At 38.1% G+C, this 288,358-nt stretch overlaps 2 protein-coding genes across 2 annotated transcripts; one reads left to right on the top strand and one right to left on the bottom strand.

Moving 5' to 3' along the window:
• The first annotated feature begins 41,921 nt into the window (after window positions 1-41,921).
• On the top strand, window positions 41,922-70,303 carry UPP2 (uridine phosphorylase 2). The gene is made up of 7 exons (XM_054562697.1): window positions 41,922-42,391; window positions 45,975-46,092; window positions 52,355-52,513; window positions 53,220-53,334; window positions 55,882-56,091; window positions 59,446-59,592; window positions 69,089-70,303. Exons 1-7 carry the CDS (start codon window positions 42,330-42,332, stop codon window positions 69,238-69,240), a joined length of 963 nt encoding a protein of 320 aa, XP_054418672.1. The 5' UTR covers window positions 41,922-42,329; the 3' UTR covers window positions 69,241-70,303.
• A 23,773-nt stretch (window positions 70,304-94,076) lies between these two features.
• Window positions 94,077-240,990, bottom strand: CCDC148 (coiled-coil domain containing 148). Its single transcript, XM_054562710.1, has 10 exons — window positions 240,943-240,990; window positions 237,379-237,474; window positions 237,121-237,302; window positions 215,560-215,698; window positions 213,148-213,354; window positions 167,716-167,856; window positions 144,471-144,589; window positions 100,500-100,617; window positions 98,199-98,339; window positions 94,077-94,223 (listed from the first exon to the last, which is right to left on the bottom strand). The coding sequence occupies exons 1-10, from the start codon at window positions 240,988-240,990 to the stop codon at window positions 94,077-94,079; spliced, it is 1,338 nt and encodes a 445-aa protein (XP_054418685.1).
• Window positions 240,991-288,358: the final 47,368 nt, after the last annotated feature.

Raw genomic sequence — 288,358 nt, forward strand, 5'->3', positions numbered from 1 at the left:
AGGAAAACCACATCCCACGCCCACTGTGATAAATGCCTTATCTTTGGGGAACAAGTGTCACTGACCTGTGCTAATTTACTTACCCTCAGGTAGTCAGCTCAGAGAGGCAGAATGCGGAACCCGAGAGGAGATTAATTTTAAGAAGCAACTTTTTGAGTTTTTGCTTATTGGTTTTTACCTCGCATAACAGACTTCATGCTCGCATGCTTGAAGGTGAAGTTTCTGACCCACGGTGAGGAGGGTTGGTGCTCAGAGTAATTTTCTGATCATTGGGGATAGATTTGCACAGATTTTTCCACTTTCTCTTCTTCGGTCTCCGCATAGCTTGTCAGCATTGCATAGGCAGTCAGCCCAACCCAAAGCAAGGCTCGCTCGGGGGCTGGAGTCCTGGCGTGAGCCTCACAAGCCCAGGGCTCTCAGCAGCTGCTCCACCTGCTTCCCTACCCCTCATTGCAAGCACACTCACTTCCCATTCATTTGAAATGCATTTTGCCTTAAATGAGACATTTTTATGAGGATGTGTGGGTAAACTATAAAATAAGACATAAAGACAAATCTTCGTCCAAGTATTTAGAAATATTAAAATATTTAGTTTAAATTGATAGTAAACTAAATGCACTCTTAATCAAATAAAAGCAGCCCTTCTTAACTAATTGAGAGAATTTCTTGTAATTAGATTTTTTTTTAAAGAATTATTCTTTTTAAAAATCATGTTTCCTTTGGAAACTGATGTTGTGTTGACTGGTTGTCAAATTACCGGAATCTTTGACATTTTAATATCACTTTCGATAATTAGCTGCATTGATTTAATTTCCAACTACTGTGCTTTTGAGTTCTGTCTGGCAGCCATGTAAATATTAGCCTCACAGAAGACTTGCTGAATGGCTGATATGTTGAATACCTTGGCAAGGTGAAAGAATTACAATAGAATATACTCCTTGCAATGGGCTTTTAGTTTTATAGATTTTGGAATAGGAAGTAAGCTGAGGGTCAGAGAGGAGAGTCTACTTACTTAAGGCCATATGGACGCATAAAAGGCCTGTAAGAATTAAAGAAAATAATCTGGCCTCCCAAACTCTAAGGCATTACTTGATGCATTGAGTGGCTTTGAGAAAAGAAAATCATGTGTTCCTGGTGGCCTTCCTCTTAAATTTGATGACTCTGTCCCCTTGATTTGGCCCTTTAGGGGAACTTCAGAGGTTTTAAGGAACCAGGAGCAGGTCAGGACGGGTGAGGAGTGCGGCGGAGGGGTTCAGGATGCTGGAGCCCCTCCAGGACGCTGAGGGTACTTGATTGACCTATTTGCTCTCTGACAGGATCTAAACAGTCAGCCAGTGTCAGTTTTGACATCTGTCGTGTTCAACTTGCTCTAGTTACCTCTTCAGTTGGTAACACTTGTAGCGGGATAACTAGTCACGTGAACGTCTTTGTAGAACTCTTATGAATCATACCTATGCCAGCATAAGGCTGTGAGATAAAATTGAGAAAGTAGATCCCATGTCTGCCACCAACCAGCTAGTTCTAATTCCTATATTTTGGGTTAAAACTGTAGTGGTTTGGGTAAAATTCTTCCTTTCTTTCTTTCAAATGTTTCCCTCTACTTTTCAGCCAAGATCATTGGAATCCAGTGGTGATCATGATCATCACAATTATCATCAAAAACTCTCCCTCGGGCGCTTCCTCCCTGTGCTTTGTGCTCACCACACAGAATGCACATCTCCAGCAGCTGAATATTTCATTAACTTCTGGGCAGCACATTTCATTAAGGATATTGGAAACCTCAAAGTTCCCAGGAGAGCGTTGCTGGGATAGTGCAGGATCTAGAAACCACGATAAATGGACAGGCAAAAGAACTGATGATCTCCAGTGTTAAAAATTGAGAGCTAGCTGCTGCCCGTAATGCAGAGTTGGGAGCAGATATTGCTCATTTGGGTTTGTGAAAAGAACGTACTAAAACTTAGAGCTATTCGGTGCTGGAATGCGATGGGATGAAGTCTTGAGCAGCCTGTCACGAGAAGGGTTTGTGGGGAGATGGGGTGAGCCTCTTTCAGAATTGCCATATTGGAGACCCCTTCTAGGGTAACCTGCACTGAAAGGCTCTGAGTCTGAACTGGGGATACAAATAGATGGATGATAAAGCACCTGCCATCGTGAGGATCACAGTCTTCCAGAAGAAAGGATGCCTATGTAAAAAATATAAGTAACAGCATAGGGAACTATATGACACAGACTCAGGAGCTGCCTAGAGCCGCAGGTGGGGAGGGAAGTGGTGGATGCAGAAGGCTTCACAAGGAGGAAGGACGGGAGGCAGGTGCTGAAATGTAACCGGGGCTCGGATGAGTGCTGAGGAAGATTCCAGGGGTGCAACTGGGGCTACAGAGAACACTGTAACAAAGGATTGTGCTGGAACAATGAGTATGCCTAGGATAAAGAGGAACGTTTGTGAGGAGAGAGCTAGGTTGAAGAATAGAGACCCCTCTAAAGGCCAGATTCTGGAAATCCTTGAAATCCACATTGTTGGAGTCAATTCTCTACTGGTACTTGAGTTGCTAAGTAGCAATGCCTTTCAGACTTGACAGGCAGTGCTGGCTTCTTTGTGTAGGGCCTCAGAGAGGCCAAATATAAGGGTAGAAAGCAAATAATATCATAGCATTTCCCTGACCTCTTTCATCACTGGAGGTTCCAGCCCTAAATGGCTTTTAAGGGAAATAGTACATTCTTTCGCATTTGCCAGTATCAGCCTACACACCCCTACGCCCTCCAGGCCCACTGTATAATTACCCCCAGGAAGCCGGGGGTCACTTAGAACAGCAAGTGTAGGGAACACCCAGCTATTAGAACTCAAATTTCAGAGCTCTCCTTAAATTCAGGCTCAAAGCATTTTGGAGATGGGATGGGGTCCCAGAGGCGGGGGCCTTTTGAGGTTGGTATTTCCTGCCTAAAACGAAGGTGTGCAGTTTCCGAGGTTGGCCTGCGCACGCAGGCTGTGCTCCCAGAGGGAGGGGTCGCTCCCCCTCACAGGAGGCCCTCTCTCCTGGGAGGCACATACTGGCCTTTTCTTTCTCTTTCTACATTTAGCTGAGCTCTTTGGGAGGAAAGCTCAGATGAACCTCAGGGCTGTTCGCGTGACCTGCTCCCCCAGATGGGAGGGCTGGTCCAGACAGGACCTTCCAGAGAGTCTGTGAGCAGCCGCCAGCCAGGGCTTGTTTGCTTTCTGGTTGGAGCAGACTCTGGGAAGTGGGCAATCCAGCAGTGGGTCTCCATGCAGGGCGATTCCATGGACAAGATGTCTGCAATAACCACGTTACTCCCTGCAAGAGCTGCCTGCAGATTTAAGGGGCCCGCAAGTCACTCAATCGCTTCCACATTAACCTAGTCTGAGGTTTAAAATGCTGCCATTAGGATGGATTCATTGGATTTTAGCATAAATCCCACCCTTTTAAAGAGGTTCTCTTTAAAAATACACTTTTGAGGGGAACAGGGTCATAAGAAAAGGAGCTTGTTTGATACTGACTGTCATTTCCTCTGCTTTCGGTCTCTGCGCCTTTCGCGGGGCTTCCAGCAACTGTCGGGACAGGGCATTCGGAGGTTCACAACCTCTGTGGTTGTAGAAGCCACTCTGAGGAGGCCCAGGGAAGAACTTGTCATTTTCAGTGGGAAACAAGTGGCAGTTACTAGTTGTGATGACTATATACTTGGAGTCTCTATTTGCCTCACCCACTGCTTAAGATACCAGTATAAGTGTGTTTTATTCTTGAAACAGATATGAAGAAGAGCAGTTTAAGAAGTGCACCCTCTCTGAAAAATGGATCAAACTGGTGAACTCAACATACTAAATGTGTTTGTAAATAAACTCAGGGCATGAAAAAACAATGCCATTTCACAAGGATACAATAAATCACTTATTGGCTCCTTCCTCCCTGATAGAGGCGTACACGGCCCTAAAAACATTAGGAGTTGGCAAAGGCAGCCCACAGTGACGGGGTTTAGAACTGGGAGAGCAGAGAGTGGCGAGGCTCCCCTCCCTGCCCCTGCCCGCCAACCCGGGCCTCCCCCCGCCCCCCCCGCCCCCCCCCCCCCCCCCGGCTTCCTGTAGAATGTGCTGTGGACCAACACAGACCCAGTCTGGCAGTTTCTTCTGGCTGTGGGGACCAGGATAAAGCTCTCCACTCTAAAATGAGTGTGTTTAAAAAACACTTATTTTTCAATTACAGTTGATTTACAATATTATATTAGTTTCAGGTGTACAACATAGTAATTAGACAATTGTATATACCTTAGGAAGTGATCATTCCAATAAGTCTAGTATCCATATGATGTAAAATAAATGCTCTGGAAGCCCCACTTTACCTTGTCTCTTCAGGAGGAAAAAACTTAGAAATCCAGAATTGGACCACAATCACTAATTCTACCCTTTTGCCCCTGACTGGCTTTGCCTGGTATTCTTGCATTCACTTTCACTGTCAGGGCCTTTGTCTTTGAACTTGGCTGCAGATTCTCCAATTTGTTCTCTGTGGGGAAGAGGCACGTATTCACCAAGCAGCCACAGCTCTCACGAGGGCGGGCTAGTTCTCCATTCCTGTCCCCATCCAGGGACAGTCAGAAGCAGAGCAAAGGCTTCTGCTCAGAAGCTTTCTAGAGAGAGAAACTGTCCAGCAGGTGTCAGCAAGTTCTAAGATGTGCAGGGGAGCCCAACTGAACGATCAATCAAATGCCCTCTTCTCCAGACCAGCTAGCATTCAACACCCTCAAAAGGGGTGAGAGGGACCAGACGGCCTTGAGGAGTGGAGCTCCCGAGGAGTAGAGCACGAAAGGAACTAGAAGTCCTTCTCCCTGAAGAGAAGAACTGAGATTTGTCATGTGCCTGAGGACTCTAGCAAGTCTGTGCTATAGAGCCCAGGCTGAGAAATGCACAGTGATTGACAAAGTGAAGATCGGGAGGCACCAGGCAGCAGTTCATTCTGCCTGCTTCACTGGCACAGGGCACCACCCAGCTCTGGTTTTAACCAGGGGCAGCCTGTTCAAACCAGCCTTAGGTTTCATTCAGCCTGAATGAGTCCTTGACTGAGGGAACAGTGCATGGGCACTGCCAGTCTAGCATAGGGGACTCCATTCTACACTGAGGTGACCCTCCGCCACATAAAACTGCAAATTGGAAGTCCTAGAGCCAGTGGCTTGGATTGGGGCCCCACTCTGGCTTGGCATCAGACTGGGTTCTAGCAGGGGTGAGGCAGAAGTGTGGTGAAGAGCTCTTTACCTCAATACAGCCCCTGTCTTTGATCAGCACTTATGGAAAAGCTGCTGTTTGCAAGGGAAGTGCTAGGAACAATGGGTGACACATAGATATACAATATTGGGTGCCTCCACTGAAGGGGGTCAGCATCTCAAAGTGGATGTTGGTACCCACAGTTCTCGTTGATCAGTGTACTGGGCTGTTTCCAATCAGAGGAACCCCTTCCCCATTTTACAGGATCTTCATAGGGTTATCAGTGGAGCACCACATTCCAAGAGCCAGGAGTGGGATTGTGACCGAGGCTGGCTAATCAGAGTCTACGTTGGCATCACTGTATGGGTGTTCTCTGTTTCTTCAGTATGGGTGAAAAAGTTCAAGAGGAATAAAAAAATTATAATGCCAAAAAACAAACAAACAAAAAACTTGCCTAGGGTCACACAGTCAGTAAGTGATAGAGTTAGGATTTGAACTCATGTAGTCCAACCTGAGAAAGCATAAGGGCATAATCAATATGTTGTCCACCTTTGACAAATGCCATTTCTTTTCATTTTTTTTAATGGGCCATCCTCTATCTGCAGTCTAATATTTGCACTTGTAGTTCTGTCTTCCTAATACACTCTCTAACTTGCCTGTCTAATAAACTTATCTTTAAGATCTCAGCTAAAACATCACCTCCTTTGGGAAGACTTCTCTGACAGGAAAAACAAAACAAAACCAAAAAGGAGCAAAAATAGTGCAAAAAAATTGATGATATATGATCCGTCAGATTGTTTAACACTATCTAAAAACTAGCATGGAATTCCCCGGGGATGGTGCTGACTGACCCAGGGATGTTTTTATTTTAAGGGAGTTACCACTGTTTAAATACATAGGCAATGGCACTGGTTTTCCTCAGGTAAGCAGCTATTATCATCACGAGCTACTTAAATAAGGAATGTCTAGGAGGTTGATTTTCACAGTAAGCCTAGATTAACGAGTTCTGAAGGACAAGGATTGTGTCAAATAGTTAACTAATAGTTTCCTGGTGCTTGGAGCTGTTGCAGCTCTGAACTGTGAGTCCCTTGGACAGTAGGAAAAGGATCCCGAACATGAACCTGGGAGAAACTGGGCTCACAACCTCAGAAAATAAGTGATCCTTTAAAGAGCCAAAATACCAGCGTTACTTCTTTAGTCCGAGATAGTTAATACATTATCATTACCGAAGCGCTAGGAAAAGTGTTTGCTGAGTTTCTTAAGCCATTCTCCATGACCCATCGCGTCACCACTCTGTTATTAAAGGTAGATTTGGTGCTTTGCAGAGTCTAACCTACAGTCTTTCCACTTGAGCCTGAAGAGCAGGTGGTGCAAATATTCAGCCCAGGCACCACTGCCCTACCCCATGTGCCAGGCAGAGACATCACAGGTTCCGACTGAGTCTCGGGGGCTCAGTGTAAGTGACCTCAATACAAAGCTGTCGGCCTTGGCATTCACTGCCAGCCCATCAGTGCTGGCTCACTGTGTGCCACAGAAGGTGAAAGCTTCTTTCCAGCATAAACTATACCCTGCGCTGTAAGTTTATGGGGAGACTCTGAGCGGAAATTTTGCTGGCTCTTATCGGTTAATAAGCTAGTGTAAAGCCCAGAGAAATGCGCAACTTCAAAATCAATCAACTATAGATTGTGATACTGATGCTGTGAATATAAATGTTTATGGAAAGGCGAATGAAGATAAGACCAGTTACTTCTAAGTACTCGACACATCAGTTTCCTGTCCCTGTGGGCAGAAGATAAATATTCATTGAATGAATCAAAGAACAGCAATGAGTTGAAAAGGGTGCAGTCAAAATTACATATTTCCAAATGTGTTTTGCTTTACATTGACAGGTCCCAGACAGATAGTCAAGGAGATCCAAGGTCAGCTGCATGTTCTCTAAATAAAGTGACACATCTCTAACAAAACACCGGCTCAGTCCAAAGCCTGCCTTGGGCTAAGAAAGTTCCCTATCTTCAAGCTCATTTATTTCCTAGAACCTCAGATTCATTCTTATTGCAAAGGGCCAACCAGGGTCTAACTTGACAGAGAGGATGGAAATGTAACAATCCTTTAAAGGGGATGGGTATGTTTGTTTCCTAGAACTATTATAACAGAGCACCACAAACTGGGTGGCTAAAACCAGTAGGAATTTATTCTCTTACAGCTCTGAAGGCTGAAAGTCCCAAATCAAGGTCAAGAGGGTTGGGTCCCTCTCCTGGCTTCTAGTGACATTCAGGGATTGATGGGTGGCAGTACTTGGCATTCCTGGACTTGTAGATACATCTCTCCCATCTCTGCCTCCATCTTCACATATAATGTTCTCTGACTGTGTCTGTCTTCACATGGCTGTCTTTTCAGTGGGGCACTAGTATATTGGATTAGGGGCCCATGTTATTCCAGTATGGCCTCACCTTAATTAATTATATCTGCAATAACCCTCTTTCCAAATAAGGTCACATTTTGTGGTACTGGAGTTAGGACATTGACATATTTGGTGGGGGGACACCATCCAACCCATAATAAGAGATGAGGAATTACCTGACTCCATTAAATAACAAATGGTGCCAAAGCATGTAAGGTAACAGACAGGTTTGGTTTGTGGTGGCCGGTTCATGGGGCCTGTGAAAGAAATGAAGACATTCAATAATGTATCCACAGCAGATGGAAGTGTTTCTTTTCTGTCATTTTTTCCATCTCCACTCTGATTAGAATGTCAACAGTTACTTAAAAAATAAAGTCACTACATCTCATCACCAACTCCCAGAACCATCTTAATTTTAATTCCCCAAATTTGAAGATGTCATGGGCACATTTTTCAGTATTTATATCAATAGCGCCAGCTTTCTACTTACCAGATTCTCAACTTGGCTTCAATACACATATAAACAACAACAGAAAAATACTCACAGAGGTTTAAGCAATGTGAAGCTGATTTGTGAAAAAGTGTTGTGTCTTCAGGATAAGTGGATGCTAAAATAATTGATTTCAAAGAACTAGACTGATAACCCCATTTGACTGTACCAGTAATGGGACAACCAGAGTCAAGCTACTTTGTGGCATGCGCTTGCAAGTGTTTGTGATTTTTCAATGGGCAGATGCTGGAGTGGTATATTTTGTACTATGCAGCAACATTAGATAGACAGCTAATATTTTTTCCAGTTCAGTTATTCATATCTCAGCACTACTGTAGTAAGAATTCATTTTGTTTCTTTTACTCTAAAGCAAAGAATGTGTGTTACTTTTCACGGGGGAGCTGAAACAGCCTTTGGCTAATGCTCATCTGCAAAACCACATTGGGAGAGAATATTTTGCTCTCCCTGCTTTCTGGCCTCCCCAAAGACAGCACTGTCAACTGCAGGCATTAAAAATTCAGTTGTGGGTTTCTATAGATGGTAGGGAAGAAGAGATGGCTGACTGTGCCCAACACTTGGACTCGCTGTAACTCTATCCCTGGGGACCAGGTCACCAAGACTAATGATATGCACAGTCTATACCAGCGATTTTCAACCAGTGTGCCATGAGAATTTTTAAAACATGCAATACCCGATTATTTAGTTAGGGGCACTGGCCTCTTCCCTTGGATTGTCAAATTGAAATATGACTACAGCCAACACAACAATAGCTGCCTCGTGTGAATGAATCAAAACTATACCTATTTTTTTGCCAGATCAGCAAAAATATAGTATATTTTTGGGTGTGCCACAGAATTTTAGTAATTAGTTTATATGTGTCATGAGATGTAAAAGCTTAAAAATCGCTGGTCTATACTGTAGATTCTACTGGGGCAGCCATAATATTCCCCAGGGAGGAAGTGCCTTCCATTGAGAGCTGAGGGCTTTTGCATACCACACGGAGGAAATCTAATCCATTTTGGCTGGTTGCACTGAGATACTCTCTGTTCCCAATTAAACCAGTTATCTGGGTAATCTTCATCCTTATTGGCAGACGACTTAAGCTATCAGGACCGGCTGGAGCAAAAATTTTTCGGTGTGTGCGTTCAGCCACAGTTGCTCTGCGGGTGTCTGAGGCTGGGGCCGGGAAGGGTGCTGAGTGGACAACGGGGGCCAGCTTCCTCAGTTAGCAACAGGCTCTAACAAAGCTGCAGAAAGGGCTTTTGCCTACAAGTCGGGAGACAGTGTTCCACTGGACCTCTGGCACTGGCAAGCTCTGTCACTTAAGATTCTTTGCTTCAGAATGACTTTACTTCTCCATCTGCAAAATGATGGTGTGACTCCAGGTGGTTTTAGTTTGTACTTATAAAGCAAATGATGAATACAGGGTGGGGCAAAAGCAGGTGTACAATTGTATGAAAAATAATACAGCTATTAATAAATAATAATACAAGAATAAAGTCTGTGTTTTATGTACTCACAACCATAAACCTAATTTTGTCCAACTCTGTATAAGGCACTGAAGGAAGCATTATTTCATCTAATCCTCATAACCAACCTTGGATGGAAAACAAGGCAGAGGGAGTGTAAGCAACTTGCCCAAGGTCACATGGCTAGTAATTTACAGAGACCAGCGGATCTCTAAGCTCCCTCCTGACTTTCATGGTCATTTCTGAGAGTCCAGAGGAAGACCTCTGTCCCAGCTAAGGCTTAGGTTAATTTAGATTCTTGCTACTCAGAGTCCATGGACTAACAACATGGGCATTGCCTGCAATCTTTGGAAATTCAGAATCTCACATTCCAGATTTTAAAATCTGAACCTACTGCATCAGATACTAAGGCGATCCATGTGTTTGAGAGGCACTGATGTAAGGCTGACTGAAGGCCAGTCAAATTGAAACCACTACAAGGTGTTTCCATGTCCTGTCACCTCTGGAAAGCTCTGAAAGCGCCAGGAGAGGGATGCTGCTCCTTCCTCCTTAAGTTGGTTCTGAACCATTTGCCCAATGCAAGGATCTGTGTTTCATCTTTTAATTTCTTACCCAAGCCATAGGCTCCTGACTCTCTCTGCTCTACTTCCAAAAGAAAGCTTCCAGTAGCCGGAAGAGATCTTTGTGGGCTGACTACAGCGGGGAGGCCATTATGAACGGATTAATGTATGTGCAGGATGAAATTCTCCAATGTCCTGCTGCAGGCAGGAGAAATTGTTATTCTAACTCTCCCACTGGCTTCCCTCCTTTATTTAACAATGACTCTACACAAAAGCGTTCTATGAAAAGATAATTGGATTTCCAACTCTATTTGTTCAAAACTCACTTAACATTATAATGGCCCTGGTTATATTGTTTGTATCAACTCATCAGTAGTAAAGTACCTATTTCTGAATAAATATCTAGATTTTTGTGCGTATACCTAGCACTCCCAAAGCAGGAGGAGAAAAAGAAGCCAGAAATAGAAATCCATTAATAACAACAGTTACCACATATGCCTTACTGGGCTAGATTTAAATGTGCTGGGTAAGTTTAGGTTTGCACCACCTGAATACTATTTTTATCTTACCTGTGTATGCATTTGCTTAGTGTTTAATTACTGTGGTACTTTTGGCGAATGGGTTACTGAAGAAGGAGAATATATAGCCTGTTGTATTCATGATGGAAGTGCCAATTTAACTCAATCTAAAATGAATTAAACATATAATTTAATCTAACAGTGATTACTCCTTCCTGACAATGGAGGCTGCAACAGAATCCCATTTCCTGAAAACGCTAGAGGTTCCCCTTTCACATTTTTAGGGCAAAGTACTGTGTGTGTGTGTGTGTGTGTGTGTGTGTGTGTGTGTGTGTGTGCGCGCGCGCGCGCGCATGTGCGTATTTCTAGGGATTTCTGTGCTTCCATTATGTATGTTGGATAACGATTTCTTTTTTATCTTTTCAGATCTATAATAACAATGGATTTTTTTCCATATTTCACCTTTTCTTCTTTTGCCCCTGGACAAGGAAGAGGCCACCACTCAACACATTAAACGAGGAAGAACGCACTATTCGCTAAGAAAGGGGCAATTATGTTTGGAAGCCACAGTCTCTCTGGTAGCAGGTAGCTGCTCTTACGTGGGGTTGGGGGCAGCATGGCACTCAGCGACCGGTGGCCTTTCAGAAGCAGGAGAGGCCAGGGACTGGCTAACCTGCTGCCATGGAAAGGCTTTCTGAAGTGCAGCTGCTTCTGATTGGCTGGCTTTTAGAAGCACGGTTAACAATTCAAAGTTGTCATTAATTGATGGGGAAAGGTTTAAAACCGAATCTGGTAGTTAATTGTTACAGTGTCATTCTTTCAGGCTTCTCCTTTTCAACGAACCAGCTGAGGAACAAAGAGTTCCAGGGCAATTTTCCCCAGAAAACATGACATAGTGTACATGAGGATATAACTGCAATGGTTAAGGGCAAAGATCCTGAACTTTACTCTGTGGAATAGATCTGTTCCTGAAAAGGGACACAGTAGTATGTCAACTGAGAGCAGGCAGATAAACATGGATTTGAGTGCCAGCTGGTGCCCTTTACCAGCTCTTTGACGTTGAGCAATTCACTGAACCTCTCTGAGGTTCAGTTTCTTCATTTGTAGAAAAGAGATAAAGCATAGAGCTTATCTCATGTGATTATTGCAAGGAATAAATTACAGGAACACAGAAGACATTTAGGACAGTACCTGGTGGATAGTAAGTGCTCAAAGTCTTGGTTATATCATGATGTATTTTCCCCTGTAAAGAAATCTGGTGGTACAATAGGATAAAGCCTGACCTAGGAGTCAGGAGTCTTGAGTTTGAATATGGCTAGTATTAGTAGCCACTAAACATAATTTTCTTATTTACAAAATAAGAAAGCTTGCTCTGCCTGCAAAATTGAAGTTAATATTTATTAACTTTGCAGTGCTGTTCAAATCATCCAAGGACCTCAATTTTTTTTACCTGCAAAATGGTGCTAATAGCAGTTCAGTCTACCAAATAGAATGGCTGTGAGTATTAAATGAAGTAATATACATGAAATAATGAAGAACCACAGGAAGCCCTCATTACCCAAGGATAGATGGTATTAAAAATATCAAAAATCACTTTAAACAAGAACCAAAATTTCACAATAAATGGTTAAAATATTGATTATTTTCTGTTAAATATGAAATGTATAAATATTACTTAGTATTTATCTTACCTTTACCAGGATCTTAGTTGATAATTTTAAATATCAGAAATTAATCAAGTATTGTTTTTTGGCTTAACTTGAAAAACGACAATTTAAGACCTCCCCTTTAGTTCATATTTGACATTTGCTTCACAATTATTGAAAGGATCACTTTTGGCAAAAATATTTTAAAACTTTACACATTCTCCCAAGGGCCTCCTTTAATTCTCTGATATTTAAATTACTCTCTTTTGAAGCTCAAATTGTGTTCTCATCCAAGTTGGATGAAAGCCTGCATCTTTTGCAGGATATGCAATTTCACTTTGTTGCAACAATTTGCATTTGATTTGCATTGTATTATTGACCACCTGGGAGTGTCCAACAAAGATCTTGATGCCATGTGTGAAGATAGACACTGGCATAAATGGGAAGTTACAATTAAATGGGAACTAATTATAAAAGTTGTCAGTTAATTAGTGAATCTTGTACTGTCCTGAGAATTTTTGCTTCCTTACCCAGTCTTAGAACTGCATAGATGTAGTTAGTGAGTCCCCCTACCCTCATTAAAACTGTATATGATCTAGGATCAAATTCTTAAGAATTAGGCTGAATCCTTGGATGGCAGATACTATTTTAAGACATCCTTTGATGTTTTTCAAGTAAAATGAAAAACCTAGCTAATCCTTGACTTAATCTTACTTTCATAAATCTGGATTTCCAGGAATCACACTTTCTGAGAGCGGTGTACATCCACATTTCTTTGGTGAGTTGGGGGTCAAATGTTGCCTCACTTTTCTCTCTGCAGGCAAATGGCCAGCTGCAAGGCCACTTTGAAGTAGGCCCAGGTAGGGCAGGCAAAGGAATAGGTTCCCCACTTGCAGAGAGAGTGAATTCCTATGTGGGGCACCTCTCCCGTTTCCTGCAGCTCTGACTAATACAGGCCTGCAGAGGCGAGAAGAGCTGATGATTAAAGACATAAGCAGGCCAGGAAAGAACAGCCCCTTCCTTTCCTGAGCAGCTTCCATAACCCATAACATCCCCTGACATGTCTGGAAGGGGAAGTGTCTGATGTTTATCATGATCACAAAAGCCACCCTTTCCCAATCTTGAAATAAACTTCACGTTTCTATCCTGTGGGATTAGCAGTGAATAGAGCTGAGATCAAACAGGATTTCGTGGTGCTTTTGTTAGATTTCCTAAACAGGCAGCTGTGGGCAGAAAATTAAACAAACAACAGGACTTTTCAGGGGATCCTTAAATGATTGTATAGTAGCAATTTTCAACCGTCTCATCTCATGGCACATAAACTAATTAGTAAAATGATGAGGCTCACCAAAAAAATGTATGTTTTGCTAATCCAACCAAAAAATAGGTATAATTTTGATTTATTCACACTGGGCAGCTACTGTTGTGTTGGCCATTGCCATTTTTTTATTTGACAATCTAAGGGAAAAGAGGTCAGTGCCCCCAACGAAATAGTTGGGTATTGCATGTTTTAAAACATCTTGCAGCGCCCCGGTTGAAAATCACTGGTGTAGTGTCATTAGTGACCATCTTGCTCCTCGTTCTGCAGCCAGACCTTATTATGACAAGAAGTTTGAGCTCAGGGATTAGGGAGATTTTTTGAATGTGCTTTGTTCTCTTTTTCTTCCCAAAATGGACAGTGAGTGGGAAGGGGAAGCAGAGAGAATGGGGTAGGGTGGGGAGAAAGAGAAAGATGGGGGGACAGAGGGGGAGAGAGGAGAGGGAGACCCTGGAGAGAATGGAGAGACTGCTCTGCTGTCTGGAGAGGAAGGGCGGCGCCGTACTGTAGAGACTTCTGCCCAGGCCTAGGCCTGCGAAGCTCGCACACGCAGTCCACAAGACTCAAGCCAAATGTCGACAGTCTCAAAGCCCCATTTCACCACATCTTAAGGCAGTTCTAAATCCTTATAGCTTCTCATTTAGGAGACGGAAGAGAAATGCCCTTGGGAAATCCCCTTTGAAGGCCTAAGCTCTAATGTTTAAAATCTGTTAGCAAACCACATATTTCTCCGCTCTCACTAGGGCAGTTGGTTTCTCTCCAAATAAATCACAGGCCCGCGGAGCATTTCAATGAGAGATCTTTGGGGTCTCCTTTAAACACTGTTCAAAAAGCCTTGCCTCAGGAAAATTGGCCCGAGACCGCCTCCTACAGTCTATAATTCTGTTGTAAAAGTCCTGTGGGAGTGGTTGGCCTGGAGGGTGGATTTAGGAACATGGTGCAGCCCCGGCACTGCAGAAGAGCGCTAGGTGGTGGCCAGGGTCTGGGGACACTCAGAAGTCCAGCTCGGCAGATGGGCAGAGAGAAGTGGTGCCTCCGTGAGGGCATCACATGTCCCCTACCTGCAGTGATTGGCACCTTAGCCACCCAGGGCCTCGTGAGCACCATGGGAGGAAAGAGGAGGAATGCAGCTCATAATCTCAGCAGAGTCTGAGTGAACCTCGGATACACAGGCCGTGCTACTCTATGACTGAAAAGTGATGATTCAGTGGTAAAGGCCAGTCAGAGGAGGAAAAGAAGTATCTTTTAAGCGTCTGCTATGTTGCTGGCTTAGGAGGATGCAGAGGGCCCAGACGTCATCATCCTGCCCCGTAACTGCTTACAGTCCAGTTGGGGAAATGAGAGGAAGACAGTTGAAGTTAGAAGGAGCCATTCCCTGTGGGCACTAGGCCATATTAACTGAAAGTTTAGCCTCTGGAATCCAGTTTCTTGACTCTAATCCTGTCTCCATCAATTTACCAGCTGTGTAACCTGAGGAAAGCTTCTGCACTTCCAGGAAGCTCAGTTTCCTCATCTTCAAATGTGCATATGGGAGCGCCCACCTCACAAGGAGGGAGTGAAGGTCAAAGGAGCTATTCCTCTGACGCGCTTAGCCCATAAAAGGGGCTCAATAAATATGAGCAGTGGAAACTGTCCACTATTCAAAGATGGAATATAATTAAAGCTCTAAAAGAGTGTGGTATGGCCTGGAATAACTGTTTATAGAAACAGAAAATAAATTGGATTTTAGGTGAGTTTGGAAGAATGGGTTGCAATTAAATTAATAGTGGAGAGGGGCAAAAATCATTTCAGACAGGCAAAAACTGTGAGAGGAGACACAGGCAGCAGTGTTCCTGTCCCCGGGCCAGTTTGGACACCAGCCTGCCCAGAGTACAGGCGTGGTGAGCATGGAAGGAATTCGGATTAGTTTACAAGGGCAGAGCCTGAAAACTGTACTGAAGCAATTCCAACTGGATATGATAGAGAGGAGGGGGAAGTTGAGTGTGAAAGTCTCTGAACAGGAGAGGATGTGGGAAAGGTGGAGTTTCAGGAAGACTAAAGGGGCAAGAATTGCAGGATAACAGGGAGTGGAAAGCCGGGAGGCAGGCCGACCAGCTGCAGCGACCTGGCAGCGCTCTGGGGGTGTGGCAACTGGGACCTAACATAGGGTGAAGGATGGATTAGAGAAACATTTACAGAAAACCTACAATAAGACTCAGTGACACTAATGGGCACAACGTATACGTAGCAGAATATGAAAGCTTTAACTAAAAGTTTGTTCCGATATTTTGGCTATACGGAACAGAATTGCATTCCAGTTAAGTCGAGTAATTAAAGATTTGTACACAAGCATGGAACTCAGGAAAAACTAAACAAACCAAAGGAGGCCTCAGGGAGACAATAACTGGAGTCTTCCATAACCCAAGTGGCTCTGGTTGATGGCGCGTTTCATTTTAATGCTCCACCAATAACAGGTTTAATTTTGTTCCACATGTCTACATCGCAGTTCTCTCACTTCTGGCCCTTACACACACACACACACACACACACACACACACACACACACACACACACACCTATAGAGTAATGAGGATAATATTTGCAAACTATTAAACTAAGATGTTTTATTTTCCCTCTCGACTCATACATATCCTTTGTAGATTTCTGCTTCTGAAGCACAGCCATGAGTCCCTTGTCTTATGAGAAAAATAACAGGTTTGAAAATCAGGCGTGGATGAAAGAAGATTTTCTAAATTCCTTTAGCACCTTAGGAACTGACCTGGACGAGTCAGATCATAGAATTCTTCCCCGGGTACGGAGATGACCTCTTTTCCATCTAATGCTGTGCCTAAGCCCCGAGGCTTGACTAGTAATGCTGGCAGGATGATCTAATCCAGGTAAACTGATGACAAACTTCACCCTTCCCGCCTGAAGGACTGTGGTAGAGAGGGGAGAGGCAGAAGTGAAGGAAAGACACCCATTTTTCTCTTCCTCTTTTCTCTTCCCATCACCTTGAAGCCAAACTTGAAGGTCATTGGGTAGCTTTAGGAGCAGCTAGGTAATTTGAGGTACAAAATAGCACGAGGATTCTGCTCCACTCCACATCACAGACTGTGGAAGGCAGTCCCTTTCCACACTGCCCTCTGCAGCTCTCTGGGAGAGCTTCATTGAAGTAAGCCTGGTGGTGCCGTTGGCAGAAGAGATGAACTTCCTGATGGGGCTCCTTCAGGGCTCCAGTGATGGGGATTTGGCAGGAAGGAAGCTGAGACGTCGGGGAGCTCTATTTCTTAGCCTGAGTGTGCAGATGCGTCAGCAGATAAGGGGAATCACCGCTCTTTAGTATCAGCAAGAGTGGCGTGGGGCCACGTGAGTCAGAGAGGGCCACCAGTCACTGTCCAGCCTGTGAGAGACCAGATCACAAGTGATACAAGCAGCCAACACAGCTGTGAGATCCAGCAGGTCCAGCTGTGACCAGGCTTTCAAGGGCCATAGCTGTGGAGATTAGAGGAGGCAAGTGATGTCAAATGCCTTTTGGGCCTTTTTTTCTTCAGAGCCACAGGATCACTTAAACCCCACTTGCTCCAAAGACTCAAATGCCATATTGAAATAGAGAAGGGAAAGAAGCAAAATTCTAAAACATGGAGTAATACTTAAAGAAAGGTTAAAATTATTACTTCAAGTTAAGAACTGGACTAAAATATTTTGTTTTCTTTTGCTTTGTTCCTTTTATTGCCCAGTAGATGTGGGCTTATGATGAAGAATAAAAGAGTTATAAATCCAACTTGGGAGCTACATTTTCCCTTCACAGTGGAACTGTCGTTTAAATACATTTATAACCCTACCATTAGAATGTCTGCTCACTCATACCTTCCACTCCCTCAAAACCTCACTTCAAAAAGGTCTACTGCCCTGGATGGGTAGCTAAGTTGGTTAGAGCATCACCCTGATACACCAAGGTTGCAGGTTCGAGCCCTTGTCAGGGCACATAGGAGAATCAACCATTAAATGTATAAATGAGTGGAACAACGAATTGATGTTTCTCTCTCTCCACCCCCCCCCCCGACTTCCTTTCTCTCTAGATTAAAAAAAAATTTTTTAAAGAAAATTGTCCATCATGAGTTTCCAGACAACTTTTCCATTGCTCTCCAAATCATCACTTACAGTTTCATTTCTCATGTTAAGTGTTTCATTTGCACACAATTTGTTAGTCCAAAGACTCCCCAGTCAGAGAAACTGCTTGGCTCAGTCTGTCTTTTTTGGGCCAGGTTGTCTGGATTGAGAGCTGACCTTTGGGTTAGGAAATGCCAGAGAGAGCTGTAATTAACAGAAGTTGCAGGAAAGCATCTAAAGTAGATACATCAACACAATATAGTCAATTCTTTACTCTTCTACCTATACTTAAGGTCCTAACAAAAGGAGAATTGGGAAAAGTGCCCTGTGAAGATAAAAACGTTATATCTTAATATATTCCTTCCTCTGTGTTTCTCCTTAATTGTGTCTGAGTTTCTCCACTGCCAGATAAAGCCTAGAGAGCTCTGTAAATTTCAACTCCTCTCCCTGTATTGGGGGTCAGGGGTCAGTTAATTCTTTCCTATGCAGAATTTTATTTATATATTCTAGTTACTCAAATGTTACACTTAATGAAATGTTGGCATTATATATTTTAAGTGGAATATGATTTTTCAAAGAATTAAAATATACTGAAACAGATAAACTAAAATTACACTACATACTATTTTTGTTTGACGATTCAGAAGATAGTTCAGTATTTTCAGTCTCTTTGGGTTATAATTATGAAAATCAGTTATCATTGTTCTTTATATGTGCATCTGAGAGTCTTTTGGTTAATAGTCTAAGTTTATAATTCTATCTTATGTTGCATTTATTTCAAGTTTCATTCCATCTAAAAGTGACTTTGAGGTGTCCTGTGATGTATTTCCTACCTCATAAACATCTTTGTCAGGAACTCCATGAGTTCACACAGCAGGGATGTTGAGGTTCCTTTAAGGGGAGCCAATAGTCAAGCCTATTTCAGGTGATCTGCACTTTAGCACATGAGTGGGCCTGGTGAGCTATGGGAAAGTCCCATGAGGACCTAGCGGGTGTTTGGAAATATAGGCCGTTGCTGGTTTACTCATTCATCTCACATCAGCATAAGTTAAAACCTGCCCTTTTCTCAAGTGTTCATGTCAGTGACAAGTGGAACATGTTGAAATAAGGATTTGGTAACTGATATCAGTGTTAAATGTGGGTTTACCTAAGGCCAAACCAGGAGACCAATGGGCAGGAGAAGGCCTAGAAAATCTCTTTTTCTAGTTCAGTGCCTTAGTGTTACATGTGAAAATAACAATCACTGCTATATCAGCTTCAATTGTTGAAAAATAGATTAAGATAGAGTCAAATTATACATGAATGAACCTTTAATTATATTCACAGATAAGGGACAGTTTATTGTTTTTATCCAATGCCCCTGTGGCTCATTCATTAATTTATTTTTATTTAACAAATATGTAGTGAATTCACTATATGCCAGGTTCTTTGTAAATTGCTGTGGTACAAATCTTCTCAGCTAGTGTTCTTCCCACCTCAGCCCTAGTTTATTATGGTACCTGCTTGTTTCTTGGGGTTTTTACTCCCAGGACAGTTCAAAATCTGAAGAGAGATGAAGCATATAAGGTGAATACTCTTGAACTGTATTCAGCCCAGGGAAGATGAAGGGTGGGCCCCTGAGAACCCACAACCAGCTGTTTAACCAAAGATGGATGAAGGGTGAAGTTGCTGGGACTCACCCCCAAGCACCCAATCGTGAAGGGGCATTAAGCGTTACTGGACATGGATAAGAAAGAACATAGGCTTTTGCAAGAACTTTTCTCATGGATTGCTCTGTATGTGGTTAGAAGGAATACGTGGACCAGAGGGACGGACTGGGGCAGGGGCCATGGGACACTGCCCATTGGGCTTGCTTTGGTAACTGTGAATGTTACAATACATTTCTGAGTTGCTATTCTTCCATATCAAGGTTATTTAAATACTTGTTTGATTTAGAAAGACACTATGTGCTACGAGGGGAGAAACTGAGAGGGAAGATATCTAAGGAGCCCTCATTTTTTTGCAGCAGAGAGTGATTGTTCAGCTCTTTTTTTTTATTTTAGGGAGTGATAGACTAGTGAGGTCTTTTTCCTTCTGTGAACCACAGGTGCATGCAAGTCATAGTCGGAGGAGGACAGGCTGGGGCGATCAGACTTTCTTCAGCTCTGTGGGAAGCAGCTCTGTGGTCGGCCTGCCTCCTGGCTTTCTACTCACTTTTTGCTTTGTTCCTTTTGTTGCCCAGTAGGTGTGGGTTTATGATGAAGAATAAAAGAGTTATAAATCCAACTTGGGAGCTACATTTTCCCTTCAAGCATTTTAACCGCCTGAAGCCTTTGGGATCCCAGACCGTTGAGGAGATATTAGTCTGCAGAAGAATAGTCATCAGCTTTCATTTGGGACCCTAACGTGAACTGGGGAATATCACTGGGGGAGAAGAAGTTTGTATGTGTTTTCCATTAATTTCTTATGATGATATCATAGAATTCAAACATGTCTGTTTAAGTCCTGTGGACAGTTTTCCCTCAGAAGAGACTTGAGCAAAATGACTCTTACATCATAGGATTTATTTGGACTCAAAAGCCCCATTGCAATGTGAAATAAAGATTCTTTTGGTGCTCGAGGTGTTCCTACACAGTGGTGATTCATTTTTTTAATTTCTAAAAGTCAATCTCTTTGATTCTCTCATTCTATTTTTTCCTTTGTTTTTTCCTGAATGGAGAAGCAGATATATTAAGAATTATAGGCAACAACAGAAAGTGGAGGGTTTTATGCCTTGTTCCTAACACAGAAATTTAGCAGAGAGTGTTTAGCTGAAGAGATCCCTGAGAAAGCAACAAACATCTTTGTGCCCTGAGGCTTTCCATGGGCACAAGTTGACATTGACCATCTCTAGGACACAGGTAACATTATTTTCTCTATTCTTCACTTTTAAGAACTTGTGAGAGCCATTAGCAACTCTTTGCTAAAAGCATAAAGGCAAAGACTCTAAGTCAAGACTGAGAAGTAAACAGTTTGGCTCCAATTTGTCTACATGGATTACCCGGCTTAGTTTCTTTTCCTTTTTTTTTTTTTTCCTATGTACTACTTGATTCTGTCCTTGTTCCCTGAAAAGGTAAAAGATGAAAAACCACATTAACTCCAACTGCAAAATTCTAGACTTTAAAAGAAATCTTGGAATAAGAAGCACCTGGCATTTGCTGAGTGAACAAAGTGAACAAAAGTTCTATTATTCAAGAAATTTTTAAACACGAGTTTTGTTTGCTGCCGTCATTTGAATATAGAATTTGAAATAGGGTGGTACACAGAAGCAGATAATATAACTGGCTGTGAACTACTGAAATTCATTTGGGACACTTTGAAAAATATATGTATAGAATACCTTTCATTGTATAGCAACCTAATTTGTTTAATTTAAATTTTTTTCTTATGGAATTTATAAACCCAGGGAGGCTTTTTATACTTCATTATTATATCAGCTTCAATGATCATTGAAAATTTTCAGCTTCTGGGGAGAGAATCCAACAGTGCTCTGATGCTGAGAGTGTACTGAGGAATATCTTTTTCTGGAATCCAAACTATCAAATAGAATAACTAAAATGAATTAACAAACTTTACTTGGAGAGATGATTACTACACCTTACCGAGCACAGTGCTGTTCACTGACAACATTTCACCAAGCCTTCACAAAACCAGAGAGTAGGGTACTACTGTTGCCTTTTCATGGGGGTGGTATATAGGTATATTGAAATGTGGGTAGGTTGCCCAGCTGTCCTGGCACATGCATCTCCTGACAACAAATCATGTGCTCTTTTTCTTAATTCACAAGTTCTTCCAAATAAATATTCTTCCACTAGGCGGTGGGCAATGCATCTTCCAGCTACAGAAATATTGGGATGGTGTTAAGGTTGCCAGATTTAGCAAATAAAAAAATAGGACACCCTTTATATGTCCTAGATATTATATGGGACATACTAAAAAATATTTGTTTATCTGAAATCAAATTTAACTGATGTCCTATATTTTATCTGGCAACTCAAAAGGGTGAAGGGGAAGATTATGGGCATTTGCCAAAAGGGAGAAACCTGATTCTTCAAGCAGGTAAGAAAGCAGGTAAGAAATTAAAACTCAACAGTGAGCTTAGGGTTCAAAGAACAGTATATAACACATGTAACATAAAATTTACCATCTTAAAAATTTTTTCAGTGTACAGTTACACGGCATTAGGTCCATTGCCAATGTTGTTCGACCGTCACCACCACTGATCCCCGGAACTTTTCCCATCTGAAGCTCTGTACCGATTAAACACTAACTCCCTATTGCTACCTCCCCTCAGCCCTGGCAACCACCGTTCTAGTTTCTATCTCTAAGAGTCTGACCACTAGGTATCCCATGTAAATAAAATTATACAGTATTTGTCCTTTTCTGTCTGGCTTATTTCACTTAGCCTAATGTCCTCAGGCCTAGCTACCCTGTGGCATGTGTCAGAATTGTATTACATTTTACGGCTGAATAGTATGTCACTGTATGCATGTACCGCATTTTGTTTATCCATTTATCTCATGAGGTACATTCAGATGGCTTCCACTTCTGGCCATTGTGAACAGTGCTGCTATGAACAGGAGTTGGGCTCATGAATTTTACCTGACACCATCCTAAGCTCTGTACAGAGGAAACATACAGGTGGCTCCGTAAGAGTTTCTATTTTAAAGTAATACAATATCTAGCCAATAAATATGGCACAACAGCCAACAATTAATGCTTTCATTTCTTTAACATTTATTGAGAGTCTACTGTACACTTGCATGTAGTAAAAAATTTGGCTTTGCCCAAAGAGAAGGTCTGGCTTTTGCTTTGACTTTTGGAAGATAATATCTTGGTATTTGGAAACTTATAGGAGTGTCTGTGCTTGAGAGCTTTGGGTCATATTTTATAGCCCAACAACGTGGCTAGCCACATTCACATTGCCCTAGGGTAGGTTAGTGTTACACATATCTAAGTCTTAGAATAGGGCTGGCCAGGCCAGAAATGTTAACATTGTGGCTTAGGGTCAGGATATAGCTGTTGACCTAGAGACTGGGATTACTGGTAACCAATCAACTCTGGTAGAACCTGAATAAAACTCTGAATACCAAGACTTGGGCAAATTTCCTTGGTTACAAATACTCAATGCATATTGTCACACATGGATGCTGCAACAGTAGAGTTTTCCGACTGCCCTGAGATAGGACAGAAGCTCTGTGTTGGCCACTTCTCCTGGACTCTGCCATATGCACTTCTTCCGTGGGCTGATTTTAATATGTATCAATTCCCTGTAATAAACTTTAAGTATAATAGCTTTCAGTGAGTTCTATGCTTCCTTCTAGTAAATGATCAAACCTAAGGGTGGCTTGGGAACTCTTGAACTTGCAGTTGGTGTCAGAAGTGGGAGTAATCTTGGGGACCGTATCCTATAACTTTGTAGTTGTCTTAGCTCCTTAAACCTAGGCATTGTGTTAGGTGGTGAGTGTATGTTATGAAAGACTACACAGTTCCCACAAAGCAAGAGAAAGGAGAAGTCAGATTTCCAAGTGCTGAGGACAGGCTGTTGGAAGGCAATGAGACATGAACTAGCTTGATGCATTTCAGAAATACCAAGACATTTGGCAAGACTGGTTTTTTTATTCTAGGTTTCCCATGTTTCTCTGTCTCTTTGAATGAGATGTTAATCCATCCAATTGGTCAAGCTAGAAATCTAGAAGTCATCCTTGACTTCTCTTTCTTTTCCTTAACTTCACAATGTATCCATTGTCAAGCTCCACTAATTTTACCTTCTGTATCTCTCAAATGCACATACCTTCTCATCCCCTCCTCCAGCACCATCTTGCTTCATGCTACCATCGGCCTCCACCTGAATCACTGCAAGAGCTGCCTAACTAGTATACCAGTTCCACCTCGTCCCTGTCAATTCATTTTACACACTGCAGCCAGAGTGATTTTTTAAAAATGCAAATCTGATTATGATTTATCCACTCCACACATTCTTAATTCTTTCTGTCTTCTTCTCCCCAACATGGCTTCCCCTCTCTCTACACCCTTTTTCTTCCCTCCAGTGCTTAAGCCTTTGTTTTATGCCTAGGTGCTCATGGCTCCTAAAGTCAGCCTTTTATCCAAGCCTCTCATCTTTGAAGTACACCAATCTGCAATAGCTTCTTACTCTTCACTGCTCATCAAAACTCGTATTTTTCTGAAATTCTTATCTCAGCCAGATGTTAAGAGAAAGCATTTTGCTTCCTTGTTAAAGACGTCTATCATAAAGTGTAAATAGCTTATACACATTAATACATTAACTAATACACATTATTAATACATTAATGTGTGTTCTTTTGTTCAAGTACATCTCTGGGGGGGTGTATGTTTGTGCACATGCACTCATGCACACACAGGGATTCTCCACAAGATTTGTGTCCAAACTGAGAGTCTGTAGAGCGTGGTATTTAGTAGGGCAGGCTCTGGAATTAGTCTGCTACATTTTATATGCAGATTTAGTCTCATATTAGCTATATGACCTTATGCAAGTTCCTTAGTATTTCCAAGTATGTATGCATTAGTGTTTTTCATCTCTACAGTAGGTATAATAAGGTTTTTGTTGAGTGAAATGAGATGACTTATTTAATGTCCTTTGGGAAGTGCTCTAAGTTGCACAGCAAATGTTAGCTATCGTGATAGTTGATAATCAAGGCAGTCATTCCCCCAGCCCATCTCTGCTCTGAATCTCAGAAAAGGGGGGACACAATTTGAAAAGGTGGGACTTCTTCCTCAAAAGTTTCCTACTGACAAGAAAAGCATCTTTTCTTTTTTTTGTTTTTTTCCATGACTAGAGAGAAAAATTCCAAAAATGTAGCATCTAAACATAAAGTCATTTGAAGGTTTGTGCTATAGTCTGAATTGTGTCTCCCACACAATTGTATGTTGAAGTCCTAACCTCCTATACGATGGCATTTGGGCATGGGGCCTTTGGGAGGTAAGAAGGGTTAGACGAGGTCGTGAGAGTGGGGCCTCATGCTTTAAGTGCCCTTATAAGAAGAGGTGTCAAGGAGCTGGCTCTCTCTCTTTCTGCCATGTGAGGGCAGAGCAAAAAGGCAGTGTCTGCAACCTGGAAGAGGGTCTTATCAGAATGTAACTGTGCTGGAACCCTGATTTCAGACTTCTGGCCTCCAGGACTATGAGAAAATAAATGTCTTGTTCAAGCTGCTCCAGTTTATGGTATTTTGTTATGGCAGCTTGAACAGACTAATATCATTCTAGTGATAAGATGATCTTACAACCACCTAAGTACCAGATGTCTTTTCAGTGAACCAGTAGAAGCATACTAATAAAGTTAAGACTTTATTCATTGACCTGTGATCTGGTTCACTATGTTAATTACAGTTACAGGCTACAATCGCGGTCAGATGTCCTTTAGATAAATCACAAAAATTGTTCTCCAAACTGGGTAAGAACTTAGGAGTCTTTTGATTCACCTTCCCATGTGGCAGGATAAATCACTGAGGCCTAGAGTGGTTAAGAGGTTTAGCAGAAGCCACACAGCTGGAGGCCAGGTTCTCTCCCTCAGAAGCCAGTGTTCTCTTTACCCAATGCCTCCTTGCATATCATCATTCACAAGGAGGCCCTGGTGGAACAGCAGAGATGAGTTAACTCAAATCAGAGCTCCTAGGAAGAGCGCAAAGATTTCTGTTCCTAAGCTATCTTCACGTGCATGTGAGAGAACATCGTGTAGCAGTGCTGAACTTTTATTTGCCCTCTAACTCAGAGATGCCAAGAAATGGTGGTTACTTTGTTTTCTAGAATGGGTCTAAACTTTCTCCTAAGTTCCCCAGCCCCCAGTGGGGAGGGGGGCGGGGGAGAGGGAGTGGTGGAGTTGGGACACTGAGTGGTGACACCTGCATTTGCCAACAAACGCTATCACTATCTCTTCCACTTAAGCAGTCTGTTTTATATCCTTTGATATAATTCGTGTTGTTCTTTTAGGTTTTTTCCCTCTGCCCCTGCTCCTTCTTGAGATGCCTTGAGTCTATGCGTGCAAGTCGGCATGCTGTGTGGTCCTTGGTGGTTGTCCACTGCGCTTGCACCTGGACCTGCATCACCTTTGAGTGAACAGACCAGGAGTTAGGTCCTATCGCAGGGGTCCTCTAGTCCACCAGTTCTCTCAGGGGCTCCTGTCTCCTCCTGGAGGCATGTGGGAACTTTTGGATCGGGATGGGCACACTATGGCCCTCAGGCCAAAGCCTGTGTTTGTAAGTAAAGTTTTAGTGAAACATGGCCATGCCCATTCATTTACACATGAATTATACACTTTCATGCTACAACTACAGTACTGAGCAGTTGTGATGGAGACTGTTTGGTCCACGATGTTGAAAGTGGTTCTTTGGAGAAAAAGTTGTGCCTTTGACTCTAGACCAGTGTTGTCCAATAGAACTACAGAACTTTCTTCAATGATGGAAATGTTTTATGTCTGTGCCTTTCAAAACAGTAGCCATCAGCACTTGAAATGTGGCTAGTGTGACCAAGGAACCAAATTTTAAATTTTTTTTTAACTTTGGTAACTGTTGATTTTAATTTAAATAGCCATGTGTCTAGTGGCTACCATAATGGACAGTGCAGCTGTATGTTACCTGAACAGGCCTTGGGAAGCCAAGAGTTTGGCCTCAGGGCCTTCTCTGACCACTTCCCTTGGCTTCTGTATTATCACTTCTGGGGCATGTGTTCACACTCGAGGTTTTAACCTAGGGTATGCAGCTTTCCTCAGGCCATGAAGAGAAACGTGCGATTTCTAATGTTCGGGATCCTCCCGTATCTATCACCTGTTTGCTACCATGCCCCAGGGTTTGACATAGGGATAGCCTGCAAAGAAGAAACTGTAACATTATTATCCTTCTGTGTTCCACTGGTCCCTGTTGGGGGGTCCCCTCCATTCATGTTTGATTGGGACTTCCCTTACAAGACACTATATTCTTATCTCCCTGAGATCACATCTGTTCTTTTCCCTTCCAAGGACCATCAGATGGATGAGATGCAGAGACTGAAACTCGCTTAACTATAAAGAAGGGTCACCATAACAACATTCCAAAACACTCTTCTTGATAAGACTGCTACATTATAGCTTGATCTATATGGGTTAGAAACTTGGCTTGGTCAGATTCAACACCCACTTGTGGAGTACCTAATGTTTCACAGACCCTCAATCCACTGTTAGAAAACACCCTATCTGCTTTTCCCCCCTTTTCTTTCCTTCTCTTCCCACTCCCAAGATGACACAACTTCACAATCACACCTTTGAATATGCTTCAGCAGTATTAGAGGAAATACTTGCAATATACGCATAGTCTTCCTGTGAATAATTTACATTTTTCTGAACCATCACCTTTTCTGGAAGGCCTTTCCTGATCACCTTGCTTAGAACCACATCCCTTGCCCATCTATGACTGCACCTCCTGTCTTCTCCCTGCTTCACTGTCTTCCAAAGCACTTACTACCTGTCAAACGCCATGATTACCTGATGAACTAATTTCTTGTTTTCCCCTTCAGAAAAGAGGCTACACGAGAGCAGAAACTCTCTGGTTTACTGCTGTATGTGTAGCACACTGAATAGTGCCTGACAGAGGAAGGTACTCAAAATTTTGAATGAATAAAAACACTGAGATTATACCTCATATTATAGCTTTGATGTTAAAAAAAAACAAACAAACAAACTCCTTTCCTACCCAGTTGATGATAAAGTCTAAAGGAGACAAAGGCTGTATAGAGCATCCCTCTTTACTGGGGTTAGTGAGGGAAAACATTATAAAGAAACACGGACTTCCAGTCAAGATGGAGGCATAGGTAGACACACTTCACCTCCTCACGCTACCATAGAAAGAATTACAATCAGATCTCAAAAACAAGTAACACCCAGAACCATCAGAAAATTGAGCTGATTGGTGTCTGACAACCAAGGATTTAAAGGAACCACATTCATCCTGATGGGTAGGAAGGGTGGAGTCATGGAGCCAAGGTGGAGAGGTGGTGTGGGGTGAACAAGCAGCAGCGGTGGCAGGGGAACGGACAATCCCACATTCATGTGTGGTAGATAAAAACTGCGAGGTATACCCTGGGAGCAAGCAATTACAGCCCAGGTCAGGCTGCACAGCCCAGGGTTTCAGCACTGGGAAGATAGACTCCCATTACCTCTGGCTGTAAAAACTAGTGGGGGTTGAGGCAGTGGAAGAAATTGTTGGATTTTTGCCTCTCTTTAAGCCACATGGACTTAGAGCATTTGCACACCCCAGGGAAGCAGCTGGAGGGGCACCAATTGTAAATGGGAAGTGACTGGAAACAGGGCAAGCACCAGGCAGACCTCCACAGGCCAGGCAGCGGCATTGTTCTCTCTCCAGCCCCGCCTCCACAAGCAGAGCCACAAGCAGAGTTCACTCCACAAGTGAACCAGGTTGCCCTGCCCTGGCAATTCCCTAAGGCCCTACCCCACAAAATTTACAGTGTCTTTGCTTATAGGCCATGCCACTAAGACATGGAGTAAAAGCAGCTCTACCTAATACACAGAAATAAACACAAGGAGGCTGCCAAATTGAGGAGACACAGAAATATGGCCCAAATGAAAGAACAAAACAAAACCCCAGAAAAAGAACTAAACAAAATGGATATAGTCAACCTATCAGATGCAGAGTTCAAAACACTGGTGATCAGGCTGCTCAGAGAGCTCATTGAGTACGGCAAGAAAATAAAGGCAGAAATGAAGGCTACACAAAGTGAAATAAAGAAAAATATACAGGGAATCAACAATAAAGAGGAGGAAGTGGGAATTCAACTCAATGATTTGGAACAAAGGGAAGAAATAAACATTCAAGCAGAACAGAAAAAAGAAACAAGAATTCAAAAAAATGAGGAGTGGCTTAGGAACCTCTGGGACAACTTTAAACATACCAATGTCCAAATCGTAAAGGTACAAATGAGAAGAGGAAGAGCAAGAAATTGAAAATTTATTAGAAAAAATAATAAAAGAAAACTTCCTTAATTTGGCAAAGGAAAAACACATACAAGTCCAGCAAGCACAGAGAGTCCCAACAAGTTGGACCCAAAAAGAACCACAGCAAGACACATCATAATTAAAATGCCAAAAGTTAAAAAGAGAATCTTAAAAACAGCAAGAGAACAGAAGGGAGTTACCTACAAAGGAATACCCATAAAACTATCAGCTGAATCTCAAAGAAAATTTGCAGGCCAGAGGGGCTGGCAAGAAATATTCAAAATGATGAAAGGCAAGGGCCTACAACCCAGATGACTATCCAGCAAAGCTGTCATTTAGAATGGAAGGGAAGATAAAGTTCTTCTCAGACAAGGTAAAGTTAAAGGAATTCATCATCACTAAGCCATTATTATATGAAATGTTAAAGGGACTTATTTAAGAAAAAGGAGATCAAAACTATGAACAATAATATGACAACATACTCACAACTATCAACAACTGAATCAAAAAAACAAAAACAAAAAACAAACCAAGCAAACAACCAGAACAGGAACAGAATCATAAGTATGGAGATCATTTGAAGGGTTATCAGCGAGGGCTATATTTATAATAGAACAATTAAGTTTCTTTTTGGAATTAACTGAAATATTCTTAAAATTATGTTTCACCTTAGCAGCTTTAAGTTGCAATGTATCTCAATGTAGGTTTCTTTATTAAAAAATAAGCCCTGGCCGGTGCGGCTCAGTGAATTGAGTGTCAGCCTGCAAGCCAAAGGGTCACTGGTTCAATTCCCAGTAAGGGCACATGCCTAGGTTGCAAGGCAGGTCTCCAGTAGGGGGCGCATGAGAGGCAACCACACATTGATGTTTCTCTCTGTCTCTTTCTCCCTCCCTTTCCCTCTCTCTAAAAATGGATAAATAAAATCTTTAAAAAAAAATAGTGTGGTAGCAGATAATATTTCTGAAGATTTATTTTAAATGAAATCATGTATAAAAAACCATATCAAATACCATAAGTATTCTTTTTTAGAAAGGCATTCCTACTATCATCATTATCAGCAATCCCGATAAACTTTGAAATAAAGGGTCATTTTCCCTCATCTTGCCAAGAGTATGAATTTACTTAAAATTTGGAAATCACCTAATATTTAGTTTGATGAAAATGGTATAGATTTCCTTCTATGGTAAAGTGATAGGATTCTCTATAATTTCATCACATGGAAAGTAATGGCTTTGACAACACAAGAGACAGATAAAATGGGGATCTGTGGAGTTATTTTTGTCATAGTAATTACAGATGGTGAAGTGCTGATTTGGTTTTTAAGAGATTTTGGATGGGATTTTACAGGAGGGCATACTTAGTATCAGAGTGCTTAACCTGAGGAGGAATGAGTCTTGATAAGCTCTTGGCTATTTTCTTGCCACAGAGAATTACCTGAACTCATGTCTTCCAACAATCTCCTGATTTTATGTAGATAAGAAAAGCATCTGCAAGACAAACAGCTTCAGTCCAGTGCAAATTAATATTAAAGACAGGTTTATTTATAACTTCTAATCTGATTTTGTTTGAATGTGACAGAGATGGCATAAGTAGCTAGTTTAAGGATGCCCTTTTATTTCTGGGAGCCTCAGTGTTCTCATCTGTAAAATGAAGCAGATAGGTGGCCAAGGATCCCAGATTCAAATGATCGCAGAGACCGGGCATGTATTTGTGTGGAGCCTATTGCAGGGGTCAAACTAACAGGGAGTTACTGAGGACTATGGGAAACCTGAATATGTATGGCCTTTCTTCAAGCATCCAGGTTCAAAATTTTAATACTTTTCGTTGTCTGTAGGGCATGGGTTTGGCCATCAGACCTTTGTCTGGCTGCCCCTGGAATGAATGATCGCTAATGTACAAAAAGTCATATTCTATGAGACTATATCTTACATCTTTTCTTTTCGGAAACAGCTCTTGCTGTCAATCTCTGCAAGTTATTACCTTTTCTGCTTGCTCTGTGAAAACGGAGCTGGGCTCTATAGATAGTTTGCCTACGCTGGCACAAGTGAAGCTTCATTAGTAAGTGGTGCTGGAGACACAATGCAGGAGAAAGAGGTTTGCTTCCTGATGCCCAGAGCCCTCTTGGTGGGCTTCTGCCCTGTGGCAGCCCCCCCAGCATCCCGCTCCTGTAGTGTCCCAGCCTCCTCAAACGTCGCCTCCCGCACTGCAGACGGCTCCTCCAGGGCCAGCCACCGCAGCTCAGTGACTCCCTCAGCGCCACGCTCCGCGCTGTGGGTGATGATCTCTCAAGCATCTGGCTCCGGCAGCAGGGCCGCCTCCCAGTGTCCAGCTCCTGCAGGGTGCAGAGCTTCTCTAGCACCCGGCTCCTACCCAGTGGGCGATTTCTCACGTCTCTCTGCTTTAGTGCACACGACGCCTCTAGCGCCTGGCTCCTGCAGCGCTCCGTGGCCAGCAGCTCCACTGGAAGCGTTTGGCGCTCTTAGAGAGGAACACCTCTGGCAAGACACCTCCTTGTGAACGGATGTCCCTGACACCCTAGGGAGAGGATTTCCAGCAAGTTCCACTGCTACGGCACCGCAGTGACTTCTTTGGCATTCTGTGAGCCACAGCCATGCCCTCTAACAAGCTCCGGATCTCAGCCTGGGGTACTCTGTCTCAGTCCTAAGGGTAGTGGCTGATCTTATATCTGCTATTTTATATCCTTTATAGCCAATCTCTTGTTACTCTAATCTATTTCTACAGTTAACAATTCTCTATATTAAACCGTCTCTTGTTCAAGTTACTCTGTGGCTTCTGTCTCATGAAGGGACCCAAACCTGAACTATCCTGGAGCTCTCAGCTGCTCTCCTATTTACATTGGTGCCATTCATGCAGGACATACCTACCGACTCTACATAAGATACCCCTACCTGCCCCTACCTAGAAATCAGACATCCTTACAATTTATGCTAAAATTTCTTGACTTGGGTGAAGAATCCAACCCATTTAACAGATACCTGAGAACAAGAAAAGTTACGTGTTTTCCTTATGATCACGCAGCCAGCTAATTATGGAACTGGGACTAGAACCCCAGTCTCCTGATTCCCAGTTTGGTGCTCCTGCCTCTCTGCCACACTCACATTATTCATCAAAAATATTAATTCATCGACTATTTGCCTCTGGTGCTATAAGGTACTCAAATTATAAAAGTTCGATCCTAGATATGCCTCTCAGGTAGAGTGAATAGGGTTTGGAAAATGATGAAGAATTTAGTGTCAGAGCGACGTGGGCCACTCACCTGAGGATCCTGGGGCAAATGGACCGACATTGCTGTGAAATGAAAATATCTACATTACAAGGTTGTTGCAAAGAGGAAACAAGATCACATCATGAATCACCTATCATCATTAGACACATTTGGGGGCAGACAAAAAAAGGCAATTAAATCACCCTGAAATCATTTCATTTCACTCAATTATTTCCCTCCTTGCACATCTCTCCCACATCTATTTTATTTTATTTTTAAGATTATAAAAGGCCATGATTTTATTTATACTGAAACAGTTACATGATTTTATGCTAAGGTAAAATTAGAGATACTACATGTGATTTTAAGAATAAAGGTCTTTTTTATTTTTTCCTTAGCTTTATTGAAGTATAATTGACAAAAGTTGTATCTTTTTAAGGTGTATGACTCAATGTTTTGATATGCATATATATTGTGAAATAATCAACATACTCAGGTGAATTAACATATCCATCAATTCATGTAATCACTATTTTCTTTCTTCCTATCTTTCTTTTTTGAGTGTGTGGTAAGAAAAACTAAGATTTACCCTCATAGTAAATTTCAAGTATACAATGCAGTATTGTTAACTGTAGCACATTAATGTAACAGTAATGCAGCACATAGAATCTACAGAATCTACAGAACTTATTCATCTTCTATAACTGAAACTTTGTACCCCTTGACAAAGAAGTCCCCATTTCTAATTCCTCTTCCTAGCAACCACTATCTTACTCTCTGTTTCTGAGTTTAACTATTTGAGAATCTACATAGATGTTTATTCCATTTAGCTTAATTTCCTTTCATTTCTTCCATGCTGTCACAAATGGCAGTTTCCTTCTTTTTAAAGCTGAATAATATTGAGCCTTAATATTATTCATATTACTTTTATATATATAGCATTTTTTTAATCCTCACCAGAGGATATGTTTTTATTGTTTTGAGAGAGAGAGAGGAAGTGGGGGGGGGGGGGGGGAGAGAGAGAAACATTGATTGTTTGCTTTTTGGAAACACCTCGACAGGGGATTGAAAATGCAGCCCAGGTATGTGCCCTGACCAGAAATCAATTCCACAGCCTTTTGGTGTATGGGGTGACGCGCCAACCAGCTGAGTCACTCAGCCAGGACACTTTTTTTTTATTCAATCATCTGTTACTACACTTTTTGGTTGTTTCCATTTCTTGGCTATTGTGAATAATGCTTCCATGAACATGGGAGGACAGATCTCTCTTCCAAATCCTGATATAATTTCCTTTGAATATATATGTAGAATCTCATTTTTTTTTAAGGAAAAGAATTGCAGAAAGGTTTCCCAATATTTTCTCCCCTGCCTGCAACTGTGTGTTTTCCAATGGCAAGTGTGTATCCAGCCAAGAAAGGCCAAATGAGTTAGAATGTGTCAGAGTCATTGAGAGAAGGGTAAGCTACATGCTGCCTGATTCATTGTTCCTGCACATAAACAGTGTGATAAGTGGAAGACTAACTGCATTCAGCAAAATGCATCACGGGAATCACTTTCCTATTCGCCAGGCACTCTGCACAGAGACATCCAGGCCATTCGGCGTAATCACCTTCTGCGTTTGAAGTCTGGCTCTGGAGCAGAACCTCGCTTAGATACAATACAGACACATAAATAAACACACCTGGCCTTAGCTCTGCAGCTCTCCTGGAATCTCCCTTTCAAAGCTTTCTGTTTTGACTGAGATTTTGATTCCACTTCACATTTCTTTATTTGCATGTTCCATAATTTTAAAAAAATAAGTATGTTAAGATAAGATAATAAATGGTATTAAAATAATAATTGTCATCTTTCATTATGTGCTTATAAACCAGGTATTTAGTATATTTTCTCATTTTATCATCTCAACCCTCCTGCATGGTCATTACTATTATTTCCACTTCAATAGAAAACAAACTCACAACAGTAGCATTTGGAAAGAGGATGAGCTTGTCCAATGATATATGGGTCCATTTGGCTTAAAAAGAATTATCTTTTCAGTACACCATATTGCCTCTGTAGGTGCAATTTGTTAGTCTTCCATTTTGAAACAAAGCAGCATCCATATTCTGTGATATAATTGTGTTTACTGTTTCCCTCTGCTTCCAGAGCCAAGAGTATGGCTTTTATCTAAATACAATGACTTTCCATTTATCCACACTGATTATACTCAAGGACAATACATCATTTGGTATATTGTGGGTCTATTCTTATAAATCTTGATGCGTTACTCCTTCAAGCTTATTAAGGCCATAGTTCTGTTTCTTAACTAGTTCAACTCAAATCAAAACTTGGCAAATTTTTTTCAACTTTGAAACAGAATTGTGACACTTTTACCAAAATTCCAGCCTCTGCATTTTGTTCACCAGACTATGCTCTCATTGGTGTGGAAATAAAGAAGGGATTAAGGCAAAGAAGTAGAGGATTAGATTTTGGCTTGGAACATTTTTGCTTTTTGTTTCCCTGACCCTTCCTTCACCCCAACAAAGGTTAAAGAACCAGGTTCTGATGAGAAGAGAGGAAAAATGTTCAGGAACCGGGGCTATTTGTTAGGAAACTACATGTTTAACGTTTTTTAAATATTGACTTATAGACATTTATTTTGAAATATTTTCAAATAAAATTTGATGTTAAATAATGTAGTGTGTCCTATTCTAAATGTTGATTTGCAGTGTTGTTGCATGTTCAATGAGTTAGAGACATAAAAGTCAAGCATTACCAGGAAACTAAAAGCATAGATGCATTCTTGTGAAGTAAATTACACAATATAGCATCATTGCATGAAATGCTGATGTTGGAAAGACGTGATCATAAGTCCAAAAACTGCTTGTGTCAATTCTTTCGTGCTTAATAAAGATAGAGGTCATTTTTAGTGCTTAATGAAAACCAAGACTATTTTAAAGAAAACCTTGAGCCCTGGCTGGTGTGGTTCAGTGGATTGAGTGCTGGCCTGGGAATCCAAAGGTTGCCTTTCGATATTCAGTCCAGGGCACATGCCTGGGTTCTGGGCCAGGTCCCCGGTAGGGGGGCCTGTGAGAGGCAACCACACATTGGTGTTTCTCTCGCTCTCTTTCTCCCTCCCTTCCCCTCTCTCTATAAATAAATAAATAAAAATCTTTAAAAAAAAAAAAAAAAGACAGAAAAACTTGAGCCTTGTACCATACTTTTTATACTGAACAATGTTTCTCTTTTTCCTGAGGACCAAGCTAATTCAAAAACTCTCTAATTTTTACAGTATTATCTTTGCTTATTAAACAAAGTGTGTGCAAGCCACATGGAATACTGTCACATGGACACCTCTTCTAAAGGAAACTAAAAGGCTCTTGTGTAAAAGTTGCATGGGTGAGCTTTCAGGTATGAAAGGGCTAAACTTGCTTTAGAACTGAAGAATGTTAGCTCACAAGCTGAGGTCATTGTGGCCCAGCAAGGATCAGCTTTGAAGTAGACACTCATGCCAAGGGAGCTGGGGTTTTGCAGGATGCACACTCATGGTCCTCACCTGCTGGAGGTGGGGCTTGGACCTGGGACCGAGGAAACTGCTCCTGTAGCTATTCATACATGTGTACATACTAAGTAGGTACCAAAAAGTAACAGTTTTACACAATGCAATATACAGATGATATATCATAGCATTATACACTCGAAACCTGCATAATCTTATTAAATACTGGCACCCCAATAAATTTAATTTTTTTAAAAAAAGTAATAGTTTTTAAATGTGTCACAGAAGGATATCTACCAACTTCAGGGTAGTGGTCACCTCTGGGGAGAAAGCAGAAGTAACCTAAAAGTAAAGAAGGTAGAAAGGGCTTTAATGGATTCTTTTTTTTTTTTAAGTTTGTGCTAAATATGGCAAAACATTAGCAATTGTTAAATTTGTGTGGCAACTACACAGACATCTGTTACAAGTTCACATTTCTATATGCCTGAAATATTTTATAATTAAAAATTTAAAGAATACTGGCTGACATAAAATACTCACAGAAACACCAACATTCATCACAACCAAATATAAAATGCAAATCCAAGGTGAAGTTTTCAAAGGAGTCACACTTTCGAAAAGTCATCACATTCATGAGGTGAAGCATTAACAGAAAAGTGAATGTGATCATGTTTATGTACTCAAGGTTTTCTACTTCTTTAGAAAAAATATTAATGTTTAACTCAAAGTGCCGAACTTAGTAGTGTTAGGAGAGAACCATAAAGTACACTGTTATCTGTCACTTAGCCAAACCCAAATTAGAATCAGTCAGCTTTGAAATTTCATGACTTTCTGGGCTTGGAATTCACCACCTCCACGATGTATTAGCATTATTTTCCCATCTGAACCCTCTTGGGCAGCAGCAGTAATAACCTCATTTTTTTTTTTTTTTGTTCGAGGTGAGGACTGAGCCTTTCTCGAGTTCCAAGAAAAACAGTCCCTCCTCCCTTTTCAGTGTGAGGGTTGTCAAACTCACAGAGCTTCTTTCCAACAGATTTCCCAGGGCACTTTATGTTCTGGGGCGGGGGGTGGGGGGGCAGCTTCACCTGGTGCTTAAAAACAAATAAGGCTTTAACGTCCAGGGCATGAAGTTGCCGGAACGGGCGACCCACAGGCAGTTAGGAGACTCTCAGCCCAGCGCCTTCACGCCCCTTCTCAGGGCGAGCTTGGGAGCAGGCAGCGCTCGCCGCAGGCAGGGGACTGGACCGGACCCAGCTCTTTGGGTTCAATCATAGGGAAGTGGTAAGCTTGAGATGATTTAAACTGTAAATTAAAGTGTGTTTGTGGAACATTTTAAAGATCATTTTAAATTTTGACAAGGAGGTGATTTTAAAATCAGCATTAATGGGGCTTTTATCATTTTAATGGGGCTATTTTCTTCAGCACATTCCCATAACACACACCCACTATGGCTTAGCTATGCACCCTTTTCCCATAAATGAATGAAATGAGCAGGGTAAGGTTTTGCAGAGAGACACTCTTCACATTCCATTCCTACTTCACCTATAAGATTCAGATCGAATTCCCTTCGTTTGCTGATGCCATTCCCCTTGAACTATTGTCTTCTTTAAAGAATCCCAACATTTGCCTCTGCTGGTATTGGCTCACTTGGTTGGGCGTTTTCCCCAAACCAAAAGGTGGCTGGGTCAATTCCAGGTCAGGTCACATGCTTAGGTCTGGGCACATACAGAAAGCAATCAGTCAATGTTTCAGCCTCATATCGCTGTTTCTTCCTCACATTGATGTTGCTCTCTTTCCCTTCCCCTTTCTCTAAAATCAAAAATCAAAAGATCCCCTGGTCAGGGCACATACAAGAATCAACTAATGAATGCATAAATGAGGGAAACAACAATTCGATGATTCCCTCTTCCTCTCTCTAAAAATCAATTTAAAAAATAAAAACATAAGCCCTGGCTGATACGGCTCAGTGGACTGAGTACCGGCCTGTGAACCAAAGTGTTGCCGGTTTGATTCCCAGTCAGGGCACACGCCTGGGTTGTGGGCCAGGCCCCCAGTAGGAGGCGTGTAAGAGGCAACCACACACTGATGTTTCTCTCGCTCCCTCCCTTCCTCTCTCTCTAAAAATAAATAAATAAAATATTTTTTAAAAAACCATAAAAATAAAAACAGTGGTGAAATATAAAACGTTTCCATGGCTTTGTAGCTAGGCAAAACTAGGCCTGGGTTCTGGTTTTGGTTAACTCCTTATAGGATCTCAAACATCTCATTTCACCTCCTTGTTTTCCTATTTCCTCATCTGAAAATTGAGAAAATAACAATATTTACCTCACAGGGTTGTTGTGAGGACTGAATGAGATAGTACAGAGCCTGACCTGTTGTTACTGACATTTTTCTTCATGTTCTTTAAATAATTTTTTTCTTGTCCCTCAGAGTTCCATTCCAAGTTGAAAGCAATTATTTTGAACTTAGAGAAAGGCTTTTAAATTTTATTTCTTACTGCTTTTGTTTCAAAATATCATGCTTCCTTTATGATAAAATAACTTCTCTTGAATTTTTGTTTGATATCCTGTGCCTCACATTTCTGTTTCTCAAACATCGTTAAGAACAGGAACATTTTAAAAATTGAAGTCAAGCATATTCAGAAGCCAAGTGTTGTCAGCCTCAAGTATCCCTGCTGAGCAAACCACTTGAGGTACTGCTGGCCTTCCCTGGTTTCTCTCTGGTGTTGGTTAAGGTCAGCCACTAGGGAAAAGGAAATTTAAGCTTTGGCCACATTGTATGGATTGTAATTGCAGTAAGAAAGGCCACCAAAGCAGCCCAGGCAGTTGTGAGTTAAATCCTTTCCATTTGAAAATTGCCAGAAAATTGACCCTGAGAACAAGGGTCATTCTCTTACATCATTATGCAACTTCGGGTAAGAACAAACTTAGTACATAGCAGGTACTTAATAATAACTTGCTGTGTGATAAGTATGACATATCCTATGTGGAGTCTCCATTTACCTTAGAACAGACTATTATGGACTAAATGTGTACATTGTAACTAATGTAACCCTGTGTTGGCCTTTCTTTATTTTCTAATATAGCAGAAATCTCAAAAACTGGTGCAAACATGTGCAAGTAAAAACACATAGAGCTACAAGCAGTTCTCTAAATGTGACTCTTCTGTCACCTCTATGAATTTTATGCACTTTTCCCTGGGCCAGGATCACAGGCCTCTCATATCCACCTACTCCTATCCTCAGCAATATTTTTCAGGACTACATCTTTCCTCAGGATGCAACCCAGGTATCCCATCCTTCCAGAAGTGCCCTGTATCTCCCAGTCTGGGTTCACAGACTCTCCTCTGAGTTTCATAGTACCTATCATATTCTTGACCACTCATCTCTTCCCCGCTACAGAGCAAATTCCGTTAGGGCCGACACCATCTGTCTCATCATGTGTTTTTGGTGCCTGCCATGAGGTATATGCCCAGGTTATAACAAGGTTCTGGGAGCCTCAAATTCCTAGGTATGTCTCCCCAGGGTGACAGCTGTTGGGAAATGCCCTGTCTGGTTTCAGGAACTGTAACCATGCCAACAGTTGAGTAGACCCCAAGACTGGAAATAATCAAGGAGGCCTTGGGAAAACAGGCCACTGAGGAGACAAAACCTTTCCCTCTGGCAAGGGGCACAGCCCCTGCCTCCCTCACATCACGCTGCTTGGCCCTGTACTGGTCGGTTGTTGATGACGGGTAAGTTTTCTCATGAGGAGAAACAACCTAAGACAGACATCAGCCGGTGTGGGCAGGGGGAGAAGGACTTGGAGGGCATGGAGAAAGGGCAAAAAGGCCCGCACCCCTCTGCTGGGCTTGGACATGGCCGGAGTCCTCATTCCCTCTGAAAGAAGTCTCCTTGTCTCTTGGCAGCTCCCTCCCTCCCACCTGGCTCAGGCTTGAAACAATACTGGAGACAGTCCCAAATTGGATCTGGCAATTTCCAGGGGAAATCAAGCCTAAAAGTAAATTCTTTAAGGTATGCTTTGTTTCTCCCTCAAAAGCAATAGCCAGCTCATGTTGGGAAGGAAATTTACATTATTCAGAGACCCTAACCCTATACCCTTTGGTGCTCTCATGTTTACTAGTTTCCTCTCAGACCATGTAAATCGGTGTGTTCCTGCCATTTGTTTTCTTCAAAACATCATCTATTCTCTGTGAAGATTAACATACTGATGTAATGAGATAACCTGTGCATCCCTGTTACCCAGCCCCACTGATAACCCTTTCAATAAAAGCCTTTGAACAAAGGGGCTCGGGACCTTCCCCACCAGAGGGAAGAGCCCTGTCCCCTCTCCTAGCAAATAGAGAAGTGTTTGCAACAACTCATATTTATTCCCCCCGTCTGTGACAATCCTGGGACGGGCTCTGCAGGATTCAAAGTCCATGCTCCCATCTCAGCTGGCCCAGGACAGTGATGCTCAGATCCTGGAGCACCGCCCTCCCCACGATGCGCTCCATCCCTGCAACAGTTGGCGTCTGAAGGACAAACAGTGAAGCGTGTGCCGCTAGCCCCAGACAGACAGCAGCACTGTTTTAGCGGGTGGATATGGTTCTAAATCTACACGAGTCAATCTCACTGATCAAACTGAAAGCAAGTCGACTGGGGAGAGACTGGAATACCACCCAGCTGTACTCCAGGGCAAAATCTTCAGGTAGTAAACTGTCATGGAAGTGAGAATATGAAAATGCTGGCACTGTGGAGGAAGTGATGTGTTTTGTCTTAGGCCAGACACCGTGGGGCATAGATTTCATGGAGCTGATGCAGGCCCTACTGATTTCCAGGCTATGCTGAGTCAGGGGGCCCCGCCTGGCACACAGCCTTCATTCACAAAATGCCCAGTGGCTAGGCCTGAGTTTGCCTTATGTGCTTCTGTGTTGCATCCTTTCTAAAAATGAGACATCTCTTCATTCCCATTGAGGTGACTGACCTTTTGCAATACAGTCAATAAGGAAAAAAAAAATTGTTAAATAATAAGCTATCCTTAACAAGGATTGAGACCTAAAAAAATTGAAAACTAAAGAAAATAATTTCAGATTATCCAGAAGACATCAATTAGTACTCTACTTTCATAGATTTTATGACTATTCTTTACTCCACCCAAATGATGACCACTTGCCTTAATGGCCTCAGGAGTTGTTATATGGGGTCCATAAAATGTTGCTGGTGTTCCCTGGCAGTGTTGGTGATCAAGATCATTGGCTGACAGAATTTGCACTGGAAACAGACATGTCAATTAGTCTAATTAATTCACTGGTGTAATTAATTATTTAACACATCTAATTAACTAACACTTTCACCTGCCAGAACCAGAGGTAAATGCCAGACTGGAACTTGATAGTCCTCCTCATTATACCCTAAAAAAATGTTTAGAGATACATCATGAAATAACAAATACAAGTGTGACACCCACTCACCCAGAGGTGGGTGGTGGGTATGTTGAGTCTCAAAATTGCCAGTGGCTGTGGAGAAAGGGCAGCAGGTGGACCACTTTGAGGTGGGCCATGGGGGAAGAAACATAGGTTTTATTATAAACAAGAAACTGGACCCATTTTCCTAAGTTACACAAGCAACACACAGGTTCAGGCTTATTTTGCCTCAAAGTTGTCAATACTTTGGGGATTTTTGGATACCTTTGTAACAAATGTCTATTTGGTAGTAGCAGTAGCAAGATTTAGAGTGCTGGATTAGTTCCCTATTCTCTTTTCTTCTCATTCTGTAAATTTTAGCTAGCCAAAATGGACTGAAGGAAGCCAGCTTAGAATTCAAGGGGTTTGTCCAAAGTGACTATCACCAAGAAGAGGAATATCTTCTAACAGTTAAGATATTTACATTTGATTCTTCACTGTGATGCACATCCTTACAGAGAAATTCATAGACATTATGAAATGCCTTGTATCTGCTACTGTTTCTACGTTTGTGAACATTTTAAGCTCTGGTTTGCTTGCAAGCCAAGAGACGCATGTTCTTAAAGCTCTTACCAGCATAGAACTTTAGCTCATTGCCATGGAAGCTGAGAAAAAAAGAGAGAGAAAACAGGATGAAGTTTCTTTAAAGTCTTCTAGATTTTTCCCTCCCCAAATTATACAGTAAGAAGCAGCTGAAAAGCAGTGAATTTATGGATTTCTTAAAAGAGACTCTCTATTTTCTGAAAACGTTAGGCCTTATTTTGTTATTCTACTTGGATTGACCTCCAACAGCTGCTTCATTGGATTTTATGGGCAGCCTAGGGTTTAGTGTAATGAAGCCCCAGGAAACAGATTTTGTTTAATTATCAGAGCTTCTGTGTGAATTTGAATGGGCAGAGTTCGGATGAAGAGGCATTCTGAGGTCACGACTTTTATGTTTTTCTTACTTGTGAACTCAGAATCAAAACAAGTTGGCGAGGGGTAGGATGGGGTGAGAAAATAAAATGTTCAGGAACCGAAAGTTCTCACATGTACTGGACACACTTTTGAGACAATGTGGTGGAGTTATTATGGAAACCAATGAAGGACTTGGATTTATATAAAGTTGTCCAAAAGTACATTGGTGTGCCACACCAGACCCTTGCTGGGGCCAAGGTCAGAATGAGGGGAAAGTGCACTGGTCAACAGTTAACAAACTAGCCAACCTGGTCGATGAGATAGGATGCCACACCTTCAAAGGGGCCTATCTTCTTAGGGAAGTGTTTCTTGGAAAGCTGGACTATAGTATAAAAGGCCATGTCAAAGAATATTTTTCTGAATTGGTAAGGGAGTTTGAATGCTAAGAGGAAAGTTCCATTAGTGATTTTAGAAGAAAACATAGACTTTAAGGGAGGGTTTTATTCTAACTTGGATTGAACTATTATGATTACCCTATAATTTAATAGCAACTTACCATATATTTATTTCCTGACATTAACTTGAGAGTGACTATCCACACAGTACAAAGTATGGCTTCAATTTTACCTGCTTCCAATAAATCCATGGGATCTGACAGGAATAAATATGTTGGGTAAGTAATTTCAATTTTTTTATTTATTTTGATCAGATGGATGTTCTTTGGATTTTATATTAAATGTTCAAGAGATAGAACCTCTACAAAGTTTCTTAAGTTACTTAAATTTCTTAAGTTTACAGTGAGTTGGAACAGAGCTCACAATACAAAGCAAAATAAATACAATGCAAATCTTCTTTAATGACATTTTCATTTCTTGGTTCTTTGAGGAATTTGATTCATCTAAGAAAGTGAGGCAATCTGCCAATTATATCTCAATTATTTTAAAAGTGAAATAAGCTCTGGCTGGTGTGACTCAGTGGATTGAGTACTGGCCTGTGAACCAAAAGGTGGCTGCTTGGATTCCCAGTCAGGGCACATGCCCATGTTGCTGGCCAGATCCCCGGTTGAGGTCACATAAGAGGCAACTGATTTTGATGTATTTCTTACATCGATATTTCTCTCCCTCTCTTTCTCCCTCCCTTCCCCCCTTCTCTAAAAATAAATAAATAAAATCTTTTAAAAATGTGAATTTTAAAAAAGAAACCATGCAAAAGATTAACTAACTTGCATGAGCGAACAAATTCAAAGTTCAGCCTGGAGTTCAGACTTTAATTCCAGGACCATGGGCTGAAATGTCTGAGAAATAATTAAAGGGGCCTCCAGTGCCTCAGGGAGATTTAACTGTGTTGCAGCATATTACAAAGTGATTTCATATGCTTTGTGATAGACTTTACATAGAATTCACTTCTAAAATACCATGTATGTTATTCATCTCAGGAGTGGACATAAATCTGCTAAAGCTGTCTGCAAATTTAGCTCCAATTCTTGTCCCAAGTTCACAGAACATAATAGAGCATTAATCTTCAGGAGGCTTAAGGAATTTTTGTGCGTTTGCTCTCATTGGCTGAGTGGTATCAGATGCCTTGCTGAAAGCCTCCATCATGTCACTGTTGCAGAGAGTATTCCACCTACCCAATCTGAACAGAGCATCCTTCTATCATGTTCATTTGTTCAGGGAAATCAAGGAAAAAGACAAGGAAAAATTATGAAGAGGAAGGTAATGCTAAAAAGAAAAAACCTTTTTGGCCGTCTCTTTTCTCTGGTTAATACTGACCATGTTGTGTCACAGTTTGCTAAAAGACTATTCCCAACACCACCTTTTGGCCCACGTTTTAGAAAAAGGAAAGAAAATGAAACACAAGATTGAGAAAAAAAACAGTGCATGTAGCCTATTTAGTAAACATTTTGTGTTTTGGAAAGATTGATATATTGTAGTTGTCAGATTCATACTGGATCGAATTTGGCATAATATCTTAAAGGAGTCTTTGCTAAATGATAGAGGGATCATCTTAGAAGTGCTTTTGATGAGCCCGAAGGGATACAAATCTTCTACAGACATGCCCTCTTCCCCCCTATTTTCTGACCAAGGGATCATTAGCTATTGAAACAGATCATCAAGGAAAACTAAAGAATATCTCCTAATGAATTAATACGAGTATTGTAATTAATACGAGAGAATATAGTGAATGGTTTGAGAATTTCTTTTGGAAGACAGGAAAGCTGGAGTCCATCAGCGATATTAAATATATAAAGGCCTGTATCTCCTTGACAATCTGAATCAGAATTTCTAGGTGTGGGGCTCAGGTACCAGCACTTTGTAAAGCACCCCAGGTGATTCTGATATGGAGTCAGGGTTTTGAATCACTGGGGTAGATGAAGGACACTCTTTTCTAGAGTAAGGATTTATAGATTCAGTTGGGAATCCAAAGAAAAATCTCTAGAGAGGAAAAGCAGTTTTGGCAGAGTCAAGCAAAGTATAAGAGCAGTTGGAAGAGAAAGTGGATGGCAGTGTTTCTCAAGCTTTAATGGGCACAGAAATTGCACAAGAGTTGTTTAAAAGACAGATTTTGATTCAGTAGGTTTAGGGTGGGGCCTGAGATTTTGCATTTCTAACAAGTTTCCATGGCAATGCTGCTGGTTTATTGACCACATTTTTTCCTACAAGGGATTACTGGTAAATGTCCTCTTGCCCCTCACCAGGAGAAGAAAGGAGGGGTCCTTTTGCTTTGGGGCTTTGAGGCTTGTTCTGAAGTAGGAAAGTTTACTAACAGCATGGAATACTTTATTTTTGAAATCCACCATGATCCACTGACTAATTAAGAATCTGTTACCCTAAATGTTTTTGAGGAGAAAATTAATAGTATTCTGTTCCACTTACTGAACAGTCCAATTTAATTCAACAAATATAATTTCTTAAGACTTGGGGATTAAAAAAAGATATATGAGACAGCTTGCATGAGGAAATTCACAATTTTTCTGGGGAGACAGAAAATTAGCACTTGAAATCTTATCTCTCAGCCTAGGTGTGAATTAAATGCTTTAGGTGCACAGTAGTAGATGGGAATTCATCTGGACTGGGGAGGGAAGATGCTTGGGAAAGCCTTCCTGGAGGAGGTGATATTTGAATTTGACGTTGAACAGTGAATAGGATTCTGATCCATGAACAATGGAGGGAAAGGGGAAGGGTGTTTCAGGAACAAAGTCCTCAAGAGGGATTCTCAATTTTGATTGGCCTGGAAAGATCATCTGGGAAGATTGAAAAAATACTTTGAGAGTCTAAATTCGCTGGGGCCTCGGCACCAATGTTTTTAAACTATTTTTTAATGGTTGGAGATCACTGGAAATAGAGAAAAATATAAAAGTTTTGTTAAGATGTTTAGAGGGAAGTGGAAGGAACATAGAGCAAAGAAGTCAGGCAGCTCTTGGCAAAGATGACTTGACCCACTGTGGTATGACAGATAATTTATCGCTAATAATTAAAGTAGTATATAATCACTACTGTAATAACCAAAGACAATCAATTCACTATCTTGCCTCATTTTACTGAGTGAGAGGAAGGGTAGTAGCCCAACTAGGCTCATACATTCCTGAGAGCAATCTTGCAAAGCAGTTATTATTTTCACTATACCCATAGTACAGATGAGGAAACTTTCAACAAGCAAAGATAAAATTACTTAGCCAAAGTTGCACAATTTGCGTGTGTGTGTGTGTGTGTGTGCGTGTGCGTGTGTGTACACACTAAATGAACTGGTAGTGGAACCCAGACAATCTGACTACAGATCCCAGTAGCTTATGTTACACAGCCTCCCATGCAGAGAAATAAAATGACCACTAGGGCCAGACAGAACTGGATAGAACAGAGGGTTTTGTAATCTACTGATTGTAAAATCTTGCATAAATTTCTCAACTTCTGTAAGCCTTGGCTCCTTCATTTGTACTTTGGATTAGTTAGTATTGCTTACCTAATAGAACGGTTATGGGATTGAATGATGTAATACATTTATTACATGTTGTTTTTATGGCAGTGTGCAGTCTTCGTGCTTAAGGCTATGCATATGTGTGCAGAAAATATTAGCCATTATTATTATTGGTGTTGTTTTTATTATAATATAATAATATTTGCTTCTCAGTAAATCATTTAATCCTAAATGTCCAGTGTTTGGACTAGTGATTATCATAAGTGTAGACAGATATCTTTTCTCTTTTGCATGACTTTTCTCTAAATTTCTTTACATCTTCTTCATATTATTTTTCCCAGAAAAAGATTTGTTCATGTTAAAAATCCTTACCTGGATTCTATGGATGAAGACATTCTCTATCACTTGGATTTAGGAACAAAAACACACAACCTACCGGCAATGTTCGGAGATGTAAAGGTAAAAAAACATTTCGAACTTGAGGGAAAAAGAAATGTTTTTCTTCTGCTGATATATCTAATTTTCCCAACACAAACTTTACCCAGTCAGTTAGCAAAATGTCAGAGGTCCCACTAGGAACTGAAGTCATTCTCATTCTCTGAAACAATTTAGAATTGTGTATATCTTGAACAATCATTTCCACCCCAACAAGACATAAAGGTTCTCAAACTAAATTTAATACAGACATGATTATTTGGCTGCTCTGGTTCTTAGAGATAAATACAATTTCATTGACAATACTGCTGGGTGCTGAGAATTCATTACAATTCAGTTCACTGTTTAACATCTGCATTTGGAGCAGAACTTCACTAATTCACATTTTATTAAAGCACACCATAGCTCAACAAAATTAACAATGCTATCTTAAAAATAAACAGTATTCAATATCTCATGTTATTAAGATTTTTGTTATTTCATAAGAAATGTTATAAGAAAATTCTTTATAGAATACTGCTAGGGAAATTGTACTTCTCTAGTATTTACTTTGTCATATATACATAATACATGATATACATGATATATATATGTGATTATGTTTATAATAAAAGTAGCTCATGTCCATTATTTAAGATTGAAAAAAAAATTTTTTTAAACCCAATCATTTTTAAAAATACACCTAAACACCCCTACCATCTAAACATGGACAACAACCTATTTTCTTTTCTTCCAATCCTTTTTAATAAATAGATTTTTAAATAATGAGAATTATATAACTTTGCATCCTGAATTTTTCACTTAACTTTATATCATTACCATTTTCCCAATATTATGACGTTTTCTTTGAAATACATTGTTTATGGATGTCAGTGGCTGCCCCACACATTATATATTCTACTTTCTATTTTTATGTAAAAATATCTTCTATTATAAGCAGCACTAAAATGGATATTTTTGGACCTAAAGATTTTTTACATTTAAATCTATTTGCTTAGGATGATTCATAGAAACACTCAAAAGGAATAAACTTTTTAAAGAATTTTTGTTTTCCAAAAGGCCTATACGTATTCACAGCCCCACCAGGAGAGAGTTGTGCAGTTTTCATCTAACTTTTATTCACTTCTTTATCAATTACAAACACAAAAAAACAAAAAAGCTTTTATATCCAGTCTCACTTAATCTTTATATTAGTTCTTTTAGGTGGGGTTAGCAAATATTTATTTACATTCTCCATAAAACAAGGAAATTGAGTTCTGGAAAGCAAGGGAAGTTAACAAGGTCCAACATACAGTGGCAGAGCTAGGACTTGGAGCTCACTTTACCTACGTGGATTTTTAGAGTCACAGTAACTGAGAATAGTCCATTAATAGGGAATGGGCATTGGAAAAAGGGGAGGAAGATGAGAAGGAGGTTAGAAGGATAAGAAGGAGGAGAGGGAGGAGATGGGGGAGGAGGAGGAAGGAAAGAGAGAGAGAGAAAAGGAGAGGGGGAGAGAGAGGGAAAAGAGGGGAGAGAGGGGGAAGGGAGCGAGGGAGGGAGGGAGGAAGGAAGGAAAGAGAAAGGAAGGGATAAAGAGAAGAAATCAATCTATGTTGTTCTTTAACAGTGGGAGCTACATCGCTCTCATCTCTCCTAGGGCACAATGCGGGAGGGTGTGGGCTGATTTGACAGGACTCTCCCCTTCCTTTCCCCAAGACCCTCCACGCTGCCGCCCCCTGTTTTGTAGCGGCCTCTCTCCATATTGGCTTCATCTTCTCAATGTCACCTCTCTCCTCACTGATGTTTCTGATGTTTCTGCTCCAAGAGTCATTGAAAATGCTGTCTCTGTTATTCATTAACCAGACTTTACCTGAATTCAAATGTTAAGTTTGAAGTTCATACCTCACAATGATGTTCCCAGGACCTTTATCTGGGGGTAACTCCATTATTTAAGATTGAAAAAAATATTTTTAAAAACCCAATAATTCTTAAAAATACACCTAAACACCCCTACCATCTAAACATAGATTCATTATAATTAATAAACTGGAAAGACTCAGGATATGTTTTTAAGACAGAAAGTCTTCTATTATCTACATTTCTAGTGCTTTCCATGAATTAGACTCTGTATTAGGCACAGGTACATGGTACATTATTTGAACCCCGTGAAAACTAAGGTATTTGTTATTATCCCCATTGTACAGATGAGAAAACTGAGGTTCAAACATATATATATATAAAATGTTACAACTTATCTGTACATGTTATAAATATGGTATAGCAGTACATCTGCATATCTGTACCTATATTTATATTTATCTATATCTATCATCTATCCTTCTATATATGTAATAGGCCTAACACAGAGGGGAAGTGAAAGAGCTGGGACTGAACCTTAGGGCTTCTCTGATGAAAAAAGTAATGGCTCTTCTTTATTTGAAAGAAAAAGAACACTACATTTTGGTACTCCAAGTGTCAGTTTCTGGGAAATCACTGCAATGGAAATCTTTGTTTCAGACATGAAAATAGAAGGACTCACACATATCTCCCATACACACACACGTGCGCGCACACACACACATGTACAGAGGCAGAGTTACCTCATCTTGGTTACAATCCCAGAAATCAGGCCTTAATCTCTCTACTTGACTAAATTTTCATCAGCACTATTCTCACACTCTGCCATAACCACTATCCCTCCTTATCCACTATGTACCTGGTGGAAACCTCTTCTGTTGATTCTCTTTTGAATAAAAAAGGATGCTCTGGTTTAGAACCTATTTTGTCCTACCAGAGAGCAACTCTATTGATTGGACCATTTGGATGGATAACAGGCAAAAGTGTGTGTGTGTGTGTGTGTGTGTGTGTGTGTGTGTGTGGCTTGAGAAGTAGGTCATGCAGTTCAAATAATTAGAACTTGCTGTTTGACCATTCTTTTAGAGGTAGCAGGTAAAGCCTGCTTTATATTCAGAGGTGTTTTCTTAGAAACTTGCCTTTTTTCAGCCACATTGTTATTTTTGAATGAGAACATGCTGGGTTCAGTTTCTTGATTCCTTGAATCCCAGGGCAGCAATTCTAGCTAAGAAGAGAGGCCATAAGCTACCAGCGCCTGAACACTCAGCCTTGTCTTCACAGAGATGATCATCATTATTAACAGCATTATTTTCTAAGGAAAGGAGAACTCCGGATGTGTAAAATTTAAGGCTTAAAGATTTTGACAATAATTCCTATTTTTTTACCTACCACATTTTTAAAGTTTTTTGCTAGCCAGTACCTCGAAATATCAGTGGTTTAGCACAACATAAGTTTATTTCTTATTTACATTGAGTACAAGGTGGGTGTTCCCAGTTGATGGGTGGCTTTCCTCCAACTGGTGATTCAAGGACCCAGGCTCTTTCCATCTCGGTGCTCTGTCACATTTGAGGAGTGGCTTGCAAAGTTTTCCAGAGAGTCAACACCTGTCCAGCAGACAGGAGAAGACAATCTGCAGGATCACCGATGGGGCATTTCTATGGGCTAGGACAGGAAGTGGCACCCATCACCTCTGCTCACATTCTAGTGGCTGGAATGCAGCCATATGGCCTTATCTCATTGGAGAGGAGGTTGGGAAGCTCAGTTTAGTTGTGTGCCCAGAAAGAAGGAGAAACAGCTTTGGTGAACAGATAATCAGACTTTGTTGTACTCACTGGAATGAATCAAGCAATTAAAAAATACAATGGAAGAGCATTAGAAGTTATTTACTCAAACTCAACATTCAAATATGTCTTTTATAAAATTACTGACATATCCTCCAGTCTCTCGCTAGAAATTTCAAGTAACATGAAAAAGAATTACCATATAACACTCTGTAATATGCATTTTAAAAATGCTTATACTTCTTTGTAAATATACAACATACATAAACTGCAATAGGACCAGGTTAATACAACATGGCAAAGGTAAGTCTTTTAAGATAGTAGGCACATTTGAAAGTGATTTAATTCTGGCAATACATAGCAGAGTCCTTAACACATTTTTTGTAATACTGCAGGCTCTTTCCCAATGCACTTTTATCTTCTTTGATAAAACCAGACAAATGGTAATTTTGTTTAGAACATAAATCACAGTAAGTGTCACATAAGGTCAGTGTTGCTTGGTGGTCCTCAGCCACATTTTACTTCTCATTAAAGCAGCCAGACTTAAAATTGTGTCTAGAGGTGATACTTAGTAAGTCTGATTTAAGAGTAAGGCTTCAAAAATAAAAATGCTTCTGTCTATACCTACCATCTTTATGTCACCAGAAATATCCAGAAATTCCTGTTGATTACAGCGATACCTAGAGTTCACAGAATTCAAACTGTAAGCTATTCTAGTATCTGTTTTTGTTTTATGGTCAATATAAATAGTTGTCATTTATATTCACTGGCACCACAAAATGAGATTATTTTCAAACTACTGTAGTTTGTAAAAAGGAAGACAAAACAAAGCAAAACCCTCTTTGTACTCAGATCTTGAACTAAGTCTTAATTGTCCATACCAATAGAGAGAAAAATTTCATAAGTAATCAATAATAGTTTAAAAATTCATTTTAGACCATGGTCTTACTCTCTCTGCTACCTGGCCTGTATGGCTGACTTCCAATGTAGTTCATTACCAACTTTAAGTAACCCCATCAGGGAAACTTTTCAGAAGCCACAGGAAAGACAGTAATGAGGGTAGAAGAGAAGTAGAGAGGCTGGATAAAAGGATAATTATGTCTCATAATTGAAAATGAGTGTGGCATAGGAATTATTGCTAAATGGGAACAGAATGCACCATGAAATCAGACCACTGAGCAGTGACAGTAAATCATTTGTGAGTGGGGGTGCCATTGTACAAGTTCAGTGAGGTATTTCCTTAGCCAGATATTCCCTCCCTGTGTGGGACCTCACCAGCAGCCCTTCTGATCCTCCACCCAGTGCTGCCCACAACAGTCGGTCACCACCAACTGCCTTTCGTTACTGGATTTGAATAAACTTCATTTCTACTGAATTCCGCAATACAGAAACAATACACAAGCTCAAAAGCAACACCAGGAAATTGCTACATGAGCTGACAAATAGTATTGTAGTTACCGTTTGCTGAATGCTCAGACCATGCCTGGCTTTGTGCCATGTCCTCTGCCATCGTCAATCCTGTTTTATCCTCACAAACGCACCCGAAGGGTACTGTGGTTTTCTACTTTGGAGATGATGATCCGAGGCACGTAGAGATTACGTCTGTAACACTAGCAAGTTACTTAATCAGTGATGGGGTTGGGGTGCAAAGCCAGATTTATCCCAAAGGGCAGGCCCTTAACCACTGTGTTGCCTTACCTCTGACTGAGCTTCCTCAGACTGTGCGCCTCACCGATTAGCTTAGGTTCCCTAATGGCTTTGCGCCCCACGCCTTTCTGCGGCTGTGCGTCCTCAGGCCTCTGACATCTGCTGCCACTCACCCTCCGCACTGCTGGCCCTGGCACTCCCCAGGCTGGCTGCTCACCCATGCTGCTGTTAGCCACTCGGGCCTCTCTGACAGGCACCTCCCCGCCCCTGGGGCCGATGGACCCTGATGGGCTCTTGCACAAGAAACTCCCAGACAATTTTATGACCATATTTTATTAGATTTGACTCTCTTGACTACAATACTTATTGCAATTTCAGAGATGTTAAAATGTGAACAAAAGAAAGCGAAAACAAATTATTGGAGTTGATGAAATACTGTATGAGATTTTAAATCCACAACAAGGCTTGCTCCATGAAAATTTCTCCTGAGTGAGAGGTTGGGAAAGTTTTGATGTGATTAATTTTTTAAAACTTTAAGTTAACATAACACATTTTACAATAACAACTTATGATTGGGAACGTAGGGTGACAAAACATATGTCAACCTCACAGTTCTCCTTTTGTTCTCATGTTGCTTACTTTTAATGTGCTTGGTATGTACATACTAAGCATATAGCCTGTTAATGCCCAACAATAGCCTTGCTGATATCAGCTAAGAGCTGGTTGATGTTCACTGTGAACTAAAACACCAGCAAACACCAGCTGGACTAAAAGCAACAGTTAATTTGATTTTGCGATGATCTTTTTCTTTACTAATGAAGCACATCACACTTTGTGTCTGGTTGCCTTATTTACAGGTAAATGATGCAAATTAGTTAACTCATGAACATAACCCATAACATCCACACATACTCTTAAGTCAATTAATGAAAAATAAAATAAAAACATGTCTAATGTCAAAAGCTGACCCTCAGTTTTTATCCCAGTCATTAAAGCAGGTCATTGTCTATTTTTGTTAACAGTTTGTCTGCGTTGGTGGGAGCCCCAAGAGAATGAGAGCGTTTGCACTGTTCATGCAGAAGGAGCTCGGGCTGGAGGGAAGCGGGGAGGACGTGGAGGACCTCTGCGCTGGGACCGATAGATACTGCATGTACAAAACCGGGCCCGTGCTGGCCGTCAGCGTAAGTGCTCCGTGGCTGCCCGCCGGCGGTCACCGCAAACTCGCAGAAAAAGAGGGGGCTTCTGAAGGCACGAATTTTTTTCCCTCCTGCTTTGTCTTCTCCCACAATTAAATTAAGTTTCCAGGTGTGACATTCACTGTAGGAAAAAGCCCCAGGGGCAGAACATTGCATTCCAGTGTCCCTTTGGTTTATTAGTTGCCACTTAGCCACTGAACACATGAACAAGGGCGCATGACAGCAGTGACATGGATTTACTATTTCATTTGGTATGGTGTGGGAAGGGACAGATTTACATGGCAGCCGAATTTATATTTCCTCGAAATCGAGTCGATCTTGAGAAAAAGCTCTCCTTCAAAGGCTCACTGTCAACAACCCAGGGAGGAGATGAAAAATAGCTGTGCCCTGACATCCCAGTGCACCGCGCCATGGCCTGCTGCCGCGCCATGGCCTGCTGCCGTGCTTGATGGTGAGGGCTGAGCCCAGTTCAGCTGGCAGGGAGATGCTTCTCTCTGATCCTCACAGATGGACACATCTATCAGCATGTCATATAGGCGTCAGTTAGAGCTGACTTACCGTTTCCTCAGCTTTCGCAAAGTCATAATGATTATGTAAATGTATCTGAGGGCTGTTAACTTGTAATGAAGAAAGAAACTATGTCCTGTGCATGTGTCAGTTTGTGTAATGACTTTCTCTTTTCTCTCGACAGCATGGCATGGGGATTCCCTCCATGTCTATCATGCTTCATGAACTTATCAAATTACTGCATCACGCCCAGTGCTCTGATGTTACCATCATCAGAATTGGTACATCAGGGGGAATAGGTGAGATGCTTGATTTCTAGTATTATATCATAGCAATTGTCCCATACAGAATAGTTGCAAATATACATCAACATATTCAGAGCCCAGCAGAAAACCAGATGGGCTAAAAAGTGTCAGGCGGCTAGGCTTGAGGACATTTAAAGACATTGAAATTTAAAGAAATTAAAAAAGATATTTCATTTTTATCTTCCTTCTTTCTCTCCATGGAAACCTGGAGTGAGAGATCCTGCCAACCTGTTGCCCACATAAACTTAGGTGTTCTTAAGGGAAAGAGTGAAAGAATTGCTAGGAAATATATTTTGAGGATAAGAGTAAGTTTTGAGGGTTACAGTAAATTTTGAGGTGTTAAGAGTTTATAAGTGACAGAAATAAGTGCTTTCAATCACTGATAATTGCCTTTTTTGTCAGCTAAGTAAGCAGACCTCATAGCTTTTAGGAAAATATTGCTTTAAGCACATGCTGATGACTACATCCATTTCCTTGGCTGTGTTTTTTCCTCACCAACACGCCAGAATAGACCAAATAACTTTTAGGGAAGGACCAACTGATGCTTCCTAAGGTTTTTCCTAAGCTTCCCTTCTCCCTACTTCCTACCTGGTCAGGCAGCTGGTCAGGGGCCTTGCTTATGCTTCCATATTGATCTGAGGTCAAGTTATAAGGAAGCCTTCTTTTTCAGCCTTTTCTTCCAGAGCAGATCTTGTGAGGGAGTGATTGTACTCTGTCACCAAATGCAAATATAGACAGAGCATTGTAACTGGAAGAGTTTGGTTGACAGAGTGACTGGACTGAATGGGAACAATAAAAAAGGCTCAGATTTTTGTCGTAGAACTACACGTTTTTGGAGTAAGAATGGACCTTCAGAAATCCTCAAACTAAAAAACTGGAGAAGTGACTTGTCCAACATCACAGAGCTACATGATTCACTAAAAACAGACATGTTTGAAAAGATTAAGCACCTTCCAAAGCTGTAGTACAGGAATAAAGTCCACCCAAGGCTCTCACAGATGAAATTAAAAAAAAAAAAAAAGACATCTGTGGATGTACATCCAGAGAGAGGAGAATGTTAGCAATCATTGCTAGATTTGGCATCCTTCTGGATACCCTTCTTTTGGCTTTGGAAATAACTAACACATATAAATATTGGGAAGGCATCATTTTCATATTCACATTTTCAACTTTGTTCTCAGTCATTTTCCTGTTCTTAGGGCATAATGGATAATTCAAGGAGCCACTTGTTTGACTTAATTAAAAAATATCTGACCCACCAAAGGTCTATCATCAGAGCTCATCTTGGGTCCCTTGGTGAATCTCCTAAATTAACCCCATGTTGATCAATCTTAGAATTTATAAAAACCCAGAAGGATATGGCTGTGTTCTATAAAGGGCCCGAGAGTGAATATTTAAGGCCTTGTAGGCCATGTTGTTTTTTACTGCAACTTCTAGCCTCTGCCATTGTAGTATGGAAGCAACTACAGGTATGTAATGAGTGATCATGGCTGTGATCCAATAAAACTTTTCTTTGGCTCATGGATTGTAGTTTGCAGATATTTGCCCTATGGTATCTCTATGGAAGCATTCACTCACTCAACAAATCCTTACAGAGTATCTACAATGTAATAGGCATAATGCTAGACCTGGGGAGACAATAGTGAAAATGCTCTTGTCTTTATAGAGCTTATGTTTAATCAGGGCATAGGCAAACACATGAGTAATTATAAAAAGTAAGATGAATGTTAGAATAGTCTAGGGCACTATCATCATATGTTCCCTTATTTTGGCTCTAAAAAGAAATCAGCATGGGTCAAACACTAGGTCAAATGCTGGGCCTGGGGAAATTTAATTTAACAACTGTGTTGCCTTATCATTTTCCTCCTTCATGGATTCAGACCTTTTAGGAAGTAACTTAAGCCTGCTCCTGAAGCATGAGTTGGTGTTAGTCTGATGAAAAGTTGTGGGGGAGGACAAAAGAACATTCCAGGCAGGGAGAATAACCGTTGGGAGAAGATGGTTGCTCAAGCCCCTGTGACTTGATTTACTAAGTCCCATGAGCAAGCCAGACTCTGTAGCAGTGGAAGGTCAGCGAAGTGGCCTAATTTGCATGGTGTTGGAGAGGGGAGGAGGGATGAATGTGATAAGAATCAGAAGGAAGAGAGGATAGAGATGCAAAGAAATTATAGTAATCAAGGAGTTGCAGAGAAGATTAGCTATCAAGTAGTCACATCACTTTGTGAAAGCTACTTGCTGGCAGGCTCATTTAGTCCCGACATAATTTATTCAGATTTGAGCTGGAAGGCCAATACTAATTTGCATGTCCAAGAGTCATGTTTGTCTTGGAATCTGAACCCCATCACATTGTAAATGTGAATCTGGAAAGACAGCAAATGTAAATGCCTCTTCTGAATGCTATTATTTAATTGCACTTGGAAAAAAATAATTTAAAGGATGAAAAGAAGGAGAATCATTAGAAACTAGCATTAATTAATCTTTGGCAGAATAGATTACATACTATATGTCAAAAGTAACCACTTATTTATTTCTGCATTACAGGGATCGCACCGGGGTCTGTTGTAATAACAGATACAGCTGTGGACTCCTTCTTTAAGCCCAGATTTGAGCAGGTAATCTTGGACAACATTGTCACCCGAAATACTGAACTTGACAAGGAACTGGCTGAGGAACTGTTCAACTGCAGCAAAGAAATTCCCAACTTCCCAGCTCTCATTGGACATACAATGTGTACCTATGATTTTTATGAAGGTGAGAAGAATTTATAAATCATGAAATCAATTCTTTGTTATTCAAACATAATTTATAGCAAAAATTCATTTTTGAAATTAATAGTAGGGAATTAAAAGGAACTGAAATGGCCTTTTTAACTTCCAAAAGCATAGGAACATAAGGACATAATAAGCAAACCTATAGTAAGTATATATTGAGAGCAGGTTCAGTCCTCCAAGAACAATTGAACAGTAACATGCAATTAATGATGTTAGCAAAATCTTATCTCTGTTATGCTTTCAATTTCAACTCTGGGAGAAGGTGAATAGGCTGATTCTATGTTCCTGCCATTTTGAGGTACAATCACATATACCTCAAAAGGGATCTGGTACTCAGAGAAGAGTGGGGCCCAGAAAATGGGAAGAAATATTTAGGAGAAGAATTCCAAAGGGATGGATGATATCAGAATGATCCTTTTTCTCTCAGCAATGATTGAAGTGTTCTCAAATCAAGTTGAGGGACAAATTGAAGGCAACTGTTAAGTATATTTTGCTACAAGGGGTGAGGGGCCAAGAGAAAAAGTGTCAAGATCAGACCCTGCTCATTCCAGAAGAAAGAGTCGAATCAGGGATGGTACCATTACTTGGAGGGCATTCTAGAAATACTGTTGTGTTGTAGTATGTTCATCAAACTACATATTATTTTATTTTAAATCTTTTTTCTCCTTTGGACCAAACAGACTATTATATTAAAAAATTTTGTGAATCTTTATTGCAAACTTTATTTTTTCTTTTAAAAATATTATATTTTATTAATTATGCTATTATGGTTGTCCCAATTTTTCCTCCTTTGCCCTCCTCCACCCAGCACCCCTGCAACTCCCTTATGCAGTCCTCACCCCATTGGCCATGTCCATGGGTCCTGCATATATGTTCTTTGGCTACTCCATTTCCTATTCTGTACTTTATGTCCCCGTGTTGTTCTGTAACTACCAAACTTTTTTTTGTACTTTTTAATCCCTTCACTCTTTTCACTCAGTTCCCCCCATGGCCCTCCAATATGGCAACAATTAAAATGTTCTCTACATCTTCAATTCTATTTCTGTTCTGCTTGTTTGTTTATTTTGCTTTTTAGATTCAACTGTTGATAGATATGTATTTACTGTCATTTTATGGTTCATATTTTTTATTTTCTTTTGCTTCTTCTTAAAGAAGGCTCTTTAATATTTCATGTAATGCTAGTTTGGTGGTAATATACCCCTTTAGTTTTTTCTTCTCTGGGAAGTTCTTCATGGGTCCTTCGATTCTAAATGATAGCTCTGCTGGGTAGAATAATCTTGGTTGTCAGTCCTTGCTTGCCATAACTTTGAATATTTCTTGCCAATCCCTTCTGGCCTACAGAGTTTCTTTAGAGAAATCAGCTGACAGTCCTATGGGGGTTTCCTTGTAGGAAATTAACTGCTTGTCTCTTCTGCTTTTAAGATTCTCTTTGTCTTTAACTTTTGGCATTTTAATTAGGATGTGTTTTGGGATGGACTTTTTTGGGTTCATCTTGTTTGGGACTCTCTGTACTTCCTGAACTTGTATGTATATTTCATTCACCAAGCTAGGGAAGTTTTCTTTCATTATTTTTTTCAAATAGGTTTCCAATTTCTTGTTCCCGCTCTTCTCTTTCTAGCAGCCCCATGATACAAATGTTGGTATGCTTGAAGTTGTCCCAGAAGCTCCTTACACTATCCTCATTTATTTAGATTCTTTTTTCTTCTTGTTGTTCTGATTGGTTGTTTTTGACTTCCTTATATTCCAAATCACTGATCTGATTCTCAGCTTCATCCACTCTACTATTGATTTCCTATAAACTGTTCTTCATTTCAATTATTGCATCCTTTATTTCTAACTGGTTCTCTTTCATTTTTAAGTTATATATGGAGATAGGCTATAATATCTATAAATGTTATTTCAAGTTAGTAACATTTTATTTTATGACATATGTATTATAGAATGGGGAGCATGTTGGGTCTGATAGGGTTGAAACTCTCTGTCATAAACCCCTTGCCTCTTTGTTGGGATGGGTTTTAGCCAGAGCTTGCACAGGACAACCTGTTGGAATCAGTGTTTCCTTTGGCCTTCATAGAATTTTTAAAATATGAATTCTTTTGCCAACATTTATAATTTCTTGAAATTTCACATGAAAATCCATAGCTTTGGACTTTTGAAATAACATAGCATTAAAAAATATAAAATACATGGCAGCCTGGCCAGCCCCAGCCTGCATCCCGGGGTACATTCAATGAAGGTGAGGTGAGGCTGCTCCTGGACCACCCAGGCCTCATTGACAATACCTGCTTGGCTTCTGGACCTCTGCGCTTGAATTGGCTTAAATAACGTTCTATTAGAGGTGTTGGCAGGAAGCCCTAAGGAGGAAGGAACAAGGAGAAGCAGATAGCTAGAGTGGGAATAACCGAAAAGATAAAAAGAAAGGAAAGGAAACAAATAATGGATGGTGACAGAGTCCTAGTGGCCTCCCTGCTTCAGTCCAGGCCATGCTTGGGAATGGGGTCTGTCTCCAGTGCCTGCAGGGTGGATGAGGAGTTAGAGCATCAGACATTTTTTCTACTGCCTTCTAGGCCCACTGGTTGACACAGGGTGAAATTAAGTGACAATGAACACTGAGAGCAGCCTAGAAGGGAAAAGGTGATCACAACGGGGTGGCAGACAGCCTGAGAGCTGTGTGGCAGAGAAGAAGGTGGGCAGATGGAATGTCTGTTTTTGGTCACCACTGTCACCATGGGCAGATGGAGAGTTGCAATGTCTGAACCATTGTCCTGCTCCTCAAGCAGCTCAGAACATAGTGAGGTTTGAACTCTCTTCTTCTCTGCTAACACCTGGCCCTGGGCCACTGCCCAGTCATGGGCACCACCTGAGATTTTCCTCAAAGGGCAGGTCTCTCAGTGACCCTCAAGTTCAAAGTTTTCTCTTTGAAAGGAACAAGTAATCTCTGGGGTGATAATTTGGCACTGCGTGAATATCCTGTAACTCAACTGTCTTTTATGCAATGATTTTAGCATAGGTGGCAAAATGATGTTTTTTCTAATTCCGTTATCCCTGAGCACAGTCCTGGCTGCTGTGGCCACTCAATGGTTACTTGCCTCAGAGCTGGGACGCTCAGCACCATGGAGACAACTCTCTGCATAGGAGACTCTCAAGTCAGGCACAGCCTTGCTCCTGGTCCAATGATAGGAAGACGCGCATGTCAGTATTTGTCCTGCCTGGCTTGGAGGCCTGAGAGGTCAAGTCAGCTGCAGAGCACTCTCCCAGACAGCAAGCCTCCTAATGATGTCTTTGCCACTGTGAAAGGATTTCAAGTTGCTAAATGTTCTCCATTCTCTTTCAGGCCAGGGGCGACTAGATGGAGCATTGTGCAGCTTTTCCCGAGAAAAAAAGGTAGATTACCTGAAGAGAGCATATAAAGCTGGTGTCAGGAATATTGAGATGGAATCTACAGTGTTTGCAGCCATGTGTAGGCTTTGTGGCCTAAAAGGTAAGTCTTTTATGAATGCCTAGAGTAAAAGGCTCTTCCTTCATTAAGGTGCTTTCACTCTACAGGAGAGGAAAAAGAAGTCCAGCTATATATTACCTTGGGTTGAAGGCATGTCTTACAATTATTTATATTATGGATTATCTCACAATATCTTATGAGTGGACAGGACATTATTCCCATTATGCAGATGAGGAAAACAAGCCTCAAGGATCAAAATCAAGTTGTACAAAGTTACCAGCTAGTGCTTTGTTTAGCCAGAATTTGACAAAAAGTTCTGCTTTCTTCATTCTGGTAGTGGCTGCTATTTTCTATTATAATCGAATTTATCTAGACATGATACAAATAAAATACTTCAAAAGTAGTCCGCCAAAGGACAAAACATCAGTGGAGTAGTAGTATGTTTTTAAAAGTTAACTTACATGCAGTTTTGCTTTCCCTGACTTTTTATTTTGAAATATTTCAATAATACAGAAAAACTGAAATACAAGGATAATACATACCTATTTGCCCTTTACCAAGATTCAACAATTTTTAATATTTTCCACATTTGTGCATGCCCTTTAAAAATACATACAGTATACATATATATGTATGTATATTAAAGCACCCCATTTGCTTTTCTTCCTGAATTGTCTATTAATGAATAATAAACATTATATCACCTAACTCTTATTCCTCAGCATCATTTCCTAAGACTAAAAATATTCTACTAATGACCACACAACCATTATTAAACTGAAAAAGGCTAAAAAAGGTAAAACAAGTTGCATAACATCACCCATTCCATATTTAAATTTTCCTAAAAGTGTCTTTTATAGATTATTTTCTTATCCAATATCAAATTAACTTTCTACATTATATTACTTAATTGTTGCATCTCTGTAATTTTTATATCTAGAATATTCCCCTTACTTGTTTTTCTCAATACAGTGGATTTTTTTGAAGATTCAAGGTTATTAACTTGGAGAAGAGCCCATGTTCTAGATCTGTCTGTGTGTTTCATCATGGGGTTCACTTGCTCATCTATGCTGCATGTTTTCTATAAAGTGGGAGTGAGGTCTAATGATCTGATTAGATAGAGCTGCATAGCAAGAACAGTTCAAAGACATGTGAATTTTCCATTGCTCTGCATCAAGGAGATGTAATGCGAGGATGTCCCACTGGTTCAAGTGGTAACTGCTGTCTCCCTCCATTTAGAAGGTCAAGTTTTCTCTTTGTAAGTAGCAGATGATCTCTATGATGATAGATATAATTTGGCACTGCGTGACTATGCTATAACCCAACCATCTTCTACCCAATGATTTTAGCATAGGCTGCCAAAATAATGATTTTCTCATTCCATCATTCCTCCTATGTTTATTAGCTGGCATTCTTTTTTAAGAACAGCTTTTCCTCCTCACACACCTTTCTGCCTCTTTTTATCTTTCTTTTTCTTTTCAGTTGGGGAAAATCATTTTTGTACTGTGGATTTTGTTCAAATCAATGTGTTACAAACAGTTTCTGTCATTATTATTATTATTATTATTATTATTTATATTCAACTTATCCCAAATTTGGCCAGGAAGAACCCCCTCAGTTGTACCCTTTTTTGTCCTTTTAAAATAAACCTATTAGCTCTTGAGAACTTTCTCACTTTCAGGCACAACAGAATTCTAAGGCACAAGCTGCACTTTCCTTGCCTCAAATCTGGAATCAACTGTTTCTCCAGGAAGCTCTTGTTCCTTTTGGTGGAGAATAGTAATAAGAAACCAGATTTGGGTCCAGCCCGTATTTTTATTTTTTGGTGAAATTAGTTCAATAGAAACACCAATCTTTGACTGGCACCAACAAAACTTTTGAAGTAAAACATAATTTTCATGAGCACTGGGCGGTATAACTATTCTTTCTGGTTTTAAATTATTTTCATAGTCACCTTCTAGATTTAAATTTTTTAAGTTTCACTTATGGAAGAGAGTAAAGCTGCAAAGTGAATAAAATATTCTTTATTAAGTTGACTATGAAAGCCTTAGATATAAAGCATAGTAACACCATCTATAATAATGGTTTTGAGTGGGGTGCAGTCCCCCAATATTAATAATGATGTCCAAAAAAATGCTGGAGCAACTTTTTTCAGAATTTACAGTTTTACATTTCACACAGCATGATCTTTTTTTTCCCAGAAAAAGTCTCTAAAATATGTTATTGACTCAGATGCGTTTGATAGTGTGTCTACTGAGTGCATGGCATAATAAGGTGGCTAGTTTTTAAATCAGATTTTGGTTCATAAGATTTATTCCTAAACAAAGAAAGACTTTCTTCTGTGCCTTAACAAGGGGCTTGAGTGCCCAAGCACTGGGGATACAGCAGTGGACACCGCCGACAAAGTCTCTGGCCTCCTGGAATCTAAAGAGGGAGACAAACAATAACAAAGACTAATGTCGAGTAACATAGTGATATGTTGGATGCTGAAGAGAGCTGTGACTAAAATAAGGCATGGAAAGGAACAGGGATGACCAAGGTAAGGAGGAAAACCATGATATTAACTAGCACAGTCAGGGAAGGATACATGGAGAAAGTGTTGTTTAGAAAATGCCACGTGGACATCAGGGCAAGAGCAGTCTGGAACATCAAGTCTAAAGCCACCAGGCATGAGCATACAGGGTATGTTGGCAGCACCAGGAGATCAGCATAGGTGGCTGCAGGGGAGCGATGGCAGTGGCGGACGGGAGGACATGGGAGGTGCAGGTGATGTGGTCACTGTGAAAAGTGTGACTTTCACTCTGAGCAAAATGGGAAGTCATTGGAGAGCTTTGAATAGATAAGTGACCGGATATGATTTGCAGTTTAATAGGACCACATTGCTTGCTGATTTGGGAAGAACCTACTGGGGCCAAGGGTAGAAGCACAGAGAACAATATGAGGGCAAATACATCAGTCTAGGGAGAGGTGGTGGACCAGGGTGAGCCCAGCGGAGATGGTGAGCAGCCTCATTCTAGGTACGTTTTGAAGGCAAATCTAGTAAGATTTGTCGACAATGTGATTGGGAGAGAGAAAGAAAGGCATTAAGAATGATACGTAGGTTTTTGGCCCGAACAACTAGAAGGATGGAATTGTAACTAGGAGAGAGGAAATTAGGTGAGAATTTGGAGCTAAGCAAGCAGGTGGACTTATGATTCTGGAGTTTAAGCAAGAATTTTGGACTGGAGAAGTAAAATTGTAAGTGGACAGTGTATAGTTGACAATTAAAGCCACGTAACCCATGAGATGACAAAACAAGTGAGTATAGAAACAGATGAAGAAAGGTCCTTGGTTACAAGTTAAAAGTTAAGGGAGGTGAGGAAGATCCAGCAAAGGAGACTAAATGGGAATGGCCAGCACCATTGGCAGAACATCTGGAGAGTCTCATGTCCTGGTCCCCAGAAAAGAAACCTTCAAAGAAGCAGTAAAGAATTATAGCATGTTAATGCTTCATTTGATCACAAGTGGAATTTTAATTTCAATCTATTTGAATATACAAAACTATCAACAAAATGTATGTGGTAACTTTTTTACAAATACATTTTAGAAAGAAGTTACAGTTCAGAAGAGATTAATTGTAGAACCACTATCCTTAACTACTTCCATCTCTCAGGGTGCATGTACAAGCAAATCTTTGTACTACACGGGTGAAGGATGCAAATGCATCTTTGTCTTCTTTAGAAGGTCATCACTAACACCCCCTTTCAGAGAAACAATACCATCTGATTTTCTCTCCACATTTAGCGAGAGTGGGAACACCCGCTGAGAGCCCCTTGATCTTGCCTAAGAGCAGTCCAATCAGCACACAGCCCGCAGGAACACCTGGATTCAGACATTTCTGTTACAGGAAACACTCTTCACATTTCCTTATTATAGAAACATCAAGTGGCCGTTTGAGTCCCAGCCTAATATGCAAATAGAGCAGAATTTAGTAACCAGTTTAAACTCAAAATGCCCAGTACAAACACGCTATCCTGATGTACGAGTAAGTTTGGTGATGACCATGAGTTCCTTCTTAAGAGGCTCTGATTGGCAGCCAGAGAGAGTTCTGGGCTTGTGAACCCTGGACCCAAGTCTTTCTCTCTTTAAACTCTGCCAAACTTTAACTTTAAACTTAAACTTTTCTCTCTGCCAAAACTTCAGAGAAATGACTCTGTTGTAAGGACTTTTCTGTCCTTGATGCAAATCCTTATGACCTTGCTTTCTCTGCCACCTACAGGCGTCCTCCAGGATTCCTTCCTGTCTAGCTTGCTCTGTCCTGGCTACCTGCTGTATTTTTCTTTTCCTGCTGCTCTTGGTAGCTGATTTCGACCTGCCAATAGTGCACTTGCTGGCCACTGCCGCAGCCCTGTCACTGAGCAGACACTCTGGGCTGCCAACATTCTCACTAAAGGTTGCATCTGTACCTTTCTAGTTCTGTAGTCCTTTAGAGTATTTCTGTCTGAATTTCTCTGCGGTGAAGACTCCACTGTTTTGAACGCTGAATTCCTGGTACACTGCCCCTTGGAAGGTCGGCCACCGAGAACACAGAAAAAAGCCCCATCCATGCATATGGTCCTACCATGGTCCCATCTTTTTTCACTTCATAACATCTGTCCCCCATAGTAGTGAAGTTTGGAAAATCTCTGTGTGAGCTAGAAAAGCTTGCTTAGGGGAAGGGCTGAGAGAACCTTCACAAGCAGCTGTTTTAATGCAGAGGAAGTTAGGGAGGACATAGGGAAGCAACACAGTGGCCTCCTGGGCTTGCTCCCCATCCCCCTCCATCCTGCTCCCACTGTGAGTTATGGTCCAACAGACCCTGTCTCTCCAGGCAGCCTTCTCTAATGGCCTTCCTGTCCCTTTAACACTACCAGATGACTGAATCCAATCTGATTTCAAACTAGGGTGATGATGGCTAATGGTTTATTTAAACAAAGGTCTTCTAGAGACCCATTTTCCTAACTCAGAGGAGTCACTCACTGAGTTTGGATCAATGCAGAAATAGACCTTTCTGTGTCCACCTGAGACAAGGAGGCCTTGGATCCATGTGGATTACCATTTCTTATCTGTGTGACTAATAAAGCATCTCACCATAAATCTTACTTTGTCAGAGAAGCCTTGAACGCCTACCTGAACTAAACCTATTCACATTCATTCTATTCACTCACTCACTCATTCTACTCCATTTCTCTGCATATAAACTATATTTTTAGTTTCCTTATATATTAACTTACATATTACTTTACATATATTAATGCTTGAAGGTACGAGTATGTATTTAATATCTCTCTCCATTATAATATGAGCACCATGAGAACAGGGATGTTGTTTGTCATTTTCTTGCTATATCCCCAGCGCTTAGAATAACATCTGCTTTATGGGCATTCAGTACATACTCGTATTTGCTAAATGAATGAACAAACAAATGCAAAGAATGACTACTCAACCCTTATATACCATGGGAAATGGCTATAGCAAATTCAACTGGTTTCTTCATTCCCCAGCTTCGTTAGAAGCTTGGAGTTGCCTAAAGGATGTTGTAGTGCCTCTTAATTGTCCAAGTAGGAAGAAACAAAGCATTAAATGGAAGCCTCTCTTTTTTCTGTAAGGTTCATACAATATTTCTGCTTTATCTGTAGTCCCAGAATCTCTTGATATTTCCTACGTGGACGAACTGTTCAAAATGGGGCCACAGACACCCCTAAGTCATTCTTGTTATCCTGAGCTCATTATCCTGAAAAAGAATAGTGGGAATCCAATCTAGCTTTAACAAAGATTTGGGAAGAGAAATAGTGGCATTCACAAAATTATTCTATGTAGAAAGGCTGAATCTTCAGAATACTGTAAACCCACCATACAATGCTGCATAAATGCACTCATCTATGCTTTTATAATATGTCCTATCCCTCTCTTAGAGCAACACCACTTTAATTGAACCCCTGACATTCTGATTAAAGGTGGTAATCCTTTTGCGCTGTGAATTTGTGATAAGTATGTTCAATTTGTATCCATTTTTAAAAGACAGTGCTGCTTTTTGACACACACTTGCTTGCCTGGCAATATATGAAACCTAATATTTATTTAAGATTAGGTTCTGCTTAAATCCTCTTTGTCTTTGGTGTTTGCAGTACTCACAGTGGTTTTTCTTTAGGGTAAAGGAAGAATTCAGTGTTATTTCTTTTGACAGATACTGGTAACTTGGGGGATATATTTAGTCTTTGTAATATTACTTTATTACAGTTCAGTGAAAGGGAGCAGAATCTTGACTTTAATTCCATTTTATTTTCTTCTGCTGGTCCCGGCAATGAAAGATATTGGGCTTTGGGAACTGCATGGTGATCACTGATAAAGTAAAAAAGATATTACAACAAGGATTAAAGATTATATTTCGTGTGAAGCTATAGCATTTCTTAAATCTAAAGTGGAAAAAAGTCAGGGTTTTCAAATGTTATTACACGAGGGTGTGAGGCAACCAATTGCAGTTCTCTTTACCCTTACAATAGAAAAAGAACTGTGTCTCAGAGAGGTTCTCACATTTAAAAAGTAGCTGAGCTGGGATTTGAACTCAGTCCTGTCTGACTCCGGGCCCCTTTGCATCATGCTCTGATGCTTCTTCCCAGTAGCCTCCCAAGGGAATACAAGGTTCATAGTCTTTGCTCAGAACAACCGCAGCCACAACAAAAAGTAGATTCACTGCCCTCTCGCTCCCCTCACCCTTAATTCTGCATATCAGAGATAGAGCCTAGGACTCTGTGTTATTATCAAGTTCCAGTTTTGTTGGAGGTAGCCAGGGGAACACATTTTGAAAGACACTAATCTGGAAGAACAAATTATTTCTATGCTGCTTAGTTTTGATCAGCCCCTTTGCATATAAATTTTCTCCACATGGTTACTGACTTGCAGCCAATGGCCTGAGATTGATGTCTCAGGAGACAGAGGCGGCTCAGAGGCTCTGAGCTGTTGAGATTTCTATGCTCTATACCCTAGGCATACAGGGGGTATAGATGGGGTCTGCTTCATAAGCTCAAACCTTGAGGGGTGAAGGGGGCCATGAAAAGGGCCAGGAGAAGTGGAAGAGGAGCTGTCATAAGAGCCAGGCTGGGAATTCCCAAGCTCCCCTTCGCTGCTTTGCCATTTTCTGAGGCCCAGCCCTGTCTGGGTCCTGCTGTCCACAGGGGAATTTGTGCCTGGCCTTGCTGTCTTTGCCTACAGTTCATGGGAAAACTTCCCTGGAAGTCCATTCCAAATCAGAAAACGGAGTGTGCTAAAGCAGGCATCCGTGGATTCCTAAGGATTCATGGGTGGGCTCAGGGGCCCTGAACCCCTGAAATTAAACACACATATTTTGCGTGTACATGCATATGTGTATGTGTATTTTGTGAAAAGAGATTCCAATGACAACTTTCATCAGATTCTCAGGGGGACCATAAATGATTCCAAAAACCTGAGACTCACAGAGAGTTCCTGGTACGCTGAGGCCTTGAGCCCCACATTCATACTGGTGTGTGCCCAGCACGTTGCTGCCTGATGTCATCTGCCGACAACCTCCTTGGTGACAGCCAGGTCACTAAATGTCCCTCCACAGGAGCCACCTTCCCTGCCCAATCTGAGGATTATGGTAGCAAAACTGTCAGACTTAATTTTGACAAATTGTTTTGGGCAATTAGTTCCTTTTAATTGCTCATGGAAATAGTAATTGTCAGTGACAAGATTATTATATGCTGCTTGTCCATGGGGCCTCTAGGGTCAAAAAAACACCACTGAGATTGCTATGACCTGTTCTTTTCCATCTCTGGTATTACCCTTGAAATCTCCACACAAGATGTTAGCCAAGTTAGCTCCCACTCTGCAAAAAGTACAGAGCGCGGGTTTCCTTTAATTCTTCTTCCAAGGGAAGGATTAGGAAACAGCTTTCCACAGTTCCCTGCTACCAACTGCCCATGCCAGTCTTCACAGACTTGCTGATCCTTAACTTGAAAAGCTGGGGATGTTTCTAGCGCTTCGTTTGCTTGTTTACCTATTCAGCCAAGTTGTTTGACAACCAAGTGAGTTTTGAATAAATAGGATCCTAGGTGATGAAATAGTTAACTCAGCTCACGTTGAATATTTTCATTCCTTTTCACTTCACTGAACAGGAGGGTCAGTTTGACCGATAAGTCAGAGCAGGTCCGCCTAATGGTTCACCATGTGCCAGCTCAGGTGACAGGTGGACGGAAAGTAGAGAACTCTTAGCAGTTTAGGAAGCTGGGGATTGGTTGGCTATTTACTGGCTGTGCATACTGGGCCATTTGTTTGACCTCCCTAAGTCCTCATTTCATTATCTGTCAAAGGGGATAAAAATAATAGCTAGCTTATGGTACAGCTGTAAGGACTAAATGATATTATAAATACCTGGCAGATAGTAAGAAGTAAACCAAACAGAAAAGATAGCATCTATTATAAATACAATCCATTTCTCCTTCCCAAATCCGGATCTTATAAAGAAGTCTGAGATAGGGGAGAGGTCAAACAAATGAATATTACACTCCAGCCCAACTTTATCTCCATGCCCTCAAAGCCTGTTAATGTAACCGCATCTACCCCTATCCACACTGAAATCCTTTTTTGAATGCTACAGATGAAGATAGAGATTATTACACCATCAGTTCCTATTGGTCGACACTGATTTCCATGTGTATAACCATATTCCTTGAAATGAAAGATTTCATGTAAAACTGACAGAAAAAAATTTGTAGGAGACCCAGTTTTTTTCTCTGGTTCTTCTTGATGAAACAAACCAAAGAAACTGCCAATCATGGTGACTTTTCAAAAATGAAAGTTTCAGTTTGTTTGTATGTTTTTAGAAAAAGATGTTTGTTCTTTTCCCTTACTTTTAAGTCTTTCAGGATTTTATTCCCATTCTTTAGAAACTAAATGCTAATAAATTTGCTTCTTCATGGAGTTGTTTCTTATACTTAAGCATTTCATTTAGTATTTTTCTTCTCAAATGTAATGAGGGTTAATGCTCACCTTTAATGATATTTCCTGAGGTCAGCGTTCATATCTTTTATATTTACTTAACTCTTCAGTAATGGATGCTGCAGGCAGACTCAAACATTGCACCAAGGAGTAAAATGTCATCTCAGGAACAATGGCTATCCCTCCAGTTGTATCCTCAAGTAAGAAAAGCCTTATCTAACTGGAAATAGGACGGGAAGCTGGAGGTTTGAGTGTCCTGAACGGCAAGGATCCCTCCTTGTTCTTGACCTAACATAACGCTTTCCCTTAATCTAGCCAATTGTAGGGGAAAGGAGAAAGGAGAATGCTTAAAATTATTTCCATTAATTTAATTAGATCGAGTCTTTGGTAAGAGTCCATAGAAATATGAGTTACATATATTCAAGGCTAGAGGATTGCCTAGGTTGCATCTACATGATGGAAAATAACACAAGGCGCACTAGGGACATTAAGATGTTTGGCTAATGTTCCTACACAAAAGACAAACCCATTTGCTCAGTAATGGTGTGGGTTGCTCTTCTAGCTGCTGTGGTCTGTGTGACACTTCTGGACAGACTAAAATGTGACCAGATCAACTTGCCGCACGAAGTTCTGGTGGAGTACCAGCAACGGCCTCAGCTCCTAATCGCCAACTTCATCAAACAGCGGCTTGGACTTCATGACCAGACGTCGTAACTGGGCCAGCCCAAGTCCTCCCGGCAAGCTAATAGTTCTAGTTGCAATGTTGATGTTATACATTATTTGTGACATTTTCGTATAGTTTTCATCCACATGCTAAAATCATAATAGAGTGGTTTTATAAAACTCCTTTCTCCTAAGAAAAAAAATGAATTTATCTTAAAAGAATTTCATACATACATTAAATCAAATTCAAATTTTATCTAAGAAGTCAGTCTAATAATTAAACATTTAAGACTCCTGGATTGTGACATTTGGGGTTTCATATGCAGCATTAATTAAACTTACATCAAAATAGATCAGCCATTTGTAGAAATGGTTACCAGTCACTGTTTCTGAAACCAATCCAGAAATTCATGTTAGAATGTTGTCAGGCACTTCTAGGTGTTGGACAAGTGACAGGAATTGATCATGCACATTCAAAATATTTACAGAAAAAAGAGTCAGTGTAATGTAGGTTTATGGGAAATATGACTGCATTTCTTTTTTCCCCCTGCATAATTTCAGCGTACCACTGAGTAGGATTAGAGGCATGTTTGCCTTTGTTTGTGATTTTATCGTGAAATATAATTACACGTTTATGTTCAAGTGAAAACTCTCAGTAGTGCAAAGATTTTCATTTTTCTTCAGAAATCTCAAATAATTAAATCAAGTTTTTTCTTTTAAGGAAATGTATTTTGAGGAGGCTGTATTTTTTATTTTATTTCAATATTTAGCTAACAAGCTGAGGAATTAATAACAACTGGATTTAGACTTGAGTTCAAAATGTTAAAGTCATCCTTTTTTGTGACTTTGAAGTGGGTCCTGCTCACATGCTGCCTATACTCCTATTCAAGGAGACTGTCTGGGAGGCACAGCGTCACTTACAGGTGCACCCTGCTCGCTGAGCGGTGCCGCCCAGGGGTTCTCCTAAAGCTGACACATGAAGAGGTCAGGAGGCGTAGATGGAGGATGGGTGGAGGAGGGATGACAATTTTGTATAGTGTGTCACATTGTGTACATATATTTATATGGCTGTAACTAAAATAAAGTTGATTTCAACCATGACAGAGGTTATTTGTATCTTTAATCAATGACAAGGAACAATCCCCTGAGAGGTGCATCAGATTGGGAACTTATTTTGGTAATAGGTATTCTTGCAGTGCAATTTTAAGGCACCCCAATAAGTGGCCAAAGATCAAAGCTAAAAGTAAAGTAGAATAATATTGTCATCAGTAGTGGAGTATTCACTTTGCTTCATACTTTACTAGACCAAGTAGAAATAACTTCAGAATGCTCTCCATAAGCGTCCTTTCTTTTCTTTTTTGCATTTGTGCAAATATATCATTTATTTATTTACTTACTTACTGATTTTAAATGTATTGGGTGACATTGGTCAATAGGACCATATAGGTTCCAAGTGTACCACCACCCAGAGTGAACCCTCTTCCATCACCGAATGTTGTCCTCCTTTACTCCCCAAACCCCCTCCCATGCAAGCTTCAAACCCCATACGTTTGAACTTCTTTCTTGTCTACTCCTGGAAAATCATATTTATTTTCTGTTTTATTGAGAGACGAGGAGGCTATGGAAGAGACAGAAGAATGGAATAGTTACAGTTAATTGTCCTCTCCGCTCCTGACTGCCAGTGCGTGTGCCCTGTGGGTGCATCTGCATGCGTTCGTGTATGTGGGTTTTTCCCACTAGTATTTCCTGTTTCTGTAAATGGCATCAGCTGCACAAGTCAGAAACCCCGGATGTCTGATGTCAGTCTCCTTGTTTCCCACTCCAATCAATTGCCAAGCTCTATTAATTGATTCTTCTAAATGCTTCTGTATTTGACCACCGATGGAAAGACTTCTTGGTCCTCAAACGAGATTTCTCCTAGCCTCGCTCATGGCCTCCCCCAGCGCCCTCTGCTGCCTCTTTAAAGTATCCATCGCAGCTTGTGGTTTGGATCGTGTAATTAATGTGGAGTGCCTAGACTATAAAGTTCGTGAGGGCAAAGGCTGTACTTGTTTTATTTATTGCTGTACCCCACGCATCTAGACTAGGGCCTGTCCCATAAAAGATGCTTCATAAATATTCGTTAAATGAAGAATAAATACTCTTCCTGGTATTTCCCTTATAAACTCTAACTGAAATGTCCCCAGTCTTCACAAGGCTCATTCTTTCCTTATCCAGATCCTTGTCAGCACAGCTTTTGCTGCTTGTCCCTTCTACCCCATCTCACGTTGTTGCGAGGAAGTCCTCTGCACCATCAGCGTAGAGCTGTGCTGCCGTGTAGAACTTGTTTTCGCAGTAGCATATGGCTTTTTCTCTGTCAAAACCAAGCCCCAAATTCACCTCCTTCATGAAAGTCTCCAAGTTTATTTTCTCCTTAGCCCCTCAAACCTTCCCTTCTTGTTCCTTTAGAACTAGGGTTGCACTAGGAAGACAGCAATTTGTTCTTATTCATATGTTGTATTGGGAATATTTGTCCTTTTTCATGAACTTAGGTTATAACTGCCCAGCTTGTCTTCATGTGGGAGGTGCAAGTCTCCTCTCTGCCTCAAGACTGCCGTGGAGTTTGTCCCCTGCATTCACTGACTGTGCCTGCCCTTAGTCTGGGCAGCGCCATCGCTCCTCACCACTAACCCCGCCCTCTCCGCTGTCCAGTCTTCTCCTTGAACACCCTTCAGGAAACAGATATGCTTGCAAAAACTCTGTTTGGTGCATTGTTTGTGTGGGGTTTTTTTGTTCATTTATTCATGTAAACACATGTTCTTCCTTCTTCCCCCCAAAACTGGAAACAGTTTACCAGGATAAATAAAAGCACAAAGTATAAATTAGAGTAAGTGGGAAAGAAGAAGGAAAAGCAAATGGGAAGGGGCACCTTTGGCACAAAGCCTGAAGCTACTCCCCAGAAGCGTCTCATGTAGTCTATGCACTGACTTGGCTCTGGGCTGGCTAGCAGTTGCCTTATAAATAGAAAAAAAATTACTGTCTTTAAGATAAAATGTGAATTAATGGTCAGGAGAAGAACAATTAGTCTTGATTCTGAGTGAGAACACAGTGGTGTAGCGATGAGCGTGGGCAGGGGTGGGAGAGGGCCGAGCTGTCACTGTGCCCCCTCCAGGACACTGCCCCGTGGCTCTCCACACCAGTGCACGAAGGCGTCATCAAGGAAAACTTGAAATAAGCTTGTTGGGGCCCCACCTCTGAACAACGATAAATGAGAATCACTGGCAGTGGGCCTGGGAAGCCCTGCATAAACATTTTCCCTGCGGATTCGCAACCTGCATTGACAGCCGCTGATTTAGAAGTTTGGATAATCCATGAATCTGTCAGACACTCCCCCAGCTGAACTTCTAAGACCACAGGCAGTGTCTCCATTGAAATAGGTAAGGAGCAAGCCCTTTCACTTGAGTCTTACTCCTGGACATGAGGAACATAAATATATATATATTTACTTATATATGTATAATTGCATAACTATATATATAATTGTATAATATATATTATACACACTTATATGTATAATTGAAGTATAACTGAAAATAAAATTGATGATTTGATATATATATGTGTGTGTGTGTATATATATATATATATATATGCATTGTGAAATGATTACCACAAGCAGGTTAATGGACACATCCATCACCTCTCATGGTTACCTTTTCCCAATAGCCAAGATATGGAAACCACCTAATTGTCTGTTGATGAAAAAAATGTATAAAAATATTATATATAGTGTATATATAATAGCATATTATTCAGCTATAAATAAAGAAAATTTGGCATTTGTAACAACATAAGTGAAATTGGAGGGCAATATGTTATGTGAAATAAACCAGTCAGAGAAAGAAAAATGCGATACGATATTATTTACATACAGAATCTAAAAAATCAAATCAAATCATAGAAAAAAATAGGAGAACAATGGTTGCCAGGGACTGGGGGGAGTTGGGGGGAGTGGAGAGATGTTGGTCAACTTGGTCAAAGAGGCCAAGGGGTACAAACTTTTAGTTATAAGATGAATAAGTTCTGCAGATCTAATGTACAGCATGGTGACTATAATTAGTAGTGAAGCATTGTACACTTGGAATTTGTTTAGAGTAGATCTTAAATGTTCTGGCCACAAAATGAAAATCATTTTACAGCACCAGCAACTTAGCGTTTGGCACATCATAAAAGTGAATGATATATGTATATCATTCATTTATATGTATATATAAAATTACGTAAGTAGACATAATTCATTTGTATATTGTAATGGACTGCATTGTGTATCCCTCAGACACATAATTGAGATGGGGCCTATAAGGAATTAATTAAGGTTAAATGAGGCCATAGGGCGGAGCTCTGTTCTGATAGCGTTAGTGTCCTTATAAGAAAGGATACCAGAGAACCAGAGAACTTGCTCTCTTTCTCTCTCTTTACACAGGCACCAAGGAAAGTCCTTGTGAGGACACAGTGAGAAAGTGGCCATCTGAGAACTCTCGGCAAGCACTACATCATTGAAAACTTGATCTGGGATTTCTAGCCTCCAGAACTGTGAGAAAATAAATTTCTGCTTTTTAAGCCACCTGATCTGATTGACTAAGACACATACATATAATTCATTCACTCTTACTATGTGCCAGGTGCTATGCAAGTATATATAGTATATAAAAGTATACATATACACCAAGATAAGCAAAAACAAAACCACAGAAAAATAAATAAATAACAACTACATAGCTGACTGCCTGTCAGGTTAATTTTATCTGCATATGATTAGTTGACCAACCATTCAGAGCGATGTGTGTGTCTTGTTCAATACAGCTATGGGAGCTCATTAACAGCCACGACCAGCCCTTCCATGCCATGTTTCACTCCCAAATACCAACACGGTTGAAGCTTAATGATTGCTTTTTGGTCCAGAATAGACTAAATAACTTTCCCCGGCTTATTTTAACCTAGTTATAGAATGTTATTTAGTACTTTGTACCCTGTAGGTGCTTAATAAGGGCTATAAACTATCAATTTCAACAACATATCAATGTCAGTTTGAATTTTCTTCCTTTCTTTTAAAAAGTATAACTCTTGACATTTGGGACTCATTTTGCAGAAGGTTGATAAAATCTATGGACCCAATCCACAGGAAAAGGCACATTCTTATATATACTTCTGAATTTGCATATACTTTCATGAGTTCACATACCTCTTCAGCCCTGGGTCATGGCAGGACACCTGTGTCCCCTACCAAAGGCCACAGCTACTGTGGGTGGCCCCTGCCACACTCCTGTCTTCTGTGGATTCTTATAATTGTTCACCCTCCAACCCTCTTAGATGAGGTCTGGTAGCAGCTGTTCCCAGCTGCACCATCTTTTGTTATTCACTAAACCTGCTCACATCTGTGTAATAGTTCATCAGCAAGTTCTCTCTGTTCCCCAGTTCAGCTGTGCCATCTGGTTCCTGCTGGGAACGAGAATACATTGGGGAACCCAAAACCATTTTGAAAAACACTGACTTAAGAAACTGAAGTTATTCTATATGAAGATCTTTCCAATACAAATTTTTTTACTGCAAAATGTAGTAGTTTTCTTTTTAACTGGTAGAATACTTTTTAAGACAGTCCTTCATACAAGAATGTATTCATGCATTTAAAAATTCTCATGGAACTCTCCAGGGCTTGCAGCTTGAGAAACATGGTTTTTGACATATTTTCCTAGCTGGCTGCTGGGCATCACATGTATGATAGAATTGAAAGCTTGAGTAAAAGACAGATAAATGGCCTCTATTGCTTGCCTCCAAGCTACATGTCCCATCATCCTGTCATGGAATAAAATTAAAATAGTCTGACACGCCATTCTTCTTAAGGATCCTGTGTGCCTCTAGATGTCTACAGCACAAGTAGATTTTTTGAGGATTTGATTTACAATCTTCATTTCAGGATTAGAGATAAGTAAACTAATCTTTAGTTATTAGCGTTCGCTTTTTCCCTTTTTAAAAAATAAACAAACCAAGGCTTCTCTTACATCCTCCAGGACTTGCTCTATTTTCTAAGAATCTTAAAGTAATATCCAGTGGCTCCATAACCCAATGTCTCCTAAGACATATAACTGAAAATATGTATAATTTGCAACCTGCCTCATCATTTATTTACTCAACAGTTTTCCATTCTGAGTTGCTTTTTTTACTCCTTTAAATAGGTGGCACTCAATATAAAATCAATTTAACACTTATTTTACTAAAATTGAGCATAGCAATTTTCACTTAAGAATAAAACCCACCATTAAACCACTTCTTTCCCTATGAAACCTTAAACATGATTTAAATATTTTTATAAGTATAGCATATTTTTTAAAAAATCATCAGGCAAAAAACCTAGAAAACAATATCATATATTTTGTAGAGAATTAGTAAAAATCATCCCAACAAAAGGTAGTAATTTAGGAATATGTCCATTTTTTCTCAATTGCTTTGAAAATCTGTTATTCTCTACAGTACCTTAGTCATCAACATTGTGAAGCACTGGGCATTCCAGTATTAGCAAAACCATCATGATAATCTGATGTTGTTCCATCCCTTGTTAGAAGAGGAAAAACAGACCTTTAAAAATATGGATTCTTCTTTTCATTTCCATAGCACTTCATTTTTTATTTGAGTTTAAGGTCTTTTGCCTTTATAATTCCTTTAGATACCACAACCAAAAACAAACCAAAAACAAAACAAAACAAAAAAACACAGAACAAAATGATGAAGCAAACAAAGTGTTACCAAATCCCCCCTTACTCTGGGCAAATAATCAGCAGCGAACAGAAGCCCACTACTCAGACTTGTTTCCTACACTTCAGGGTCCCCTTCCTTCCACGCAGACTCCTGAGGTATCACCTGGTGTAGAGCTGTTTCCGGGATTAATTTAAGGATGCAATGCCATGGGCCCACTCTAAGTAAACAAGCAAATTAGAGAACAAATGTATTTATTAAGAATTTTATGCAAGTCACAATGATAGGTGTTGTGAGAGAGTAAGACACAGTCACTTCCTTTAAGCAATTTACAGCCTACTAAGTTTGGGGCACGACAACAAATATGTGGCTAACTCTAAATAAAAAAGTAATCTAATAGGCTCCAAAAGAGAGGTAGAAATAAAAGTGTTTTGGGGATTCAATAGAGGGAATGATCTTATGAAGGTGAAAGGGTTTGAAAAGATTTCTTGGACAAGGTAGATATTTGAGGTGATCTTTATTTAAGGGCCATAGTTTTAAAATACTCTGGGGTGGGTGTTGTTATCAAAGGAAAAACATGTAATAAGAATTCTGTTTGAAATAAAGAATTGTTTGGCTAGACCTGGAAAGGTAATTTGGGGTTCCATTATTTGGAGCCCAAAAAGTCAGGTTAGGGAGATTCGACCTCATTCGTCCACAAAGGATTGGAAAGCATAGAGCAGGAATGATTAGAAGTTCATTGGAAGTGGGAGGAGGAGGAATAAAGTTGAGATAAGTACCAGTAACAAGAAACTGTTTCTGGGTGTGAATGACCAAGACTTGACCTTTCACGATGTTGCAGGTTAAGGATGGGAGTGAGGGGCAGAGATGGTTGAAGATAAGCTGAGGCCACCGAAGACATCGTTTTATTGTTAGGCCTGTCAGCTCTCCTACGTGTGAAGGTCAGTGCCTTCAAATTTTTACCTAATAAGTTAAGCAGCTTACATACTTCAGAATAAAAATTCCCTTTTCATGTGAAGATGATGTGTTTCCAAAGTCTTTCCTTTGTTAAAAGGCTAAGGAAAGTTCAAACATGACAGAGCCAAAGCAGTAGCTGTGGGAGAGAATGGCATTTAAAGGGCTGATGAGTGAGAGATGTCAGCGTTGATCTCAGTATCGGTGCAGATAAAATGCTTTATGGCTTTTGTGACTAATGAAAAGTCGGCTTCCCCAAAAGGGTATAAAATTCAATACATTAAAAAGTAAAAAGCTTAATGAAATTTTGACACACGCTACAACATGGATGATCCTCGAGGACATTATGCTAAATGAAATAAGCCAGTCACAAAAGGACAAATGCTATAGGATTCCATTTATCTGAGGAACCTAGAAAAGTCAAATTCACCGAGAAAGAAAGCAGAATAGAGGTTACCAGGGGCTGAGGGAAGGAAGAAGGTAGAGTTAGTGTTTAATGGGTATGGAGTTTCAACTGGAATGATAAAAAAAAAAGTCCTGGAGATGGATAGTGATGATGGTTATACAATAATGTGAGGGTATCTAATGTCATTAAACTGTAATCTAAAAAAATGTTAAAATGGTAAAAACTAATGCCCTGGCCAGATAGCTCAGTTGTATAGAGTGTCATCCTGATACTCCAAGGTTGCAGGTTCAATTCCTGGTCAGGGCACATACAAGAAGCAACCAATGAACACATCAATAAATGGAACAACAATTCTCTCTCTCTCTCTCTCTCTCAAAAATCAATTTTAAAAAATGGTAAAACTGCTGTATGTATATTTTACCACAATAAAAAAAGAGTAAAGTCTCAATAAGGTCTGTATAGTGGTTTTTATAATAGCCAATTTTAATTTATTAACTTTCAGAGAGAAAGTTTACACAATGTGGCCTGACAGAATCATGCCTGCTGGCTGGCATTTCTCCGGGGACTTCTTGGTTCCACAGAAGAAGTGAAATGGCCTAAAAAAGGTGACTGGTGAGTGAGGGATCAGAGCAAAGGGGCTGGGTATGGCAATGGCTGCCAGCAGAGAGACAGTTTTGCCTAGTGTTCTCCTCTTCAATGTAGGAATGTATCTGCCAAGGAGGCCTGAGTCTTTGTGTCAGCCGGTCTGGGCACTCTTCCTCAAGACAATGGTGCCAAGCAAGGTTATTTTTCAAAGCACAGTTCATCAGAGGCAGGAATGCAGTGAGAAAATATGACTAACATATCAAAGTTATAAAAAAAGATGATTAAATCTAAAATATTCGCTAGAGAAAAGAGAAGAGTGACACCAGGGAATATTTTTCCAGGATCCAAGTCTGTGATCTTAAAATGAAATTTTCTTGCATCAGCTCAATATGCACTGCCCTCAGCAGATATGCTTGGGTGTCTCAATGACAGTAGAAGACCAACTAATAAAGCTATTTCTCTTTTCAGGTTGATGTGTTTTACTTTTCAGGATCAAAATTGGTATGAAGTAGAGGAAGATAATAAGAAAGAAACGAAAGTAAATAGTGAGAGGAAAGGGAGACTAGTAAGAAAGATAGATAGTCGTGAAATAACAAGAAGGACCAAGTCTACCAAGAGCTGTGCAAGATGGAGCGCTAACATACCCCAAATCGCTGGAAGCATCTACCAAAGCTCCATGAAATATTTCTCGAAGAGAATAAAAAACATGCTAGGAAGAAAGACAACACTGAGGGCCAGAGTAGCAACCTGAGTACCTACCTGATAACCTGAAGGCTTGGGTTCAAAGCTTACGTAGACACGAAGCCTCAATTTGGGTGATGTGAAGTGTTGGGACTAAGACCAAAAGAGAAAAAAATCTGCTCACATGGCCTTCATGATTCCTCTTTGTAACTGGAGAAGAGGTCCTTATGGCTATTAAAAAAGGAGGGGGTTTCTTATATACCATTAATTGTGAAGCAAAGTTTTATTTGTTTAAAATATCATTTAAAGATACCACCAGCGAATCTCATCTGTGTTTGTCTAGGCAAACAGTAGGGGAAAAACATATAATTCTCTGAGAAATCCAAACTCCATGATTGATCCTTATTTAGGATTATAGTTAAGCATTTTTATTATGTTACAGAAAACCCCCTTTCAAGATATAAACAGAAAATTTGGTTATGGAACAGAGATGCCCCTGGCACTGCTGGAATAAGTAAAGGCAAGATCGCTTGGGAGACATGGACACACCTCATGGGCAGGGGGTTCCCACAAAATACTCAGCCTCACTGAAGCTGAGCGTATGATAAGAAGTCATAGAAGAAGCCAGTAACATTTTTCATGTGTGTCAGGCACTGTCAGTGGACACAAGGTGCAAGAGAATTAAATTTTTTAAAAAAATTGAGTTACTAGAATGGGACGTAAAAAGTGATTACCAAAAAAAATACCTTTACAATGAGTAAAACTATAACAGAAGCAATTAAAGCACAAGAATGAGAAATGCAAAAAGACAGGGCTACGTTGAATAATGTTCATGATAATAATAGTACAGCACTGAACACTTGCTAGGTATTTTTCTAAATGTTCTGTGACTAGTAACCCATTTAATCCATAAAACAATCCTATTATTATTGTATTATGAGGTATTAATATTTTTCCATTTTATAGATGAGAAAATGGAGGCCCAAAAAGGTTAACTAACTTGATACAGGTCACAGATCTAATAAGTGACAGGGCTGAAATTTGCACGAAGACATTCTTTATCAAGTATCTTAGTCCCTCCAAGCTGCTGTAGCAAAGATACCATGGGCTGGGTGGCCTAAACAACAGACATGTGTTTCTCACAGGTCTAGAGGCTGGGGAAACAAAGATCAAGGTGCTGACCTGGTACGGGCCCATTTCCTGATTCACAGACAGCCGTCTTCTCACTGCAGCCTCACGTGTCTGAAGGAGCAAGGCTGCTTTCTCTCTGGAGCCTCTTTCACAAGGGCACTAATCCCATTATATTTAGGCTCTACTTTTATGATCTAATCTCCTTCTAGAAGCCCCATCTCCTAATATCGTCACATTGGAAGTTAGGGTCTCAACATAAGGACTTTCAGTCTATAACACCAAAATACAGGGTTCTTAACTGCTACACTGAACCAAGGACCAAATTTAACTTTAATACAAAATTTCAAATTTGAAGAAATTCAAAACTTGAAAATTATAAAAATGAAAAAATTTGTAATTGTCAAAAATACTTGGTCAATGAGTTCAATACTAGATGAAGCATTGCTGAAGAAAGAATTAGCAAAGTATAAAATAGAACTGAAAAAAAAAGCACCAAAAGAAAAAGAAGTAGAAAATATAAAAGCAAGGTAAGAAACAAAAAATAAAGTGAAAAGACTCAACATATTTTGAGTCTCTAAAAGAAATTCCAGAAGGAGAGAATAAGAAAACAATAAAGAGGCAATATTTTAAAATGTGGTAACTAAGAAATCTCCAGAATTGGTCTAAGATATGAATATTTAAGAAGCATAGCATAAAAGTAAATCACACAGGGAAATATTGCAGTGTAGTTATCTAAGAAAACTAAAAGAAAATATTAAAAACAAGAGTAAAAGGAGAGACAGAGAGTCCCTACAAATGAATAGACCAATAGCACACATCTCAATAGCGGCCATAGAATCTAGAAGATTCTAGATTATCTAAAAGATGGTATCTTCAGACTCCTGAGGAAAAATATTGTCAACCTAGAATTTTTTTTCTAATTTATATTTTTTGTCAACCTAGAATTTTATATCCAGGTAGAATATCATTTGGGATGAAGACAACATAGAAAGTTTTTAAAACAAAGGTGAAGAGAGTTCTCTACACTTACATTCTTGCTAAAAGAACAACTAAAGAATGTATTTCAGGGAAAATAAATTGAACTCAGAAAGATGTGTAGGATTCAAGATGGAATGATGAGCAAAAAATTGGTAAACATTGCTAAAAAATCAATTTGGAGGGATTAGAAAATCAATACTAATTAACATGAAAATAAACTGAAGTGTGGTCAGTTGAAGGGCCCACCATCATTGGGGAGGAGAGTGGAGGTTTGCAATGATGTTAGACTTTAAGTTATTTGTGTATTAAAATTTTCTTTATATAAATGACCTCCCCCACCCTGGTTTTATTGAGCTATTATTAAAATGGTAAGGGCTACCAGAGAAAGAATTGCAATTTAATGTTGAATGTCCAAATAATTAGAGGGGAAAAGTAAGATAAAGGAAAATTTGATTAATGTAGTAGAAAGAGGAAGGAGGAAAAAAAGAGAAAGATTAGAAATAATGTGGTAAACAGGCAATAGAATATAAGGTATCAGAAATAAATACCAATGTACTCATAGTAAGTGTAAATCAACTTAACTCAGTTAAAAGACAGAGACTATCAGATTGAAAAATTAAACAAAATCCAGCTATTTTCTGTTTATGGGAGAATTTCTAAAACATGATGACACAGTAATTGACATTAAAGAAATAGAAAAAAATGCATACCAGACACATTTCCAACAGGAAGGAAAACTAGGTATTAGAAAAATCCCTCTGCCATCCCAAACATGCAGATCTGTATAAACCACTTTACTAACGTAAAGGTACTTTCAAAGATATTATTTAGTACATAAGAAATTAGGGAAAATCCTTAACAGACAGAGAAAGCAAAGAAGCAGCCGGCAGCCCAGAGGAAGATGAACAGAAACACAGAAAGTGGTGCTGTTCCGGGTCCAGGGCCAGCAATCGGCAGCCTGGGGGCCAAAGGCAGCCGGGCCTCCTGTTTCTGTCAAGTTTCACTGGAACCAGCCTGGCTCAGTGTCTGCGTATTGTCTCTGACTCTTTTTGTGCTGCAACAGTAAGTCGAGTAGTTATGACAGAGATCATATGACCCACAAAGGTGAAAAACCTTACGATCTAGCACTTCATAGAATAGGCTATCTCTAGGACCCTGGAACAGGGATATGGGGGTTTCTGGCTGCTGGGGTGGCATAGGGTGAGGTATAGAAGTAGAAGCCCAGGCCTTCAGTTCTGTGCACAGGGAGATGAATAGAGTCCCCGCAAAGAGCACACTTGAAATGACTCTACTCTCTGTAAAAGAATGGCTTCAGGGGAAACCGGACTCTTGGGAAGGGCATGGACGAGGAGACCGTGGATGAGGCCTGTGAGCCTGCTGTGGACGGGGTTACTCTGAGATTGGCAGCCATCACCTGCGCTCACACTGCCCACCATAAAGGCGGCCTTCAAGGCTCAGGGGTTGGCTCCCAGGGGCATTTTCGCAGCACTTTCAGCTGTGCTCTAAAGGAGGTGTTCCCAGCATTTCCTCCCTGTTCATTTCTGTGCATTTTTTCATTCACTGTGGTGGACGCCTATGTGCGCCAAGTTAACACCCCAGGTGAAAATTATTGTTGATGTTAGTGTTCTGGTAACAAAGTGGCATATGTTCAAAGTAATCTGTCCCTAACCCCAGCTTGCTTGTTTTCTGTTACTTTAATGCACAATATTACAGTGTGTAGTTTTTTTAATATACCCACACACCATTGTACCTTTTGGAAGAACTAAATGCAATGGAAACACCCAAATTCAAATACTTTGGATTGAAATATTGTATTTCATTTAGTAATGTGTTTGGATTTATTTTTTCCGTAGAATCATTACAGTAAGACCTACTTTTTTTTTCAAAATCTATATTTAGATGGCACTAAGCCTAAGAACTGTTCTCATTTCTGAGAGCTCTGCATGTTTTTGCCTAGGCATTTGCTTATAAAAAATTTGGGATGGTGACTGAGAAATGACAGGAGGGTATGGGGTTGGACCCCACCCACATCATCCTGGAGAAGAAATGGAAAAACCAGACCGGGTTTACTGCGGTGAATGCTTGAGGTACCCAACACAGTATTGTTCAGCCATGGATACTTCTCTGGAGAAGGTTACTGGCTTCCGATGGGTACTTTGGTGGTACTTGGGGGGTAAGTCAACTTCATCAGGAAGGGGTGGATCTTTCATTTTTCCCTGAACTACCTCCCCAGCCCCAATCAATAGTCCGGGGAAGACCCTAAGAGAGGGGAAGTGTTTCATCCCCAGGAACCCAAGAGAGTCAGAGCCTGGCCCGCAGGGGGAGGAGGCGCATGGGCTCTCCCCCAGATGCAGGCCGGCCAGCTGCTGCCACGTCATGGCACGCGATAACGAGGAGAATGGCGGCTGGTGGCAGGCCTCCTGTGGAAGAGCCGGCCTGTGGCCACACCTAGAATATTAGTTCTTTACTTCTCTGATCATAATCCCCTCTTAGACTCTAAGCCTTCAATCAATCTTGTGAACTGCCACAGGCTGATCATAGCTCTTATGGTGTGGAACTAAGGGAATTCCATTTTCATGCTTGGAGCAAAGCTTGGAGGGAGAACAATTGCCTAAACGAGGCCAAATGCGACTCGGCAAACAATGATCTGCGGAGCAGTGGGGCTGGGGAGGAGCCACAGCGCTCCAAAATGACAAGCTTCAAGCAGGACACAGCCTTGCAACATGCAGGGGGATTGCTAGGGGACTTTCTCAGCATTTCTTAAGTCATGCCGGTATAATACATTTTAGTCCATATGCAAGTAAAAACCCAGAGAAGAGTGGTCACAGCCGACTTGCGTCAATGTCCCATCATTTTCTGGAGATGCCCAACATGGTTCTAGATATTTGTGACAAAAGAAGGATGATCAGACGGGCAAATCCTGAGACTAGCAGACAGTAGAGTCCAGATATTAGAAGTCAGATCATAGGACTTTAAATCTAAATTCCTACGAGCTGTGTAATATTGCGCAAGGTAAGTCACATTTTTGTGCCTTGACTTTCTTAACTATACAATAAGGTTAACAATTGTGCGTATCTCATAGGTTGTTATGCATATCAAATTACTTCATACATGCCGAGCAGCAAGAACAGTGCCTGGTGTGTAGTTAGTGCTCAGTGAATGCTGGCTGCTCCTGTCCGAAGTTCAGGCAGAGGACTAGCATGGTCAAGGACTGGCTGAGAGTTTTGCTGCACGCATCTGCTATTACACAGCAAACCACCTTTAAACAATACTTTATTACTATTTCTCATAATTCCATGGGTTGATGGGGCTCAGATGGGTGGCTTTCCTGCTGGCCTCATCAGAGTTCTCATGCGGTTGTACTCGTGGGAGCTGGGCCTGGAGTCAGCTGGAGGCTGACTCGACCAGCATGCCCCAGATGGCTTCTTGCTTCCTGTGCCTGGCACTTTATGGTTCCACTCCGTGGTGTCTCTCTCCACAGTGCTGCTCATTTTTCAGGGTTCCCTATGCGGCCTATCCTCCAGCAGTGTAGTCGGACTTCCCACGTGGCAACTGGCTTCTGAGAGCACAAAAGCAGAAATGGCAAGGTCTTTTCTGATGCTGAGACCCAGAACTGGCACAACATCACTTCAGCCCATTCTGTTGGTTAAAGACGTCACAGACCATCTAGATTCAGTGTGGAGGGAGGGGACTACAGGGGCGCCTGTCTGCTGGGAAGCATGGCTCGTCAGGGGTGGTCTTCGGTGACAGCTACCAAAGTTCACATATGGAGATGAGTGTGGAGAATATATTTCTTTCAAAATGAAGGACAGTTAAGGTGTGAGTCCCAGTGACTGAAGTGGACAGAGACAACTCTAAGCCAGGGGGGAACACGCTAATGATTTGCAGAAGGCCATGCAGGTGACTGGTGATGGGAGATGAGTGAAGGTAGGCATCACAGGAGCTGGAGGCTTGGGTGAGAGAACACAACCTCTACATCCTGGAACACCACAGGCAGCAAAACCATTACCAAAGACGTAACTGTGGACAGGACGTGGTGCAGCACACAGGCCCTGGGCACAGCGTGGCAGGCTGACAAAAGGGGCAGCCCCTTCAGGGCTTAATGTGCAGCTTCCTCCTCTCCCATGTTTGGGATCAAGATTGGCCACATATTCTGGAAGAGTACTAAGGGTCTTGTTTAAGATTTAGAAACACTTACTTTGGGCAAGAGGAAAGGGGAAGCTAGAGCCAGGCCAGTTGATAGACCTTTGTGCTTAGGAGAGTGCGTACCTACTTGTCCCAGGCTTCCTTTGCAGATAGACCTGCTCCTCCAAACCTCCAGGGGAACTTTGCAGGAGGGAAAGGAATGAATTAATTCGGAGTTTAGTTTTTCTCAAGCGATAAGGACCAGACTCCATGATACACATTTTCACATCACCTCATACCTGATTTATTCTAAATAACCATGAATGGGTTCCCCAAACCCATCTTTTCCTTGATAACACCCAGCTTGTACCCTGCTCTCATATTAGCCTTCCAAAAGCACTGTCTTTGTTCCTATGCCCAAGAAAGCTTTAACTGTTTTGTAATGTCTCCATGAAGAAGTTCAAACCTTTTAGGCTGTTATTCAAGGGTCCATAGGCTTGTGTCTGAGAAGAAAGGTTGGCGGATGATTGAGGTGAAACTCACAGATACCAGTAGGTACTGCTTTCTAGCTTTAAGAAACATCCAAAGGAACACAAACAGCACAAAAGAAACATCTGAATAGGGTACCATTTGTTTCCTTGCAGCACAGTACAGGGAGGTGACAAGGAACAGCAGCCTGCAAGGGTGAAAAACATGCCAGTTCTGAACAAAACAGCTCCCACTCAATTTATCTTCCCTACTGGAAGCGTCCCATTATCACCCAGAAAAAAACAAACAAACAATCAAAACCTTCTGCTACCTTGCAAAGCCTCTTAAGAAGCCACGTCACATAGAACAACCATCCACGCATAGTGTTTTGAGTTCTGGGTCCCAATATTCTTGCTGCATAATATTCTACAACCTTTTATTTTTTTTCACCTGTGCCTGCACCACAGGTTATACAATTTCCTTTATCTAAACCCATGTAGAGGACTAGAAGATTTTCCATCTCTCCAGAGAGGTTTTCTGAGGATAATTGTGTTCATGCTCAAGCACAGAAGAGAAGTCCTCTGCAGTGGTGTCTGGATTTCATGTTTTAACCTCAGACTCATATGCCACACAATAAGTTTACTATAAAACTCCCTCTACTCTACAAACCTTTGGACCCATTCAAACACTTTCTGTTCCCTTCATATCCTAGTTCTTATTTCCACGCACCAGATGGTGAGAGACGGGAGGGAAGGAATGAAGCTGTTCCAGTGTCCCAGGAAGCTGAGGAGTTGGATCACAACCCGTCAGGGAAGCAAGTAGGACAACAGATGTCTTGCTCAGTAGTTCTCTCATATCTACTGCCTTTTACTTGTAGTTTTTCTTAAATATGTGAAATGTTTTATCTCCTCAGCCAACTTCTGAGCATGCTTTAGGAAGAGAAGGAATTTATTTTAAATCATGTCTTTCTACCTTGTATGTTCCTTCTTATTCAGAGTAGCTATAGATAGTTGTTGGTTGAGTATCGCATAGGCAAAGGAAAAATTCATGCAGTTCACCCATCCATCCATTAATCCATCTATTCATAGAGTCACAAAGCCTTTACTGGTTAACCCTATCTACCTCAAACCCCACTAGATGTTGCCCAACACCGACAGTGGGGTACGCACATTCTGGAACATTTAGATTCCCCAGTATCTGATACACCATACACTAGAAAGTATTCAGATTTAAAAATCATTATTATAAAAGTAATACTGGCTTGTGGTAAACATTAAAACAGTACTGAAGGGTACAAAGAAAAAAATTAAACTTCCCTGTCAGCACTCTTCCAAAACTTCCCATTCCAATTACCCAAAATAACAGCTGCTGACAGCTCCTTAAAGAGCCTTCCAGAAACCTGTATTCTTTTTTAAACATAGATAGGATCATTCTATGTGTTTTTCTGTTGTTGTTCCCTGACCCTCAGCTATACAATGATTATTGATTTTCTTTTCATATTCACTCATGTAACTCTCTTTGCTTTTTACCTTGTTTTTTAACAGCTTTATTAAGATATAATTCATACCCCATAAAATTTACCCATTTAAAGCATATAATTCAATATTTTTTTTAGAATAGTCACATAGTTGTGCAACCATCCCCGCAATCCTCATTCTTTTTAACAGTTGCAGGGACTTCATCCTGTGCCATAATTTCAGTAAATATTTGCTGAATCAAATTAAACCATGGATTTGGATTGAGAAAGTAAGGGGAAAAGCAAGTTGTCTAAAAACAGTAAAGAAGCTCCGAGGCTTCTACTTTTATGACAGTGTTAAGTAACTATGTGATATTGATGTAACAACATGAATGAGAAAACACTCCCTTTACATTACCTGCATCTCTTTTCCCGCACAGGTTGTATGGTTCCAATCGATGTTGACATAAATCCATGTTGCATTGTGCTGGATTTTCTTTAGCAAGTCAAGAATTTTCACTTCTAAGTAAAGTTGTATTTCATTTTAGTAAGTTTAGAAATAAATATTTTTTTTAATAATCATCCCAAACTAAGTTAGCTTACAACACTTCAACAGTAACAGGACATCTTGTGCAGCATTTGTTTTAAATATACTGTGAAAGTAAGCATTTCAAATTAATACAATATTTATAAAACATCTAAAGAAATGTAAGCAAATTGTTTTTGAAATTGTTTATAAATATTAGGAGTTTTAAGCATATGGGGTGCTAAGTAATATTGACATGTCTGGGAAAATGTGCAAAATGGAAGGAAATTAATATTACTACTCTTTCCCATACATGTATTTCCACATATAAAATAATAAATTCTCTGAGGGAAAAAGAAAGGTGTTTGTTAAGATTAGTAAAGCCTACAATAGTATCATTGAGAACATGTATTTAGAAACAAACCTAAATTAGTTTAAGCAATAAAAAAAACATTAGCTTCAAATATGATTGAAAGTAGAGAAGAAAAAGAACACAGGCACTTTGTTGGTGTAAAAAGAAAAACTCCTGTAGAGGTTGGAAAATATCTTTCTAGAGATTTTAAAAATGTGGTAAGAACAGGACAGATTTGATGTTACATTCTTCTCTACAAATTGAGACTTTATTCCATAAGACGTCATGGAGCTTGTGAATTCTATTATTATTATCTAGTACTGCATTGATTCTCAAAGTGAAATATTCACTGTTCCTAAATGCTCAGTGTCTAAATTCCTGACCATTTTCTCCCTTAGGACCCCTCTAGCACTCTGCAGTAATCTATCAAGTGTTCATCCTCAAATGCATGAGCAAGCATACAACTATTTCTCCAAAACATATCTATCAGATGTCAGAACAGAAACAGTAGAATACTCAGATCTTTTTTTTTTCCTTAGGTCAAAATTCATCCTTTCTGGGATTTGACTGAGATCTTAAAAAGTCTGTATCTTAGATTCTCCTCATGAGTTTTCCAGGCAAAGTTCTAATTTTAAAAGCCTTCAGTTTTTCCAAGTTTTTCCCAAAGTGTTGTATTACCTTCAAAATGACTTCATGTTTTACCTCTGTGTCTTGGACTTAAAATCTAGCACAGCTAAAGAAATAGTGAATTTATTTTAACGAGGGCAACATAAAAACGCAAGAAAATGGGAGCCCCATAAAAAATAATCAAATATATGCCAGAAGAAGGAAACCCTATTATCCTTTTCACAATTTTTAAAAATATTATGTAGGGCTTTGGATATGGACAAGTGGGCTGAATCCTCTGAGCAGAAAGTCACTTATAGTTGCCCTTTCCACAGAGTGAAAATCATTGCTTTGAAAAATGGTACTTAGAAATTAAGATTATGTTTTAAAAAATGGAAATGTTCTCTTCTTCCTACTTTCTGAGAGAAGGAAAATGATAATTTAGAAGGCAGATTACAGAGATGGAGAGATTATATATAGAGGGCATGAGGTTTTGGTTTGTATATTCAAAGAACTGAAAAAAGACTAGTGTATCACTCTATCCACAGTAGCAAACAACAAAATCCACTAAAGCTAGTTTACAAAACAAAGCATTTTATTAAAGGGTGTTAGGTGGTTCTTAGAATTCTTGGGAGGGGCAGACTTTCCATGTTGGAGGCTATCCAAACAGGGAAATGCTCAACCACGGCCAGGAGGCTGCTTCATTAAAACCCACTGTTGCTCTGCTAGTCCCATGCACCTTTTGTGGCCTAACAACCTTGCGTGCTAGATACTTCAAGCTATGCAACTTTTATCCCCTAAAGCTGAAGCCGGCACTGCTACTCTTGCCATAAAATGGATTCTTGCTTTCTCACATAGTGCTCTTATGAATGAAATCTCAAATGGGTACATTTGATTGGCAGAAAGTATTACACAAGAAACTGGGGAGATTGAGTATCTAGCTTCTAATGTGGGAGCTGGATGCATAATGTGGGATATTCTCCAAGGATGAGAATGGTATGGCTGGGAAGCCACAAAGCACAACCATTCTCCATTGGCAGTATGGCTCTAGTGTAGAAGATAGAAAATCAATAGATCTTTATGTTACAAGTGAGAAAGAGGGGTTACAAGTGAGAAAGAATAAGGGGTGAATCCCAGATTTCAGGATGCATAACGTGGTGGATGATTGTTTACTCCACTACTGAGGAGATGTGGGCTTGAGGGAAGAGCATGTTTAGCTCAAAAACAAGCAGTTAGGGTCCAGATTTAAGGTTGGAAGGATGACAGCAAAAGTGATAGTTTTCAAATCTCCTTGTATCAGCCTATAAAAGGAAACAGCCACAAGAACCAACCAACCAACCAACCAAATAAACAAACACCAGGACATCACCACCAAAAATCCACGGGCATAATCTTCCGTAGTAGGTGACAAAGTATTCCCATACACTAACAAATGTGAATGGGTAGAGTAACTGCTGACAGCTGTAGAACCTAATTATACCAACATTTTTGCAGGACAGAGGAAAGCAAAGGGCATCAGATAAACCTGAGAACTCTAAAAGAACCAAGAAGTACTTACTGGAAACTATTTCAGCTGAAACTGAGAGTTTTACTTTCTAATAATGAATGAATACAAAGAGTTTGCAATAAAATCTGAAGGGGCCAGAGAAGTCTAGGCCCCATGAATTTCCCCACTAACTAGTCAAAACTTACTTGTAGTACAATGACAAGAAACTGCTGCAAGGAGAATCCAAGTAAGCAGCACAGGAACAACAGTCAAAGGAAACTGCAGGTCCAGGTAAAAACAGAGGAGGATATATCTTCAGAAAATAAGCTGCCAAAAATTTTTACACCCTGCACAAATACAGCAAAACAGAGAACTCCAGAGCTGTAAAGTTAGAAGAACTATCTCGAGCTACAAAATACTTTCAAGTATGAATGAGCAAAGAGAAGGATCAAATCTTAATGTTAATATTAAAAAACCAGATTAAAAAAGCATAATAACATCCCTACAGATAAGGAATAAATACCAGAGAAACATCACCACAATGTAGATTAAAATTATAAGCTAAAAGTTAAAAAAACATCAAAATGATATAAGACATGAGAGAATACTAATCATAATTAGGAAAACTCAGAAATTAGGTCATATGTTCTCAGGAAAAAATAATAAATAAAAGAGAAACATTTCAGAAATGACACTAAGTTTCTAAAAAAATGAATGAAAGGTAGATAAGGCCTTAAGGAAAATAAAAGCTAAGAAATAAAATAATTAAAATAAAAACAAAGATCAAAAATAATTTTTATTTAAAAAATGAAATTACATTCTTCAAAAATGTTGATGTCATTCTCAATACAATACTAGTAAACTCAAATCAGCAGCATATTAAAGGCACTGTAAACCATGAACAAGTGGGATTTATTCCTGGAATGCAAGGATGATTCAACATTTGAAAACCAATCTCTGTAATACACTGCATTAACAGAAGGAAGAAAAGGTACGTGATCTTGAAGATGTGGGAGAGAAAGAGAAAAATGAAAAAAAGAGAAATTCTCACAAGAGTTGAGAGGTGACAGAACCTAAAAACACATATGAAAGGTTTGGTGTTTCATAGAGAGTTGTTCCCTTTGCTAGAGGAAGCAAAATGAAAGTGCAGACTTGGATGTATCTGTAGGTTTGCTGGTGGGGACGTAAGGAACTTCCTACCAGATGGACTGATTACAGTCTTTCTATACAGTCTGAGACAAGCCCACAATCCTCAAAGACATGAAGTTGATCTGACTATGCCATTTATTAACCATGGGATTGAGGGTAGTGGTTTCTAATTTCTTTGGACCATTAAGAAATACATTTTTGTTGTGATCCACTATATACACACATGCAAATAGGTGAAATCAAATTTCATGACACAGTTCTGATTCTTACTGGTCTGTACTGTTTTCTTTTTGATGCCCACCTGACGAACTAGATGGCAAGGGCCTAGTGAAGCAGCACACAGGGACTGGGGGCAGCAGAGAATAAAAGGGCTATGTCGGGATATATATGATTCCCAGGCAGGGATTGTCCTTGCAATCACAAAAAATCCTGTAAATTAGGGATATTTAATCAGAAGCTGGCTAAAAAACTATTTTTAGCACTAATATACTAAGAAATTATACTTTTAATAACTTGTTTTCTTAATGTTCTTTTTTCAGTTTATTGGGAATTTATAGCATTGCCCTAATAGTATATAAACACATATGTACACTTTAAAGAATAGAAACATCATAAAATCATCACCCACAACGTGGAAGCCTCCACCCTCATCAGCCTCCCTATCCCTGAGAGATAACCATTACCTTGATTTTACTGTTCGTTATTTTCTTGTTTCCCTCTATTGTTCCACCACCTATGAATGTATCCTTAAACAATGTAGCCTTTTTTTTTTTACTTTAGCCTTTTTTTGTACTTTAGATAAATGAAATACAACATAGTTTGTATACTTTTGCATCGGGGTTCTTTCACTAAATATTATGTTCATTTTCATTGCTATATGCAATTTAATGTATGGATATACCACAGTTTTTATATCCATCCTACTGTTGATGAACATTTACGTTGTTTTCATTTGGGAATCCTAGTCCATGTCTCCTTATACACATATGCAGTGGCTTCTCAAGTGCATGTATTTAGGAATAGAATTGCTCAATCAAAGTGTATTAACACAACTTTACCACCTAAGTCCAAACTTTTCCAGTTCACACTCTCACCACCAGAGGTTGCCTCCCATTGTTCTTTACGGTGTTACTTGATATTGTTAGATTTCTTGGTATTGTTGCCAATCTGGTGGATGCATATTGATATTCCATTGGGGTTTTAATTAGTATTTCCATCTTTTCATATATTTATTAGCCATTTGGATTTCAGATTTATTTCGTTTTGTTTCATTTTAAAAAAATCCTGGTCAGGACTCACTAAATTGGTTTAATGACTCACAGTTGAAAAACAACTGATCTAGGGCAAATTATTCTACCTTTCTGAACCTGTTTCCTTATCTGAAAAAAATGGAATAGCAATATCAAAGGGTGGTTATTATGGTCAAACAAGACACATGTAAAGTATATACATGGCACTGAGCACACAGTTTGTACTCAGCAAATGGTAACTACTATTAATACTGTTTTTAAAGAAAAAGAAAATTAATAAGGTCTGAGTCTGGGCATAGCCAACAGCTATGCTGCTCCCAAATCACAGATGTTTTCAGCAGAATCACAGGTATCAACTCTGTATGGCTCTCAAGATGGCAGCACTTCCTCCTGCTGGGCACCATGAGCTGCTTGTATTTGTGCGGTTCTTTAAAAAGAGTAAAACTTATTATGCTTGAATTTTATTTGAAACATTGCCTTCCTATAAAATCATCTAATATTGGGTTGGCCAAAGAGTTTGTTTTTTTTCCATAAGATGGCTTTAGTAGCATTTAGTTGTCTTTAACTTCATTCAAAACAATTTTGTTAGTGCGGCATTGGTGGTATAGTGGTGAGTATAGCTGCCTTCCAAAACAATTTCGTTAGATTGTATTGTGACAGCTGTCATATCAGCATGCATTTAAAAAAAAAGTAATCAAAATTGGTTAATTTATGTGTAGCCATTTTAATATTGAAGATGGAAGAAACTATGTAGCATTTTTGGCATACTATGCTTTGTTATTTCAAGAAAGGCAAAAACACAACTGAACTGCAAAAAATAAAAAGACTTGTGCAGTGTATGGAGAAGGTGCTGTGACTGATCGAATGTGCTCAAAGTGGTTTGTGAAATTTCACACTGGAGATTTCTTGTGGGACGATGCTCCACAGTTGGGTAGACCAATTGAAGTTGATAGAGATCATATCTAGACATTAATCAAGAACAATCAATGTTATACTACAAGGGAGATAGCGAACATACTCAAAATATCCAAATTAATAAAGTTATTGGTAAAAATGAAAAATGTGTCGTTTATTTTATGGAAAAAAACATACAGACTTTTTTAAAAAATTTATTTATTTATTTTTTCAAACACATTTGTCTCTGCCTACCCCCCACCACTTTCTCTTGTCCCCTCCCTCCCTCCCTCCCTCAGCTCCTCCCCTTCGGTTTTGTCCATGAGTCCTTGCTATATGTTCCTTGACTTTCCCCTTCCCTTCCTTTTCCCCCGCCCCCCTCCCTCCTTCCCTCCAGTCTCCATACAGACTTTTTGACCAACCCAATAGGTAATGTGGAAATTTTGATAGTATTCTAAACATTATAAATTTTAAAATATTCTTTCTAAGCAACCATGTACATTTTTTTCAAAGACAAAACAGATATTCCCATGTTTGCAATGCTATTTCTAATTTCTAATTTATCCTTATGGGCTAATTTGCAAAATTAAATTGGTTGGATGATTGTTTTCAGTAAATATGGTAAACATGGTATACCAAATTGGTTTCTAAATTTAGAGAAAGGTTGAGTCTTTTCTTGTAATAATCAAGAAATAATAGAAGTACTAATGATAATGAAGTTTCCAAGATTAAAAGTTAAATTCTGAATATAATAAACAAAAATGAATTTTAGTGGGTAGCAGCAATATAAATTATAATTTTTACAAATAATTACTTTTATCTTTTTTCATGGGATAATGCAACATCCAAATTGCAATTTACTAAATGTTAATGTATATATCATATATGTTATAATTAAGTTCCATAGTCTTGAAGAATTAGTACTATTAAAGAAACAAACATATTGGAAATAGTGAATAACTTCTTTTTTTTAAGGCAAGATTTTTTAATAGATGCTGTGATTTCTATACCTGATATTGTTAAAAATTTTACAAAGCAGTAATTATTGTTATCCATATAAATGAATTGGCAAAAAATTTTGTTTACATTTAATAGGCTTTGAAGATGAACTCTAAATTTTAAATACAGTAGACTCCATGTCCTTTCTTGGAGGTTTCTGAGGACTGATTTTTGGTAATATCTCTTTGGCATAAAAGGTTTTATGAAGTCCAGCTTCTCGAAGTGCCAACTCAAAACGAAGTCTAGGGTCAGAAATTATCTGTAGAAATAAAATACAAGGTAAATAGCAATTCATTCATTTTGTCATTTAGTTCCATATTTCCCTAAGCTGCATAATTTTTTTTGCTAGATAAATGACTAGATGACAATAAATTTTGTGTATACAGTGATTACATCCTGGTTATTTTTACTGAAAACATCCAAACTTTTTTGACATCACCAATTCTTAATGTATCAGTGGTTTCTAAATAATATGTATAGACTATTGCATAGTAGAATAGTCCAAATATAATACATTAAAAATATTAAAAGATGAGATGAAAGAAGCTTATTTTCAGTGCTATCATTGATTCACTATTTATTAGCCGCTGATATATACAAATATACACAATCATTGATTAAAAGAAAATAAAACTAAACCACAACCATATGCATCTGCCTTTAAACAGACATTTTAATTTCTCCATCATTTGACAATATGTAAATTAAGTTTAAACACATGGCTACTACCTGAAAAAAAATCAATAGAACTTTTCTCCAAGGCCAGATTTCTATTTCAAGCAGTACTAGAAAATGCTTCCATCAATTTGATTCTAAGTGAGATTAGAAGTACGAGTAGTTCAGGTTCTGTTTTCACTTACAGGTGATTGGACTTTATTCCTCCTTTGACGAATAGTAAATGTCAACGGTGCTGTTTGCAATAAGAAGGTAGCCACATATGGATTTTAGCTAATGAAGCATTTTATTCTTTACATGGATTTGAAGTCCCCCTAGAGTATTGGATAATAAGTTGTTGAAAGCCCCTCCTCCTTTAAGGAGCTCTTTAATAGGGGCAGCAAGATTATACACAGATAACTCCAGTTTGTGGCAACATGTGATAGATACCCCAAGAGGGGTCCATCTCTTGATGCCAGTGAGACTAGAATGGTCTCGGGTAAGGAAGAACACCCGAGCTAACTAACGTCCAACTTATTCTTCTATAAAGTGGAGAAATGAGGAAGAGAGATTGAACAAAAAGGGAAGGCACATGCAACCTCAGAGGTAAAATAGGTCAATTTGGAATCAGGGTCGTTGGGTAAAGCACCACTGGGGAACACCGGAAAAGGACACTTCTAAGACTAGGACTTGAAATTGAAAGGCTTAAAGGCTATGCCAAGGAGTGTGGGGAGCTTCCAAAGCTGTATTTGTCTCTGTTTCTAGAGTGCAAGTAATCGCTGTCATTGCATAGAAAAATGGATCTGATTCTAAGTTCAGGATAAATTAAGGTGGCAGGGAGAAAAGAGATGGAGGCAGGGCTCTAGCTGGTGTGGGTCAGGGGGTTGAGCGCTGGCCTATGAACCAAAGGGTTGCTGGTTTGATTCCCAGTGGAGGGCACATGCCTGGGTTGCAGGCCAGGTCCACAGCAGGGGACGCATGGGGCGCATGAAATGCAACCACACATTGATGTTCCTCCCCCTCTCTTTCTCCCTCTCTTCCCCTCTCTAAATATAAATAAATAAAATCTTTAAAAAAAGAGAGATGGAGGCAGGGAGAGTGATTAGGGGTCTACTATAATGGTCTAGACAAGAAGTAATAAACATTCCTCAACTTGGCTGGTAGCAAGGAAGAGATAACTGTCAGAAACACTATGAAGGGAAGAAGTAATAGGACTTGGCAACTCACCGGACACAGGGACTAGAGGAAATGATGCATATAAGGCAAGAATAATGCAGAGGTTTATGTCTGACAACCAACATATGCAATCCTTAGACCCGGCTTTCTCCTCTTCTGCCCATACTGCCTCTCTGGTCACGCCCATCAACACTCCCATCAACTTCCGGTGACCCCTGCTCCACCCGTGTGCTGTTCACTCCCTAATTGTCGCCAGCATTCACCTCTCTCCTCAGCTCCGGGGTTTTGAGGTTTATTAAACTGTTTCATTATTCTATTTTTTTTTTTTTTTTTTTTGAATTAACATAGGGAAATGGGGAACTTTGCATGCTGATCTCCATCTTCCCAGTTCCCCTCCCCCGGGGCAGCCGACCAGTTTCTTGTAAATGTGTAGGAGCCATTTTCACCCTAAACATGACATGAACAAAAATTCTCTCTCCCTAAGTCTGTTTTTCCTTCTATATGCTTATATGGTTTACGGCAGCAACACCTAACGATTATAATTTACTGAATTACTACTAGGTGCCAGGCAATATGCTAGGTAATTGACATTTACTATCTTAATCCTCACAAGAACCTTGCAAATCATTGTTTTAAAGACGAAGAAAACAAGACAGAAAGATGTTAAATAGCTTATACAACTTCACACAGCCAGTAAATGGTGGAACAAACTGTCTAGTATGAGAATTACACTCGCTTTCATTATCCTTTTTCTTCCTCCCAGCCAGAGCCATTCTTGCCCCTCTCCCCACTTCCGTAAGGGCCCCACCCTCTTGAAAGGATCTGATCCCACTCCCACTTCCAGCCCCCAGCCCCCAGCCTCATCAGTTTTCCATTCAGGACACCTTGCTGAAACATAAATTTGGTTATATAATTCACTTGCTTCAAAGTCTCACCTCTGCTCACAGGATAAAGGTAAACTGTCTCAGCAAGCAAGACCTACTACAATACATTTTCCACAATCTGACCCTAACCTACCTTTCTAGTCTTGCCTTAGAGCACCCACCCTTGACAAGTATCTTACATTGAAGATGCAACCCCTAAGGTCCTCTTTCCACCCTCTTCTATTGGTGAAAACCTTATTTCTCCAGCCCAGGTACTGGAGAGCTTTCCAGCCTCTGACTTTAATTCCTTGCGAGCCCAGCTGCCCTCCCCACTTTGGCTCCTGGAGACACTCTTGCATCTTCATAATCTATCCCTTATCCTACACCCACTCCCTCCCCCTTACCTGTTTTTCTTCTTTGTTTTTAGCTTAAATCATCTGGGATGAATTTTGCTTCTGCTGCCAAAAATCTTCAACTAGGATAAAGCTTAACTTTCCCCTTTGACACTTTTCTCTGGTTGACCCAGTCAGGGTTAGCTTTTGATTCCCTCCCCATCTGCCATGGCCCTTACCCCTCCACCACGGAGGTCACCTCGCCCTAGTGGCATTATTCCCATACATGTTACTCCCCCTCCCAACCCAGCGCTCCTGCTCCTTCTTCCACACAGCACAAGTCGATCCTGTGTGCCAGATAGAGTACATGTTCCATCAATATTTGTTCAATACATGAGTTGTTCATCTTTTTAATCCCTACCAAAGTATGCAGCACATACTAGAGGCACACTTGATTTATTTGTCAATGGGTGAATGGATGAAGTTTCCTCCTGTTTAAATAATTAAATAAGCACTTAGCAGCTCTGCTTAGATTTGCAAAATTAACCACTTTCTCCCTCAATTTCAGGGATACACATTCATTCATCTGTTCTCCCTCTCTCCCTTCCCAGACATGGTTAAGTAACCCCTTAATACTTTTTCCACAGAAAATGTTTTATCATTAGCTCTGATGTATTATCTTCTGTTCATTTTAATTTCTGAAAGCTTCCTCTGCGTTGTTTAATCAGCATCATCAGTTTTTTTTCTTCAAAGGATTTGTTATAAATTTAAACAAATTCTGAATATGATAGAGCAATATTCACCAACAAAATACAATATTAATACAAGTTTAAAGTAAAATTTTGTAAAATTATTTTTAAATTAGAAAAATAATTTTCAATGACAGATTCATAACATTTCCAGATAAACTGCTTTTGCTAAGCTCACCTATCAACTATTTTATAACATTAAGAGTTGTGCGGTAATTAAGTGCTATCATTTGGAAGTAAAAATTATGCTGATATGTGAGCTTTTGCTAAGCTCACCTATCAACTATTTTATAACATTAAGAGTTGTGCAGTAATTAAGTGCTATCATTTGGAAGTAAAAATTATGCTGATATGTGATCAAATGTAAATACTGAAAATGGTTTATAACCAAAACACATAGTTCTACAGTTCTTAACATCATCATGGCTTTTACATTAATCATGCTAATTCCCATAATTACCTGCTGTTCATTGTATGTATTCAATGTGAAGAGTGGCTTTTGAAGAATAAATTCTTCCTCAATTCCAATACCCATCCTCGCTTTCGATGCTATTGTATCTGACATCATTCTAACAGGATCAAATTGAGCAACAATAGCAACCTAAAAGAAGAGAAGGCATAGCAATAGTTCTGAGCAATACTATTGATGTTTCATGTGCATTAAAATGAAGAAATTTTATTAAAGAGAAAACCTAAGAGGGAAGGGTAGGAAAAAATATTAAACCAGGCCACTCCCAGAGCTCCACAAAGGAATTAGCAATTTAAAAATAAAATATAATACTAAAAGGCTTTGGAATGTAATTGTCTACTAATGACTGAAATAACTGTTACGATTAAATTGAGAAAACCTACATATTCAAACACCATGAAAGTAAGAAAAACTAAAATTAAAAAAAAAAACATTAATTTTTAACTACTAGCGATCTATGGCCATGGTGACAACCTCATGACATTTTCTAGAAAGTTTGATCTGATTAAACTGAATCTAGGGCATACTCTTCCTGGGCAGAGTAGAGTGTTGTGGTACAACAGGGCACAAGGGGCGGATTTCCCTTGAACCAGGCCCCCAGATTTCCAGACACTGTTATAAGCCAGTGTTCCTACTTCTGCTGGAAAACTGCAGCATCACTTTAACACAAATGCCCTTGTTCTTTGTGATAACTGAATCATTTAAGCCTGAGTCCTCATGACATAAAGCCACAAATTTTGTAAATTATATGCACCATTGATGACACCTGTCTGTTAACTCTAAAATCAAGAATTAACAGGAAGAAAATGGCATTTTTAATGCATTTAGGAACTGTAATGGCATAACTGGGGTTGTACATACTTTAATTGTTAGAGGTTTCCTAGTCAAAATCTTATATTATCATTGTTCTAAACACTGATTACAGATAATGGTCGCAGATATTTCCTCCTTCCAAGGGTTCATAGATGGAAAGAATTCTAATAGATGCACTCTGAAGTTATCAAAGTTGTATTTTGAACAAGAATGTGTTTAGTATTAGTGACATTAAGTTTTATCCCCTGAAAGCCACGGTATATGCGTATAGTTATTTGCTAATTTCTGAATGGTTTAAATTTTGTTGAATCTAGCATGACCAGGACTTACATCCCTATGCTTTGAATTTCTCTAAGCTATTTTATCAAAGAAGATGCTATGCGTTTACACTTCCTCTATACTACCTCATCTACCTGGTTTATATTCAGTCTGACCTTCGCTGTGTGACTCCTGGGAACCTGTGTGTCTCCTCAGTTTTCTTTTCTATAAAACAGGAATATTAATAACACCTACAGCATAGGATTTTGTAGAGTTTAAATGAGGTAAAATCTCAGTGTTTAGAAGAGAACTTTATACTTGCTAAATTCAAAATATGTGAATGGACATTACTACGAACCTATCAGGCAGGTACTAATATTATTATTCCCATTTTTCAGAGGGAGAAATAAAGCCTAGGAAGGTTAAGTAAAAGACCTAAGTTTCTTCTGCCAGTGAGTAGCAGTCCAGGTGGTACCAGGTTTGAAAGATACCAGGGGCCAAGTTCTTATCCAAGATTCCATGCAGCCTCCACTGGCACTGAAGGGAAACCAGACAGTCATTTCCTATTGGCTGGGAATTGGGGTCAGTGAAAACTTCAGAGTTTAGGAGTTGAGCTAATCACTTCCAGGTTAAAAACCCTGAAAAATTACCAAATAAAACTATTTTATCACATTTCCCAAGTTCTTAGGTTTCTGATCGTGCCATCTACTGCCTACTTTGAAAACTTTTGCCTACTTTTACTGGGTAAAGAAATGGGAGGCTTTTATTTCTCCACAAAATAGTCCTTTTTAAAAGTGATTTTTTAAAACATGTTTGTTTATTATGGGATATTTCCAAACAGAGGTTCCTACCCCAAAGAGAATTATCTTGCTCAAGCTCTGCCAGGTTTTCTGAGGAGAGTAAAATCTTTCGGCTAGATGTAGCATTTCATGGCCATAAATGGATATTATTCAGCTATTAAACTAGGGGTAATGTGGATGCATTTAAATCTTGGGAGAGCTTTTTAAAAGGTGCAGATAAAGTTCTTTTAATATACTAAGAAACTGGAAATGTTTCAACATAAATCTAATTGCTCCCAGGAATGAAGATCAGTGTCTCAATTTGGAAAAGTTACTTTTTTTTTACAGCAAAACTCCTAAACTAAGCCCTGGTAATAATGTTATTAAGAGCACTTAGAAACATTTTTTTAAACCACCCATGAAAATTTCAAATTAAAAACACCTGTTTCCTAAGGGCTTCTAGCCGCCTCTCCCGCTCTCCTTCTTCATGTGCTTCTTGAAGAGCCGCTTCTTTTTTCTCCATCAAATGTTTTTCCAATAGTTGTTGCCTATAGTTAACCCTTTTAAAACAATGCACAGGGAAGTTGGGAAAATATCACCATAACCTTGGAGATTATATGGATAAAAGCATAGTGGCAAAAGCCACCTCAGATTCTGTTTTTACTTGCTTTGCTTTTCACTGGCTTTTGGTTGACTTCTCATAACCAAACAATAAAAGACATTTGTATAAAATGCAATTTACAATAATGCTAATAACAACTGGAGTAACTGCAGGTCATAGGTCAGGAAAACATGAGGTAAAATCCAATCCATCTCTTTATTCATTGAAATCATTGTATTACCTCTCAAACTATCTGTTGGCTGCACACCTGCAGCTAATCCGTGTCTTCTGATGAGTTTGAACACAACTTGAGATTTTAAAAGGCTATATTACTTGTTAAAGACACACACACACACACACACACACACAGTTAGGAAGAATAGTAAATAAAATACTATAATAACATGCCCAAATTATCTCAATTAGTAGAATGTAAACCAAACCATCTATATCGTCACTCATTTTGTCAAGAATGTTCTTTCTGGGTGGATGCGTGCGTGTGTGCGTGCGTGCGTGCGTGTGTGTGTGTGTGTGTGTGTGTGAAGCAACTTTAAAAATTGCACTTTGACTGTAGATGGCAGCAAAAACATGACTTTGCCTTAGCATTATGCTTCCATCCTCCTTGAAATCAGCAGATATTATAACATGGCACATTTAAACACCTGTTTCAGTACCCCCAAGCTCATCCGGCCCTCCTCTGTTTGTGGTTTTGGGCAGCCTCTGTTACCATCTTCTTGCCCAAGCTACTCTTCTACTGAATTATAGAGATGAGGTTTGTCTTTTCATAAACAGCATTCACTTGGGTTATCCAGGGAGTATGAGGTTATTGCTTCTGTGTCCCATCATTGATGATTTAGACTTTAGACTTATGTGTACACCTGCATTTTCCATGGATGTACCCTTACTAGACCCTTTCTATTCTGAATTCTGATATTTAGCAAGGTGTTCACTGCGCAATGAGGCCTGTGCTAAGCCCTTTACATGAGTCCTCTCCTTTAGACTTCACAACAGCCCTATGCTGGGGTACCATTATTGATCCCATTTTCAAGATAAAGAAATGGAAACATAGGCAGGTGATGTAGCCTGTCCAAGTTGTCGCACCCAGCAGTGGCAGAGCCAGAGATCAAAGCCGGGCAGACTGGCCCCAGTGCCCATGTCTATCCCTGCCTCCCCTGTGCCGTTAACAACTATATGCTCTTCTCTCTTCCCCCCTTGATGGCTCCACTCACCTCACTGACTTATAAACACTTACGCCATATCAAGCTCGGTGCTAGATAACGTGAACACACTGAGAAAAAGACTGCCCTTAAGAAATCGGTAGTTTAACATAGAGATAAGAAGGCAAGCCTAAGAACTGAACAAGGTATACAGTGCCTCCAGACAGGTATAAATAAGGTCCACTGAGAATGTGGAGGAAGGCGAGATGACTGCTTGCTGGGCTGTAGAAAAGACTGCTGGATTTAGCAAGAGCTTTCTTGAGGAGGCAGCATTTGAGCAAGGGCTTGGGGACTGGGATCTGGGGAAGCAAGGAAGCGCGACAGCTGCGGGACAGAGGCCAAGGGTGGGTCAAGGGAAACTCTCAGGCTTCAGCAAGTGCAGGGCTGACGTCTGAGAGTCGGTGACTTCTTAAATTCTGTCCCTGGGAACCTGGCTTGCTTCACCTAGTCCCAGCCCTGAGAAGGGGAGAATTCAGTGCGGCTAGAACAGAGTTGGCAAATGACTAGCGACAGGTAATGAGAAGCCCAGGAAGTACTAAGCAAGGCTGAGTGAGTTCCTTCCCTCAGGAAGAGTGGCTTCGGGGGAGGAAAACTCATAAAAACCAGGTTGCTCCTGAGGATGGCACTGAAGAAGAAGCACAGAGAGAAGAAAGGTGGGGAGCAGGTCATAAATCCTTGGAGAATACAAAACCCAGAACGGGATTAAAGGGAAAACCCTCAGCAACTGGCGGCGGCAGTCCTTCCCGCCGTCTCGCGGAGCAGGAGTTGGTACAGGCAGAGGCACCGATTCAAGAAGCCACAGACCAGTTTGCTCCCTTTCTCCTATGCTCCATGTCATGGGAAGTATATATCTCATCCTCTCCATTTTCACTAAGGCATGACACAGCCTCCCTAATGAGGTTCCACTCAATTTAAGTGCTGAGTACAAGCCAAGTGAACCACAGTGAAGGTTCGATTAAAAGATACCCTGGGAATTTGACAATTACCATATGCTAATTCTCAGGACCTTTGGAAAGTTTCTCTTCCTTTGAGATATATGTTGCTTTCTCAGCAACAAAGTTCTGTTTGCTTCTTGGAAAAGCGATGGTTGTTCCCGTCAAGGGAACTGGACTAGTGGGGAAGAAATTGCAAATGAGAGTGAAGCATTTTGAACCTGTGTTGTAAAAAAAAGGCTGGTTCATGATTTACTGTGAAGCTCATTCATTCATTCGACAAATATTTATTGCGCACCTGCTCTGCCTCAATCACCTTGTGAGGCACTGAAGAAACAATTTCAACACGACAGACATGCTCCTGCCCTCGCAGAGGTGACAATCTAACGGGAACACAAAGACGCAGGTGATAACGCCGATACAGGACGGTTCGGGCCGTGATGGGGCAGTGGGGCAGGGGCCATGACAAAGGCACCTTTGCCAGGCTTAGAACACTCGGGGCAATATCCAAAAGGAAGTGTTCTCCATTTTAGGCCCCCAAATGAAGCAAAAATTCACCAGTGGGCGAGATAATAGGAAGAATGCTCCAGACAGAAATAAAAAAGAGGGCCCAGAGATGAGAAAGCATGGTATGCGTGAAAAATTGAAAGGAACTCAGTATGACCCAAAATGAACAATGCAAGGTGGGGAGTCCAAAGAACTGGGGCTGGAGAAGCAAGAGTGGCCAGGCTGTGGGGGCTTTGCAAGCATGAGGGTTTTGATCAGGGAAATGCAGTGACCAGAAACATCTCTCCAGCGACACGGAGGATGGATTAATAAGGAGGCAAGACCAGAGAGGGTTAACCAGGTGCAAGTTGATGGTTTCCTGAATGAGGGCAGGGAGAGAGGTACTGGTAGGAGGTAGAGGGAAGATATGAACTTAAAATTTATGTAGAAAATAGAATAAATAGGAATTGTTAGTTTATTTTATGGGAGAGAGGAAAAGAGAGAAGTTAAGGTTTTTGTCTTGCACAGTGAACAATGGAGTCCCTCACTAAAAATGGGAACTTAGAAAGAGAAACAGAGAAAGGATGAGTTTCAGTTTGGACACAGGCCTGCCTTCCCAGGATCTGAGCTAGAGAAATAGATGGGGAATCTTATCCAAGCGTGGAATTGAGGTCATGGGCAGATGATACTGATCAGGAAGAGAGTATGGGCACACCTGGTTGTAGTGCGCTTCACGGATGTTACACACTTACAAACTAAAGCCAAGAGCCCCACTGACAAAAAGATTACAACTCACTTTACTGAAAAACTCACTTTATTGTTGCAGTGGTCTGGAACTGAACCAGCAACATCCCAAGGCACACCTTGGCACGCCTGTGTTGAGTAGGAAGAAAAGCTAGCCTAGGGTTGATTCCCAAGGAAACAACATTTAAGAAAGGGTCAAGTCAAGGAACATGTATAAAGGACCCATGGACAAAGCCAAAGTGGGGAAGGATTGAGGGAGGGGGGGCAGGGGAAAGTGGTGGAGGGAAAATGGAGACAAATGTATTTGAACACTAAAAATAGAAAAGGAAAAAAATAAAGAAAGGGACTGAAAAAGAGGAAACCCTCTAGGAGAATGAGGAGAAATGCTGGCAAAGAAGCTAAGGAAAATTGGACCAGTGATGTCAAATGCTATGAAAAGATGGATTATAATCCAAGGTAGTCGTTACATTAAATAACAGGGAGCCATTGATGATCTTGACAAGAGCAGTCAGTAGAAAGAAGGCTGAAGAATTAGTGGGAGGTAAGGAAGGAAGAGAGGAGTGGAGACAACTCCTTCAGTGAGACTGATGATGTAAAGGGGTGGAGGGGGGAGGGGACAAGGTGGTGCTGAAGGAAGCTCAAAGGTGACGTTGGCTCCAAAGTGATCAAGGTTACTCTGACCACCTTAAAGACTTACCAGAGGAAAATTTAAAGAAACAGGAGACACATTCAAATTTTTCATTTTAACAGATGCTGTGGTGTAAACTCATATTGTTATTCACTTTAAAGCGGGGGAACTCTTGGTGCCTCTTTCTTCTCCCTCTCTGTATAGAAAGATTTCTTTGCCTGAAAAGAAGTGATGTAGAAAAACTTCTGTAAGAAAGCCAGACACTTACATATTTGTGGAGAAAGAAACAAGCAACACAGTGAAGTCAATCATTGGGAATATTTTCCATGTAAATACCTTTAGCCATTTGGGGTAGCAGATTTTCCCTAAATTAAACTGTTGCTATGAAAGTCAATGTCAGAAAGTGGCTAAACTCAATAGCCTCTAAGATGCGCCCTGAATTCCCAAACAGAATCCTAACTGTATCTCCGAGTCTGTTTTTATGCTCCCAAGTCTGCAAAGGTGGAAAGTGTTGCAAAAGAGGCATTTTCAACTTCTCTTTGGGGAAAAGAAGCATCATATTGTTCAAAACCAACAGCTGCTGCAGAATCAGGCACGGCATTAGCAATAACATGCAAAGGACTTTGCTGAAGGTTCCAGGCCAGAGTGTAGTTGAGGGGACAGGAAGCTTTCATGTAGAAATGGAGAATTTATCATTTAGGAGACTTTTTTGTGTGCGTACTGCCCTCTAAGAGATGAGTTTACAAATGCAAATGGTTTGGAAATACCTCGAATTTTAGTAACAGCCTCCCTTGGCTTCAGTGAAACTTCAGTAAGGACTTGGCAAAATATTAAGCACAAAATCGTGACCTCTTTTTATCTGGAGCCACAGGTAACTTCAGTCTAAAAAGAAGCTACAGTAATCGAGAGGGTAATGGAAGACTTCTGAAGAATAGCTGATAGTGGGAGGTGCTACATTTTTTTGAAGTGCTTTCAGCGATAAGTAAAGCAACATAAAAACATCTCTTAATTAAGAGTATTCTAACCAGTATTGACACCACCCCCCACCCCCACCCCATGTTTCAGGGACGTAATTTACCCAACTAAATTAAAGGCAATTTTATGAACAAACTTGCTATTTAGTGCTTAGGGTGATGTGGCTTATTCAGTCTTAAACACAAAATCTTTTAACAGGCACATGACCACAGTGCTACTGCCAGAGGCGTTCTGCCTGCTGGGACATCCATTTTTAGCTCAAGTCCATTCAAAGAGTTCTTCTTTCCATCAAGCAGAGAGAATCCCTCCATTAGCAATACGGCATTGCAACAAAGAACAATGTTCAGATGAGAAGATAGGTGGGCCAGGTGGCAGCATGCCCCAAAAGGTGGGAGAAGAAAGAAGAAGGAGAAATGAGCCCAGAGAAAAGAAGGAAAATTAAATAACTGGGTAACCCCCATTGGAGGGCATAAGGCGTCGAATGAAATGGGCAATGAGGCCCTTCTTCACAGGGATTCTGGCTAAGGGCATAAACAGAGGCCAATTTCTGCAAAGATAATGTGAATCCTAATACAAGGCAGGGACATCCTGGTACAGATTGGTGTGGGGCAAGAACAAAGAGGATTCATAGAGGATTCCCAGAACCAGAAGGAGACGAACCCATGCCAGCCCTGAACAGTGACCATTCTCCCAGCCCAGAGTGCTCACTGGTTCCTTTGTGAGGTGTATAAGCAAGTTCCTATTGGAACTTCATTCTTTAGTGGATTAATTAATTTAATGAATCAACACATAGTTATTTGAGCACCTACTATATGCCAAGCACTGCCCTAGGTGCTCAAGATACAATAGTGAAAACTAAAAACTGGACAGACAAAATCCCCACCCTCAGAAGTCTTACATTACTTGTGGTTTGTTCATGCTTGTGGTTTAAGCATGCCTAAATTAACACTCTAGTAAAATGAATAAAGTTGTTCTCAATAAATTGTTTTTAAATTTATCACAGAGCCCTAAATGAGAGAGCCCATTCTTACATTATAACAGAAGGATGGTCCTCAACTATGACAGTCGTTAGCATCAATGCAGCTCATACAATCTAATGCCGAGGCACCACACCAAACTAATTAGATCAGAATCCAGTGGTGAGGCCCAGTCACTGGTATTTCTAAAATTTACGGTTGCCTCATATGATACTGGGAGCCTGGGCTGAGGACCAACACCACTTGGCCCCATGGTCCCCTAATCTGAGATAACATCTGAACCACCAGGAGCGCTTATTAGAACACAGATTGCTGGACCACCTCTGGAGTTTCTGATTCAGTAGCAGTGAGGCAGGGGGTCCAAAAATTTGCACCTCTAACATGGTTCCAGGTGATGCTGCTTCTGCTGACTTAGGAACTACAATTTGAGAACTACAAATAATTCGAATAAATAACTCAGATTAGAGGGACTCTACCTGACTTGTTGTCAAGATAAAACCAGGTACAAAATTACTACACAGACAGGTCGTATCTCTGCTTGCTCATGCAAAATATCACAGTTAGATGCCTCAGGATTGTTCCAAAGTAGAAGTTCCTGCTTTGGTGCTACTCACATTCAAGGGCAGAATTTTCCAACCTCACCCCGTGCCCATGCCCCAAAACACATGGGTAGCAGGTTCCCTCAGTGACAGTGGCCCTCTCAGGCTTGGGCCAGTGTTGCCGATGGGCAGCTGCAACAATGGCTGCTACAGAACGTCTTTTTCTCTCTCCAAAGGACAAAACACTGGTTTGTCCTGCTGACAGTTGAAAATCTCAGGCTACTGGTGATATTTAAGGGGTCTATTCAGTGAAATCAAAGAAAGAATAAATAACTTGAAAGCACTTCAGCTTTAGAAAGGAGGTGTGAGGCACTTCCTTTGGGGAATAGTCCTAAAGGCCCTAAGGGGGTGGACTTTTATCATATTGGATGTGAAAACCCACAAATGAGAGTGAAGTACATTTTCTTGATGGTTATAATCAGCCCCAGCCAGCTGTCTGAGTTCACTTGAGTTGGAAGTGCAGAGATATAAACAGCTGTGAGCCAAGGACTTAAACCTGGGAATTCAGAACTGGGCCCGGAACAAGATGTGAGGATGGGACTACTGGAAGACGGGTGCAAATATCATATTAGCCCCTCCCCCAAATTAGTGCAGAATGACATTTCTGCCACAACTAATTTACCACCTCCTCTGTTTGAACTCTTCCTAAGTCTTTCCATCTAGCTTTCAGTAATACTTCTATATCCTCAGATGTTCTCAAAATTTTCTGAGAATAATTCTTTCTAATAATAGCATTCCAAAAGTGGGGTTTAGACAACAACCCCACTTGTCTATAGGAAATTAAAAACAATAATAGAGGCCTATATTTTTTTTTTTTTAATTACCATGTACCAACAAGTCTGAACAAAGGTAATGATAAAATACTCCCTTCACTGGAACATATAACCCTCTCTCACTGCATTCTTTGTTGCTCCTTTTAATGGTTTTCCTTAATTTTGAAAACTGGTGCTTCCAGGTGACACTACTTCCATTGCTACCATTTAGAAGAGTTGGGGAAGAGACTGGCATTTTCCTGGCTCCCCTTTTGTGGCATTTTCAGAAATCCCATTGACTTTGGGATTATACCATCCTCATTCTAACAGGGTTTATGGAATCAACTACTAGCTGCCCTGGTCACACTGCCTAACATTACTGAGAGTTATTCAAAACTGCTCCCTTCCAGTCTCTTGATCCCCAACAACATTCACTTCTCCCCTGCTTTAACTCCACTCCTTAGACCAAACTGGGCGCTTGGCATCACCTAGAACTGCTTCTCTGTCAAAATCTTAAACTGGGGGATTCAGTTCTGACTCCAATCTCTAAGGTCACCACATAGATTTGGTAAAGGTTGTGCACTGCACCACTCTTAGAGTGAATTGCCTGCCAGCCTCCTATCTCCTTTGTACTCTGATTCAGTCTTACTCAGCTTGCCACGTTAGCCCACCAAGCCCTCCATTTTTTCAATGATAATTATTAACTGTGTACTATGTACCAGGCACCAGGCTAAAACTTCCCTTACAAAGTTTACTCCCATTCTACCTCTTCCGTTCCTCCCAGGCTATGAGACACAATCAGACTTTTCTTCATTCCCTCCCAGCTTTAGACCCCTGGGACTATCTCTTCAAAGGCATCATCACCAATATCTTTTAATTATTTTGTCTTCTCTTTCCATACCTGTTTTGCCAGTTCTCAGCCCTAATCCTTTGTTGAATTTATTACACATTTATGAGGTCAGACTTTAATTAGACATTCAACACTCCTCCAGTATCACTTCTTTACTCTCAGAGGCTTGTTCTTTTACTGGCTTCTCTTCATCTGTCCGCCAAGGTTCCAATATGAATTCTTCTTTTCTCCATTTAAAAACATCTTCTGGGAAAACTGACTCTAACTACAATCAAGGCATGAATATCTGTAGCCTCCACCTCCTTCAAAGCCCCAAGTTCTTTGATCTTTTATTCTATATTTTCTTTATGTAATTTCAGGATCGACCTCAAACAAATCCCTCAAGTGTGATCATATTGCATTGATAGTTAAATGCAGAGTTTCTGCTTTAATGGTCATCTGAGCTTGGTATAGAGTTGAATTGTCCTGTGAAAACTCAGGAACAAACCTAATGACACAGGCTAAACAGAAAGCAGAAAGGCCGACCCACTTCCTCTTGGAGATTAGTCACCATGGTACCATAGATACCATTATCAGGGCAAAGATTTTGCCTAGTCAATTATTTTGGGTTTGTTCCAATCCAAAGGCAGACAATTGAGTTCCGAATGTTTAATACCTTATGACAGGCTGCAACAATTTTAGCCTGAAATATTTATAGTAGAATTAGTAACTTCAACTACTTAAAAATCTATGGTAAGCATTCATAGAATGCATAACTTTGAGCAATACAACTTCTTGAAGCCAAAAACAAATCTTTTATATTCTTAAAAAACTGACTGAGGTTATGACATTTGGGATTATTAGCTATTAAGCCATTTTATAAATTAGGAAATGTCTTCCAAAAATAATGACTTTAATATTAGAATAGATTTTTTTTTTTTTTCCCTTACTTCCTGGCAGTAATTGGAAACCAGGACTAACTGTCTATTATGGCCAAATTTAGATTTTAATAATTACACCACATTGTGGTAGGCATCTGTTTTGCTTTTTTTTTTTTTTTTTTGATCCCCAAGCATCAACCTAATCATATCAACCCCCTTTGAACTGTCTCGCCTCATTTTGTGTAGATCCGTTGAAGATTTTAATCAGAGAATTTCCTCCTCCCCTTTCCTGGTATTAGGGGTTTACCTGTGACCAGATATAGTTAATAATAGTACACTATGAGTATGACCACAATAATTGGCCCTCAGTGAACACAGGACTTCATCTGAGCCAATCAGAATCTTTCCCTGGGGATTACATATAGATATTGAAGAAGAAAAAGCTCTGTCTTCTCTCTGAGGTTGCTAAACTATATACCGATGTAATTAAGCCTGGAGCTGCTTGTATCCATGCCTCCTCTACCCCATGCCTCCAGCTCAGGCAGAGAAGGAAATGTGTATCAGTGCACCAACAGTTACAAAGCAAAATGGTAAAAAGAGAAGGAGAGGAACCTGAAGGTGCCATTAGAATCCCTGAGGCAAGACCCATTCCTGGATCCCCATTCATGTAAATCAATTCACTCTTTATTCTGCCTAAACTAGCTTGAGTTAGGTTTCTTTCAGTCACTCCTGAGGAGTCCTGACTAATAAACACATCTCCTATGTATAAGGGAATACTTATCTTTTTCTCTTCTATAACAGGAGAGGGCATACCAAGCTGTTGCCAATGTTAATCAGTTCATTTCCCAAATTGATGGCCCATGTAATGTTACTATCTCACAGGATGTTAACACATGTGCCATGAAAAATGTGTTGGGTGTTCAAGTGGGTCTGGGAAACACTAAGATAAACAAAGTGAAATAGGTTTCTTTATAGTACAATCTCTCAGACTATTTACTATAATATGGTAGTATGTATTATGAATCTCCAAAAGGAGAACTAAGTGTGCTTATTTCCCAAAATTATCTGGTAACAGAAAACTTTTTCAATAGAACCCAGGCTTGGGAAATGTTATTTGCCTCTCCATAAACAAGCAGGAATATTTAAGTAAATAAACTAATGGGCATAAACAAATGTACACATACTGGTTTGTTTCATAGTTATTTGTTTTCATGTGTTGTTTTTGTTAGGCTATATTTCCTCAGTATGTTAGCTATGTCTTAATTGCCTTTGTATTGCAAACAACTATCATAGTGTTTAAAACAGAAAGTATGTACCAATAAATGAAAGACAGAATAAATAGTTAATGAATTTAAAAAGTTATAGAAAATATTCAATTAAATTTTTAGGCTATATGTAAATAACAGGACACAGTAGTTGACAAAATAAAAATTTATGAATAAATTTAATATATACTTTTCTATTAATTAACCAGTAGGTATTCCTTTGTAAGATATTCAATCATTTTAGAAGTTGAAAGAGAAGTTGAATCACTGAAGAACAAATCAGGTGTCTAGTTCCTCTGACAGTCTGGAACTATGGATGCAAATCAGACATGCCATCCATGACACAGACTAGCTAGTGCTGTGATTTTGGAGAGAAAGCACAGGCAGGAATGACGTGTTGGCTTTACGGAATTATTTATTATGAACTGAATTTATAAAGCTACCCAGGCAGACCAGCATTTATTTACCTAATTGCCTCCGTACATTCACTTATTCTACATATTTATATTAAGTGCCATATATATGAGTGTGTAAAAATCATATTATGCAAAACATAAGAAAAGGCCAGAGCAACTGGAAACACCTAGCAAGTAGACAACAGCAGAGCCTACATCTGGGTTTTTAAATACATACAAGAGCTTACCACTTGTCATCATACGAGTTCACTAAGAAAGCTATCTGCCATTCAGCACTAATTGGGTAATTTACATTGTGACTCTTGCGTTCACAAATGATTTATGGTAGATAAAATTTAACTTCATAATTAATATGTGTTGCATTTTTTAAATCCTTAAGGTGCTATAATTATTTTATTGGATATAAGAGGGAAAATACTTTTGAGGGTTTTCTTTAAAATATTAGAAGGTTTCTTTACAACATTAGATGCTTTCTTTAAATTCTCCACCATTTTCATTTGTAAAGAAAAATAAATGATAAAAGTAAGAAAATGACAAATATAGGTCATTAATTTTATTAAAGTTTTGTCTAAAGAAATATTATTGAATATATATAATTTCTGATTCACCAAATTTCAGTGTGTGTTTTCAGAATCACAAATACTGAGAGAAGCATCATTTCAGTATGAAACTTTAAAAAGCCATGTTAATAAATATATCACTGTGTTATCAGATCATAATATTTCATTCTGGTGCTATTTTTCACTTCTGATTTTTTTTTTTAAGAGCGAGGGGAAGGGAAGGAGAAAGAGAAAGAGAGGGAAAGAAACATCAGTATGTTGTTGCCTCTCGTGCACCCCCAACTGGGGACCTGGCCCACAACCCAGGCATGTGCCCTGACTGGGAATTGAACCCGCGACTCTTTGGTTCATAGGCCAGCACTCAATTTACTGAGCCATACCAGCCAGAGTTCACTTCTGATTTTAATTTGTGCTCATTTTACAGGAGACAGACATCCATATCATTCTGATGGAACTGGCTTCCGTTCTTCAAGAGTCGCAATGGGATGGCATTGAAGCAACAAAAGAAACTTCAGTTCTTTCCCTCAAATAAATGACTTAAGTAAATAAGCTTCATACAACTGGCCTTCTCAAGTACTGTTTGAAAGATCTCCCCTTTTATTCTGTTCTTCCTTCCTAGGTCTCTCAGAACTTCTGTAGACAGCAAACATCAAAAGGACCAAAGATTTTCATAGTGACTCAGCCACCCATGGCAGTGAAGTAAACCCTGATTATCTTTCAGGCTAGGAAATGATCAGCAAAGAGATGTCACAGACAGCCTCTTTAAATGTGAGGTTTAAAAAAAATCAGTGTCACAGAAAGGTTACTGTCATAAACACCTTTGGGGGTTTGTTTTCTTTCTCTCTCTCTTTTTTTAAAGTGACCTTTCTAGTCCCCCTCTACAAATGTAAAGACATTTCTTTTACCAAAACTTTTTTTGTGAGGCATTTTAAATATACTTTTTAAAAAATGATAAAAATATGTTTAGTTTTGGGTGTGACATTCCTAGTGCTTTTTTCCTTGGCTCCCTCAAATGCTGATTTACTCCTGCTACACTGGGAGTTTCCGCCTTCAAGTTTCAACTCGCTTCTCTGGTGTCTTGCTGCCAAGCCGCGCCTGTCTTAGCCGTCTCTTTTGTGTCCCAGCTCAGCCTTCAGGATTGCGCTCTGGAATCGTTCATTGTTCCTCTTTTCTTTAGAGACAGTCGGCTCCACAAAGCAGAAACCCAGAAGCTCTGCCAAGTGAGCCCTGGTGTTTGGATCCCTGGGGAAGGGGCCATCTCTAACGCCAGCTCGACGAGCTCTGTTGTCTACACTGCAGTTTTGTCAGGTGAGATGCTAAAGTTTATGTTCTAGAAAGGCTACTACTTGAGGCCAAGAGAGAGCTGTGTGGCTTTCTCCAGGGCGCAAGCAAATACATAAAGTTGAAAATCACCCTTTTCATGAAATTCACCCTTTTAAGATGTGCAATTCAATGATTTGTAATATTTTTAGAAGGTTGTACAACCATCATCACTATCTAATTACACAGCATTTTTATTATCCCAAAAGGAAACCCCGTACCTATTAGCAGTTACTCTATCCCCTTCTCCCCCAACCCAAACAACCACTAATCTACTTCCTGTCACTATGAATTTGCCTGTTCTGAACATTTCATATAAATGGAATTATATGCTCTCAGTCCCCTTTTTAAAAGCTACATAGAGCTTCTCACCTGCACTATTTACACATGGGAAAAAATAAATTTCTATAAGCCCTGTATTTTCCTTTCCTAAATTAAGCTGAAGACGTCCACATCCATATTCCTCGGGACTCCTCTTTGGATGGCTTTCAAAAATGGAGAAATTCCTAGAAGAGGATTATGAGCCAGAGAAATATAGTAAAGCAGACTCATAAATGTTCACAATTTGTACAATTTAACAATATATGAGAATTATAATTAAATCCCAAACTTGAGGAGCAACTGGGGAGAGAATGGAAAGGCTGGAAGAGAAACAGAACTTCTGTAGACAGCAAACATAAAGAGTTTCCTAAGTCAGTTCATTGTATAAACAAAATAGATTTTTAATTTTTATGATATTTTACTTTAATAAAAGTTAAAATGGCTAAGTGCTAGTCTATCTGGATGCGCTAACAAAGAACACCAAAAGGTGAGTTGTGTCTCTTTGTTCACATTTCACACAAAGAGTTAAGCAATGATATGAGAGGCTCCTTAGGAAGAAGGAGAGTTCTGTCCTGTCAAAAGAACTTCACAGTAATGGAGCTCAGGAAGCAAACAGACCCGGCTCTCCCATGGAGCCTACTCATGACGCCCTGAACAGCAAACCCACAGGAAACTCCACTCAGTCCATGTTAAGCTGACACAGGGACACTAATCTTGTTCTTCAAAAGAATATTATTTACTCTAACCTAAGCTAGTGGGCAACCCAATGGCCTAGATAGCAAAAAGAAGGCTATTTTATCCTAAGAGCTATAAAAGCTGACTGTCCATACAAGTCTCATATCTTAGAGATATAGCCAACCTTGTCACATATATGGAAAGCAACTCACATTTTTTTTCTCCAAGTGACTCTAAATTTTAATCTTCATTGTACTCTCCCAGATGTCACAACTCCTCTCTGCCAGATCCCCTGTTATTTCAAGAGACAAGGATATTCCCTAAGGTCCCCTTTTGAATATACATCTTTCTGAGATCATGTCTCTCTGGCTTCACCGAAGATTGTCACATCAATATATCTTCTGCCTGGATCCTTGTTTCTGAGAATAATTTTATCACTTTAACCAGGCAGAGGCAACATATCTCTCTTATTCAATATATGTAGCCTTCAGTTAAAACAGAAAGTCTTGCTTAGACTGCTTCATTTCTATGGATGAAAATGTTCATATGCAGAACTTGGCATAATTGCAGATGGAGACAAGCCTTTCTGCAAATAGACCAACTGCCACACATGGGCCACAGCAAGATACGATCTGAGCCTGGTCCAACATAATTTCAGTTATGTCCATTCCGTGGAAATCCTAGAAAGGTATGGTTTGTGGAGCACTAGTCTGACAGATCATAAGGATTAACTTGCACCAAAAGCTTCCAGTATTTTTTTTAAAAGCACCAAAAAGACTTGCTCTTTTAGAAACATTCAGAGCTTTTCAAGCCCACACACGCTCAGATCATACTGATAATCCTCCCTCTGTTTGTAGGATTTGGAAGAGCTACAGAGAATAAAGAGCCACAATATTGTGACAAAGTGATATATTTCTGTCTTTAGGTGTATTTAGTGGAAATGTTTGGACTTTCCCCCCAAAGACATAAATACAAGAACATTTTAGTACATAAAGACTATAGAAATTCTATAGATAACTATATATACTTATTTGGTATTTACAAAGTAATAATATTCTCAAAATCACCTATTTGTATAAAACTTTACAGTTTTCAAGGTATTTCCATACACAATAACAGGACAGATTCAATATAAAAATAACTTATTATTATTCAACAAACAACTAATCAGCATCACTAACTTTCTCCGTTTTTCTTGATGATATGCGAGAGGGCATCAGCATATAAACTTTTTATTAATTAGGCTTTATAAGCCACCTGCTCCCAAGCAAGATTTAAAATGATTATATATTATTAAACCCAAGGTAAAACATCAACATTAAAAATCAAAGAAGACTAAAAAAACAAGTAAAAGAAATAGAGGTTTCCAAGCAGCCACAACAAGTTGTGACAGCTGGGCCATGCATTTGCCTTGCACAGGAGTCAGCATTCGCTCACCACCAGGCAGGAATGCTGACCTGTGGGACTGCTGAACGGGATGTTTCCAGGCACATCTCAGCAGCACGGCCTCTGGATTAATTATTCTGCTGCATTTCTCAGAAAGTGGCTGATAAACCAACTGCGTTAGAATCTTCAATGATGCGTATTTTTAAATACAGATTCCTGGGCCCACCCTACGATCACTAGTGGTAGGATTCTGGGGTTTATGTTTTCCCATGACCACCATCCACCAGGTGATAGTTTTGCTCTCTAACGTTTGGAAACCGCTGTTTTTCTGGGGCTGGTGCCTGTTGCATGGGAACACTAGAAAATCCAGCATCAAGGAGGTAGAAAATTTTCATAGTGATCCGTCCCTTGAATACTGCTTTATGGTTTCTTATTTCTGCCCTGAGCTCATAAAACTTTCAAATGCCTGGTCCATTGCCTGCTTGATGTTCTACTTTGAGTGGCCCCATGTGTTTGGCATCTTCTGGCTGCACTGATGCTATCCCCCTTCCAGCATCCCATGCCCTTCACGGTCTTCGATTCCTTTCTCTGTTCCTGCCACAGACTCCTGATAATCTGTGTTTGTTCCATCACCAGCTGGTTACTCCTAAGCTCACTTTGATAGATCTGCACATGAGACAACCTCTATTTGTCTCACTTGGGATCAGTTTACTCCACTGCCGCTCATGGGAACATGTGAGACACTCCCTCCCCAGTTTCTGGCCATTGATGCCCAGATGTGGGCCTCAAGAATGATCTGTCCTCTGCTCTTTAATATTTCCAGTTCATGGGCAGTATTGGGTTATTCTGCATATTTGAGGTACATACCTTAAGCTTTCCCTACTTTCCAAATGCTATTATTAGACACCATCAGTGCTCCTGTTATTGTCCATTTGCCTCCATATATTCATTGGCTTATCCTGCTGTCTTCAGATGTGCCCCCTACATTTGCCAATTTCACATGAAGGTACAGCCAACAACCTGACTTTAAAGTTTATGGTTCTAATTTCTGCACTGTAGTTACCACTCCTCTGGTCACATACTTGGGAATTCATCATCGTTTAACACTCATTGATTCCCAAAGATTTTCTCTTCTTTTGTGTAAATTTTTGCCTTTTCTCTTAAAATGTAGACTAATACTCTGCCCCCCCCCTTTTTTTTAGAGATTCTTGGCAAAGATGTTTTCTCCATCTTTGAGAACCACCCTTCAACCACAGCTCAGAGCCTCTCTTTTTGGTCATGGACTGCCCAAGAAACATTTTTTAAAAGATCATATATAGCACATTCGGAGAAATTCATTTGTTTGACTTTGCTTTCAAAGCTACCAGTACCAGCAAAAGGCCAGAGGGAAGCAGCCCCTCCAGTCTTCTGCTCAAGATCTCAAAGTTACTGGAGAACCTTCCACTTTTCTTCAAAGTGACCATCCAAGTTGGAACAAGTGCGGTATCTGGTGGGTGCATGAGGTTTAGGACCCCACTTCTGAATTTTGGGAGAGCCCACAGGGGAGGCAGCACAGCAGGTGGGGCACAGCGGGTCTGCCCGCAGGCAGTTCCACAGCTATCTTAGGAAAGTGCAATTATCTCTTCACAGGACTTTGTCATATAATTTCTTGCATCTGCTGGGGTGCCTGTGAGCCCTATGCAAGTGCCAGAGCTGCCTTATACCAACTACGGAGAGCTGGTTGCTAGATTTTTAGGATTTTTGCAAGCTAGTTGTTAAACACAGCCATTGACTAACATTAAATTATATAAACTTAAAGGAAATAGATTGTATTTAAAAGCAAAAGTAACAAACACTCAAAACTCATCACTTCCCAATCATTTTCCTATTATCTAACCTCTTGAGGTTACTTACATCTATTATATCTGTATGGTAGACATAATATATAATGATGTGCAACTGCACATTTCTTCCCAATTCTGTGTTTAGTGACATGAAGTTGGCAGTTTGAAATCAGCCATGGTATATTACACCACAGAAATCAGCAAACGCTACAAATCAGGACTTACCCCTGTCCCCTCCTCCCGCCTCCAGCTAGGTGTTAAATGCTTACCAGTGTATAACTGCCGTGAACCCACTTAGTATTAAGATGGAAAAACACAGTGGTATAACAGAATTATGTGAAATTTCCCAACTTTATTTTAAATATTCACATTCTCTAACATCTTCCAAGTCAAAGCCTGTGGAAGCATCACCTATATCAAACAGCAGACCTGAATAATGTCCATACCGAGTTGTCACTTAATTGGCTCCCCTCCCTAAGATGGAGTCAGAAGCTCCTTTACATAAATTTTGTATCTAATTTTTCTCTGTTCAAAATCCCTACTGTTTCACCTACAGTATCTCCGACGGGACTTTACACACATGCTTGCATCTGTTTGTGTGTTTGTATTTGTGCATGCGTATCTGTATGCACTATATAGTAGCTGTATATGGCATTTACTTATGACTGGCTAACTTTAACTTAAAATAGCTACAATTTAAGCTCATCTCAGTATCTACTAAAACACTAGAAAGGAAGATCATTAAATGTCTTAGAATCAATACTTGAATTCTTAAGAAGGAATTCAGGAAGAGGTCAGCAAACGTTATTAAAGGATCAGGAAACTGACTCAGGAAAATCTAAAGAAAGTGAGACTCCTTATATGGCAATGATAAGGCTAATGGGAAACTGAAAGTGATCTTGGAGAATGATTGGGAATTTAATACAGAGGTGTCATTGTTCTCTGTTTCCACTCAGGATAAGTCAAGAGGGATTCAACTTACAGCACTTTATAGAAAGAACTTTAAAAGAATTCAGTAAGAGAAAATTATCTTAAGGTTTTTCTTCCTAAAGTTGTTTTTAATCAGCTATTTTAATCAATGGTCCCACGGAAGCTTAATTTGAAGGTAGAGAGTCTTATTACTAAAAAGTCAAACGAAAATGTAGTCAACGGAAGAGGAATGTCTGGATTTTCCCCACAAGCAGATATGGACATTAGTTTTCTAAATATTCTTCAAAGACCTAAGCTTAACTGAAGATCATATTTACTAAGGCTACCCCAAATAGATGGATATGTATAATTAAGGGATAAGGGCACAAATACCTAAGACACATAATACAGAATAAGACCAGAAAAAACATTCTGTTTGAAACTCAGTTTCTGATCATGTCAATGAAGTCTTTTTGTGGGAGGACTTGTGAGGGCCTCAAATAAACAATTTCCTTCAATAATCCACTAGTTCTATTAGTATGTCTAATCCCATTTTGAACCCTTTTATGTATTAATATGTGCCATCTTCCAGGGTAATTCTTCCCCTAGTTTTTATTACTACTCTAATGGTAGATAAGATTTCTATACAATATTATTTTGGTATCCTGGATTTTGTTAAGTTGCTTTGCATGCATTAGGGAATTTTTTTCCTTAAAAAAAAAAAAACAAAAAAAACTATTAACCCTTTTTTAGATGTGTTGCAAATACTTTCCTATTCTACTACTTGTCCTTTGACTTTTTTAATATGTATATTATTGTATAGTCTTAAATGTTTAATATGATCATATTGTCAATATTTTACTTTATAACTTCTAGGTTTGAACATTTTACTTCAGGGTAAGAAAAATATTATTTTGTATTTTCTCTTAAAACTCCTTAGATTTTACATATTGATTTTTAACTCACCTGAATATTTTTTGTATAATGTGTGAAATAGGATCTATATTTGTTTTATTTCAAGTAATAGTGGTCCATGCACCCTATTTGTTGAATAAGCCTTATTTTCTCCATTGATTTGAAATATCAATTTAATCATATATTACATTGTTAGACATATATACATTTGTTTCTAGAATGCTCATTTTATTTCATTGATCTACTTGATTATTTCTGTGCTGGTGTCATGTTGTTTTAATTTCTGAGGCTTTATAATGGATTTAAATTTTTTAATATTTTTAATGGATCTTGACATTTAAAAAAATAAAATTTATCTTTCTTTTAAAAAAAGAAAGAAGGAACTCCTACTTTTTGTGACAACATGGATGGAACTGGAGAATATTATGCTAAGTGAAATAAGCCAGTCGGTGAAAGATAAATACCATATGATCTCACCTATAAGTGGAATCTATTCAACAAAATAAACTAACAAACAAAATAAACCACAGGCATGGAAACATGGAGCAGACGGAAAGTGACCAGAGGGGATGGGGGAGGAGGACAAGGGTGGAAACAAGGGGAAGGGACTAGACAAAGAACATGTATGAATGACCCATGGACATGGACAACAGTGTGGGAATTGACTGTTAGCGGGAGGCAGTGGGAAGGGTGGAGGAGGGCAAAGGGAGAAAAATTGAGACAACTGTACTAGAATAAACATGATTTTAAAAAATAAAATAAAATGAAATGAAAATGTCATGAGAAAAACTCTTTTGGAAATACAAAGGGTGTAAACCACTAAATTCATTTATTAATTATTTAATGTAATTCATTATAATTAATTACTTAAAACAGTAAGAAATTACACTACTCAGACATTACAAAATTTGAGTCTTCCAAGAACTTTCATAATTTGGCTTCTACTTCTCTGTTCAATCTCTTACGACAACCTTTCCCCACTTATTCTAAATTTTATGCTTCAACTACACTGAATTATGCTCAGTTCCTTAAAGCTGTCATGGATTTTTGGCAGGAAGACATCTCCCATTTCTGGAAGATATTTTCCTTCTACCACAGAGACCTCCCGCTGCTTCCTCTCTGCCACCCACTGCCTGGTTTAGGTGCCGCTCCGATAGGCTCCCACGGTGCTCTGTGCTTGCCCTCACCAAGAACGTCTGCGTTTCACGTTGCCTGTCAGGCTCTTGAAAACAGAGACTGTGTGTATCTTTTGTTTATCATTCTATGCCAAGATAGTAGTCATTTAATATAATTATTTAATTCATAAATAAAAAGTAATAGATTTCAAATAATATCAACACTGGGCCTCCACATGAGAGGCTCAGTCCATCAGCTCTGTCCCTCTACAAATGGCCCAATTTCATGGCCACTGTAGTCAACATTTTCTGAATCACACCAGGAATCAGGCCATTTCCTTAAATGCAAATTTCTGATTATTTTATACACATGCCAGTTCATGCTTTTGCTTTCTTTCCTAGTAGTGCCTAGATTCCATTAGACTTTTTGGCTATCTTCAGATAACACTTGTAGTGGCCTCCATATCTCTTTTTTAGGTTGGAAAGGATCATTTAGAACTTTTATCCTGTAAACATGGTTTATAGGTTAGGAGAAGCAGAAACAGTGAACTGAGTTTAAATTTATCTTGTTTGATTTTGTATGTTACTGGCAGCACACACTTTAGCCCTTTGTTAAACAGAACAGAAAAGCTACTGTAAAGTTCAAGAACATCTTCTTCCCTAAGGAACAAAAGCAAGGAAAACTTTCATCATGATGAAGGAAATTAAACAAACCTTGATTCTGAAACAGCTTTGTCCTCACAAATATGCGTTCTTAAGGGAGTAGACCAAAACAAGCGTGGAAAAACAAAGGCAGTGAGGAGCAGACTAACAAAGATTAGTTGAACATAAAGAAGTTGGCTCTACAGTTGTCTGTGGGCTTTATGCGGAGAATAGCATCATGGAAGTGAGGCGTGAATTTTTAAAGAAGTGTCTTGGTCTATAAGAAATCTCACTTGGCTTTATTAGTTTCCTCTAAAGTATATGATACTTTAAGCTCAGAAAATAACTTTCTTATAAATAATTTCAATAAAGGGATATATTGATATTAATTTAAAAACTAGTTTTCATTTTATAAGTTATTTTAAAGTATTTTTCTATTACAGATCTTAGGTGCTTCTTAATGACATTTTTTGAAATAAGTTGAGATTTTATCTCCAAGTTCTGTCTTTTAGGAAAATTGCAGGTGAATAAAGAAGATCACTTTACTGTAATTTTTAGTAAAAATACAGTATATGCTTAGATTGCTATTAGGAGGAAGTGAATTTTTTTCTTTAGGGCACAAACGTGTCAAATAATGCAAATCATTTGCTTGTGACTGATGATAATTAAAGACTGGTGATTAAAGCTTAGCCATTTTTTCCTCCTCCTCTCTCTCTTCAGAAACTTGCTTTCTTAATATTTTTAATAGAAAGTTTAGAGAAAAATAGCATTGATTTTATTTCAAAAGTCTTGAAAAGTAGCTTAAGTGGGTAAGACACTCTCAAACTTGTGATCCTGGTAGTAATTGCAAATCACTCTGACGGATGAAAGAAAATAACCGAAAGATTCTGTACAGAATAGAGATGCCTCAGAAAACTAGAAATAGATCTACCACATAACCCAGCAATTCCACTTCTGGGTATTTATCCTAAGAAACCTAAAAACACTAATTCAAAAAAAAATATGCATCCATATGCTCTTTTCACTATTAATTATAATAGCCAAAACAGACACGCGGATAAAGAAGAGGTGTTACATATATACAATGGAATGTTATGCATCTATAAAAAAGAGTGAAATCTTGACATTTGTGACCATATAGATGAACCAAAAGGATACTGTGCTGGGCGAAATGTCAGATAGAGAAAGAAAAATAGTGCAAGATTTCACTTATATGTGGAATCTAAAAAGCAAAATAAACAAACTCATAGATGCAGAGAACACACTGGTGGTCACCAGATGGCAAAGGAGTTGAGGGGGCTGGATGAGAAAGGTGACAGGATTAAGATGCGCAAATTTCCTGTTATAAAAATAGCCATGGGGCTGTAAAGAACAGCATAGGGAATATAGCCCATAATAGTGTAATAATTATGAATAGTGTTAGATAGGTACAGACTTAATGGATAATCGCTTAAGTTTATATAAATGTCTGATCGCTATGCTGTATACCTGAAACTAATATATCGTATATGAACCGTAATTTAAGAAATTATTAAAAATTCAAAAAAATAAAATACCATTTGCACAAGGTAGGGAAGGGGAGGCAGGGTTCAGTGACGTCATGTATTAAAAAGATGATTGTTATTTAGATTCATACATTGACACTGGTCTTTTTGTCTCACTAGTTTAATTAATGCTGAATAGTGTCATCACTTTTCCCATGCCACTAACTCTTTGGAAGCATTTGAAAAAGCTGTATTGTAGAATGTTCCTCATTTTGGATTTGTCTGACTATATTCTCTTGATGTCCATTTTCTTTGGTTCCTCTTTCACCTGAGTTTTCTATAAACACAGTTTATTACGTCTCAAATGGGGTTGACAAACTACAACCAGCAGGCCAAATCCAATCCATTACTTACATTTGTAAAGATTTCTCAGAACAGGAACAACCATCTGTGTACATTTTGTCTGTGGATGCTTTCCTGATATGAGGGCAGAGTGGAGCAGTTGTTACAGATATCATATGGCCCACAGAGCCTGAAATAATTACAATCAATCTCAATCTCTCTCTCTCAATCTCTCATCTCTCTCTCTCTCTCTCTCTCATGTTTGTCAATTCCTACACTAGAAAACTGATTAGGTTGAGGTAAAGTATTTGTGGCACAAAGGTGATGCATTTCCTACTGCATCATTTCATGAGGCACAATGCCAGGCTGCCTCACTATTAGTAATGCTAAATGATTATATTTTGTTAATTAATGTGGTTATAGCCAAATCTATGGATTATAAAGGTACATTTTTTTCTTTTTTAAATTTAGTAAGTAATTCATAGAGCAAAACTTTGGCTCCATATAGATAATCCTATTTCTTAAAAATCTTTCATCTAAAGGCTTTATCACCCATTGATGATCTTTGCCTGAATCGTTACATTAGGGATTGAAAAATGTGGTTTTTCTAAAGTTATCATTTCTTCAACATTTATGAGCTGATACGTTATAATAGCCTAAGTTCTCCTTGTAATTTTTCTACTCCAGACCTTGAATCAATTTTATTTTTAGGTGAAAATGGTGTTTAGAAATCAATATTTAGGAATGCTCATTGCTTCTGAAGTGTCATTGTTTCCAGGCCGTTTTAGTGGCCCTTTCCTTAGGAAGAAAAGTTTATTTGAGAAAAGAAAAAAAGTCACATTTTTATTGATATTTTCACTTCATATTTAATATTGTAGTTGTAAAAATTTATTTAATATTGGCATCTTTCCTTGTACACTGAGTCCTAGATCTGTTAACATTAAAATGTTCACTTATGTACTTTATCTTACCACGAATGTAAAGCATTTTAAGGTCACAAAAATCAATGCCACCACTTATAAAAAGCCTACTGAGGAGAGTTTAGGATTTCTTTCTAGTACTTTTTCCCTTAGAATATATCCAAGTAAGGATATACACAGTATTATTTTCAAAGTGTTCTTGAAATAAAATTTTTCTTTAAATGGTAATAGTATCTTAGTTGGGGAAGCTATAGAAACATTCTCTAATAGGATAATTTGAATATTGACTGAATGATAGATAATACTATGAAATTATAGTTCATCTTCTTAGATATCACAATAATATTGTGGTTAAGTAGATTATCAACTTTATTTTTAGCTAATTTATGCCAAAATATTTAGTGGTGAGGTGTTTTGATGTCTGCAACTTCCTTTTAAATAGTATAGCAAACCACTGTGTGTGTGGAGAGAGACAGAGACACAGAGAGAGAGAGAGAGAGAGACAGACAGACAGAGAGACAGAGCAAGAGTATAAACAATAAAGCAAATAGGGCAAAATACTAAAAAATTAGTATATCTGGTAGAAATTCTTTGTAATACTCTAGTAACTCTTCTTTGGACTTGAAATTTTATCAAAGTTTTAAATTAAATAAAAAAGGTGAAGAAAAAAGAGAAAGATGATTATTAGTTCAATATGGATTTTAAAAAGTGATCCATATACACATGCACGAATGCGTTGTCACTTAGGACAAAGTTAATTAACATATGTATCTTGGAGAAACTTTTACTTTTGCTTTACTTTAGCAGAAGGGTCTGATCACACCTGGGGCCCTAAGTGCTTTACTGCGAAAGGGAATAGACAAAAAGAAATGCAATCAGAGGAGAGAATGGTGGCTTAGGTTAAATAGAATGTCAAGTTTTCCTAGCTTTTCCCTCATTCCTGTTCTGCTTGTCCGCAGGCTAGCTAAAGATAGAGCTCAAGCATTTTAGAACATTTTGTTTTTTAAGCAACAGCATTGATGCCCCTTTCTTGTACCATCCCACTAGACCTAGGGGTCAGCAAACTTGTTGGTAAGGGCCACGTAATAAATGCTTCAGGCTTGTGGGCCATACCATCACTGTACATGTCACACTGCATGTGTCCTTGTGGCATATGTAGCCAGAGACAACCAAATGGACATAGACATTTTAATTTCATATAGTTTCATATAACATGATTTCTTCTTATTTTTCCAACGATTTAAAGATATAAAAAGCATTCTAAGCTTGCAGGTAATACAAAAAAATAGGCAGAGGTGTTGATATGGCTCAACCAAGTTAAACAAAGGGAAAAATTAATGATTGTGCCTTTGTCTGCCTTTTAGCTGCCTCACTTAGCTTTGAAGGCAAGGGGCTCCTTCAGATACCATGACCGATCTGAGAAGCTCTGTGCTCTTAAGCCATTGAGCAAGCAGTAACAGGCTCCTTCCAGACATCCAAGATTAAAGTCAATGGGGTGCTCTAAAGAGAAAGGCTCATTCCAAGTTTGTAATCAGTGTCATTGGGAGGAGCCATAGAGTAGGTAATAATAACTATCAACCCAGGATCCACCTGGAACTAGAGAGAGGATATGTCATTCTCTCCCTCCTGCAAGTGAAGCCACCTGGCCCACTGTCTGTGCACTCTGAGGCCTTTTCCTTAACAGATCGATCTCATGTTAATACCTCTATGCAATCATGTTATCTTCTAGATATGAACTTGTCTTATTCAAACAAATGTATCTTAGATACTGATAAAATAACTTCCTAAATAATAAGCTTTATTTACAAAAATTTATATTCTTTGACAATACTCCTTCCATAGTGACCCTGAACCATGATGTATGTCCAATGAGGATCTTCCTTTAAATCCTTCTCCACTGTAAATGACAAATGAGTTGAAAACATACTCCTCCAGAAGGAGCTTATAAAAGAAAGGACTTATAGGAATGGAGATATGAATGAGGGAAGAGAAATATATGACAATTCTCAATATTTAAACAGTTGTCAAGGGAAAAAAAGGTTTAGACTTGTTCCCCATAGTCTCAACAATAGAGGGAGGATTAGTGTGTAGAAGCTAGTGAGACAGATCTGGGCTTACTACCAAAAAATAAAGAAATAAAAAGAAGGAAGGAAAAAAATCCAATAGCTGTCTGAAGATGAAACGGACTGCCCTAGAAGACAGCAAGTTTAGCATCAGGAAATACATACACACATGGGATGTGTGACTCTTAGTGGAGAGGCCGTAGAAGAAACTTAAAAATTAAAATCATTGAACCAGTTGACTTTTAAGATTTAATGATTAGGCTTGACAATCTTAGAATGGCATTACTATTTTTGTTACAAATAAAAAGGCAAACATAAATAACCAAAAGAGTAAAGCAATTCCGTATTCTTCTAATTTTAACTACAACAAAGACAAGTGTGGCTCAATCACCCAAAACTAACCAAGGCCCTACCGTTTGCCTAGTAGTGGTTTACTCTAGTTATATTCATTCTTCCATGTGATATTTATTGAGATTAAGTTACCTACAATGTGCTAAATATGAGGATGCTGCGGTAAAGACATACAGATTCCACTCTCAGAATTTATAATTTACTGGGAATGTAACAATTTAACAAGTAATTACAATTTTAAAAAATGGTAGTTGAGATTATGCAAATCTCAAGATAGGGCACTGTGATGATCTTTAAACATGATTACAAATCCTTTGATACTCCTATTAGAAGTTTGGATCTCAATTCCCTTCACTGGAATCTGGATGGGCTTATCACTACTTTGACCAATAGATAAAATATAAGTAATACTGCGTGATTTTCAAGGCTAGGTCATTAGACATCTGCCTTGTTTGATGGAGCTCTGAGGTACCCTGCAGGAAGTCCAACTACTCTGAGTCCACCTCATGCTTTGAAGAAGCCAAGTCGAGCTTCATGCAGAAACCATGCAGAGTTCCAGTTGACAGTTCCCAGCTACACCTAACTTTCTATGTATCTCAATCCAAATGAAAGAAGTCACCAGATTGTTTCAAACATTCAGTCTCAGCCATTCGGGTTTCCCTGGCCGATACTCTAGACATCACGGAGCAAAGATTAGACATCCTGTGTGTGCCCTGTCCAAATTCCTAACCCAATGAATCCATAAGCACAATAATAATATTGTTGGGGTCTTATGCCAGTAAGTTATGGGTGATTTGTAATGCAGCAACACTTCATCACAACAAGCACCATGAAAACATACATACAAGAAGACCTAACTTTGTCTAGGGACCAGAGAAGGCCTCCCTGTGGAAGTGACAATTGAGCAGAGACTTGAAGGAGTAGGAATTAGCCATGGGAGTGTTGTGGGTAGAAGGAACAGTCAGTCTGAAGAGCCAGGGGAGGCAAGAGAAATCTTGGGGCCCGTCAGGAACTGATAGAGTGTAGAGGTCTGGAGAGGAGTGGAAAGGGCAGGAATCCGGTGTGAAATCAAAGATAAAGCAGAGTGACCACGACTCATCTCATAAGCAAGATTAAGGCATCTGAACTTTATCAGAAGTGTGCAGATAAACCACTGCAGGGTTTTCGGCATCAGAATGACATGTTCGTATTGCAGGCTAAGCTGAAGTAGTGAAGTTGTAGGGGAGAGACAACAGTGGGATGATCAGAATAGCGAAGGCGATCTGTGTTTAAAAGGTAAATTCAAGGGATTTACTAAGCCCTTGCCTGTGGGAATGGAGAGTGGAAAAAGGAAGGAGTCATCTGGGCTTCTGAGTGGGCAGTGAGGTGAGTGGTGGTGTCATTTACTGACAAGGAAACACTAACGAAGGAACAGATTGGAGTGGGTGATAAATAGCTCCATCTGGGACATGGAGAATTTGAAGAGCCAGGACACAGCTGGCTAAACATTGTAGATAGAGAGGAGAATGCAGAGAGAAACTAGTATCACTGAATTTGTACTTTACTCCAGGTACTTTATAGATGTTGTTTCCCTTAATTTTGACAACAACCATGCAGGAGTATTCACAGAGTTAAGTAACTGCCTAAAGTCATAGAGACAGGATACAGTACGGTAGAGATTTAATACAGACTTTCTATGTTCAAAAGGAAAGACACATGGTACTCTTTTCCACTTAAAAAAAAAATCACAGTGTAGGGTGATCCTCTTTGGATTTTGAAGGCAGTAAAGTCAGCACTTGGTAATGCCTTTATGGTCAATTTAATGGGTGACCTGAAAAGCTAACAGCTTTGAAGAGGGTTCAGAGCAAGAGAAAAATGTCCAGCTGGTTCAAGCCACAGGGCAGTCAGCGATGCCACTTGGCCCCATGATGCAGTGGCATCTCTGGCGCACTGTGTATTCTGAATGACCAGGATCTATACAGGGCCTGCACCAAAATGTTCCAGGTTTTTGTATAGTAGAGACCATCAGAGTTCCGCAGCATGCTCCTGCCTTCTTCACAAATTATGATTATTCTTATGGTAGCTATCATTTGTCAAGCAGATACAATGTGATAAGCATTATAGTATAGTGCTTCCATGTTTTAACTTATTCCTCACAACTAGATGAGGGTTGGTATCAACTAGAATTTGCTTTTAAGACACCGAGTGATAGTGAGACTACTCAAATTGAATTGGGTGTTATCTGAGACACCTGGCCATAAAGCTGGGCGTACCCAACGGCACAGACTAATGAAATGAAAGCGAACTGGGCTTGAGCATGACCTGAAGACATAGGAAATTCCCATGGACAGTGGCTCCACACTCCTTCCACACTAACACACTGACATCCCTTCCTGAACCCACACCTATGGCCCCTGGGGCATTCTCAGTAGCTGGCTGACTGAGGAGGAAAAAGGTGAGCCAGTTTTACAGCTGGGTCTACACATACGCTGGCCCAACATATAACGTGGACAACCCTGCTCTGAGGTGTTCCTGAAAGGTGGTAAAGAAGGGAAATTTTTGATGTTGGTATAACTTCCAGAGAAATAGCTCAATGTTCACTTTACCTGAGGTAAAGGATTAGCAACTGCCCCATCTTAGCTACCCCAAAAATATTTTTGATTAATTAATAAATGATGAATCAATAATATTTTGTGGGCAGTAGGTAATGGTTTGGCCAATTAGTTAGGGACATTGAAGAAATATGATTAGAGGATTTGTGACAGGAAGACTCATTGAGGTTATATGGATGGACCTGTTTGAATTGGTGCAGAGGGTAGGAATATTGCATGGAGGTAATTTTAAGGCTGAGGTGAAAGAGATTATCTGCTACGTGTGTATGTCTTCTTCCCCAGAAGCCTGGTACTTGTTCAATGGGCTCATGATAAAATGCCCCCAGCAGGAGGAACAGAAGCTATGCCTTCCTCAACTGTCACTCTGAGCTCTTGACAGGATATAACACAGCTTGGGGAAATTAGCCAGTGTTTGCTAGTTATAACATTATATCACACCCATTCCATCATGGGAAGAACAAGAAAAGGATTTGGATTTCCCTTCCCTGTTCACCTGTTTGCATCACCTGTGCACTCAGAGTGTCTCACAGGACATTCCCTTAGGAAGAGGGAGAGAGGCAATGCGCTGACCCCCAGGACTCACTGTGTCCCCTGTACGCTGCTGTCCTTATGAAACGGAGGACTGGCCTATTGGTGACTCAGATACATCATGAGCTGGGAGAGGATATTTTGTAAAGTTGGATGCTGTTTTACAGGTAGTGCTTTTGCTCTGAATGAGTGACCAATTTATGCTGTTTCTAAACACTGACAGAATATGTACATAGGTGGACCAATGACTACAAGAGAGAATGGTGCTTTTCAAAATTAAACCTAAAGACGTATTTGTAAAATTTGTTTCCTGTCCCTGAGACTCTAGGCTCTTCTAGTTTTAACTTCTAATACGTTGATCAGGAGGACAACAATGGTTACATTGAATCAGGAACTGATGGAAGTACTTATCTTTTGGGATTTATCAAACCACTAAGCAAATAGGTAGAAAAGAAGGTTACAGTGCTAGCTGAACAACTGACCCATCAAAAGGAAACAGGGCTGCTGTTATTTGATAGAGGCAGGGAGAAGTGGATGGAATACAAGGAACCCCCAGGATATCTTCTGGAATTGCATTCTCAGTGATAAAGTCACCCTGTATAAGCTAGTATCTCAGAAACTAAGGTAGAAGTGAACCCACTGAGTGAAGAACCTCTCCCAGCGAAGATGCTGGCCAAAAGCTAAGGGTATAGGTAATGCATAGTAAAGAAAGAATATTTAAAATTGTATTGTTATCGTAACCATCTACCAGAGGAAGTTGTCCATTCTTGATGTGCCATACGCCACACACATACATACACATGCATACATATTTAAACTAATTTTCTGCTGACTTCCGTGGTGGTAAACTTTAAAATCTAGTTCACAGGTCATGAAGTATTGAGATGGATCATGACAGGACTGGAGGACAACAGAGCCAAAAAGAGCTGGATGCTTAGCAAGTGAGACTTTGAGTTGATTCCCTTTAGAAATGGGGTGAGGTGTTTTGAGTTGTAAAAGGTAAAATTATACAGTGTTAAGTAAGAGTAAATTTTTTGGTAGTTTTACTATAGAAAGAAGGGTACTTGTTAATTTTGCCAAGTAAATTTGTGCACTGTAGGAGACAATCTTTTTCCTTTTCTTTTTTTCCCTAGCTCTGAGGTCCCTTTCTCTTTTGAAGTAATCACACTGTCAGTGGATGTCAGCTACTTGCGGTCCCAGCCTCCTTTGCAGCTAGCACATGGGTGCTTGACCCGAATGCAGCCCATCAGGGCCTTCCCTTGGAAGCCAGTGATGCAAAGCAGCACGGCCCGTGGAGATGCTGCTAAGGCCATGGGCAGTGCCGGCATGGCAGGAACAAGAGCAAAGGCAGTGTTGCCAATAGTGATGTCCAGAGTCCCAGGGCAGCAGGGAGGGAGGCAAGCTGCGACATCTAATGGTCAGTGGTTGGACTCACTGGGGAGATTCTGAGGAGGGAGTCGGGGTACAGTCCTGACTATTTCCTGTCTTCACAGCCTCTGACATTGTAACCATTTTCAAAGCTTGGTTCTGCAGATGATTCTGTAAGCTATCCAGGTATCTTTCGATAAAATCTTTTTACTACAAAATTCAACTAAAAGTGACTTCTGTTGTTTGCAAACCAGAACCCTAGTTAATACAGGGAGGCAGGACTGCATAGTTTCCAAGATTACTTCCAGCTTTAAAATGATATAACAGTATAAAACTCATATTAGAATATATATAAAAAAACATATAAAATAAGATTGTAAAAATGCTTCCTTCGCTACCTAAACAATTCTTATTCAATATAACCTGACAGCTCTGTGTGTCCTGCAGTACTCCTAAACAAAGGATAAAACATCAAGTTTTTGAAGCTATATTATATCCAGTATAGTGGTGGCACTTCATGAAAGTTGTCATTATATTTCTCCCAATCCATGACTTTCTACTTCCTTCATTGAACCATGGCTGTTAAGTTTCTGCCTACCTAACCCTGCAGTTTTATACAATCTTCCTGGAGTTTATGTCTAAAAGGTCAATATTTCATTACCTGAAAGTGCTTAGTGAAACTCCCTAGTTAAGGAGTTCGTGGTAAAAACATCAATACGTATACAGCGGTTGCCTCCGTTTCATCCACAAATACTGAGTGTGGTCTTGGAGAGCACAGCATTCCTCTGCAGCTGAAGAGCAACAGCAAATCATTTACCTCTGAAGATCGGTGTAAATGTTGACTTGGAGAAAGATAATACGGTTTTAAAGAGCCTGGTGTCCAAAAAGAAACTTTGAAATATCTGTAGCACTACTTACGGGCCAAGATACAAGTCTGTGTTTCTGAGGGAGAAAATATGAGATGATTGGCTGTTGAAAAGACCAGAGCAGCTAGCAATTCCCTCTATAATTAAGGCGTCTATGGTCACTTTATTAACACATACATATGAAAGAAAAATAATGGTGGGCACTAAAAGGATTCAATAATGCTCATTTTGTATAAAAGTATATTTTAAAGAGTTTCTGAATATTGCCTGCTCTCTACCAAACATATACATGGTGGCAATCCATTTTACATCCTAAATAAGTAACTGCAACAGACAGATCAACTTGGCATAAAATAGTTAAAATCCAGTAGATTTTTTAACAAGCAAAGTTTTCTAAAATCAACTATCGAAACTGTAAACAATAAAGGAAAAGCAGACCAAACTACTAAGCAACAGGCCCTCTCTAATTCTCTACAGTTTGGAAGAGACTGCTGATCTGGAGCTCGACCTGCGAACATCAGGAGATAAACTGTCAGCAGAGACCACTAGGACGACCCTCCGCGGAGCCTCGTCTGCCCAGCTGCTGCCCCGCCTGCCCACTGACAGAGGCTTGCTTGTTCATTTTCACATGAAAATAACTGTACATTGTTTTGTTCATAAATTTCTTAGATTTCCCCCTGTCGATTATGTGTGCTCAGCTACGGTCCATTGCAGGACACTACAATTATGTCCAAATAATCTGTGTACTCATGCCTCAATGTAGGAAAACACACACACATATGCATACATACGCGCACGTGCACACACACACACCATAGTCAGTTATGTTATACTAATGAGCAGGTTCTAAGTGTTATTATTATTATTATTATTTGACAAAATTACCTCTATTGGTTGGAAGATGGAATGTTGGCTGTCAGTGGGGTCTTTTAAATTAATGTAAATTTGAGAAACATATCTAACTTCATTTAAAAGGCAAAACAGATAGACTCACTAAGAATGATATCTGTTTAATGTCTTCCAGTAATCCCTGGTTGACATCATTTGGCACCTCCACTCGGAATGGAGAGTTGGTTGTCAGAGACTTAATGAACAAGAGCATTCCCACTAATTTGGAGAAATGTCATGCTGAGAGGCAAAAACATAGCAAATGTTTGTAAAGTCTCTGTTAATGTCACTTCACTAAGCATACTCTTTAAAAATCTCAAAGATTAGACTATGAACCCACTTTAAATGCACTTCGTGTCTTCCAATACAACATGCTGCATTTTGCATATTGTTAAGAAAAGAGAGAGAAACATCTGGTTTTACTACTTAGAAAATGCAATAACTGTCAATTCCGGTGCTGTTGGCAAGCATCCGAAACACACAGTAGATTAACAAAGCCAATTTAGTATGAGGAAGGCAGCTGGTTCTAGTTTCTTCCTTCCCAAATGGTCATCGCCATCTTAAACTTCACATGTTGATTGTCTTACAACATAGAAAAATTCTCTTCTTTTGGAAACAATAACTAAAAACTAGTGTTTGTTACTATAGAAAACAATGCTTTCTCCATTAAATGCACACTGTGCATACATGCATGTGAGTGTGCACACACTCGCACACACATGCACCTGCTTGGAGAGAAACACCCAAGGTTTGTCCTTGCAGAGGATTTCTTCCGTGAGTGTAAAGTTTCACTTATATGACTTACCTGAACTATTTCAATGAGGATGTAGCATTAAGAAAAGAGAAATTGAGGGCACTTCTACAAAAAGTGGGATCTCATCAAGAATTTTATAGGTGATTTGTGGCCCATACTTCAGAAAATATCCAAAGAACTCAAGTACACTCATTCTCAAACTTCATTGCACTTCAGGATTCCCTTATGATTTTCAAAAACTGTTGCTGAAACCCCATTGCTGGAGATTCTGATCGACATGGTTGGGGACTGGCCTGGGTATCAGGACTGTCGAATGCTCTGAGGTGATTCTATTGATTGGAAATACTGCTCTACTAGTACATTAACGCTGGCCAATAACGTTCTTAACAACCTGCCCCTTTATTTTGTTGGTTATGGCCAACTTTATTCAGTTTTCTGGTTATGAAATGATATCCAGAGGAATTTTTTGGCCAAGTAAATCTGCTCTTAGAAATCTTTAAAATTATCATCTAGAGTGCGTAGTTTAAAAATTTTTAAATATATTAGAATTATTATAAAGGAGGTAAATGAAAGAGGCAGACTATTAAAATTATAAGGAACAGCAAGGAAAATAACTGAAATGCCACAATTATATCCATCCTTGTAAAAACAATCATTGTACAGAGAAAGGAGTGTCCATGTTAGCTGCAAGAGGGCAGAACTTCCGAAAAATTACAGATTGAATATCTTAACAATCATTTATAAAATGTCATAACGATAAGAGAGGCCTCTGTGCACAGAAGGGGGATCTAATTTCTGCTTGTTTACTCTGCAACTTTCAATGGTAATGGGAAGCTATGATGCTAAAAAAAAGATAAAGAAAATGAGGTATGACCATTACCTGTCCTTATTTTCTACTCCTTCCTTTGTGTATCTAACATAAAGAATACTCAGTAAAGAAAAAATAGGTTTACAGTTGTTTTTGTGGAAAATAATACAATAATAAACAAGTAATAATATGAGAATAACTTCTGTGTATTTGTATACTCACAGCAGTAAACCTACTTTTGCTCCATCTTGTGTGTGTGTGTGTGTGTGTGTGTGTGTGTGTGTGTGTGTGTGTATTTAAAATTACCCCGAAACATAAATACCACAGAGCCATCGCAGCTCACAGGGCTATACACTGCAGTGACTAGGGTTGCGATATTGGCTCCAACAGGCCCCAGCGGGAAGGGGAACTAGTGCACTCAGAGCCCTGCACGAAAGAAAGCAAGAACCACTGTACGCCAAAGAAGAGAGTTTAGCTTCCAGCTGTAGGTGGGAAAAGAGGCTTTGGAAAGAGAACCATGAGGAAGTCAAGTGACAAGAAGGATGGATGGCTACACAAGGACCTGAAATGCAGAATTAGAGAAAGTAGATGATACAAAGCATAAATAACACGGTAAAAAAACAAAAACACAGAAGTATATGTTCTTATGTCTGTTTTGAAGATGACTTTTGTTACCTAAAAAGGGTATCTTCTATTTAATATTCTTATATTTGGATTAGTAGATTTACTTCTATACATTGCACATTACTTTCCACTTTGCCCACCAGTTTGAAGCCCACAGTCAAACAACTAATGACAATGGAAAAGGATGTTTTATTTATTACTTTTTAAAACTACTATGAGTTTTTCTTACTATCGCAAATGTATGCTCATTGTGGAAATTTTGGAAAATACAGAACTATAAGGAAGAAAATCAAAACAATCTTTCATTTCATTACCTAGAGACAAAATCTGTTATCATAGGGTTATGTTTCTTTTCAGACTTTTTCTTTGTATAGATATCACAGAAAGAACATTTTGAAAATATTAACTCCATCTATTTTATTTATCCTGGAAATCATATTTCCCTTTGGCATTCATTCTACCAGCATGGAAACAAGAAGTAGGTGAAGTTCTCATACACCAGCTCTTTCGCTTTCTACCCCTTTGTGGGTCAAACTGTGATGTTTGGGGGCTAAGCAGAAATACTGAGATAGCTATGAAAGAAGCCAAGAACATGGGGCTGGTTCCCCACTTTCCTAGTATAAAATGCCTCCCACGGAAGCCCTGCATTCCATATGGCATCCTGTCCAGCCTGACACAGGAACAAAGGGAGGTGTTTAGAGAATATATAAGAAAACATTTATTTCTCACAGCTCACACAAGGTCTCATTGGAAGCACATGCTGGGAAAACCAGGGCTGGTGAGACCCAGAGGAGAGGACCTCAGGACCAGAGGCAACGGCAGTGTCAGCAGCTGCATATGTTGGCCCAAACTCTATGACTAAGTGGATTTAGTTATGCTACCAGTGAATTGCATAAGGACGAAAGCCATTCCTAAAACAAGAGATACCAAGGACATCCTGGCAAGGGTAGTGAAGATCTTGAAAGATGCAAGATGAAGACAATAGCAGGGTTCAATGTTTATATAAAACATGGTATCAATTCTATAGTGGAGTCAGAATCTGCATGCACTTAGCCCTCCATTGCCAAGAGGCTGCTAAGCTTGCCTACACATCTCTACTGGCCAGAATGGTGCCATTAACCACATCAGGCTATTCTGCACTTGAACTGTGACTACTCCAAACTGACATGTGCTGAAAGTGTAAAACATACAGCAAATTTCAAAGACTTCATATGAAAAAAAGAATGTAAAACATCTCAATAATTTTATATTGATAGCATACTGAAACGATAATGTTTTCTGATCTATTGGGTTACTTAAAATTTATTTTCAAAGTCAATTTCACCTTTTACTTTTTATATCTTTCAATGTGGCTACCAGAAAATTTAAAATTATATATGTGATTGAAATAACGGTTCTGTTGGATAGCTGGGGAGGTGAAGGGATGAAGTGAAACAGTGGAGGCTAACGAGGACGCAGAGGGCATCAGGAACTTCGGCTGCCCAGCTACCCCGCGCTTCCCCTGGGGGAGGTTGCCTGACCTCCGGAGAGTTTGTACTTTACCACCCAAACAGATAGAGATAATCCGAAGTGAAAGCGTTTGAGATAGTTTCATTAAGAAGTTTCTATCTTTCCTCACTACCCTGAAGAAGAGGGTTCACAAAGAAGTCCAGATCAGTTGCTAATTTTCCCACATTTGGGAGTAATGTGAGTGAATATTTGACCCTGGTTCACATGAAAGTCTTTTATAGAATTGCTGTCATACTTTATATAAGTTTGGAACCTGTTTCTTATCATCTTGCGCATATTGATATTATCTTTCCCAACAGGAAAAAAACTTAATGCCAAGGGAAAAAACCCAGATGCATCACATCTATATAAAATGTCCAGAAAAGGCAAATCTATTGAGAAAAAAATACATCAGTTGTCATGGGGGCTGGGAGTGGGGTTGGGAAGTAATGCAAATGGGCCCAAGTGCTGTTCTTGGTGTGAAACAAATGATCTAAAACTGGACTTTATTGATGGTTGTACAACTCTATAAATTTACCAAGAATCATTTAATTGTACACTTAAAATGGGAATTTATGAAATGAGTTATTCTTCAACAAAAAGGTTTTTACTGTTAAAAGTAGCAGTGTTAGTAGCCTCCTATAAGCAAGCTGAATTTTTGCACATTTTTATGAAATGACACAGGAAGTAGAAAAGTAGAAAATGAAAGCTATAAGCAACTTTGCCTGTGGCAAGCATCCCAATATCTACCAATTTATTGTGAGGATATCAAAAACAAAATGTAAACATTTAGTAATTAGATAATCAAAATATATTTTAAACCTTGTATAATGTGGCCAAAAACAGCGAGAAAAACCTATGATCAAATGACTTTATTAGAAAATAAAAAAGACTGAAAACAAAACAACTAAAGCTTTCAACCCAAAAGGACATGAGAAAAGCTCAGTACTGTTCAGGATCATGCTTCTTTTTCTGTCTTCTCTCCAACTCCATCTCTAGTGAAATGAGCCACCATCCCTTACATAATCTAAATACTTCATAAACATCTGTCTCTTCTGCATCCTCACTGCTACTTCCTACTTCAGACACTTTTTCAGACATAGCTACTAAAGAAAATTTGTAGTCAGCTTCTTGGGTCATCAGTTCCTATGTAACCAAAATAATATCTGAGCCTCCACTAGGGGGAAAAAAAAAACGATAGAATTTTCTAAAGAACCTAAGAGAACACTTGAACTGAAGAGCTATTCTGGAAGCATGATCATAGATTAGAGATAAATTTGGTGTATATATCAGCTCTCTTTAACACAATTTCAGGGCAAAAAATCAACAGGATTTTTAAAATAAAATTTCACATAATAACTAAGATATTTTTGAAAATAACAATGAGTGTTCACTTGTTCTATCAGATAGCAAACAGAATAACTAAAACAGCATGGTGTCCATGTAAAAATATAAATATAGATCAGTTTTTATTTCATATAATCAAGAGTCTGTATGGATATAAAATCATAATTAGAAGTATAATATATGATAAAGGTGGCATTTCAAATCAGTGGATAAGAATGAATCATCAAATAACTGGTGTTGAAACAGTTAGCTATCAATTTAGACCAAAAAATAAAAGTCAGACGCTTAGCTCCTATCATTCATGAAAATAAATTCCAGATGGCTAAGTTTTAGAAGAAACATGGATAATATGTAGTGTTGTAAAACAATTAGTTAGGTCTATTTGTAGGGTTACTATGTATCATTTTGAAATTTGTACTTTGCAAAAGAAATCCCCAGCCAGGAGTGTAAATGAGGAATGCAGTCCAGCATGGCCTATACTCGTCAGGCCGTGTGCAATGTCTCATAAAGGGAGTTTTCCTTTTTCTAATTTGTCTCTCCCAGTGGGGCACTATGCACTTTGCCATCAGAAGGAAGCACCTTTTCTAATTGGTACAAAAAACTTTTATGCCAGTGGCAACCCATAAATAATAGTTAATAGTAAGTAGGTGCTTTGTATGTACATAAATACTTTTTTTACACACATGGTTGCTATAAATGGATTGTGTCCTTTCAAAGTTGATATTTTGACATTCTAACCTCTGGTGCAGTCGTATTTGGGAGTTGGGCTTTAAGGAAATTATTAGGTTTAGATGAAGTCATGAGAGTGTGCCCTCATAATGGGATTAGTGCCCTTATAAGAGGAGATATAAAGAGCTAGCTGCCTCTCTCTCCTCATCTTATGAGCACCAAACAAGAAGGCAGCTGTCTATACACCAGGAACCAACCATGTTGGCAACTTGACCTTGGACTTCTGGCCTCCAGAACTGTGAGAAAATAAATTTCTGTTGTTTAAGTCACCAGCTATGGTAGCCAGAGTGTTAATATAGTGGTATGTTATTATAAAATATTTTTTTGTTGTTACTATTAAATTCATTTTACATAGATACACATAGGTGATATATACATATAATATATATACACACACATACTGATAACAAATGATTTCTACAGAAGAGATTGTATGAAGATAGTAGTATTTTATTGAATTTAACCATTTTGTTATAAGATTGTCTTCATGATACATGTTATATATATAGAATATTTAAAATGCTTAAATATTTTGAGGAAAAATTATGTTGATGGTGTTTCATTTTTAAAGGTCATTGTTAGTGATCACTTATATTGAATGAATATTTACTATATTCCAAGTGGTATGTTAATTTAATATCTTATTTATTCCTTGCAACAATTCTATGAAGTAGATACCATTTATGTCTTCACTGTACAGATGAAGAAACTGAAGTTCAGAGAAGTTAAATGGCATAGCCAAGGTCACACAGCTACACAGGATAAAGCCAAGATTCTAATGTGAAGAACCTGGTTCTAGACTAGAGCCTTCCCTCTACCTCTATGGCATACCGAGAAATAAAAATAGGGTATCAGGAAATCAGTGGGGTAGTGGAAAGTTTGGCAACAATTTCAACAAAATAATGAGAGCAAAAAGAAATGTAAGAGATTGAGAAGGGAAATATAATTAAGAAATAAAGTTTGAAAAATTACATTGAACCACACAAAATTGTGGATACTTAAACCATTTTTGACCTACAAAATATAATTTGCTTATGGTGTAATCTATGTGTTAATTTATGGATATTGTTTTCAAGAAACTTTATATAGAAAAAATAGGAAAAGAAAATAAAGAACAGACATTCTAACCCTTCAAGGCTGTGTGCATGTATTTTTAACAGATCTGGAAACTGTTTCAAGACTTCTTATTCTGACATGAGAAAAATGTGCCTACAATTATAATATCAAATATGAGATTTGTGAATTTATTTCAATAGTAGAGGAAAACATTTTAACTGATCAACCAATTTCTTAGTTTCAGAATGGTTACATAAAATACAACTTCTGGTACAGATGCAAAAACTACCAGCAATTTTTACATGTTATTTCCCTAAATTGCAGAATGAGGACCGTGTTCTTATCTACAACATCATCCAGAATTCTCTGAGAATGATCTCCTGATATATTATCCTGATATTTTAATGGCCTTTCTCGTTGATTTTCCATTGGCATGCAAATGTTGGATTCATAATAATGTTTTTCTTTAATTTTTTTTATTTTTTTATTTGAGAGAGAGGAAGTAACAGGGAGAGAGAGAGAGAGAGATTTGTTGTTCCATTTATTTATGCATTCATTGGTTGGATCTTTCATGTGCCCTGACCAGGGATCACACCAGCAACCTTGGTATATTGGGAAAATGCTCCAACCAACTGAGCTACCCAGTCAGGGCAGGGATTCATAACAATCTTAATTACATTTCACATGAGTTGAACATACACATCATAGACCCTTAACAGTTGATAGATCTCTTAGTTCACAGAAGTCATCCAATTCAAATTTACAAAGGACAAAACAGCCTTGTGGAGGTTAAGAGAATGACCTTTGCTAGGTCATACACTATTCCAGGAAGATTTAATACTAAAACTCTGATCTCTGGTTCCTAGTTCTTGGTAATCTTTTCACTATGTTTATAATGTGCTTATTTTTTCCTGTTATATAATGTAGATTAATCTAATTTTCCTTTTCTTCTTTTCAACTTGAGTTCTGAGTCAGCTAATCTTGATAATTATTGGGACAGGAAGCAAAAGACTAAAATGGTTCTGTAATCAAAGAAACTCCCTGGCTATGAGGAGAGATTCTATTAGAAGCATGTCCCCTAGTTACTGGGATCTTGCATCTGTTCTGTTTTCTCCACCCCCTTTGATTCCTGTGGCCCACTTTTGTTTCCCCAGCATAGTTCCAGGCTACCCAACCAGCCTTTTGACCATCACCTTTGTCTTGTTCTTTAGTATTTAGTTATTTGTGCAATTTATCTCTGACACATGGTGTAGCCTGTCTTCTGATTTCCCTTATATCTTGGTTTGTGCTCGTTTAATTGTTTTTTTTTTTTTCTGGGTGTTTCACTTCCTAGACTTGAGTCTGAGCTTTGCTATATTCCCTGTTTTCTTTATAATAAGTCAAGCACGACACTAAAATCCTGTGGTACCTAGGAAATAATGTGAATTTCATCCAGAAAAATCCTTAGGAATTTCCCGGCATCTATGTGGAGCTCCAGATTCACGCTGCAATCTTGTGACTGGAGTTTGAGATAAATGCCGCACGGGTCACAAAGGAAGCTTCCTAGATACAAGCGGACCTCTGTATAAAATGATTATGCCCTCCAAAGTTCTTTATAAGTCTAGGGGACAATTTTTAAAATGGCTTTATTTTTTAGAGCAGTTTTATTTTCACAGCAAAACTGAACAGGAAGTACAGAATTTGGACAACTTTTTTTTCATTGACTAACTATAAAGAAAACTTACTGTGATTTATGTTATGAAATGAAAGATCTGCCCTTAATTAATCTTTCGTGAAAGTCCACTCAGGAGCTTGCAAAACTAGATAACTATGTCAGTTACCGATTTATTGTCTTGCAGCTCCAAATCTGCCCTTCATTGTCTGCTCTGTGAAAATAGAGCTGAACCCTGTAATTGCTTCTCCCTTTCAGCTGACACAATGTTATGTCAGAAAAGAGTGCTGGAGGGATGCTGTAGAAGAAAGCAGCTTTTCTTCCTGGTTCCAGTCTTTACCCTTCCTGCTCCTACCACGTGTCTGCCAGCAGCAAGTGTGAGAGACACCCAGTGGTGCATGTGCCCATGGAGTTCCAATGGCACCACATAGTTTCTCGACAGATTTCAGAGGCACTCCCATGGTCAGATTCCCACTTGCAAGCATATCACTGACTGATTTCCAGCTTTGGCCTCCTGCACCCAAGTAGGGTAGTTCCTGCTTACCTGTTGATTGTGCACAAGATCTTCCTTAGACCATCTAAGAATTTCTCCACCATGCAGTAGGCCACAACCACACCTTCTACAATATGGTCTGAATCCCGACACAGAAAGGGGCGGGGAAAAAACTTCCAAATTTGTTTCTTCCATGGGAACCCTCTTTATCCCTGGGGTGTTCTTTATCCTTTTATGTAACAGATTTTCTAGAATGAATAATTTTTAATTTTAAGCTTTCCTATTCAAATTACTGTGTTGTCTCTGACCCTGATTGATACACTAATGTTGGATAAATAATTTTAATTTTTCAGTGTCCTCATTCATAAAATGAGGAGACTGGGTTAGTTGATCCTAATGTCCTTTCCAGTTCTAAAAAAAAACCATTATCACTCCAGCCAATGTGGCTCAGTTGGTCGGGTGTCATTCTACAAACCAAAAGGTTCAGTTCCCCATCAGGGCACATGCCTGGGTTTCTGGTTTGGTCCCCGATGAAGTGTGTGCAAGAGGCAACAGATTGGTGTTTTTCTCTCACATCAATGTTTCTTTCCCCCTCTTCCCCTCTTTCTAAAATCATTATAACAGAATTTTTTTTAAATAAAATAAACATTATCTTTGGAAATTCAGGGTTTTTTTCTATATAGGTATAGGAAAATTAAGTATACTAGAATGAATACCATATAGCACACTGTAACTCTGAATTGTCTATACCAGCTTCAGCCATAGTAAGTGGGTCTCCCTTCTCTTCTGAATAATATTTTCCTCTTCCTGGGTCAATATATTAAGTCACAACAGCATCTAGTATTATCTCATGGACACAGTGGGCAATCAAATACTTTGAAATCTCCTGTGAGGGTTTTAACTAGGAAGCTATCTAAGTAACAAAATTAAAAACTAGTGATTCAGGACTTCTGGCCAAGATTGAGGCATAGGTAGACACACTTTGCATCCTCACACAACTAAAGGAGGACAACAACAAATTTAAAAATGAAAAATAACCAGAACTTCCAGAAAACTGAACTGCAGGGAAGTCCAACAACCAAGGAGTTAAAGAAGAAACATTCACCCAGACAGGTAGGTGGGACGGAGATGGGTAGCCAGGGCAGAGAGGACATGCTACAAAACAGCAGTTGGAAGACTGGGAGTCCCACATTTGTGTGCATATAAACTGAGAGGAACAGCTGGGGAGCAAGAAATACTGCACAATCCAGGGTTCCAGCACATGAAAACAAAGCCTCAAAACTCCTGGCTGTGAAAACCTGTGGGGGTTGCAAGGGTGGGAGAAACTCCCAGCTTCACAGGAGAGTTCACTGGAGAGATCCACAGAGTCCCAGAACATACATAGACCCACTCACCCAGGAATCAGCACCAGAAGGACCCAATTTGCTTGTAGGTAGCAAGGGAAGTGACTGAAAGTGGAGTGAGAGCAGAGCAAGCAGCAATGCTTCCTCTTGGACCCCTCCCCTAAATACAGCATCACAATGCAGCAACCTGGGTTGCCCCATCCTGGTGAATACCTAAGGCTCTGCCCCTCCCAATGTAACAGGTGCACTGAAACAAATAAATATGGCCCAAATGAAAGAACAGATCAAGGCTCCAAAACTAGAACTAAGCAATGAACGGATAGCCAACCTATCCAATATACAGTTCAAAACACTGGTAATCTGGATGCTCACAGAAATGGTTGAGTGTGGTGACAAAATGGAGGAAAAAGTGAAGGCTATGAAAAGTGAAATAAAGAAAAATGGACAGGGAACCAACAGTGAAGGGAAGGAAACCGGGACTCAAATCAACAATTTGGAGCAGAAGGAAAAGATAAACATTCAACCAGAACAGAATGAAGAAACAAGAATTCAAAAACATGAGGAGAGGCTTAGAAACTTCTGGGACTTTAAATGTCCCAACATCCAAATCATAGGGGTGACAGAAGGAGAAAAAGGAAGAGCAAGAAATTGAAAACTTATTTGAACAAAGAACGAAGGAGAACTTCCCCAATCTGGCCAAGGAAATAGACTTCCGGGGAATCCAGGAAGTACAGAGTCCCAAAGAAGTTGGACCCGAGGAAGCACACACCAAGGTTGATCATAATTATATTATCCAAGACTAAAGATAAGGAGAGAATCTTAAAAGCAGCAAGAGAAAAGGAGACAGTTACCTACAAAGGAGTTCCCATAAGACTATGAGCTGATTTCTCAAAAGAAATCTTGCAGGCAAGAAGGGTCTGGCAAGAAGTATTCAAAGTCATGAAAGGCAAGGACCTACCCCCAAGATTACTCTTCCCAGCAAAACTATCATTTCATGGAAGGCCAGATAAAGTGACTCCCAGATAAGGTCATGTTAAAGGAGTTCATCATCACCAAGCCCTTATTATATGAAATGTTAAAGGAACTTATCTAAGAAAAAGAAGAAGATCAAAAACTATGAACAGTAAAATGAGAACAGACTCACAGCTACCAACAATTGAACCTAAAAAAAAAGAAAGAAAAAGAAACTAAACCATCCAAGAACTTCTCCACCATGCAGTAGGCCACAACTACACCTTCTACAATACGGTCTGAATCCCGTATTGTAAACAACTAGAACAGGAACAACTAGAACAGGAACAGAATCACAGAAATGGAGATCAGAGGAGGGGGGAAGAATGGGAGGAAAGATACAGGGAATAAGAGACATATATAGTAGGTACACAACAGACAGGGGGACACTAGGAACAGTATAGGAAATGGAGAAGCCAAAGAGCTTATATGTATGACCCATGGACATGAACTAAGAGGGGGGACTGCTGGTGGCAGGGGGGGTGCAGGGCAGAGGGGAATAAAGTGGAGAAAAAAATGGGACAACTGTAGTAGGATAATCAATTATATACATATGAAAAAAGTAGTGATTTGCATATAAATATGAGTTTAAAATACATTCTAATTTCCAGATTATCTATTTGTGAATAGAAGTATACATTAATTGTAAAAATATTCCCACTGATAGTGTTTACCCTAACACATGAGAGAAGATCCATTCACTACCTCAATCATCACACAATTTAGAATTTTTCTTTTACCTTTCTCTGTCTTTTACTGACTGTTCAGCCATTAATTTCTTCAGTTCTTCTAGACGCCGAAGGTCTCTCATTTCCATTTCTTGCCAGTTCTGTTCTTTTTCAGCCCAGTATTTCCTTATCTATTGTATAAATGTTACATAAAATTTAAATTAACAACAAACATAAAAACAAGGAGAAAAGTTATAACAACATTATCCATTGGTTCATATAGCAAAGATTGAATTTAAATAGCACTTCATCTTTTTCATTTATTATATCTGCTTGCAATATATTGGCAACAGGAAAAATAAATTAAAACACGAAGGGTCATGTCCTGAGAAACTCTATGGTTTAACAGTTTGGAAGTGGAAATGTAGCTTGTATGGAGACCTAAGGTTTAAATCTATGGCTAAGAAAATTGACTTTCTGGGAACCACAATGAAAGCATGTTATTGTCTCTAAAGTATATGATCTACCTGTAACTCAAGCATATTTTTATCCTCTTCTGGTAATGCAGCCTCTAACAAATATAGCATTAACCTATTTTTACTTTAAAAGCATGAGTTTATTTATGCTAATGGACAGCAGGATGTTGAAAGCTTTATGCTTCTGGGGAAGTGGCAGGAGATAGGTGGGAGGAAGGAAGAAAAGAAAAAATTAGCAGTGTTGTGATATACAGTAGTTCTGACTTATGTGGTAAAATAAAGGACAAATTTATTGAGCTCAAAAAGATGAAAGCATTATTCTTGCTAAGCCTGTTTTTCTTCCTTTCTCTGGAGGCAGAATGAGAAAACCAGAATTACACACATGCTATTTTCTGGGGGCTGAAACCATTTTTCAGGGTTCTCCCACTGATGCAGCTATTGAAATTAATGTTTGTTTTTCAGGGGCTCATTCCCCATTGTGGCCAGCCATGTTCTTTCTGGGTCAAGAGACTGGATCTTGCCAGTAAAGTGACTCCACAGAGGGTCTGTTGTAGAGGATGGGTTAGCCCCACCACTCCCAATATGGCAATTTCTCTTTTTAGAAGTGAATAGGAAAAGCAAAGTGGTTTTTGAACTTGCCCTAGCAACTTAGTTTCTGACCCCTGGGAGGACCAAAAGAAGCACCCAGAGCACCATGGCCACAGCCGCGGCGACCCTGCAGCAGAGCCTGCCACCCAGCAGGCACAGTAGAGACACCCATTCAACACTGACTGAAACAGCGGATGAGCTCAAGGTGAAAATGGTTCCACTCCAGGAATGACTGAGATCAGAATTTGGGGAGAACAGGAATGAAGCCAGAAAGGAGGCAGCACCAAAGATGGGGAGTGAAAAAGAGGGTAGAAGAGGGAGAGAAAGAAAACTGGCAGATAAGGTGAATTTCAGACAAATGCCAAGATGTTCGATTAGTGCCAGGTATGGAACTGCTAACAGGGATCATATTCTCTCCCTCTGGAATTTATAAATGATCTTTATTTTATTCTTAATACTTCTCTGTGTTACCTTATTGTTTGCAATATGTATTTCTTTCATAATCAGAGAAAAGGAAGCTACTTCAAAACTAAATTTTGAATCTAAAACAGAAATTAAAGAGCATTTTTCTCTGAGGTCCAACAGACCAATGTTTCCTTCTTCCCAGCATTGGCCTTGGAGGGAAGTCAGTGGACCTTTTGTCAACAATCCCTTGACTACAAGTGGACCCACCCAAGGCTGCTGGTATCCAGAGATTGCTGACACCATTTGGTGCTCTGTCCTGTGCAGATCCTAGAAGTATGTCACACCTGAGACTTTTTGACATCTAAACTCCAATTATTTCCATCCTTGACTCTCTGGTACCCTCAGCTATTGCTGCATCGTGAGTCAGTCCACTGTCTCTGTCTGTCTCTCTCTCCTGGTTTACTCCTTCCCAGTTCTTTCTACCAGGTCCTCTGAAACTCCTGCATCATCATACATTAAATCCTCTACTTCTTTAACCTTCTGAACACTATTCTATGGTTTTGACTAAAACTGGAATGATGCTCATATTCCAATGCCCCATGTGCCAAGAGGCTGGGAAATGGTTTGGTCATTTTCCTCCTTGTTAACTGCTCCTTTCACATACAATGCCTTCTTGCTTTGATGTTTTCACTAGTTGGTTATCACCCTCTACCTGTCCTAATCACTGGCCATATGTGTGTTTCCAGGTCACTATCAAACATTCACAGCCACACAGGGGTTGTTGTCTAAACCAACTCCTTCTACCTTCATCAGCAACTTCAGCATCTAAGTGCTCTTCCCACCTGCAAATCTCACAGTTCCATGACTTCCTACAGTCCAGTGAGCCATCTACTCCTCCAGGATTCTATTATCATCAAGAACCATTCCAGTTCTGAAATCTTTAATTAGAGCCATTGATCCTCTAGTATAGCCCTCATTACAAGGCTTTGTTAATTAGAATACTTGTTTCTCTCCCCCACTAGACAGCAGCAACTGATTTATTTACCTTGGCACTTCCAACAGCAATTAAAGTATATAGGACATAGTATACACCTAATAAACATTTGATTGATAAGTGAATTACGCATCTGTAGAAACTGGGACCATAGTATGGTTTCAACTGAAACTTCATCGACAATCAGCATTCCTTTAATGAATGCTGGGTCAATGCTTCTCAATTACTCATGGTGGCATTCTAAAACCTGTTTACTATGTTAATCTCTATGCCAGCCTCTATTCTTTGCTTTTATCAGAGGAAATGGAGACTAAAAGATAATTAATATCCTGCCCTCAAAAGAAGAGATGTCCTTCCCACTCTGCAAGACTTATCCCACACAAGGGTTCCAGGTCCTATCCTCCAATCCCATCTTCTCTGTAACCTTACTCCATAGTCCACCCCTCTCCACCTTGTACCTTCAGCCTTTTGGTCTTTGCCACTTCCTTTTCTTCCATGAAAATATACACAAATCTCACCCATTAACAAAAATCTAATAACTTTCTTTAGACTCCCAAGACTGTAGCAACACACCCTTCATTGTTCCCCTCTCTGTCAGGCATTTTATAATACTTATTGTTCTGCAATTTGACCTCTCCTATTTTACTCCTTATCCATGGCAGTCCTACATCTGCCTTTCACTCCAAATTCACTACTCTCACCAGTGACTTCCAACGGATCAAACCAAATGATCCTTTTTAATCCTTATTTTACATAATATATTCATGCTTTTGATTCTATCAACCTTATCTGTATTCTTAAGACATTACTGACTTTGGCATTCATTTGTTCAACAAATATTTATTGAGCACATGCTTTAAACCAGATATTGTACTATGTACTTGAGATATGATGTTTAAAGAGGAATAATGGCTTATGTCTCATTGAGCTGGGACTTTCTAGAGAGAAAAATGGGGGAAAGAAACAGAATATTACACATTAAGTTTTAAGAAGGAAATGAGTATGGTGTTGATTTAGAAAAATGTGGGTAGGACTATTAGAAGGCATATTTTTTAATGACATTTGGATGGAAACTTGAATGAGTGGCACAACCATGGGGAAAAAATGAACGGACACCTTCTTACTGAAGGAAACAAAAATTTTAGGTGCAGTAGCACTAAGTGGGAAAGACCTTTCATGTGTACCAAGTCACAAAAAAGCCAATGCAGCTGGAGCAAGAGGTTCAAGTTAAGACTGGAGGTGAGATCAGCAAGCTAAACAGGGACTAGATATTAGGCAAGGATATAGTCCTAGAAATAAGGAAAAGCTATTGAAATATTTAAACCAAGGAATGACATGATCTTGCTGATATTTTTAAAAGATAGCTCTGATTATTGAATGACAAATGGATAGTAGAGGACCAAAGAAGAAAGAAGGAGACCATATAGAAGGAAAAGGCAAAAATGATCACTGGGACTCAGGAGATGAAGTGAGATTGTGCCCTGGCCTCTAGACGAAGACCAAGCATAGGAATCAGGTGTTTAGAGGTGAGGTGTGCTTTTGGGTGGGGTGATATGTGCATTGAGGGACTGGATATGAAGGTTGAAGGAAAAAGGAATCAAGTATGATGCTTACATTTTTGCTAAATCAACTGGTTGCATGATGGTACCAATAACAGAGATGGAAGATTGGAAAAATAAAGGTTTCGAAAAGAATGACAATCAGGATCTCAGTATTAAACATTAAAGAGTTTAGATAACTATAAGACCTTTAAGTGAAGATTCCATATAAGCGTGTGGAGGAATAGATGGTGGCTCAAGGGAGGATTCAGAACTGAAGGTCTAAACAAAGGAGACATCCACTTATAAAAGTATTTGGTGCTGCAGGACTGAATGAAGTCTCTGGGGTGAGAATGTAAACAGAGAGGAAGTGGCCAAGCACTTGAATGCTTATCTGCCTTTTGAATATTTTTCTAAACTAGAATAACTTTATTTTCCTCTTCCACTTACCAATTTTACTCTACCTGTAAGACCAGAACAAAAGCCATCTCCTCCTTGCATCTTCCTCTGAACCCTCCAGTATCGGTTAGCTCCATCCTTGTCACACCAATAACCTTTGATTAAGGTTTATTACTTTCCATTCTTTGACTTTCTTGTATTCCCTGATTTTTTTTTCAGCAGGATCTGCCAGTGGATTGTTACTGATAAATTTTGGCTTTTGCTATATGCCTAGCAAGCTCTTTCCTGTGTTGTTGCCAGCTAAAACCCTCCTGTCTGTCTTTCAAGACTCAATTATAGCATCACTTTCTTAGCCTTCCTCCCTCCCCCTTTCCTCCAAACATAGCTAGGTATACCTTCTAAGGCACTATTTATGTATTCTTAGCAAAGCATTTTCCATACTGATTTGCATTATTCATCTTTGTATTTCTAATACCTTGTATCATATCTAACACAACAGGGCTTAATTGATCATTGTTAGCTGAGTGGAAGCTTCTTCTGGTCTCTGGTTCAAGAATAACTAAGTTGTAGATGGGAACCAGGCCAGCAATTTTATTTGCAGGATGATAAAGTCTGAACTAAGCACTTCCCTGAGGACAGTTCCATTCACTTTTCGTCAATTAATAGGAACAGGAAGTGTGTGTCAAGAATTACTGGCTTTGTAAGCCTCAAAGTTAAGCCTAAGTGTTTTTAACTAGCCCTTTGGGACATTTGTTAAAACAGATTTTAAACTCAATGTTTTTTTAGAATTCTTGAGTGATCCTTGATAGGGGGATCAGAAACTTAGTGCCAGTGATAAGAGTTGAATTTAAAGTTTTTCTCTTGACTTCCAGCTAAAGTTTCTAGAGAAAGCTTGGTTTTCTGAAAACTGATATAGGCCCTCATTATCCCACACTTTCTCTTATTATCTCTGATTTGTATTGAATGTTCCTCTTTCATAGTTCCACATTTTGTTCATTTTGGCAAAGTAAAGCCAGTAAAAGTATAAATTAACCAAAGAAACTATTCCCTACATAGATTTATGAGCCAAAATAATGCTATTCTATCTTTTCGGGGGTCTAAGATCACTTTCATATCCCATCTTACTTCTGGAATCTTCCAAACAATTTGTTTCTCATTAAAAACTCCACTATTAAACATGATGTTTACAGTATTGGAGTATATCAGAGTTTACTTTTTTAAAACTTGGACTAATATTACACAACCATTAAATTATATTTTTTTATTCCTTCAGTCTAAGAATTATTAGAACTCAGTATGACATAAGAATCTCTTGTTTACACATAGAAAGCAGACAGTTAACACTAAAGCATTATTACGGGGGCAGTTTAGCCTATGATTTCAAGAAATCTGTCTCATATTGAATATTTGAACAAGCAAACTTTGGTACCTTGCTCCCAGGTCATTATTTCAATGGCCTTAGTGACTTATTTAGGGGGAGGTCACAATTCTTAACCAGATACACAAAATATATTAAATACAAAGTTCAAAATACCTAGTTCCTTTCCTCATACACCACTGAGATAAAGCAATTTTTCATTTTTTCTGGGTTCTAATTCACTTGGTTAATTTTCTTTTTACATCTTAAAGATTTCTGTTCTACTTTTGAGCTAGAATATATCTCCCCACAAAAAAGTGATGTTATTATATATAGAAACATTACAGAGCCTCTTGACAGAGTAGTATTTAACTCTAAATTTTTCTGTTTGTTTCATTTAGATCATATAAAATCACTACAAATTAAAGTATGACTTTTCTTTCCACCATTTGACAATCATCCATATTTCTACACATAATTTTTTTCACACATTTGTGTGAATTTCTGGAAGATTTTCATCTAGTATCACACCTTGTAGATGAGAGGTATAAGATATACATTTGCCAAACTAATATAGTAAAAAGCAATATGGAAAAACAACATTTCACACAATACTTTTCTTGTATCAACTCATATAAATCCAAAACTATTGATAAAGCATCTAAAAAGACAATAACGATAGATCATAGACCATTAGTGGTCCAATTTGCTTAGTCATGTGGGTGTGGAGGTACATTTAATCCCAACAGAGTACTGGGACATGGTACTTCTCTAAGTCAAATTGTCCATGGAAGCTAGATTGTGCTAAAGATGGACATGGTCACTGCTACCCTCAAAACCTTTCACTCAATGTTATCTCTTCTATAATTTATGCTTTAGTTATATCCATGAGCTTAACCCAGGACATTCTGAAGCTTCTGAAGAAATTTGGCTCCAGAGGAATTAATTAGGAGGGCATTCTTTAAGGGCAAAGATAGGAAGACTCTCTACATCATTAAGAAATCAAAGCTAGACCTTTTGTTTTCAAAGTGGAATGTCAATTTTACCACTACTCTGCCTGGTTATTTGAACTTAATGTATCTGCTTTCAGTCCATGATTCAGACTATTTGTATTTCAGCAGCTTATCAGCATCTTAAACTTGGACATTTTTGTCACCAATCTCCAACCTGACTTATCCACCACTAGTAAGAGGGTAAATTGTCACACTCTTGTGAGAGAATAAATAAGAAAATAACTGGCATTAAGGGACCTCTGGGACAACATCAAGCCTAACAATATCTACATCATAGGGATATCAGAAGGAGAAGGGAGAAAGCAAGAAAGTGAGAACCTATGTGAAGAAATAATGACTGAAAACTTTCCTAACCTGGGGAAGGAAAGACACATCATAATTAAAATGCCAAAGATTAAAAGCAAAAAGAGAATCTTAAAAGCAGAAAGAGAAAAGTAGTTATCTACAAGGGAGCTCCCATGAGACTGTCAGTTGATTTCATGACAGAAACATTTCAGATCAGAAGAGAATGCCAAGAAATATTCAAAGTGATAAGAACCAAGGACCTACAACCAAGACTACTTTACCCAGCAAAGCTATCATTTAAAATTGAAGGACAGATAAAGAGGTTCCCAAACAAGAAAAAGTCAAAGGAGCTCCTCACCACCAAACCAATATTACAAGAAATGTTAAAGGGCCTTTAAGAAAATCAAAAATATGAACAATAAAATGGCAATAAATATATATCCATTTTTTTGATATATATAAATATATATTAACAATTACTTTAAATGTGAGTCGACTAAATGCTCCAATCAAAAGATGAATGGAAAAGGAAACAAGATCCTTAAATATGCCTACAAGAGACTCACTTCAGATCTAAAGATACATACATACTAAAAGTAAAGGGATTGAAAAATATATTTTATAAAAATGAAAACAAACAAACAGAAAAACTGGAGTAGCAATACTTATACAAATTAGACTTTAAAACAAAGGCCATAATGGAGGCAAAGAAGGACCCAGCAATTCCACTTCTGGGCATTGATCAGAAAAAAACAGGACACTAAATCAAAAAGACATATGCATTTATATGTTCACTGCAGCATTATTTACAAAAGTCAAGAAATGGAAGCAACTTAAATGTCCATCAATAGGTAAATGGATAAAAAAAAAATGGTGCATATATGCAATGGAATATGACTCAGCCATAAAAAAAGAATGAAATCTTGCCATCTGCGATAACATATATGGACCTACAGGGTATCGTGCTGAGTGAAATAAGCCAGACAGAGAAAGAAAAATGCTATATGATTTCACTCAAATATGGAATCTAAAAAACAAAATAAACAAACAAGCTAAATAGAAATAGACTCATATATACAAAGAATATTTTGATGTTACCAGATAAAAGAGGGCATAGGGAATGGGTGAAAAAGGTAAAGGTAATATGAATTCCCCTTTCTCCACATCCTTGTCAGCACTTGTTGTTTGTTGATTTACTGTCAATAGTCATTCTGACAGGTGTGAGGTGGTATCTCATTATGGTTTTCATTTGAATTTATCTGATGATCAGTGACATTGAGCATCTTTTCATGTCTATTGGCTATCTGAATGTCCTCATTGGTATAGTGTCTATACATGTCTTTTGCATATTTTTAAATTGGATTGCTTGTTTTTTGAGTTTTATAAGTTCTTCATAAATTTTGGATATTAACCTCTTATCAGATGTATTGACAAATATGTTCTCCCATTCAGTGGGTTGGTCTTTTAATTTTGTTGATGGTTTCCTTTGCTGTGCAAATTCTTTTTAGTTTGATGTCAGTCCCATTTGTTTATTTTTTTCTTTTGTTTCCCTTACTAAGGAGATATATCAGATAAAATATTGCTATGAGCAATGTCCAAGAATTTACCGCTTATATTTTCTTCTAGGATTTTTATTGTTTCAAGTCAAATATTTATGTCTTTAATCCATTTTGAATTGATTCTTGTGTGTGGTATAAGAAGGTGGTCTAGTTTCATTTTTCTGTACATATCTGTCAAATTGGTGGGAATATAGACTGGTGTAGCCAGTGTGGAGAGCATTATGGAGATACCTCAAAAAATTAAAAAGGGAACTGACTTATGAGCCAGTGATTCAACTTCTGGGAATTTATCCAAAGAAACACAAAACACTAATTTGAAAGAACATAAGCACCTTTATGTTCAATGTAGTGTTATTTACAATTGCTAAGATATGGAAGCAGCCCAAGTGCCCATCAGTAAATGAGTGGATAAAAGTTATGGGACATTTATGCAATATGATATTTCTTGGCCATAAAAAAAATTATCCTTTGCAACAGCATGGGTAGACCTGGAGAACATTATGCTAAGTGAAATAAGCCAGTCAGAGAAAGACAAATACAACATGATTTCATTTATATGTGGAATCTAATGAACAAACTTAACAAGCAAAATAGAGAGACTCATAGAGAGGAGGCTGACAGCTCTTGCAGGGGGATGGGGGTGCTGTGAGGGGTGCAGTGATCAAGCAAAAAGGAAAAAGGACTCATGGATGTGGACAACAGTGTGGTGATTACAGGGGAGTCAGGATAGTACAAGAGGATTAAATGGTAATGGAAAAATTTCAATAAAAAATAAAATAAAATAATTATGCTAAAAAATAAATTTAGCAAAAGAGAAACAAAGAAAAGTAAAAAGGTAAAGTGACTAAGTAGTATAAACTAGTAGTACAAAATACTCATGGTGATGTAAAGTACGGCACAGGGAATATAATCAATATTGTAATAATGATTTATGATGTCAGATGGGCAGTAGTTTTTTAGAAGGATCACTTTGTATATTATATATGTCTACCCATTGGATTGTACACCTGAAACTAATATAATATTTTATGTATACTGTAACTAAAAAATAAAAATTATTTTAAAAAACAAGCAAAAGTCTTAAGAATTGAAAACTAAAATTTGAGAATCAATAAGTAGTAACATATGGAAAGATTTACATACAGGTATGTCCATTATAGCTTTAAAATGTTTTAAAAAAAGAAAAAGAAATAATATAAAACTCCAAAGTAAGAAATTGCTTAAATGCAATATTTCACATAATGAAACACTATGCAAACACTAGAACTTATGTGGTAGGAAGACGGGAAAATATATATAAGATATATTGATAAATGGAAAAAATTAGGTTAAAAATAATGTATGTAGTATGATTCTATTCAAAACAAAAAAGGAATATAAGGATATTGTTAATAATTGTCTTTTGGCAGTGCTTTAGGATTTTGGGTGATTTTTATTGTATTTTGTGTGCTCATTTGTATTTTCCAAACTGTCCACAGTGAATATAAAACACTTTATAATTACAAAATTATGCTTTATAATATATATATAAAAGCCTGGCCAAGAAAAATCAATATTTAGAAGAAACATCTAAGGGATGTGACTATTATTGACTCCTGAAGTTTCTAAACTCTATTCCTACATCTAGTCAGATGACAAGAATACTGTATATCCCTTCATATAACACTTTCACTTTTTATCACCTTGCACGTAGCATCACTTTCACCTTCTATAGAAAAGTTTTACAGAGCTTTTATGGTTTATTTTATGCCAAAAGCCTCTTAAAGGTTGATGCAATATCATATGAGGGTTGATTCAGACTCCTGTTAAATTTCTACTGAAAATGCTATCCCCTGGGTGGTTTGCCTCCTTCCCCCCAATACATGCATGCTGCCAGCTCCCAATGTGCTGGGATGTTGTCTATTACTAGCAAATAAGAGCTAAATGCTTCCTTTTAACTTTAATCATGTTCAATTATAGCACTCCTTTTTAGTCTTGGTTTGCTGACAACTGTATTCTCATCCTCTTAATTTTTTGTCTCATCCTCTTACTGATTTTCTATTTTAATGATTCTTAACAGGAAGCAGATGGCATGCTCAAAATTAGGATAAATCCAGAAGAATGTAATAAGAGGACAATGACAAAGGAGGGTTGGAATGCAGGGTAATCACAGGGGTCACTTAGTAGCCTAGCTGCTTCAGAGCCACAGACCAGAGTCAGAGAAAGTGGTGTGAGGAGGGCCATCCGACAGAAGCTGAGACCTTTAGTGGAGGACAGATCTAGTCGGCACAACTCTGCAGGGAAGGAAACAACCCTCCCAACCTTACTGCGCTCCCTGATTCTCATCTCCAATGTTCCACTTTGCCTGAGCCTGGCCAGAAGCCAGAAGCTAAGGGAACCGTGTAGGACAACTCTCTGGTCACAGAACACAGTGGAGAGTAGATACGACCCAAGACAGGGATATCCAGCATGATACTACTAATACCCTTTATTATGAATTATTTGGAGGTAGGTAGTGTCTATATGCATAAGTAAATAGCATGAATCTCTTTCAGGTGGTGGTTAATTTGGTCACTTATATGAACATTTTTTCATAACAGAGCTGCCTACTCAAATGGGTAATAGCTATTTCCTGCTGTGATGTAGTCTTAGATCCTTAGAGCATGATGAGCCAAGAAATGGGATAAACACATTAGTTATCTTTCTCTTAATTGAAATGCCAGGTAGATTAAAAAATAACTATTACGTCTTCTTTAGGAGTCAGGTCTATTTACAGCAGGCACATTGAAATATTATATAATGATCATGTCATATGTTGATATTACTAAAATGAATTTGTCTGTAATCTTGTTTAATTTCTTTCTTTTCACTATGCATTATGAAGGGAGTATATATACTGAGGATGTTGTGTTTTACAGCCTGAAATGTCAGGGAGAGTAAAAAGTGAAAAGTAATCAAACCTCAGAGTCGTTCAATCATGATTTCTTAGAGCTGTGGTGATTTTAGCAATTATTCAGTCCAAATACTTCATCTTACAATTGAGGAGGCAAAATCTCAAAGAGCCTACATAAATTGCCCAAGGTCACACACCTTGTTAGGGTTTCCTATTTTTGGCACATTTTCCTCTATACCTTGACAACAATGAATAGTTGCATACTACTTGTTCATTAAATTCATTTATTCAACCAATTATATTTACTGAGGGCCTTGTGCTAGACACTAGAGATAATACAACAAAGAAAACAGACGTATCCCCCTTTTTTTTACAGTGCTTATATTCTAGAAGAGGAAGAGAAGGCAGTCAACAGATAGATATATGTCAGGGGAATGATGAATGCTAAGAAAAAGAGTAAGTTGGGTAAATGGACAAAGTAACAGGGGAGACGCACGCTACTTTAAATTTGGTAAGCAAGGTTGAGTGGGACTCTGAATGAGATAAGAGAGTGAGTTATGCGGCTCTGAGAGAGAAGAATTCCAGAAAGAGGGAACAGCCAGTGCAAAAGACTAAGGAGGCAGGTGCTAGGGTGTTCAAGGAAGAGGAAGTAGTCTGGCTTGGCTGGAGCAGGATGAGTGAGGGAAAAGTGGTAGGATATAAGACCCAAGAGATGTTGAGTGTAGTGCAGATGGTGACATATCTGACATGACATATCTGACATGACTTTTCAAAACATCACTATGACTGTTGTGTGGAAAATACACTGGAGGGGAAGGGTAGGAATGGAAAAGGACGAGGCAAAAAATTAATTAGAAGATTAAGAGATTATTAAAATACCTATATTCTGCCATGTATAACACATACTTTTTTGCCCAAATTTTTAAGGCAAAAATAAGGATGCGCATTATACTTGGGTATAAAGATTACACACCATGGATATAATAATGGGTATAATAATCCCATGTATAATGGACACAAAAATGCAGGTGCACATTATACACAGCAAAATACGGTAGTTCTGATTTGAAAGGTAGAGCCTTCTATTCATAACAATGGGGTAAGTCATGGGTATGGGGTTTGTGGGGGCAGGATGGGAATAAGAATTAAAGATAATACCAAAGCTTTTAGCCTGAGCACTGGGAGAAGAGGTTTCCATTTGTAGAGAAAAGAAATACTGGGAAAGAAACAGGTTTAAAGGGAAAAAGAAAAATAGATTTGAGGCTGTGGGATGTGTGAGTTTAGAGTTCAAGAGAGAAAGTCTAGAAAAGAGGTATTCATTGGTATTAGTCAGCATATCAATGGCATATAAATTATATTGGATTGCTTGAGGTCACCTAGAAAGTACATATACTTAGAGAACTAAGCACCCAGGCCACTTTCAGACTTAGAAGGATGAGAAGGACCTACCCAAGTTTATTAAAAAAAAGAGAAACCAGTGAGACAGGAGAACGAAAAGAGTTAACTTCCTAGAAGCCAAATATTAAGTTTTCCAAGGAGGAGACAGTAAACACTTTCAGCTTCATTTTCAATATGGTAAGGACTGAGAACTGATAGCTGGAATTAGCAACATGGAGGTCAATGATAACCTTGGCAAGCACAGCTTTGCTGAGTGGAGGGACCACATAGGTCAAGTGAAGATGGACAGAAAGATGTTACCTATAGAATGGTGTGATTTTTCTAAGGTGGGGGGTCAAGGGAGATTATTTTTTTAAAATATAAATCATAATGGTATATTTGTAGGTTTGTAGGAAAGATTTAGAAGAAAAGGGGGCTATGGTGGAGGGAGAGAGATTGGGATGAACTTGAATAACAGAGAGGGAATCGGATGCTGTGTGTAAATGAAGGGGTTGGCCTTAGACAAGAGCTCAGATACTTAATTCATACACTGTAAAAGGAGGGAGGGTGGGTCATGGGTACAGATTCTGATAGGTTGGTAGTTGTGACATTGGAAGCCTATGGAAAGTCTCTTCTTGTGAAGTAAATAGTTGATAGGTTAAAAAAATCACATCAAAATCATTAATATTTTCTTCAGTCCATTTAACAAAAGAACAGCACCAAGGAGGCAATCAAGGTGTTTTTAATCCATTCACAACACACATCCTATAACTGACACTTCAATTGTGATCAAACTATAATGGTCCACTTTCTTATAGTGTTTAGTTATAGTAGTTCATTAACCCAAGGAGAGAAATCCTGAGAGAATATTAAGAAGAGTAAGGATAAAAACCACAGTGAAACTGTGTGTACCTATAGAACATAAAAGAAATACTCCTAATAAGCAGACTACTAAGGAGATACAATTATCAATTACCTATCTATTTAATGGTCCTAAGTAAAGTAGGGAAGGGTTAAAGCCATGAAAATGACCCTAAAGCAAATAGTTTGAAACCAAGATTTCTCCAAATTGATTAATCATAAAAATTAACAGCAATCATAATGATGAGCAGCATTGCAGTGTTCAAAATCACAACCTATGGATTTAGCCCTCTTCGGTTCAAATCCTAACCGTACCTCTTAATGGTTATTTGACTTCAGGGAAATTATGTATGCTCTTTATATCTCTGTCCCTTCATTTATAAAATGAAGATCATATTAATACAGACTCCTTAGGGTAATTAAGAAGATAAAATTAACATACAACAGTGACTCGCACGTAGCAAGCCCTGTTAAATTAAGTCACCATAAATAATCAAGACCTATGCAAAAAATATAGCCCAAAATTGACATCTGGAGTTAATTTTTAAGACTTTTCCTTTAAAAGTATTTATTGGGAAATATTTTACAGGAAAAGAAATATACCTGGATCTTGATCATCTGGGTTTTTCCCCCCATCTGATTTTTTAACTAAAAAAAACAAAAACAAAAAAAAAACAACAAAAAAATGCATCTTGACAAAGAGTAGGAATATACCATCATCAGTTTATCTACTTTTTAAAAAGAAGTTCTAATGGAAATTTCACTTTTAAAAGACAGTTGAAACCAGAAAAGGAAGCTTCTTGGACTAGCATCTGCCTTTCTGCCACTTAGTAACTCAAATACTGAAAGCCGACTCTACATTCAGTCTCATATTAGGTTAGAATCAGCTAATTAATAAGCTTACTTAATGTTCATTTCCAGATTTTAACAGCAAAACAAGGAACATTATGCTTATTTATATGATCTTTTGGATAATTAATCTTCCCATACTACGCTAATTTCTTTACTCATATAATATTATTCAGAGGACTGATATAAAATATTCAGAAAAATAAAGTCTGAAACCCCTGTTTATTTTTGGAATCATTTATACATAAAATATACATTATCTTCTGCTTTGGACCATTATAAAATCTGAGAGTTAATTTACCCATTAGGTTTTATAGCTACCATCAGATTCTTAAGTAAAAAGGCTGATAATTAAAAGAAAACTACTCCATCGAATTTTGACTGTAAGGTCACATTTCTAGGAGTTAGTAATTGAGAGAACCTCAAAACTGAGGGTAGGAAGGATTGACAATTTAACAGATTGGTCCTCAGCCAGATGGGGATACTTTGCTTGGGTGGCAGGTGGTCCATCTGCAAAGAGGATGCTTAAAAGTGAGAGATTTGGATGGGTGGGTGTTAAAGCAAAGGTCAAACTGTTCAGAGAAAAAAGCTCAAATACATGTTTTCAGAATCCAAGCAGTCTATGAGAGTTCTTATATTCTATATTCTCCATTTTATGAAAATGTAAAAAAGTGCTATAAGCCAACTTTAAATCTGTATGTCACTGATTACTGAATACCACCACAGTGTTTTTGTTTGTGTTCACAATTCAGCTAGTCCTCAGTGATATACAAGCTCTGTCTGGAAAAAGTCCAGCCATTGTTAATATAACTAGAATGGTTTGTGCAACATGGATGTAACCTGACAGCCAAGGAGAGTAGACTGGGATGCGCATGGATGAACAATGACAACTTCACTGTACTAGTCAGTGGGGGCGGTTGATGCCATTGAGTGAGCAAGTGCACCCTGTGGCCATTGCATTCAAAATGACTGAGTGAGTAGAGTAACGAATCAGCATCAACTTTTGTGTTAAGCTCCAACATTCCTCTGTGGAAACTATTCGGATGATCAGAAGTCTTTCAGGGATGATGCAATGAGTGCAGTGCAAATAAAAGCGTGGCACAAGCACTTCAAAGGTGGTTCAGAATCTGCTGAAAGTGGTACATGTTCTGGAAGGCCTGTAGCAACAAAGACTGACCTCTGACAGTGATGGAACTAGAAGCTGATCTGGGGATTCCAAATACTGCTGTGTCCCAGATTCTGACACAGGATTTTGGCATGAAACACATCATAGCAAAATTCATTCTGCAGCTTCTGCTACCAGAGCAGAAGGAACATCATGCTGCAGTTGTTAATGACTTGATTTAAATTGCTACCAATGAACCAGATTTCCTCTAGAAGGTCATATCCAGAGGTAAATAATGGGTCTATGGCTATGATCAGGAAATGAAGGCCCTTCCAGTTGTCCCAATGGAAGTCACCTGATTTTCCATGCCAGAAGAAGGTGTGGCAAAGTCACAGCAAAATCAAGAGCATATTAACTGTGTTTTATGATTGGGAAGGTGTTGTCAATCACAAGTATGCTCCTCCAGGCCAAACAATTAGTAAGGAGGACTACCTCAATGTTCTTCATTGGTTGAGAGATGAAATACGATAAAAACGTCCACAGATATGGGCAACTGGTGATTGGCAGCTTCATTGCAACAATGCGCCTGTTCATGCATCACTTACTGTGCAGAGTTTTTTGTTGAAACATCAAGTCACCCAGGTGACTTAGCCCCCTACAGCCCAGACTTGGTGCCCTGTGACTTCCGGTTTTTTCCAAAACTAAAACCACCTTTAAAAGGGAAGAGATTTCAGGCTGGCTGACAGGAGAGCGGACGGTGTTTCCAACAGTGGATTTTGCAGAGTGTTTTGAACAGTGAAAGAGACAATGGGAGAACTGTGTGAGGTCCCAAGGTGCCTACTTTGAAGGGGACTTGGGCAACATTGGCCTATGTACAATGTTTCTCGTATCTTGTATCTTCTTCAGTAAATGCCTCTATTTTTCCCAGTACATGGCTGGATACTTTCTGGACATAATTTGTATTACATTAATTGACAATGGTATGTCCTGAGCCATATTTTAGTTTAAATGGGGTCCAGTTAGAGATCTCTCTGCCTTCTGTCTGTCTGTCTCTCTCCATCTCTCTCTCTCTCACACACACACACAACACACACATCTTTACTCGAGGTTGAGAAGGAGCAGCACGAGAGAAAGGGAGTTGAAAGAAACAGACCAGGATCTGGATCAGAAGGTGCCATTTCTGAGGGGCCTTCCTGCCATGGGATGTTTCCAAGCAGTGCTCTGATTTTAAAGGTCCTTTGTCCCACTAGCTGAATCCCCAAGATCTATGTAATCCTCCCTCTGTAACAGGGATGCATTCACTGGAAATGAAAGGCAATTAGTCACAGGCATTTGAAGGAAATTACAGAGGACAGTTTCATATCCTGCAGTTCCTGTGGTGCACAAACACACACAATAGCAATTAAAGGACCGAAAAAAAAAAAGAAATTTAGTAAAAAGAGAGTTGATGAACCTTAGTGTAGTCAGTGTAAAATGTTTATGCTCTAAGGCCTAAATTTTGATAAAATGTGGCAAAACTAATAACCTTTATTGGAATAAGAGCATTCACACTAGGAGGCAATCAGACCAGCATGAGCCAGTGTGAGTGTAAATTCCACACGTATGGTTTGATAATACGGGACCAGGAAATAAGAGAGGAGGAGGTACAGGCATGAATGACTGAGGGCAAAGGTGCTATGCTAACCACCCAAACTAAGGTCTTCATCAGTCCCCACTGAGCAGGGCAGGAGAGTCACACAGTAATTGTGAGTGTGAGTGTGCATACACAGATATACACATTTGTATATACCATGTATATGTGCAGATATATTTAATTTACTGTATGTAGTTATGCTTACTTTAATTCGATCCATTTTATATTTTTAGTTTTTCTGTTAACCTTTTTTTTCTATTTATAATGTTTGAAGCTAAAAGAAATCCTTCTGTATTAATCTTTAGAGTGTCAACTGGCAGGGTGGGCAAACACAACCCCTTAAAAACATGAGAAAAGGGGCAATTTCTGTTTCAGTCAAGTGACCTCTGGCAACTGCATGAAGGACTGAGTATAACATGTGTCTTATTAAAGGCACTTGAGCGTACTTATTGAACAAGTGAATAAGTGAATTAATGATCATCTTATTTGGACCTTTAGTGACTCCTTGGGGATTATATACAGTCTTACTGTCAATATGTCTTACTAGGAGCTGACATAACTCTTCTATGTATAAGGTGATACGGAGGGAAGAGAAGCTCTTCCTGAGCCTTTGGCTGGGCGGGTTTTATTCAAGGCAGGAAGTACTAGGAATGTCAGCCTGCTTTCTGCCAATAGAATCTGGGGGTCCATGAGCTCCATTTCGCCTCATACTTTCTCAATCTCTTCAGCCCAAGCTGGCAATGCTTATAACAAAATTTTGTTTTATCAGAAATTAGTGTTTCTAATAAAATTTTCTCAAGAATCAAGTGAGCTGTAGTGGATTTATAGGGATTCACTCCAGTAGACAAATGTCACACCCACAGGTATTTTTAAAATAATCTCTTCTCTCTTTTGGCTTTCTGTTAGGGGCCTGAGAAAGAACTGTTCTTAAACTTCCTAAAAGCCCTTTAGTTTGAGAAGATCTACGAAAAACACCCTTAATTTCCTGGAGGGGTTTCTTATGGGACTGAACACTCTGATCTTTTCATCTTTTTGAGGTTATAACAAAGGGTTTTATATTAGCACACACAGCCTTTTCTCTGTTGCCTGTTGTCAGGAATAATCTCAGCTTCAGAGTAGGTTTGGAAGGTAAAACAAGAATACATTTTGGGCATATCAGATTTGAAGCAGTGGGATGTGTGAGTTTGCAGTTCAAGAGAGAAGTCTAGCCTGGAGATATTAACTGGTATTAGTCAGCATATTAATGGCACATAAATTATATTGGATAAATTGAGATCACCTAGAAAGTATACACATGCTAGAAATCCTGTTTAGCTCATCACATAAGAAGTTCATTACTTAGGAGTGCTCTCCTCCTAACTGCAGGACAGAATTTTCCCAGGCTTTCTGCCACCACATAACAGTGATCCTCCTATCTCTAGTTTCCAATAACATGTTCACTAATTTCTTGTGAGTCCTCACCAATCACATCTCTAACATCTCTATTTCAAGGTTTTCTAGTCTTTTTTTCAATCAGGCTCCTCAAAATTTTTCCAGCTTCTCCCCAGTTCCCAATTCGAAAGCTACTTCCACATATTTAGGTATTTGTTTTGACAGCATTTCACTTCCAGGTACCAAAATCTGTATTCAGTTTTTTAAACTGCTGTGTACAAATTTACCACAAATTTAACAGCTTACACAATGCTCATTTATTAACTCAGAATCCTCTAAGTCAGAAGTCCACCATGGTATGTCTGGGATCTCTGTTTATGACATCACAAAGCTGAAATCAAGGTGCTGACAAAAGCTGAAATCAAGGTGCTGACAAAGCTGAGTTCTCCTTTGGACACTTCAGAGAAAAATCTGCTTCCAAGCTCAGTCTTGTTTTTGCAGAATTCAATTCCTTACAGTTATAGGACTATAGGTTATAGGTTCTCATTTCCTCTCTGGCTATCAGCCAGAGTTACTCTCACTCAACCCCTAGAAGTCACCCATATTCCTTACCAGGTGGCTTCCTCAATCTTTAAGCCAAGAATGGTAGGTCATGTTCTTTTCATGTTCCAAATTTCTGACTACCTCTCCCCCGCACTGTGAGCAACCAGAGAAGACTCTTTCCTTTGAAAGGGCTGTGATTAGGTGAAACCCACCCAGGTAATCTCATTTTCTCAAGGTTGTCTGTGCCATATAACATAACCTAGTCCATGGCATTTCAAGTCCTGGTGATTATACAGGGTTTGTACCTCACAGGAGCAGGAAACCTTGAGCCCATCATAAAAGCCTGCCTATCACAGATGCTCTTCAATGGCTCCTTTTATGTCCCAACAATCCTGAAGAAGCAGAGTTTAAAGTCTGAGAGTTTGGTTTTTTAACCATACTTCTGTGTTGACCTTTTTTTCCACTCTTAGCTTTTTAGATCAGTGTATCATTAGATTAAGAAACACAGGAGAAGAGATTTTATGATTTCATAATGAATCACATAAGAACCCACAGATTCCCAAGCTGAGAGAATGGCTTTGATTTGAACTGCAAGGGTACTGTGGATTCTCTCCCAGGCACAGAACTTTTTGAAATCTTCTGAGAAGCAGCACTGTTCCAGCCCTCCAGCCTGCATTCCGTTTACAATAGCCTACCCTCTTCTGTTTTAGACTGTTTCCGCTCTTGTCTGGTTAACGGCAGGAAGAATATTCTGAGTATCTGCCAAGGTCACCTGAAGACAAGGGGAAGCCAAGTGCTAAGGTTCTACTGTATCTTCTGGTATTTACTGGTATGATGTCACTTGAAACTAAGAGATCACAAAATGATAGATTCCTCCCTAGAAACATCTCTGAGGTAAGGCTGAAGGTCACATGGCTGGTGGAGTTACTGTAACTTTCATGAATACTGTTTTCCATCCCTCAGTCATACCATGTGGGTAGTTTCAATGCTGAATTAGGAGTTGGCTAAAACTGGACAGAACTGTGACATCCTAGACCAACGGGTGGGGCGGGAGGTAAGTCTCTCTCTCATGTGAGCCTTGGTTGAAATCTCCAGTTTTGGAGTAAGGCTGAAACTTCCCTTGTTTTGGACCCCCATAGAATTCCAGGTATCAGGCAGCAACAAAATCTTCTAAAATGCTGTGATGCAGAACAATTTTTATGTTATTCAAGCCACCCAAAGAGCCACGTCTAGTGAAAAGGTGGCACTGGGACCAATATTACGTATCAAGCATTTTAGGGTTCATCTAGCCCAGTAATTCTGTTTCTTACAATAGCTCCTAGAGATAATTTATAGAAAGGCATCATCTTTTGATTTTATCATAACAATAATTTCAAAAGTGCAGAGATGATTCTGAAATATTACCATTATCACCTAACAGCTTATGAATCAAAACTTTCTTTTAGCCTTGGATAAAACCATAAAAACTGAATATTATGTTCAACTAGAGTTTGAAAGCATAGAAAAAAGTGATCTGATTACTTAAAGGTAGATTTGAAAAGAGCTGGGCACCTACCAGGGTAAACTTTGGCACTGAATACAAATGAAAACGTTATTCCAACAAAAAGACAGTGTTATTCTGAAACAGACAAATGACTGGGAAGAAGAATTAAGAGAAAGATATCTCTCATTTAGAAACCCGAAGGTGGAGGTTTACACATAGTTTCTCTGTCCCTATTGCTGCTCTCTTATGAGAATAGAAAGCCGGGCAGGTGAGACAGAGACCGTGACAAAGCAACCAGTCCCTGGTCAGGGGAATTGCCTCTAGGGGTTTTTCTGCCCAGCAAATGTTAAACATTAAAGCACTAAAATCTGTCACCAACATATAAAACTGCTAAAATAAATAGAATCTGGATTTTGGTTAGCATATATAAAATAGCCAGAACTCTGGTGAATATGTCTGAGTTAACATAGAAATCTTCTTTCCCATTTTAAACACATAAAAATTTTGGACAAACTGTAACACACACACACACACACACACACACACACACACACACACACACACACACAAATAATGCCCCGTGCCAAAAATAAATGGAATTCAAAGTCAGAGCAGTGAGAGGGAGCCAAAGCCAAGGGACTCCTGGGGACACCTGGAATTGAGACAGGTCTGAGAGGTTGGTGGCAGGGTCTGGAATATCAGCTGTAGGACCTTCACACACAGGAGCTAGAGCCAAGCTTACAGAGACTGAGAAGTCATGTAGGGTTTGTCCATGCACAAAATGGGAGCTGCGTACCCTATGACCACCCCCAAAGAAAGTGACAAAGGGGCTCCATTTCTGCTTGGGACCCGAGGAGTAAAGGGGCTAGCTGTAGAACCCAGGCTGGGGCGGTGCATCTGTGCCAAGCCAGCACCCACTCCAGTTCCCAGGTCTCCACATTAATACACCAACAGTTGGTCCTGGGCCTGTAAAAGGCTTAGGGCCCTTAGCAGAGGCAAACATAAAGGCTCTGTTGAGATGGTCTCACTACCAGGTCACAGTTCATAAAGGAAAGCACAGCCCACAAAAGAAAGGCTTAATAACTTCAATTACTTGATCATTTTAAATTCCCATGAAACCTCAGCCACTACAGACAAAATTTAAATGACTAATGGAAGAAAAACATTTGTAACCCATATAACTAATAAAAAGAATGAATATCTAAAATTTGTAAAGAACTTCTACATATTAATAAAGATAACAATAGGCAAATGGACAAAAAGTATGAATAAGCAATTCACAGATGAAGAAAACTGCCAAATAAACATGAGGAGATTTTCAGTCTCACGAGCAGTCAGGGGAATCCAATTTAAAACAAGGAGCCACTGTTCACATTTATCAGATTGGCAAAAATCAAAAATAAAAGTTACAATATCTTATGAAATTAAAAGCATACAGATCTACAACATAGTAATTCCCCTCTGAGGTGCACCCTAAAGAAAGCCATGCACACATGTGCCAGTGGACATGTATGAAGTGGTTGCTACAGCATGGTTGCAAGAACAAAAATTTAGAAACTGAAATGTCAGCCACCAAGAGAAGGGAAAAGTGGTAGCGTGGTAGTCTAGTTAGATAATGGAACACCACATAAATCAGTTAAAAGGAGTTAACTACATCTGTCTATAAATGTGGGTATACCTTACAAAAATGTAAGGTTGAATGAAGAAGTACGTCTGAAGAAGACACAGTATGATAGTACTCATGAAAAAATTTAGAAGTCACAAACTACATATTAAAATATGTTAAAAGCAGTAGATGGCCTGGAAAGAGAAATAAAATTCATGGTTGAGTTTGCCTTTGAGGAGGTAAGAAGAGAAATGGAAAAAGTCCTCAAAAGAAGACTGTAATTTTATCTGTATATCAAATAAATCTGAAACAGAATGAAAATATTAACAATTTTAATGCTAGGTGATGAGCAGTAATGCATTTGTTATATCATTCTCTGTACTTAAAAAAATACTTTCTAAGTGTAAGAAGTATTTTTTAAAAGAACTTAAATAAAAACATGTCTTTTTCCTATACAATTGCAAGAACTTGACCATGAATTTGGCTCAGAGCTTACCTATTCTTTTCATTACTGTTCTTTAGTTGTTGTTGCTTTTGTGTGTGTGTGTGTGTGTGTGTGTGTGTCAGGCCAAATGTCAACAGCTCATCTACAAGCTGACAAAGGTCTCTGTCCCATCTTTCAAAATGCTTTCTCACACAGACATTTTTTGACAGTCATTTACTACACTGACGTTGGCCAAAATGCATTCCCAGTACACTTGGTCTTTGCCACGTTCCTACTTAGTACAAGATTTTATAAGTCACAAAACCTGTCTTTTCTTTACCTATAGCATCTCTTCTAATCACAAGTACCTGTGCTTGTGCAGGTTAATAAAATGGGTTCTCCTCCAGGTCTGTATATCTTTGAAGGTCCTATAAACTAAAGAAAAACTCCACTAGAACCTTATGAATCTTCCTAAGAACTGCCTATGAAAATTCCATGCCAAAAACCAAGATTAACCAAAGCTCAATCAGGTGATTTAAACATTCATTCACACATTCACAGCAACAGCGAATTTTATACTTTTTTTTTCTTCTCTTCTCGTTGTAACAATTCCTTCCTCTTCCACAGTTTCTCTTTCTCCTCTTCCTTTTCTCTTCTTCTGGCAGAAATTTCCATTTCCAGTCTTGCTACCTCTTCCTGTTGGGCTCGCCATTGAAGAACCTGAAATAATTAGAAATCCATTTCAATAACTGCACATATTCAAATGATTTTACTGATCACAATGAGACTAGGTTCTGTAACAAGCAGATGTCAAAGTTTTTCCAAATACACATTAATATTCTGTGTGCATATGAATGTCCTATGTGTGTAAGGTGTGTGTGTGTTTAGTGTTAAAAGGAGAAAGCAACTTTAAAATCACCTCAAGAGTCTTCACTTGGATTCATAGAGTGAAATCCTAAAGACTTTGTGAAGAGGCTTCAAAGGATCTGTGAATTCTCATAAATACTCTCATATGAATATAGTGTTTTTGCACAGGTGCATTTTTGCACAGGTGTGTTTTTCTGAAACAACAGTTCCAGTTTCTGTTCAACACTTGAGATTTAAAATAACTTTTTGGGTACTGACAGATGTTATTGGCAGAAGTATAACTGTACAGTACTTATTGGGCAATATGTAAATATGTATCACAATATAAAATAGGTATAGCTTTTGACCTACACCTGACTTTCAGGAAGTTATTCAGAAGATGATTGGACTGGTACACAAAAGTGTACCCACAGGAAGGTTCACTGCAGTGCTGCTTAAACACAAAAATTGCAAAGAGTCTAAGTGTCTGGCAATAGAAGAGAGCTTAAATTAATTATGGTACCTTCATACAATGACTGCCATTGAAAAAGGATGCTTTTTATCTATATTCACGGACACAGAAAATGTCCATAACATATGATCAGATGCAAAAAGCAGGTGCAAAACCACATTTACAGTATAATCTCATTAAAATGAATATCATTTATGTGTATCTACACATAGAAAGAGATTTAGAAGGAGGCTTACCAAAGTAATATATTGGCTATCTCTGAATACCATCATTTCATGGAGTTTTAAAAATTTATTTATTTTTTGATCCTTACCTAAGGACATTTTTTCATTGCTTTTAGAGAGAAAGAGCGGGGGGAGGAAAAAGAGGGAGAAACGTTGATGTGAGAGAGGAACATTGACTGGTTGTTTCCCTCAAGCACCCCAACCAGGGACTGAACCTGCAATCTAGGCATGTACCCTGACCGGGAATTGAAGCAACAACCTTTTTGGTTTACAGGATGATGCTCCAACCATCTGGGCTACACCAACCAGGCCTAAAAATTTATTCATTAAGCCGTTCTGTGCCAAATGATATTTTTACAATAATCACGTATTATCTTTGTAAGTAATGAAACTAAGACAGTAAAAACAAACACATGTTCCATGCACATGTGTAGCTAAGGAAGCAGAGAGGAGGGAGATGGAGAGATGTACAGAATTCTTTTAAGTAAGGGAAGAAACTAGCATTCCCAATTTAACACCTTATATTACATATTTGCTATATTAAGCATGACTCATTATGGTAATACTTAAAATGAAAATTGAATAAATAAAACTTCCTAAAATATTATGAATTGAAGTGATAGTCAATCTTTTTGCACTTTAACTATTCAAAGTTTGTTTTCTAAAAATATATTTGCCCTATATATCAAAATAACCAAGAACATTCAGACTCCATGTTTTCAAACACTCAGATTTTCTCATCGGCTGCCATCTGGCCGTCATATCTACCTTCTTCTTTGGAACTCCACGCCATAGTCCACCGGTAACACGCTGTGTCAAAATCAAGTGTCCTGTCAAGTGTTGCTAGTAATATCCCTCATGAACACCCAAAGGGTAGTCCTCAGTCCCCCTTTCCTGAACCTCATGGTGGTACTTAACCCTGTTAATCATCTCTTCATGTTTAAAGCTCTTTCCTTCCTAGGCCACACAGTGTTCTCCTCTCCACAGCGGATATTGCTCTTCTCTTTTTCCTGTTTCCTGTGCCCACCTTACACCTGCAGCTCTGCTGCTATCCTTTCCCTGTGACCTAAGACTGTGTCCATTATTGGATGTGCACATTCTCTCCTGTGAGTTAACCTATCACATCTATGTATCTGACTCTAAAATGTACAATGTCAGATATGTTTTTTTATCTTAAATCCCATCCCAACAAATGCTTAAAGCCTTTGGTATTTGTATAAACACCCAAAAATACAACATTCCCAGAAATAAACTCAACATCTTTAACTTTGCAACAGCTTCACACCAAGCACTGTACACCTGCCTCTTCTTTCAAACATCCTGGCCTGTTCGTGGAACCACAATGATCTCTGTAGTTTGTAATTTTTTATTATTATGTACCCCCATCAACATGAATAATTCTTTACATTTTACATTGGACTTAAGCAATCGTGTATTTCTTAAGCTCAGATGTGTTTCCACTTATGACACATCCACTTCTAAACTATTGAATTTCCATACGCCACTTCACTGTCATTCCATAGTCCACTCAGTCTATCTGCCAAATGCTTTTAGAATTATACCAAAAAGTTCATGAGGTGATGTCAATTTCTCCCACCAGAACCTGAATAATTCAGCTTTCTCACTCCCGACAAATGTGTAACCTAGCTAATGTGTAATCTCAAGGTAGGATTTTGCCTGCACCTTTCCTTATCGCTCTGAGCCTCATAGCCTAGTCCAAACTATTTCCCGATCTGAATGCCCTCTGCTTCCCCCTATTTCATAAAGTACTTCTTGGCCCAGCACGTATTCCATGTCTACCATGACTCATTCTCTAATCATGCTCACCTCCCTTTTCTTAATCTTCCTACCACACCATAATTGCTCTTGACTTTTTTTGAGCATAATGCTCTATTTCTTTTTAGAATAGGGTCCATGATATATATATATATATATATATATATATATATGTATATGTATTTTGTCTTTCCTTTTTACTGTCTGGCAGAGTGCTAGCACATTGTATGCTCAATAATTACCTGCTATTTATTTACCAAAATAAATATTTTAAGTGAAATCTAATAAATGAGGAAAAAGATACTGTTAGATTATGTCATTTTGAAACACCCAATTAATGAGTCCCTATTCATTATCATCAATGGCTACTAAACACTTCACACATTAATAGCTGATGGGAAACTTTGTAATGAATGGATCGGGCTGGCAACAATTGAACACACTGCACAACCTAACACCACAGAGAGATAAGCAGACATTTTGGCCTCTTGATGGAAGTATACAATATACTCAGGGACTTTTCTTGCCAAGAAATAAAAATGAATATGATCAAACCTCTAGGCATAATGATCAGGACACAGGAAATTCAGCCAATGGAGAAACATATTAATTAAAAGTATGAAAATGCAATCAGCAAAATTGAAATTTGAAAACTTTAAAGGACTTGAAAAATTACAAGACAAAAATGAGAACTATGGATTAAAAGATATTAAAAAAATTATCGACCAAATACAATATGTGGATCATATTTGGACTCTGATTTAAATAAACCAAATGTAAGAAGAAATTACAAAACAACTGAGATTTCAATATCAATTAGTTAGTTGATGCTATCAAGGACATATTGTTAAAGTTTTTAGGTTTGATTATAGTATAGCTATGCTCTTTAAAAGAGTCCCTTCATTTTGGAGATATATACTGAAATACTAACAGATGAATTGGTATGTCTGGGGATTTGCTCACTATTAATTATCCTGTGGGTATGGGAGAGGAGGTGAGGGTATGGATGAAAAATATTTGACTGAGTTGATGATAATTGTTGAAGTAAAGTGATGACAGAGTTTTGTATATGTTTAAGTGTTTTCACACTAAAATTTTTGTATTAAAAAAGCATAAAGTATAATGTATGCCCAAAGAGATTTTTATACTCAAATACTATAGACTCAAGGTTCTCAGGCAGTAGGAGGGAAGATTTGAGATACAGTGAACTAATGAAAAGAAAAATAGCATATATTCAGTCTTTCTGAGTACCGAGACTATTTCTATAAATTTCAATAAAAAGAAGTTTGGGCTTTAGAACTACTCTTCTTACCTTTTGTTTTAAGACTAACTTATGGGAATTATAATTAAAAGCTATTTGCATAAGTGATGTCATATAATTTAAAGAAGCCAATGCATAATAAACATCTGTAACTGGAAAACATTTCTGTTTCCAAAGATAAGTATAGCAAGAAAATCACCAGACCAATAAAACTCAGATAACCAAGTTTACCCACCAACGTACCCTTCCTTTTTTTTTTTTTGCAAGTCTAAATGATGTTTTGCCTGTTTTCTGGAAAAGATAAGATTACAGTTGCTTTTTAAAATGGGCAGACATACCATAAATGAAACAAATGCAAGTTCAGCAACCAAAGCCAATGGGTTGTAGCTGTCAAGTTATATATGAAATGCTGAGGGAAAAAACAAAACTCTCAGGCAAGTTAGCATCAGCCTTTAGAAATTTAATATTGGAATCACAAGAATAACCAGAGACCATTAGAGGTTTGATGTTTGACTAAAATCAATAACTCACCATATTACCTGTAATCATAACCATACACCCCCCCTCAAAAAAATGTGAAAAGTAAAGGAGAAAAGATTGTTGAAACTAGCATTATATCCCATGTAGCTAGAGTTGTGAGATTTTGATGAGAAACAGGCTCTGCAGCAATCAGTACCCAGGCACTAAGGTAACTGGGCCTTTTCAGAATACACAATGGATACATGGTCAACATTCTAATGGGGAAAGGGTACTATTGAAAAATCCTTATCCAATGGATGCCCACAGAGGCGGCCAGGGGATTTAGATAGCTCCCATGTGGAGAGAATGACAACCGATTATGGTATTTTTGAGATGTCCAAGAATAAGAAAGCTGGCAGGTAGGCGAAGAAATCAATATTAGCACAATAGGCAAAAGCACAGAAGACTTCTGAGTGAACATTGAGCAAAAAGGAAGAATAGCCTAGAAGAACAATGTAGTGGTTTTATCTTAAAGTGTTTGCTAATTATATAGCTTTAAACGGAGCATGCGAACATAACTGTGCAACAATAATAACCACAAAACAACATAACCACAGCGGCAGCCAGGAACGCATTATAAGGAAAGCACTGTTTAGGGTGTCTACAGGACATTTTTCCAGGTCTTTAGTTAATATTTTAATATTTCTACCAGAAGTTCAGGCTTTGAATGAAACCTTAACCTAACAAAAAACAAATAAAGTTTAAAATGTATTCATCTACTGCAAATAATAAACTCAGGGTTTAAAATGAAAATGGTGAGTACTATCACATATATTCTTTGCTCTTAATGTAAAAGTAAAATGGTTCAAATGAAATTAAAAACATATATATTTTCAGAGTGAATAAAATACTGGAAAAACAAACAATAAAACCCATAAAAACTTCTAAGGTAATAATGAAAATTAACATCAAGATAACAATATTAACACAATTTTACATCAAAGTTGAGAGCTTTGAAAAAATTCTACCAAAAGTGGCAATGTGGGACAGTGGTCTCCCCTTCTCTGTGGGGGATACACTCCGAGACTCCCACTGGGTGCCTGAATCCACAGACAGTACCAGGCCTTAGGTATACTATTTTTTCCTATATGTACAAACCTATGATAAAGTTTAATTTATCAATTAGGCAGAGTAAGAGATGAACAACGATAGCTAATAATAAAATAGAACAATTTTAACAATATACTGTAATGAAGTAAAGTGAATGTGGTATCTCTCTTTCTCAAAATGTCTTATTGCACTTGTCATACTGCATTGATATGCTGGAAAAAGGGATGACTCATGCCCCAGGCAGATGAAGCAGGGCAGAGTAAGATTTCATCACACTTCTAGGAAGAGTGCACAACTTAAAACTTACAAATTGCTTATTTCTGGAATTTTCCACTTAATATTTGTGGAGCACACTTGACTGTGGATAATTGAAATTGCAGAAAGCAAAAGTGAGGATAAGGGGGGACTACTGTATTGGACTGTAAGTCAGTACACCTGCTTTTTTTGTGTTTCACTAACATTTTTTTCGCTAACCGACAACATTGTTACTTTGTACAGTTTTCTCATGTATTAATGGAGAGAACTAGATCAGCTGCCTTCTACACTTTCTTTAAAAAATTGTTTTAATTTAAGTATAGTTTGTATACAATTTATATTAGTTTTATATATGCAATATAATGATTTGCTATTTATATACCTTACAATGTGACCACCACACTAGGTCCAGTAATCATCTGTCACTGTGCGAACTTATCACTATATTGACTATATTCCCAGTCACCTTTTTTCCTATATTTTTAAGTTCTATTTTTCTGATTCTATTTTATATTTTTCTTATATGGAGATAACACAATATATGACATGCTCTGAAGTTTTATTCTGCAAGCAAAATGAATTGTAATGAGAAACATCAGTCCTTTACAGATCTGTTAAATAATAGGCAATTAAATATTAATATTGAATTCTATCAGCCATATTTATGGAAACTGTGTATCATTTATGTTGTTTCTATAGGAAAAGTACCATCTGACCAGTGCCTATAACCAACAATAATAAAATATTAAAAACCACCATTTATGAGGGCTTATTGTGCGACAGCCTATGCTTCATAAAGGCCTTAAACACACGGTGTGCTGCCATCTTTGAAACAAGCCTGCTACCTTCTTCACACTTTATCTGGCCAACTTCTACTTACCTTACTCAAGGCTAAGCTTAGATATCAGTTGCTTCAGGAAGCCTTACCTAATTCACCATGTCCAGAACAGGTGTCTCGTCTCTCCTCCGTGGCACCTCGGCCCCCTCTTCTGTACAGCATGCATCAAACCATTTGGATTTGCTTGTACCTCCCACTTGGCTACAAACTTCTTAAGGGCAGAGACCAAGTTTGTCTTACTCATAGACTCTCCAGAGCACAGCAAGGCATCTGGCACTTCGTAAGGGTTCAAAAAACACTTGGTGGTGGATATACAAATAAGGCGGGGCCACACTTGGAAGTTAGATCAACAATATTTCCCCTTTTCACTGCTGGACTTGTCTTCAGGAAAAAAAAAAAGGTACTTTCAACAAACGTTTTCTGACTCTGCCACCACAGGACTCTGGATCTTTGCTCTCCCCAGTTCCAGCTGATTCTGCGCTTCCCTGTGTTCCACCTGTGCCTGACGGGGAAATTATGCAGGAAACCTTGTCAGGAGTTTTAACAACTAATTTGGCTTTCTAGCAATGTTGGAGGACATGCGCAAAGAAGTGGCAAGCAAATCCCTCTCTGTCTTTTCCCTGAATTTTCCTATAGGCTTCTAAATTCAGTTCAGCTGAGTAAACTTCAAATTTCCATTTTATTAAATCTTTAACAGTCAGATAGGTCCATTTAATTCTTTCTCAATGACCCACTATTCTTCAATCATACCTAACTTTGCCTTTTTTTAAGTCTTATGTGTTCATTTACATTTAAACTTGACTCATGAAATGCAGTTCCTGTGATTTCCCATACATTATTAAAGCTTTCTATTCTCTCCTTGGCATTTTTGCTTAAGAAAAAGATTTGGTTTTTCCTCTTGGTTTCACAACATCCTTTGGTTTCTTGGGTGACTTCTTAAGCGTATTTTTTATCATTTCTCTTTGATAACTGCTTTCCATTTTCTGTGGCTTTTTATTAGTCTTTCTTGGAATCTTAAAGATTATGCACTATTACCTGTTTCATGTCCTTTTCCTTTCAAATAAAATCTTGCAAAGTCACATTTAATTGGGTCCTAGAGAGTCTTAACCTTAGTGTAAAATAAAACTTGTAGAGAAATGAACAACCTAAATGTCAAGAAGTAGAAAACTATCAACAGATATTTTTCCTAAGGGACAAAATTTACAAACCTACAATTTTATTTATAAAGCTAACAAAGCCAAGTTATAAAAAGAGTCAGAAAATTGGGCTAACAGGAAATCATTTGCCTGCTGACTATGAGGTCTACAGAAATCACATTTCTGGGCCTCAAATCTTCTTTGAAAAATGTATAGGACTAGATCAGTTTTTCAAACAGAGTCACAACTCATTAGTGGATAATGAAACCAATTTTGTGGATGGAAACTGGTAGTTTTTACAGAATAGAAAATATCAGAGTGCATCTCATCATTACAGTAATGCATTTGTTCTTGAATTAATTTATTTCTATAGAGAGGGGAAGGGAGGAAGAAAGAGGGGGGAGAGAAACAGCAATGTGAGAGAGAAATATTGATCAGCAACCTCTTGCATGCACCCTGACTGGGGACCAACCCACGACTCAGGCAAGCACCCTGACTGGAATCTGGAAGGTGATCTCTCATTTTGTGGGACAATGCCCAACCAACTGAGCCACAGAGATCAGGGCTATAGTAATGCATTTTCAAGAATTTTTTCCAAGAAACTATGTGTGCGTGTGTATATTTTGATGCAAAATACATTTCTCACTGTCAGTCACAGTCAAAGAAACTTGAAAAACACAGCAGGAAGTTCTCTATAATCCTTTCCAATGATAAGATTCTATGGTTCTATGATATAAAGATCAGAGCTATTGTCTCCATTAAGCCAAAGGCATTCCTTCTGCAGTGAACCCAGAAGTATGGTATAGAAGAGAGAACCCAGGATTTGAAATCATAAAACAGAGCTTCAGTCCTACCTTTGAGACTCAATGGTACTCCCTAAAGTATGTTGTTTAACCACTTAGAACTTCAGATTAAGGCAAAATGGGATGACAATGATGTGCATTATTCAATGTTGCTTTTCAAACACCATTAATTTGCACAAGTCAGAAACACAGGAACCATCCTAACCCTGCCTGTTCCTGACACTCCACATATAACCCATACAAAGTCCTATTGACTATACCTCCAACTATCTCTTGGACCCATTCACTTCTCTCCATCTTTATGTCCCCCATCCTAATGCTACAAGGATGCACCCTGCATCCACTTTTGTTTCATTCCCATCCCACATCCTCATCTCACTGCCTATACTTTCAGCAGCTTCCACTACACAAGGGATGAAGTCTAAACTCCCAACTATGGACCTTTAAGACTGACTCTGCACATGTCTGGAGCCCAACTCAAAACCCCATCCCAAGAGCAGACTCCAGGAGCACTGGCATTCTTACAGATGCCTGAACAGTATCTACACAAACACAGAACATGCTATTTCCTTAGCTTGGAATGCTCTTCCACTCCTCTTTGCTTTTCCTCACTTTTTTTCTAATCAATACATCTCAGTTCTCTAATGAACAAAACAAACAAGCAAGGAAAATATAACTAGCAACACTGAAAGAAAAAAGAAACCAACAGAATCAAGATGGAAGAAGGGGGGAGGGGGAGGGAAAGGGAAGGGAAGGGTCAAGTCAAGGAACATGTATAAAGGAGCCATGGACAAAGCCAAAGTGGGGAAGGATTGAGGGAGGGAGAGTGGGGAGGGGGCAGGGGAAAGTGGTGGAGGGAAAATGGAGACAAATGTATCTGAACAGTTGAAAAAAAATTCTCAGTTCTAAATTTTAGCTCCAGCATCTGTCAGAGAAGTCTTACCAACCCATCCTACATGAGGTAAAGACCCCAGTTCCCTCCCATAACATTGTTAACTTTTTTTTCAAGGTAATTATCATAGTTTGAAATCTTCTGCTTGCACGGCCAGTGTCTGTTTCCTCGCTAGACTGTCATCTCCATGAGGACAAGGACTATATCTGATTGGCTCACCACTGTATCTCCAGTGCCTTACACACCACCTGACACCTAACAGATGCTCAACAAATATCTTTGAATGGATAACTAATTGAGATAAGAAAGCATAAGTGATACACAAATGTTAACCATATTCCTGGATTGTTGCAATGCTTCTCTGCTGAATTTCCTGAATGCAGTGTCACTTTGATTCAACCCATTCTGTACACATTTCTCTATGAGAATAATTTTAAAATATTTTTGCTCGCCTGCTCAAGATTCTATCTGTAATGACTTTGCAGTGGCCACCATTTCAAGTGGCTTTTATGGTTACTTATATATTTGGATACCACTTTGATCAGAAAGAGGACTCAATCTTTTAAGATGTGTTTGGACTTTACCCTACACATAAGACCTTATTCCTTACTCTTCCCCAAAGCAAACAGGCTAGCCCTTCCCTTTCTGTTCTGCCTCTTTCTCCCCTCCCCATTTCTCCCCACCCATTTTTAACTCTGACCTGGGTTTTTGCCTGGAAAGCCTGCACTCCTGCTCATCTATCCTTGGAGAGCATTCAGGGCTCCTTCTAATGATTTAACCTAACATTTCTCTATCCCGTCTCTGATCTGCAACCACGAATACTGTCTAAAATAGTTATCAACCCCCTACTGTTTAACCTATCTTCTGTATTTTCATTTCAGTACATAACATTATATTATGCTAAGAGTTCTTATCACAAGGAACTTTTTTTTTATTTTATCTATATGAGATGATGGATGTTAACTTACTGTTTACATTTCACAATATATGTAAACAAACTGTCATGCTGTATACCTTAAACATAGAGTGATATACACCTATTCCTCAATAAAACTAGAAAAAAAGTATTATTAATCAATTGATTTATTTTCTTGTCTGTGTTTCTCCCTAGACTTTAGGCTCTGTGACAGAAGGGGTGCGGTCTTATTATTCACTGTTCTGACCCCACTCACGGAAGAGTGCCTCATCCAAAGTGCTCAATAAATATTTCTTGTATGGATAAATAAACCTTGGGTGTTGAAACCTCAGATGAGCAATTGTACACCTCTTTACTCTCTAAATCTTGGATCCAGATGGCTGTCACCTAGCACGCCACTTCTAAAATTCCATAATTTCAGCAGGAAATTTTAGGCTGAACGATTCCTTACACACATTATACTTCCTTCTGTCCATCTCTTCTCCCCTCCTCTCTGACGTTTTATCGAGTGATAGGCTAAAATCATCATGTTTTCACACAGCTGGTAGGACCTAAACTCAGCTTTGAACTATTCATAAGAAAGAAGTAGGCTTTAGACTACAAAACAACAGACTATTTCAAAATATATTAAGGCTCTGCTTTAGAGCATCTACTTTATGAATAAAGTTGTTGAGAAAGGTTAGGCTTATATAAGTAGAAAGCTCTCTTCCCCTGGTGGATAGAGAGTACTGGCTTATTCTCTTTTTTATCTCCCATAGAAATTATCTCAGTGCCGGACACACAGTAAATGTTTAACAATCTGTGTTAAAACATTTAGCACTTTATTATCTTATATAAAGAGTTTTTGCTTATAAAATCATAAAATTCTTAGAAGAAAACACAGAGGGTGAGTTCCTTGACATCAGTCTTGTTGATGATATTCTGGATTTGACACAAAAGTACAGGCAACAAAAGCAAAAATAAACAAGTTGCACTATATCAAACTGAAAAGCTTCTGCACAGCAAAGGAACCCATCAGCAAAATTAAAAGGCAAGCTATCAAATGGAAAAAAAAATTGCAAATTACATAGCTGATCAGGGGTTAATATCCAAAATATATAAAGAACTCATACAACTCAATAGACAAAAAGCAAATTATCCAATTTAAAAATGAGCAGAGAACCTGGAAAGGCATTTACCAAAGGAGAAATACAAATGGCTAACAGATACATGAAAAGGTGCCAAACATCACTAATCATCAGGGAAATGCAAATGAAATCCAGAGTGAGGTATCTTACACTTGTTAGAATGGCTATCATCAAAATTAAGAGAAAACAAGTTTTGGGGAGGATGTAGAGAAAAGGGAACCCTTGGTGGTGGGAATATAAATTGGTGCAGCCACTGTGGAAAACAGTAGGTAGGGAGGTTCCTCTGAAAATCAAAAATTGAATTACCACATGATCCAGTCATTCTACTTCAGGGTATATATCCAAAGAAAGCAAAATCACTTTCTCAAAGCCACATCTGTACATCTATGTACGATGCAGCATTATTTACAGTAGCCAAGGCCTGGAAACAATCTAAGTGTCCATCAATAAATGAATGGGTAGATGTATCATATATACAATGAAGTTCACACTGCATTCAGCCACACTGTATTGCATATTTAAAAGTTGCAAAGAGAGTAAATCTTAAAAGGTCTTATCACAGGAAAAACTAATTACATGTGGTGATAGATTTTAGCTAAACTTCCTGTGGTAATCATTTTGCACAGTATTTGCATAAATCATTATGTTGTACACCTAACATGAACATAATGTTATATGTCAATTATATTTCAATTTTTTTACAAAAAGGTTTTGCTTATTAATCATTTCACATGCATATTCTACTTCCCAGTTGGAGTATGTTTCTTGCAATCAGAGGTTGTCTATGCAATTTTATAACATAAAGTCCACAACAATGCTAAACTCATAGAAGGTATTCTATAAAATTCATTATGAAATATAGCCATGATCTTACAAACATCCAGTAAGAAAGTAAGACAAATTTCTGTGGAGCCCTAATTTTAATTTCAGTATCAGGAATTTGCCATAAAGTCCCTAATCCCAGAAATGACTCCACTTCCGATTTTGCAATTCAGAGCCTCCTTAACTTGGGCTACGATTAAAGGTGAAATACAAATAAAATATCTAGCATATTTGCCTAACAAGACATTTGCCTAATCAATGAAAATGAAATGGATTACAGAGACGAGTTATCTAGAATCCTTTCCTGTAATTAGGGTGGTATGATGTGTAGAGAGAGAAAGTGGGAGATGGGTATTAAATAGGCACGAGCAAGCTATTCTTAAATTCACAAATTCACACTAGCATAGCTATACACCTCAAAGCACTGCTATTTCCCTGAGAGTTATTATTTTAATGAACAGAACCTCAAGAGAAACACTCATAGATCAGTAACCACTGGAACAGCTTTTTTAAGAAAAGAAAAAAGAAAAAAGAGAATAAAACACTTTTGGAGCTATGAAATGGAGACCACTGCTGGGAACAAAAATTAAGAAAAGTGATTATAGAATGTTATAAAAAGTGATTACAGTTTATGGGTTTTCTAACTCATAGGACCCAAACAGGAAGGTTTCAATGAGAAATTGTTTTTTTTCTCATGAGCTAAGTCCTCTCCAGATGTGACACAGAATCAACAACAGATCATTTAAAGAACCTGGCAGCACTTTCAGTCTCTTCACACAAAGCCATTACATCTCACCTATATAGGGGCCAATACAAGGAGTCAAGCAGAGATCATGAGGAGATTAGCTGGGGAAAACATCATAAAAGAAAGTGATTTCCATTATCATCAACAGAACTCCCTTCACTTGGGATGTTATTCAACAATAAATATTTTAAATTAGTTAAGTGCACTTTGATATGAAACATTGCCTGAACGCTTGTTTTTCAGAAAGAACAGTCAGAACATATTACCCCACTTTCCCCCAAAAAGCAGTATGTTCTAAACAAATAAGGCAACAGGATAAAAGAGGTGAGGGGAAGACAAAGGGTAAAATGTAAAGTCAAGGGGACATTATATCCATGCACAGGGTCCTCACCCAGACTATCTTAAAAAATGCTAATGAAAGTTACACATGTCAGTTCCCTAAGCATTCACAAGAGGATAAATCTCATCATTTTAAAATCTTTCCAAATAGGTACTAAGAAAGGTTCAGGACGTTACATTGATATTACAATATGTTCATGGAAATGGGAAATCTTATTCTTTTTCATGAAGTCTTAGTAAACCTCTGAAATGCATGTTCTGAGCAGATAACCACTAGAACAATGCGTGCAATTTTGAGTTTGTTTTATGTACAAAATTTAACATTTTACTTTTAAATGACAACTTCACTGAAGCTCATTTATACATCTCCCGATTTCCAGTCTTCTAATTACTTATTCTTATATGTTTCTCAAAGGAATAGCTATGACCCCTTACATAAAATTCTAAACTATTCATCCAAGGAGACAACTCTGTCCTACTCCTTAAAAACATATTAAGTAGAACATATAAAGCAAGATGGTGTGAATCGAATTGCCACTTACACTAAGAGATTTAAAAATTTGAATTAGGTATTTCAAGTCTATGTTCTATTGCAAGTTTCCCGCTTACAAATAATTATTATCAGCTAGAATATAAATTCTCTGTTTTAACAGAGATAATGTAACTGACCGGTAATCCTATACATCATTATGTGCAAATGCCTTGTGGATTTTTAACATTTTAAACTACTCTGTCTTTTCATAGGAGTCATATGAGTTATGGCCTTTCAGGTTTCTCTACGTGTGATTCCCGTATGTCATGCGCATTCTGTGGATCACATAGGGGAAGGCTCTCTGATCCTTGAATACTGTTGTCAATTAGCATTTAAACTAAGACATATTCTGTGAAATTAATGAGAAAATTTATCTAATTTATAATCAAATATAGGCACATTTTAAAGAATCAGTAAGATGTCAGAATTAATAACACCAACTGCCCATCTTCAGTGGTTTGCTGGATCCACCTCCGTCTGTACCCTCCAGCGTTCCCAGGGTTCCTGAGGGCCTCCAGTGCTATGGAGGTTCTCAGAGCCCCCAGATCCATGGTGCCAGATCCACCTATCCAACTGCCTGTTGGGTAACCCACAGACCTTTAAAAGTAACACATTAAAAAACTAACCAGTATGCTGTATATCTGACACTAATACAAAATAATATTGAATGTATACTATAATCGAAAACAATTTAAAAAGAACAACTAGGCTGAGATATCTGAAGTATAAAAACTCAGGGAACAAGATAGAAAAAAACAAAACAAAACCAGAATCACTACCCTTCCCTCAAAACCTGCACAATCTAGGTGGGTGGCATCATAGGTCACCCAGCTCTCCAAGCCAAGAGCCACTCTAGACTCCTTTCTCTCTATTAGCCTTCACATTCTGCCACTCACTTCGCCTTAATATGTCCAGATTCCTTATCTCACCTCCAGCTCCAAAGCTACGCAGTTCAGTTGAACTTCCATCTTCTCTTTCCTAGACCATGAGAATTATTCCCTAACTGGGCTCCCCACTTTCAGATTTATCCCATGTCAGTCCATCCTCTCTCTCATGCCTGACTTATCCTTTTATAATGAAAAAATCTGATCAGATTACTCCACTGTCTCAAGCCTTTTGATGGCTCACCACTGTCCCCAGCAGGGGCACAAATTCAAATGTTTTTTGGGCAGAGCAAGTGTCAAAAATGAGAGAAGGGGCCTGAATGTAAGACAAAAGGTGGAGGTTGCGACTGTACCCACGCGGACAGGCACATGCTCCACCTAAAGACACCTAAGGGAGACAGTTGCTTTTGCCTCTAGCTAGTTGCTGCCACATAGAAACGTAGGCCCCATGGCACCAGATGTTCCAGCTTTTCAGGAGAAGCAGGGAGTCTGTATTCGTATTTACATTTTCCAAAATTTTATTGTTTGAAATATACCCATATACTTAAAAACAAGTACAGAAAGCCCTAATTTAATATTTAGACTATTAGTTTTCAACCTCTCATCTATAGATAAAATTCCAGCTCTTAGCATCACATCCCATGTCCCCCATTTTCTGAAAAAGAATTACTTTCTTCACCTTGCCTGCATCCAAACCATGTTTCACCTGTGATAAAGTACATGCAATTCTTCAAGAATGCCATGTTGAGTTAGTCCCCCATGACTGTGAATAGTCTTTCCTACTTCTGGAATACCCTGCTACCCCTCCCCGCCTCTTGCTTTAATGGCAAATTTTTATTCACTTTTCCAGACTCAACTCCAGCATCTTTTCCTCTGTAAACCCTCCCTGGACCCAGCCACAGGGCAATTGTTTTACCCTTGGTGTCACCACCATAACTAGTACATACACTTATAGATTTAATTGGGATAAATTGAAATTATTTATTTTATAAACAGTTATTTTCTCTTTGGTGTGTATGATTTTTAGGCATATCTTCAAGCAGGAGATATAAGATTGCAAAGTTATATGACTAAACTGTTGGGCTTTTAATACTTAAATATGTTTCTTCAATTAGAATTTTCAGGAGATATGTGAAGATAGTACTTTTAGATTTATTGAAAACAAAAAATTCATATCAACTTGATGAGCATTAATATTTAACTTTATTCTTCACTAAGTTATTTGCAAATTTGCATTGTTTTATTTTATTTGCATATGTTGTGACAGAGCCTCAAGGGAGTAACATAGAAAACAGCTGAAGCGGCTTGCGCAGGTGTGGTATCTTATAGCAGCGGGGTGTACCCTGTGCAGGGCTCACACCAGGTCTAGAAAAAGGAGGCGAGTGAAAGCAACTCTTTTGTTATTCAGGACAGAAGCAAATAGCCAAGGAAAGGATTATTTTATATGAGGAGTAAAGCCTTGCTCCTGATAACTCTGGCCACTAAAGCTACACTCAGATGGCTTAGACAAAGCTTACCCCTAAGAAATATCCATATAGAGAACAATTCATAGGTAAATTTGAAATACTGTAGAGGTTTTGACAATAGATACCAATTTTCTGATTGTCCATATAAAAGTAGCTTTTGTTAGCAAGCAGGAGAAAGTCACTTCAGAAGGACAGCTTTATCAATTTTCTTGAGGACAATACAAGCATAAATCAACTCATTGGCACAGATCTTTCTGGCACATACATATTACATATAAGAGTTGACTATATCTATGGGCACCTTTGTGTGGGGGTTCCTTTCCTATTGTAGAAAGCATTCTCAGTATTTTCAAAATAGGTAAAAGCTGACATATTTGTGAACAAAAGCCCCAATGTATACTATAGTAGAGGATAGTTCCTGAATTTCATTCACAGTTTCTATGCTTCATAGATGAATGCTGGAGAAAAAGCTCCTGGGAAAAATAAGCAGTTTAAGTTGGATGTGACACCCGATAAAAATATGTAAAAGAATATTGTACAAATAATTGCTTAATACTTATAACAATTGAGCATCATAAACCTTCACATCATCTTGCATTCAGGAAATTGATCTATCCTCTGTTGCAGCATAATCATCATCACCTTCACTTTCACCAACTAATGGAATTAATAATGCAGATTTTTTAAGTTAATAAACTATTTTGGGGTTCTATGTGTACTCTTCTAAATCTTTCAGATAATAAATTCGCCAGTATATGAGTAGCTTGCAATATATCTATTTTATTATACTGAAATCAGATAAAAGTGTTGACTGCTTCTTATTTTTATTTAGGGGTATAACTATCATATAAACCACATGCCTTAAAAATGAACTTAGTGATTTTTGTCACAAAAGTAAGTTGCTCTTTTTTCCTCTATTGCCCTAAACATTTCAGGTTGGAAATTTCAGGCATCTTATATCCTCTTTACCTCCCTACAATAGATTGAATTATATCATCCTTTGTTTTATTTGATTCTTCTTTTCCACTCCTTTCCTCCTATTCAAGTCTGAAAGTCTAGGCTGATACTCAGCTGGTTAATATCAGGACCAATGGTAAGTGAGCTTATAATTACCTAACAAACTTAAATAGAGCACTTCGAGAGGTTTTCATAAGATGATTTACAGCGAGAATTTCTGGGGAAAACAATCAAGAGTTGTAGTCCAACTTCAGACTTATGAATGACCTTGGAACTATCTCAAGGACAAGCAGAGCATATGCTAGGAGTAGAGACAAATATATGGGTACTAAATACATGTTGGTTTCCTTGATGGAGGCGGCTTTGGTACTTCCTTTCTACACTTCTCATTTATGGAATGTGAAATATAGTCAAGTATGAATGAAATGAAGTATCCTTGAACTAAAGTCAAATAGAAAAACAGTACAACCACTACCAAATCTTTTGCAATTCTTATCTTTAACACAGGTAAGAAAAAGAGTACACTTCATAATGCATTCACCATACGTTAGGTAGGAAGCTCTTTCCAGGCAGGGTAGACTCAGACCTTGCAGTGAAGTGGCAGCAGGCTTACCTCAGAGAGTAGGAGGGCTGCGCTGGAAGGGATGTCTGGTGCTTACTGTGAAAGACGGGACAGTGGACTGCAAGTCTGATGTGGGAAATCGACTTTCCAGTCAGGGTTTAAGGAGACCGTGCCTAGAATCAAGCATACCAACCCCCCACATTTTTGCTCATTCACTGGGGAAGAATGAAGAAATAAATCCAGAATGCATCTCTTGGACATTAAAAACCTGTCTCAGAAACGGAGACACAAGAAGTAGATTAATTTTTTCTTCTAATTGGAGATCATGACTTTGGGAGAGTTTGGAGAGCATGAGAAGTAAATACTGGCTCTGAACACAGAGAGTCAAGAAAAGATTTGCTTTGCACAGCACAAATTATGATTCTAGACTGGCAAACTTCTACAAGAGTATCTTATAAAATCAGGAAGAAAATTGTTGTGGGAGTCATAAAAACCTGATATAGACTATGTCAAACTAAAGGGAGATAAGACTGGTAAAAAGTGTATATTATGGAGATAATAGGCATGACATATAGAGAACAGTGAAGGAGGTATTTGATGATTATCAATAGTAAATAACAAGCATTTATGCTATTTACTATTGATACTGATATCTCCATATTGACTACAAATAAAGTCACATTAGCATTTGCATACAAATTTTATTGAATCCTCATACTCACCTCCTCCCATGGGAATTGAGCCCACTGTAAAATGTTCCCAAATGTTTCTAGGGATCAACAGAAAGTGTACTAACAAGTTTACGTCTGATGGGCATTTGCTCTTTTTTAGACCTCAGGGGGGAAGCTGTCATCTCAACTTTGCATGCACTACATCTGAAGCTCTTACAGGGGCTTTCTTTGAAAGCCATTACCTGGTGCTTGCAAACTCTAGAGCTGCTAACCAGCCTACATTCTTTCCAGTCTTCCTGTGCCACAGTCAGTGACTCTGGGTCCCTTCCAGAAATGAGTCATGCTCATTTCTCCCTGTTCCAAAGGAGTCAGATGCCATGCCATCCCTCCGTTACCATCTCTCATGAATTTGTCTCAGGTACCTGAATACCTGAATAGATACATGGCATAACATCATAGAATCAATATAGTTTTGGCAGGATCTATCCTGCTCCAGTAACAAGTGTACTCCTTGTTAAATATTACAAGTCCCTTGGAGAGGATTCCAACCTCAGTCACTGACTTTTTCTCACAGAAAGGAAGAGTGTTTGCTCTGTAGGTCCCTGGCCCTTGCTCCATGCTATGTTCCAGGATAGCAATATATTACTCTTAAGTATTTGTATATTACTCCAATATATAGGTGACTCCATGCTAAAATTCATGAAGCCTTGCCAGAACTTTAAGATTTTACTGAACTATCCATGGATGTTATTAGCCTCTGGTTACAAATGAAATCCACCTAGTCTAGGCTCTGGCTATTCAAAATGTGGTCCATGGACCAGCAGTGCAGGCATCACACGGGAGCTGGTTAGAAAATCATAACCTCAAACTCCGCCCCAGAATGTGCAGTTAAAGGAGATATTCAGGTGATTTGTGTTTACATTAAAGCATGAAAAGATAGTGTTACAACTATATCACTGAATTTTATTTAGAAACTTATGTCACTGATGGCAACACTGCTCAGAGATTTGAGTCGTGAATACACACGTCTGTATCCATCTTCATCTGCAGCCGTCACAGCCTCTGCGATTCTGCATTTAGGTGCCAGCATCCGACCACTGTGGCTTCTGGTGGTGTCACACCCAAACATTTAAACACTGGAATACATGTTATTTTGCACTAAATTATGTTATTTTACTCCCATTTTACATTATTGTTAGGGTATAATAGTGATTTTATTTTCAAGTTATATGTTTAGGTGGATAGTATTTTCTATGGATTTTATTATGGGAGAGTAAATGAGATGTTAGAGAATATTTGTTGTAAATAGGGGCAATGGCTTTGAGGGCACCGACAACCACTGCACGGTCCATGGGAAGCCGTACGTGTTTTAAGTAGGGAAGTACCATGGCAGGATGTTTTGTTTCAGGTTTTTTCTGGTGACTGTTGGGAAGATGGATTTGGGGTTACAAGACTAGTGTTAGAGTAATCGACGTGGAGACTACTTCTGAAATCCAGGTGAGTGCCAGGAGTGGCCATAGGGTAGAAGAAAAACTGGACAGAGAGGAACCTTAGAAGCAAGGATGAAAGAATTTCATGGAGAAAGGGTCAAGTCAATATAGTCAAATGAATTTATACAAATTATAAATTAGTAGCTAGGTAGCCACAAAATACGTATATAGTTGGGGGACAAGGCCAACTCACTTTGCTTTGCCATGAGTGATGAGGGAACAAAACATGGAAAAGGAGAACAAAGAAAGAATACTTTCTTGCTTTTCTCTGACTAGCATTTTCCTTTTATTCCTAAGCCCCTGCAAGTGATCCTGTAGTCTTTAGAAAATGGCATTGCTAAGAATCTACAGGATGATTTCCAATCCCAAATCAAATGCCATATACATCACTCTGGCAGGCCAATTTTCTGTGGCTCATGCCCTTATCTGTAGCTTAGGGAAAATAATGTGTCCTCTCTCATAAGATAGCTTCGATGAGAGAAAAATATATGTCAAAGTATTTTGAAAAAGTAGGGAAGATAACTAAATTGTAATCGTTATATAGTTTAGATTTCGACAATATAATAGGTTTCCATTCAGAGCACCTGTATGCACAAGTGGGAGCCACGCCATTTGCTCTAGTAATTAGGTTTCCCTTTCTTAAAAATGAAAGAAAAGAACTTTTTGATATTAATGCTTCTCTGTGGCTTCGTACTAGGGAATTGATGTGAACAAAGGTGCCTAACAGTTCTGTGGCTTTTTAGTCTTTTTTTTCCCTCAAATCCCTGTCAATCTAGTTTTATAATCAAAGTATATTCTTTAGAGACCGTTGGTGACAGCTGGAAGTCAGAGTTGCAAGTTGGTTATATTTATTCAAAGTATTTTGTAAAAGATTCTTGATGTGAAAATTTTAAATTGAAAAAAAACTCTGGAGAAATTATTATTACTTTAGAAAAGCGTTAAGTAGTCATGATGACTGAAAGGGTACATACTGTGGTGAGCATTTTCCCCATAGTGTAAGTTGCAGGCAGAATCACCTTGTAAATCCTCCGCAGCAATACTTGTTGGTACCCAAAGAAGGCTATGGCTTGAGCATCTATTTACTTTCAAATCAAAGAATAAGCATTATATCTACAGATTTCTGACAAGCTTTCTGTTTTCTTTTTTAAAAAATATAATGCCCAACTTCTCGGAAAAAAAAAGGCAAATTGATTTAGTTAAATAAAAAGGTTAACATGTAAAATAGTGATTTCTAGTTGTAAAGTATTTATATGACTTGAAGTTTTCTAAGAGTCTTATCAGGTCAGGATGAGGTACCAGAGGTTTATGGGGTTTCAGTTCAAAAGTGCCTAATTGTACCATTGAGCCAGCTTTAAGATTAAGTATGAAGTATTATGTTAGGTGAGCTGAAACTTCATTCAGACACACACCATGGCACTTCCATTATTGCTGATAAGAACTTTTTTCATCCATACAAAACACTGTGAACTAAGTAGGCATCCAATGTGGTCATTTATACAAAGATAGCCATGGTGTTGGACAGATTTTAGAAAAGATTTCTTAGATCAGACTAAGCCCCATTACTTTAAAGTTGCACATTTGTTCTAGAATATGTTTGTTTTGTTAACATGACAAATGGAAAAAGGAAGTATGATGCCTCCTATTTATTATGAGCCTATCTACAAATTTCAAACTGCCCAGCTAATACTAGAAATTCATTTAAAGATGAAAATCTACTACAGAGATACTAAAATTGCATTTTATGTGTGAATCATAGAATTCATAGAATATTAGAGATGAAGATAATTTATTCCAACTCTTATCTTTTGCAGACAAAGAACCTGAGGCCTGGGAATATTAAGTGATTTCAAGTCCACACACAAACTGCCAGGGCGTGACCTAGAATTCAAGAAGCAAAAAATTGTTAAGACTAATTACAACAGTCCAATTATGATTTGCAAATTAATATTGCAAATGTGTTAAGAATATTCTCAGGGCTATTGCACATATTTGTGAAGAATGAATGCAGAGAACAACTCAAGTGGGTGGTGCTGTTTTCAGAGATTAGAGTAGAGCAGTACACAGCCTGAAAGTCTAGCCACAGCAGGATTGACTGTTTCAGGCGAAACGCCCTTTAGAAGATTTAGGGAACTACTCTAAAGCACCCTACATTTCTTTGAAGGAATGATGACTATTCCTGATACTTTACAGTTCCTACCTACCAAAAAATGTTCCAAATTAGGTTAATGTTTTGTCATAATTAAGGTGAATAATGATCGACCTAAAAATGCCATTATCACTTGTCTCTCTAACACACACACACACACACACACACACACACAATAACTAACATTTATGAGATGTTTACTAAATTCCAGGGACTATGCCAGGCAATTTACACACATGGCTTCTTTTAATACATACTACAATACAATTAATAAGATCTTTTACTTCCTTTGTTTTATAAATGAGTAAACAAAGGTTTGCAGGGGCTTGGGGGGAAGGGTGGAATTAAGTAACTTGTTCAAGGTTAACAAGTTCCTAAGTGATCTAGATGAGGCATGAACAAAGTTGATCTGACTAGAACCTCTGGTTTTATCCATTACATCAGTGTTTAACACACTTCAGTCACTAGGGTGTTCCTTCATGAACCAGATCCACAGATAATCTGTGGATATTAATATTTTTCTTTAAATTGACTCATTTAAAAAAATAAACATAGTTAAATTTATTTGAAAATAAAACCAATTTTGATAGATTAGTTATTTCAGAACAAACTTTCAGCTGAACGACTAAACAATAACTAGCCAATTTTTAAAATAGTAATAATACCATCTTTAAGGGATGACAAGATAGTAAAATAATTAAATAAATAAATAAATAAATAAAGGACCAAATAAGAACTTCCTTTAGGGAATTTGGATAGCTACTCAAAATCACCAATTCTTTTTATAAAAATTGAGAAGTGAGCATTGGGGAATCCACCAACTGGGGGGAAGAAAGCAGTGTTTTGGAAAGATCATGGGAGAAGCATGGATTTTGAAGGGCTGTGCCAGTGGGGGTCTGCTTGAGCTAGAACCAGTAAGAAAAAAAACACATTAGAAATTTTCCCAGTCATCAGAAAAAGACTATAAGACCCTATCCTCATTATGTTCATAGAGATAAAGCTTAAATTTTTAAGCAAGTAATTAAAAACTATGCACATTGACATTTCAAATTTTGAAAAAGAAGCAAAATAGAAATTCTAGAACTGAAAAATACAATAATCCAAATTAAAAATTCAATGGTGGGTTTAACAGGAGATTAGAAATAGCTGAAGAGAGAATTGATAAGCCAGAACATGGGTCAGGAAAAAAAAAAACTATCCAGGAAAAAAAAAAGGAACATAAAATAAAGGCAATATATAGAAAAGGTAAGCATGGAAACAAAAAAAAAAGCATTTAATGATAATATGGTTACATATGCACATATATGCATATGCATATATGTACACACATACACTTCTAGCAAACTAGGAATAGAGAACTTCTTTAATCCAAAAGCTTTCCCTTGAGATCAGAAACAAGACAAAGATGGCCCTTATTAATACCCCTTTCAATAGTGTTGCCTTCCCAGTGCAGTAAGGCATGAAAAATAAATAAAAGGAATAAGCATTAAAAAGAAAGAATCAAAATCATCATTCACAGAAAGTAATACTGTATACATAGACAAGTTGACATAATAGAGAGATAAATCATTAGACTTAATAATCTTAATATATTAATATTAGTATACTACAGTTGATTGTAATCAGTAGAAATTATATTTTATGTTCAAGCAATAAACATTAGATATAATTTTTTAAAGATAACATTTTCAGCAGAATCAAAAACACCAATACTCAGAATTAACTCTAGCTAAAGATGTATAGGGTCTCTGCAAAGAAACTAGAAAATTTTATGAGGAAATTAAAATTAAAGAAGAATTTAAAAACCAAAACACACACTATGTTCCTTATTTTGTAAAACTCTCCATTCTTGACAAGGTTATCTATGTATTCACTTCTCCATTCTTGTCAAGTTTATCTATGTATTCACTACAATCTTAAACAACCCTCAACAGGATTTCTTTTCTAGAACTTGGCAAGCTGTTTTTAAAATGTATCTTGCACCCTGACTGGTATAGCTTAGTTGGTTGGGCATCGTCCTGCCAAGCAAAAGGTTACTGGTTCAATTCCCTGTCAGGACACATGCCTGGGTAGTGGGTTTGGTCCCGGGTCAGGGCGCATACAACAGGCAACCAATCAATGTTTCTCTCACATCAATGTGTCTCTCTTCTCTTTCTCCCCCGTTTCCCTGCTATCTAAAACAAACAAACAAATAAATAAATCTTTATTAAAAATGTAAAAAATAAAATGTATACAGCAATGCAAAGGTCCAACAACTACTAAGACATATGTGAAAAAGAAGAACAGGTAGAAGGAGTTATTCTATCATAAATCAACACTTAATTATAAAGCAGTGGGAAATAAGGCAGGATAGTACTGGCTCATACATTACATACAGACCAATGAAACATCCCTCAGAGGTGTCCAAACTTTTGGCATCTCTGGGCCACACTGGAAGAATAAGAGTTGTCTTGGGCCACAAATTAAATACATAGTGACACGTAATCACAAAAAAGTCTCATAATGTTTTAAGTAAATTTGGACCTGATAGAGGGGCCAGAAATAGAGCCGCGCATTACAGACACCTGGCTTATGACACAGGTGGACTGCAAAGCAGTGGGAAAGGACAGACCTTGCAACAAATCACAGGTAATATAATAAAACTTTTAGAAGGTTAAAAGGAAAATCTATTTATGACTTTGGGGATAGTGAAAGATTTTTTACACAAATACAAAAGCAATAGCTGTAAAATAAAAAAATTGATAAATTCATAATTAAAAAATTGAAAATATTTCTTAATGAAAAGTTACCACTAAGAATGAAAATGAAAGACACAGTAAAAAACTTGAAACACTTAAAATCCACAAAAAGCTTATACCTAAAATACTTAATGAAAAAGTATAAAATGTTGAGGAAAAAGACAGACTATCCAATGGAAAATAATAGACAAAAGTTTGAACAGGCAATTTTACAAAGAAATACAAATAGCCATTAAACATGCTAAAAAGGCCCTCAAATTGTTAGAAATCAGAGAACTTGAAATGAAAACCATTACCAAATACCAGTTCACATCCACCAGATTAGTTAAAATGAAAAGGAGAATACAGTCATTAGCAAGGATGTGGAACAATGGGACGTTGTATGCCTAGCTGGTGTAACCATAAGTTGGTACAATCCCTTTGAGAAAAAGTGTGGTAGTACCTTGCAAAGTTGTAAATACATATACTTGTAAATACACATACTCTGTGACCCAGCAATCCACTCATAGGTACAGATCCCACAGAAATATGGCACCAGGGAACATGTATTAAGAATGTTCATAGCAACACATTCCTAAAATCTCTGACGTGCAAATAACTCAAATAACTCAAATGTCCATCAACAGCAAAATGTATTAATAATGGTGGTACACTACAGTCCTACATAATAACAAAATATTATTTGTGAGGAAAAGATGCCACACACAGTGCAATAACATGCTGGTTGATTTCATTCACAAAAGTTCAAATATAGGCAGAACCAACCTGTATAGTTCAGGGATGCATACCCACTGGTACAACTCCAGAATTGATTATTGCACAAATTTGTTTATACTATTCTGAGGGTGAGGAGTTGGGGGTAGAGTGAAGCTACAGCAAGTAGCTGAGAAAAGAGTAGAACCTGAGGGGTAAACTGTAGGTACAGGCTGATAGAAAGGAACTGAGAAAACCCCATGGCTGGGAGCTGGGCTGAGGTAGAAGTGTAGGGGAGGAGGGGCAAAGAAGCATTAAATGGTGGTGGGGGGGGGGGGTCAACCTGGAGGGATCTTTAATGCAGATACAGGTTGAGGTGAGTCACAGAAAAAGGAGCTGAGGAAGGAGGTTAGTAGCTGGGAAGAACTGGGCACATGGTATGCTCTGGCAGGCAGAGCATGTTGTCATTATATACTAGCATTTCATTCCATCATCTCTCACCCAGCTAACTGGAAAAGCTTCTGAATGGGTCTATCAGCTTCTTCCCTAGTCCCTTTAGTGTATTCTCTGACAAAAGTCAGAGGGATCCTGTTAAACTGGGTAAGTCAGATCTTGGCGTTCTTTGCTCACTCCAGCCACACTGTTCTAAATTCTCTTCCTGAAGCACAACCTGCAGGGCCTTTGCACTTGCTGTCCCCTTTACCTAGATTTGCCTGTTACATTTCCTCTAGATTCACAGCTTGCTCTGTCATCCTTTTCTGGCTTTTACTCAATTGTTGTCTCCTCCTTAAGACCTTCCATGCTTAATCTTTCTAAATTTTTAATAACACCTCCCATACTTTTTATCCTTTCCTTTGCTTTATGTTTTTCTCACTACTACTTATCACTCTCTTGTACCATAGATTTTACATGTTTATTTTGTTAGTCATCCTAACTTGCATTAGAATGTAAACACCATAAGGGTTGAGATTTATGGTCATATTTTTTCATGGGACTCCCTAGCATTTAGAAGAACGCCAACATGCACTACACACTCAGTAAACATTTGTTGAATGAATGGATGTTTGTATGAATGAATGAACAAAAGGTCAAATGAATGATGAAAGCTATGAACATGGCCATCTTTGGCTTTCTCTTCTCTCTCACCCCTTTTTGTCTATTTAACTCTCTAAATATCCCTCTGTCTCTTCCTCTCCATCTCTATTATCATCACTCAAGTTCAGACCACTGTCATCCCTCACCCGGGCTATGGCAAAGATGCCTGACTTCCCTCCTCTCTGGTAGCCCTGTCCCCATAAAATCCATCCTCCCCCAAGCTATCAGGCTGATCTTAAAACTTGTAAGTTTCCTACTAAAACCCTATGATGGCTCCTTATCACACATGCTGACTAAATCTCCAGCTCCTCCACACTGCACACAGGGCCCTGCAAGATCCTATACACACCAACCCCTCTAGTTGTCCTGTCGTTACTCTTGGGCCTACACTTTACGAAGAGGAAACAACAAATTGCTTTTGAACTCTGACATGTTGGACACTGATCTATGGGAGACTGGCTCACCCATCCCCATGTGTGGAATGCCCTTCTACTTCTCATTTTACCAACCTAACGAATACCATTCTGTAGGATTTAGTTCAGATGGTTGCCTCTCCCAGTGTGTATTACTACTATGTACTCCGTAGGCTATGTATTCTGTGCTCCCATAATTTTCAAACATCTCTCTTCCGTGGCCCTTACCACCCTCAATAACTGTATGTTTACATGCCTGTGTCTCCTACTAGAATCTGGATTCCTGATAGCACCATATGTCCCGCTGAATGCCTAGTGCCTGCCACAAGGCAGGTGACTAAGTAACTGAATGAGTTATGTTATATACAAAGAAAAACAATTTTGGTAATAATCACTAAGTAAATAGTAACAAGCAACTTGTGCTAATTTTAAATACTCAGCCATTCAACATATGTCTTTTACAAATTCCCTCTTTTGTAAAAGTAAAGAAATAGGCACAAAGCCCAGATGAATCACTTTTAACATGTCTCTTATGGTTGTTTCATGCCTAGCAATTTGATCCTCCTTATTATAAATGCCTCAGGCACCAACAGATTATTTTTCTCATTTTTTGTTCAACTTTATCCTTTCACTAGTCTGCCTTTCTCATCCATGGGGGGGAAAAAAACTACCAGCAAGTAACCATAACCAAATGTAGCATCTATTGTAAGAAGATAAAATAGATGAAAATTGATATGTGTTTTTTTAGACATTTACAAAATGGGGATTTTCTTGCGATGTCTGAAGTGAAAATACTACAGTGGGAATTCACTGGGTTAGAATCAGCCTGGTGCCAAGTGGTCACTGTGTTCAGAGTACTAAATTATTCACTAGGTAGAAATGTACTTAAATACCATAGATATCAAAACAGAGATTTCCTTCAAAAACTAACATATTTAATTTCTTCACTATCATCCAGAGAGTTCTATGAAAATATATGATACATTAAAAGATGACCTCATGAATCACACTACCTTATATCAAACTGCACTGTAAGGCCATAGTAATCAAAACAGTATGGTATTGGCATAAAAAACAGACATATATCAATGGAACAGAATAGAGAGCCCAGAAATAAACCCACATCTACATGGCCAATTAATACTTAACAAAGGATGCAAAAACATATAATGAGCTAAAGATAGTCTGTTCAATAAATGGTATTGGAAAAATTGGGCAGATATGTGCAAAAAAAAAAATGAAACTAGACCACCTTCTTACACCATATACAAGAATAAACTTAAAATGGATTAAAGACTTAAATGTTAGACTCAAAACCATAAATATCCTAGAAGAAAACATAGGCAGTAAAATTTCAATTTTTTCTCTTAGCAATATTTGTTCTGAGATATTGCCTTCGGCAAGAAAAACAAAAGAAACAATAAATAAATGGGATTACATCAAACTAAAAAGCTTTTGCACAGCAAAGGAAGCCATAAAAAAAGTGAAAAGATAACCTACTGAATGGGAGAACATGCATCTTATAAGAAGTTAATATCCAAAATTTATAAAGAATTCATAAAACTTAACACCAAAAAACCAAACAATCCAATTAAGAGATAGGCAAAGAGCCTGAATGGAAAATTCTCCAGGGAGGACACACAGATATACATATGAATTGACATATGAAAAGATGCTCAATATAACTAATTATCAGAAAAATGCAAATTAAAACCACAATGAGGTATCTCCTCACACCTGTCAGAATGGCTATCATCAATAAATCAACAAACAGCAAGTGGGGGTGAGGATGTAAAGAAAGGGGAACCCTTTTGTTCTGTTGGTGGGAATGCAAATTAATTCAGCCACTGTGGAAAGCACTATCAAGTTACTCAAAAAATTAAAAATGGAACTGCCTTACGACCCAGTGATTTCACTTATGGGAATTGCTTATTTGAAAGAATATATGTACACCAATATTCATTACAGCATTATTTACACCAGCCAAGGTATGGAAGTGACCCTAATGTCCATCAATAAATGAGGTGATGAAAAAGCTGTGGTACTTTTACACAATGGAATACTATTCAGCAGTAAAAAAGAAGGCAATCTTACCCTTTACAACAGTATGGATAAACCTGAAAAGCATTATGTTAAGTGAAATAAGCCAGTCAGAGAAAGCCAAGAATCATATGATTTCACTCAGATGTGGAATCTAATGAACAAACTGAACTAACAAAATAGAAATAGACTCATAAGTAGAGAACAGACTGACAGCTGTCAGAGGGGAGAGGGATTATGAGGCTAGGTGAAAAAGGTGAAGGGATAAAGCAAAAAAACAAAAACAAAAAAAATCATAGGCATGGACAACAATACGGTGATTACCAGAGGGAAAGGAGGGTAAGAAGAGGTAGAAGAGGGTATAGGGAGATAAGTGATGAGGGAAGGAGACTTGACCTCGGGTGGGGAACACATAATACAATACATATATGCTGTATTATAGAATTGTACTTCTGAAACCTATATGAATTTATTAACCAATGTCACCCTAATAAATTCAATGAAAAAGAATGCAAAAACACCAAAAAAGATGACATCATTTGTCCACTTATAACCTGTTAATCATAAACTTAAACTTCTTTTGATATGAGATTTCCTGTGCCATCTGAAGCTTAGAGCAAGGAATCAGGACTAGAGTGTTTCTACACAATTATTCTCTTATTCACTGCCTAAAGTTTGCCCAATCAAACAATGCCAGGGTTAAAAAGGCAAACTACAAAACACAAATAGATCTGCCTCTTGAGATTCCATTTGGAGGAAAATATATGTAGTGTTATCAACTCTGGTGTTATGAAAACTACAAGGACTGCCTTGACCAGAATTAGATGAGTTGGTACCATGAACTGATTTTAAAATACAGTTTTTAAAACCATAAAAAACATCAAAGCCTAATGTGAACACTTTGAAACACAAGTAGATTATCAGAGGACATAAATGGGTATACAGGATACTTCTGATAGAACTTTTTAAAAAATTCAAGTACAGCCCTGGCTGGTGTGGCTCAATAGATTGAGTGCTGGCCTGTGAACCAAAGGGTCGCTGGTTCAATTTCCAGTCAGGGCACATGCCTGGGTTGCGGGCCAGGTCCCCAGTAGGAGGTGTGTGAGAGGCAACCACAGACTGATGTTTTTCTCCCTCTCTTTCTCCCTCCCTTCCCCTGTCTCTAAAAATAAAGAAATAAGATATTTTTAAAAATTAAATATTAAAGTCTATTTCATACAAATATGACTTATTCAAGGTATATGAAATTAATACTGGTGTTTATTAAGTACCTATTATGGATTATAAATGGTGTTGGGCAGTAGCGGTATAAAGATGAACAAAACATATATCCTTCTCTTCATAGGTTTAGAGTCCAGCAATAGATATACAAGCTTTACATCAGATAAAATAAATATATCATGGGAGGTGAGCAAAGGGAGAACACCATGGGGGGTGATGAAGAGCATATTCACCTAATGTGTAACGTGTGAAACCAGATTTCTAGAGGAATATAATGCACAATTATAAATACAATGTGAAAGGAGCCAACACACCTACTTATCTACATACTAGGTCACGCCAAATGAGAGTGCTGATATTCGGCCATTTCTGACCTACACAATAGCAATTTGACATATTTTAGCCTATGAGTTTCAAAGGCGAGCTTTAGTTATTTTACAAATACTTGGTCATCACAAAGCAAAGGCAAGTAGAAGAGAAACAGAGAGGGGGAAGAGCAGATGGCACCATGGGGACTAAGAGAAGCTAAGGAAATAGCTGCCTCTCCACAGTCTTTTTTTTCCTTAAGTTTTTCCTAGAAAATATAATAGAATCAGCCTTCCAAGAGAACTTGAAGGTCATGTATTTGCCCTTAGTAATAATAGGCCATAGAGACTCTTTGTGAAAATGCCTGAAGCAGAGGTACAGTCTTAGGGAGGCAGGCACCCACAGCCATAGAGTCTGCTAGTTGTCCCTCTTATCTATTCATAGCTGGACAATAACCACCTAAAATAGACTATACTGTTCAGCTTGTAATCAGGTATGAAAGGTATGAGTAAGTGCTGGTTCATGGGAGGTTAGCTGGGACTGGAGTGTGTAATTTTTTGGAAAATAAACTTAAAGGGCAGTGGTGGTTTTCTTCTTTACTTCTTCCTGATGACTAGGGAAGTCCCTCCTTCCCAGTTCCTATGGTTTTGTCTTGGCAAGATCATATAAATGAAATCATATAGTATGTAGCTTTTTGTGTCTGGCATTATTCATTAAGCATAATACCTTTGAGGCCTGTCCATGTTGTTGCATGTATCAGTAGTTCATTACTTTTTATTGCTAACCAATAATGAACTCTACAGAAGTATCATGGTTTATTTATCTCTTCCCCAGTTGAGGGTATCTGGGTTGCTTCCAGTTTTAGCAATTACAAATAAAACTACCACACATGTTTAGTTTTTGTGTAAACATAGGTTTTCATTTCAAGTGAGTAAACATTTTGGAGAAAAATTGCTGAGTCACTTGGCAAGTGTACATTTAATAGCATGAATGTTTCACAGATGACTGTATCATGTTGCATTCCATGAGCAATGTATGAAAATTTGGCAATATTTGGCATGGCCAGATTTCTTATTTTAGACTTTCTAATGGGTATATACTGAGATCCCATTGTGGTTTTAAAAATTTGCATTTTTCTAATTGCTGTTATTTAGCAATTTTTGACGTCTTATTTGCCATATATCTTCTTTTGTCAAGTGAGTGTTCAAGTACTTTGCTGTTTTATTATTCAGCTGTTTGTTTACTTATTATTAAGTTTTAGAAATTCTTCATAAATTTTGATACACGTCCATCATCATACATGTGATTTACAAATATTGCAAAGGCCTTTCTTTTTATTGTTTTCACAGTGATTTTCAATAAGCAGAAGTTCTCAATTTTGAGAAAGTCCAATTTATCAATTTTTTCTTTTCCAAGCTTATAAAGATTTTTCTCCTATGCTGTCTTTCCCTTTGTTTTGTAGTTTTTGGTTTTACATTCAGGTCAATGACCTGAGTTAATTTTTATATGTATGTATATGAGATTTATTTGTTTTTGAATCCGGATAAGCAATACTTTCCATACCATTTTTTATAAAACTACCCTTTCTCCATTGAACTGACTTTGTATCTTTGTTGAAAATTAACTGACCATAGATGTATAGGTCTATTTCTGAATTCTCTATTTTGTTAAATGGGGTATACTTAAATTATTTTTTTAGTAAATATGTCTTTATTTTTAATAAGAATTGAAAAAAATTCTGCCTTTCCAACTCCAAGTTGTGGCTTCCTCTCTTAAATTACCCAGTCCTTGAGATTATGGTTGCCTGAAGTTATATTGCATAAAATCACTGTAGAATACAGACATACAATGCAATATATGCCATACCATGTATCCTCATTTTCAGAACATCTTGTGAGATGACGCTATCACTTGTCACTGAAATATAAAGCTCTCATTATAAACAACATTAAAAAGTATAGCCTCTTTTTAAATTTTATAAAATAGACCCCACTGCAGACAATACGCTTTTTAAAAACAGACATTTTAAGAGTAAGGCTATTTCCAGTATTTTACTTGGAACAAATACATAGATTCATCAAGTCCCCAAACCCTAAGGAATTTCAATTAGCTACCTGCCAAGAGCTGTGGATAGCGTAATATAGCTGTATAGAGGAAATACCATCTGCTTCTGTGACCAAAGATCACTCTAGTATCAATGCCTATGGTTCCTCAGAGCTCTCTTGATTCTGCCAATAACCATGGTTAATCACAGAGAACTCTGGGATGTCCCCAACTGCAAAGGCTTTAGGGAAGCCAGTAATGCAAGGGATTCAGCGATAACACGGATTATGCTGATGGTGCATGGCGCAGTTGATGACAAGACATTCATGAACAAAGGCCCTTTCCCCTGCATCTGGTCACTTAGGACGTGTTACAGATGGGTAAGCTTTTTGAGGCCACTTGTCTTTTTAAGGCAATCCTATACAGGGCCCTGTGTGCCTATAGGATCAACTCCAACTTAAACCAGCTAAGTGATGAGTCGATCCCAGTTCTGACTCCTGCTCATCTAACCTGCAGTCAGCAAACAGTCAAGTTAGAATAGCAAGACCCAGATATCATCTGTGTCAGAGTTATTAGTTATGCACAACCCAACCCACACTGGTTAGTTCAAGAAGAAACGCATTAATTACAGGCTTTCAAAAAGCTCACCAAGTCTTTGGAAGAGTCAGAGAAGCTCTAGACTAAGCTTCCAGGAAAAACATCCAGAACACACATCACAGAGCTGGCCTGGTGAAAGTCACCCTTCCTCTGGCACAATTAGGAAACTGCTGCCATCACCACTGATCCCAGAATATGCTGCCTTTGTGCATGACCATACCAGCAAACTGGATCTCTGGGCCATAACTGTCTCTTCACAGAACTCCATTTTTCTTTGTTTCAGTAGTCTAATAATCACACATCTTGATATCATTTTCTTTGTATTTATGCATCTTGGGGTTTGCTAAGCTTCTTGAAAATATACATTGATGTTGTTCATCAAATTTGGCAAGTTCTTGGATGTCATTTCTTCAATATTGCCTCTATCTCATTCTCGCTTACTTCTTTCTGGGACCTTAATTTCATATATATATTTGATCTTTTTTACTATGTTCCATAACTCTCATACTTTCAACTCTATTTTGCCTTTCATTTAAAAAAACATTTTTCTCTGCATGTGCTTTGATTTGAATGTTTCTTCTAAACCTATCTTCAAGTTCAGTAATCATGTGTTCTACCATGTCTAGTCAGCTTTTAAAGCTTATCCAATGAGTTCTTAAAATTTTCAGGTATTATATTTTGCATTTCTAAAATATCCTTTTGATTTATTTTTATATATTGTAATTCTCCACTAAAATGCTGAATATTTTCATCCATTTTTTTCTTCCATTTTCTTGAATATAATAAGCATAGCTCTTTTGAAGTTCTTGTCTTTTCAACTACAATATCTAGATCATTTTAAAGTCTGTTTTATTTTCTGATTACCTATCAGTCACTTTTTCCTGTTTCTTTGAATGTTTGGCAATCTTTTTCAAAAAGACTTTATTTACTATTTTTAGAGAGAGGGGAAGGGAGGGAGAAAGAGAAGGAGAGAAAAATTGATGTGTGAGAGAAACATTGATAGGTTGTCTCTCGCACTCCCAGCTGGGGACCTGACCCGCAACCCAGGCATGGGTCCTGACCGGGAATCAAACCAGAAACCTTTTGGTTTGCATATCGGCACTCAATCCACTGAGCCACACCAACCAGAGTGAGTGGTAATTTTTATTGTGTGTTAGGCATTCTGAAGGGTCTATCAAAGAGGCTCTAAATTATATTATTTTTCCCTAAATAGCATTGATTCTTTAGTTTAGAAGGAAATTAAATTGCCAGAAAACCTCCTAGTTCTTGTTGGTGCTTTATTTTTCACTTTTTCAGACTAGATCAGTTTCAGTTTTCTCCATAATCTTTGAGTGTAGCCCGTAACCCTAAGGCAAAGCCATTTTGCAGTTTCAACTGAATGTCTAGAGTATTCCGCAAGACTTCTCCACTTTATCTGGGCTAGATCTCCAACACCTATGCCTCCCAAAAAATGTGTGACCTCTGAAATCTCTATTAAGTCCTCAGCCTTCCAGCAGTCATTCTCTATTAGCCTTTTGTTATCTCACTCTGTAGATACAGAGTTTATAAGTCAGAAAGGACTCAATTATGAGGGGTTTTTTATGTGCATTTTAGAGGCTCTTTATCTGCTGTTTCTTCATCTCTGGTACTCTAACCCCAAATCTCAGCTGCCTTACATCCCAAACTCCAATCTCTGCTTCCTTCATTTATTAAGACTATAATTTTCTACTTGGGTTTTATTTCTTTCCACCCTATATTGAAAAATGACATAAGGAAGAAATCCAAAGTGAATTAGGGCTCTCCCTTGAAGCTTTTCTTATTTCAATGATATTATCCATCATTGGTTGTCCAATGCCTACAAACAGGTTTTTTTAAAAATATTTTGTTCATTTTTTATAGTTGTTTACCATGATCCCAGTTACTCATTATTCCTTGAACTGGAACTGGAAAAAAACTCTACTTTGAATTAAAGCACAATTTATCATCTGATATGTGAAACCTAGGTCTAAGTCCATTCTCCAACAACTAAGGAGACTGAAATCTGTGGAGAGGGAAGATTATGGAAGGAGTTGACTCTGTGAGAAACTATCAAAATGTGAAAAGGCTGTTCAAAAGGTATTTTTTTCAATTAAGTACCTTCTATCTTTCCTAAAAACTGTAGCTTCTTGTTTGGGACACAAATTAGTTAGAGATGGGGATAAGGAGCACAAAAGCAAGAAGAACTGCAGAAGAAAACTAAATGCCTGGTAACTTTGCTCATGCCTAAAATGCACCTCGGCTTTAGATTACCAGGTTTTAGTTTTAAAACCACACTTAACATCTTAGCATATTCAGTGTTGATAATTAAGACTTTTAATTAACTTTTTTTTTTTTGGTAATTCACTTCTTAATGACTTTGCACACCCACAAACTTGTTTCTACAGTAAGCTTCTCATAAGTAAGGTAAAAGAAGGTAGTGAAAATAGTACTATATCGGGAGGTATTGTAAAAAGGGGAAAATGCCTGAGACTTACTATATGTTTTACTTCAACAACAGTTACTGAGCACCTGGTATGTTTTAAGCACTGAAAAATCTGTTACATTAGGAGAGGGGTGTGAAGGTGTAAGGGAGTTAGAGGGATGTATGTTATACCAAGATGTATAAGATGGGGCTCCTCATTGCAGTTTTGCGGGGCGCACATATTTTTCAGTACTCCATAATCACTGGCAAGTCAAGGTTATGTACAAGAGGTCAAGGAGCAGCAAAATTAAATTGAATCTAGTCAAGAACTTGAGGGATTCTTCCTATAGTGGACATTTGAGCTTAATCTTGAAGATGAGTGGGTCTTAGCCAGACAAAGGAAGGTAGGAGAGGCATTCTAGGCAAAGCTAACAACAGCATGAGCAAAGGCACAGAGTCAGGAAAGAAAATATTGTACAAGGGGAGAGGGAAAGTAGATTACAAGGAGATTAGTAGTTATTAATTGTAAAGTCTGAGGTGGAATGTATCCAAAAAGAAGACTGGAAAGGGAGCTGGGGTCCATGCTCATAAGGACCTGGAAAGCCATGCTGGGAAGCTTGGCCATCATTATAAGCGATGTGGTGCCACTGAGAGGTTGTCATCAAGAGCTAAGATAACCCATATTACATTTTAGGTACAGCATTCTGCCTGCAGCTTAAAGGACAGATGTCAGAAGGGCAGGATGTAAGGCATAGCTATTAGAAGACTGCGGCACTAGTTCAGGAACAATGTTCTAGGGCCCATTGATAGAAAGGAAGGAGTAGATAGTTAAGTGATAAAATGTTCTAAAGTTGGTAAATGGCCAGGTAAAATCACAAGGGGGTTTGGGAGCTAATGAAGTAGAGAGAGAGAGAAGAGCAAAGAGCAAGGACAGAAACTTGGAGGACATCAGGGTTTTAGGAGTAATGACAAATACAGAGGCAAACTAAGAGTCATGTCAAGACATGGTAAAGTGAATTAATTCTTTAGAAGCTAACCGAGTGAAAAAATATCAGAGAGTAAGAAATCAAAAGTGAGAAACAAGGCAGAGAGGGTCACTGGGATCAGGATGGAAAACTGAATGAGTTAACGCAGAGGTCACTGGGGACTGTGGGAGAGGGGACAGTTGTGGGAGGATGAGGATGTCTGAAGTCCTGGAAAAAATCGCATGGATTATTCTTTCAAAATGTTGATTTCAAGCAAAAGGAGAGAGATTAGGGGCTGCCTAGGAGCTGGAGGATGATATACAGTCAAGAGAATATTTGATTTCAGTAAGAAAGACTAAACCATATTTATAGGCTGAGAGAAATACCCCACAGAGTAAGGGAAAAAAAGATAAAGAAAGGAGATAATCATTAGAACCAAGTTTCTGAAGTGTTTAGGTAGATCAGAATCCCAACCATTAGGGGTAACGACTGGACATGAACCTAGAGAAGGCGTCACATCCTGCATCGGAAAGAAGGTGGTAGTCTAGCAGGAGACAGAAGGACATAGGGTGGGGAGGCAGGGATTAGGAGTCAATTTCACATCCCCATGACTTCTGTTTATTGATAAAGCAGGAGGTGGGTTGTCTCCTGGGAGTTTGGTGGGGAAGGTGTATGATGTTAGGTAAGGGTCTTGTAAAGATCCTCTGAAACAGTCATAAGGAGAAAGGGGAGAATTGGCAAACTAAAGACAGCACTAGGACCTCTCATCTGGCATTGAAAGTCCAGATAAAGCTGACTTTTGCTTGGCACAACTGGCCACCCAGCATGGATGCGAACGTTACCTGTGAGACAGATCTGGGAATGAGGTTCCCAGTCATGGTGTGGACATGGCTGCTAAGGAATCAAGCACACAACTAACAGAGTGGTCTAGGCTGGATGCTGGGAAGGGGAAGGTAGTCTGGGAAGGCTTAGGGGATCAAGGAGCAGGTGTTTTGGGAGAAGGATAAGCATTCTACTTCGCCAATTTCCTCTTACGCCTTGGATGAGAAGCCTGAAAGACTCTATTTGCTGCAGCAAGTGTAACTGATAGAACACCAAAATAGTGATAAAACAGAGAGAAAACTCATTATTTTAAAATTCTTTTAATTCTATTCTTAAAAGACACAAATAATTTAATTCAACCCCAGAAGCCCTTTTAAATTCCAAGACTGAAAACAAAATTATGGTTAAATGTTTAATTAATGTTTATTATAGCTAGTATGTTAGTCTTAGAAAGGTCAAATTTATGATACAATGAAGTGATATTTTTCACATTCTGTGGCTCTATTTTATAGCACATTGGAGCTCACAGTATAATAAATATCTTCTATTATTCTGTAAGATTCTTGTATGCAAAGCTTTGTAGGGCTGAGATAATATTGAATTGCAAGTCAAATGAGCTGGCATGAACCTTAGGCAAGTCACTTTATCTTTCAGGACTCAGCTTTCAGACTGGTGAAATGCAGGAGAGGGATAAATCTCCAAGTTTCCTTCCAGGCTAAAAACAACATGAGCATAATTTAATACTTTAAATTACTATTAGAATTGATATGGTTACCACTTTTCTTTTATGATATATTTTTGGTCCCAACTATAAGTTCTTGCACCTCAGTCCTAAATCAGGAAAACAAACCCCAATGATAACACCATCTCTATGGGAAATAAAATCCATTTTAGTACAGTTTAATTTACATCCCAATTTCTCGATTCTCTGCCTACATTTAATCCTTGGAGGGCTCATATCCAAAAATTCAGACACTTGTCTACCATCTTGTGATCGTGGATCTTGAGGACGCTCCATGTTGTATTACCTCCAGCATCCAAGCCCCTGATTTCAGTGGGTGGATGCTCTGCAGAAACCCCTGCACAACTTAACTTAGATTTGCCATTGACAGTAATATCAGAAAATACCTAGTAAGCACCTATTAGAAGGCCTGCAATATAGAGGGGACTCCTTAGAGTGTGCCTGATACAGCACCATGTGTGGGAAATACTCAAAATGCAGCATTATTTCTGTTTCCATTCAGATGCTTCTCCTGTCACTGGATGAAAAGTATTGTCAGCGTCCATGGCTCCCTCTTGGGTTACAGAGGATCTAATGGTCACATGAAGTCACAAAAACATTCTTGATCCAGAATTAAATTGTCCAGTTCCAAGATTAATCACCTCTTCCCTTTTTATTCAGAAGATCACATCTTTCATTCCTTAGATTTTAGAAGATCAGTCCACAGATGGGAGGGAAAAGGGGAGGAGGGGTCAAGGAAAGGACAGCAGAGTTCTCATCACACTGGTCACTGACACTGTCCCAAGCAAACGTGGCAGGTGGTTAATGCTGACTCTTGCCCTCCTGCCAGTTTCGATGCCATGATTTTGAGCTGAACTTTTTGTCAAAAAAAGAAAAAAATCCCCTGATGTGGGTCAAACACATTTTCCTCTGACTGGTCCAATCTCTTCCACCCATCAGGTTCCCATTTATTATAGTTCCACTGTACTGTTTTGGGGGTCCCCCCAACTCTGGCGGGAACCCTGATGGACAGAAAAATCTTAGGCAGGATGCCAGTGAAAATAACCCTATGCCACTAGCCAACGATTTCTTAAATAGGGCACATAAAAGATTGATAGGGCACATATATCATTAGGATATCACAGCTGAAAAATGTTGCTTCCACATTAACTACAATAAGGAAAATAATCTAGAACATCATATTTTTCTTGAACCCATCAGAAAGCAGGGGGCACAGAGCAATAAAGTAACATGAGACTTAAAGAACGAGATGGCTCCAAGAAGAGAAGCAATGTGCGGACTGGCTTACCTGAGGCTGAGCACCTGAGAAAGACAGGGCCACTTATAGGAGTGGAGAAGGTTGCAACCAAAACTCTCCTCCCCTGGGCGAGAGGCAGACAGCTCTCTCCCACATGGTACCACCCAGACACAAGCCAGGGTTTGTCTGCTTTGAGGAGGAGGACAGGATCACTGAGTAGGTTCTAGCCCCAAGGCCCAGGGACATAGGTCCAGCCTGATTGAGGCTGAGGCTGCGCCATGAAAGCAGAATGCCTCTTCTGCTGCCAGACTGGCAAGTATCTAGTGAGATTCTACTTCAGGGGAAGGAATAAGAGTGGCAAGTCTCTCCCAGAGGCACAGGTTCACAGAGAAAGCCTAAGGCCTGGCCCTGCCATAAACAAAGTAGTGACACTAGTTGCCAAAAACTGGAAACAGCCAGTGAATGGATAAACAATGATAAAACATGATGGAATACTACTCACAATTTAAAAAAAACAAACTAGTAATACATATAATAATATGGCCAGATCTCAAATGCATTATGCTAAATTAAAAGCCAGACTCAAAAGGCCACATACTGTATGATTATATTTACATGACATTTTAGAATAGGCAAAGCTATAGGAACAGAGATTTGTCCCCAAAGGCTGGAGGTAGATGAGGGGCTGGCTACAAAGGTCATGAAGGATTTCTGAAGGGGGAGGGAACAGTTCTGGGATGTGGTGGTGGTGACATCACGCATTTATCAAAACTTATAGAACAGTAAACTTAAAAGGGTGACTTTACTGTACATAACTTGAAGATATTTAAAATTTTTTAAAAACAGAATTTCATTAAAATTAAGATGTTTCTTTCATCAAAAGACACCATTAAGAGAATAAAGAAAGAAGTCACAGATGGGAATAAATAAAAAGAAATAGAACTTGCCTCCAGAATATATAAAGGGCATACAAATGAATAAGAAAGAAAACAACCCAAAATAAAAAAATAGGTGAAAGACTTGAGTGGACTTTTCACAAAACAGGATATTCAAATGGACAATATACATATGAAAAGCTGCTCAATACCTTTATTCTAAATGCAAATGGAAACCATAATAGGTACTGGTGCACATCCACCAAATCAGCTAAAATTAAAGATTGGCAATACCAACGTGTGGATATGGATCAACTGAAACCGGCTACAAATTTCTATAACCACTTTAAAAAACTATTTGGCAGTACTTACTGAAGCTAAACACACCTGAGTCTTATAATCCGGCAATTCAACAATCAATTATTTATTTAATAGAAATGAGTGCCAGAGGACCCAAATAAATGCAATCAGAAATGAAAGAGGAGAAATAACAACTGACACCACAGAAATACAAGGATTGTAAGAAAATATTATGAACTATTTGACAACAAATGGGACAATTTGGACAAAATAGCTAAATTCCTAGATACATAAATCTTCCAAAACTGAATCAAGAAGAAACAGAAAATCTGAACAGACAGATTATAACTAATAAAATTAAAGTGGTAATAAAAAAACTCCCAACAAACAGAAGCTCTGGACTGGATGGCTTCACAGGTGAATTTTGCCAAGCATTCCAAGAACTAACATCTATCCTCAAACCATTCCAAAAAATTCTAGAGGAAGGAAGACTCACAAGCTCATTTTATGAGGCTAACATTGTCCTAATTCCAAAACCAGATAAAGACACTAGAAAGAAAGAAAATATTAGCAAACTCAAATTCAGCAATACATTAAAAATATCATACACAATGACCAAGTGGGATTTATTCTTGGAATAAAGTTTTGTACAATATCCACAAATCAATTACCATGGTATACCTCATAAACAAAATCTAGGATAAAAACCATGTGATCAATATCAACAGATGGAGCAAAGCTTCTGACAAAATCTAGCACCTATTTGTAATCAAAACTCTCATCAAAGTGGTAATAGAGGGAACATACCTCAACATAATAAAGACTATATATGACAAACCTATAGCAAATCCCTTAAGATCAGGATAAGACAGGGATGCCCACTTTCACCACTCCCTTTTTAACATAGTACTGAATGGTCTAGCACAACAATCAGACAAGAAGAAGAAATAAAAGGCATCCAAATTGGAAAGGAAGAAATAAAACTGTCATTATTTGCAGATGACATGATTCTGTATCTAGAGAACCCTGAAGATTCCACCAAAATCTACTAGAATTGATAAATTAATTCAGTAAATTAACAGGATAAAAAATAAATATTCAGAAATTGATTGTATTTTTATACACCAACATGAACTATCAGAAAGGAAAACTAAGAAAACAATCCCGTTTACAATTGCATCAAAAGATATCTAGGAATAAATTTAACTAAAAAGGTAAAAGACCTGCAGTCAGAAAATTATAAGATACTGAAAAAAAATTTTAAATGCAAATAAATGGAAACATATACTATTCTTATTGACAGAAAGAATTAACATCATTAAAATGTTTGTACTCTCCAAAACAATCTACAGACTCAACACAATTCCTATCAAAATACCAATGGCATATTTCACAAACTACAATAGATAAATGTAAAGATTTATATAGAACTACAAAAGACCCAGAATAACCTCAGCAATCTCGAGAAAGAAGAAATAAGTTGGATGTATCACACTACTTGATGTCAAACTATTACAAGGCCATAGTAATCAAAACAGCATGGTACTGACATAAAGACAGACACATAGATCAATGAAAAAGAATAGAGAACCCAGATTTAGACCCTCATCCATATGGTCAGTTAATAGTTGACAAAAAAGTCAAGAATACACGATGGGGTAAAGACAATCTGTTCAATAAATAATATTGGAGAGATAGATGCAAAAAAATGAAACTAGACCACTTTCTGACATCATATATGAGAATAAACTCAGAATATATTAAAGAGTTAAATGTAAAAATTGATACCATAAAAATCCTAGAAGAAAACATAGGCAGTAAAATCTGACAGTTTTCTTAGCAGTATTTTTTTCTGATGTATCTTTTCAGGCAAGGGAGACGAAAAAACAAACAAAAAAAGAGACTACACCACACTAAAAAGTTGTTGCACAACAAAGGAAACCATCAACAAAATAAAAAACAACCCATTGAATGGAATACACATTTGCCAATCTTACATCTGATAAAGAGTTAATATCCAAAATTTATAAAAACCGCATACAACTCAACACTAAAAAAACCAAACAACTCAATTTTAAAATGGGCAGAGAATCTGAGCAGGAACTTTTCCAAAAAGACCAATAGACCCATGAAAAGATGTTCAACATCACTAATTATCAGAGAAATGCAAATTAAAACCAAAATGAGATATCATCTCACACCTGTCAGAATGGTTACCATCAATAAATCAACAAGCAACAAGTGTTGGTGAGGATGTGGATAAAAGGGAACCCTTGTACACTGTTGGTGGAAACGCAGATTGATGCAGCCACTATGGAAAATCGTATAGCATGTCCTCAAAAAATTAAAAATAGAAATGTCTTATGACCCTGAAATTTTACTTCTAGGACTATATTTGAAGAAACCCAAAACACTAATTTGAAAGAATATATGTGCCCCTATGTTCATTGCAACATTATTTACAATAGCCAAGCTATGGAAGCAACCCTAGTGCCCATAAATAAATGAGTGGATAAAAAAGTTCCATTTACACAATGGAACACTATTCAGCCATAAAAAAGGAGGAAACTTTAGTTTTGGGAACAGCATGGATGGACCTGGAAAGTAGTATGTTAAGTTACATAAGTCAGTCAGAGAAAGACAAAGGTCATATGATTTCACTTATATGAGGAATCTAAAGAACAAAATAAATGAACAAACAAAACTGAAACCGACTCATAGACACAGAGAAAAGAATTATCGTTGCCAGAGGGAGTCTGGGGTACCAGGTAAAGGAGGTGAAAGGATTAAGAAGTACAGATCGGTAGTTACAAAATAGTCACAAGGATATAAAGTACAGAATAGGGACTATAGTCAATAATATTATGAAAACTATGTATGGTGCCAAGAGGATATTGGAAATATCAGGAGGAAAACTTTATGTAAAGTATATACCTAACCACTATGCTATACACCTAAAAGTAATACAAAAGAATATTAAATGTAAACTGTAATTGAAGAATAAAAAGAAATAAAAATAAATTTTAAAATAAAGAAATGAGTGCATATGTCCACCATAAGACACGTATGAGAATGTATATAACACCATTACCATTATAGTAGAAACCTGGAAATAACACAAATTTTCATTAACAAGAGAACATATAAATTGTGGTATATATATATATATATATATATATATATATACACACACACACACAATGAAATACTACCAAGCAATAAAAAAATAATAATTACAACATGCAATAAAGGTGAAACTTATAGATATGATGAGCAAAAGAAGTACAAAAGAGGGTATACACTGTATTATTTGATTTATATGAAATTCATGAGTAAGTAAAACTAATTTATGATGATGAATTCAGAATCGTGGTTATGAGTTGGGGTAGTATATACTAAAAAAGAGGCATGAGGGAGCCTCCTGACCTGCCAGAAATGCTCTATATACCTTCGTCTCAGTGATTTTCCATGGGGTAATATATATTTCTAAAACATTCAATATGCACTTATGTTCTCTGCACTTTATGGCATTTATGTTTACCTCAATGCAATACAATAAAAAGAAAATATCACCTACAGTATAGCTCAAGAGCTAATGATAATATGTGCAAAATGAATACCAACAGGCAAGGAGTATATAAGGACATGTCTTGGCCCTGACTCCTATGTGATTTTTATCAGCCACAGATGGAGGGAAAAAAACATACATTGGTTCTGTAGGTCATGGTAGATGAGACTTGATGCAGCTTATATTCCTTTTAGGACCCAAGCTTATGCAATGGCAACAGAAATATCTTTTTGTTAAAAAAAAAAAAAGTGCAAGCATTTTTCCTCTAGTGTTTTAAAATATGGATATTTGTTTTTCTGTGCTATTAATTTCTATATGTAACATCTACCAGGTTATTTTCTTTTATCAAGAAAATAAAATTTCTTGTTGTGCCATCATTCTCCCATGTCATTGATCAATAAATCAAGATTTGTGTGCTTTACTGTGTGCAAGCTATACCTTGATACACAATTTCTTTTTAATGGCCCTGGAAGCCACATGCACGTGAGGCCTCCAGGACTTATGCACCTATAAGCAGTCTGGAGAACACAGTCCCAACACAGCAGCCTGTCTCATTTCCTCACACAGCAGCCACTCTTGTTTTCAGCTCCACCACTGAAGCAGCTCCTCTGTATTTCCCTGGAAGCATCAGACACCAGTTCTCAAGCCTCCAACTACAGGGGCAACCCGCTGAACTCTCCAGGTGGTCCTGCAGGCCCCTCACTGGGTCTGAAGAGGAAGAAAGCCCCATCTCCTCACCCGTTCATTTGGTTAAGGACTCACAGCCCAACAAGCTCTCCCCAACATATCTCTTCACAGATCCTCTTTCCTCTTCATAGCTTGACCTTCTTTATTACATCTTTAATGTGAATGAGAGGTTCACGAGTCTTTGAAACAATATCAGCATTTACTGTACGATTACGCTCCGCATTTTTATCTAGCACCTGATTCTGGTTGTACAGCCTTTATGGTTCGGTGTTTGCTATCTCCCAATCAAGAGTTCAAGATTAACCTCCTGTTGTAGTAAGTCAGGTCAAACCATATGAAATTGTTGATTGCAGATTATTTTGATCTAAAAGTGCAATTTCATATTGTTTGAACTAATAATTTTATTCAAAATAGGCTTTTTAGAGAAATTGAACTTGAGTTGGATTTGAACAAAAGGGAAATGCGGATTATTAAATGAATTCCCAGGCAAACATTGAAATGCCTTCTGCAAAGCATCTCACCTTGGCTTTCAGATCAGCACACAATTCCTGTTGTTTTTTTCTGTCCCTAGCCAATGCGCTCTCCATTTCATGTGTTGCACAGGCTTCAGCAAGGGTCAACACAGCCTTCTGTGTAAAATCTCTCCTATTCTTGTTCCAATTTGTTATCAGGATCCTTCGCTGCTCCCTAGCAAAGCGATATTGATCACAAAATTTCTCATGTTCAACCTGAAAAGATAACAGTGTAATAATAACATTACACTTATAACAAAAGTGAGCCTATGCCTTATGTCATTGTTACAAAAATGAATAAAATGAATTATAACAACTAATTTTTAAAACTGGGGACAAACATCTTAATAGTTAATACACAACCAGGACCAGGTTCCAGTCCCATGTTCTGAGCTTGTGGTGACTGAGGACTAACCGGTGACTGAGAACCAGTTGTTTAACATTTGTCAGTCCAAAGCTTCCTCATGTAAGACAGAGTCAGACCAAGAGGCCCTAAAATAACTTCCACTTCTACGTGGCAATGAATCTGTGAGCAGAAAGTGTTATTTCTCCTATGTATAATTCCAAAAATACTCCATCTTTAAATCAGTTTTGATATTTGAACAACTTCAGTTTGACATGTGCTAATAAACAAAAAATTGTTACGATAATCCTGAAAACTCAGTGTGCTCTTGATTATTAAAACTTTTTGATGTTAAGATGTTTAAACTTGAAGTAATTATAGCAATGACAGCAGCCCTTCCCATCCTGCACCCCTGAGGGGCATGGCATTCTCACATCAGTACCAGCAGTTCCTGTTGGCATGAATCCCAACCAGGAGACAGCTCGGTCTTCGGGGGGAGGAACAGGAATGGAGATAAAAAAATCTCTGCAGGTGATTCTGAAATGCTCATTATAGAAAGGCGTGTCTCCTGAAAGGGAGAGTTGCTGACCTACATAATTCTTTATTTTGCCACTATAGACCATGTCTCTGAATTTGATACATTACTTCACCTCTAAATGGTGTGAAAAGAAGAAGGTAGCATGCAGGATAAGGTTGGCCCTACCTAAAGTAATAATTTAGTATGGTTAATGAGGTGCATGATGAAACAGGCTACGGCTTCACTTAAACCAAACATCAGCTGCTAAAATCCGTTCTGTAAACTTTTTTGCTTTGTTCCCAAAAGCCAAAAATATGCTTAAAACCTCTCAAACATTAAGAAAGGAAGCCTACACCATGCAGAAATGCATACTAATCAACCCAATGTACGAAGTAAATGCAAAAATCTTATTATGTAAATAGTAGGCAAATATAAAGTCTACAAAGATAAAAATGACAGCTGGTCACAGAAGCAACTAGATTCAACAGGGAATAAAAAGAAAAATCTAATTTAATAAACTAAGACTTTTAAAAAATTCTGGAGAGAATTATTTATTATATAACATGTTTTTTATATAACAGGTATCTTCTGTTTATAGAGCACAACTAAAACAAATCACTATTGGGTGGCAGGGTACAGGAGAAGGCAGATGATGGTTATACCAGCTGTGTGGCCCTTGCTTCAATTTTTTTCATCTGTAAAATAAGTATAAAAATGGTACTTCTCTCATCTACTGTTACATATGTTACAGGAGTTTACACAGGACTGACATAAGGTAAATTCTATATACATGCTAGTATTACGGTCACTTGCTTAATTTAAACAATTACAAAAATGCAGATTATGTGATAATATTTTATAGAATGACCCATTTAAAAGTTAAGAGTCTATGCATGTTTGTTTACATATACATTTTAAGATGAGTTATTATGAAATTAATTGGCGTCATGGTAACTTTTGTTTTCTTGTCTTGTCAGCTGAAGAATGAAACAATAATTTTCCAGGCCCTTCTCAGGGAAATTTAAGCTGTGACTCTGAATATAAAGTACTTGTGTTTCAGACCCATTTAGAGGGACCAAGCAGAGTTGCTGTGGTGGGGATGGTATAGGTAAGAGCCAGCACCCAACACAACTGTTGGTTTCCTCATGACTAGAAGGACTGAGGTATGGCTGCTCTGTGGACGAAGGAGCAGGCATTCCACTTTCAGGCAAGACACAGAGATGAAGAAACCTCTGTTGGTGGGCAGGTGAATGTACAGACACCTGGAGGCCACATACTAGCACAGCAACCACGGTGAAGACCTCTGGGGCAAGTAAGCACAGAAGAATAAACATTGCCAGAGGGGTCGCCCACCTTCTTATGGGCCATACAGACTTGAAAAATGACAAACTTTCAAACTATAACCTTAATATTTTCTAGAATGTAGGAAAAACTAAATTTTAGAGCACCATTTAAACACACACACACACACACACACACACACACACACATATATATATATATATTTTTTTTTTTTACTTAATTATGGACCATGAAAACAGTTTAACTTTCTAGTACTCACCAAAGCACGCCTAGATTTGTGAGGAAAATATCTTTGTAACATGTCCAGATACAGAGTCCTTCTGCCACAAATATCTCCAGGATACTGATCCAAAACAGCCTGGTAAATCCAATGATCTTCTTCATTTAATTGGAAGTTTCTGGAAGGAACAAAAATGTCACAACATATTGTTAAGCAATCATGAAGTTTGAGGAATCTCAAACTGTTCAAACTACTAGCAAGTGATAATGATTACATTAAATGAAGTTTTTTTTAACATACTAGCTAAATTAAATGTCTGCTATTGAAAAGTTTCTAAATTTGAATACAATTGGATTTTTCAATTCTTTATTTAGTCTTGCCATGATTTCCAGGCATAATTTGAAGAAGTTTGACAATGAGACACAGTATTGTTAAAATATTTATTCTATCTTACCTATATTTTAAAAATAATTACCAATTAATGAAATTTTTAAAATATGGAAAATGAATTTTTAAAAATGCAAATTAAAAAGAAATTTTGCTTATTCAACAAAGTTTCTATTTCTAGACTGGAGGAAAATACAAACGTAGACAGTTAAATGAGCTAATTACATGAAGAAAACTAAGGCCTGAGGAATGTACTTCATTTAAAGTTTGACCTTAAAATCAAGCCTGAACTTACTTTTTCTTTACCTTCTAAACATCTCACTTTGGGTGGGATAAGAGTACACAATGATAGTGAAAAAATAACCAATGAAATTAAATTTTAAATCATTAAAGAAATCATTTGTAAAAAGGATCCCCTCAAGTCACCTTACCCATAACATGTCCACCATGTTCCAAAATGTCTTTTTCACTTCAGAACACTCTTAGCCACTGCCCTGGTTTGTGTTCCTATGTAAAGTTCACTTGACCTTTGAACAACACAGGGCACCTATATGGCACAGTCAAAAATATAGGTATAGCTTTTGACTCTGCAATCAGCTTTTCCCATTGGCAGGTTCAACCAACTGAGGAGCCAATACACTATTTTTTATCTGACTGCTGGAAATACATGGTTGGGAAACCATAGTTGGGAATGTGAAAATACTGTTGCAGTTCGTTGAATCCACAGACACAAAACTGCAGATTGGAAGAACCGACTGTATTTATTGAAAATATCCTCATATAAGTGGACCTATGCAGTTCAATCCCCTGTTGTTTCGAGGGTCAACTGTATTAGCAAAGCCCTATGTAGAGTGAAAAGGCTGCAATATCAGCTTGAACTCTAAACTGAATTAATGTGTCTTTATTATTCTGAGATTATTTGCATATTATTACTCTTGTTAAATAACTTGGAATAATCAAATACAGATGTAATCAGAGGGAATATTATTAGTAGCAAATAATTCCTTGATCCAAGATGAAGACTTGCTATTGTTTATTTCTATTATATCAATGATCTTCTACTTTAAAGTTAACTGTACAGTTCAAAAAATTTTTTCAGATGCCTTCTATGCACTTAAAAGATATTTGACAACTTAAAACAATAAAAAACTCTTTAAATCTGTGATACTAATGGGAATTCCACTGTCTTCACACAAGTTCAACTAGTCTGTAAAGCATTTCATTATCCTGGTAAATAGCAAGAAAGAAAAAATTCTTCCTCAAACAAGATTATCTCTAACAGCTCCATAATGGGAAGAAAAAGAGGGTTAGAGGTATTCTACCAGGAAGAAGGATACCCTATAGTTCCTCAGTATGACATAATCTGTTCCAAAGAAAGAATTCGAGTTCATTCATTGAACACCGTGAGTGTTTTGTTCTGTCAGTTAGGCATGTATTGACAGTCAAAGGCTTCTGCAAATAAAGCGTTTCAAATAGGGGTGTTAAGCCTGGGAAAAGGCTTGCCTGAGTGTACTTGGCATTTAAAACATGCTTAAGTCTTCAAGGACAATATCTTTGGTCCTCTCTCAAGAAACTCATTTTCATTATGACAAATTTTAGTAAGAGTTAGCCACATAAATTGTCTATTACTATACCACAGCTACAACAATGAAAAGACCTACAGTCCATGCCTTCATAAATGTTTTTAAACTGTCTCTATAAGCAAAGAATCTTTAACATGGTTTGAATTTCCACCATTATTTGATTACAAACGTAGGTGGGTGGATGTGGGAATGTTTGTTGGGGAAGAGGAAGTGACAGGATCTAAGTTCAATATTTTTTTTGTTCTTTTAAATTGTCATTCATCTATATAACAGATGCTGTTGAAGCCATGACCCATCACCTTTATTAACTAAAATTTCCATTACCAAGATGCTGATAATACAGAGATGCACCTTCATTCTGTGGAGCATTGCTCTGAGCCAACTGGGAACTACCTCATGCAAGAGGCTACTCTCCTACACACTTTCTAGGGCTATCCACAACCAATGATTGATTAGCTGATGTGGGGGTACAAAAGGCCACCCCACTTGCTTTAAGATAGATCCAATTATGTGATACCATTTGTGCTGCAGAGTTGCACTGTGGGAGCAAACTGCAGCTCCTTCCCACTGAGCTCTTCTCTTTGCACAGACATTCTCCCCTGCTCCATCTTGCCTCCCCTACCACCCTCCTCTGGAGAGCGTTGTCCAACAAGTCACTTGTTACAATCACGGTCTCAGCATTGCTTCTACTGGACCTGACTTAAGATAATCTATAAGCAATCCTACCCATAATTTTCTAAAATAGTTTAAATCCTTTGGTAAATGAAGAAGTACTTCTAAGCTAATTGCTTTGATGGTCCCTCATATTGAATGGTGGTGTAAGATTTTTCTCAAAGAGAAAGTGCAAATAGCAAACATTTATAAAAATGCTTTTCAGATAAAAGCACACATTAAGCAATATCTGTTGCTATTAATAAATAAAGCAGCAGGAGGATTTGTGGCACTCAGTGCCTTTTTATACAATACATTGCATGAATGTATTAATTTGGTGCCATTTTATGACAACACTAAAACCACTTTAATGTATGAAATGATAATATAACATTAAAACCAAATATTTCAAACCAAATATGTCATGAACAATGATCACATTTATTTTGCTCTTCTTATTGATTTTAGAAACCTCATGTTTCAACAGCTTTTCCCAATTACCACAATTATACAAATTATCAGTCATTTCTCTAGTATACATGGAATAAAAACATCTTAGAAGAAACAATATATAAACGCTCACAATATTATTATTTTTAGAGTATTTATAGCAGTTTCCGCAGCCGCAGGCTTACATCTCGAGGCAAACATTCACATCGGCAATGCTAATGGCACAGACATACATCTCCATTAGGATGTTGTTTGCGAGAGAGGAACTCCCCCCACTGTAATATGTACTGAGTCTTCTGAATGGCAAAACTCTAACACAATAGCCTCTTCTAAGCAGTCATTTCTTACTCAGTCTCTAAAGTAAAATTAAATTTACTATATATCCATTTCTAAATTCAAATCTGGACATTTATCTTTCCTAATCAAACCTTTATCTTTCAATTGTACAGAAAAAAATCTATGCAAAATAGCTTAGCTATATAAAATAATGAGGATTAGCTTTTACCTTCTGAAGTTCTTTTCTTTTTTTTTTATTTAACTGCTTTCTTGGTGATAATGATGACAGAATGAGCTAAATTACAGATATTGAAAAATATTCTGATCACTTATCTCCCTTCTGAATTTGGAAAAAATGACTATAATTTTAAGGAAAAATTTTAAAAAGACTTTAAAATTACCTTAAAGTTTTGCAAGTTTTTACATATCTTTATACAAAAGATCTTTGGCAGGACTCTGCAATTTTTATTTTTTTGGTCCATCCAAATTTTCTAATTTAAATTGTTTTGAAATTTTTATCTTTAAAATAGCACACTGAGATTTTACAGTTTCCAGATTTATCGGGCACTTCTAACACTTCCGGGAATTTCAGCCTGCAGAAGTATGAGATATTTACCACTCAATCTCTACCCACCATCACCTGCCTCTCAATAACGAAGTCCACTGTTATCATTTCATCACGATTTCCCAGGATGTGAGATAAAACAGGTAATTCAGAAAAAGAAGACCACTGGGCTGTGAGAATTCATCCAGACTAAGGCCGACTGTCTCCCTGATTTTACCTATTTGAAACATTCCCAAAATCCGAAACTGATTTAGGATTAATTTAGCTACCACTTTTCTCAGTAGTCATGTTTAAACCATTTCCCGATGATCTAGTTCCATGACATAAGATTTATTTTGCGGGGGGGGGGCACCCAATGGTGACAAATAAAATACATAAGAGTGACAGGTATTTTAACAACAAAAACAAGTCTATAAAAGAAACATTGCGTTTACAAACTGGCTGAAAATTGTTTTACATTTTCTCAGCGTGAAGGAGTTTTCCAGCCAAATGGTAATTAGCATTTCCCGAAGCTAGCTGACGCAGTTATCAGCATCTGCAACTGCCTCAAGGTTGGAAAACAACCAGTGAATCTGGTCTAAAGAGAAACTCTTCTCTCTTCAAGTGTAATGCTGTCAGGGGACACCTACTGCTCCTCCACTAAGACGCATGATTGCAGTGAGCCACTGGTAGGTTAATACGATTAAAGATAGCTCTGACACGATCTGCTTGTTTGGCTGCATTGGGACTAACCTAGAAAATATAACTTGACTTTACCTTTCAACATCATCTTTTCAAATCAGACCCATCCAAATACCAAATCTAATCAGCCTGGTTCCTGAAACTGTCTTCTCGTCTACCCACCAGCCCACCACAGGTCCACTGTCCAAACACAAATCTATCTTTGATTTTAAGCCTGGGTTGCAGGGAGCTTTAGACTCACACCCAGCCTTAGACTCATTTCTTACCAACAGAACCTGCACGTTGGGTTTTGTTTGGGTGTGTACACTGTCTTCCTATGACATCAATTCCCACCTAGCAGTTCTCACCTCTGGGGTTCCCGGGCCCTGCCCCATCTGGCTGTGCAGGTGGGGGTTGACCGCCAGAATAAAGCAGGCTCTCAGGAATGGGATAAAAATTAATTGAATTGAAAATTCAACAAAGTGGCTCTGAGGACGAAGCCAGATCTTGTACAAGCATACAAAGCCCCTTTTTTCTGACGGGTGACAGGGAAATGAAAATATGACAGGGTTCCCAAGACAGCTCCACAATTTCCTACAGGGGGGCTTCGGGATGAGAAACAATTCAGAAGAGAAGGTTAAATGATTTATTTGGAAGCTGCAATTGTTATTTTTCATAGCAAGTATGTTGTTTTTACTTATATATTTTTAGAGTAGTTTGCGTAGAAAGGTCAATTTTTACTTAGAATGCGTATTTTTTGGAGGTGGAATGTGTATTTTGGGAATGATGGCAAGACTCCTAAACCACTTTTGTCCCTAAATTCATCCACCACTAACTTTAAGAGGCAATATAATTCCTAGTAGAAGTTTTGAGATAATATGATCAAGATAAAAGAGCCTGATAAAAGCAAAAAATAATGACTCCATTACCCTCTATGCTAGGCTTTAAATAATTTTTATTCCTTATAAAAAGTATAAGGAAAAGGTAATTGTAGAAGACATTGCCCCTACTCCTGCTCTTGTCTACCAGAATTCTGGTTTTATTCAAATCTACCTTCCTCCATAGGCCCCCACTTCAGGGAAAGTTAGCTCCATCCGCAGCCATGGGAGTGAATCTTGACTAATATTAAGCTATTTGCAAACGTTCATTCACAGGCTTTCTGTTCCTCTGGCCAGTGTTTGGGGTAAGCATGGACAAAAGACCCAGTTCTGGTCAATGAAATGTGAAAAGTCTTCTGAGGAAAATATTTCCTAGCTCTTAAGACAAGTTACAAGAAAGAAAAGGTCCCTTTCTGCTTCTGAGTGCTGTGACATGGAACAGTTGTATGGCAGGAAGTCATTTAACCTGCAGGAAGACAGGGCAAGAGAATGCAGAAAACCAGACTTCACTCTACTTGGACTTGAAATCCCCTTATTGTTTAAGTTGCTTTCACTTGAGTTGGATATTCCCTTTCTTACAAAGGTAACATATTTGATAGCTAAGTGAAGGACAGAAAAATGACTTTTTAAAAATGTAGCATCCCACCCTGGCCAGTGTGGCTCAATTGTTTGGAGCATCCTTCCATAACTAAGAGGTTGCAGGCTCAGTTCCCTGTTGGGGCACATACCTAGGTTGTGGGTTCAGTCCCTGGTTGTGGCGCATATGAGAGGCAACCAAATCGTTTCTCTCTCACATCAATGTTTCTCTCTCTCTCTAAAAGCATTGAAAAAAATGTCCTTAGGTAAGGATACAAAAAAAAAAAAAAAAAAGGAGCATCCTAATATTGCTTTGGAAGGAAATCATTATGAAGCATGTAGAGACTAAAGAGATGCAGACCCAATGTGGCCAGAGACCAGCATCTACAGTAACTCTCCTTAGCTGACTGGGAATAGATAGGTGCTCAAAACTGAGGGCCATTTTTAGGACAAAAAAATAAACGAACTTAAACTAAACAAAAGCCACTCACTCTTAAATGAACAGAATAAGTAAAGACAAGATCATCTAAAAACACATTATTTGTTCTATTTAATAAAGCATTTTAAAACTTTCTATTGAGCCAAAATATGCCTCTATGTTACCCTATTTCATTTTTCATTTTTGGAGAGTAAGAACATTAAATTGTAGTAAAGTTGACCTGAATAAAGTTACTTTAAATAGACCTTATGACTCAGTTTTCCATGTTCAAAAGGGAGAATGATAAAAATGGTCTACTTCTTTGGAATAGCATGAGTAAACAATTAACCATCATGAGGGCTTCTAAAATTTTAATTACCACATAAAAATACTATAATGTCACCTTAAACCTACCAGAAATCATTAAGAAGTTATAAGAACGAATTAGAAGAGTGATGGTACTCTTTCTCAGTTTGTTATTTTTTTAGACATTAATAATGTTCAACTTTATGTTCTTTTATAGGCACTAATATGGCAAATAAACATAAATCTGTGAGTATGGTGATTATAATTTCTTACATTACTTGTTCTCCATAGTCTCAGTTTTAATGATAGGGTTTCCTCAAAGGATTATATTTACCCACAATTGAACTTCAAGGTACAAGGAGTAAAAAAAACTTAAGAAGAATCAATTTGAAGTATAAAATAGGTGTTCTAATTCCTCTCCTATCACAATTTGACAATCTTGTCCATAGAAGTTTTAATCTTGTTTTTGCTTATCGCTACACAGATTTTATTATTTTAATAACAAATTCTATTTGTATTACCTAGGTTAAAAAAAAGTCAATTGTCTTTGATACAAATCCATCAAACTGCTATGTTTCCATTTTCTCCAATCTGATTTACTCAAGATTAATTTGATTTCACACCCAGTGAAAAACAGAAAGCTTTCACAGATGACTCTCACTCCTTCATCCTGTAAAACCCAGATTTTTCAGTCTCCTAAAGTATTAAAAATGTAACCTCATGCGTCATCACACTGTGTAGTTCCTAGTGGAAACAATTACAGCAAGAAGGCAGGTGTGGGTTGCAGCCATACTCACAAAAAAAAAAGAAAAAGAAAAAAGTAAAAAAGGCTGTTGACCTAGAAATGTATAGCCACTATACTTAGATATACTTTTTACAAATACATTTAAACAAACATAACACATAGGTAAGATAGAGACTGTTATTAACTAAGCAAAGACAAACTCTAAGACTAATTTTGAGGAAAACCTATAGGAAATCAACCCATTGTTTTCACTTGATAAAATGCATTCTACCATAGCCAAAAGAATTTAAAATACATTGTTTTCCCACATCAAGCCAAAAGTAGATTAAACAATCAAAATATGGCTTTTGGATCAAAAGTCATAAAGTAATTAAGTTTTGAATGATGTATTTATTTTAAAAGAAAGCTATTAATATACATGGCAAAAAATAAGATCATAGTCTACAACTATCCCTGCCTCTACACAGACACAAATATAAATTCCAAGGTCAGATTGGACAACCCCTGCTGGAATATTCAAGGAGAAAATGTGAGTAGGAGTGACCCTAAATATTGCATGAGTGGGTCATATAACCATTGTGACTAAGTGAACACATTGGTGTTCAAATAATTATGCTCTTGTTTCTCAGTACTTCTCCTCTTATTAACCACCCTTAACATACAACCAGTCCAGACCAGAAACATAGAACCTGAGACTGGACTGAAACTTTCCCAAAGTCTGAAACTACATTCTCAGAGAAAAATGCCGCTTTGTAATTAAAGCTCCAAAGTTTTAACTTGTTGTGGGTTCACCAAGTAAGCAAATACCAGTTACTTATTATGCTCCTTTCCCTCTTTATTTTGCATTCATCAAGCAACAGTTGAACGCGTATTTGTTTAATCAAATATTTTTAAATAAAATTATGAGAGGCCACTCACTGTCCCTTGAGTACTGGCTTCTGATGCTGGCTTTTATCTATTTCATCTTTTATCTTTTTCACCTTTTTGCCAATTTTGTTGGCAAAAATTTCACATGAGGACAGTGATGCTGCACAGCTATGTTACATAGATAAATATTGGAAAAGAGAAAGAGAATATGAACACGACACATGAGCAATATCATGTGGTGCTATTCACACATGATAGCAAAATCCAATGCCCTAATCTACATGCCTAAAAGACGAACCAGATGATAGTCTGTTGGTGAGAGTACAAATTGTTTCTACTTTCCTAGAAAGCAATATGGTTAAACCTACTTTTAATACATTATATTTCAATAAATACATCATTGAAAATACTTATTGTACTTTGTGACTTTCAACAGTCTCAAAATTCTTAAAATTTTCCATGCCCTTTCACTTACAAATTCTATTTCTAGGAATTTATCTTAAAAGAGTAGTTATGGGATTACTCAAAATACAGTGACAGAGTTATTTGTTCCAAGGCTTTTAAACGAATATCAAAATATATAATAAATAACTGTGCAAAATCAGGAGATGGATGGCTTGAATTTTTATGATTCAACCATATATTTCAATCCTATGCGTATAATAAAAATATGTTGTAAAAGAATATAGTCCATTATTGGTATATAAAAATGCAACTAATTTCTGGATATTCATTTTATATCCTGCTACTTTACTGAATTAATTTATCAGTTCTAGTAGTTTTTTAGTGGAATCTTTAGTGTTCTCTATATATATACAGCACAATGTCATCTACTCATCTATATGATTAATTTATCCAAATGTTAGAAAATTAAAGCCACAATCTCATTTCAGTCTAAAATAAGCAATTAAACTTGTCATTGTTACTAATGAAATACACCCTAAGAGAATCTAAAGTTTCACAAACATATTGCATAAAGAAATAGGCTCAACTGTAGCCAAAAAGTTTTTAAAAATATGTTTTAGTAAAAGACAATATCCTTTAAAACTATGCTGTCCAACATAGCAGCCACTAGCCACATAGTTAGCACTTGAAATGTGTTGTAAGGATAAAATGTAGACCAGCTTTCAAAGACTTTGTACGGAAAAAAGTAATATATCTCATTAACAAATTTAAAATATTGATGATTGAAAGTTGAAATTAAAATATTTTGGAGCTTCTGAATCAAAGAAATTAAAATAAATTTTATCTTTAAAAAATATGGTTACTTAAAATTTAAATGATCTATGTGGCTCATACCTGCAGCTCACATCATACTTCTAGTAAACAGCACTAATCTAGTAGTCCACCTCCTGGTACATGTAAATGCTTGGTGTGGTTTGATGTGAGGAAAAAGTTTTATATTCAGATGAGCAGCAGAAACTCATTCCTGCTCAGCTATCTACTAACTTAGAAACTTTAGGGGGATTGCTCACCTTCCTCTGAGGTTCAGTTTCTTCACCTGTAAAATAGTGCTTCTTAAATAGATACACTGAAGATTAAGATGATATGTACTTGGCATGTCATGTAATAGGCACTCATTAAATATTATTAAATATGAATGGTTTCCTCTTCACCCCTTAACTGAGATTTTTTTTTAAATGTATTTTTGCTTTACAAAATAGAAAGAGCATGTGTGCCAAAATTATTTATAAATTTACCACCTGGAGATAACTATTGTTATTGTTTATTTGGGTGGATAAGCTTCCAGTCTTTCTTCTGTGGTTATATAGATGTATATGCAACACTTTCAGAGGGAAGGTAAAAAAGGAAATCCATGTTATATAAACTATTTTGCAGCCTGATTTTTAATTGCATAGCAACTTATTGCAACTATGTATGTCATTAAAAATTCTTTAATATAGACTGGCTCGTGTGGCTCAGTGGATTGAGTGATGGCCTGCGAACCAGAGTTACCAGTTCGATTCCCAGTCAGGGCACATGCCTAGGTTGCAGGCCAGGTCCCCATTTGGGGCACGCAAGAGGCAAACACACATTGATGTTTCTTTCCCTCCTTCTCTCTCTCTTCCCCTCTCTCTAAAAATAAATAAGTAAAGTCTTTAAAAAAATTATTTAATATAATTAGCCTTGGCTGGTCTGGTCAGTGGATTAAGTGCTGGCCTGTGAACCAGAGTCGCCACTTTGATTCCCAGTCAGGGAACATGCCTGCGTTACGGGCCAGGTCCCTAGTTGGGTGTGCATCACATTGATGTTCCTCTCATTCTCTTTTTCCCTCCCTTTAAAAATAAATAAATAAAAACTCTTAAAAAATTCTTTAATATAATTATTATTGACAGTGCGATATTCCACTGTATGGATAACTTATAACTGATGAAGCTAATCTGTTGAACACCCTTGAAGCCACCAATTCATTTCACTTCTATAATTATTTCTTTTATTTCAAAAATGGCAAAGATTATTCAAATTTATAAAGATTTTTGATGACATGTCACCAGACTGTCTTCCAAAAGAGTTTATATACCAATGGTGTATTTTAAAAAATGCCAATTTCTCCTATATTTTTAACCTTAAATTTCTTTTATGTTTTACCAATTTTATAAGTAACAATCAGTATTTTTAAGTTTTTCATCACTTTGATGAATAGAGAGGTTTACATAAATTTCTGTCATTTGCATTTAGAATTACTACTATGTTCCACAGACTGCCACCATGACATCTATTGACCTCCCAGCATCGGCATCCCCAACTGCTACTGTTGTAGGTGAACCATCTCTGCTTATTCCTCCATGTGTGTACTAAATCTCATTACTGGGTTATTCTCATCAACATCAAACATACTGATATTTCTCCCATTTTAACCCAAACAAAGGAAAAAAACAACAACAAAGTCTGGCCCTACTTTCTTGCTCTCCTTCACAAAAGGATATTTCAAAAGAGTTGTCTGTTCTCATTGTTTTCCTTCCATTCGCTCAAATCCAACTATGGCATTTGTTCCCACATCTTCAAAGCAAATTTTACCAATAACCTCCACCTGGACCCACAGCCCCATCAGCCCTATTTTATTTGACTTGGTTGCATTTATTCAGTTAATGACCCTTCCTCAACTCATACTGCTGACCACTTTCCCTTCACGTGCCTCCCAGGATAACACACTCTCTTGGTTTACTTCATATCTCACACCCCTTTTCTCAGTGACCTTTGTTGGTTACCCCTCTTCTTGCTGATGCTGTAATGCTGGAGGACACAAAGTATTAGTCTTCCCTCTTCTCCTTTGTCTCTTCACCCACTGTTTTGATGATCACATCCAGTTTTTTGCTGATGACTCACAAATATGTACCTCCAGCTCAGATCTCTCTCCTGAATTCCAATCTCATATAACTGACTGTCTTTTCAAAATCTGTGCTTAGATTATCTGATAATATGTCACACCCACTATGTCCAAACTTGAACACCAGATCTTCTCCACAGCCAAGCCCTAATTTGCTGAGTCTTCCCCATCTCAGTTGATGGTAATTTTATCCCAATTGCTTGGTCCAAAAACTTTGGAGTATTCTTTTTCTTGCTCCCTTTTTGTCACTTACCTTATGAAATCTGTCAGCAGGTGCCTTTGGCTTTACCTTTCAAATATGTCTGAAACCTGACTATTTTCACATCACCTCTTCTTCCTGATCCCGATCACCATTACCTGTCATCTGGATTACTTTAATAACTTCCTAAGTGCTCAGTTGCTTTTGCCCATTCCTGCCTCCATCTTAAATGCAACTGCCAAAGTGATCCTGCTAAAACGTAAGTTAGGTCTCGTTATTCTGCACATTTCTCTCATACTTCTGTTTCCAATAGCTTCCCATAGCTAAAAGTTTTTGCAATGGCTGCAAGGTTCTAAATGTCCCACTCCCACACCATTATTTCTTTGACCACATCTTCTACTACTCTCCCCATCTATTGCTCTGTTCCTTCCACGTGCGCGTCTTGCCAGGCACATATCTACCTCTTTAAATACTGGCTCAAACATTTACACCCCAAATTTCCATAGCTCTCTCACTCCCACCATGATTTTACTTCAATATCACTTTCTCAGCCAGGCCTCTCCCAAACTTATATTCAAAATTGCATTCTGCCTCCTCACTCCTGTAACCTAAGCAACTTTTGTTTTAATCTTTATTTTTTCATAGCACTTTCACTTTCTAATACAGTATAGTGTATTATTTACTTAAATATCATGTTTATAGTTTGTTGTGTACCTCCAACTTGCTTCATGAGTACAGGGCTTTTTGTCTATATTACGCCAGTAGTTGCTCAATAAATATTTGTTGAAAATATGAATGATAAATTGCCTTTGTCTTCTTTTTTGTTCTGACAGTTCATCAACCATTTAATTTGTCTTTATATAGTAGATATTTTAATCTTCTGGGACTGACATTTGTCACTTTTCCCATTTGTAATTTAATTTTTACCCTTATTTGCCTTTAAAAATTCTTTGTGTTTAGAATATATATGTAATTCAAAAGGAATAATAAAAAGGGGATATATAATAAAAATTCTCCCTCTCACTCACCCCCCCCAGGCATCTAGCACCTTTCCACAGAGTCAATAAATGTTATCAATTTTTGCATATTCTTTTCAGACATATAAAAGCAAATATATGTGTATTTGTTTACATATGAGTACACATTTGATTTTTCCTGTTTTACACAATGCATACTGTGTGTTGTTTTGTTTGTTTAACCCTATATTACACCTTAACTCTAACCCTTGAAGATTATTCCACGTCAGTAAATATAATTATTCCCTTTTTTTTAATCTGGAGAATAATACATGGTGTGATTATATAATAGTCTATAAAACTAGTCCCTATTGATATTAAGATTCCTTAGTTGTTAGCTACTGTAGCAAATAACTAAAAATAAATCACTATATACATATTCAAGTAAATATGTATGATATGTTATTAAGATGTGAAAACTACTGAGACAAAGGGTATATGCTTTGTGATTTGATAAGTCCTACCAAAATGCTCTCTGTAGAAAAGTTACACCAATTAAGACTCCCTTCAGCAGAATATGAAATACCTCTTTTCTCACATCGTTTCACACATCTGTTAGGTTTAGTGACAGATGACATACATCACTCAAACTCTATAGGTATAAAGGAATCCATGACTATATATTATATGGTTTATGATATGATTGGAAGGGCCAGAGGGGCAATTTCCAGATCCCAGAAAGTGACAATGCCTCTTTTGTGACTATGAAAGGCCTCATCTACCCCTTGAGGAAGCTACAAATGCAGAGCATAATCAATGGAAGCAAAATGAATGTCTCACTTCCTGCCTCTTTCCCCCTTAATTTTCAATCCAAATCCTATGCAAGTATTTCTGACTGTCAGAACCAAAATCACATCCCTTGACGTGCCTATTAATGACAACATGATATCATTTACAAAATGTTTCCTATATGATAGTAATAGTCCTCTTTATCATTGTCTTACCCAACCCTCAAATTCTACTAGCTATTTATGCTTAGTTTTTATGTAAAACTAAGATTCATGTTAATTTTTAAAATCCTGTGAATAATTTTATTAAAATTACATTAAATTTATAGACTGAGGTGAAGATATCTACAATTATTGAATCTTCTGTTCTAAAATTAAGGTATTTTTAGGCTTATTCAAGTCTAATGTCCTTAAGAAACATTTTAAAGTTTCCTTCCTGGAACTACCAAAAGAAGATAGAAAAATCTCAAATAAACAACCTAGCCTTACATCTAAAAAACCTAGAAAAACAACAACAAAGAAAGCTCAGAGCAAGAGAAGGAAGGAAATAATCAAGGTCAGAGCAGAATTAAATGACAGAGACTAAAAAGAAAACAATTCAAAGGATCAATAAATCCAGGAGCTGGTTCTGTGCAAAGATAAACAAAATTGACAAACCACCAACCAGACTCATCAAGAAAAAAAGAGAGAGGGCCCAAATAAATACAATCAGAAATGAAAGAGGAAAAATAACAACTGATACCACAGAAATTGTAAGAAATTACCGTGAACAACTATATGTGAAGGAACTGGACAACCTGGGTGAAACGGATAAATTTCTAGAACATACAATCTTCCACAATAGAATCAGGAAGAAGCAAAAAACCTGAATAGACTAATAGCAGCTGGTGATATTGAAGCAGTAATCAATACCCTACTGACACTTAAAAACCCAGGACCAGAGGGCTTCACAGGCAAATTTTACCAAACATTCAAAGAAGAGCTAACACCTCCCTCAAACTATTCCACAAAAAATTTATGAAGAGGTTAGAATCTCAAACTCTTTTTATGAGGCCAGTATTATCCTAATCCCAAAACCAGTTAAAGACACAATGAAGAAAGAATATTACAGGTCAATATTTCTGATGAACATAGATGCTAAAATCCTCAACAGAATACTAGCAAACTGGATCCAGCGATACATTAAAAAGATCATATGCCATGATCAAGCAGGATTTATTACAGGGATGCAAAGACCATGCAATATTCGCAAATCAATAAATGTGATACATCACATAAACAAAAGGAAAGTCAAAATTCACATGATCGTATCAATAAATGATGAAAAAGCATTTGGTAAAATCCAGCACCCATTTATGATAAAAACACTCAGCAAAGTGGGAGTTGAGGGAGCATACCTGAACATGATAGAGGCCATATATGAAAAACTTACTGCCAACATCATATTCAGTGGGCAAAACCTAAAAGCTTTCCCCTTAAGATCAGGAACAAGACAAGAGTGTCTGCTTTCACTCAACATAGTACTGGAGGTCCTCGCCACAGTGATCAGACAAGATGAAGAAATAAAAGGCATCCAAATTGGAAAGGAGGAAGTACAACTGTCATTATTTGCAGATGACATGATAATGTGCATAGAAAACACTATAGGATCTACCAAAAAACTACTCAACCTAGTAAGTGAATTTGGCAAAGCAGGGGATACAAAGTTAACATTCAGAAATTGATGACATTTTTGTATACCCACCATGAACTATCAGAAATAGGAACTAAGAAAAAAATTCCATTTATTATAGCAACAAGAAAAGCAAAGTACTTAGGAAAAAAATTAACCAAAGAGGTAAATGACCTATACTCAGAAAACTAGAAAACACTGAAGAAAGAAACTGAGGAAGATATAAATAAATGGAATCATATACCCTATTCATGGATTGGAAGAATTAACATCATTAAAATCCATACTACCCAAAGCAATTTATAGATTCAATGCAATCCCTATTAAAATGCCAATGGTATATTTCACAGATCTAGAACAAATACTTCAAAAATTTATGTGGAACCAAAAAAGACCCCAAATAGCTACAACAATCTTGACAAAGAACAAACTTGGAGTGATCTGAATACCTGATCAAACTACACTACAAGGCCACTGTAATCAAAACAGTGTTGTACTGGCATAAGAACAGACTCATAGATCAATGGGACAGAATAGAGAGCCCAAAAATAAACCCATGTTTCTATGGTTAATTAATATTTTACAAAGGTGGCATAAGCCTATAATGGAATAAAGACAGTATCTCCAATAAATGATTTTGGTACGTGCAAAAAAATAAAACTAAACCACCAACTTATACCATACACCAGAATAAACTCAAAATACATAAAGGGCTTAAATATAAATTGTGACACCATAAAAAGTGCTGGAGGAAAACATAGGCAGTAAAATTTCAGATATCCTGTGTAGCAATATTTTTCCCAATATATCTCCTAGGGCAAGGGAAATAAAGGAAAAAATAACAAATGGGACTACATCAAATTAAAAAACTTCCACAGGGCTAAAGAAACCATCATCAAAATGAAAAGGGAACCAACAGTATGAGAGAACATATTTGCCAATGATACATCGGGCAAGGGTTTAATCTCCAAAATATATGAAGACCTCATACAACTCAACACCAGGAAGACAAACAATCCAATTATAAGTGGGCAAAGGACCTGAATAAAAAGTGGGCAGAGGACCTCTCCAAGGAGGGTATACAGATTTCCCACAGATATATGAAAACATGCTCAACATCACTAGCCATCTGAGAGATGCAGACTAAAGCCACAATGAGATATCACATCATACTGGCCAGAATGTCTATCATTAATAAATCAACAAACAACAAGTACTGGCAAGGATGTTGAGAAAAGGGAACTCAAGTGCACTGTTGGTGGGATGCAAATTGGTGCAGATACTGTGGAAAATAGTATAGAATTTCTTCAAAAAATTAAAAATGGAACTGCCTTTTGACCCAGTGATTCCACTGCTGGGAATTGACCCTAGGCATACTGAATCACCAATTCAAAAGAACTTATGCACCCCTATGTTCATAGCAGCGCTATTTACAATAGCCAAATATTGGAAACAGCCTAGGTGCCCATCAGTAGACATACGGATTAAAAAACTGTGGTATATTTACACAATGGACTACTACGCAGCAGCAAGAAAGAACTTCTACCATTTGTGACAGCATGGATAGAACTAGAGACTATCATACTAAGTGGAATAGTCCAGCCAGTGAAAGACAAGCACCATATGATCTCACTTATATGTGGAATCTAACGAAAAAAATAAACTAATGAGCAAAACAGGACCTCAGACACAGAAACATGAAACAGACTGATAGCTGCAGGAAGGAGGAGGGAGTGGGAGAATGGTGGAAGGAACTGGAAGGAATTAGTCAAAGCACATGTATAAATGACCCATGGACATTGACAATGGTGTGGAGACAGACTGTGAGAGCCCGGGGTGGGCTGGGTGGAGGAGAGCAAAGGGGGAAAAATTGGGACAACTATAATAGAATAAACAAGAAAAAAAGATTTAAAAAAAGTTTCCCTCCAACAGTATATATCTTTGACATTAATTGTTGAATGAATTTCTAAACAGTCTATATTTATTGTTAGTACTGCAAACTATGTTTTTTTTTCCATTCATTATATCTTTTATCTGGTGGTGACTGCAGATGTTTGTTACTTATTAAAGTGCCTCTGTGTTTTCCCTTTTAGTTTTGGAGAGTTTATATATTTTATAATGGTAAAAAGTATTTGTTTAGTAATTTTTACATTTTTAAGGAATAGATGGTAAAAAATTTGTAGTGGCATTTCATAATGGCATTGTAGTGCCCATGAGGATAAGCCACAGAGGGTCTCCTAGAGTCATAATTTTAATGTGCTGCTAGATCCTCTTCACAAATATTTTATTTAGGATTTTTCTATCAGTGGATATAAGTGAGCCTGAACTATTGTTTCCTTTTTTACAATATTTTTCAAATTTTTTCTATCAATTTAATAACTGCTTTCTAACTCAGAAATTTTCCTCCTTCTATGCTCTGGAACAGTTAAATAGCAATTAAATTATTTATTCTTTTTAATTGATATTTTAAATTAATAAATTTTTATTGTTTAGAGTAGTCTTAGGTATACAACAAATATGAGCAAAAGTACAGGAAATTACCATATACCTTCTGTCCCCATACATGTACAACTTCCCCACTATCAACATCATGCATTTATTACAATCAATGAACCTACACTGACACATTATCATCCAAAGTCCATAGTTTGCATTAGGTGTTGTACATTCTATGGGTTTTGGTAAATGTATCATTATACATTTGTATATCATGTATACTCTACTATAGTAACATACAGATAGTTTCACTCCCCTAATAATCTTCAGTGTTCTGCATATTCATCCCTTTCTCCTCCCAACCCCTGATAACTACTGACCATTTTATTGTCTTCACAGTTTTGCCTTTTCCAGAATGACATAAAGTTGAAATAACATAGTACGTAGCCTTTTTAGATTAGCTTCTTTCACTTAGTAATATTCACTCAAGTTTCTTCTATGTCTTTTCATGGCCTGACAGCTCATTTGTTTTTAATGTCGAATAGTAGTATTCTATTATTTGGATATACCACAGTTTATTCATCCACTCACCTACTGAAGGATATCTTGGTTGCCTCCAAATTTTGCATTAATTAATAGAGTGGCAATGAACATCTATGCAGGTTTTGTGTAGACATAGATTTTCAACTACTTTGGATAAATGGTAAACTTTTTCTTCATGATTTTCACTGCAGGTAACATTTTAAAAGGCCTTCCCCGCTTCAAGATTACTTAATATTTGCTTAATATTAAGCAAATTACTTAATATTTCTCCACAGTTCAAAGATGGTTTTGTTTCCCCATGATTATGTGGGCTCTGTCCTCTCCTGGTATATTGCTTTCCTTCATTCACACAATACCTGCCAGCAGCAACCTCAACTATGTACTTTCTTGGTACATCTGCAAAGAAGAAAAGGCACTATTCCTCACAAGTATCTAACAAAAGTTCTGAGCTTTGTCTTAATTTGGTCCACCATGAGCTAGTAGCTGTGGCCTGAGGAAATGTGGTTACTGCCTGGTACACAGTCCTACCAGGGCCTACCTTTGGATTTGGGGACAGAGACCAGCGGCATTTAAAATAAATGTTGGGATTAACCATGGCGTCCACTGCCTTTAGCCCAATAAAAACATAACTTAAAAATGTTCCCCAGACATTTCAACATTCTTATGTCATAGTAGTACACATTTGTTTAAAATATGCAAACTTATGTATGCAGGTGTGTACATACATGTGTATAATCTATGTCTTTTCTTTCTTACAAAGCATAATGACTGGAGCCAAAAGAGGAAATGGACCTAACAAAATAATGGCAGATACTGGGCAAGCTAGAAGTCTAGTTAATGTAATGATTGAACACATAATTCATTGTGCTGTTTAGAACAGTATATTTACATGCCTTACTGCCCATCAGCCAAGTTGCTGATATCTACCACCTCTGTATGAATTCAAAATAGCCCATTACTGTCCACAATGAAGCTACTCCTGAAACCTCATTCAGTTTTCTTGGTGCTTTATCATTTACTGCCAGCATATTTATAAAATAGTCTCTTGGTTGATGTGTGCATGTAATATGTATTTGATTAGGATACATGTAAATATGTTACTTCTTCTAAATATTCCAAGCCTTCTTAAGGGCAAAGCCATAGTCTAGTCTGTCTGTTGAACCCCCTAATACAGAGTTTAGCAGAGATCACTATGTATTAAGGATTACCCAATAAATATTCATCAAGTAAAACATATCATTAGTTTTGTAAAATTTATTCTGTATAATTATACATGGCAAGCGCACTATTAAACAAAGATTCATGAACCTATAATCCACCAACATAGATTCCTGCTGCCCCCGTAATGTGCCTTGCCACTCTCGCCTTCATTGTTTTCATCTTCAATTCAACTCAGTTGAACAATCATTTATTTAAAAGCTGCTATGTGCCCAGATATGCTAGGTGCTGAGGATACAATTATTAATAAATTACTTTGTCTTCAAGGACTCTCCAGTCATCATTTAATATCCCTTCTTAGAATGTCCTCCCTATCCCTTTTCTGTCTTATCCTTGTTTCTTCCCTTAGCATGTGATGCATATTCATCTTATTTTCAATTAATCTTCAGTAACATCAATGGTGCTGTGAATCTCGACTTTTTCTGAGTGCTACAGGGTTGTTCGAAGAAAGAGCAGAAATTGTGTTTAGATTAAAAAGGAGGTAGGAAAATGGGCTGTGAAGGATAGATCTTGTGGCAGGGAGGCATTACAGGCTGCTAAGGCCAACTCCTCCATATTTAGGAGCTGCTAATCTAGAAACCCCACAATCTTTGCCACCTTTGCTAAGGGGACAAAATGCCATCTAAAAGGAAAGGTCATGGGCAGCTAGTTTGCTTTAAAAGGAGAGAGTCAGATTTACCTTCTTTATAGCCAGAATCATCCTGATAATAATGTATCTCCCACCAAAAAAAAAAAATAACAAAAGAAAGAAAACACAAACAAAACAAAACCCTCTCCCCCCTTCCTTGGTGAGTTCTAAAATCTCTTTAAAAAGGTTGGGGTAGAGAGGGGAGAGAGGATGTGTATCTTACAATTAGAGACTAAGTGCATGATTAGGTTAATAATTCAATGAAACTGTTATCTGAGTTTCAACTGAAGTGTAATTAATTCATTAATTCATCAACACATATAAATGATATATATATTTTTTTCTCAGCTTTATTTTGCTAGGTGGGAAGGAAAAATGGAAGGCAGAAAAACAAGAGAGATGAAGCTCTTAAGAGGCCAAAAGGTGTCTGCTATGGAAAAGGATGGGGCCATCACCGCAAAGATGTAAGAAAGAAGCTCAGGGCAGGAAGTCTCAGAAGGCACATAGGACTGCCTCTTCGAGTGTTAAGAAGCTACTAAAGCAAAGAACTCTTGTTTGGTGGGATTTAAGGTTTTCCTTTTTGTTATTCATTTCTTGACACTAGTAATTTCACATAGAGGCATTTCATTTACAAACAATTCATTACAAAATGTAAGAAATAATACAGAAAAATTTGTCATAAAAGGACACTAAAAATATGTCTCTTCAAAAGTTTTTAAGTATATAGTCTTATGGGAAAATTTTAGAGGTCAATATAATAGAAAAATAGCAAACCTTCCCCAGAAACTTCACATGCTGGTCATCACATCAGGTAAACTATTGATCTGATCCACAATGGCATTTCTGAGTTCGTTCATTAAATGAATTTTAATACAGAATCTACACTAGAGAAGATGACCCTGCCAAAACTGAACTTTAAATCACTTAACAGTATATTTGTCATTCAAAAGAGGATTATCATTCCCAGGATGCAGCCAAAAGTACACTTTCTAAAAAAACTTAGCATGTTTTTAAAAATTTACAAAGTATACTTCATGGTCACCACAAGACAAAATCACAGTGGATTACAAATAACCTAATTCCATGGCTACATTTTTTTCATTGTAACCAATTATTACTACTAATCTGTAAGTATCTACTGAAGAGGAGCTTCACATCTTGAAATGAAAAATTCATAGTTACTGAAATTTCATGTTTGAAAAACTTTTTTATCTGTGTAGTAAAGAGCTCAGTGAGTGGACTATTTTCATCATATTTCAACATTATAAAAATCTTTAAAATCATTATTTCAGGGAAATTATTTTGGATAACTTTTCATCCAACCAATAGTCAATCTAAACATCTATTGATTGGCTATATTCCAATCATACAGTAACTATAAAAAAAGGTAAATCAGAAGTAGTAACCTCCCACAAAAATAAAATTTTAGTGCCAAAAGCCTACATAATTCAAGTAGTTTTATCTTATTACCTGTATATGTCTTCTAACTGCAAATCAAATTCATGAAGTTTCTTTTGATATTTCTCTGTAAAGTTACAGAACTCTTTAAAAATTGAAGATTTCAGATCAGGGTATGGGCATTCCAAAGTTTCTAATTCCATGGGCAGTTCACTAAGTAAGTTACTCCTTTCTTCTGAATAATGATCTAGTATCTGAAAAAAATTATGATTGTTTTATTTAACACAAATAACAAATCGATAAACAAATTGCTATCTGTACCACACTTACCTTAATACTCCAGTCTGAAAGATCATTTTCTAATTTCTGTTGCTCCAGACTAAGCCCTTCAAAGACAGCTTTTAATTGTTTCTTCACAAAGTCAACCTATAAGAACATATAGAACAAGTAGTACGTGAATTATTGCTATTCACTGAATATGTTGGGGGGTTTTTTTCTGGAGCAAAAAGAAAAAGGTTTATTCGGGTACCATGACCTGGGAGAATTGTGGAGTGCCATCTCAAAGAACATCTCCGCTTCCTGCTGAAGACTGTGGTTCTAATAGGGGTATTGATGACAGGGTTTGGGGTTTTTTTTTTTGCAATATTAAACATTTTTTTTCTGTTTAAAAACTCTTCCCTTTATTCCCTTCCACCCTGCACTGCCTCTCACCCCAGCACCCCCCTGCTCCTTAGCTCATATCCATGGGTCATACATATAAGGCTTCTCCATTTCCTACACTATTCTTAACCCCGCCCCTGTCTATTTTGTACCTACTAGTTATGCTGCCTAGTCCCTGTACTTTTTCCCCCATTCTTCCCCCTCCCCGTCTCCTCTGATCTCCATTTCTATATTTCTGTTCCTGTTCTAGTTGTTTGCTTAGTTTGCTTTTGTTTTTGTTTTTAGGTTCAGTTCTTGATAGTTGTGAGTTTGTTGTCATTTTACTGTTTATAGTTTTTGATCTTCTTTTTCTTAGATAAGTCCTGTTAACTTTTCATATAATAAGGGCTTGGTAATGATGAACTCCTTGACCTTATCTGGGAAGCACTTTACCTGCCCTTCCATTCTAAATGATAGCTTTGCTGGATAGAGTAATCTTGGGTGTAGGTTCTTGCTTTTCATGACTTTGAATACTTCTCTCCAGCTCCTTCTTGCCTGCAAGGTTTCTTTGGAGAAACCAGCTGATAGTCTTATGGGAACTCTTTTGTAGGTAACTGTCTCCTTTTCTCTTGCTGCTTTTAAGATTCTCTCATCTTTAATCTTGGGTAATGTAATTATGATGTGCCTTGGTGTGTGCTTCCTTGCGTCCAACTTCTTTGGGACTCTCTGAGCTTCCTGGATCTTCTGGAAGTCTATTTCCTTGGCCAGATTGGGGAAGTTCTCCTTCATTATTTTTTCAAATAAGTTTTCAATTTCTTGCTCTTCCTCCTCTCCTTCTGGCACCCCTATGATTCGGGTATTGGAACATTTAAAGTTGTCCCAGATGTTCCTAAACCTCTCCTCATTTTTTTGAATTCTTGTTCCCTCATTCTGTTCTGATTGAATGTTTATCTCTTCCTTCTCCTTCCAATTTGTTGAATTGAGTCCCATTTTCCTTCCCTTTACTGTCAGTTCCCTGTATATTTTCCTTTATTTCACTTTGCGTAGCCTTCATTTTTCCCTCCATTTTGCAACCATACTCAACCAATGCAGTGAGCATCCAGATTACCAGTGTTTTGAACTGTGTATCTGATAGACTGGCTAGCTGTTCATCACTTAGTTCTATTTTTGGAGATTTGATGTATTCTTTCATTTGGGTCATATTTCTTTGCCTCAGTGTGCTTGTTACATTGGGAGGGGCAGAGCCTTAGATATTCACCAAGGCAGGGCAACCCAGGTCGCTGCATTGTGATGCTGTGTGTGAGGGAGGGGTCCAAGAGGGAACAGTGCTGCTTGCTCGGTTCTCAGCTGGCTTTCAGTCACTTCCCCCACTACCCACAAGCAAATTGGGCCCTTCTGGTGCTAATTCCAAGGTGGGTGGATTTATGCACATTCTAGGACCCTGTGGGTCTCTCCAATGGACTCTTCTGTGAGACTGGGAGTTTCTCCTGCCTCTGCAACCCCCACAGATTTTTACCTCCAGAGGTTCTGAGGCTTTCTTTTCCCGCACTGAAGCCCTGGGTTGTGTGGTCTGTCTCACTCCCCAGCTGTCCCTCCTAGTTTATCAGCAAGCAAGTGTGGGACCACCTGGTCTGCCAGCTGCCACCTTGCTGGGTGCTTCCTCTCCACCGGCTGCCCGTCTCCACCCCTCCTACCAGTCTGGATGAATGTTTCTTCTTTAGTTCCTTGGTTGTCAGACTTCCATACAGTTCGATTTTCTGGCACTTCTAGTTAGTTTTTATTTTTAAATGTTGTCTTTCTTTTGGTTGTGTGCGCAGGCAAAATATATCTAAAATATGTATATTTAAATGCATAGGAATTTGTCTCAAAAGCCAATAAGTAATGAAAAATTAGATATGAGAAAGTCGCTTTGAGGCCCTGTGGAAAAGGATTCAAAAAATGCCATAGCCAGGCAGTGCTTAGCAGAGGGGTTTCCAGGCACAACTTAAAAATGAAGTGGAAAGTACAGAGGGATCCTACCCACTCTGCACTTACTTTTTGATTTTGTTCATGGTAAGGCAGAGAGCTTACCAGAATGTCTGTTACGATCCCCCTCCTCTTCTCTGCATCCTTGCCTCTAATCCACAGATGGGCATGGGATTTTTAGTATTTTTTTAAAAAAATTGTTATTTATGAAAGCAATATAACAACATTACAGATAACTGAAGAAAAATCGCCTAGCAGTCTACATCTAGTACAACTATAATCGTGGAGTTTACACTCTAGTCAGGGAAGATTGTCAATAAACTAATGAAAAATAGCAAAGAAAGTATCAGGAGGAAGTAAATAATGTAAAAACAGGGCAAGATAACAGTGAGAGACTGTGGTTCTCTCAAGTGGGTGAACAGGACAGGCCACTCAAAGGAGAGGACATTTAAGCAAAGACTTAAAGGACAAAAATTTCTCTCAGCAGGACAGCGGAAACAGCCAGTGCAAAGGTCCTGAGACAGAAAGGAGCCTGGTATGTGTGAAGAGAAACAGAAAGAAGGCCAGGCCTGTGGCAGGGTCTAGGAGGAAAAGGGATGTCAGTTAGGAGATGAGACTGAAGAAGAGAGGAGAATGATGTGGGCCAGAAGGAGTCCTGGGTTTACCAGGGCAATAACTTGATCCCTTTGCACTGAAGGTAGATCCCAGAATGCAATGGGAGGAGGGGCAGGAATGAAACCAGGGAGACTAGTTATGAAGCCATTGTAACATTCCAAGTGTGAAATCAGCATGATTGGGCAGATTCAAGGATGTTTATGATAATGAGTAAACAGAATTCGCTCTACTTTCTATTAAAATACACAAGATACCTCATCTTAAACTGTTCTAGTTGGGACAAAATCAAAATATTACATTATTAAAAGTAAAGGTAATATACTGACCTCTTCCAGTACTTCCATTGACTTAAACTCAGTATATGAGTGTGAATGTTGTGGAATGTGATGTTGTCTATATTTTAGATCTTCCCTCAATTGCTGAATAGGATTTATCACATTTTTAAGATACATGCACCATTGTTCTGATAATCCTTGTTCTATGATGAAGCAAAATTAAATCAAGGTAACACATTATTTTAAGATTTTGCAAGAACAAGTTCTTAGAGTGCAGATTTATTTTTGGATTCCTTTAGAGAAAAACAAACAGCAGTTAATATTAAAAGAACCTGAAGTGAGTGGCCCACTTTCATCTTCAAAATACCCCTTTAAATATAGGATCCAAAAAGAATCTCACCAAAATTCCTAAGGTCAGAAAGACATTCATTTCCAAGGTTCTCTTCATTGAGAAAAGATGTTATTTCAGATTCCATTTTACGCCTGAAATAGACATTAACTCAATTTTTTATACCCATATATATAGGTTTAAAAAATAACCAGTAGTAGACACTTAATCTAATGTGGTTTTATTCACCAGTTTATTTATTCAGACCATACACTAAATTCCTAACATAGATTATGTACTTGCCAGACATGACCAGTGGACATTTGGCCCATACCAATGATATTTGTCCAAAACATCCATGAGCATACTTGGACCATGCCAAATGGTCCTTGCTTCTGTCAAAAATGTCTATGCTTGCCCTGGCTGGTGGCTCAGTTGGTTGGAATGTTGTTCTGTACACCAAAAGGTTGTGGGTTTGATCCCCAGTCAGGGTGTACGTGGGAGGCAACCGATCAATGTTTCTCTCTCACATTGCATTTCAACGCTTCTCCCTCCCTCCCCCCAACTTCTTTTCTCTGTCTCTAAAATCAATAAACATATCCTTAGGTAAGCATTTTAAAAAATGTTCATTCTTAGGAAATGTTCCTGGGTTCAGATAACCCATAATGTTTACTTCTACTTTCGGCTTATAGGCTTAATGCATAAAAAAGTACTATTATGTTTTATTGGTCCAATAATTGTGTTGTGGCTATATTGCCAGTAATGATCCTTCTTGCCTCGATAGACTACCTGGTAATGGCAAATTGGATTAGGTAGATGTTTCCAGGTTGGAATCTTGCAAAAGAGTAGAATTTATATTAACTATGTATGTTTTGCACAGGAGCAAACATTAAGGCATGGACCAAACATCTCTGTGGGTGTTTCAGACGAGACCAAGTATTCTGCAAGGGAAAGAAGCATATACAAACGCTCTGGGCAGAAGTACCAGTGAGGCAAAGGCAACCCCATGACACGTCCTAGCACTACTTCTGCAGAGAGAGCTCAGGGCATTGGAAAGCCACTGAGGGATACTAAACTGACCTCACCTGCTCAGCAGATCTGTGTTTGAGGAAGATTTCCAAGGCAGCAAGACGAAGGACAGGCTAGAAAGAAGGGTGATAAATAGAAATGGAAAACGAACAGGAGGGGATCAGGCAAATCTAAAACCAAAAAGGAGGTTGTTTTAAAAATTAAGGGAAGAAGATGAGCTCTTGAACTGCTGAAATAAGGGTATAAGTATATTTTATTTTTATACACTAATCAAAGTAATGAGTATTAATGATCTTTCACTATAATATAATAGTCATTAAATATAGTCATTTTTAAAGTAAAAATATAACCAGCTTTAAATGGATATTCAGAAATATTGTAGTCGCCCTGACTGGTGTGGCCCAGTGGGTTTGGCGTCATCCCACAAACCAAAAGGTCACCGGTTGGATTTCAGGTCAGGGCACATGCCTGGGTTGTGGGCCAGGTCCCTGGCTGCGGGCACGTGAAAGGCAATTGATAATATGTTCACATCACACATTGATGTTCTCTCCCTCTCTTTCTCCTTCCCTTCTTTTCTCTCTAAAAATAAATTAATTAAATATTTAAAAAATTTGGTAGTCTCTCCTTTGTTTATGGCAGAGATTTAATGAAATCATAGAAAAGAGTTCTGATTTACTATGATTATAAAAATACAATATTAAAAGTGGCATAAAATTTAAAATAGGAACAATTATAACACTTTAACACAATGATTATTTCTGCATATAAGTTTCTAGCTGTTGTCTACATGTATATATATTTTAAATAGTTGTAATTATGGCACATTTACCATTTTATATTGAGGCTTTTTGAATATTTTTAAATAATTTTCTTTTTATAATTTTACTTTAAAATCATGTTTATTCTATTACAGTTGTCTCAATTTTTCCCCCTTTGCCCTTCTCCACCCACTTCAACCGGCCCACCTCTCCCACAGTCAATTCCCACTCTGCTGTCCATGTCCATGGGTCATTCATACATGTTTTTTGTTTAGTTCCTTCTCCTTCTTTCCACCATTGTCCTCCTTCCCCATCCTCTCTGATCACTGTCAGTCTGCTCCATGGTTCCATGCCTGTGGTTTATTTCATTCGTTAATTTATTTTGTTGAATAGATTCCACTTATAGGTGAAATTATATTGTATTTGTCTTTCACTGACTGGGGCTTATTTCACTTAGCATAATATTCTCCAGTTCCATCCATGATATCACAAAAGGTAGTAGTTCTTTCCTTTTTTCTTTTTCTTTTTTAAAAAGAATGCAGATTGATTTTATTTATTTTTTTAAATGTCAAGATCCATTATAAAATATTAAAAAATTTAAATCCATTATAAAGTCTCAGCAATTAAAACATGACACCAGCACAGAAATAATCAAGTAAATCAATGAAATAAAATAAGCATTCTAGAAACAAATGTATATATCTGTCTAACAATGTACTATATAATTAAATTGATATTTCAAATCAATGGGGAAAATAAGGCTTATTCAACAAATAAGGTGCATGGATCACTATTACTTGAAATAAAACAAATATAGATCCCTATTTCACACATTATACAAAAAATATTCAGGTGATTTAAAAATCAATATGTAAAATCTAAGGAGTTTTCAGAGAAAATACAAATTAATATTTTTCTTACCCTGAAGTAAAATATTCAAACCCAGAAGCTTGAAAGTAAAATATTGACAATATGACTATATTATACATTTAAGACTATATAGTAATATACCTATAAAAAAGTTTAAGGGCAGGAAAGTATTTGCAACACAACTAAAAATGGGTTAATAGCTCTTGGGTTTTTTTAGGGCAAAAATTCTACAAACATTTAATCAAAAATCGATAAAGAATACCAAATATTCATTTAAAGCTTTTTAAAAATAATAGAAATAGGCAAGAAATACACAAAAACAGGTTTAGTTTCAACAAATAATAAAGGAACAATTAAAATAACACATCACTGTCACAATCAGATGAATAAGTATTAAAAATATTGGTAATATCAAGTATTGGTGACCATGAAAGGAACTGGGTATTCACCAACTCTTTTTCTTCATCTTCTTAAAGCAGTCCCTTGGGCATATTTTGCAATGCTGGTTTTGTGGAGGTGTATTCTTTTAGCCTTCTTTTGTCAGGGAAATCCTTTATTTCACCTTCCATTTTAACTGAGAGCCTTGCTGGGTAGAGCAATCTTGCTTGCAGGCCTTTGCTTTTTATTCCTTGGAATATTTCTTGCCATTGTCTTCTGGCTTGTACTGTTTCTGTTGTGAAGTCAGCTGCTAGCCATATCGAGGCTCCCTTATATGTTACTACCTCCTTGTCCCTTGCTTCCTTTAGGATTCTCTGTTTGTCTTTGATATTTGCCATTTTAATTATGATGTGTCTTAGAATGGGCCTTCCTGGGTTCCTCTTAATGGGACCCTCTGTGCTTCCTGGATTTGTGTGACTTTTTCTCTCCTCCAATTAGGGAAGTTTTCCATCATTACTTTTTCAAGCAGGTTCTCTATCCCTTGCTCCTGTTCTTCTCCTCCTGGTATCCCTATTATATGGATATTATTACGTTTCAGGTTGACCTATATTTCCCTCAGTGCCTCTTCATTCTCCTTGAGTCTTTTTTCATTTTCTTGCTCCTTCTGGGAGCTTTCACAGAAGTCAAAATGGCAGCAGGGAGAGGTGCTGGACCAAAGAGTCCTGTCAGTCTAACCTGGGGAAAGAAGGCGTTGGTTGGGAGGTGGACCCTCCTGAAGCTCATGAAAGTTTGGGAAGGTGATTGGTCATTTTTGAGAATGCACCTCATCTACCCCACACCTAAGCTAATATGAACTCAGAGGAACAAAGAAGACTCTCTCTCATGCTCAAGGCTCACTCTCTCTCTTGTCCTCCAGCTCGCTTATTTGTTCCTCAGCTTCATGTAGCCTGCTTTTGATTCCATCTACTGTGTTCTTCAATTCAAAATTGTATTCTTCATTGCCTCTTGTCTCTTATTGATAGTTTCTATGTCCTTTTTCAGGCTGATATAGTTTGCACTAAGTTCCTCATAGTTTCCCTCTAGTTTTTTTTTATTCTCTCTGAGCTCACTGAGATCATTGAGCCTTCTTAGAACCATTGTTTTGGACTCAGTATCTGATAGTTTACTCATCTCTATTTCATATAGTTCTCTTTCTGGGGAGTCCTCCTTTCCATTCGAGTGGGGGGTGTTTCTTTGTCTTCCCATTATTTGTGAGACTTTTCTCTTTTACTTCTGCTTCTTAAGTTGATCTGTCTTGATCTCCTGACTTTTTGGTGTGAACTTCTATGGTAGGAGATCACTGTTTTTTCTTTCTGGATCTGCCTCTGATGATGTCAGATATTGACCCCGTCTGACCTTAGGCAGTCTGTCTCCTTCAGCTGTTAATCTAGTCATTCTGCATTCAGCACACCAGCTTAGGAACACCACAAGGTGGGGCAGAGTCCCTCCTGGGAGCAGGACTATCATGTCCTCTCATGCTGTTGCCGCTCAGGGGAGTGGTCTGCCTGAGCCAGATGGCTGCTGCTGTATGGGGGAGGAGTCAGCACTGAAATCCTGTCAGCCACTCTCTCAGTTCTCTACCAAAACCTCCTTCCTTAGTCTCTTGTCAGATGTCTCTAGCCCACTCTGCCCCTGTCTTTGCCAAAGCCCAGGGTAAGTGGCTACAAATAAAAATGTATGTGTTAGCCCTTTAAACGGCTCTTTGTGTCTTCAGCCACCTGTTTCTGGCAGAGAGCAACCCTGCTGCTTTTCACAGCTGGCTATTTTCTGTGTACTTTTTGGGCTTTGGTGCTGTAGGCTGGAGATCCCCACTATGGTTTAGACTCTGCTCCATGGGCGCCCCGCCCACCTTCTTGAGTCTCTACCACACTTCTTACCAGTTAGATTGTGCTGAAGCTGATTCTTCTGTCTGTCGGAGTTTATAAGGCTCCTCTCTTGCTATTGTTCAGTTGTTTGTTCCAGGTGATTTCTCCACAATTTATTTGCAATTCCAGGTTGGTCCTGGGAGAAAGTCAGTGTGACTTCCACTCACTCCTCTGTCATCTTGATTCTCAGTTAAAATAATTTTCATAGTTATCATTTATTTTAATGGGCTGCATATATTCTAGTTCATATATGTGCCATCATCTTCTAAGCCAATTCATTTACATGGGACAGAGGTTTCTTGTATGTATAAAAAAGGGGTGCTAGTATCGATGACACTTCACTCTGTATTTTTTCAGCATGTAGTTTTTATCAGAAGTATCTTTAAGATTACATTTGAAACTGTTAAATGAAGGATGGGTACATAATAATAGAGTAAAACCAGAAGTTATTTCATAATGGATTTGTTTAAACAAAAACATAGCATTTATAAATCAGCTAGCTTAGTTCCCTTATATTTTCAGCACCCAGAAAGCCATAGTAGAACATCCAAACCAACAGAAGTAGCTTTGTTCATATAGGATATAAGCTAGCTACTTTGCATGTATAGTTCTTATAAGCTCCATCTTGGCTTCATAGATTAATAACCCCGACCCATCAGACAAGACTAGCCAATTTTTCTACTTGTCCTGAGGGCCCAGTAAAATCCAGATGTATTTTTATGCCTTCAGGAACTATAAGAATCTGGGACTAGCTTGTGAATGCAGACTAACATTTCCCAAGTTCTGATCTATAAAACAGCAATGGTATGGGATGCTAGGAAAAATGGTGAACTAAACAAAACCAGACAAGTTTCTATAATACAGGATTTCCCAGAAACCTGATTATGCTAATGTTCATTGAGGGTCTCCAAAAAGGGGATGAAATATATTTTCCTAATATATAGGACCATGAAATTCATTATTCTCCAGAGTATCATAAAGACTATTTCTGTTTTTTAGAATATGATTCAGCAAATATAGATAAAAATTGCAATGGACACAAGAACATTAAAAACAGTAACTCTAGAGAAGAGAACCCTGCCCTTTTCATCACTGACATGCCAGACTAGGATCCAGGTGTCCACCAAGTTGCAACTCTGCAGTTCCTCCACATCTGAAGAGGAGACAGATAAATGTTAGGCAACTTTTCGTGTCCAAACTTGCCAATTTAAGTGTCTCCTAATGCTATTTGGCCTTTCCTCTGGTACCACTATGACAGTACTACAAAAAACCTCGAGTTTTTCTGTGACCATTTGCTTGATGATAGATTAATATATTTCCTAGATATGCACACTTGCAACGCAACTACCTACAAGGTAAACCAGCCTGGTGAAGGGTGTTTTTGAGCTCTTAAGAGTCTACTCTCAGTACAGGTCTTTGCCTTTCCAGAATGGTACTAAAGTTCTAGATGTAGAATCAGTCTCCTCAGAACATCAGAAAATACCCAGAGCTTCCTGAGTTTCCTAGGGTAATAACTTAGTTACCAATTTTGGCAGAACAAGTGAAACATGGGGTAGAAGACAGCGGTAGAGTTAGAAGCCTGGTAAGCAAACAATAAGCAAAGAGACGTGGTCATGAAAGGTAGAGCAAGAGAAGATGTTAAAGATCTATAAATGAAACTAATGGCCATGAGATCTGCAGAAAATTAGGGCACCAGTGGAGCTGAAGGCCACAGCTTTAGTCCTCCAACAAGGAAGGAACTCAGCCATGCAGACAGCGTGGTACCTTAGACTCAGCTATTTGATCCGCTTCTCATTCTTGAAACTGTCCCAAGTGAATGTAGACATGAGGCCAGCTAAGGAAGTTTCACAACTGTTGGCTAAGGAATGAGCTCAGGAGCTAGGCTTAGAGAGAGCTCTCTGGTGCCCTGAGTCACATGTTCTAAATAGTGATTGGTCTCATTGTCATCTTTAAAGATGTAGTTCTAGGCAATATTTAACTGTTGGTAAAACCCCATGATATCCTGTGTATAAAGGTGATACTTTCAATGCTTTAAAAGAAAAATTGTGAGCAAGAGGCTACATATATCTCTAACAGATATTTGGTTATGACAATATCCATTGCAGAGCCCTGAAAGGTGTGGCTGTTGGTTGGGCATCATCCCCCAACATGAAAAGCTGCCAGTTCGATTCCCAGTCAGGTCACATGCCTGGGTGTGAGTTAGGTCCCAGATGGGGTGCGTGCAAGAGGCAACCAATTAAAGATTCTCACCCACATCAATGTTTCTCTCCCTCTCTCTCTTCCCCTCATTCCAAAATCAATAAGCATGTCCTCAAGTGAGGATAAGAAAAAAGTATTGTATAGTTAAGTACATAATCCAGCAACATTTATTTAAAAAATTTTACTAAAATAAAAATTGTAATTCTTTACCACATGGCCGATATAAATAACTTCCTTCTAAACCTCTAAACCAGTCATTCTGAAACATGGGAGCAAGGAACCCTGGGAAAGTGTATCAATGTCTTTAAGAGTTGAGAAAACATTAATTATGAAATATAATTTTATAAATTTAAATATGAAATATTATTTTTATATTTAGAAATTTTATGTGACTAATTTCCTTAGTTCAGATTTCAAAGAATTAAAGTTTGGCAAAATCCTTCTTTCTAGCAAGGCTAGACCAATGACTTGGGGTGTGAATGGAACTGCAGAAAAAAGAAAAAGCTGCTCACCTCTAAGTACGTGGAGCGCAGGAGTTAAACACAACTGTTCCAATGCCACCTTCAAATAAAATAGCTGATTAGACTTTTCCAAATAATTTTAATCCTTTGAACCTCAAGATCTTCATCTGTAAAATGAAGGTAGCATTGATACCTACTCTGCAGGGTCCTTGTAAGGAGTAAATGAAAAAAATTACTTAACATACTACTCAGTACATACTAGATCACATCCCAAAAAGTTAGATGTCATTGTAGGCCCAAAAAGTAATTCTGGAGGCTTGAGACTCTCAAATGAAGTCTCTTATGATACTGCATAAGAATATTTTACTTTTGATTTTTTTGTTAAAAGAGAACATAGACTTTTTTTTTAATTTATTTTTTCAAATACATTTGTCTCTGCCTACCCCCCACCACTTTCCCTTGCCCCCTCCCGCCTTCCCTCTCTCAGCTCTTCCCCTTTGGTTTTGTCCATGAGAACATAGACTTTTAAAGGTTGAAAACGCTTATAGGTGTTAAACTTCCAATTTTCTGGTAGTCCTTAAATTCTCCACAAGTCTACCACATTCTAGCTTTCCTCCTTTTTGCTATTATTTTTCTTAGGATTTTATTTATTTATTTTTAGAGAGAGGGGAAGGGAGGGAAAAAGAGGGAGAGAAATATCAATGTGCGGTTGCCTCTTGCATGCCCACAAATGGGGACCTGGCTAGCAACCCAGCATGTGCCCTCACTGGGAATTGAACCAACAACCTTTCAGTTTGCAGGCTGGCACTCAATTCACTGAGCCACATCAGCCAGGGCCCTATCACTATAATTTTTTTAATTTCACTGAACATGTATTGAAATTAGCCTACTTTCTAGAATAGCACAGAAATTTTTCTTGGATTTCCTTTTGTCCAGTTTTCAGCCCTCAAAATTTGAAGACATTAAAGTTGTTATTACTTGAGTCTATTCTCAGTACAGATCTATGCCTTTCCAGGGTGTATTGAAATTAGCCTCTTTCTAGATGGCAGTTCCTCACTTCCATCATCTTTGTGTCATTCCAAGTCAATAAAAAGAATTATTTTCCACAATGACATGCATATGCCTCTTCTATCTAGCTCAAGAACAACACATTATGGAGAATATGAAACAGCCAAGATAAAAAACTTTCAGCAGCTCCTTCCTTTACATTTGAGCTTCCATCAATGAGCATTGTAATTAAAACCTCCTAATGGCTTTCCTTTTTATCGTGTGTCAAGTTATGCAAGTTTTCAAAAAACTTTTTTCTAATAAGTCTAAATGTTCTCCTCACAAAAGGTCATGTTTTGAGGAATAAGTCTTATAAGATAGGAGCAGTACAGTGACAAAGTCTAAAATTATACAATGATTTAAAATCATTTCTGATTGTGAGCTTTTACACATAGGAATCTCTTGCCAAAGTAAAAAACTCCTATTAATAAGAAGTAAAAAGTAAAGTTAATGGTATTTGAAAATTTGACTTAGACTAAGACCACAAAATTTATCTATTTTGATATAAAATATACACTTCTTTACAAACACCACCATCATTAAAACTAGTATATATGTCTCAAATGGAGGGAAAACACATGTGTCTTCTCTTTTTTGCCTTATTCTTTGAGAAGAGATTTATTCTTCAAAGATTACAATTCAGGTCAAGTATAGAATCATTATTTTGTTATAATTCATCTCAAAGTGAATGCTGGAAATAATAACAAAAGAAAAAATCCAAATTGAATGTTAGTCATAATGCAGCTATAATACCTCCAGAAATCACTAAGTTGAGTTCTTCAGTTTATTTGTTAATGTTTTATTGAAAGCATTTATGTGTCCCCTACTATGTATCCTACAATAAAAAATGAATATGATGAGATGCTTGCCCTGTTTACCACTATATAGGGAAGACAAATAAGTAAACAAAATATTATAATTTAATGGGCTAAATATAAGTAATTAAAAGTAGGAGTGGAAGTATAAAAGAGTATGTGATTAGCAGATAAAGATTATCATTTTTCCCCTAACAGAAGCAAAAGCCATATTAATGTATTCACTGAATTTCAAATTAAACTGAAGAAATAAATGATTTTAACTTGACTCACATTCAAAGTGTAACTTTTAATTTTGATTATAATAGTTTAATTAACATGGAAAGTTACAGAATATTTAACTAAATAAATGCAAGGCTTAGAAATTCCTCTGTGTACTTACTGAGATTTCCCTCAGTCCTTACCTGACTTCATTCAGCCTTTGGTGTTCCTGCCACCACACTTGCCTGTGTTGTTTTATTAGTGTTTGTTCCTTAGATACCTTTGAAGTCTGCACTGCTTTTCTGATCTAGATTTAGTGAAACAACAGATGAGTCATTTCAATGTTTCTTAAAATGTTTCAACAATGGAAATGTTTCATTTTCTACATTAAATACTGATTCTTTTTTAATCCTTTTAGTGCATCTTCTTACATAAAATTCACATTAAAATACCACTATGTTAAACAAAAACCAGGGAGGTAAAAGAGAAAATGGTTTGGAGTACTAACCAATTTAAGAACTATTTTTAAAGCATTTATGAAAAAAAAGGTGAAGTGATTCTATTTTCCCTACATAGAATAAATAACACCTTAATTCATAAAGTCCCAGAAATTTTTTCCATATATTTCTCACCTTTTGACATATTTCCCACCAGACATCATGAGCATCATTATTCCCATTTTACAGCTGAAGACACCAATATTCATAGAAACTAAAAACCTTGGTCAAGATCATAAACATCAGAATCACATAGAACCTTGATAGATGCATTGGTTTTTATCTGATCCTTCAGCATAGGATGGAAAGAGCCATTGGAAAAGTTAATAGGAGGCCTGGCCATGTGACCTTGAACATGCAATTTCAATCTTCCAACTGCATGACTTTGTAAATATTTTTTAAATTTAGGCAAATATCTATTTGAAGATACTTAAAGAAATCATTAAAAAAAATCATGTGCATTAAAACCCCAAATTTTAAATTTGAAGTTCTCCACAAATTTTACGACCTTTAAAAATATAGCACATAATTAGTGCTTTGGGGTTCCTGTTGACAAGGTCTCCCAGGCCTGGGTTTGTTTGCCTGAAGAGCCTTTCTTGGCCAACAACCTGGTCTGCTCCATATCTCAGAGCAGCCTGTATGTCTCAAACACTTGCATCAGCTGGCTTCCAGCTGGTTCAGCCAAAGGGAGACACCGGCAGTGGGAGATTGAAGGGGACGAGGAAAGGAGAAGCCAAAGGATTACTCCTCCTGCCCTCTCACTCCCAAAGGGTCTCTAGGAGCATCTTCTCCATTTGCTCCAAATTTTCATTACAGTTTTAGTATGGTTCCAACTATCTCTGGGTAACCTCAGCCCATGAAATGAGGTACAACCTTGCTTTTTCTAAATGTCCATTTGATTTAGGCATGGAATGATTTCCTGCTGTGTTAATCCCTATATTGCTTCACATTCCTGTTTGGCTTCTAAACTCTATTACCTGTGTAACCATTTCTTGAATTAAAGACCCCTCTACTCATTAAAAACCTCCTCAAGTGGCATCTGTTTCCAGGTTAGACTCTGACTGATACTCATGTGCATGCAGAACTCATGTACTCCATACTAACTGTTAAACATCAACAAAAGTGCTATTCAAATGAAAAATTTAGTGAAATGTGTATATTTTACATTTTCTCTGCTACTAGAACACTTAGTAGCCTGAAAGCTTTAACAGATCAATACTGAAGATATAAAAACTTCAGAAGACAAGTCCTAAAAAGACTGTTCATAATGCATGCTATCTCTAGCTGTCATTCACTGATTACTTTAACCTTGAGTTTATTTTGCTGCTATAATGGTTAGTGATTCAAAATTAGGCATATAAGAAAACAAAATAACCCAAACATTGTTTTAAAAAACACAAAGTCAAAGTCAAATCTTTTCTTCAGAAGGTCTTAAGAGTGCTACAAACATGAAATTTAGAAGACAGGTTCATTCAGATAAGAACAGGGCACCACAGGAATGCATTCAAAATGTCTATTTTATCTACCAAAAACAAAACAAAACAACATAGTGTTTCTAAAAACACTCTGGTGTTTTTTTCAAGCATACCTAAAACTCATTCCAACTATTTGTCATCTACAACCTCTAAAGTTTGTTACAACAGGAAAACTTTTAAAATTAGATTTCTTTGACATATTTTGTCCATGTTGTACAAAAAAACACACTGGTGAAAGATGTACACACATTTTTATAGCTTAAAAAAAATCAATGCTGCTGCCTTTGGGCCTAAAGAAAGACCAATTAAGTAGACTATAACAGTCAAAAGAAAGTTACTATTTTTCACTAGACACTTCCAATATTTTACAGAACATCTAATTTTTTGTAAATTCATTCATTAACTTCATTTCTATCCTCAAGCCAAAAAATAAAGAAAAAGTCTTAAAAAAAAAACCCAAAAAGTTTTAAAGTTGTATCTGTATCAGTATAGGGATTTCTAGGTGATTCCAATTCATTTTGCTGGGCAATGAGCCATATGGAAGTTATATTTAAGGTGGATGATGATTTATGCAGAATGCTGATGAATTTAAAATAACAAAAGTGATAAATACATAAAAGAATCAGAAATTAAGGTTTCTTAGTGCTTTATTGTGATGATCCAAGCTAATAAAACTTAAAACAGCCTCCTTGAAATGCCATAAAAGTCCTCTGGGCCAGATGATCCATCTTTAGATAAAAACAACAATTACTAGTGGACTATTTAAGTGTTGGTTACATGTATGATCTATTGCTCAAAATTTAGAGATGTACATTTAAGATTTGTGCACTTTATTATATGTGAGTTATACTTCAGTAAAGAACTGTTAACTAAATCAAAAGAAAGAAAGCAACTACATGCATGAAGTTGCAATTTGTCATCACACTGGCAAAAATGCAAATGTTTAACAAAACATAGCCTCATCTCTTGGGCTATGGGAAAACATGTCTCTTAAGTTGCTAATGGAAATACAAAACAATGCAACAAACCCCCTTCCCCACCAGAAGGGAATTTGGAGAGGTATAGCAAAATTTCATAAGAACTTACAGGAATCTCTCTGCAAACTATAATAGCAAATGCATAAAAAGATAAATGAACAAAGCTATTCAATGCAGCACTATTTGTAATAGAAAAAAAAACTGGAGCACAAAAATTCTGTCAATAAGTATTCTTGCCAAAATAAATTGAACCTGAATCTGATCAAGTCTCTAGATAAAACTATCAATTTACTGGAAATATAAGAGACAGAAAAACATGTTAAATGACACCTCCAGGATGTAACCAGCAAAATCCAGACTGTAAGAAACTATAAAAGACAAACAATGAAATTTTGTCAAGAAATAAATTACAAGAACACAAGAGGAGGGAGTAGAAAAATAAAAAATAAATTGCAATATATGGATCTTATTTAGATATTGATTTAAATAAACCAAGAAAAATTGGAGAAAATCAGTGAAACATAACATTGGATACTTGAAAATATTAAGAAATTTTTAACATTTTCAATGGTAATGCTATTATAGGGCTTCTTTTTTTTCCTCTAAGACTTTCAGAGATACATGCTAAAATATTTATGGTTACATATTATGATGTCTGAGATTTGCCTCAAAATAATCCATCACAAGGGGCAAGTGTGGGTGGGAGTGCAGAAGAAACAAGGGCCAAGAGTTAATCACAGTGAAGCTGGATAATGTTACATGGAGATTAATGATACCATTTACTCTAATTTTACATATGCTTACAGTTTTCCATAAATAATGTTTAAAAAACAGAAATAGTATATAGATACTTGAGTTGGACAAGAATAAACATTCATTCTTGCTAAGCAAAGAAATCCAAATAAAAATAATTGTGAAGATTTCTTTTATACTTAAAATGAGAATAAACAGTTAACATATAATGTATCAAAAACGGGTCTCACCCTGGCCAGTGTGGCTCAGTTGGTTGGAGCATCATCCCATAAACGAAAAGGTCATGGGTTTGAGTCTTAGTCAGGGCACCTACCTAGGTTGCAGGTTCAATCCCTGGTTGGGATGTGTACAAAAGGCAATAAATTGATATTTCTCTCTCATATCGATATTTCTCTCCCTCTCTCTCTCTCTCTCCCTCTCTTCCCCTCTCTCTAAAATCAATAAGCATGTGAGGAAACAAAAAAATTTGCCTTGGTTTTCAGCCCGAATCTACTATTTGGCATCAGGTTCAATCTCAACCTTTGAAAGGCTCGATCACTCAATGTCCACATCTGTGTGTTATCTGGCATCAGAGAACTTGTGCATGATCACTGACACAGTGATTATACAAGTGACCATCACATCTAATCAGTGAAAAGATATGAGTAACAAAAATCAGGCAAGCCTTCTGAATTTATTACTAATTAACAAATTTTTGTTAATTTAAAAAAATGTGGTCAAGTATTCTAAGTATAACTTGAAGCAAAAATCTACTTATGTGCTTTAAATGTTAGTATTTTTATCATTCAGTTTTGAGTATGTTTACATTTAATATTGCCAAAGTGCTATAATAGTAAACAATGATTTTAACGTTGTTGATTTCATGTGCAGAAATATGAGCACATTTAGTTAGTAAAATAAGGAAACAGGCTGATAATTAATGCAAATATTAAGAGAGAATGTGTTTACTATGTACCTTTTGGAAGAATAAAATATTCTTCTTGAGCCAATATATATTTTACAAGAATTCAAATAATAATATAAGAAAGAATAACAGAAATAATATATTCATAATTCTAGTTGGCATTGATCATTTAGTATATTAGCATTTAAAACATTAAATGAAATAAACTTTAAGAGTATTATTTAATTTCCAGTTCTCTAATTTTATTTAAACCCTGAGTCTTTCAAGTAAAAGTTGTAATTGAGAATTGTTCACATCTTATAAGAGTGAATTAAAAGCAAAATGTCAACTTACTATCCCTAAGTTAAGTGAGAAGGGAAGACTCCACAAATTGTATAGAACAACATTCCCAATACCTCTTGCTTAATCTAGATATAACAAAACATGAAAACTGTATAAAGAAGGAAGCGTTCGAAAATGATGAGAGAAATAGTCTAGCAGCTGACAATGCTGAGAAATCATTGTCCCTGAACTTAAGGTCAAACTTTAAAAACCTCATGAACTATTAAAATGTTTACATGTTTTTACTTTTGATACTTATTCTATTATCAAAGAGAAATTCACATTGTAAAAATACCGATTTTAATATTCAACCATTCCACGTTCAGCCAAAATGGTAGTATTTTGGGTACATGATGGATGGATGGACAGATAAAAAGAGGCAAAAGAAATACATGGATAGCAGGATAATATTAGGAATATGTATTTTTACGTGTGTGTGTGTGTGTGTGTATATATATATATATATGATTGTATATATACATATTCCAATACTGACAAAGGTATAGAGAAAAATGTTTGTGGCAGCATCTTTATTAGAACAATACTTTGGGAAAGAGCTAAAAAAGATTCATACTTTTTTGTTCAAACATTCCAATCATAGGAATTTATCCTATGGGGGTAGATTCTAAAGCACGAAAGGTATCCATGCATGAAGACATTTACTGAAGTATAATTTCCAATATAAAGTTGGATATAATCCAAATATCCCCAAATTGAGATGTGATGAAGCAGTGGTCCCCAACCATTTTGGCACCAAGGATCGGTTTTGTGGAAGCCAATTTTTCCATAGACTGGGGTTGGGGGGATGGTTTTGGGATGATTCAAGCAAATTACCTTCAACCTCACCTCCTGCTGTGCGGCCCAGTTCCTAGCAGGGACCACTGTGATAAGGCATGCGTCTTTTTTCTACTCGGAGTACTCATCAATCCTGTTTTTGCTCAATTCATTTTCATTGGCTTTGAGATCCCAATTCCTATGTCACTTCCTCAGAAAAATCTTCCTAACCAATTGGGATCAAGTCCTATTATTATACATCAGACAGCATGTATTTATTGGAGTTTATACTTAAAGTAATTTTACTTGGGGCTTATTTGAGAAACACTGACTTCCCACTGTCTCTGTCCTGCAAACAGTACATTCCATGGGGATAAGAGCTATATTTTGTTCATCATTGAATCTTTGAGGCACATGATAAATATTTATTTACTTGAGTAATTACATATCATATAATAATTAAATATTTTCAAAATTATATGGCAAAATGTTAGGGGAAAAACTATACAGGATTTCATGTCTATGTTTACCATGGGAAAAAATCAAATATCTATTTCTATGTTTATATATGCTTGTATGTGTATATGTTGTATATAAACAATGGGCCAGAATAGAAATAAAATATATGAAAATAGTTTTATTAGGATGATAGTTATATGAGTAATTTTCCCATAAAATTTCGTTGAATATCCTGATAACATTAAGTGATCTTAAAGTTATATCTAAACCAAACAAGTAACGTCCTATTTTTTTAGTCATCTTCCTAGTTAGAGGGAATATGACTCATGGATATATAGTAATTTCTCTAGAATAGGGTATCAACTGTACTTTGGATTCATAACAGCTGCCTTTTTAAAAAGATCTTAACAATAAAAAACCATGCAAAACTAATGTAACACAAAAATATTAAATACAAATGAAGACTTGTAAATTACTTAATATGTTGCTTTGCCAAACCAGATTTTTAATGCAACCAAGCAACTTATAATGTAATGCTATTTATAATGCACTTTGTTATTTTACACAAGAGGGAAACATATTGCATGGTAATCCTAAACCATACATGGTCCTAGAATACTGTGCTCAGTCACTTGCACATAAACTCCTTTCAAATCGAGTTCAGATTCACCTTTTCCTAGGTCATAGCAACAACAACAACAACAACAACAACAACAAGAAAATGGAATTCTAGAACAGTGGCACCTGAAGGCTTCATTCAATGGCATTGTGGAAGGGACCTTAAATCAGATGATAATCCATGGCTGGCATTTACTCATAAGTTTTATTTTCAGATTAAGTTAGAAATTGTTGAAAGCTAATTAAATAGCAATCTTTCTAAAAATAAAGTTGAATCCAGACCTCATGGATTGTTAGGAACATTAAGTGAGTAATGAATGTGAACTACATAACACTATCTGAGCGCATTCAATAAATGTTAGCTGCTATTCACTATTATTAATAGTTAGAAGATTCTAAAAACTATTTAGAACGTTATTTATTTTCCCTTTTACATTTAAATATTTTACTTCCTAGCAAATTCAATTTTATAAACCTAGAAAACACACATACAAACAACTTCTAACCTTTAGCTCTGTAGAGGCAGCAGCTAATTTTTTTGCTTCAGTTAATGCTTTCATTTGCTGATAGTCTACTGGTTTGTACTTAATGCTTCTCATTCCATTTTTCAGAAGGAATTCGAGATTATCTGTTTTTCATCAAAAACAGAAAATGAGAGAGAAATAATACCATGTTATTGGAAGTAAAAATATAGTTATAGCAGCATGCTGACTACAGGTCTTATTTTGAAATATTTTAAAGTAAATATAAGAAATAATACAACATTCACAGTATATTAAACATATATCTATAGAAACTTAAAAAATATTACCACTATATTACTAGCATAAACTTACTACTAAAAGAGCATGAAATACTTTCATTTAAGCTAGTATATAGAGAATTTTTAAAAATTGTCAAGATACAAAGTGTGACCATTTCTGTAATTTAAAAAATATTAAGCAGCAACTATAAGTTTTGAAGTATCATATTATAATGAAACAAATTAAGTAAACAGATTTTTTAAAAGTCATAGCTGTGTTTCTCAGAAAAACTGAAAATTATTCAATTACATTTGAAAAAAGGTTGAAACAGAAAGCTAAAAAATTTAATAGGCCAAATAAGACTAAAATGATATAAAGTGTTTGGGCAGGCATTCTCCATACAAATACTTAGTTAACTATTTTGATAATGTAAAACATAAGTAGAGGGTATTTAAAGTCAAGTAGCATAAAGAATAATAACCTGATTAATTCAAGCAAAAACTGTACTTTGCCTCAATTATATGAATAATGTGCCATGTAAAGTAATTAATATTGGTTAAGTGTATCATGAATCACATGACTATAAGAAGGCTGTGATTTAGGATAAGCACAGTGAAGGAAGGGCATGGTTGTCCTAACTGTTAAAGATGATTAAAACACCCATTGTATGGGAAACGGAAGAAACCCCATGTGACCCCCAAAATGAGCTTCCTATGATTAAACTTTTGAAAAACCAACATTCCAATTTTATATCATGCATAATCTACCATAAATCATATAACAGACTTGGACATAGGAAAAAATACCTGAGCTATTGTTTTTCTGAGCTGTCATGAATGGTGGGTCTCTTTTATTCATGTTTTCCATATCTGTCAGGGAAACAAGAGAAAGCTAAATTTTACAATGTGATTTTTAAAACACTTTTAAAGATGTTGTTAATTGTAGTTTGTTTGTTTTTTTTAAATAAGACCCAGGACTGGGTGCCATAACTCATTGTATTTTATTCAGATTTGCTTCTCCTTGCTTCTAGAAGCTCCTTTCCATTAGTTTTTCCCCGTGTCCTTTCCTGATTTTGGTATCTCCTTCCAATCTCTAACCTCTTAATTGCCCTCTCTTGGATTGTGACCAATAAGTATTTTGTGATTAAAACTTATGTATGTTTTCCTTTGAGTTCCTGGGCGGAATGAAATCACACAAAGAATGAAGCACCTACCCAAATTACTCACTACTTCTATTAAGCAGTATTGTATTTGTGGTGGACATGGGAATATACCGCCCAGTTCTAAAAAAGCACTCGATGCCTCGCTCTCACCTCCTCCAGCACTGGACTTGGCTGCAGAGAGTCCAAAGGCATACCACTGCTGGGGCAGCTTCTGCGTAATGACTGAGCAAGGCAGGGATGTAAAGACCCAGCAGTGTGGACCCAATGTGGCCACTCTGATGGGCAAAATGTGTTCTAAACTTCCCTGCAGGGCTGGCCCACACTTTGTTGAACCTGCATTGACATTGACTTTTTCACCTGTCTGATCCTGCTTCCTCCTTTTTCCTTTCACAGGTATGGATCCCTGGATAAATATCTAGCACCCCAAGTTCTGCCTCAGCATCTTCTTCCTAAGAACCTACTGACCCAAAATGAGCACCTCCAGGCATCAGACTAGTCAAGTGGCCCCTTGAGTAACACTACCCATTTTTCACAAACTTTTGTTCTATATCCACTAGGTTGAACTACCATGTCTACTGGCCTTTGCCACTAAACCTTCTAAAATGGAAGGGAAAGTAGCTCAAGTCCATGACTTCTGGAAACTCTAAGAGGTTAGCCAAGAATCACTATGATTGCTCACCGACTTCAGGAATATAGGGATAAACTCCAGGGTGTAATTTCTAATGGGTCTCTGCTCAAGGGATTCTTTTTTCAAGCCTTTTATAACATTGACACTTCTCCCCATAGTCTTCTTTCTACCCATGTCCACATTCTCTCCATTAAGATTCTTCTTCCTTTTGGAAGGAAGATATTACACATCTGCTCTGCCCACTTACACCGCCTCCTGCCACCATCGCCTCCAGCCAGGGTAATGGCAGCAGTTCCACTTCACACCCTTACCGTCCATGCTCCACACAGCAGCCCAAGGGACCTCTTAAAATTCTAATCTGACCTTGCTTAAATTCCTTCAGCGGTTTCCCATTTCCCTTTAGTATAACATCCAAACTTCTTTAAATGGCCTATAAGGCCCTTCATGACTTGCCCTTAGTCATCTCTCCATCCTTATTTCATTCACACATTTCAACCACATTGGTTTTTCTATTCCTTAAATATACTAAGTTCATTCTGCCACAAGGCCTTCCCACTTGCTGTATCCTTTGCCTTAAAGACATTTTCTTCCTCTTTTTACATGACTGGTTCCTACTCAGCCTTCAGTGTGACCAAAACGTCATGGCCTCAGAGAGACCTAAAGAGACTTCTCCATGAGGAAAAATAAACAATAAAGAATAGAAATAAGAAAAAAAAAGATGGCGGAGGAGTGAAAGGGAGTCACGCTGACCTCCTCCCAAAACCAAACTGGAATTGCAACTAAATAATGGAGTAATCACCTGGAAAGCAGTGGAGCGATAGTGGGAGAGGAGCCTTGGTGCCGCGGACAGTGGATTCGACTCTCACACATCCCAACGGGTGAGAATTGCGGTGGAGGCTCGAGAGGGTGGTCTGGGTGCGCACGGGCACTGGCACCAGAGGGACACTGAAACGGCCAGTTAGCGTCCCCCCAAGAAGAACGGGGTCTGAATCATAAACAGGAACCCCTAAACTATAGCAGCTAAAGCCGAGAAAATACAGACAAAACACAACCCCAAAAAGCTTAGGGGCGCTCTCTGCCAGAGACAGGTGGCTGGGGATGCAAAAAGACATTTAAAGGGCAAACGCAAAAGTTGCAGCAGCAGCCGCCCTCCTTGATCGCTGGGTACAGGCGGCAGCAGGGTGGGCTGGTGCCTGGGAAAAGACTGGTGAGGAAAACTTTGTGAAGAGAACTGAGACTGCGGCCGGTGGAGCCCGGGTGATAACGCACTTCCCACTCGCCAGCTACCATCTCGCTCAGGCATAAGGGAATCAATTAACCTGCCTTTTGTGCGCTCCGCACACAGCTTGTACGCCTGTGAGCTACGGGGCTGAGTGCAGACTGGCTGGGAGAGCCTTGAGGAGAGACTGGAGACGGAGGCATTGGGGAAAGAACGGGAGGAGGAACCGGGGAGTCCCGACTCCCTCCCCGTTCTGTAGTCTCCATTGTGGGCTGGAAAGGCGCGACCCCAAAGAGGCAGAAGCGGGGCGCGCATGAACCAGACTGCCTGCGATTGAAACGCAGTCCACACAGGGGTTGGATCCTCGGCCGAAGGGGTCATAGAACTGCCCAGAGGCCCCTAAGGGGAGACTAGAAACGGAGGCACTGGGGAAAGAACGGGAGGAGGAACCGGGGAGTCCTGACTCCTTCTCCTTGCCGAAGTCTCCATTGCGCGGGAAGAGGCCACACCCCCAAAGAGCCAAAAGCCGAAAAGCAAACATAGAAACCCCCAAAACACCCAGAGCAGGCGCGCACACTGGCGCCGAGTGACTGGCGAGGGTTGGCGAGCGTGTGTGTGACCCACGCGGGCTGGCGAACGCTTGCACCTGCCGGCAAGGCCTCACACAGACTGGCACCCATACGGCCTGCGAGGGGATTGCACAGAGGGGCAAGGGCAGGCATAAATTGACCTACCCGCCGCGATTGCGGAGCAGCCCACAAAATAAGTAGAGCTGCCCAGAGTCCCTGGAGGAGAGACCAGAAACAGGATTAACCGGAGAGTCCTAGAGCTGATTTCCTCCCATTTCCGTAGTCCCCATTTGGCGAGGGCAAGCAACGCACCCAAAGAGCCAAAAGCGGGGAAAACACACAATAGAAGACCCTAAACGGACCAGTGCCGCGAAGCTCGCGTGCCAGGGAGGCCAGATGAGCACGGGAGGTCGCGAATAAGCCCCCCTGGTCTGGGGCAAACACATGCGAGCCCAGGCAGGTGGGGGGACCCTGCCGCGCTGGGAACGCGCTCAAGGAGCTCTCGTGAGAGCGCAGAGAGATCCCAAAAAATAGCCCAGCCCTGACGAAGGGGTCACAGAGCTGCTCCAAGCAGGAGTCAGACACAGGCATTAGACTCCTGAAAGGCTCAAACAAACAACCCAAGGCCCTATAGGGTCAACAACTGACAGCATCAGAGGCAAGCCCAGAAAGAAAAGTAAAGGACAAAAATACTTAACAGACTCTCACAAAAATGGGAAGAAAAAGAAGTTCCCCCCAAATGAGTGGAAAAGGGGACTCCCCACAGAGAGAGCTAAATGAAATAGAGGCAAGGGAACTCTCAGATATGGAATTTAAAACAATGGTTCTAAGGAAGCTCAATGAGCTCAGCCAGCTCAAAGATAACTATGAGAAACTGCAGAGAAACTATCAGGATCTTACAGCAAACTATATCAGCCTGGAAAAGGACATAGAAACTATCAAGAAGACACAAGAGGATATGAAGAATACCATTTCTGAATTGAAGAACACAGTAGAAGGAATCCAAAGCAGGCTGGATGAAGCTGAGGATCGAATCAGTGAGATGGAGGACAAGGTAGATAAAAGCTCCCAGAAAGAACAAGAAATGGAAAAACGGCTCAAAAAGAATGAAGAAGCATTTAGGGAAATGCAGGACAACCTGAAACGTAATAATATCCGTATAATAGGGATACCAGAAGGAGAAGAAGAGGAGCAAGGAATAGAGAACCTCCTCGAAAAAGTAATGATGGAAAATTTCCCTAATTTGAGGAGAGAAAGGCTCTCATGGATCCAGGAGGCACAGAGGACCCCACTCAAGAAGGACCCAAGGAGGTCCACTCCAAGACACATCATCATTAAAATGGCAAATGTCAAAGACAAAGAGAGAATCCTCAAGACAGCAAGGGAGAAGGAGAAAGTAACATACAAGGGGGCCCCGATACGCCTAGGAGCTGACTTCTCAACAGAAACACTACAAGCCAGAAGGGAATGGCAACAAATATTCCAAGCCATGAAAAGCAAGGGCCTACAGCCAAGGCTGCTCTACCCAGCTAGGCTCTCCATTAAAATAGAAGGAGAAATACGGAGTTTCCCAGACAAAAGAAAGCTAAAAGAATACATCTCTACCAAACCAGCACTCCAAGATATGCTAAGGGGACTGGTTTAAGCAGATGAAGGAAAAGAATGAGACAGAGAGGAACACAAGTACAAAGAGAAAAGATGAGTAAGTTTCTATCAGTAATATCTCTCAATGTGAATGGATTAAATGCCCCAATCAAAAGACACAGGGTAGCTGAATGGATAAGAAAACATGACCCACACATATGCTGCCTACAAGAGACCCACCTCAGAGCAAAAGACCTACACAGATTGAAAGTAAAGGGATGGAAAATAATATTCCAAGCAAATGGACATGAAAAAAAGGCTGGCGTTGCCATACTTGTATCAGACAAAGTAGATTTCAAAGCAAAGGCCATAAAGAGAGACCCAGAGGGGCACTTTATCATACTTAAAGGAAGAATCTAACAAGAAGACATCAACATTGTAAACTTATATGCTCCCAATATAGGAGCCCCCAAGTTTATAAGGAAATTGTTGGATGACTTCAAAAAAAGATATAGACAGCAACACACTGATAGTAGGGGATTTCAACACCCCACTGTCAAAAATGGACAGATCTTCCAAACAAAACATTAATAAACATATCGTGGCGCTGAATGACACACTGAATCAAAGAGACTTAACTGACATATATAGAACCTTACATCCCAAAGAAAAAAAATACACATTCTTTTCAAATGCTCATGGCAGTTTTTCAAAGATAGACCACATGATAGGACACAAAGCAAGCCTCAGTAAATTCAGGAAAATTGAAATAATACCAAACTTTTCCTCAGACCACAAGGCCTTGAAACTCGAAATCAAACTCAAAGAGAAACTTCAAAAACTTGCAAACTCATGGAGACTGAACAGTACACTATTAAACAATGAATGGGTCAATAATGAGATAAGAGAAGAAATCAAAAAATTTCTGGAAACAAATGAAAATGAACAGACAACTGTCCAAAACCTATGGGACACAGCAAAGGCGGTCCTGAGAGGGAAGTTCATAGTAATACAGGCTTACCTTAAAAAGATAGAAACATTTCAAATAAAAGACCTAACACTACAACTTGAAGAACTGGAGAAACAACAACAAATAAATCCCAGAGCAAGTAGAAGGAAGGAAATAGTCAAGATTAGAGCAGAACTGAATGACATAGAGACAAAAAGAACAATTCAGAGGATCAACCAATCCAGAAGCTGGTTCTTTGAAAAGATTCATAAAGTGGACAAACCTTTAAGCAGACTCATCAAGAAAAAAAGGGAGAGGACCCAAATTAATAATATCAGAAATGAAAGAGGAGAAATAACAACTGATACCACAGAAATACAAATGATTATCAGAAACTATTATGAACAATTATATGCCAAGAAATTTGAAAATCTTGATGAAATGGACAAATTTTTAGAAAAGTATAATCTTCCAACACTGAAGGAGGAAGAAACAGAAAGCTTGAACAGACCAATAACAGTTGGGGAAATTGAAGCAGTAATCAAGAAACTCCCAGCACACAAAAGCCCAGGGCCAGACGGTTTCCCAGGAGAATTTTACAAAACATTTAAGGAAGAGCTAACCCCTGTCCTTCTCAGACTATTCCAAAAAATCCAAGAGGAGGGAAGACTGCCAGACTCCTTCTATGAGGCCAGCATCACCCTGATCCCAAAACCAGATAAAGACCCTACAAAGAAAGAAAACTACAGGCCAATTTCGCTGATGAACATAGATGCTAAAATCCTCAACAAAATATTGGCAAACCGCATCCAGCAATACATTCAAAAGATTATCCATCACGATCAAGTGGGATTCATCCCAGGGATGCAGGGATGGTTCAATATACGCAAATCAGTAAACGTGATACACCACATAAATCAAAGAAAAGACAAAAACCACATGATCATCTCGATAGATGCAGAAAAAGCATTTGACAAGGTACAGCACCCATTTATGATCAAAACACTCAGCAAAATGGGAATCAATGGGGCATTCCTCAACATAATAAAGGCCATATATGAAAAACCTACAGCCAATATCATACTCAACGGGCAAAAACTGAAAGCTTTCCCACTAAGATCGGGAACACGACAAGGATGTCCGCTCTCACCGCTTCTTTTCAACATCGTATTGGAAGTCCTAGCCACAGCGGTCAGACAAGAGAAAGAGATAAAAGGCATCCAAATAGGAAAGGAGGAAGTAAAACTATCACTGTTTGCAGATGACATGATAGTGTACATAGAGAACCCTGTAGACTCTACCAAAAAACTCCTCAACCTAATAAGTGAATTTGGCAAAACAGCAGGATACAAAGTCAACATTCAGAAATCAAAGGCGTTTCTGTACACCAGCAATGCAATAGAAGAAGAAGAAATCAGGAAAAATATACCATTCGATATAGCACGAAAAAAGATAAAGTACCTAGGGATAAATTTAACCAAAGACACAAAAGACCTGTATGCAGAAAACTATGCAACATTGAAAAAAGAAATTAAGGAAGACACAAATAAATGGAAGCATATACCGTGCACATGGATTGGAAGAATTAATATCCTTAAAATGTCCATACTACCAAAAGCAATTTATAGATTCAACACAATCCCTATTAAGATACCAATGACGTATTTCACAGAAATAGAACAGACATTTCAAAAATTTATATGGAACCATAAACGACCTCGAATAGCCGCAGCAATTTTGAGAAAGAAACACAAAGTAGGAGGGATCACAATACCGGATATCAAACTCTACTACAAAGCCACTATACTCAAAACAATCTGGTACTGGCACAAGAACAGACCCATAGACCAGTGGAACAGAATAGAAAGCCCAGAAATAAGCCCAGGTCTCTATGGACATCTAATATTTGACAAAGCGGGCAGAAGCATAAAATGGGGCAATAACAGCCTCTTCAACAAATGGTGTTGGGAGAGCTGGATGGCTACATGCAAAAAATTGAAATTGGATCATCAGCTGACACCATACACAAAAATAAACTCAAGATGGATAAAAGACTTAAATATAAGTCGCAACACCATCAAAGTCCTCGAGGAGAACATTGGCAGGAAACTCTCAGATATCCCACGCAGCAATTTTTTCACTGATATGTCTCCTAAAGCAAGGGACATAAAGGAAAGAATAAACAAGTGGGACCTCATCAAAATAAGAAGCTTCTGCACGGCTAAAGAAAACATCAGCAAAATGAAAAGGGAGCCAACCATTTGGGAAAATATATTTGCTAATGATACATCAGATAGAGGTTTGATCTCCAAGATATACAAAGAACTCACTCGACTTTACTCCAAGAAGACAAACGATCCAATCAAAAAATGGGCAAAGGACCTGGGCAGATGCTTTTCTAAGGAGGAGATACAGAGGGCCCAGAGGTATTTGAAAGGATGCTCTGCATCACTAGCCATCAGAGAAATGCAGATCAAAACCACCATGAGGTACCACCTCACACCGGTCAGAATGGCCATCATAAACAGATCCACAAACAACAGGTGCTGGCGAGGCTGTGGAGAAAAGGGAACTCTAGTCCACTGTTGGTGGGAATGCAGACTGGTGCAGCCACTATGGAAAGCAGTGTGGAATTTCCTCAGAAAGCTGAAAATGGAACTGCCTTTTGATCCAGCGATTCCCCTGCTGGGACTATACCCTGAGAACACCAAAACGCCAATACAAAAGAACCTATGCACCCCAATGTTCATAGCAGCACAATTGACAATAGCCAAGTGTTGGAAGCAACCTAAATGCCCATCAGTAGATGACTGGATCAAAAAATTATGGTACATATACACAATGGAATACTACGCAGCAGAAAGAAAAAAGAAGTACTAAACTTTGCGACAGCATGGATGGAACTGGAGAGCATCATGCTAAGCGAAATAAGCCAGGGGGCGAAAAACAAATACCATATGATCTCACCTATAAGCGGAACCTAACCAACAATGCAAAGAAGCAAGGAAAATATGACCAGCAACACTGAAAGGAAAAGAAATCAACAGAGACAAGAGGGAAGGGGGGGGCAGGGAAAGGGAAGGGAAGGGGAAAATCAAGGAACATATAGCAAGGACTCATGGACAAAACCAAAGGGGAAGAGCTGAGGGAGGGAAGGTGGGAGGGGTCAAGGGAAAGAGGTGGGGGGAAGGCAGAGACAAATGTATTTAAAAAGTAAATAAATTAATTTAAAAAAAAAAAGAATAGAAATAAATATGAAGAATGCCTATTTATCTCTAATCCTATTCTTTCCTTTCCATACTTTGTATTAGTCTTAACGTTTACGCATTCACTCCTCTGATGTCTCCCTCCATAGACATGTGACCCCTGTTTATCTTATTTCTGATTGTATCCCCAGTGTCTAGCACACAATAGTAAATGCTCAATAAATATTATTTGAGGAAAAGGTAGCTGGTGATAGCTGGATGTCTTCTAGTCCCGCAGAAGAACTGTGATAACAATTCCTAAGTCTATACTATAGCCTCCCTCTACCAACAACAACTTTTCAATTTTTAAAAATCTGCTTTGATTGCATATCATACAGACAGGAATGGCAAATTTAAATGCCCTGGGGGACCATCAGGTAAGTTAAAAGAGGAAAGTGACAAAGTACACAACTGTAGGGAATAGCAGAAAACATGGAAAGCGAAAGAGCATTTCATACCAAAAGATAATAAATACATTTTTTTTCTTTTTCAAAAAAGGTACTAGACAAATAAAGCAAGCCTCCAAAACAAACTTACACTGCACTCAATAGCCAGCTCGGTGAGGTCTGACCCACTGCATCTCACCTCTGGTTTTCATTTCATTCTCCTACCCATAACTTAACCATCCAAGTCTGTCATCTCCATCCAGGAGAGACCGCATCAGTTCTCTAAGTGATAAGTTTTCATCTTTCCTCAATGGGGGACCTAGCCCCTTTAAATTTGTCTCATTTTCCTTGGAATTTAAATTACAAGATTGAGGCTCAAACAATATGGGGTTTTGCAGACTCTCTTTTGGTTACTCTAGGTCTAATCCTATTTAATTTCTTCCTCCCGCTTTTTGGAGGAAAATTAAGAAGCCCACATACTGTTTCTCACCATTTCTGCATAGTTCAAATTTTAATTATGACCATAGAACCTTATGAGATAGGGTGTATGACAAAACAGCTGCAATCAATAAAAACTACAGGAACTACTAAGAAGCAAGTAATCTCCCCATCAGATTTCTGGCTTAAAAACAGCTTAGGCCAGTTCTGTCCAACACGGCAACTAATTTCACTTAACGGTAACCCCTAACCTCATTATACATTAGCATGCTAAACAACACATCCATGCCACGATGATCAGAAGAAAAAAAAAAAAGCTGAGATAAGGACACAAAATGGCCCACAAACCTCCTCTGAGAAATCTGTACCCCTTTCCTGGGAAGATCCTGAGTACTCCTCCCGCTTATTGAATACCCTGTCCCCTTGGTGAAATGAAACTCAATAAAGAAAACAAATTTCTGTCATAGCGGGGCTGCCCCGTCTGTGGAGTAGCCCATTCTCTGTCTCACTATTTCACTAATAAACTCACTAGGACTTTAAACTCTATGCTGGCTCAAGTTTGAATTCCTTTCCGTGCAAAGCCAAGAAAGCACTGTGGGCTGTGCACCCTCAGGTCTCCGGACCCCCAGAATGCCTGCATCACTTATACTAGAACACATTCTGGAAGCCAAAATTGCAAATAAAAACTAATCTGTCTTCATAAACTTAAAACCTCGTGTGCTTTCAATTATATAGAAGACCAACTGGAAATACTTCTTAGCCTACATTTCTTCATGTTTATATATAAATCATACTACCCACAATTCAAGAATGTTGAGGGTCACTGAACTAATTATTAAATGAGATATTATAAAACTGACTTAATTGTAGTGTTTATTTATCAGGGAATTAAATAGACGTTCAGATTTAGAATCTGAGAAGTTCATATATAATCTACTAGTCTAACAAATTGCCAGTTATAAAAATAGTCATGGATGTAAAGTATGGTATAGGGAACATAGTAAAAAATATTATAATAATTCTGTATGATGCCAAATGGGTACTTGATTTATCAGAGTAAGCAATTTGAAGGTATATAAATGTCTAATCATTGTCGCACACCTAAAACCAATGTAATACTGTGTGTCAACTATAATTCATAAATAATTTAATAAAAAATGTTCTTACCACAGAAAAGAAATAATCTATAATACATAGTCTAACTTCTTCTTTTAGCATTTGAGATGATTGAATCCCCCCAAAAATGATCAAGATCACAGAGAATTTAAGCCCAAAATCTCATATTCATAGGATAAAAATATCTGAAAATTAAAGTTTATTTCATAATCGAGATGCTGGCCTAACCCAATCTGAACTGAAATCAATTGGTGGAAAACTTGACCCAAACTGATGTTTATCTTATTTAATGTGAACACTCATACATTTGTGAAAAAGCGTTAATGTGCTTAATTACTGGGTGCTGCCCAGGCACTACTAGTTTTTAATAAGCTCCACATCACATTTCTGAACATCTGAAACATTTTAAATACATCTGACCCTACAGACTACAGATAAGGGATTTAACACTATCAAAACATTCTCTGATTGTCTAGCAAGTACATGTCATCTAGGCCATTTAAATTTTATGCTTACTAGTGAGAAATTAAAAGTGGCTACTTCAGCCTGTAGTTAAAATGTTTTTGGCTGAGTAATGACAACTGGAACAGAATTTTTCATGTTAAATAATTTAAGAGCACTTAGTTTCAGAAATTATTCCATGCTCACATTGTGTGACATTTTAGAAATTCTTGTATTATCAAAATGTTAAGCCTTTACATCTACTCAATTACTGAAAATATTTTAAAATAATATATTTTTATGAGAAATTTCTTATAGTATATGAAGAACATTTGATATATAATTTAATTATAGCTTCACAGTAGCTAGAGGATTGAAAAAATTTTAATATAAAGTTAATTTTTATAAATTTACTAGAAAATCTAAACTTTAGAAAAAGTAAATGACCTCAACTAGTCTCCTCAGGGAAGATAAACAATTAGGACTTCATTAGGGATGAGAAAAAAATAGCAGAGATCATTTATATAACAAGGTAATCTTTTTACAGTGTTAAAATCTGCATTCTTCTTCTTCCTAAGAAAATCTCTTTTAATACACTAAAGAAGAAAATGCGGGTTGTACTTAGGCTTAAAACTGTATAACACATGGGTCGGTTGTTACCCCTAACCTGCTTAACTGTGTAGATATGTAGATTAGCCAATCACCATCTGGGAATGTTTACAGAGCTGATGGAGATTCTGTCAGGCCAAACAGTGTGAGAAGAATACAACCTTAGAAATAGCTAGGATGTAGCATCAAATTAAAACTTTTTTCATATGAAAGATCTCTAGACATTTTAAGTGTTAGTTCAAATATTACAGCCAGTGTCTAACTTAAGCAGTATTTATCCAACATGCAGAAATCTCTTTTAGATTTTAAACAGAATGGCACACAATATTTCCATTATGAGACATTACATGTCATAGTTAGCACAAGGTAAAATGACTGTCCTGGAAAAACTAATGGAACCAAACTGTATAGAAAACTGTAGGTAAAAATCAAAATTTCTGGCCCTATTTAGTCCTAATACTCCAGTTGTATTGTAACTGCATGGAAATGTCATTTCTTTGACATGATCCTTTCTCCTTTCCCCTTCTCCACTTCCTTACTTTAATCATTAAGCACTTAGGACTTCAGATTCTGATCATCATCAAACTGTCTTAAGAAAAAAGGCTCAGGTCAGCTGACCACAGAAACAGAGTTCTGGTCAAGCTAAAGATTCCATTTTGATATCGTTATGTTTCAGCCTCAGACTCATGAAGGCAAACAGACCATATGAACCACATCCTCATAAAACCAGACAGAACAATACCATGGCTGACATCAGGACCTGAAAAAAATGATCAACTCCTCCCTGCCCTGGCCCCAACCAATCAGTAGAGCTCACAACCCCAACTCCTTTAGACACAATTAATGACTTTTCCCCATATAACCCAACCCCTGAAAGCCATCCAGGAGCCAGGTCTTTAAGCACCAGCTGACCCATGACTGGGCTTGGCAGCATCTCCTCAACTAATAAATCCTTACATTTTTGGCTGCAAACTCCTATTCTCATTTCATTGGGCTTTGATGTGTGCAGGTAAACTGCCCCCTTCATTCTGATAACAGTATTTATCACTGGTACCCATTTTCAATGTTTTATTTTATATTCTTTCACAGATTTTCTATGCACACACAAGTATGTACCCAATTTTTATACAAAATGCAATATATATTTCTATGAGTTCCTTTTTTTTCCAGTAAGACTTTTTCTAATAATATTTTATTGACTATATAGTTGACTATATATTGACTATATAGTTGTCCCAATTATTCCCCCTTTGCCCCACTCAATCCAGCACCCCCGAGTCGCTCAGGTATTCCCCCAAAATAATGCTCATGCCCATGGGTCATGCATATAAATTTTTTGGCTACTCCATTTCCTATTCTGTATTTTACACTCCCATTGCTATTCTGTAACTACCTATTTTTACTTCTTAATCCTCTCACCTCTTCACCCATTCCCCTCACCCCGCTCCCATCAAAACACTCTCTGTATCCATGATTCTATCTCTGTTCTTCTCGTGTGCTTAGTTTGTTTTTTAGATTCAATAGCTGATAGATATGTATTTATTGCATTTTATTATGCATAGTTTTGATCTTCTTCTTTTTCTTAAATAAGTCCCTTTAACATTTCACATAATAATTTTTTGATGATGATGAATTCCTTCAGTTTTTTCTGGTATGGGAAGCTCTTTATCAACCCTTCCATTCTAAATGATAGCTTTACTGGGTAGAGAAATCTTGGGTATAGGTCTCTGCTTTTCATGACTTTGAATATTTCTTGCCAGTCCCTTCTAGCCTGCAAAATTTCTTCTGAGAAATCAGCTGACAGTCTCATGGGAACTCCCCTATAGGTACTAATTGCTTTTCTCTTGCTGCTTTTAAGATCCTTTGTCTCTAACCTTTGGCATTTTAATTATGATATGTCTTGGAGTGGGCCTGTTTGCATCCATCTTGTTTGGGACTCTCTTTGCTTCCTGAACTTGCATGTCTATTTCCTTCACCAGATTAGGGAAGTTTCCTTTCATTATTTTTTCAAATAGAATTCCAATTTCTTGCTCTTTTTCTTCTTCTGGCACCCCTATGGTGTGAATGTTGAACCTCTTAAAATTGCCCAGGAGGCTGCTTACATTGCCCTCGGGTTTTGGGGTTTTTTTTTTTTTGGATTCTTTCTTCTTCTTGTTCTCATTGGTTGTTTTTTGCTTCTTATGTTCCAAATTCATTGATTTGATTCTTGGCATCATCCACTCTACTGCTGTTTCCCTGTAAATTGTTCTTTATTTCATTTGTGAATCCTTCATTTCTGACTGGGTCTTTTTTATGTTGTTGAGGTACTCACTAAGTTTCTTAAGCATCCTTATAACCAGTGTTTTGAGTTCTGCTTCTGACAGATTACTCATCTCCATTTTGGTTAGGTCATTTTCTGGAGTTCGGATCTGTTCTTTCATTTGGGCCATGTTTGTTTGACTCCTCATTTTGGCAGCCTCCCAGTGTTTGTCTCTATGTATTAGGTAGAGCTGCTATAACTCCCTGTATTGGTAGCATGACCTAATGTAGTAGGTGTCCTATAGAGTCCAGTGGCACAGCCTTCCCTATCACCCAAGTTGAGTACTCAATGTACGTCCTCTGTGTGGGCTAAGTATACCCTCCTCTTGTAGTTGATCCTTGATTGCTGTTGGCAGGTCAATGGAAGGGATTTACATAGGCTAGACAGCAGAAAGGACTGGTTATGGCCACTGACCATCAATCTCTGCCCTCCATGGAGGATCAGCTGTGCAGGGGCAGGGTGGTGGTGCTCCAACATGGTCTGTAGCTGTCCACTGGATGCACTGGTTCCAGGGCTTCCTGGTTGGTACAGGCTAAAGTCAGTCCCTGCCTGTATTCTGCCCGAGGTCATGCTGTATGAGCTATAAAGCAGTCTGAGATGGCTGCTACTTGTGCTGGGCTTAGAGATTCCCAGGAGAAGCCAAGCTGTGAATCTAGGCTAGCTGTTGCTAGTGCTGGGCCTGGGGCCACTTAGCAAGAGCCACAGGAGCTGGCGCTTAGTGAGGCTGGCTGTTGTTTGTTTGAGACAATTTAGGAAGTTGTGAAGCATGAGCCAAGACCAACCACTCATACAGAAAAGTCATGGTTAACAGTTTGGGTGGGCCAGTAAGTTGGGTGGAACAGAGTTCCAGGGAATCTCCATTATGGTACAAACAGCGTTAGCCAGATTGATGGAGTCTGAGATATGGCACCTGCCTGCTTGCTCTGTTGGTTTGCGGGGGGGAGGACTCAGAAAATGGGCAATGGCTTCTGTCCACCTTACTGTCCGAGTAAAAGCTGTTTTCCTGCTCCTGCCTTGATGCCAGATACTTCAGTTCCTCCCTCTATACCACTGGTGCCTTTATAGCTGCTACACCAGTGCTGGAGCTCAGAGGGAGTGAATCTGGGTAAGTCCATGTGTGGGTTCTTTTAGGGGAACTCTTTGGGACTCCAGAAGTTTCTTCTATCAACTTAATCCCCGCTGATTTTTGCAGTCAGAAGTTATGCGGACTTATCTTCCTGGCACTGGAACCCTGGTCTGGGGGAGCTGGTGTGGGACTGGGACTCCTTGCTCCCTAGATACACCTCCCAAATTTTTATCCACAACATGTGGATATGAGATCAGCCCATTCCATGACTTTATCCCTCCTACCAGTCTGGATGGATATGGTTTCTTTACTACCACAAGTTGTCAGACTTCCAGTCAACTCAATTTCTGATGGTTCTGAGGAGTTGTTGTTGTATATTTTAGGTATTATTTTGATGTGGTTGTGCAAGGAGTCGAGCTGTGCTTACCTATGTTGTCATCTTGACCTACGAGTTGCTTTTCATTTAATGACTTGATTATCTATCCAGGCAGGGAACCTGTAAGTTTTTCAGGACTTTAGAGTTCCATAGAATGGAGCCTCTCATGTTCTTACTCCCACTGGTTTCAAAGTTATTTTAATCACTTTGAAGAGAAAAAAAACATATATACCTAGTTTAAAAAAGTACGTAGTATTAAAAAAAAATGGGGTAGGGTGATTTCCAGACATTGGTGGGGGATGGAATTTTTCAATATCCTTTTATGTGTTTTTCTGGCCCCAGCTACCATCAAACAAGCGCTGGGTTTAATTATGCAACATAACACATTCACAGATTCTGAGGCTTAGGATGGAGATATCTTTGGAGAGCTTCCTGCTCTGCCTACCACAGGCATTGTATACTCAAAAAATGGTCTGGGAATCTAAACAAATGATTTGGAATGGTCTGGGAATCTATACAAATGATTTGGAGGGTATAAACTATATGACACCCCTCAACTGATGAGGAATTTAGGAGTAAAAGAGGTCATAAGGAAGCAGACAAGACCCTTACTTCAACTCCACACATGTAGGATGAGAAAGTAGATTTCCAAATTATCAGAAGGTTGACAAAGTTTAAGCATGCCCAACATGGCAAGCCAAGTAAGAAGGGCACACATTCACACATACTCTACATAGGAAAAAGGCCTAAAGGATCTACAAATAGAGCAAATTGGAGAGGATACTGCAACTGGAGGTTAGATTCAAAGGGGACTTTAGCCTTATATACAAAGAAATCTTTGCATTTTCACAAAAAGAATGTATATCAGTATATTTATATAATTAAGAATAATAAATATTACTCTCAAGTGCCTCAAAAACTCAAATATTTCTGATCTACCAAATGGTTTCCCACTGCTGAGAAGGATCTTTTAAATCTAGTTCTTACCCTTTTGGTCCCTTCCTTACCCGTTACCTCATACACATGTTACTCTCCAGCATTTTAAAACCATTTGCAGATCCCTAAATTCACAATGCCTGTGGTAGGCAGAAGAAGACTCTTCAACGATGTCTATATCTTAGTCCTCAGAACCTGTGACTATGTTATATTACATTGCAAAGGAGAATTAAGGTTGCAGCTAATCAGTAGCCTTTAACTGTGGAAATTAATCGGGATTACCCAGATGGGCCCAATGTAATCACCAGGATGCTTATAAGAGGGAAGCAGGAGAGTCATAGTCAAGGTGATAGGATGACAGAAGTAGAGGTCAGAAAAGAAAGATTTGAAGATGTTACTCTGCTGGCTTTGAAGTTGGAGGAATCAGACCATGACCTAAGAAATTCAGGCAACCTTGCGGAGCTAGAAAAGGCAAGGAAATAAATTTTCCCGTAGAGCCTCCAGAAAATGCAGCCCTCCTGAAACCTTGATTTTTTAACCCAATGAGATGCATTTCTGCTCTCTCACCTCCAGAATTATGAGATAATAAATTTATGTTGTTTAAGCCACTGAGTTTGTGGTTATTGGTTACTGAGTGATGATAGGAAACTTTCACACCTCTCTGCCTTTGCACATGCTATTACCTATGTTTGCTACTCCTTCCCCTGTTTTTGCCTCTCTGGCCAATGCCTACTTATTTTTCATTCCCATCTTATTCATGTTACTGGAGCTTTTTTAATCTAGATAGAGATTTTTTTTTACTCTTTTGTACTTTGTGTATACACCTACTGATGCAGTTTTTCATTTATTCAAAGGTCATTGAACATCTATCATATACTAGACAAACGGATATAGATTTATTCAGGCTCTGCAGAGAGGCCTGCCCTGGCCATCTCAACTGAAGCAGCCCCGCTCAGCCTCAATCACTCTTTATCTCCTCTATTTTTCTTCATAGCACTTTTCACTTAATGACATTATACTATGTATTGATTAGTTTGTTTATTTGCTTATTGTTTCCTTCTACAACTAGGATGTATGCTCCATGGAAGTAAGGCCTTAGATGATCATCTCTATTTCCCCAGAGTGCCTAAAATCGTGCCTGACATATATTAAACACTTACTATATATTTGCTGAAAAAGCATTATATATATTGCATTACAGATCACAGTCCTGTCCCTAAGGCTTGGTAGTATTAGAGGCAAACACATAGCTTTCACCTCCTCTTTTCCAATTTTTAAAATCAAGGCTTGCCTGAATGAGATAAAAACAATTACCAAGAACAAATTTCAAACCAAAATGGGCAGTGGATTGATGTGCATATCAAGAAGTAAGGAAAGAGAAGCAATCCTACTTGATCTTGGTGAGTTTTAGTACTGCCTGTAAGTTCATATTAACTAAAGTTGAAGGTGCCCCTTCATCAGCTAGCTATTAAGCTGTCAATCACAGCACACAACCCCCTACATGCAGGAACATGGGCAATGTCTATATTTATTAGGAATCCTAGGATATCTTACTTCTCCAAGGGCTTAAGGGAAAGAAGGGCATTCTTTGCACAAAAGACACATTATCTGGTCTTTCTTCGAACATAATACTGAGTGGGGAAAAAAACATGATCCATGATACATAATATGATACCATTATATAAACATGCACAGACATAAAATGATATATGCATATTACACACACACTCACTCACTCAACTGTACAAAGGAAAACATTCTAAAGGATATATAATAGACCAAACCAGAGTAGATACTCCAACTAGAGGGTGATTTCAAAGGGGATTTTAACTTTATCTGTAATGAAATCTTTGCATGTTTACAAAATGAATATATATATAATTAAGAGTAATAAACATTAGTCCAAAAGGCCTTCTTTCTAAATCACTATATCACCTACTATAGGATTCATGCATTTCCATTTAAGATTATAAGCGATTAACCAATGGGTTCAGCAAATGAGAGTCCCAGAGCATGCTCACCCAGTCACACCCATTTCTGAACCTGCCAAGCATGCACTACTCGGAAGCATGCTGGCCCTGCCAAATAGCAACAACCTTGTGAAGCCCAGTTTAAAATATCCAGTTAACTTTACTTTTAATTTTTAATGTAATTAAATAGTTTTATACAAGTTTGTTGAGACTTGTATAAGAAATTTCTTCTGACGTCTTTAACGAAATGATTCAAAACAGAGTACTTTTGCTTCTGATTGTCACAAATGCATTGCTCTTTCTTTTAATTACAAGCACATTCATTAAAAGAAAACTGTTACCATCAAGGTCACAAGTAAGATTACAGAGTTCAACAATTAAATGGAATTTTGATGTGCTTTTTTTCACTCTTACTGCTAGGAAATTGTATCATCTGGCAGTTTAAAACTGGCAGACACAGCTAGCTGCTAATATCCACCCTCTTATTCTCTTTCTAATAGAATCTAATTTTGTTCAGGGTTAAAATAGTGGCCTTCCTTGATACCTCTGAGGCTCTAGGTGACACAGTTCAGGCCAATGAGATATAAACAGAGGTCTGCTGGGATTTGGAGACAGGATTCACTTTTTCTTATAGGCACTGCCCCTTCTTCCCTGTCCTTTCTTCTTGCTGTCTAGAATATGGACATGATACTAGGCATAAGTAGGCTGTCTATGACACAGTGAGTACTACAGTGAAAGATATACACTCACTATTGTGGAGAAGAAAGTCAAAGGGAGCCTGGGGCACTGATGATATCAAGAATCTGCTGTGCTAGCTGTGGACTACTTCTCCCTGGACTTGTTATGAGAAAAATAAATCCCCAAGCCTCTGCAATCAGGTTCTGTAACTTTCAGCCAAACAAAATTCCCAACTGATACAGAATGAAATTATCTGAAGCACCCAGGAGATCTTGATGCCTTTCCATATAGAGCAGCATAAAAATTCTTCTAGAAAAGTACCCATCAATACAGGCACAGGTTAAATACTAGAAAATATCCCTGTAGCTTCTCTTCAATAGCAGCATGAAAAAATTACATCTAGCAAAACTTCTTATTCTAAAACTCCAATAGACTTTTATTTGCAGTTTCAATATTGTTGAAAGAGAGTAGGTAAAAAGATGTGTAGGTGGTTCTGGAAGTGGAAATAAAAAGTCCTCAGAAACTTAATTTCACTATCAAAAGGTAACATAGAAGAATGTATTTGTCGGTTTTCAATACTCTAGAACAGTTTTTCTACAAAGGATTAATTATGAGAGAAGGAATTTTCCTTTTAAATGCTACATAAAAGCTTTTTAGAATTTTTAATAAAAATAGCAATCCATCACTCTTTAACAAAGGAGAGTATAAAACCCTGTTAAATGGCTGAGTTTGAGACATGGTAACACCAGCACATTTTGTATAAATGAAATAATTATAATAGTTAAGAAGTATTAATTTGTTTTTGTGTTATTGCCAGTTAAGGAAAAGGTGTCTTGACTAAGATAGGAAACAATGGGAAAGATTAAAGGAGTTAAGTTTACAGAAAGGGAGAGAATGGGATATATGACATATCCATGCAATTGGAGGTTTTAAAAAGATACTCCTATAGAAAACATTGTATTAGATCAACATAATAGGTTCATTTAAAATGTCATTGAAATCAAAACAGTACATTCCCAAAGCTAAGGTATGCCTTAACTCTAGAGTAATGCTGGACTTTCAGATAAGTCTACCAAAGACAGAATCCCATCACTCATAAATTGGGACTCTCAGCAAATTACTTAAATAGCAGATGAGGCAAAAAATTGTGAAAATGTCAACTCTTCCAAATTGATTTATGTAATCTCAGTTGAACTCCTAGAAGATTGAGTGTGTGTGTGTGTGTGTGTGTGTGTGTGTGTGTGTATGAAAATTGGCAACCTAATATAAAAATATGTATAGAAATGCAAAGGAAAAATAACCAAGGGAATCTTAGCAGAGAGCAGAGTTGGAGGATTTACAGTGTTTACATATATCAAAATCCATTATGAAAGTATAGTAATTAAGACAGCGTTATTGGTGCAAGGATGGATAAATAGGCCAACAAACAGTATAGGAAGTCAAGAAACAGGTCCGTGCACATCTGGTAACCTGATTTATGACAGAGCTGAGGCATACTGCTGGGCTGTGTGCAAAGAACAGTCTCACTAAATGGTCCTGAGTCAGTTGGATGTCCACATGGAAAAAACGAATCTTGACCCCCTACCTCCCAACATTCAAAAATATCAATTCCAGATGTATTAAAGACCTAAATGTGAAATAAGGCTTTTAAAAGAAAACATAAGAGAACATATTCATGACCTTGGAGTTGACAAAAATTTCTTAAACAGTTCAAAAAAAATGCTAATGATAAATGGAAAATGTACTAAGTTGGGAAATAACTAAAATTAAGAACTTCTGTTTATCCAAATACCCCATTAAGGGAATACAGATACACCATTAAGGGAGTACAGAATATAGATACTTTAAAATGCCTACAATTTGATACGGAAAATGCAAACAACCCAACAGAAAATGGGGCAAAATATATGAATAGACACCCATAAGAAAGGATACCCAAATGACCGATAAACGTATTAAAAGGGCTCATATTTATTCATTGGGAAAATCCAACTTAAAAGCAAAATGCAATACCTGGACATTAGGGTGGCTGACATGATAAAGAAAATACCAAATGTTGGTAAGAAGGTGGACCACCTGGAACATTCATGCACTGCTAGTAGGAGAAGAAATTGATATAATTTCTTCAGAAAACTCAGTGACAGTTCAGCTAATATGACCCAGCCAATCTACACCTACATATATACCCAACAGAAATGTGCAGATGTATTTACCAGAAGATATGTATAAGTATATTTAGAGCACCGTTATTCATAGTAGCCTCAAATTAGAAAGTATCAGTGGTTGAATAAATAAATTGTGGTATATTCACAAAGTTACTCTTTGACTTTTGTTATTGGGGATGAGGCTGTGTGAGGTGGAGAGGGTAATGAAATATTCAGCAACACTAGTGCCTACTTAGGTCAAGAAAATGATGCTGCTGGTTCTGTCCAAGGGGAATTGTTTATAAGGAAAGGGTACAGAAACATTAGGCTTCGTTCTTCTCTGAAATATGAATTAACTTAATGGTTCCAAGACTTATAAATTACTAGCTGAGGTTAACTTGACATGGTGATAAAGCTGACAAACTTGATGAGAAGCACTCTCCTAATTTTGAAAACAAATCTGAACATTTCAAATGATAACACAATGTATTCTACATACAAAAAATTTACCATAAAAATTAATATTGGAAAATACTGTTTAATGACATGTCAGTTATATATAAATATAAAAACTGTAAAGTAAGATACAAAAAGGAATAATTCTTAACTTTAAAAGTGTGTATATATACAAGTATACACATGAATATTTAATCAATTATTATAAAGCTATATACCATGATGCAACAGCAGTAATGTGAATAGAACAATTTTTATTTTCTTTTTTCTCTAAATTTTATAAATTTACAGAGGATTTGAAGGAAAAATTTTTTTAATTAAAAAAATTTTACTTATTGACTTTTAGAGAGCAAAAGAAAAGAAGAAAGAGAGATGTGGATTTGTTGTTCCACTAACTTAGGTGTTTATTAGTTGATTCTTACAGATGCCCTTGCTGGGAATCAAACTCGCAACCTTGGATTATCTGAACACACAGGCTTGCAGAAAAGTTGCAAGACAGTAGAGATTTATTTTTCTGAAGAAAGGTTTCATTTCAGAGGAAGCTGCTACCCTAATTCCCCATTATTGCTGAATACTTGAGAGTGTCTTTCCTATAAACAAGAGTATTCTCCTGCATTCAAGATAACTATCAAGAAGAGAGTTAACATTGTTAACATTACTGTCAAATAATCCTCAGGCCCAATTAAAGTTTTGCCAATTGTTCCAATAATGTCTTTTATAACCAAAAACTACAGTTCAGAATCAAGCATTGCATTAAGTTGTCATGGCTCTTTAGTCTGCTTCAGTCTGAAATTGCTATTCAGTCTTTGACATTCATAATCTTGATACTTTTGAAAATTATAGCCCAGTTATTTTTGTGGAATGCCCCTCAAATTGGGTTTATCTGATGTTTCTTCATGATTAGACTCAAGTTATGCCTCTCTGGCAGGAATATCACAGAAGTGATTTGTGTTCTTCTCATTGTATCCTAATCTGATTTCTATTTGTCCATTACTGATGATATTCACTTTAAACAATTAAACCAGCATCTGCCAAGTTTCTCCACTATAGTTATTCATTTTTCCACTTGTAATTAGTATTTTGTGGACAGTTACTTTGAAATACTGAATATATCCCATTTCTTATTAAATGTTTAATGTATGAGTTTGTCTATATCTGTATAATTCATTTTATTCAATGGGTGGCACTCTCACTATAATTATTAATTTTGATGCTCAAATTATGCTCGGTTTGGCCAGTGGATTTCTTCAAACTATCTTCTGAGTTCTACATATTTAAAAAAAACCAACAAAAAACTGTTTATTAGAAGTCTAGGAAAGCATGGCTGGGTTTTTTTTGCTCAGGTTATTGAGGCAGGGTAGTGAGTAGCTAGGAAAATCCCTTGGCAAGTGGAACAGGGAAACTGACACAGCTGATTCAAACCGGCCTCATCCAACACCCTGAACTCACCTTCCTCCTTCTCCCTTGCATGACCACCCCCTTAAGCATTAAACCTCAGGACAATGAAGTTTGATCAATATCGAATAATCTTAGGAAAAAAGCCTCAGGTCTGTTGACCACAGAGACAGTTTTGGTCAAACTAGAGATAACATCTAGGCCTCACTTGTGTTTCAGCTCCAGGCCCAGAAAAGCAGTAAAACCGGACAAAGTGATGCCATTGCTGTCATCAGGACAAGATGCAATGACCAATGACCCCCTACCCTAGTGCCAACTAATCAATAGAGACCATGATCCTGACCATATACGCCCATTGTGATAAATGAGCATATTAAAGAACACACCTGGAAAGCTGATGAATATACTATGGAGATCCTCTGGAGACCTCCCCTAAAATCCCTGCCTTTAGAAAACAGATAAAAAACCGTTAAGACAAAGAATCCAGTGCACATACTCTCTCTAGAGCACAATTATGCCTTCTTTCTTCAGATATGTGTCTTTGCTTCCTTTCTCCTAAGCCCTAAGGCTTCCCACAAGACATTCCACCAGGTAAGCAGCAGGCAGCGGCAGCTCATACAGGCTAACCCCTGAATCTGTGTCCAAGTGCCCTTCTTTTGCCTCTGTACTTTGTTTCTTGAGTCCACGCAGTACAGCTGACTCACTTCTTCTGCCTCTCTGACTTCCTTTCTGAAAGGCCAAGGCAGCTCCCTAGGAAATGTTCATGATAGCCTAGTTAAGACCCACTGTAGTACACATCACCACTTCCTTACACATGAAGGCAAATTAGCCATATGCAATGTGATTACAAAGCAGATTGATTTTTTTCTCCTAAGTTTTTTTTCTGCTCCAGACTCCAAGACTTTAACTTTCAAATTAACAGATGCGCTTTTAACCGGGGGATCCAGATAGCACCACAAGTTCAGGTTGAAACTATTTGGCCCATTGATCTGTCAACCAAAAGAGAAATACTCCAAACTCCGTCATCTTTGGAACTAGCATCTTTTCATAGATCCAAAAACAGGGATAGTTTCTTCTATTTCTTGCTCGTCTCTGACACAATTGATTAAGTCAATGTCTAGGCCTCTGAAGTCACCAACTGTCCATTTCTTCTTCAGGGACACTCCCCATTTGGCCCATGCTTCCCAGACTCCTTCCCACAGTGCCTACTTTCCCTTATTTTCTCAGAACATTCAATCTGCTTTAACCTTCATTCACCTTTAGTTTGCATCCATCTCTAACAATCTGCCCCACTCCTGTTCTAGTTTTTGCCAATCTTTCTCTGTTCATCAACTCATATCCACTGTTATAGCCAAGCTATATTATCCAGTGTCCTTGCAGGAAACAAAAAAATTATATAAAAATACATATATGGTTGAGGAGTGCTGTGTCCTTTTGAAAATATTCTTTGAGAACTTCATTGACTTATAGAATAACATTTTTCAAGTCTCCTCTTGTGCATTGCTTGTCACAGTTCTGAAATCAACTATTTTTCCAAGGAGCTCCCGTTCCTCCAAAGATGGCATTTCTAAGTCAATATATAGATACTGAATGTGCTCATGGCTATTAGCATGCCACTACTCCTTACCCTCCCTACGGGGAAAGCTAAGAAATACACACACACACACATACCCCTATATTTATTTCTATTTTCATTTCTCTTTAAAAGATAGGTAAATAGATAAGTAGATAGATAGATACGTAGACAGAGCACCATGCATACGGACATTTACAATTGCCAGTACAACATTATAAAGCTTATTCTAGTTTTCTCCTTGAATGTATTTATAACTCCTCTTCCAACAGTAAGAAACCCAGACTGCATTACCCTTGATATCTTTTATTTGATCAACTCCCCATTTATAACCGATCTCCCATTTCTGATGCCACCCTCCTCTGTACAAATGTCTTCCTCACCCCTCTTGAATTCCAACAACCCACAGCAGATGCCCTATCACCACCATCCTATAAGCTCCAAAATACCATGGCAGATGATACCCTTCCAGATAGACTCCTTCCTCACTCTGACTCCTGATTCTGCCCTCTGCCCTACTGCATAGATATGCCTTTCCCTCCAGTTAAGTTTCAAAACCTTATGTCAGGCTTCCCCATCCACATACATTCAAGCCTTCCTCACCCTGCTTGGACTCTGACACACTGCTTTGGGTGCTGCAGCCCCCTATTTCACTTGAGTTCTGACACTTGCATCAGGCTGCCCCTCCACATGGATATAGGTCCTTATCCTGATTGGTCTCCGATACCAGTGTACCTCAGCCCTCCCAAATAAGTCCCCTCTGCACCACCCTCCCCTCTGGGCTCCAATACCATGCTTTGATCTACCGCAGTTCCCTCCCCCTTCCAATGTAGAAACCAGCCTTGTTCTGCCTCCTCTAAAGGCTTTAGGAGCAATTTTTAAGGAAGGAGAGAGAAAGAAAAGGAAATTAAGTAGAGGAAGCATTGTCTTCTTAAATAGCTAGTGTGCCTCAACAGAAATTCTCTACTTCACTATTATTCTGATTTAACAGTTTTCTATTGACAACTCTAAAAATATTTGATATATAAATTAATTTCTTCTAATCTATTTTAAGATTAGTCATAATCTTAAAATAAGGACCAGTCAACCTTTATGTTTGTACAGCCTTATTTACAATAGTCAAAAAACTAGGAATAAACCAAATGTCCATAAACAGATGAATGGATAAAATAATAGTGACATATTCAAAGATAGTAAAAAAAGAAAGTTTTTTAGTGATATAGCTACTTATATAGTTTAGTAGCTACTTATATCACTGAGGAATCTCAAAGTAATTATGTGATAAAAAGGAAACCAGAACAAAAAAAAGTAAACTTTTAATGATTCTAATCATATAAATCCTAGAAACTACAAAGGCACCTATATTAACAGAAAGTAAATCAATGGTTATTTGGAGGTCTTGAAGGGCAGAGAGAGAGAGAAAGAGAGAGAGATTATAAAAGGATGTGAAGCAAGTCTTCTTATTCTAAGAAATTGAAGTCTATATTCTTTAAATTAATGAAAGTAATTAATTTTCAGTAACCAATGACAAATGAAGGGAACAGTATCCATTATGCCACCAAGAAGGGAAAATATAGCAGTCAAGAATGTAATCTAGATCTAGAATGTTAGATTCAAAATTTAACTCTGAGGTCTTTGGCAAGTTTCTTAACTTTTTTCCCCTCAGTTTTCCCATCTGTAAAATGAGGATAATAGTGGTACTTCCTACAATCATGAGGATTCTGGCAGATAATATTTTTAAAAGTGTCTTAGAAGAGCATCTGGCATCGAAAATATTAAAAATATTAGTTATTAATGTTACTGCAAGTATATTCACAAATGCCTGAAAATGAGTCCATAAACTCTATGACTCTTAAACTGTGATTTGAGAAACAATATATTAAAATGTAGACTCTAACACTTAGGTGATCATTTGGCACTAATGTCATTTTAAATCCATGTGCACAAAAATAGTCACCAAAATTGTATGAGTGGAGTTAAGACTATATATTTTTATACTTCCTTAAAGACTGTGTTTGAAATAGAAACATAAAATATTTTAATTCTCAAGAGAACTTACAAATCTCCTACCATATGCTGGTGATCTCCAATGTGAGAATAACTTATGATGTTATAATATTTTTTCATTCTCTCTATAACCTCAGGTAATATAAAACAAAGACTAAATAGTTCTCTAATGAATTTGATTTTAGTTTAAATAGGTGGTCTTTTTAAAATTATTCTAAGTAAGAATAACCTAGAACACAAAAGAAAGAAGAGAAAGTTTTATGCATGATAGAATTCATGTTAATCAACTTAGAACGAGAAGATTATGATAAAGTTAATTGAGCTAATCCTAGATCAACTCCAATTTTCAACCCACATTCTCTTAAGGGCTAGATCATTACTCCTTCAAAAGCAATCACCCACAATTTCATGAGCTAATTAAAGTATAACTTCATTTTTCCTCATTTTAAAATATTTGCACTATAAAGCTGAGTGGAGAATGCTCTGTAGGACCCCTACCTTATCTATTTAGATCTATCTTGCTCTCTAGCTCATTAGTAATTATTTTCCCAATATTTAAAATGTGTCCTCAGGACAAGATTTTCACATTCTATAATTTCAGCACAAAAATTGAAGTTGAATAGTGAAGATGAAATGTCCTCTCTAAAAATGGGCTGGCACCTCCTTTGCCCACAGTCAAATATGTCATTGTCAAATCTGACTCAGGTTAGGCTCTGCTGTGGCTAGGAAAGAAAAGGCCTTAATTGCCTGTCCAGAAAGAGAAAGAAAAGACTGTATTGATCATTCTCATGCTTCAATACCTATGTTCCATGTTACTAATCAAGGTCATTTCTTAGTACTTGTTTCAGAGAAAATTCTAGTTGTCTGATGATTGATGATGCCCCACTTTTCAAAAGAAGTTATTTTAAGTTCTACCCTATTTACATGCTGCTTGAGACTATAGTAGATATGAAATAACTGCCTTCTGTTCTCAAGTGAAAACCTTTTAAAAGCATCAGGAAAATTTAATACAGCTATGGTTTATGTAATCTTGAAACCTGCACGTTACATGTCTCAATTCATCCTAGACAGAAAGCTGGAAGGGGACTCCCTGGGTGGAGAGTCTTCATTCAAGACAAGAGGATAGAAGGAATATAAAAAGCATATCAAGCACAAGGAACAGGAAACCTAAGGGCCAAACAGATTGGAGGCAATAAGAACGGGGGAAGACTAGGGCCAGGAGATCCAAAATCAGCCTGAGGGAAATGACGCTGAAGAAGAGCCAATGGGGATACCACCAGGGCAGTTAGAAAAGAGTGGTGGGATTGCAAATAATTTGCTTAGAGCAAAAATGTTTCAAACCCTTTTCAATATCCAAACTCTTTTGTAACCAAAATTCCTTCTCCAACATTTTCAACTTAAGGCCAAAGAAAGCTTCAAGTCAGTCTTTATCCAGTGACTAAAGTTCTAAGATATAAATAAAGCTTACAGCTGTCATTAAACATGTTTTCCACTAAAAGAAAGCAGGCCTGCAGTGAGCATGTATGAAGCTGACATGCTGAGTGAGGAAGGTGGTGAATTTTTCCGAAGCCCACACTGAATCCTGCCCTTTCCTTGGCTTCATTTGTGGCGCCTTTGTTGATATTCTAGATGCAATAATTATTTTTTTCTTAAGATACCTTGCATTGTGATCAAGAATGCTGAAAAATACCCTCAGGCACTGTAAAGTTTTGGCAGAAAGTAATTCATTTTTTTGCAGAACCCCTCAGCACCTCTGCAGAGCACCAAGTTTTCCTCGAACAGATGTAGAAAGGCCCTGCCCTAAGTAGTAGCATGTAGCATGTGGCATGTGGCTGGCATCAGTGATGAACTTACACATATTCATTCATTCATTTCCCATATATTTATTGGATTCCAATTATGTGTTGGCGCTATACTAGGCACGGGGATCACAACAGTAGATGAAAGACACATTTCTCTGCCTTCATGGTGCTTACTGTCCAATGGCCTGGTGAACTCATTGGCAATGAATTACAGAAGGCAGACTCTCCTTGTTATTGATTGTTGCTACTCTTCTGTAATAATGCAATAAAAATATTAGTGCTCAAAGTGAATGTTCCGTGTTTACCATGAACATTTAATTAAAAGATCAATATCATTTGTGAAATGCCTACATTATTAGTCCTAAGACATACAAGGTTAGCTTATGGCTACCACAAAATCTTAAAGAACATTTAATTAAGATGACATAGATGAATTAAACATGTGCTAGCAAAATAATGAGGCTTTATTTTATACTACTTGTTACTGAAATTGTTTTGCTCCTTTAAATTTTTGAGAAAAGTATCTTTCTTTACTTTTGAAAACACAAATTGTTAGCTCATATTGTTTTACTTAACAGTTAAAATATTATTTATGAATAGAAATGATAAACGGATCCTTCTATTAGGAAACCTGAACTTCAAGCATAATCCTTAAATAGTAAAACAGTTCGGTCCTAAGGTGAGATTTTTGGTGCAGTATCATGATATTAATTTGAAAGACTTTTGCCACCATATTGAAGGATGAGGCCTGGGCTTGCAGGGTTATGCAAGTAAAGCTGTAATCATTTATCAGAAAAATACCTTTGGGTCTTTGATCACACTAGAGATAAATAAAATCTTTCAGAAATTTAGGTAAGCATTTCAAGGTTCCACAAAGTTTTCACAGTAACAGAGGTGTAAGTGGAAGATGAGAGAGAAGACCTGGATGAGAATCTAAGCAATGAGGTGCAGTTTGAGGGTGAATTTACAAGGAGAATGATCCCAAATGCTTCCATTTAACTGGCAGTCTCTCTTTCCCCATAAGACAGGAAGTGATGACCTCACCAGACATATTTACGCTGCAGGGTCTTCATTTCACTGCATGTACTCAGACACAGATCCACTTCCTGCATCTGAGTCACCTGATTTTTATCTTGGTTTCCCAACTTTAGTTTGAGGTTACACCAGGTACCAGCTTAAAAAAGAAAAAATTGACTTAGGTTTCTCCTCAGAGCATTCACCTGTAGGCATTGGCTCTTCTGTTGATTTATTCACTCA

Source organism: Pteronotus mesoamericanus, unplaced genomic scaffold (assembly GCF_021234165.1).
Source record: "Pteronotus mesoamericanus isolate MK-2021 breed Mesoamerican mustached bat unplaced genomic scaffold, CSHL_Meso_final scaffold_651, whole genome shotgun sequence".
Classification (NCBI taxonomy): Eukaryota; Metazoa; Chordata; class Mammalia; order Chiroptera; family Mormoopidae; genus Pteronotus; species Pteronotus mesoamericanus.

Coding starts and splice junctions, on each gene's coding strand:
- UPP2 (XM_054562697.1), top strand. CDS start 42,330: ATGGCTTCAATTTTACCTGCTTCCAATAAATCCATGGGATCTGACAGG. Junction 42,392..45,974: donor GACAGGAATAAATATGTTGG/GTAAGTAATTTC, acceptor TATTTTTCCCAG/AAAAAGATTTGTTCATGTTA. Junction 53,335..55,881: donor TGGTACATCAGGGGGAATAG/GTGAGATGCTTG, acceptor TCTGCATTACAG/GGATCGCACCGGGGTCTGTT.
- CCDC148 (XM_054562710.1), bottom strand. CDS start 240,990: ATGAAGAGAACCTTGGAAATGAATGTCTTTCTGACCTTAGGAATTTTG. Junction 215,699..237,120: donor CAGTTAGAAGACATATACAG/GTAATAAGATAA, acceptor TGTTCCTTCCAG/AAACTTCCAATTAAATGAAG. Junction 100,618..144,470: donor TCAGTAAAAGACAGAGAAAG/GTAAAAGAAAAA, acceptor TTGTTTTAAAAG/GGTTAACTATAGGCAACAAC.